The sequence below is a fragment of the Dromiciops gliroides genome, chromosome 2 (assembly GCF_019393635.1).
Source record: "Dromiciops gliroides isolate mDroGli1 chromosome 2, mDroGli1.pri, whole genome shotgun sequence".
Lineage (NCBI taxonomy): Eukaryota > Metazoa > Chordata > Mammalia > Microbiotheria > Microbiotheriidae > Dromiciops > Dromiciops gliroides.
Genome location: NC_057862.1, coordinates 327336649 through 327550367, shown reverse-complemented (window position 1 = coordinate 327550367; position 213719 = coordinate 327336649). Strand labels below are relative to the sequence as shown.

The 213719-nt window shown below is 39.8% G+C and overlaps 3 protein-coding genes and 1 non-coding gene across 11 annotated transcripts; 2 read left to right on the top strand and 2 right to left on the bottom strand.

Moving 5' to 3' along the window:
- Positions 1 to 5706: 5706 nt before the first annotated feature.
- Positions 5707 to 93567, bottom strand: ITK (IL2 inducible T cell kinase). Of its 2 annotated transcripts, none has more exons than XM_043988774.1 (17): positions 93430 to 93567; positions 67371 to 67475; positions 59418 to 59499; positions 56643 to 56771; positions 50771 to 50820; positions 43604 to 43755; positions 34625 to 34690; positions 32163 to 32217; positions 23945 to 24027; positions 21299 to 21432; positions 20853 to 20927; positions 17769 to 17940; positions 14425 to 14641; positions 12412 to 12476; positions 12194 to 12312; positions 7551 to 7708; positions 5707 to 5796 (listed from the first exon to the last, which is right to left on the bottom strand). In XM_043988774.1, exons 1-17 carry the CDS (start codon positions 93565 to 93567, stop codon positions 5725 to 5727), a joined length of 1872 nt encoding a protein of 623 aa, XP_043844709.1. In that variant the 3' UTR covers positions 5707 to 5724. The 2 variants fall into 2 exon arrangements, with proteins under 2 accessions (XP_043844709.1, XP_043844708.1); XM_043988773.1 differs by having other exon boundaries at positions 50780 to 50820.
- MED7 (mediator complex subunit 7) lies at positions 23676 to 125390 on the top strand. 7 transcript variants are annotated; one of them, XM_043988778.1, is made up of 6 exons: positions 68272 to 68312; positions 87210 to 87382; positions 107183 to 107275; positions 110042 to 110282; positions 119710 to 119880; positions 124476 to 125390. In XM_043988778.1, exons 4-6 carry the CDS (start codon positions 110280 to 110282, stop codon positions 125190 to 125192), a joined length of 891 nt encoding a protein of 296 aa, XP_043844713.1. In that variant the 5' UTR covers positions 68272 to 68312; positions 87210 to 87382; positions 107183 to 107275; positions 110042 to 110279; the 3' UTR covers positions 125193 to 125390. The 7 variants fall into 7 exon arrangements, with proteins under 7 accessions (XP_043844715.1, XP_043844712.1, XP_043844716.1 ...); XM_043988777.1 differs by lacking the exons at positions 68272 to 68312; positions 107183 to 107275 and adding an exon at positions 23733 to 23782; XM_043988779.1 differs by lacking the exons at positions 68272 to 68312; positions 107183 to 107275 and adding an exon at positions 24560 to 24574.
- A 13094-nt stretch (positions 125391 to 138484) lies between these two features.
- TRNAS-UGA lies at positions 138485 to 138566 on the bottom strand. The gene has a single exon. It is a non-coding gene; the product is annotated as a tRNA-Ser (tRNA).
- Positions 138567 to 165014: 26448 nt separating this feature from the next.
- Positions 165015 to 196533, top strand: HAVCR2 (hepatitis A virus cellular receptor 2). Its single transcript, XM_043988507.1, is given in 8 exon segments — positions 165015 to 165033; positions 165036 to 165107; positions 165846 to 166184; positions 176923 to 176990; positions 178765 to 178815; positions 184715 to 184841; positions 189244 to 189280; positions 195569 to 196533. Coding segments are annotated over 8 exon segments (852 nt in total). The 3' UTR covers positions 195708 to 196533.
- Positions 196534 to 213719: the final 17186 nt, after the last annotated feature.

Sequence of the window (213719 nt, the reverse complement as noted above, 5' to 3'; positions counted from 1 at the left end):
ACAAATCACTTAATGTCTCCAAGACTCAGTTTCCTCATCTGTAAGATGAGGATGATGATACCTGCAGTTCCTACTTCACGAGGTTGTTGTGAAGATCAAATGATATAAAGTATCTACATGCCAGCTATTATTATTATAACATGTGTGGAAAGCAGATGCTTTCTCACCCACAGCTAATGGTCCTCTGGTTAATTAAGTGTCTCCTATGGAGTAGTAACTTATTAGTGGCTCAGGTTGTTTCCTTCAACATGCTGAGTCTCTGAAGTCCTCATCTTCTATGCAGCTGAATTCCAAACCTTTACTGGAAAAAATAATAATTCACTTACCCTTCCTTCTATAGCATGGGTCTGCAAACTATGGCCCAAAGGGCAAATTCAGCCCAATAATTCAGCCCAATGGTTCTGGACCATTAAGAAACCAGTTAGTGGGGGCAACTAGGTGGCACAGTGGATAGAGCACTGGCCCTGGATTCAGGAGGATCTGAGTTCTAATCCAGCCTCAGACACTTGACACTAGTTGTGTGACCCTGGGCAAGTCACTTAATCCCTATTGCCTTGCAAAAAAAAAAAAAAAGAAACCAGTTAGTTTCTGACAAACCAATATAACTATGTACAAGCCCAGTTGTTCTTTTTCCTCAGGAGATCCTAGTTCTGACTAGTGGAAACTTGGCTGAGACACTCATAATAACTTCATTGATTCATGGCACAGCAGGTAAAAATAAAATGATGAACCTAGACCAGGAATAAGGGGCAATGGAAAGAGTGATGGAATTGGATTTCCGGAGAACCTAGGTTCAGATCTCAGCTGTGTCACTTACAATTTGTGAAACCTTGGATCTTATCCTCTCTGGGTCTCATTTTCCTTATCTGTAAAATGAGAGCATTGGACTAGATGACTTAAAAAGTACCATCTATCTCTAAGTTTATGATCCTAAAGGGATCCCATTTATAATACCAATCAATAGGCGTTTGCTAAGCACCTAATAGGTGTCAGATTCTGGGGATACAAAAACACCAGTAAAAAGAGTCCCTGGTTTTAAGGAATTTACAGTCTAGGTGGAACAAACAACATGTACATATATAGGCACATTAAAAATCTAGGGCCAGCTAGGTGGTGCAGTCGATAAAGCACCAGCTCTGGATTCAGGAGGACCTGAGTTCAAATCTGGTCTCAGACACTTGACACTTACTAGCTGTGTGACCCTGGGCAAGTCACTTAACCCTCATTGCCCTGCAAAAAAAAAATCTATACAAAATTGTTGTTGTTGTTGATGATGATGATCCTTCCTTTTTGAAGAGGACCAGTGACGTCACAGGGTGATGACTTGCTCATGAATTGGATTTAAGTGAGGCAGAGTTGCATGGCATTGCAGCCTCACTCTTTTTCTCAGAGTCATCAAAGTCCAGTGGCAGGACAAAAGTCAAGGTGACTGGCCATGACCCTGGGATGCAGTGAGTGACCTTGGTGTCTTTGATGTCTGAACAAGCTCTAGGACTCTACAGCACCTTCTTAAGCTGCTTTCAGGGCTGATGAAACAAATTGTCCTCATCTTCCCATTCTGCCAGACGAAGTGCTCACCTGCTTGGGATAGACATCCCTCTGACTCGCTGAGGGGTTTGAGGTGGTTTTCTCAGGGTGTGACTGCTGCAAAATAGATTCAGGTGGTTTGGGAGGGGCACTAGCAGCTGGGGAAGGAGGGTAGTGCGAGTGCTTGAGTTTAGCCTTGAATAAAATTAGGGGATTCTGAGAGAAGGTGAATCCCAGAGTTGGAAGGTACTTCAGAGGGAAACGCATCCAACCTCTATCCAAAGCAAGAAGACTGTAATTTCCCCATAAGTGAACACCCAGTGTCTACTCACAACCTTCCAGAGATGGAGAACTCACTGCTCCCTGAAGCAATCCTTCAAACTTCAAATTGTTACAAATTTTTTTTCATTATATTGGAAATACTATGTAGTTTATAATGTATTTTGGAAATTAATGTAGTTTAGCTGGTACACATTGACCTTAGTTTTGCCCCATGAAATTGAGCATACTAGTTTAATATAACTAACATCTTTCTTTCTCTTCCTTCCTTCCTTCCTCCCTTCCTTCCTGTCTTGGCAATGAGGGTTAAGTGACTTGTCCGGGGTCATATAGCTAGTATGTGTCAAGTGTCTGAGGCTGGATTTGAACTCAGGTCCTCTTGAATCCAGGGCTGGGGCTTTATCCACTGTGCCACTCAGCTGCTCCCTAACACCTTCTTTCCAAAATGTTTAAGGCAATAGTCACATCCCCTTAAGACTTCTCTTCTTCAGGCTAAATATCCCCAATTACTAAATGGCTTCAGTTTCCCTCAGCATCCATAAGCATCCTCCTCTGCATAAGCCCTAGGTTGTCATTTCTACCTTCTAAAATGTAGAGTCCAGAATAGGGCACTATACTCCAGTTGAGATCTAACTAAGAAAGAGGATATTAGGCTATCACTGTCCCTCCTTCTGGATACTAGTCTTCTACTAATGTGGACTAAAATCCTTCTAGTTTGTTGGGTTTTGGTGGGCTGCTATATCACACTTGTTTGTTATTGGTTTTGCATGCCTACAAAAGCCATCAAACCTTCTTCATACTTTTTCTAGACACATCTCTCCTATTCCATGATTTTAGAATTGATTTTTAATCCAAGTATAGGACTTTACACTTGGCCTTATTAAATTGTATTTCATTAGCTTCAGTCCCTTGTTTCAGTCTGTCAATACCCCACTTTATCTCAATTCTGACATCCAACATGCTATCCATCCCCCCAAGCTTTATATCCTCCTAATTTTATTGGATAGAGCTTCTATGCCTTCACCTTCATCTCTGTTAAAAATATTGAGCAGAGCACCAGCCCTGGATTCAGGAGGACCTGAGTTCAAATCCTACCTCAGACACTTGACACTTACTAGCTGTGTGACCCTGGGCAAGTCACTTAACCCCACCCCAATTGCCTCACCAAAAAAAAAAAATATTGAGCAGTATGGGACTAAGGACAAAGGTCTTAGACAATCCACTAGAGATCTCCCTCTTCATTGTTTTCAATTCATTTACTGACCCTTTGGGTCCAGCTAATTAGTCAGTTTGGGGCCCAAGTAAAGTTTGGGTTTTTATTCATCTCTTTAAGCTAATTCCAGGTGAGAGTTTTTTATAGGCATGAAATTTTTGGCTAGCAATGTTTGATATTTGGACTAAAATCTTACCATAAGTTCTATACACCAAGAATTGTATTTACTGAATATGACTGACTTTATACTTTGTTCAATAAGAAAAAGTATAATATTTATTGTACATTACTTCACCCCCATCACTAGATACAACTGTCTACTCATAAATACTATAAGTCATACAAATATAAATACACATTCTCAAAGAAATATTGCAGATAAATGTAAAATACGACTGGAATTGAAAACTGATCCAAAGGGGAGTCTCTTTTACTAAGACTCTAGACACCATTTTCAGAGAAAACAGCCAACCAGAAAAAAATGGATTTGAAACCTTGGAGAGCTGAAGAATGAAATGCATCCACACATCCTGTCAAACTCCCAATAAATCTGCTTAAAAAAGCAAACAAGTAAACAACACAACATAGAAGATAACAATGAAACTACTGGAATCAGTCAGTCCAGATCCTTCTATTTGGGGCTGAAAGTTTCAGAGGTCTTGGAGACTTCAAAAAAGGAGTCTGACTTTTAGCCCCACCAAGAAACCAAACCAGACCACCATTTATAGAAATTACTTTGGATGGGTGAGTGAAATAATCTGTTATTAGTTATTAAGGCATCTGAATCTCAAGTTAGCAAATTATTCCTTAGTTTACAAATAGCACATTACGACATAACTCAGTAATTTCTTAAATAACCTTATCTGAATAAGATAGAAAGTTGTATGGTATCAGGCTACAAGGTGTCCCGAAAAGACTACAGAGGCTTCTCTTCAAAGTCTATCTAAAAATAAACCAACCGCTACCAATAAAAAGCCAACAATGGGAAAACCTGGAATTTTATGTTTATCTCCTTCACTACAGAATTAGACAGAGCAATGTCATAGCTTATACAGTAAATGGATTCTTATAATAATGCTGCTTGGCATGCAATTTTAGGGGGTCGGGCCATTAACTTATCAAACACAATTATTTTCCAAATGATCAGAGTCTAATCATTTCTAAAAAGCTGAGCAACATGAGGATTGTTGGCAGATATTGTCTTTGTAGTCCCCTGTATGGACTAGTATCCATTTGGTGCTTAACAAACGCATGTTTAGACAGCTAGAGGGCTGGGCCTGGCTTCAGGAAGACTTGAGTTCATATATGACCTCAAGCACTTAATAGCTGTGGGATTTTGGACAAGTCATCTAACTTCTCTTTACCTCAATTTCCTCAATTGTAAAATGGGGAAAATATAGTATCAACCTCACAAGGTTGCCGTGGGGATCAAAGAGATAATATTTGTAAAGCACCTAGTACAGTGCCTGGCACATAGTAGGCGCTTAATAAATGCTTGTTTCCTTCCTTCCTTGTTTGCATGTTGAACTAAACTGAAGGTAGTAACCAAGACCACAGTAAGAGGTAAATGATACAGAGTAGGGGAATGGAAATTTCATTCGAGTTCACAGAGACAGGATCTCTACCCATTGTAATCCACCTGGGAATGATTGCAGGATTTCAAAAACTTCACTGCTTTGGTTTCCCCTCTCTGACTCCTAGCCTTACCTTTACTTTTGCCTCCTACCTACATAATAGATTGAGGAATTTCTCACCCATCTAACACTTTCCACCCACCTGTGTCTGAGGGACAATCCACTGACTCCTGGTTCCTTTTGGAGACTTTTGTGAACCTTGGAACTTAACCCTAACTTTAAACCTTTCGTTTTACCTTCCCCTATAACCCTCCAGAAACACAAGATTCACACAATGACTTGGCTGCCCCCGATGTTAAGAATAGAGCAATGCAGAAAGCTCCATTAAAGGTGCTGATGACCCATTTTTAAATGCACAGTTCCTTCCCCTGCTCAGTAAGAGAGGCAGCGGCCCTGCGCCACCTCCTTTGAGCAGACACGTGCCAGTGTTGCTGGCTGCAACAGCAGCCAGCTGCTGCTGAGCCCATCAACACCATGGAGTTGTTTCAAACTCCTCTGCATGTGGGCAGGAAGCTGTGGTTCACAGTAGTTGGGTCAATGTACCTGGCACAGCTGATGCAGCTCCCTGTTTGCCTGTGGGGGCGGGTATGGGAGTACATGCTTGGTCTTCTGCAAAGCATGGGGGCCTGGAAGCCCTTGAAAATTCCGGGATGTGGAGCTACTGAGTCGAATGAAAGTTTTGTTCAATCAATAGGGTTAGAGCATAGCTGTTACCCCCTCTCCAGTTTCATATCCTGTCCCCAAAGTGATCGAGAAATATCCCTCAGAAAGCTTCCAGATTGAATCTTGTCCTCTGTGTGCGAAGTGAGTTGGATAGTGGGCTTCAGAATAGGAGTGCCCTTTGCCACCTTTTCTGGATTCCAATCTGGCTCTCCCTCTTCTCCAGGCAGCTCTCAGATCACTGCTTCCCTAGCAGCTCTGGGGCCTGGCTCACCCAGGTCTCATGGCCTTTAGAAAGGATTGGGATGGAGGCTGTCCTTAATGCTCTGTGGAGGAAGGAATTCCCTGTCCCCACTTAGACGATTGCTCCTAGGTTGGAGCTTGGATTCAGCAGTTCCCAGAGACCCTGGCTTAAAGTGCAGATTCAGCGATTTCAGCCAGCTGACACAGCAGGCTAGCAAAAGATGGTCTGTCTTCTGGTTTCTAGAGAGAGAGAGGGAGAGAGATAGAGGAAAGTACAGTAGTGTGAATCTTCCCAGGAGACAAATCTGACAGCCCCAAGGCAGTATTTCCCATCCCGTATCAGTTCAAGTCATATATTTGCCAGCATGCTTTCAACCATTACAAATAAACAAGGGATGAGTGTGTGTGTGTGTGTGTGCATATCCATATGTTGAATAAAACTCCCTCAAACATAATTTAACTTTTTTGACCCTCTAATTAACTAGAGTCTCTTCCTCACTGTTCCCTCTGCTTTTTCCATATTCCAGCATCATCTGCTGCTCTGCTTGGTTTCAACTCCACAGAACAAAATGATCTTCACAGAACAATAAGCTCATCACTCCCAATCTTAACTATGCTGCTACCACAGGCCTTGGATACCACCTCCCTCAGTCTCCTCTACCTTTTCTGGGAGGGCTGGAGGGTGGAGTACCAAACTCCTCCCAATGCCTTTCTTTATTGAGGGCAGAAATTGGATTCCCAGATCACTCCACTTTACATCTGCTGCTCTTCCTGGTTTCAAGAATGGAATAAGATACTCCTGGTGACCCTGTCCACCTCCCTTCCCCTTCCTGCCTCCTTATGTGTAACATCTTCCTCTGTTAGATTGTAAACTCCTTGAGGGCAAGGACTGTCTTTTTCCTATGTGTATCATTAGTGCAATGTCTGGCGGGTGCTTAACAAGTGTTTGTTGAATTGAACTGAATTGAATTTTAAAAAAGAAACTAGCACTAGAGTTTTACTTTTAAAACAACAACAAATTCTTGGGATCAGTCAGTAGCTATTTAGCCGAATAAGTTAGAAATTCTGTGTCTGCATCTTTGGCACACTGCTGTAATCCTCAGCATTTAAAGTGATAATGAACAAGTTCTGAAAAATTTTCAATAAGAAAAAAGATTCAAATATGTTGGATCTCTTCTACATTACTATGGAAGGAAAGTTAACTCAAACCTTTTAGAAAAATTTACAAAAGCAAGAGCTAAAGCAAAAAAGGAAATTCGAGTTAATCAGAAAATTCAATTAACCACATTCTATGCATTCAGAGTAATGGTGGGGAGAGAGGGGCAGACAGGTAGATAGAGATAGATATATAGATAGATAGGAGGTGAGAAAAGAGAGAGAGAGAGAGAGAGAGAGAGAGAGAGAGAGAGAGAGAGAGAGAGATCACAAGTCCCTCCCTTTCAAGCTATCTTGTATTTCACAACTTTGTATTTAATTTACTTATATATGCCCTTGTTGTCTCCTCTATTCGAATACAAATTCCTTGACAATAGGGATTGTTTCACTCTTTGTATGTATTAGTATCATTAGTACCTAGCACAGAACCTAGCACATATAGGCACTTAACAAATGTTTGATTGATATATACATACATGTGTAGTAGATATTTCACGTTTTCAAGGATTTGTAAATTTATCATGATGGGTCCTCCTCCACTATGGCAGATCACAGTTACTCAATGTCTAAGGTCTCTACAAATTTCTGTGGTCAATAAAATGATCCTACAGTCCTTCAGAATTTATCTCAACTGGTGTGCCAATGATGGATGCCCAGCCAATTGATTGATCTGTTCCTTTCCTGTGCTTTGAACCACCACCCCACTCCCAGTGAAGTCAGTTTCCTGCTCAAATCTGGTATCGCCTAATCATCTCTGTTATCTCATTTCTTCAACTATTTTCTAGGATAGAACCACAAAATGATAAGGACTTGAAAACAGATAACTCTCTTATACTGACCTCTTTCCAGCAATCATTCATGATCTGGTAGATGAGAGTGGGGCATAGCCTAGGTTTATACAACCGGTATCCAGTGCTGATATCTTCCACCACTTTGGTGTTGCTACTGTTTTCATAAGGGATTTTGCCCTCACTGAAGACTTCCCACATTAGGACTCCTACAGAAAGAGACAAAAATATTGCGATTAACCATAACAACCAAGTATATTCAGAAATAAATGTGATATAAAAGCAAAAAGCATCAATAAAGTCTCTTTTTTTAAGTTTAGCATGTTTGATGATATTTCATTGATTTGAAGAAAAGCATTTGGAGTTAGTCTGAGTTTCAGCCCCCTCCCCTTCCTGCCCCCAGTTCTCTTAACCTTTGTTCCCTTAGGGTAATGCTTTGAGTGCCCATTTGTATAGTATAGTTTGGGTCATACTAGCTTTGTTAGGGAGATATTATAAAAATCATATTTTGTATTTCACTTATTTTACAGATGTGGAAACTGAGGTTCAGAGAGGGGAAGGGGCTTGACCATGACTATATGGCAAATAAGAGTCAGAGCTGAGATTCAAACTAGGTTTTGATTTTTTTTTTTTTAGTGCTTTCCACCCCTCCCCACCCTCACACTGTTTCATACTTTCTCTTGGGCCTAGCCAGCTTGCCATAATAGAAAGGATGCTTAATTTGAAGTCATAGGGACCGAGGTCAAATCCCAGCTCTGCCACTTAATTCTTCTGTAACATTGGAGAAGTCACTAAACCTCTCTGGGACCTCTGTTTCCTCACCTACAAAATGGGGGGAATTGGACTCGATCATATTATAAGATCTCTTCCAGCTTCAAACTGATAAGCTTATTGCCTCTGATCATTTTCTTGTTCCGTCTATTACCTGATCTTCTCTTCAAACCCTCTGCAAATTTCAGACCTTTGGGCTTAGACTTGGCCGTGCAAGGGGCCAAAATTCTAGCTACTCTGTCTAAAATATCTAATGAGTGGTTGCCAATAAATTGTATGCTTTAGCAAGAGTTAGACTTTTAAGCATTTATTAAGGAGAATAAGAATTTGGTGAAGAGAGAAAGGCCTAGATTCATCTATCTATCTTGGGGAGCTATAGTTCTCCTGCTCTGCTCTCCACCAGAGTCCTGGTGAAAAGAGGGTGAGAGCGCCAACCTCGTCCCCTCTTCCTCGCACAAGAAAATGTCACTTCCTGATGCCAAAGAAAAGCCACATGTCTTGCCCTCAGGCGCCTTCTCCTCATGGTGGAGCTTTCCTATAGTAAGTCTCCAGCAGGTGGCGTCATTCCAATTGTTACAGCCCTGACTCTCTAAAATAATCTAAATTGGGTGAAACTATCCTAATGCTGTCTTTCTGACATAATAGAAGAACAAATATCCTTCAAATAGGTGGCATCATTACTGACATATTTTTGATTACCTACTATTAGAGAGAAAAAGAAACATAAGATCTTATCCCTGCACTCCAGACTATTACATAGAATAGGGAATACAGGAAATACACACATGTATATGTTTATGCAGTAGACATCATATATATGTACATATAATTCTGTATGCATATGTGTATGTACAAATATATACATACATGTATGTATGTGTGTGTGTGTGTGTGTGTGTGTGTGTATGAAACAAGGTAACTAACTAGAGCCAGCTAATAAGGAAAGAATGCTAGATTTGTAACAAAGGATGTGGAAGTCAGAGAATCCTGACTTAAAATCCTGATTCTGTCACTTACTACTTGCATGACAGCGTAACTTCTCTGATCCTCAGCTTGCTCATCTGTAAATTGGTTGAATTAGTGGAGCTTTAAAGGCCACTTCCAGCCCTAAATCTGTGACTCTAGCACATGAATGGTAAAGACCAGGGGTTGGCAAACAACAGCCCAAGGGTCAATTCTGGCCCCTTGGTCTATTTAGAGTATAGACAATAAGTGTTACAGAGGTCAGAGGGCAAAGTGAACATCCATTACCAAATGTGATTAAGGAGGTTCCATGACTTGAGCTGGGCACAAGGCTATAATTTAGACACAAAGAGAAGGGGTGGTGAAAGGAGGTACTTCAAGCAAAGGGAGTATTATAGCCAAAGACATGGAAACAGGAAGGATTCAGGGACCAATCAATAGACAGGTATGACGACAGTGCAGGTGTTGTATAAAGCACAAAGAGAGAACGATGGAGGGGAAAATTGGACCCACATTCACGGACCTTGACTTCAAGACAAAAGGGGTTGTTCTATAGTTAGCTACTAAAAGTTTTTGACCTGAGTGGTGACATTTGAACAGTGGTGCTTTAAAAGATTAATCTGGGGGCAGCAAGGTGGCACAGTAGATAGAGCACCAGCCCTGGATTCAGGTAGACCTGAGTTCAAATCCAGCCTCAGACACTTAACACTTACTATCTGTGTGACCCTGGGCAAGTCACTTAACCTCAATTGCCTCACCAATAAAAAAAAAAAAAAGATTAATCTGGTAGTGGAATATAGAATGGATTTGAGAGGGAAGAGTCCGGAGGCAGAGACCATTCATTTGGGAGGCAATAAGAGCCCTTGTGACCACCTTCTGTTCACCTGGTCAAATTGTACTGGGGCAAAGGAAATGAATAGACAAGCAGGCAGCAGAACCCAGAGACCCCCTCTGTCCCAATTCCATGTAACCTGGGCTGGCTGTGAGACCAAATGATGACTAGAACAGATGGGTAGCCCAAGCACTCAGATACTCCTCTGAAAAGCAGTGGTAATGGGACAGAGACTCCCAATTGTCCCTGTCATCATCATCTGAAGGTACAGATGGCCATATTGGCACTCCAATATGAGAAGAGAAGGGTTTCCCCTCTTATGTGAGTGCTGGTGACACTGCTTATACCATATAAATGAACACTTAATATTTTATTATTCCCTGTGCTTTATGTCATCTCCTGAAACAAAATTATCCTCTTGTTCCTTTAGCAGGAGTCCCTCCACTGAATTCTAATCTGATGTCTCCTTTGGGCCTGAGCATGATGATGGGTTCTCAAAGGCAGTGCTGGAGGGGCACGATCCTTCCAAACTACAAAGACTTTGATTAGGCACCTGGTGACAGACTCTATGTTCGTCATCCGAGGATCTAAATTTGGGGAAGTTCATAACAACAAGAATAACATTCTAAAGTGCTCTAAAGTTTGCTTTACTTATATTAATTCATTTGATCCTCACACCAACCCTATAAATTAGGTGCTGTTATTATCTCCCACTTTGTTGTTCATCCTTCATTTTGAAAGGATGCCTTGACTTATCTGTGAATTGGATTTAAGTGAGGCAGAGTTTCACAGAGTCGTCAGCCTCACTTTCTCTCCCAGAGTCATCCAAGTCCAGTGGCCGGACAAAAGTCAAGATGAATGGTGATGGCCCAGAACACAGTGGATGACCCTAGAATCTTTGATGTTTAACTAAGTTCTAACCTCTCCACAATGCCTGCTTCGGCTGCTTCCGTGGTGGTTCGAACAAATTCCACCAGGGGGAGTCTTCATACGCTTCAGGTAGACTTCTCCCTAACTCACCAATGACCTGAGGCCTGGCAGTTACCCTCAACCTGACGTAGCCATCTGCTGAGCATGTTTTGCCTGAGTGAGGCTGATGTGCATGCTACAGCTTCTTGAAGCTACAGGTGAGAGTTAGGTGGTAGGTGAACACCAAAGGTGGATGAGCCCACTTGCACAAATGAAAAAATTGAGGTTAGTATGGGAAATATGAGGCAAATAGGAGACACAGTCCCTCTCTTGACTTCAAGGAAGTATGATTTCATCTTCATGGGTGTTTCGGCCCATAGGGCTCAGAGATGCTAGAGATCACAGAGACGCTGTGTAAACGTCTGGAGCCATATCTGAACCCAGGTCGTCCTGACTCCAAATTCAGCCCTCTATCCATTGAACCACCTAGCACCAGGTCAGCTCCCAAAGTACAACTGGCTGTCTTAGGGGGTGCTGGTTTCCCTTTCCCTGCAGATCTTCAAGGAAAGGCTGGTTGACTGCTCACAATAGGATTATAAGTTTAGAGGTAGAAGATATCTCAGAGTCCATTTTTTCAGGTGAGGAAGCTGGGGCCTAGAGACATAAAGAAACTTGCTTATGGTCAAACAGTTAGTAAGTATCTGGGGTGGGATTTGAACCCAGACCTTCTGGAATCTATGAATTATACCATGCTGCTATCAGAAATACAGTAGAGGAGATTCTTGTTCAGGCAGATATTGGGCTAAATCTGGATCACTGTGGTTCCTTCCAACTCTGAGGGTCTATTATATTGGTAATGAATATGTTCATGTAGAGTAATTCACGAAGGAAATTATTGAGAGATTGTCTTCTATTTTCCTCATATACCCCACAGTAGGTACCCAGTGCTTGGCATATGGTTAGTGTTCAGTCAATAAACAGTAATGTATTAGTGTGTTAAATTGTCAAGAAAACTTCCCTGAAGAGGGGTCATCTAAAGATAGTTCCTAATCTATTATTCACAAGCATTTAAAGGAACATAAGAAACACAGACTATGAGAGTTGCAGGAGACCTTAGAGGTAACCTAGTTTAACCCGCTTGAGTGATTTTTTTTTACAGACGAGTAAACTGAGGCCCACAGAGACACACCTTGCCCAAGGTCATATAGCAGCAACTTACCAAATGACCACACATCAGATTTGCTACTATAACGGCTGAAAGAGAAAACCTCGGGGGAGGCCCACTTCACAGGGAACTTGGTGCCGGTGGAGCTTGTATACTGGTCGTCAAGAACAAACCTGGAAAAGAAGAGTGGGGAATGAAGCTCACAGAGCCATCTTCAGAGGAGACAGACCCCACTGAAGCAAGGCCATCACTACATCCAGCTGGTTGGTTACCTTGTCATGCCAAAGTCTGACACTTTGATGACCTGATTTTCTCCCACCAAACAGTTCCGGGCAGCCTGGAGTCGAGAAAGAAGAAAAGAGAAATGGTTGGCAAGTAATCAGTAATTAAAGAGTCTCTTATAATCATAGTATTTTGCCTGTGTTATTTGTTGTGCAAGGACATCAAGGGAGCTTTACAAACATTAATTAAGTCTCACAACACCCCCGCTGGAAGTTAGTTAGAAGGTATCCAGCTATCAGGCTGCATGGGTTTGCTCTAGTAGCTTGTGCTTGGGATCCCAATTATGAGAAATCTGCAGCAATCTCATTATCAGTGATGAGCTCTGACTGATGCAGTCTGGTGTGAGAGGAAATTATAGCATTAGGGACCAGATAAATCATTTCTCCCTCCTTAGATCTCTTGGAGCAATTAGTACTGGTCCTTTTATATACTGACTACCTTCACATTTGTATTGTAATTAATAATAATAACAATAATAACAGCTAACATTTATATAGGACTTACTAGGCGCTAGGCACTAAGACCTCTACAAATATTATTTCATTTCATCTTCACAACACTGGGAGAAGGTGCTATTGTTATTCCAAATTTACAGTCGAGGAAACTGAGGCCAACAAAGGTTAAATAACTTGCCCAGGGTTACACAGCTGGTAAGTTTCTGAGGCTGGATGTGAGCTCAGGTCTTTCTGATTCTAGGTCAGGTGCTCTATCCACTATGCCACCTACCTGTCCAGTCTTTTGTGTACTTCTCATCTTCCCAACTAGATTCTAAGTGTCCAGAGACCAGGGTTTGTAACTTATTTGTCTTTACATTTCCTCCTCCTGCCACGGTCACCAGAAACAAGGAGAGTGCTCTGTCCATAGCAGTTACTCAGTAAATGTTTTGTTTGTTTGTTTGGTATAGGGGAAAAACAGTGTAGAAACTCCCTTTGACAATGAAGATCAGCAGCTCCTTTGCAATTTATAGTCTTTGAGAGTAGTTTGCGGAGGGGGAGATATTGAGAAATCAAATGACATACTCAAAGTCTGTGTCAGAAGCAGGACTTGAACCCAGGAATTTGTGATATCAAAGTTGGCCTTCTCTCTTCTATTTCATGAGAGTTGCCTCTCATTTTTTGACTGATTAAACTGAAAATGTGTCTCAATCAAAGGAGATAATGGGATGCAAAGGTGGACTTGGAATCAGAAAGCCCTGGGTTTGAGTCCTGGCTACTCTGCCCCTAATCAAGTGAGTGATCTTATTCTGTACCCTTATCAGTGGGTACAGAATCTTAGAGCTGGAGGCGATCATTAAGATCATGTTTAGGGGTAGCTAGGTGGTGCAGTGGATAGAGCACTGGCCCTGGAGTCAGGAGGACCTGAGTTCTAAGCTGTCCTCAGACACTTATTAGCTGTGTGACGCAGGGCAAGTCACTTAACCCCGATTGCCTAAAAAAAAAAAGTTTATACATATATACATACATGTGTATGTACATACGTATATACATGCATACATGATCATATCTAACCCTCTTATTTTCAGAAAAGAAGGAGAAGGGGAACAGACTTTCCCCATTATCCAGAAGAAGAAAACTTGCACTCCAGCCTCGGCTATCCTATTATCTCTTATCTATGATAAGTAGCTGGGCAGTAGGTACAATCATTAGAAAGTCAAACCTCGAGCCAGGAAGACCTGAATTCAAATCCTGCCTCAAACATTTCCTAGCTATGTGACCCTGGCAAGTCACTTCATCTCTGTGTCTCAATTTCCCTTCTTTAAAATAGGGATAATAATATCACCTACCTCCTAAGGCTGTTGTGAGGATCAAATGAAAGAATGCTTGTAAAGCATTTTTGCAAGCCTTCAAATGCTATATAAATGCCTTCTACTTAAACAGATGCCTACCTATGAGACCACTTGGCTCCTCATTTCAGAAACACACAGGCCACTTTGACCAAGGCTAAATACCAGAGACGCTGATTTCCATCCTTGGCTTGGCAGATTGGCTTTAGCAATAACTTACCAGGTCTCTGTGAATGACACAAGCTTCCTCCAAGTAAGCCATCCCCTCACAAACATCCTGGCACATGCCAAGTAGACTGTCTGCAGAAAAGAGCCCCCGTTGATTCCGGAGGTAATCAGACAGGCAGCCGTGCTCCATGAACTCAAACACCAGGCAAATAGGGGCCTGCTCCAAACAGACCCCATAGAGCTGGACCAGTTTAGGATGCGAGAGTTTCCTGGGGGAAAAAAAAGGAATCAATTAATCAAGTAAACACATCCCCATTGTCCTAGGAATGAGTTTGAGACAATGCACAGCAACATGTTCTCTTGTTTGTTCTACCCCATACTTTCAATTTTATTGATTGATCTGTTCTTTCTCTTTTTTATTGGTTTAAGTGTTTATTTATTTTATAGTTAGATTTATCTAGTTCTGAGAGGGAAAAGTTGAGGTCTCCCACTAATATAGTTTTACTGTCTAGTTCCTCTAGTTCCTCCATTTAACTTTTCCTTTAAGAATTGGATGCTATGCCATTTGGTGCATGTGTGTTTAGTGTTGATATCACTTCATTATCTACAGTACCTTTTATCAGGTTGTAGCTTCCCTGATTATCTCTTTTAATTAAGACTATTTTGCTTTTGTTTTGTCTGAGATTATGATTGTTAGCCCTTCCTTTTTTAATTTCAGCTGAAAGCATATTAGATTCTGCTCTAACCTCTATTTTAATTTTCTCTGTGTGCCATTCTATTTCAAGTGTGTTTCCTATAAATAACATACTGTTGGATTCTGTTTTCTAATCCATTCTGCTATCTGCTTCTGGTTTATGGGTAATTTCATCCCATTTACATTCACAGTTATGATTATTAACTATGTATTTCCCTCCCTCCATACTATTCTCTTCCACTTATCCTTTTAGCACTCTCTCTCTCTCTCTCTCCCCCCCCTCCCGTTCCCTCCCCTCCCCCAAGTCTGTTTTGGTTTTGACCACTGCCTCCCTTAATTCACCCACTCCCTATCAATGCCCTTCTTTCCCTTCCCCTCCTAGTTCCCTTTTGGGTAACATAGATTTCTATACCCAACTGAATATGTATTCTTACATGTATTCTTCCTTCTTTGAACCAGTTCAGATGAGAGTGAGATTTAAGCATTGCTCCCCACCCTATTTTCCTCTCCAGGGTAAAAACTCTTCATTTTGTACCTTTTTTACGTGAGATAATTTTCCTTATTGTTCCTCTCCCTTCCACCTTCTCCCAGGGCAACCATCTTTCTCACTTCTCCATTTCGTTTGTATGTGTCCTATCCCATACTAAGAAAAAACAGTAGACCATTGACAAATCCCAAGGTTTATCACTGTATAAATTTTATTTTGGGAGTGTTTGGGGGAGAGGGAGAGAATGTCCTGATCTGTGATTCATTAGTGTAGGGATCTCTTCATGTGGAAACCCCCTCCCCTATGAAGATCAGTAACTCATCTCTAACTGAATGTCTTGGAAAGTTGCTTGAAGCACTGAGAGTTTAAGTGAACTTACCCAGGACCACAGAGCTCATATGTGTAAGAGGCAAGACTTAAACCCAGGTCTTCCTGAGTTCAAACCTGGCCTCAGATGCTTATTGTGTGACCCTGGACTAGTCACTTAACCCTGTTTGGCTCAGTTTCCTTACTCTAAAATGAGCTAGAGAAGGAAACAGCAAACCACTCTAGAATTTTGCCAAGAAAAACCCAAATGGCATCAGGAAGAATCAGACATGATTGAAAAATGACTGAACAACTTCCTGACTTGAAGGCTTCTATCTACTATGCCATGTGGTACATTAAGCTGAATGAATAAAAGTCTAGGATCCAGAACAAGGCAGGGAGTGGGTGGGAGGTGGCCGATAATTTCCACCGAGTTCTCCTAGCTAGAGAACACCAGAAGTATTGTGTTCAATATTAGATACCACATTTTAGGAAGGACGCTGAAAATCTGCAGTGTACAGAGTAGGGTACTGGAGATCATGCCATATGAAGACTTGCCTAGTAAGGTTAGAGTAGGAGATGTAACAGTGATAAATGTCTCCAAATATTTGAAGGGTTGTCACATACAGAAGGGATCAGATGTTTTTTGGCTTGACCCTCTCTTCTGCTTAAACCTCCCCCAATGGTGGGACTCTGATGCTGCCTGCTTACATGGCTGATCAAGTTCCTTTCCCTCATCCCTTTCCTTCTTCCCCCAGGAAACTCCCTCATCCCAAACTTGTCTGACTGGGTTATGTGTTTGGAATGGGTCCCCATCTGCCTGACGTTTCAGTTACTAGGAAATAGGGGGCAATGGAAAATGATACAAGGAATCGGATTTTGACTCAATACAAGGAAAAACTTTTTAACAATAATTGTTTCCAAAAAATTCAATAGGAGGTAGTGAGTTCCCCATCACTGGGGGATGTTCAAGCAGAAGATAGCCAGTGTGGTTCTGAGTTTTGCAACTTAACACTTGAGTGGCTTTGGGTAAGTGATTTTTCTGGGTCTTAGTTTCCTCTTCTGTAAAATTAGGGGGTAGGATAAGGGGATCTCTATGGGCCCTCCTGGTTCTATACACTATGATCATGATTTGAAATATAACTTCCACAAAGCTTTCTGAAATTGTCCACTTGCCACGTGGTCTTGGAAAGGGGATTTATGCATTGGGTATGACTTACACTAAATGACCTCTGAGATCCCACTTAACTTTGAGGTCTCATGAATCCTTTCAGAAGGTGACATATAATTCCCCGACAAAGAAGCTGGAAAGCTCCTCTGTTACTTCTGTATGTAAGTGCTGAATGTCCTGTGTACCCTTCCAAGGTCAATCTCATGCTCTGAAAAACTTGAGGCTTTGTTTATACTGCATCTAACTGGCTGTTTTGGAAAGACACTATGGCAGGACCTGTTAGACTGATTTCCTCCCCAGCCCCACTGGAATTAGCTATCAAGGATAGCTTCTGACACACACTAGGTGTGTGACCATGGGCAAGTCCCTCCATCAGGGCCCCCAATCAACTCTCCAAGGCTCTAAGTTGCAGAGATCTGCATTGGTAGAGTGAATTTCCTTATTAGGAGGGTTCTCTTACCAACAAAATCACAGGGCTAGATTAAACAAGCAAAATGAATTAACAATCAGACTGAATGGATATCTTGAGTACTGTGTCTAAAAGAATATATTTTTTTTAACCTCGGCTCAAATCTTCTAACCTGGTGCCATTGGTCAGACTATGTGTGCTTTCTGTGCCCCACTTGGAGCCCTGGTCACTAAGCAGGCATCTGAAGAAGCTCTCCTCCACTGAAGGATGGGACCTCCCCGCAGAGAAGGTCACTCCATGTGTTGTCCACCTCAACACTGCTCACTTACATCATGACTTCAGCCTCTTCTATGAAATCCTCTTCCGACATGGCTCCTTCCTGAATAGTCTTGATGGCGACTTTGCTCTTCCTCAGCCAGTAGCCGAGATGCACTATGCCGAACTGCCCGCTGCCAATCTCCTGCACAAAAGTAAGCTCTGAGGGCTTGATCACCCATTTGCCTGTGGGAGGTGGAGGAAGAAGGCAAAGGGAAGGTTTCAATGCTCAGTTCACTTCTCTGTTTTACTTCTCATCTGTCAAGAGACAGTCGAAATATATCTGTTTTTGTAATTGTTATTACTAACCCAAGAGATGGGAAAGAGCTTAAGCTCTTCCCCCTTTCCCCCATACTATGAAACCTTAGACAAAGTGTGGAGTAGGGGCACAGAGAAACACTGTTCTAGGCCTTTTGAAAAAAAAAAGGCAATTGAAAGTGTTCTAATAAACACTATGGTATATTGTCTATTTGGGTACTGAAATAACATTTTTCTCAATAGATAATGCTCAGTACAATCATTTTTGCCTCATTCATTGACAACATCCATTTAATAAACCTTTGATGAGTATCTGATATGTTTTCAGTACTTGTCTGGATGCATTGAGGATACCAGGAAGTATAAGGCACAATTCTCATCCTTGAGGATCTCATAGAACAATTGGAGAGATAGGAGGTCATGGGTATAGTGGAGTGGACACTGAGTCTGGAGTCAGAGGACCTCAAATGGAGGCCTGGTTTTAAGGAGCAGACAGGATTAGCAAAAGTGGATTTGTATACAGCTAGGATCTGTATACACAAGATAGAAGAGAGAAGACATTGTACACAGATACGTATGGAGTGTTTAGGGAATGGGAGATTAGAAAGTCGATGTTGGGAAGCAGTGAGATCTAAGGGGATTTTCAAAGTATGTATTAATTTTTTTAAATTCCAGTATATATTTCTATTGTTTATATGGTTATAAATAAATTATGTTACATGTTATCATATCTTTAATTATATTGTTGATGTAACATTATGAAATATTCTATTATAAATATATTTTTATGAACTAAAAATAGTTTGGCATTTTGGACCCAGATTATTTTGATTAAAATCAGGGTCTGTGTAGAATTTTATCATAGAGATTACCACTTGTATCATACTTGCAAAACCACAAGATTGAGATCTGGAATAAACCCTTAGTTACAAATCCAACTCTCGGTTTTCAGATTGGGCATCTGAGGCCTAGAGAAATTAACTGACTTGTCCTAAGTCACTCAGGTAGCAATAATAATGGCCAGCATTTGTATAACTCTTTAAGGTTTGCAAAACATTTTACAAATGTTATCTCTTTTTACCCTCACAACAACTCTAGGAGGCAGGTGCTACTATTACCACCATTTTAAAGTTGAAGAAACTGAGGCAGACAAGGTGACATGACTTGTCCAGGGTCACATAGCTAATAAGTGTCTGAGACTGGATTCAAACTCAGGTTATCTTCTCCAGATCCAGTGCTCTATTCACTGTATGACCTAGCTGCTCTAAATTCACAATTAGTGACTTCCCACGCCTGAGTAGGTGGCTTTTAATCTACAAATGAAAGTCATCAGCCTGTGGAGGCTAAGGTCAGGTGGCAGGTATATCACTAGGGCTACACTTAAAACCTTTCCATTGTGGTAGGACCTGGGCCTTCTGCTAGGATGGTCTTTGAGAGAACCCAGAGTCCCCTGCAGACCATGATGAAGCAAACCTTGGAGAAGGACTGGGGTGGAGGGGCCCTTAATACAATGCCTAGAGATAACTAGACTGGGCTCCTTGAGAAGGACTATGTCTTCCATTGCTATCATCTCTGCTCCACTGTGCATTCCTCATTCTTCTCCAGGCTATACTTGAAACTTAGTCTACCTCCAATTCCTGCAGCCTCATCCCAGCCTTAGAACACACACATTAGAATTACCCTTTGCCCCTGTAGCCTCATTCTCTGGGTCGAACCTCCTAGAACCTCTACTTAAGAAAAGCTGGTGGCCAGGGGAACACGGTCTCATTGCTCTCCAGGCTGCACTCCAGACTTTCTCGACCATGCCTCCAATCTGGGTACCTCTGCTATCTCCACACACACACTTCCCAGTTTCCTCTTTCTTATGTGCTGTCTTCCCTCATTAGAAGGCAAGCTCCAGGGATAGCTAGGTGACGCAGTGGATAGAGCACCGGCCCTGGATTCAGGAGGACCTGAGTTCAAATCCGGCCTCAGACACTTAACACTTACTAGCTGTGTGACCCTGGGTAAGTCACTTGATCCCAATTGCCTCACTTTAAAAAAAAAAAGAAGGCAAGCTTCTTGAGGGGTAAGACTGTCTTTCTTTCTACATGTATTTATATTTCCAGCACTTATCACATAGCATGTGCTTAATAAATACTTGTTGAATGGCTAATATGGAAATAGGTTTTATATGATCGCATATGTGTAGACTATATCAAACTACTTGTCTTCTCAGGGAGGGGGGAAGGGAAAAAGGAAGAGAGAGACTTTAAAACTCAAAATTAAAAATAAAAAAGAATGTTTAATATTTTATTTCCCCCAATTACAAGTAAAAACCATTTTTAACAGTTGTTTCTTTTTAAATTTTGAATTCTAAATTCTCTCCCTCTCTTCCCTCCCCACTCATTGAGAAGGCAAGCAATTTGATGTGGGTTGTACATGTGCAGATGTGAAAAACATTTTTTAAATGTTTAAAATGGTTTTTACAGGTAATTGGGAAAAATAAAATATTTAAAAATACAAAAAAATACTTGTTGACTGACTGCATTAGATAAATATTGAACAGATGCATTATTAGTTCAAACCAATGGAGAACACTGGCCTGTGTTACTTTCATATATATGTTCATTTCCACATATATCTATGACCCACCCAGATGCCTTAGACATGCCTACATACACATGCAAATTCTGTGCACACTCTAAGTGCATTCCAATCTTGTTCTGAACCTTTAAGTTGAAAGCTAATTTTAGTTAAAGGGAGTTCTGGAATTAGCATTATCTACATCCAGAATTTAAGGATGGTGTTTCAATTACTGACCCAGCAATGGGAATGGCATCTCAACACTAACTACTTACCGTATCTCAACCCAGCTGTGATTGGGGCCTTTTTTCTCCAGGAACAAACAGGGTACCGTAAACGTGTAACAAGACCTGTGTACATCAAGAAAAGAGAGAACCTGGGGTGATCATTCTGTCCCAAGGATGGTTCAGATTAAAACCACCTTAGGAGTCTTCTTTGCCATGGAAACTCCTTTTCATTTTGAATGTCCATATGAGCACTGTTTGAGAGATGCTGATATTTGGTAACAAGTCATCTCTACATCAAGGTCAAGGTTTTTAAAATCAGAAGAGGCCCTAGTGATGCCACATAGTAGGCTCAAAGATATGATAGCTTTCTTTGGTTCTGGTCAGCTGGCTTGTTATAAAGTAACTGATCCCAGAAGGGCCCTTATTCTTCCCCACATTTTGCTGAGACTCCCCAGCTAAACCACCCCTCTCTGAGCCTGCCCTCCAAGACTCACCTCCTCCATTGTGTTGGTGATACTTGATCAGGCTGGGAATGGAATCAAACACAAATTTTTCTGCCACGTAGTATCGTTTGGGATGGTCGTTGGTCTCTTTGATGTGATAGTGCTTGATACATGGATTGTTCTCACTAAAAAAAAAAAAAGCATATGGTGTTTCTAAGAACAATGAACACATCTGTTAAATCAGGTGATTCCAACGTCCTCATGTTTTTTCTCACTAAACTGCTGTAAAGTGCAAATTAGCTTCACGTAGAAGAAAACAAGGTGGTGATCCCAACTCCCTCTATGTGTACATTCTTATCTACCATTGCTACAAAACATAGAGGCAGCATGGTATGGAGTAATGGTAGAGGGCCAACCTCAGAGTCAGAAATGAAATAAGGTTCTGTATGAAGTACTTTACAAATATCAACCCTGAGAGGTAGGTGTTATTATTATCTCCATTTGGCATTTGAGGAAACCGAAGGAGACAGAGATTAGGTGACTTGTCCAGGGTCACACAGCTAAGAAGGGGTAGGATTTCAACTCAGGTCTTCCTAACTCCAGACCCAAAACTATCCACCGTGCCACCTGAATATCTCTAAAAAGAAAGATTTGGTGGGGGCAGCTAGGTGGGGCCTTGGATAAAGCACCAGCCCTGGATTCAGGAGGACCTGAGTTCAAATCTGACCTCAGACACTTGACACTTAATAGCTGTGTGAGCCTGGGCAAGTCACTTAACCCTCATTGCTCCATTAAAAAAAAGACTTGGGTTCATGCCTTGCCTCTAACATGCACTATGTGACACCGGACACACAGTTTAACTTCTCAATGCCACAAACAACTCTCTAAGACTAGCTTCAGAGTGGTTGTTGATGTGCGTTGGTTCAGGTGATTCCTTCATCAAGAGTTTCCTAGGGGCAGCTAGGTGGCACAATGGATAGAGCACCGGCCCTGGAGTCAGGAGTACCTGGGTTCAAATCCAGCCTCAGACACTTAACATTTACTAGCTGTGTGACCCTGGGCAAGTCACTTAACCCCAATTGCCTCACTAAAAAAAAAAAAAAAAAGAGTTTCTTATATCAATAAAATTGTGGGTCTGCACCCAAACCCATAACTCCATGGCACAGGCTGGCCCCCTGCCTCAACCAGCCCAGTCTCCCCATTCTTCCCTGCACTCACCATGTCCATTCCCTCCTTTGTGCTGGTACTGTTTCTCTTTCCTGGAAAACCCTCCTTCCACTCTATTTGTGCCCCAGTCCTACCCTCATGGCACCAGTGCCGCCTCCTCAAGAAGTCTTTCCTGACTGATTTAGCTCATGTGAAGCTCCCTCTCGTTAAGCCTCAGCCTCCTTGGCTATATAATAAGGGACTGGATGAGGGGGTAGCTAAAGTCTCTTCTAAGCTCAACTTCCATGATCTTGTGGTCCTTTTCTGAACTGTTCTTATCCTGCTGGTCAGCACCAGATAGTCTCACATGTAGTCTTTAATTCTGTGTGCTGTTGGTCTTTCTAATTAGACTGAAAGGTCCTCAACACCAGGGAGTAGATTTTTGTCATTCAAATCTGGCATCCGACATTTCCTAGTTGTGTGACCCTGGGCAAGTCACTTAAGCCTCTGTTTGCCTCAGTTTCCTCATCTGTAAAATGGGGATAATGATAGCACCTTCTATCCAGGGTTGTTGTGAGGACCAAATGAGATGATACTTGTAAACTGCTTAGAGCACCGTGCCAACACTTTATAGATATAGAGTGTATGGAGCAAATGCTTATTCCCTTCCCTTCCTCTGTATCTCCCACAATGCCTAGCACAGGCCTGTTCACACCATTTGAGTTCCCTTGGTTTCTATTTCCAGAAGGCGATCAATCTGCTTAGAATCATCTTGGAGGAGAAATATCAGCAGAGTCTAACACGTTTTTTGAACTAGGCTGATGAAGAGTTTTACGGAGAATGAGAAAATAGAGTGGGAGAGACTTTCAATTCTTGTATCCCTCATTTCAAGATTCCACCTAAGTTTGATTTTAGTTTCACCCCTAGTCAGAATCTATGCTTCAAGCAGGAGAGGCCCAGGTAATAATATTCCTGTCACTTACTGCAAGGGAAGGCTAGGGACCACACTGGAGGCGACACAGGAGATTATAAACCCCAGGCAAGAGAGTATACTTTCTATTAACTTTGTTTTCTTTTCTCCCTCCCTTTCACCCCTTCTACAATCATCACACATTTCAGACTTGCCTCTGGCTGAGGTGTTGATCTGAGGTAGGCTGGTGTGCTGTCTGCATGGAACTATTCTGAGACTACAGCTTTTCCCCCAGGCTGCTGACACAGGCGAGGAAGGGTGGCAGGAGCTGCATGGGGAGGTGGGGGTTAAGAGAGGAGTCTCTTCTTCCCTACATTGCTCTTGCAGTATGCTTCGACCTTTTGGAGGACTCGGCCCATCAGCACGGTTTGCCATTTCCTCCTTCCCTCTGCCTGCCAGCTTCTCCCCAGGGATTGAAGGTGAGCAATATCAGCTTTGCTTCAGGGGCCTGGGCTGTATTCTCTGGGAATGGGCCAGCCCCATTCCCAGCATTTCTGTACCAGAGGCACACTGTGCTCCCCACTAAAAACTGAATTGACCACCAAGGCAAGAATCCCTGATTGCAGCTCTGCATACTGTACCTTAAGATCGCCTTGGTGAAAACTGAAAGAGTGTATGTTCCTGGCGTCCTAGAGTCCCTCACCATGAATGCTCCTTCTTTCCCCTGTAAGAATTGCAGAAGAAATGGAGATTAGCCATCAATCACTGGAAACCAATCAGCTTTTCCGCTTTCCAAATCTCATTTCAGCCTCACAACAACCCTGACAAATAGGTACTGCTGGTATTTTTATTCCCGTTGTACAGATAAATAAATTGAGGCTTTAGAGGGGTTAAGTAATTTGCCTGTCTTCCTATAGTCCAACTGTAATTCACACAATGTCTTGGTGAGCAAGCCCTGACTAAGACAAAGAGCTGGAATTTAAATTCTAGCTTTCTGGCTCTGAATGCTTCTTTATATTGTTTCACACTGCCTGGGCGACATGTCAGGAAATGTATTGTCTTTCAACTTTGTATTCCTGCAATCTGATACAGAGCCCTGCAGATTGGAAGGGGTTTGTTGGATTGGTTGGAACATTTTTGCCCTTATGGGTGCCAGAAAGGTAACTCCCTCAATATTGCCTCCACAAGTTCACCTGCTTCTGAAATTCTACAGTTAGATTAATTTCTTAAGGCACCTGGTCCCAAGAAGATGCACATATACATGGAAAGAGGTATCATATCTTAATGTTTATCATCTGTTTATACTTCTGAATATATGGGTGTATCACATCCTTTCTTTGAAGCAGATTTTGATGGTGGATAAAGTAGGAGGGGAGTAAGGATGACGGGGGGGGGGGGGGGGGGGGGAAGGGACTGAGAACAGGGTCTCTCAGCAAAAGACAGTTTACCTGCTTTAAAATGTTGCCTAAACTCTATCCTTTATAGTGGAAAGAAAGATAATTATAATATTATCATAGCATATTATTATATAAACATTAAAATATAGTATAAACTATTATAATGTATTACATAATCTGTTATATATTATTATGTATTCTATTATATATTATAGATATAATAGTATAACATAAAATATGTTATTGTAAGCATTATTATAGCACTTTAAGGGTTGCAAAGCACTTTACAAATATTAATTCACTTTATTTTCATTCTATGAGGTAGATGCTATTATTATTTGAACTCTAGATGACCTGGAATGAGTCCAGGCTAGGCTACTTACTAATTGCATGACCTCAGAAAAATTACTTCTTCTCTCTGTGACTCAGTTTATTTTTCTTATCTGTTATAAATGGGTATAGCATTTGTACTATCTCACAGGAGCTTGTGAAGAAAGTACTATAGAAAAATGAGGGACCACTGTCTTCCTGAGATGTTCAACATTTTATCAGATGCAGATACAGATGGTGAGCTTATTGAATCTGGAGATGTCACAAATTTGGGAGAGGTAGACTAGCTCTAATGGAATGGATCTTACCGTAAGAGACCAAAAAGACCACCACCTATGGGGCAAATTTAAGGAGATGAGATTTAATGGTAGAAATGTAGAGTTCTCCATTTGGGTTCCAGAGATCCACTTAAATATAAGATAGAGAAGGTATGGCCAGATAATAATTTGCGTGAGGAAAGATGTAGGGGTTTTAGTGAATTGTAAATTCAAAATGTAGGTGTGATTTGGCAGTCAAAAAAGTGAGTCCTATCTCAAGCTGCATTGAGAGAGGCAGTGTCCACGAGGGAGATGAGAGGGAGATGGACTCTGCCTCTCTGGGTGCTACAGTTTTGGAAAAACATCCACAAACTGAAGCCTGTCCAAAGGAAGGGGCCTGCCACAGTAAGACACTGTAGACCATGCCATGTAAGAACTAATGGAAGGAAACAAGAATTTGGGGAATGGAGAAAAGAAAAGGGAAAGGTATATTTATTGAGGTTTTTAGCCTTTTTTTGTGTCCTGGCCCCCTTTGGCAGTATAGGGAAACCTCTGGACCCCTTCTTGAAGTGTTTATAAATGCATAAAATAAAATACATAGGGCTACAAAGGAAAATAATTTTACTGAAATGCAGTTATTAAAATAGGAAAATAGAACCAAGTCCTTGGATCCTACGTTAAGAACCCACACTCTGGAGGGAAAGACTAGGGACAAGGAGAAGTAGTAGGAGAAATGTAGATTTCAGCTCCGAGTAAGGAAAAATAACCTCCCAGCAATTTGAGCTCCCCACCCCTGATAGAATGGGCTACCTTGGGGAGAATGGGCTCCCCATTATTTAGAGTTTTCAAGTGAAGCCTGGATGTCTTTTTCTTGAGTAAGTGGTAGAGGCAATTCTTGTCCAGTTCTGTATTCAGCTACATTGCCACTAAGGAGCCACAGAACTCTGGCATTTTGAGTGGTTCTATGCAAATCATTTGGATGTGTTCAAAAATTTTAAATTTTTCTTCTACTAGTGCTACATTTTGGTTTGTTCTTGAGGAAATTTCATAATTCTCTGGAGGAGGGTATCATACCTCAAAACCTGTCACTTGTATAAACCTCAGTGTAAATAGGCAGCCAGATGGCACAATAGATAAAGCAGCTGAGCCTCCAGCCAGGAAGAACCAAGTTCAAATTCAAACTCAGACATTTACTAGCTATGTGACTCTGGTCAAGTCATTTAACCTCAGTTTCATCAACTGTAAAGTAGGAATAAAAATCACACCTACCTCACAAGGTGAATGTGAGGAAAGAATGAGATAATATTTGTAAAAGTGCTTGGCACATAGTAGGCACTTAACAAATGGTTATTCCCTCTTCCCCAGATGGCTTCATCAGACCCTGTTTTTGGAGGAGGCTTTGAAAGTAGAGAAGTAGAGAGGAGTTAAGGACTATGGATTCTAGGCTGGGGAGAAAGAGAAAGAAAGAAGACCCACCAGCAGACAAAATTGACTTTCTTTAAAATTTTGCCTAGGGGTAGTCCTTCTGTGTTAGCAAAGGACAACTAGATGGACAACTGGATCCTATTCAAGAGTGTGTTGGGGTGGGAGGGGGGTTGTTCCCATCCCCCTTACTCAGTTCCTAAGTGGAATGTTCTAATTTCTAAGGGGCATCATGTGCTCTCCAGCAGGGAAAACAGTAACAGATGCATTTATACTTGGGTTTTAACTTGTCATCTAGCTGTCTGTGAAGTTTGTTATGATGAAAGATTATGTACCTAATACACACTCAAAAGAAGGCAGATATTACTTTTACTATGCCATGAAGATAGTTTTTAAAAGAAGCTGTTGGGGGGCAGTTGGGTGGTATAGTGGATAAAGCACTGGCTCTGGATTCAGGAGGACCTGAGTTCAAATCTGACCTCAGACACTTGATGCTTACTAGCTGTGTGACCCTGGGCAAGTCACTTAACCCTCATTGCCCCGGAAAGAAGAAGAAGAAGAAGAAGAAGAAGAAGAAGAAGAAGAAGAAGAAGAAGAAGAAGAAGAAGAAGAAGAAGAAGAAGAAGAAGAAGAAGCTGTTGCTTCTCTGAAGACATGTTGGCCTTGGTCAGTGGATGAATTGTTTGGTTCCACCAGTATAGAAAAGGCTGGTCTTCCTTGGTCAGCAGCTGAAGGCTTAAATCACCTCAGTTTGGACTGCCTTGAGACTGGGGCTTTGCACCTGACAGAACCTGCTGCTATATCTCCTCCTGGTCGCTGCTCTGAGCAACCTTCAGTCTTAAAGACAGGAAATGTTGGTGAGAGGGTAAAAGCAGCAGCCAGAGCCACAGTTCTGTGGAATGTGAGTGAGCCAACCTATGACAAACCCGCATACTTCCTTCAAGGAGTTCAGAAGAAGTCTAAACCACTCAGATTTCATGACCTCAAAAAGAGTCCTCATTTGAGACTAACTCTCAGAGAGGGCTTTGGTTACCAAAGGGTATATACAGGCAGGGGGCAGCTAGGTGGGGCAATGGATAGAGTGCTGGGCCCAGAGTCAGGAAGACTCATCTTCATGAGATCAAGCTAGCCTCAGACATTTATTAGCAAGTCACTTAACCCTGTTTGCTTCTGTTTCCTCATCTGTAAAATAGGCTGGAGAAGGAAATTGCAAATCATTCCAATATTTTTTGCCAAGAAAACCCCAAATGGCTTTATGAAGAGTCGGACACAACTGAAACAACTGAACAAGAGTCAGATTAATTAGCCCTGACTCAATAAAGGATCCCCTGCTACAATGTCCCCCGCTAGTGGTCATCCAGCCTCTGTTTGAATTGTTCTAAAGATGAAGAACCCAGTTTCACTAGTAAGTGTCAGGGGGTAGCTCCAATTGATAGGAAGTTCTTTTATTTGTTAAGCCAAAATTTCTCCAACTGTCTCTACCCCCTTCCCTAGCTTCCAGTTATTGGTTCTTATTCTTTCTGCAATGAGTTTCCACCAATTTTCCTCTATTGTTACTTCAAGTAACACCTATTTTTCTGTTAGTTTGGAATGACAGTTTGAATCCCATTTCTGCCATTTACTACCAGTGTAACCTTGTTTAAGACACTTAACCTCTGGGGCAGCTAAGTGGCTCAGTGGACAGAGCACCAGCCCTGGAGTCAGGAGGACCTGAGTTCAAATCCAGCCTCAGTCATTTGACACTTACTAGCTGTGTGACCCTGGGCAAGTCACGTAACCCCAATTGCCTCACCAAAAAAAAAAATAAAAAGACAAATACATCCCTTTCATGGGGAAGCTAGATGGCACAGTGGATAGAGCACCGGCCCTGGAGTCAGGAGTACCTGAGTTCAAATCTAGCCTCAGACACTTAACACTTACTAGCTGTATGACCCTGGGCAAGTCACTTAACCCCAGTTGCCCCACCAAAAAAAAAAAAGACACTTAACCTCTCCAGGTCTCAGTTTCCTGTTTGTAAAGTGATAGGTCATCTTAGATTAGATGCCCTCTAAGTTTGTTTCCACCTCTGTCGTTCTATGATTCATGTCAAACTATGTGGAACCCTACCTTTCAAAGTTAATCTTTTTTTTCTTCCAGTTTTTCCTCAGTTTAGGAAAACCCAGGTGTGTTTGGGATGTGTGTGTGTGTGTGTGTATTTATTGACTTTTCACTGTTCTTTGGATTTGAAGGTAACTTTATTATCATTAAGGGTCTAGGAAGATAATCTGGTGCAGAAGAAATAGCATTATCTTTGAATCAGAGGATCTTCATCCAAATATTATCCCTACTCCTTGCTACCTATGTGACCTTGGGCAATGAGGACTATTGTTACATTAAAATGAAACCAGCCTCGGTAACTTCTCATTACTCTGCTCTCTGGGACTGTCTAAGAAGAACAACCATAACCCCCCATTACACATTAAGAGCCCTTTAAATACTAGAGTAGATATGATAAAGCAATCTTCTTTTCTCTAGGCTAAACACTCAATCCCTTCAACTAATCCTCAGAGTTCAGATTTGTTACTAATTTTGTCTTCCTCCTAATTAGTTCTAATTAGTGAGGTTCCACTACAGTGTAAATTATGTGTACAAGTTCTAAGCACATGTAACCCAAAGGAGGGATTAGATCTCCTTCGGTATAATCAAAATCCCAGTGTAGGTTCTAGCCTTCTTAGCCAAACTTGATTCTTTTCTTCTCTGAATTTTTATAACTAAAAGTATAAATAGCTAAAAGGGTCTTATAGTCTATACTTGGGGTTCTCAGACTTTTTAGTTTTAGGACCTCTTTACGCTCTTAAAAATTATTAAGGGGGTAGCTAGATGGCGCAGCACATAAAACACTGGCTCTGGATTCATGAGGACCTGAGTTCAAATCTGGCCTCAGACACTTGACACTTACTAACTGTATGACCCTGGACAAGTCAGTTCATCCTCATTGCCCCGCAAAAATAAAAAAAATTTAAAAAAATAAGGCCACGTAAGAACTTTTGTTTATGTGAGTGATAGCTATTGTTACTTACCATATCAGAAATGAAAACATCTTAGTATTGTTATGAAAATAGTTTTGACCTCACAGATCAAATTAAAAGAGCTTAGGGATACCCAGGGGTTAGTGAGCCACATTTTGAGAATCACTGTCCTATACCATATTGTCATATAGCTTTAGAATATTAAAAGGACCTTAAGAATCTTCCTTCCTGGGGGCAGCTAGGTGGCGCAGTGGATGAAGCACCGGCCCTGAGTTCAGGAGGACCTGAGTTCAAATCTGACCTCAGACCCTTGACATTTACTAGCTGTGTGACCTTGGGCAAGTCACTTAACCCTCATTGCCCCGCAAAAAGAAAAAAAAGAAAAAAAAAGAATCTTCCTTCCCCTCCCTTCTTTTCCCCTCCTCTCCCTCCCCTTCCCCTTCCCCTCTCTCCTTCTTTCATTTCCCCTCCTTTCCCCTCTTTTCCCTTCCCCTTCCCTTCCCCCCCACCTCCTCTTGCCTTCCTTTCCCTCTTGGACTCAGAGTCCTAACCTATTTCTGCTGTAATCTAAGGCCAGTGGTGGTTTTGGTGCTGGTGGAACATTGCAACATTACCCCCTCTTTCCTTATCTATAGCCAAAACATACTTCTACAATTCTAGTCCAGGATCCTGCTCATCATCCTTGAAAGTACATTGATTCTAGTGAAGAATCATGGAAGGCTGGAGCTGGAAATAGCCTTAGAGGAAATAGCCTCACTTTGTCCTCATAGCAACCCTGGGGTGTAGATATTATTATTATCTACATTTTATAACTGAGAAAACTGAATAAACAGAATTTAAGTGACATGCCCAGGATTACACAGTCAGGATTTGAGCTCAGGCCTTTCTGATTCCTGGTCCTGCTTAATTCACTGTGTCACCTAGCTATCTCTAATCCAATCTCTTTCATTTACATATGAAGAAACTAAGTCTCAGAGAGATTTAGTATGTACAGTGCCACATAGTAACCAGCAGGGTCAGGATTCCAACCCAGTTCCTCTGATTCCAAATCTATTATTCTTTCCACTCCACCACTGCCTGGGAATAGAGTTAATGTTTCCTGACACCTGGTATCTCCTAACTCTCACTCCAGTGACTATACTGAATTCTCTCCAACTAGCCTGAAGCCAGTCAACATATCTTCACTGGGCTCTCAGCCAGGATTTGAGAAATAGCCACTTAGGTGTGGCTATAGCTATGCCGGTAGTCAGAAAAAAAGTCTGACTCAGCAAAATCATTTGCCGCTCACCCTGGCACCTCTGCAGTTAGCAAGGACCATCAAAGCCATAATGATTGGCCACTAATCCATATCAGTGCAACACAGAAGACCAGTCCAATTGATTTTCATAGGATCATAAAGTTAGAGTTGACAGGAACACCAGACTATTGTGAGAAATAATTACTAATAATCGATGTCTTGAGAGACCCAGAGAGACCCAGTGATCTCTCGTTCTTTCTTTTTCTTTTTTTTTTGTGAGGCAATTGGGGTTAAGTGACTTGCCCAGGGTCACACAGCTAGTGTTAAGTGTCTGAGGCTGGATTTGAACTCGGGTACTCCTGACTCCAGGGTGGGTGCTCTATCTACTGTGCCACCTAGCTGCCCCTCACTTGTTCTTTCTTAATCCTCCCCTCCTCATTCAAAGGTAAACTCTCCTCGAGAGATTCCATCAAATCTTCTCTTCTAGGTCAAGCCCAAACCAATCTTACAAAACAGTCTTGGGTGGGGATAGATTCTTTTGTCTAGATAAACTGAAGGATTTTGGCCTGCACAGCCACACCTAGATGGAAAGTGTTTTGGAAAGTGTTTCTCTGATGTCATCTTAGCAAGAGTTGAGTGATCTGAGTCGTGTATCCCTGAACTTCATTTTAATATAACCCATTTCCAATCATGTCAACCAATTAGATTAGAATGATGTTAACCAATTAGAGTTGATTGCTATGTGATGGACTTCCTATAGTCAGAAGGGTATATGAACTGAGACCCCATTGCCATTAAGTGTCTTTGGTCTGAGAGAGATGGCCAATAGATGTCCTTTTATTAATAATGGCTAGCCTATTAATAAAATGATTAAATTACCCAGAAACTATGTCTCTCATATTTTTAATTGTCATACTATCTAGGCAACCCCACCTCTTTTTGAAGATGAGGAAACTGAGAATCTAGGAAGTTAAGTAACTTTCCCAAAGTCACAAAACTAGTAAGCAACAATAGTGAAATTTGAACCCAGATCCTAGAGTTACATGGACAGTGTTCTCTTTCTACTGTAGCATTTAAGCACAGATTATACACAGAAACAAATGCATTAATCCAGAGAATCAATTTGTCTCTTTCAAATCAATCACAAAGCAGAAAGAAACCAATCTCCCTTTTTTGCACAAGTCCAATGCCAAGGTCACTGTACTTACCTCATCTAAAAGGAGTTTTTCTGCTTTGTCTCGACTGATACTCTTGTTGTACCACCTGAAAATAGTTTAAAAAGTCCTTGTCATCTGAGTTATTGAAAATTTAACTATATAATTATTTTTAAAAAGGATCAGGAAAAAAAAGGATCAGGGCAGAAAAAATTATATGTTCTTATTCTTCTTTCATCAATTTCCTCCAAACATAACAGATAAAATAAGTAATACCTTCACATGTAATATGATATTTAATTTTTCTTATGTTACTTTTTATTTCAAAACACAGTGGGTGGTTATATGTGGGATGATTCCTGGGGCTTCTCACAACATTAATGCAAATTAAATGGCTATAAAATAGCCTTTTAAAATAGCAATAACCATATTTTTTACTTAGAGACTCAGGCTGGCTCTACCATAGACTCAAATACTGATAAAAATATTTGTTTGTGTCTCAGCATATCCTTTTAAAGAACAACAACCAAAAGGAGAAAACAGATGAATTGGGTGTAGAAATAGCCTGGAGTTTCTAGCTATGAAAACACAGGTGGGAGAGGCAACAGAAGAAGTAGATAGAGAGCCCAGCTTGGAGACAGAAAGCCCTGGGTTCAAGTTCCATCTTTGACACATACTGGCTCTGAGACTCTGGTCAAGTCATTTAACCTCTCAATATTCCCAGGGCACTCTTTACAATGATAAACTCAAGAACAAGAGTTGATTTGCTTTGGTAACAGGAGCTTATATTCACTGGAAGTTCCCTACCCTGATAAAATTACAAATCTGGACCAAAAATAAAAACAAAACAAAACACATCTGATTCAATAGCCCTGAAGTTTGTTTTCCTGAGTAAGCTGTGGTGGCAGAGAAGGAAGGAATTGGGGAATATTTCACAGTCAATGGAAGCATTAATATAGGCAAAAATTCTATTTACTAAGAACTTATACATTAGAGTCTGCATGGGATTTGCATGACTACAATTGTTATTCAGGTAACAAGCCTGCATGCTTAGGCTAAAAAACAATAAAGCCCAAAGTCAAGTCAATTTGACTTGTGCCTTTCAACAAAGTATAGTGGAACTGGTGGATTCAGTGAAGATTGAAGCTAATATTTGGGACATCTTACTGGCCACCAAGTCACCAAGACCATCATGACATCTCCTTCTATGCTTATTGTGTAGAAACAGACCCTGCCAATACAACGTCAAGCAGGAGGATGAAAAGACATATAGATGTTTTTAAGTCTTGGAGTGTTTGTCCTTGTACAGACATAATACTCCAGTGATTGATGGAATTTCTCACTTTTTATTAAGATGTTTTGATCATGGCCAAAGAGGGAAATAAAAGGCTGACAGGATTTAGAGTTGGAAAAACTCCCTCGGCCTCATCAGATCTCTTGGAGATATTTGGCGGCAAATAGAATATTGTTGACTCCAATATGCCAAACGTTTGCTGCCCTTTATACTTCAGCTGATGACCCTACCAATCATGTAAGGAGATGTTCACACGCACAGAGACCCCACTGCCAATCATTATAATAGGTCCAAGGGTAAGAAACTCTTTAGGAAATTATACCCATATTTCTCATTACTGCACTGCTCTGCTCATGCTATCAGAATTTCAGCAACAAATAACACCCATATCTGGGTTGTCAAGAGTCATAATGATTTATTTAATAACAGTTCTCATTACTCTGAATTCTACTGATGTCACCAGTCTCTTTCAGAAGACAAGTACTTAGTACCCTGCAATTGTATATTATGAAACATTCAACTGGAAATGGAGGGTGGGGGAGGTGGTCATTGTTTCCCCTGAATTACTATCCATGTATAGTCTTCTAAATGGTAGTTAGGAAAGAATACTCTTGCTGTCTTTTGCACAATATAGGCACACTAGACAGAAATGATTTTTCACTTTGAAAACACTGCATGGGAACTGCCTGGAATCTGAGTTGTGTCAAGGGCTTGTTTTTATGGAATTTTTTTCTATAATTTTTCTTCTTGCCTTCTCAAGGCAAGCAATAATTCTGGCCCATCCAATATGTCCTTTGCCCTTCCCACAGAAACATAGCACGATTCATTCATATAAGCAGGGCCATCCCTTGAATATGAGAGTAGTGAGACTTAGAGGGACTCACATTTCTAGAGGCTGAATTGAAACATGAGATTGGGAGCAGAAATAATTCATAGTTAGTACATGACCTTCCTTTTACACCTTGCTCTGCCCTGTTCCTCTCCCTCCAATTACCAGGGCTAAGGGTTAGCCCTGCCTTCCTCACAAACCCCTCAGACTTCTCTTTTTGTGACTTCTTTCCCCCTTCAATGTTTTTTTTTTAATTAATTTCTTTTAAATATAAATGAGGGTTAAGTAGAAGAACTTTCTAGGTATAGCCCTACCCCACCCCCAGGCACTTAGGAAGGTAACCTTGCACATATCAGATTACAAAGTCACAAGAATCAAGTAATATCATCTTACTCATATGTTTCCAGGTTATTTGGCGATTTCTCTACCAGGTAACTGCTTGGCACGTATCCTTCATGCCTGTTAAAACATGAGTCATGATTAGACAATTACAGAAATGCCTGTTCCTAACTAATTTTACAATCATAGAGCTGGAAAATACCCTACAGATGATCCAGTGACTCCTATATTTTACATATGAGGAAGCTGAGATATAGAGAACAGGACTGATTTGCCTAATGTCATATTGCCAGTCTGGGGTAGTGTTACCTTAGGGGCTCAAACCCAAGCCTTGATATTTGATTGAGTACGACACCATGCTAGTTCTTAAGGTACTGTACGTGGCATCTTCCTTCCTTTCCTTGTATACTTACCTAGTCAAGAGAGGAAGGGGGAAAATATTGGAATTGGGGTATAACATATGAAGATTAACCTCTCCCAAAAGGTAGAAGGGATTCTGATGGGAGGGACCCATTTATGAGCCCTTGTCCTTGAAACTATCCATATCTCTGAACTTGGACAACCCTAGCTTATGACAGATCAGACATGGGGTGATGGTCTCCTCCATTAGTAGGGCTGTGATTTCAGGAGCTCCAGAAAGACCCTTTTGTCCCTAAATATCCTCTCATTTTATGACTGATACTTGAAATTCCACTCTTAGAACAGCAGCATCACAGATTCATGTCACAGATTGGAAAAGACCTCAGAAGTCATTAAATCTGGCCCCTGCTTGAACAGTATTGCATCAAAAGAAATTTTAAAATTTACAGACTCTATAAAGGAAAGGTGGGTTTCAGATAGATAGATATAGATATGTATGTATATGTATATATATATATATATATATATATAGTTTTATTACATCAACATTGGCCATGTACACATCTTCCTGAATATGAGAGATCTTTGCATCATGATCAGAAATAGCAAAAATAAGATCAAACTGCTAACATTTAAACAAGAATGAATAAGAATTTACTATTTTATTCAAATAGCCCTTCTTCCTGCTCACTGTGAAATTTCCTCTATTGGAAAAAAATTTAATTAGTTTTCTTTTTCCTTATGGAAATTTTTTGGTGATAATTGTTTTTTCCACATCAATGCCAAAAGTTTGCATTCAGGAAATAGAATTAAAATGTTAAAAAAAAATAGTGACTTTCCAACCACAGTTCACAGAAGATATCAGTCAATAATTGTGAGGCCTGATACAAAGCTCTCCCTAATCTTGACAGTGAGAAATGAATAAAGCTTATCCTAAATCAGAAAAACTCTCCTGGGTGGAGGTAGAATCAGCTGACTGTGTATATTAGATGGGGAACAATCACTTGGAGAATCTAACAAAAATAGCCTGGCTCTCCAAAGCCTTCTATGGAAAAGGAAATCAGCTAGGGGGAAGGGTACGAGCATTTATTAAACATCTATGTCAGGTATTATGTTAAGCACTTTACAAATATTATTTCATTTTGTTCTTCACAATAACCCTGGGAGGTAGGTGCTGTTAGGTAGGTGGAGGAAACTGAGGCAGACAGAGGTTAAGTAATTTTACCAGGGTCACACAACTAGTAAATTTCTGAGAATTCAGGTCTTCTTGACTCCAGGCCCAGCTCTCTATTCACTATACAACATAGCTGTCTTTAGTATACTTTTTGATTGAATGACAGATCCAGAAAGAGTTATCTAATCTAACAAATAAGGATGTTGAGGTACAATGAGGGGAAGACATTTGTTTCATAGCTAGTGGCAGAACACAGCTTGCCTGACCCCTTGGCCAGTGTTTGCTGTTATAATATACTATTTCTCTTATATTAAGCATCCAATTGCTTGGCAACATGGATGATTACAAGGCTTTGCCTTTTCATCATGATGCCTGATATTATTAATCAATCAGTAAAAAAAAAAAAGCATTTATTAAGTTCTTTGTACCCCAGACACACTGAACAATCTCTGACCTCAAGAAATTCACATTCCAATGAGGGAAACACGTAAGCGTGCGCACGCGCACGCGTGTGTATGTGTGTGTATACACAAGATTTAATACAGAGAAGATGGAATATGATCTCAGAGGGGAAGGCCCTATAGGCTGAGGGAACAGGTATTCTTTGAATGTTCTGCCCCATTTATTCAAATCATCTAAAGAAAGGATGCTTTTTCATGTTTATTTTTTGCCTAAATGACCTGAATAACATCCTCTATTCCTCTGTGTGGGAAGGTTCAACCAGTTTCTCACTCATTTCCCTTTAGTTATGGGCCATTCATTTATCCTTCTAGACTCAGGTTGTCAGAGTTTAGACAAGAAGAACAGGTTAGTAACCCTGCCTTCCTCTGCAAGTTAACTACAGAGCAAAGTTGTAATTTTGGGTCTCTGTGGTCTGTTGCTTAGTCACCAAGTCACATAGCCTCTCAGACCATGGGTTTTGATCAAAGTACTATCTCTATCTCCTGTAAGATTGGGTTGAAAACGATGTAAGGAGCAGGCTCATGACTCATTGCTCCCTGGAAATACTGTTTTAAATATATAGTAAAACTACAGGAAACTGTGTCATAGAGAAGTGGAGAGATGTGCCTAAGATCACATAGCTTACTACCTGAGATTAGAACCCAGGGCCTCTGACTCCAGATTTGACCCTCTTTCCACTGGAAGTCTTACTTCCCTACCTCAGTTACCCTCCCCAAAGAGAAAGCACTTGAATTCCTTTTTTTTTTTTTAAAGATATTGTTTAGATGTATGTAGCAGAAAATATCAGATCTCTCTATAGAAGATTTTTGGGAGATAAGGTGGTTTCATCTTCCTGTTAAGGCTTAACTCTTCAGAGGACTAGCTTTGTTTTCTTTTAATTTTGTTCAAAAACTAAGAGTAGGGGGCAGCTAGGTGGTGCAGTGGATAAAGCACCGGCCCTGGATTCAGGAGTACCTGAGTTCAAATGCGGCCTCAGACACTTGACACTTACTAGCTGTGTGACCCTGGGCAAGTCACTTAACCCCCACTGCCCCATAAAAACAAACAAACAAACAAACAAATCAATTAATTAATTAAAATAAATTTTAAAAAAAAGAAACTAAGACTAACCTTATAGGAAGGAAACAAGCATTTATTAATTCCCTATTATGTGCCAGACATTGTGCTTAGTGTATTACAAATATTATTTCACTCGATCCTTATCACAACCCTGCAAGGTAGCTGCTGTTATTGCCCCCACTTTACAGTTGAGGAAACTGAGGTAGATAGAGGTTGAGTAACTTGTGTAGTAGGGTTGCATAGCTATTAGAGAAGGCTGGGTTTGAACTATAAAAGTACAAAACCAATTTCTTGGTTTTAAAGAGCTTTCAGTCTAGTTAGAAAACAAACAACAACACACAAAATTAAATTCTAGAAGCTTACACTCTACCAAAGATGATCATACATATAGGAATATGCCTTTATTAAGTGCCCACTACGTTCTAGGCATGATGCCAAGTACATTACAAATAATATTTCATTTAATCCTCACAACAACACTGAGAGAATGGTTCTATTATCCCCATTTTATAGCTGAGGCAGACAGAGGCTAAGTGACTTGTACAAGGTCACATAGCTAATAAGTGTTTGAGGTCACATTTGAACTCCGGACCCAGCACTCTATGCCTCAGGCCACATAGCTTTCTCTAGTAGAAGGGTCAGAGCGAGACCCAAGGCTTGCTTGGGCCATAGGAAGGCTGGATTCCCAAAGGTTGTGTGTTTTGGCACGGCAATTCCTATACATAAAGCATTTTACAAGAAAGAAGGAATTAAACCGAAGCATTTCAATAAATATAGAGATGGGGGCTGTGAATGCAGAATGTTACATAACCTGTCAAACTGGGAGCTGTGTTGGTTTTGCTTACCCATTTTTCTTTCTTACAGGATTTTACAAGCTTGGCAGGGGGTGGCAATGATTTATGTAATGACAAAAGGCATTAATTTTTTAGAAAAGAATAGGTCATGCAGAGGGGGGTGAGGGGAGGAGAGAAAGGAAAAGAAAGGGAGAAGAAGAGGAAGAGAAAGGGAAAGCAAAAGGGGAGGGAAAGGGGGGAAGGAGAGAGGAAAAAGGAAAGGGATGAATGGGAGAGGGGGAAAAGAGAAAGAAGGAGAAGAAGAGAGAGAAAGGAGTGAGGAGTATAAAAGAAAGCTCTGGACTTAAATCAGAAGACTTGGGTTTGAATTCCGTCTGTGACACTTAAAGTTGTATAACCATGGATGAGCTGATACACCTCATTTGGTGTATTTACTTTCCTCATCCATCTGTCAAGCTTGTTGTAAGGAGGATAACTTGCTAAGCTTACCACTCATGCTCTTTTTTTTTTTTTTTTTTTAGTGAGGCAATTGGGGTTAAGTGACTTGCCCAGGGTCACACAGCTAGTAAGTGTTAAGTGTCTGAGGCCAGATTTGAACTCAGGTACTCCTGACTCCAGGGCCAGTGCTCTATCCACTGCGCCATCTAGCTGCCCCCATGCTCTTTCAATATTGAGTCAGTCAATAAGCACTTATTATGTGCCTACAATGTGTCAGGCACTGCGCTAAGCTTGAGATATATAAAGAAAGGCAAAAGACAGTCCTTGCTCTCAAGGAGCAGACATCCTAATGGGAGAAACAACGAGCAAACAAATATGCATAAACAAGCTATATACAGCATACACAGGAAATAGTTAACAGAGGGGCTGGGAATGGCTTGCTGTAGAAGATGAGATTTCAGTTAGAATTTAAAGGAATCAGGGAAGCCGGGGGTCAGAGATGAGGGGCAGAACATTCCAGGCATAGATGGACACCAGAAAGGAGAGGAGCCGAGAGATTGAGCATCTTGTGGGTGGAACAGCCAGGAGGCCAATGTCATCAGATGAAAGAGTAAGGAAGAGGAAAAGGAAGGGAATAAGTGTTTTATATTGCAGCTTGTGCCTGCCAGACACTTTTCTGAGTGCTTTATAAATATTATTTCATTTGATCCTCACTGGCTAAGGGAATCTTAACTACAAATATTATTTCCTTTGATCCTTACAATAGCCCTGAGAGGTAAGTGTTATTATTAGCCCCATTTTACAGATGAGGAAACTGAGGAAGACTGGGGTTTAAGTGATTTGCCCAGGGTCATACAAGTAGTATGTCTGGTGTTGGATTTGAACTCAGGTTTGTCTGACTCCAAGCCCAGTGCTCTATATACTATAACATCTAGCTGCCATGAGGAAAGTATATCTCTGGATGTAAGGTATAAGAAGATTAGAAAGGTAAAGATGGGTTACCTTATGAAAGGCTTTGAATGTCCAACAGAGGATTTATATATTTGATCTGGGATGTGATAGGGAGCCAGTGGAGTTTATTGAATGGAGAAGGTGATATGGTCATATCTGTTCTTTAGGAAAATTACTTTAGGGGTAGCTAGGTGGCACAATGGTTAGAACACTGGTCTTGGATTCAGGAGGACCTGAGTTCAAATCTGGCCTCAGACACTTGACACTTACTAGCTGTGTGATGCCGGGCAAGTCACTTAACCCTCATTGCCCTGAAAGAAAGAAAGAAAGAAAGAAAGAAAGAAAGAAAGAAAGAAAGAAAGAAAGAAAGAAAGAAAGAAAGAAAGAAAGAAAGAAAGAAAGAAAGAAAGAAAGAAAGAAAGAAAGAAAGAAAATTACTTTGGCACCTGAATGGAGGATGGATTGGAGTGGGGAGAAACTTGAGGCAGGCAGACCCACCAGTGGGCTATTACATTAGTTTGAAGGTGAGATGATAAGAACCTACACAAGAATGGTGGTAGTGTTGGAGGGCAGAAGGGAGTAGATTTGAGAGATGTTACAAAGGTGAAATCGACAGACCTTGGCAACAGCTTGGATATATGGGCTCACAAGCTTGTACTGGTATATTTTGTCTTCCATCCTTATCGTGTCAAAGAAATATGCTACATTAGAGTTGGAAGGGAACTTAGAAGATCATACAATCTCCCCTCCTCTGTCCCCTGCCCCAATGAATGGGTCCCAGCAGGAAGCTGGAGGTACAGTGAATAGAGCACCAGTCCTGGATTCAGGAGGACCTGAGTTCAAATCCAGCCTCAGATACTTGACACTTATTAGCTGTGTAACCCTGGGCAAGTCACTTAACCCCAATTGCCTCACCAAAAAAACAAACAAGACCAAAAAACCTGATTTCAAATCTGGTCTCAGACACTTACTACCTTTATGACCCCAGAAAGCTCCCTGAACCTCTGTTTACTTTAGTTTCCTCAATTGTAAAATAGGCACGATTATAGCACCTACCTGACAGAGCTGTTGTAAAGATACAATGAGATAATATTTGTAAAAGTTCTTAGCACAGAGTCTGGCAGGAACACAGTTGGTGCTATATAAATGCTTATGCCCTTTCTTTCTCTCCTAAAACATTCCCAACCAATAGTAGGTTACACTCTATTGGCATTTGCTTGATGCTGACTTCACTGAAAAAAGTAGAGCTTAAATGATCCGCGGCATCAATCAAAATGCCTTGTGACTTGTGACACTCGGTTTTGGTTACATATACATATATAGTACAATATCATGAATTTAAAAAAAAAAATTTGCATCAGGGCAGCTAGGTGGTTCAGTGGATAAAGCACTGGCCCTGGATTCAGGAGGACCTGAGTTCAAATCCATCCTCAGACACTTGACACTTACTAGCTGTGTGACCCTGGGCAAGTCACGTCACCCCAATTGCCTTACCCAAAACAAAACAAAACAAAATGTTTGCATCAGAGTCAGCAACAATAATAGAGTCAATAAAGTAAAAAGGCAAGTTGATTATAATTCTTAAAACTTAAAACAAAAATAAGTAAGAATTTTCCATTTTGTACAAATAGCCATTCTTTGATATCAAATTTCCTCTACTTTGGGTGAAAACCCCGACAGAACCAAATAATATTCGTAATGTATTAAGTATTTCAGCCAAATATCCAAATTATAGCCAAATCAGCTGGTATCAGGCTGGCCTCATTAATAATTTAAGGACACAGCAGTTGTTCATAAAAGTGAACAACTGGTGGGGTCTTAAATAGTTAATTAAGCCAGTCTGGAAACAATTATCCCTATTAGACAGATGAAGATGTTGAGGCCCCAAGACTTTAAGTGGTTTGCTTGTGGTGACACAGCTGTTAAGAGTGGGGCCTTGACTTCAGGCTTTTTGGCACCAATCCCTTTGTTCTTTGTACTATCTTGAATTGCTTCTCATAGATCATACACAGAATATCTCACCTAGAAGAGCCTAAAGAGAAGTTTATGAGGCAAGGAACACTTAGTGAAGAGTCAGAAAATCTGGTTTTGAGCTCTTCTATACTAATAATGTGACTGTATACATCTCTGACTTCAGTTACCTAATCTATAAAATAAGGGACTTTTGATGACCTTCGATGCCCCCTTTAGCTCTACAGAAGGCTAGAATAGTGACAACCAGAGCTTAGATAAATATTCAAATACATATTATTCAGCATTTGTGATAAATCAACTAGGAGCTAAAATCTGAGTTAGACCCCAAATTTATACCATTTTCAAATTTTAGTCATATTTATATTTGAGAAAAGGATTTATGGGAGATTTTCCAATATTTTATGTAAAAATTCTAAGGGAACAGATAGGTGGCTGCAGTGTATGCAGTACTGGCCCTGGAGTCAGGAGGACCTGAGTTCAAATCCGGCCTCAGACACTTAACACTTACTAGCTGTGTGACCCTGGGCAAGTCACTTAACCCCAATTGCCTAAAAAAACCCAAAACAAACAAACAAACAAAAAATTCTAGTAACTGCTGGACAACCAGTGTACTGTCTTCTTAAACTTGCAATGTCAAAAGAAATTGAGGGACCCCCTCTCCCATCCCTCATCCCCTACCTCTCTGGCATCCTCTGTGGCACAGGTTGCACAGGATAGGCGGGCATATGAATGGGTCATGATTGGAATCACTGGAGGTGATTAGAGTGAGAGAGCTACCTTTAGGCATTCTGCTCTCTCCTCTCAGAAGCAACACACTGATATGCTTATAGCAACCTCCCAGGGCCTCCATACTCCAACCAATAACATAAGAGCACTGAGTATTGAGGTTGACATGGGAGGAAACTGGTAGTTATGGATTTCTCTGCATTTATACAGGATGATCCTCAGATAGCTGTCATTCATCCGGCCTATTTTCTAAGCCTTCCTAGGTCGGTGGAACTTCTCAGAACTTGTGCTCCATAGGTATAATTTTCAGAACTGTCATCTCCATGCCAGGAAACCTCAGAAGAAGACATTAAGAGAAGTATACTTTCAATGACGCCATTAAGAAGAGCACACTAATCTACACAGTACACTATTCCTTTTTATTTCCACCAGAACAAATGTCCCTCCATGTGGTGTACCTTCAACCATGCCCCAGTACTTACATAACTACTGTCAGATTCAATAAGGCCGTGATGAGTTTCAAAGCCCCCAAAACTGCGGGTTCTAATGGAAAAACCACAGGGGACTTTCAGCCTAGTTGGGGGCCAACTCAGTGCTTAAGGTGGGCTTTCCTACTTCTGAGAAAGAAACAAACCTCTTCCCTTCTTGCAGAGCCATAATTAGCAACTTTTGCACTTTAGTCAACTAAAGGGAGAGGAAGCCTTTTTCTGATGGGGTTTAGGGGAAGAAGCAGAATGGAACATTGAAAGTTTTTTAGGCTGCTGAAGGAGTGATGACTGCTGGGAAGGCAAGTCTGGCCTGGGATGAGGAAACATACCCTAGGATACCTGGGCTACTGCATGAGGTTTCAAGGCTACTGATGTGGAGGATGAAATTCTGTCAGTGCCCTTTAAATTTTCTGGATAAAGTCTCAGTGGGCCTCACTCTAGTTACTACTCTGCTTTCTTCTTCCTTTCCCCCTTTCTTCTCTACTTTCCACTCCTCTTCTTCCCTAAACCTGAAGTAATGATCAAAATTAGTGAGATTAGAGGAAGCATTTCAATTACCCCTCCCACCACTTCAAGCCCTGAGAATCACACTGAAAAGATACACTACCCGTTCTTATCTTGGACTCTCCACCAATGAATCTCGGAATTGTCGAGTAAGTAATATTCTTCATTGCTTTGTAGTGTGAGCTCCTGGGGATCGTTGGTGTTGTAGTCATACAAAGCAATGACCAGGGCTTCTTCAGGTTCTCTCAATGACCTCTGTCAGGTGGGCAGAACAAAATAAAGAGAAGGTTAAGAGGCAGATTTTGAATGTGGTCACCCAGTACCTGAAATGGAACTTAGGTCCCTCTTCCGACAACATGAGAGTAACAAACTTTGTACAGTGCATTTGGACATTGGTTGAGACCATCTACAAATGCTTTGGCTGGTTTAACATCATACTCAGGACCAAGGAACACTTTGAGGGTAAAAGACTTCTTACTTTCTTCTAGAAGTAGGACACTCAGGCTGCTATAGCAGTATGGAGTTTCCTCTGAGATCATAGAACCTCAGTATTGGAAATCATCCTGTCCAACACCTAAGATGGAAACAAATCATACTTAGGTCTTGTGGGCTCCCATTTAATACTCATAGTTCTATGTTAAAGACTGTAGTGGGACCAAATGGGGATTTCCAGAATTCTCTATCTTGATCAAAGAAAAGAGGTGAGGGACATGTTTGTAACAAGGTTTGTTTTTCTTGCTTTCTCAATGAGGGAGGAGGAGGAAGTGGGAGGGAAAGAATTTAGAGATGAAAATACCATAAAATTAAAATTTTTAAAATGTGAGGGGATTAGAGACAGCTAGGTGGCGCAGTGGATAGAGCACTGGCCCTGGATTCTGTAGGACCTGAGTTCAAATCCAGCCTCAGACACTTAACAGGTACTAGCTGTGTGATCCTGGGCAAGTCACTTAACCCCAATTGCCTCACAAAAAAAAAAAAGAGAAAGAAAGAAAGAAAGCAGACAAAAAAATGTGAGGGGATTGGACTCTACAGAAAACCTGAGGACTTAAAAAAAAAAAAGATGAAGGATTTGGGCAGGGCTCATTCCAGGTACAAGAATGAAAAGGATGAAGAGAGGAGCTAAGACAAAAACCCTTTCTATCTCTGTGCCTTTCCTCAAGCCTTTCATCTCCCAGTTTGGAATGGACTCCAACCTTTTCTTCAGCAGTTGAAATCTCTCCAATCTTTGTGGTTAAATTCAGTAGCCCCCCTCTTCAGTGAAGCCTTCCCTGGATGCACACAGGCTAACAGTATGTCTGTTTCAAATTCCTCTCAGCACTTTCCCTGGGATTCTTTTCATTAATCTTGTTCTATCCCTTTATCTTAGGGTTTTTGTTTTTGTTTTTGTTTGTTTGTTTGTTTATTTGTTTTTGTAAACATGTCTTTCCCCTGCATCAGATTGAAATCTTCTTGCGAGTAAAAGCTATATCCCTTTCTGCTGGTCTATAGCTCATACAGAGCCTGGCACTGAATAGGTAATTAAGTATTTGTGAATCAAAGTGTAAATAATTAAAAAACCTTTCCCTGTTTTTTATTTAAAACTCCTGGCTCAATACCTTTAGTTACTAGTTGTGAAAACATGAAGCTGGAAATTACTAACAATGAAAACCTAAAGGAGATGGTGTGATGGTAGGGAGAAACTTGGAAATCCACAGTGTGTCTGAATGCAAAGAACCTGGGTGAAAGGGTGGGTAGTGGCAAATGACAGCAAAGGAACAGCATGGGATTTGAGCAAGAAGCGAAAGTGGAGAATTAGAAGCTAGTTCAGGAACAGGAGAGATCTCCTGAAGGATTTGGAGAGGGCTGGCAGTAGCAGGAGGTTCAGGATCATACCATACACCAAGAGTCAAATAACTGGAGCTTGCCACCCTTCTCACCATGATTTGTGCTAAGTGAATTCTAAGCTGTTATATGCTGGTAGTAAATCTATGCTGGGTTATGCACCAAGGCATGTTTATTCTCTCCAAAACATCATGAACTCTAGAAAGGCTTATATTCAGTTCAAGATTGTTGATCCCCTTTGTCACTTATCCATACTCCTTGTTGACTTTTGTTTTTTTAGTGAGGCTTATTTTTTTAAAAGGCACCAGATTGGGAGTGAGAAGACCTGGGTTTCAGTACTGGCAGTGCCCCTAACTAACCATGCGACCTTGGGCAAATCACTTTTCTCTCAGTCTTCAATTATTTAAAGGTAAAATGAGGGCATTAGTTTTCATGGTCTCAAAAGTCTCTTGAGGAGCTAACATTCTAAGATGCCTACCCTTTCTGTCGATCTATCTTAAGGTCTCTCCTAGTTTATGCTCCATGGTCCTTTCCAGCCATCCTTCCTGCCCTAACGTTGGATTTTTCTCAGGTTACTTCCAGCTCTCACAGCCTATGTTCTAAGGTTCCTTCTGGCTCTGATATTCTTTGTATGTTCTAAAGCTTCATTTTACAAAAACAAACAAAACAAAACAAAACAATTAAAGGCGTGGTGTCAAACTCAAATAGAAACCCATCCTTGTGGGCTGTTGTATTAACTTAGAAAACCACAAATTAACATCATCCATATAGTCTTTTATTCATTTTGTTAAACATTTCCCAATCACATTTTAGTATGTTTGGGCCACACTGGGGAGTTTTCAGACTTGCACAAAACCCTCAGATTTGACAACTCTCACCTAAGACAACTTCTAGCTTTAACAGTCTATGTTCTTAGGGGCAGCTAAATGGTGTACTGGATAGAGCACTGGCCCTGGATTCAGGAGGACCTGAGTTCAAATCCGACCTTAGATGCTTAACGCTTACTAGCTGTGTGACCCTGGGCAAGTCACTTAACCCCAATTGCCTCACCAAAAAAACAAAAACAAAAAACAACCAAAAAACAGTCTATGTTCTTATGGCCAAAAAGATATGAAACTTTGCATACCTTTTGGCCCAGCAATATTACTACTCAGTCTATATCCCAAAGAAATCAGGGAAAGGGGTAAAGGACCCATACGGACACAAACATTCATAGCAGCTTTTGTGGTGCCCAAGAATTAGAAATTGAGGGGATACCCTTCAATTGGGGAAGGGCTGAACTAATTGTGGTGCACGAATGTGATGGAATATTAATATGCTGCAAGAAATGGTGAAGGAGATGGTTTTGGAGAGACCTGGGAAGACCTGTAAAAATCTTCTCAGACCCTCTTCCAGACTTGACATTCTCTGCTCTATGTTCCAAGGCATCATGATCTGGTGGAAAGGATGCATGGGTGTTGAAGTCTGAGGGTCTAGTTTTAAATCTCAACTCTGGCAATTACTACCTGTGCAACCTTGGGTAAGTCATTTAACCTCTCTAGACCTCAGTCTCTTCACCTGTAAAATGAGGGGGACTAGATGACCTTCAAGGTCCTTTCTAGCTCCAAATCTGTGATTCTATGATCCTGAGGCTACTTCTAGAACTAACACTTCATGGTCTTTGTTCTTAGGTCCCTTTCCCTCTGAAGGTTTTTTTTAAACTAAATTTTACCTCTTTTAATTTCCTTTCTCCCTTCTACCTATCACCCAATGAGAAAGAAAAAAGGAAAACAAAACAAAATACTGGCAACAAATAAACACAGTCAAGTAAAATAAATTCCCACATTGGCCATGACAAGAAGCTTCCCAGCTCCAACACCATATACTAAGATCCTCCTATCCCTAATATTCTAAGTTCAAAGGTCTTTTCCAGCTCTACCCTTCTCTCTGATTGCTTCTCCTTCTTAGAGACCCACTTCTTATTCAACCCACTGCCCTGGAATAACTTTGTTAGAAAGAGATAGGTCAAGGTCAAAGAAAGGGAGGCAAAACTCAACAAGTTTATATTGAAGGGTAAGTCAAACTAGCCATGTTTGCTATTGGCTGGCAAAATTAGAGAAGTTTAGGGGTTAAAATAACCTGCAAAAATGAGATAAGGGGATCTTCCATCATTCCTTCCTATTATTGTTCTCTATAAGTAGAGAGTATTGGGATTTGGATGGGTGTGCTGAAACATTTATTTGCATGAAGCTAAATTGCCGACAAATTGAAAGGCAAAGTCATATTCATTTTTACGTTGTGTCCTGACACCATGTTCCCTAATCACATTCTGTAGACCTTACTCTTCAATACTGTAATTTCTCCCAGAGAAAAGGTGACAATGTTTATTTAACTCAAAAGATTATTGTTTATGCATGTTTTAAAAAACACATAAAAAATGCTAGCCCCAGCTGCTAACAGGTAGGACAGAGAAGAAAAAGGTGTGGAGGGATTCACTGATTCCAGGGCTCAAAGCAGAAGAGATGATTAATATGATTAAGGAAAGGGAAGGAGAGGGGAGGAGAGGGAAGGAATGGGAAAAGGAGGGAGGGGAGGGGAAGGTAGAGGAGAGTGAAGTAGAGAAGGGAAAGGAGGAAGGAAAGGAGAGGAAGTGAAGGGGAGGGGAAAGAAGGGGAGGAGGAGAGAGAAAGAGAATGAAGGGGGAGGGAGAGCTATCAGAGGTAGATGACACTTTATAGATCATCTATTCTAAGCCTCTCATTTAACTGTGATTCCAAGTCCTTGGTCAGATTATCCGAAGCTGCATCTATTCTGTTCTTGAAAGTTTTTTGTTTGTTTGTTTTGCGGAGCAATGAGGGTTAAGGTGACTTGCCCAAGGTCACACAGCTAGTAAGTGTCAAGTGTTTGAGGTCAGATTTGAACTCAGGTCCTCCTGAATCCAGAGCCAGTGCTTTATCCACTGCACCACCTAGCTACCCCATCTTGAAAGAATTTTTTAAAAAAATGCCTGAAGGTATAACAAGCAGGGACAAGTTAGCAAGATTTAAACACACACACACACACACACACACACACACACACACACACACGGAAACTTCATCTCAGAGAGTGAAGTGTCTTGCCAAAACACTAAGTAGAAGAGCAAGCATTTAAACTCAGGCATTCTTGTGGTGGGATGTGAGACCCCAAGACTCTAAATCCATTCCATTTTCCACTGTGCCCGACTAAGGGGGAGATGAGTCTCTCCAATGTATTGCCAAGAAGGTTGTGAAACTTTGTATGTGGCATTTAGAGAAAAGAGTAGATAGCTATTTTCCATAATAACTTAAGTACAGTTCTTGCCAAGAAGATGGGCTCATCCTCCTAGTGCAGTGATTCAGGGTTTGTTCACCTGGGGACATGCCAGTTTTATAATGTCATTCTTCTGCTTGGAGAGAAATGGGCAGGGAGATCCTCTTGCCTCAAGAAGCATAAGGAAACAAAATCAGCTTGAGCTGAAACAATGGGGGAAGAATTCTTGAGGTGGTGTTAGAGAAGACTTCTAGGATTACAAACATCTTCACAGTCCTCAGTGAGGGAAACAAGGCTATATCAAGAAATTTAGCTTTGGTATATGCTTCTCTCATCATCCTACGTATCAAAATGTCAAAAAATACACATCAAAATCATTTGAAAGAGTTTATTATATGCCAGGTATTGTGCTAAATTCTGAGGATATGAAGAAAGGCAAAAATCCGTTCTCAAAGAGCTCATCATCTAATGGGGCACACAATATGTAAATAACTAGGCACACACAAGATGTATGCAGAGTAGGTGGAAGGTAATCTCAGAGGGTAAAGCAGGAACAGCTGGGGGGGGGGGAGGACTGGGGGAAAAGCCTCCTCCAGAACATGGGATTTGAGTTGATTCTTGGAGAAAGATAGGGAAAATAAGCAGCAGAAGGGAGGAAGGAAAGCAGTATAGGGATAGGCGTGGGAGATAGCCAGTCCAAAGGCACACACAGGAGAGGAAGTGGGTTTTGAGAAATAGCAAGTGAACCAGTTAGCTGGAGTTCAGGAAGGGGAGTAAAGTATTACAAAGATTGGAAAGGTTGTAAAGAACTTTCAAATACCATAGAGAAGACTTTATATTTGATCCTGGAGGTAATAGGGTGCCACTTGAGTTTATTAAATAGTGCATGGTGTAGTGAGAACTGCACTTTAAGAAAATAACTTAAAAAAAAAAAGAATATAACTTTGGCAGCTAAGTGGGGAATGGATTGGAAGGGGGAAACTAATTAAAAGGCTATTTCAATAGTCCAAGCAAGAGCTAGAGAGAGTCTGAGCTAGCATGGTTGCTGTTTGAGTGGAGAAAAGGGGGACATATATTGGTGAAGGTACAGATGATAAGATCTGATAATGGGTTGGGTGTTGTGAGTAAGAGTGAGGAGTTGAGGATGTCTCTGAGGTTGTAATCTTTGGTGGCTGAGAGGATGGTGGTACCCTCAACTGTACTAAATGTAGTTGGGAAGAGGGGAGAGCTTGGGAGAAAGATAATAAGTTCTTTTGGGGACATGTTGACAAAGACATCACCTTTGAGTGTTGTTATGAGGGACTGGATAATTTTCATTTGTTTGCCTTTTCATTGTTGGCCATTTGTTTCTGTGTGGGTTTTCTCTTCCCATATCATCTGTAATCTCCTCAAGAACCCAGACCATGTCTTTTACCTGTGGGACTGGATTCTCTCCAATCAAGAGACTGGAAAGTATGGGGGAGGAGACCTGAGGCTAAGGGATGAGCTTGAGAACAGAGTGGGAGAAGGTCTGTGTCAGAATGTGTCAAATGAAAGCTTTGACTAGAGCTGTGTGAATGTAAATGAATATTATTAGCTGCTCAGAGTGTGTCCTGGGATCAATAAATGCTTACTGAGCAAATACTGGACAATGAGGGACAAATACTGTACTTTAATTTGAAAAAAAAATAATGAACATTTTTATTTATTTAAAGTTTTGAGTTCCAAATTCTATCCCTCCTTCTCTCCTCTCCCTGAGGTGGCACTACTTTAGTTTGATGATCATAACAACTCATTCTTATAAAGCCATATGTAATGACAGAATCCCTTATCAATTATTTTTATTTGAGCTTTACTGTGAAGTAAGTATTATCACCATTTTATAGATGAGGACATTGAGGCATGGAGGGGTTTAGGGGCTTGCCTGGAGTCATGGGGCAAATTAAGTGGTGGAGGTGGGCCTTGAGATCAAGTCTTTTGATTCTAAGTCTAGTCCAATGTCCTTTTCACTGTACCATGTTAGATCAACAAATGAGGTAACATGAACCCAAGAAATCCACTTAGGTGACCTGAGTTGAGTTGAGGCTTTATTGCTACTTTTAGCCAATTTCTAAGAAAAGGGAGTAGAGAAAAAAAAGTAGAGGTAAGAAGTGCATCCAGAGTCTTGGCCTGTGTCAAACCATGGCAAGAACCCTAAAGCTCTACTTACCCGGTTGTCTTCGGGAGTGGGAGGCAGAGGCTTCTTTGAAGCTGAAATGAGCAACCAGAAAAACAAAATAAACATAAAAGCAAACTGGGCAAACCCCAGAGACAAACACCCAAGGGATGTGGGGGCTTTTCACCGAAAAATGGCAGCATAGAGAACAAAAGTATAATAGTTTAAACAAATCAAATGCCTGAAGTCTCATGCCAACCTACTCTCAACTTGAGGGCCACCAATGTTTTCAGCAGTCTGCAAGCTCTCCTCTGCTCACATGTGTGCTTACCATGCCTAGCCCTCTCTCTTCCTGATGAGCCTCCCTTTACTTGGCTAAGAGATGCTAGCCACTGCCTGAAACCAACACTCTAACGTCCCCACCCCTAGATTTCTCAGGATACCTAAGGCAAAAGAAACAGGGGAGGTGAATGACTTACTCCAATTCATTTGACTGAAGTATGTGGACATGTTCAGAATAAGTAATTTGCTCTTTATAATGATGAAGAATTATGGTCTAAAAGTGGGTATTAGTGACTCAGGGGAACTAATGAATCACTGATTTTCTGACACTGCTGTTGGATCTTTGTCACCTCCTGCACATCATTTTTAAACAGACTTGAGCTGGGGGTGGATAAGGTAGGTTGTTATTGGGTTGTTGGGTTTTGTTTTGTACTTTTGCTTTTTTTTAAGGTCCAGATCCACATGCTGTGACTTCCAAGCATCCACATATTAGCTTTTCATCTTTTTCTTTCCTTTTCTTCATCACTATCACTTATTCTTACTTCTCCTCTTTGTTGGAGCTTTTGGTATCTGGTGATGTTCAGGTTCATTCTAGGGGAAAGGGACTGGGTGGGGGAGGTGACCTGAAATCATGGCATGCCATTGGTTCATGGAATTGGGGGTGTTTAATGTGGGAAAGAGAAGACTGAGGGAGAACAGTGCCTTAGTACAGATACTTATAGGTGCTGCTGAATAATATTGAATTGCTTTGCATCATTTGGGGTCAAGAAGCTCTGAGGTGAAATCCTGACTTGGACACTTATTACAGAACCCTAGGCAAGCCATTTATGCATCTAAGCCTCAATTTCCTCATGTGTAAAATGGAGAGTTGAGGGACCTAGAGAGGGAAGAGACCTCAAGGCCTAAATAAATTCCAACTCCTTCATTTTACAAAAGAAAACTGAGGCCCAAGAAAGTTAAATGTCTTACCCAAGGTCCTATAGATGGTAAATCTCAGAGGGGGAATTTGACTCCAGAGCCAGAACCCTTTCCACTGTGCTATTCTGTCACTAGTGATAGTGACCTCATAAGGTTATTAGGAGAATAGAATGAGATAATCCAACTTTGTAGAACTTGTTGTTAAATTGTTTTCAGTGATGTCTACCTCTTTTGTGATTCCATTTAGAGTTTTCTTGGCAGAGATTCTGGAGTGGTTTGCCATTTCCTTCTCCAGTTCATTTTACAGATGAGGAAACTGAGGCAAACAAGGTTAAGTGACTTGCCTAGGGTCACATCAGGGCCTCTGTCTGAGGCCATACTTGAACTCAGGTCTTCCTCTGGCTGAGACCATCCTGGCTTCTTTGTTCTCCTGCCTTCAGTTATCAACACTGAGCTTCTCTAACCATGAAACAGAGATGGTATCATGCTCAACCACATGGTGCTGGGGATTTCATGAGTTTTCACGCAAAAAAGAACCGCATACAACTTTGCACCAACGTTGGTGTGGAAATCATTGGGAGGGAGGTCATTCTGTTCCCATACCAGGATCATATGGAATATTTACTTTCTCAGTTGGGAAACACCCATTAGTGAACAAGTTATCAGAGGGGCACTAAGGTAGGGATAGTCAAACAGTCAATCAGTAAGTATTTATTAAGTTCTCATACTCAAAAGAATCTGTGATCTCAATTTGGAAGTTCCTTTCAATGATACATCTTTGTGTTTACTGTCTCCTCTTCCTCATCTACTTAGAGCACTTCTCAAAAAATTGCAACTTGGTGTCTGTCTCCACCTTTTCACGTAAAGAACTCTCTCCAAGGTCACTAATCATCTTTTAATTACTAATCTGATGACCTTTTCTCTATCCTCTTTCTACTTGACCTCTACAGGTTTTGACACTGTTGTCCACCCCCTCCTTAGCAACTTCCATAACAAGGCTCTTTGCGGGTGTGATTACCACTCCATCCTCCTTACTCATCATTCTTTTTCCTGTCCCCTTAGTGTGGGTGTCCTCTTCTTCTATTCTCTTTCTATACTATCTCTCTCTTGGAGATCTTATTCTCTCTCTTGGCTTCAATTGTTATCTCTATACACATGAATTATCAATCTATACATGCAGTCCTCTACCGCATCTCTGACTACTGGATAGCTCCACCTGAATGTCCTGCTGGCACCTCAAATTCATCATCTCCAAAAGAGAATTTATTATTTTTCCCCTAAACCCACCCCTCCTTTAAACTCCTCTATTTCTGCTGAGGGAGTTGACATCTTCCCATTTACCCAAGTTCAGAAACTCTGAGTCATTTAAAATTTTTTTCTTATCATCCCTCCCCCAACCCCTGCAACACTATGTCCAGTCCCAATTAACTACCAAGTCTTGTTGATTCAAGCTCTACAACAACTCTAATATTTGCCCCCTTCTTTCTATTGATATGGCCACTACCTTGGTGTAAACACTTATTGCCAATCACCTAGACTATCATTATAGCCTCATAATTAGTCTCCATGATTCCAGTTTCTCCCTGTCTCCCTCTCCTATCCATTCTCCACACAGTTGCCAAAATCATCAACATAAGACTTGATGTAATTTCCCTCCTCAAAAATCTTCAGTGGCTCCATATTGCCTCCAGGATAAAATACAAACTCTCTCAGCCTAGCAATTTAAGTTTTCCATATTCTGTCTTCAGCCTTCCATTTTAGACATTTGATGTTTACCCCCCCCACACACACACACACACTCACACACACTCATACTGTATATTTCCACTAAACCAGCCGCCTTCTCTCCATCATCTTCCAACATTCCTCGCCCCCATGCTTGGAGTGTATTTCCCTTGTATCTCCTCTAAGAATCCTTAGCTCACTTGCCACCTTCTCCCAGAAGCCTTCTCCATTTTCCTAGGTTTTCTGAGTTCTCTCCCTTTTTAAAATTATCTTAGAGTATGCTTATCTGTGTACATGTTGAACCCCTCCCCCTTGCCCCAAGATAATGTTCGCTCCTTGAGAACAAGAGATATCTCTTTTTGTCTTTATACCCCCAGAACCAAGCCTCCTGCCTTGTACAGAACCCAAAAAGATGGCAAAATCTGAGAGTTGCAAGGGACTCCAGCAGTCATCTAGTCCAACTCATATATGAAAGGAATCCTCACTGTAATATACCTAGCAAGTGTTTCTGAGCCTCTGCATGAAGATCTCCAAGAAGAGGAAACCCAGCACCTTCCAAGGCAGCCCACTCCACTTTTGGACAATTAGGAAGTTTTTCCTGACATGGTATCTACACTAGCAACTTTGCAACCATTGCTCCTGTCTAGGCCCTTTGAGGCTAAACAGAACACATCTAATCCTTCTGTACATGGAAACCCTTCAAATACTAAAACACAGCTATCGTTCTCTCCCCCAAGAGATTTCTCCAGGATAAAAATCCCCAGTTCCTTCAACTGATCCTTATATGGCAGGAATTCAAGGCTTTTCACCATCCTACTTGCCCTTCTCTGCATGTTCTGCAACTTACCAACATTCTCTTTAAGTCACAATGCCCAGAACTGAGCACTGGCTGAGGAGGGCAGAATACATCCAGTGCAGCTCTCTTCCTGGAAGCTTGAGTCCCTTTCATGGAAACTGCCCCACTTAAAAGACTGGTTGAATTGATGATCATTGACTCATAAATTAGGACCATAGATTTGGGGTTGGCAGGGACCTAATTCGATGTCCTTATTTTATAGTTGAGGAAACTGAAGCCCAGAGAGGTTGAGTGAATCATCCAGGGTTATGTAGATGGTAAGTGACTGAGCTAGGATTTGAACCCAGGACAGTCCTCCAAGTCCAAATCTCTAATGCCCTTGAATTTAATTATGTTAGAGCTAAAAGGAAACTTAGAGATTGTCAAAGTTAGGAATTCTTAATCTTCTTTGTGTGATGGAGAACTAACATTAGCAGTCTGTGGAGAACTATGGGCTCCGTTTTTTTTAAATGGTGAGTTTTTAAAAAAAATCATAATCAAAGAACATGCTAAGGTTAGAAAATAAACTTGGAATTTTTTTCTTATCAAAGTTCACAGACCACCCCCCCCACCCCAAATTCATGAACCTGCTTGGAGCTCCCTGAACTCCAGATTACAAGCCTCTGATCTAAGGCAACTTCCTCATTTTACAGATGAGTCAACTAAAGTTTAGAGTTGAAGTAAGTTGCTTGAGGTCATGCATATAGCTAATTAGCAGAAGAGTCTCCCATGGGTGGAGGTGACATTTTTTACCCCCTGCCTAAGAAAGGATACAGTCTTCTTGTATTTAACTTCCTTCCTTTGCATTGCTAAAGGGCCCTGTTACCCAGATGAGGCCAACAGAAATAAATTAGCCTCTTTTGTTTGTTTGTTTGTTTGTTTTTGCAGGGCAATGAGGGTTAAGTGGCTTGCCCAGGGTCACACAGCTAGCAAGTGTCAAGTGTCTGAGGCTGGATTTGAACTCAGGTCCTCCCAAATTCAGGGCCAGTGTTTTATCCACTATGCCACCTAGCTGCCCTTAGCCTCTTCTTAGTCAAATGGATGAGCACCAGGTGGTTTGTCCTTTGTTTTCAAAGAGTACCAATTCCATCATGGGGAGACTTGCTCCTGAATTGGATTTAAGTGAGGCGAGGTTGCACAAAGTCATTGTGGGCTTCCCTCTCTCTTCCAGAGTCATTGAAGTCCAGTCGCAAGACAAAAATCAAGATGACTGGCCATGGCCTGGAGTGCAGTGAATGACCTTGCTGTCATTGTTGTCTAACCAAGCTCTAAGGCCTCTACAGCATCTGCTTCAGCTGCCTTCATGGCAATGGAACAAATTGTCCTTATCCACCCCCTCAGGGAAGTCTTCACATGCTTGTGATAGACATCCCCCTAACTCATTGACAGGTCTACAGCCCTGAGTACCCTGTACTAACACTGGTCAGCACCATTTTGAAATCTGTTTACTATATCACCATATTCTGTTCTTCTGATGTTCCAGGAGAAGAGAAGGTGTGATTGAGTCCAGTGTTCACTCTTGCAAGTGCAGGAAAGGGGGGAATACTGTGAAAGTGTAAATTCTCACAATTGTGTGGGGTTGTGGTAACTCTCATGAATGGAAAGAAAGGGGCATGTGATGGCAGCAGTCATCCCATACTTTGCCAACACACACGCTGATATTTTAAGAGAACCACCATGAAGAAAGCTCATCGAGTAAAAGAGAAAGTGGTGGGAGGAAGGAATCAATTAATAAGCACTTATTAAGTGCCAATAAGCCCTTAGTAATGCGCCAGACACTGTGCTAATTGCTGTGGATATGAAAAAGTAAAAGTAGGCACTGCCTTCAAAGAACTTCCATTCTAATGGGGGAGGCAACAAATACATAAAGACACCTGAAAAGAAAGCATAATCAATGTGGGATTACACATTTCTTACTAAAATATCACATTACATTTACTCAGTTTGGTGATCTTCTTTCCTTTCTAGTCCTTGAGGCTTTAACAAAATTTGCCACACATGAGAAAATTTAGGTTGCCAATGGGGATGCCCAAAGATTGGGGGAGGGGTGTGTGAACATGTGAAATTACTCGGTACTATTAGAAAGACAGAGATGAGATCTTACCATCTCCAGGTACATGATAGTACAAGAGCTCCAAAGAGGGAATGTATTCTTACCATTCTTGGTTGGATCATACTCAGCACAGCCAGATGCAAGCTTTTCAGTCTGGGCACAGCATCTCCATCTCCCATCCATCCAGAAATTGGGGTGGTACTTAGACACTAAACTGTTGTTATTCTTGGTTTCTGAAAGAGTTTGATAAATATTTAGATAAAGAGAGGCAGCTGAGCTGTTTTGAAGACAAGTGGAATGGCCTGAGTCCCTGATGTTAGCAATAACAATCTCTTTGGTTTAATGTAAAGTCAAAAGGCCTAGGTTACAGTCCCAGCTCAGATACTTCCTGAGTTTCACCAAATCTATCTCATCATCATTTTCTTTATCTGTAAAATGTAAATAATAATACTTATACTGCCTGCCTCACTGGGTCATTAGAAGACAAGACTATTGAACTTGAAATCAGAAGACCTGGATCCAAATAAATCCTGGTTCTGCTATTTACAATGTTTGTCACCTTGGAAAGTGTTTTAAGCTCTATGGGCCCTAGTTTCCTTACTTGTAAAATGAAAGGAATTGAGAGAGGTATCAAACTGAAAAAGAAACAGATTCCTTTAGGATGATGACAAATTTTTGTTGTTGTTCAGTTGTTTTTTCAGTTGAGTCCAACTCTTCAGTTGGACTGCCCCAACACTGAATTAGAAAACAACAAATTAACATTATCTATGTTGTATTTTGTTCAATATTCTCAATTACATTCACATTTGGTAGTTTTTCGGGGAGGCGTGTGGCCTACTTGCCTCAGGTTTTACAACTATGGACTAGTTGATCTCTAAAGTTCCTTTCAATTATAAATCCCATGAGCTATGGCAATGAATATCACTCAGAGCAACCAAGAATAATTCTGATGAGTAACAAGTGGTGCAACAGAAAGGATTCTGGATTTGACATCAGAGGACCTGAGTTTAAAACCACTTACTAACTGTGTGACCTCATATAAGTGATTTAACATTTCCAGGCCTCCATTTCCTACAATAAAATAAGGCAGAGGGACAAGACGGCCTCAGAGTTACCTTCCTGTTCTCAATCAGTGATCCTATGATGCCTCTATTGAGGGAAATATCAGGACAATCAGTGATATCGGTTTGTGTCATTGCTGTCTTAAGACAACAATGTCATGGTTGAAAGAACACAGGATTAGGAGACTGAGCACTAGTCTTGGTTCTGGGACTAACTTTGGGCAAAATTGGGAAGATCAATTCAGCTCTCGAGGCGTTTGTCTCCTCATCTATGACATGAGGGGGCAGATGACCTCTAAGATCCCTTACACTTGTAACATTTTGTGAATCTAATATAGATTGGCAGCTTCTAATAGGCAGGATGGCTTTGATTCTGTCTGGTTTTGATTCTGTCCAGCACACATCCAGAATAGAGCTTACTTAATAAATGCATCTATAGGTGGTCTGAGGTCCCAGAACTATGGGAAAATGTGACTCCTTATGAGCCTCAAAAGCTTTTCCCGGGGCAGCTAGATGGCGCAGTGGATAAAGCACCGACCCTGGATTCGGGAGTACCTGAGTTCAAATCCAGTCTCAGACACTTGACACTTACTAGCTGTGTGACCCTGGGCAAGTCACTTAACCCCAATAGCCTCACCAAAAAAAAAAAAAAATTAAAAAAAAAAAAAAAAGCTTTTCCCAATTCACCAAAAGTAGGAACTGGTTGAAGAACTTTAACCTGTCCAACAGTTGGCCAAATAAAGAATCTCTCCTTCTAAAGCACACTCTATGAATCTAGTGGAAACATCTCTGCACAAACTAGACTATTGAAATCAGTGTGCAGAAGTGCGTCTGCCACATTTTTAGGGTCTCTCTATTTGTTTTGGTTCTGAATAAGAAATTCCATTTTTTCCCCTTAAAAGTGGCAAGCTTAGCAATAGCTGCACAGTCCCAAAATAAAATTCTCATATTTGCTGTTTTGTTATAAAGCAGAAATTTACATCATGCATGTAGCTCATTAAAGTATCCATGAGGAATTTTTGCAAAAAAAAAATCTAAATGAATGACTGAAGAAGATCTTTTACAGTAAACAGAAGTCATAGAGAAGTAGAAATAAAAGAGATTTTTTCTTAAAAACCAAAAACCAAAACAAAGAACACTGATCAGATGCCACTTCTAAATTATAAACTCTTCTCTAGCAAAACTTGTGAGCACAATAAGCTGTGGTTGAACAGGGTAATTCTAGGCAAGAAAGCACTTTATTAATAGTTTGGCCTTACTTAAATTAAAACAAACTATTCATTGGTTTATTGGCAGTCAGGTAGCACTGTGGATAGAGTGCTGGGTCTGAAGCCAGGAAGAATCATCTTCCTGAGTTCAAATCTCGCCTCATACACTTCCTAGTTGTGTGATTTTGGGGCAAGTCACTTAAACCCTGTTTACCTCAGTTACCTCATATGTAAAATGAGCTAGAGAAGGAAATGGCAAACCATTCTACTATCTTTGCCAAGAAAATCCCAAGTCAGCTCACAAGGAGTCAGACACAAGTGAAACAACTAAATAACAACAAAAGTGTTTCATTAGAGAGGCAGTGAGATCTAGTACTTAGAGGGCTAGTAGTTGGTGTCAAGAAGACCTGGGTTCAAGTTTTACATCTGACACTAGCTCTAGCTATGTGACTACAGGCCAATATCTGTTTATTTTATGAAGTTATAGGTTTGCTTTAACCTGTATTGGTAAAGGAAGTTTCCCTCACTGAAAAAAAAAAAAGCACAGAATTTTCATGCATTTCTTGTCACTGTTATTCATTGTTTTTATCATAAGCAAATGTCTGGTTACCTTCTTTAAGAGCCAACACCCATCTCTGTCGGCTCTCTCGATCAGGAGCGAATACGTATAGGAGATAATTATCGTGTACCACCTGGAGTGGGAGACATGCAACAAAATGAATAAATGCAACACAAACCTGTTGTCTGACAAGTTGCTTTTTTGCTTTATGGAATTTTGGCTGGTTCTTTAGATGAGTGGCTTAAACTTTTTGGTCTCAAGATTCCTTTATACTCTTTAAAAATATTATGGAAGACCCCAAAGAGCTTTTGTTTATGTGGGTTATATCCATCAATATTTACTGTACTAGAAATTAAAACTTCTTAATATTATGAAAACAGTTTTGACCTTGTGGGCTCCCTGAAAAGGTCTCAGGGACCCCAGGGATTCTCAGAGAAGCTGAGAACTGCTGGTGAATCTGTTTGGCACTGTATCAATAAAATATTTGGATTCTGAGGTATCATAGTGTAGGGATTAGTTTGGAGTCAGGGAGGCCCGGCTTCAAATCCTGCCTTTGATACTGTAACTGTATGACTGTGGGAGAGCCGTTTACCCTTTCTAACCTTGATTTTCTCATCTGTAAAACTGAAATAATCACAGCATTAGTACATCTCTCAAGAGCTATCGTGAGGTTCAAATGAGATGATGTATATAAAAGTGCTCACCAAACTCTAAAATACAATAGAAATACCAAGTAGTCTTTTTTTGTGTGTGTGGGGCAATGAGGGTTAAGTGACTTGCCCAGGGTCACGCAGCTAGTAAGTATCAAGTGTCTGAGGTTGGATATGAACTCAGATCCTCCTGGAATCCAAGGCTGGTGTTTTATCCACTTCTCCACCTAGCTGCCCCAATACCAAATACTCTTAAAATGACAACTGGTGAAATTATTAAAATAATGCAGGTCTTCTGGTGGTTGGTTAATTTAGTCTAAGAGTAAACATTAGGTGGACAGCTAGGTGTTGCAGTGAATAGAGCACTGGGCTTGGAATCAGGAAGACTCATCTTTGTGAGTTCAAATCTGGCTTCAGACACTTCCAAGCTGTGTGACCCTTGGCACAGGGACTGTTAAGCGTGCAAGTCACTTAACCCTGTTTGCCTTAATTTCCTCATCTCTAAAATGAGCTGGAGAAGGAAATGGCAAACCCCTCTAGTATCTTCGTCAAGATAACCCCAAATGGAGTCACGAAGAGTCAGATGCAACTAAACAACAATAAATGTTAGGCAGATTAGGTTATTGTCCTTAGATTCTATAACCTCTTGCCTTCAGTAAAACAACTGACTTACAGAAAATAGCATTTTGACCATCAGGAGACAAATTTCTTCTTACTAAGAAAGAACATTTATTTCTCAGGCTGCAATTCTATAACAATTTTTGCTTGCTCTTTCTGGCATATGTGATAAAGATATTAGATGGAAAATATGCAATCAGATTTTCAATCACTAAGCACTAAAGTAATTTCTTTCCTTTCAAGTTTTTAATTTCTTTTCACAAAAGTCATAACACAAGGGCTTTTTTCCATAGGAGAGAAATTTTCTCCCCATGCCATGCTTATAATAAATGTTCACAGTTTTGGTTTGGGAGACCCTCCAATAAGGGAATAATTATCTACCTTTCCAATTATATGACTCTCATCAGAGTCATACCAAAGCAAGCAGACAGCAAAGATTTATTAAGCAGTAATATGTGCTAGTTATTTTTCTAGATAATGAAGATACTCAAATGATTTGTGATCTCATCAATTTGGGAGTTCACTTCAATGTTGCAGATTGCAACCACTCTTGTCCATGCCTGCTCATAAGTGATCTATCCAGCATGATAGAGGTCTTCCTGATTTCATCTTACATTATGAAGGTACCAGTGAATCTCTCTGGCTAACTGTCAACTGTCCCTCACCCATGACACCTGACCAGCCCATCCTTTCTTCCTATCATATGTTTCCATGATGGCATCTTGGAATAACTCCTGTTATTCTTCCCAGTGCCTCACTGGTTATATGTAGCTGCCTGCTCAAACCCATTGTGTCTCTTAATCACTATGTGATATTCCCTATAATTCTTCAGACACAGTTCTATTACAGGTCTTGCTACCATAAAGAAATAACCGTAGAATGCTAGTATTAAAAAAGGTAAGCTTTTTTGCTTCATGGGAAGCTTAGGGTCATTAAAGGAGTGTTGTAACTTTTCAACTTCATCTCTTCCTTTTGTTCAACTTTTAAACTATCTTGTTGTCTATCATATACAAAGTGATAAACAAGTTCCAAGAGTTTTCCTCCCAATTTTATGCCATGATTTGGGCAATATTCTTCATCTTCCAGCTCTTTCCTATAGGGATGGTGAAGCCAAACTCTTTTGAGTGGTAACACATCTCTTCCAGGAAGTTTTGCACTGAGCCTGATTTGATGTAATAAGTACAATGTCATCTGGTGGCCCTCCTCCACAGAGAAACTCCGTGACTTGGATTCTAAACTAGATCTCCTTTAACAGAGTGGCAAAGTGTACACGTTGGGCAAGCATACATCTTCCTGTTTATAGGCCTTGCCTGATGTTTATAATCAGAGAGTTGTTGAACAAAGTCATTGCTGTTGTGATTTCTGTCTCTCAGCGAATGATTTTTATATATAAATGGAAACTACAACATTGGAAAAGAGCCTTTGAGGTAACATTTTGCTTTTCCAATTCAAATATTTTTCATAATCAACAAATGATAAACCAAAAAAGGATCTTATCTTTACATCTCTCAGTCAATTGCCAAATGATAAGGATGTTGGATATTCCTTGTGAAAGTCCTATTGCTACCCTTAACTTGGATGTTGTTGATTCATGTACAGATGACTTTCATAAGGACTTATATAGGTTGGAGGGTAGGAACATAGGTCAGTAGCTGTTCATGTTTTCTCAGCTGTCTTTTTTTTTTTTAGTGTTAATAAGATTTGAGGGGTTGTTTCCTGCTTTGTCTTTTGTATCTTCCTCCCCTCTATATTCTTTTCATTATCAATCTCTCAAAACTCTCACAATTTTGTCCTCTATATGTATGCATATTATATATGTATATATACATACATATGTCATATAACATATGCATGCATACATATACATACATATGTCATGTCCAAATGCAGTGGTTCCACTATCCTTGCTAGGGGGAAAAATGTTTGTTATAGCAATCATTACAAATGTCTTCTATTTTCTTCTACTTCTTATTCTTTCATTTTTGTTTTTAATTGCCCTTGGCATGACTTTGCTTGGTTGAATTTTTTGCCATGCTTTCTTTAAACTGGTCTTATTTTCTAATTTCAGTAATGATGCCACTTTATGAAATAACACTGCTTATAATCAACCACCGTCCTTCTTTATGAGATTTTACAAATGAATTTATATTGTAAACCATTATTACTTTTAGCTACCATCTCTCTGCTGACTATTTTGTCTCTTTATTGTGGCAATAGATTTAAAGCAATTAAACTTCTGTATAAAAACTGTATCAATGTCACATCTGATATCCATTTCCCGTAGCTGATTGAGATAAGACCCAGGATTTCATGGATCCAGGAAACTCTCATTGAGGAAATTATCTCAACCAATATAGATTAGAATTATCTCTGCAAAGGATACTGTTAGAGAGTTGCCTGGGATGCTGAAAGGTTGTCATTTGCTCAGGGCAGCTATGTGGCAGGCACAGTGGATAAAGCACTGGCCCTGAAGTTGAGGACCTGAGTTCAAATCTCACTTCAGACACCTACTAGCTGTGTGATCCTAGGCAGGTCACTTAACCCTGATCGCCTTAAAACATCTGGGGCCTTTTCTAGTTGTCCTGATATATATCTTGTCATTGGACCCAGATGGTTCTGGAGGAGAGAGTGAGGTTGGTGACCTGGCATGGCCCTCCTTTATTTAATACAGCCCTCCCTCACTTAAATCCAATTCAGTGCAAGTCATGACAGACATCATGGTCCTCTTCGAGAATGAAGGACAAGGTGGGGGGGGGGCAGCTAGGTGGCACAGTGAATAAAACACCAGCCTTGGATTCAGGAGGACCTGAGTTCAAATCCGGCTTCAGATACTTGACACTTATTTAGCTGTGTGACCTTGGGTGAGTCACTTAACCCTCATTGCCCCCCCCCCCCGAAAAAAAGAATGAAGGACAAACAACAATAATAACAACACTTGCTCAGGGTCGTACAGCCAATATGTGTCAGAGTTGGGAGTTGAACCTAAGGTCTTCCTGAAACTGAGGTCAGTCAGCTCTCTCTCCCCTGTGTCACACTGCCTCTTTTTATTGCTAATTTCTTGTTTAAGTAGTTTAGGACTGAGTTGTTTCAGTCCTCCGTATCTTTTTCTCATTATGACTTTTTTTCTTCTTACTTTGGAAAAATATGGGTTTTGCCCTGACACATCAGTGGTCTGCCTGTGTGCAGGCTTACTCTTGTATAATTGATTTTTTTAAAAAGCCTTTCCCTCTGTGTTAAAATATATTCTATTTCATTTAGCTTATCAATTCTGTTCTGGAAGAAAGTATTCATCATATAAAAGGTGTATAATCTACAATTTTTGGCCTCATTGCTTTTTTCCTGAATCATGATTTTTTGCAGAATTTTCATATTTATTGTTCACCTATTTGCCCGTGATAGGCATAAAATCATACCAATCTCAACATTTTTGCTGAAAACAAAAAATGGAAGTTGAAACTAAACGGAAAGATGGCTCCCACATCTTGGAGAAGCAAAGAAAGGATTTGGCAGGATGTTTTTGTCATGTTTAACAACCGGCTTTCCACACAACACACTTTGAAGGTTAATCCGCATTATTAACATTTTTTCCCACCAATTTCGTAAGTCTAGGCAATCAACAAAATAATAAATCAAGCCTTGATTTATAGCATTGGCCTATTTCTAAGGTGTAAATATTCACATTGAACTCTCATAAGCATGTTTGACCTGACTCCAGCATACCCCTGGTTCAAAGGCATCATCAAGAAACTTTATTTCATGGGATATCTGGTCATCTTATATTATAATATCATTAGAATTTGCAAAATGACTACTGTCAAGCAAATTCATGCTTATGCAGGATGAAAAGGTAGAAAAATTCTATCAAAAACTTGATGAAATCTAAAATAGATCAATATATACTTTATATTTGATGACTTCAATGCAAAGGTAAGGATGGTGAAAAATATAAAACTTGGGGATACAAAGATCAATATTAAACAATCCCTGTCCTCAAGGACATTCTATTCATGGAGGTGTTCAGTCGTTTCTGACTCTTTGTGACACCATTTGGGGTTTTCTTGGCATTTGCTAGTGGTTTGCCATTTCCTTTTCCAGGTCATTTTCTAGATGAGGAAACTGAGGCAAATAGGATGAAGCGACTGGCCTCAGGGTCTGAAGCCAGATTTGAACTCAGGAAGATGAGTCTTCTGACTCTAAGCATACCACCTAGCTGCTCTTCTGAGAGACAACACTTAGACTTATAAGTACACAGAAGTATGAATAAAATATACACAAGAAAGTACAAAGGGATGGGGGTGGAGATCAGTAAGAGGTAAAGGGATCAGGAGAGACCTCATGTAAAGACCTGATATTTGAGCTGAGCTCTGAAAAAAACCCAGGAATTAATCACAACTTCAAAAAAATTCATGAGGAAATATACCTCCCACCTCTATGCATAGAGGTGCCAGACTAGAAGTGGAAAATAAGACATTCATCTCAGACAAGGCTAGAAGGGAAGCTTGCTAATAGGGATAAGAAGGGAAGGGTTGGTGTGTGGGGAGAGATGTTGTTGTTTGTCCTTCATTCTTGAAGAGGACCGTGACATCGAGAAGGAAAAAGGAGCATCGATAAAACATTTTTTTTAAAAAAAGAACAGAATAAAAAAGAGGAGCAGATGGAGACTCAGATAGAATGATTGTGTTAGTCTTATTAAACTTAATATGCATATTTCTTTTTAAAAAAAAGACTACATAATAGAAGCTCACAGTTTCTTATACAATCTTTCTAGTTTCTTAAACAATCTTCTTCCTACTGGTAGAACACTGGCTTCCTAAAGTCAGGGTCTGTTTTTGATTTTTCTTCATAACCCCCAGCTTCAGCTGGGGCCAGGCACATAGTGCTTAATAAAGGATTGTTGATTGACTGACTGCCCTTTGTATCTTGTTTTTTTGTGTGTGTTTGCAAATGATCACTAAGTTTACAACAGAAAAATAAACAAACAAACAAACAAACAAATAAATAAAGACCAACTAGGATTCTAAGCCAAGGAGGTGAAAGAGTGCATTATAAGTAGGGGGAGTTCAGTGGGAGTGGGGGATGGCCTATGCAAAGGCCATAGGCAGGAGATAGAGGGCTATGTGTGAGGAACTCAAAGGAGAGCAGTTTGCCTGGATTGAAAAGTATAAAAAGGAAAGTAATAGTTTTTAAGTCTGGAAAGTAGGTGGTCACCCAGCTGTGAAGGACTTTAAATGCCAAACAGAAAGTTTTATATTTAATTTTAGAAGTAATAGGGGCAGCTAGGTGGCACAGTGGATAGAGCACCGGCCTGGAGTCAGGAGTATCTGAGTTCAAATCTGGCCTTAGACACTTAACACTTACTAGCTGTGTGATCCTGGGAAAGTCACTTAACCCCAATTGCCTCACTAAAAAAACAAAACAAAACAAAACAAAACAGAAGTAATAGGGAGCCAATGGTGTTTAGTTAACAGGAGAGTGTCATGGTCTGATCTGGGCCATATCACTTTGAAGCTACGTGAAGCAAGGATTAGAGAAGGAAGAACACTGAGGCAGGGAGATGTGATGATATGACGGGAATTCTGAATAGAATGCAGGTACATACTGCTTATGAAATCTAGTCTTTTGCACTCAGTAATAGCAAAGTCATTATTCACCTAGGGCTCTGCTGCAGGCTTAGCTGTGTGGTCTTGGGCAAGTCACTTTTCCTATGGGGGCATCCAAGATTCTATGACTTCTCTGATAACATACCTTTCATGCACATCTATCTCCAAATCATTGGTTAGGGACTGCCTGGTTTGCCATTGTTGAACTTGGGGCCCCACTAAAGGAGGGACTCCTTTCTTTTTTCAGTTTGCCTTAAGTTTCTTTTTTTATTTAGTATTTTTTCCTCAATTACATGTAAAAAACCAATTTTTAACATTCATTTTTTAAAACTGTTGAGTTCCAAATTATCTCCCTTTCCCTTCCCTCCCCTCATATTGAGAAGGCAAACAATTCAATATAGGTTATACATGTATAGTCATATAAAACAGAGGGACCCCTTCCAATAGAATGGTAAAGAAATTCTTTGGGGTGATGGACTAAAGGTTGTGGAGATAGCACCTTTAACCACATTTTGCTCATAGCCTCTGAAATTGAAACTGACACTTCTGCTTGTAATCCATTAGTGAAAAAGAGAACACAGATATCTTGGGGACCTGCTCTAAATTACTCACAAGTAGACCAAAAACTAGGTGGTGCAGTGGATAGAGTGCTGGGCCTAGAGTCAGGAAGACTTATTCTTGAGTTCAAATATGACCTCAGACATTTATTAGCTGTGTGTCCCTGGGCAAGTCACTTCACCTTACTTGCCTCAGTTTCTTCATCTGTGAGATAGGCTGAAGAAGCAAATGACAAACCACTCCTGTATCTTTGCCAAGAAAATCCCAAATGGGGTCATGAAGAATCAGATATAACTGAAAGATGACTGAATAACAACAATAAAAAAGACTCAGGTCAGTATTCTTTTTTTTTTTTTTTAGTGAGGCAATTGGGGTTAAGTGACTTGTCCAGGATCACACAGCTAGTTAAGTATTAAGTGTCTGAGGCTGGATTTGAACTCAGGTACTCTTGACTCCAGGACCGGTGCTCTATCCACTGCACCATCTAGCTGCCCCCAAGTCAGTATTCTAATGACTAAGCCCAGTCATTGTGATACTAGGAATGAGAGGCTGGCCACCTTATAGTATAGTTGACTTACTTGGAAGGGGTATTTATAGTGGCAAGGGATGCTGATGTCGCTCTTCACAATCTCCACACATTTGATTCTGGAAAGTTCAATAGAACCCTTCAAAGTTCGCTTTTTCTGTAGAGAGAAAATCATAACTCTAATTAAGGAAGTGAAATTCAAGAGTTCTTCTGAATGATGGAGACAATGATACAGAGGAAAAATCGGAATTTGAAGTCAGGGACCTGAGTTCAAATCCCACTTTTTTTTTAAGTGAGGGAATTGGGGTTAAATGACTTGCCATGGGTCACACAGCTAGTAAGTGCCAAGTGTCTGAGGCTGGATTTGAACTCAGTCCTCCTGACTCCAGGGCTGGTGCTCTATCCACTGCGCCACCTAGCTGCCCCTCAAATCCCACTCTTTTTTACTGCTATGTTGTCCACCAGAAGCAGCTAGGTAGTGCAGTGGATAAAGCACCATACCGGAAATCAGGAAGACCTGAGTTTGAATCTGGTCTGAGATACTTATTAGCTAAGTGACTCTAGGCAAATCTTTCTCAGTTTCCTCATTTATAAAATAAAAAGGTTGGTCTTGATGACTCCTGAAGTCCCTTTTGGTTCTAAATTTATAATCCTATGATTAAAAATGCTCCATCATCTGCTTCTCTTTCCTTTTCCAATCCTTAGTTCTCCCTTATAAAGCATCCCCCTGCCAAAATTACTGTGAGCTGGTCTATCTCCATCCTTATACTTTTGTAAGAATGATTGTGTGCTCTCCATAACAGATGTGCATGCTGCTACTTACTCACCATCGGTACAATGTACTCTGAATTATTTCCCATTAGTGATGATAGGTTTTTATGCATCACATAATAATAGATATCAAGCTGGAAGTGACCTTAAAAGTCATTTAATCCAACCCTCTTGTTTTACAGATGAAAATACTACCCCAGAGAGGAGAAATATCTTCCTGAAGGTAATACATGGAGTAAGTGGGAGAGCCAGAATTTTAGCTCAGCTTCTGTGACTCCAAGTTCAGCACTCTTTCCCCTGCTAAATACATAGTATTTTGCAAAATTTCCCCATGTGACTAATGACATACATTTGAGAGGCAAGCAGCTGAGGTTTAGGGTAGGTAAAGCCTCTGGTCATAAGCACAGAAGAGCTAACTGGTTAACCTATGGTTCCAACCTACAACCTCATTAGTTCAATAATTTAAACCATATGTAGCCCTACATAATACTATGAGTTGAACAAAATTGACATTCAGGAGCCCCTTCTCATTGCTTTCTATAACTACCAGGTACCATTTCTAGTCATAGTACCTAGTGGTGAAGCAATTGGACCTGTTTTTATGCTATACATCACATCCTAGACCTTTCCCTTTGTAATATCCCCACCAAAACTTATCCATCCTCTGTGTCCCATTTCCCAGGGGTCTTCCTAAGATAGCCTGACAAAGTAATCCATGTTAAGATATTTATGACTTCCTTAGGATCACCAGTGAGAGTCTTGTAAAACAGTTCTTACCCCCATGGATTTGGCTATATCACCCATAGGGCAGGAAACTCAAATCACCCAAGGGCAAACCACACTACATTTACAGTATCATTGTTGCCCCTATATTAAAAAAAAATTAAATTGCATGAGTGTTTGTAGAAGCAACCAGCCTTCCTATATTCTTTCCCCTCAAGAAATAACCAATGGAGATACATATATAAAAAAGTTTATTGGTATCACCTAACGTAAGATAGGCTACTTTGGAAAGTAGTGAATTCCCTCTCATTAGAAGTCTTCAGAGGGGCAGCTAGGTGGCACAGTGGATAGAGCACCGGCCCTAGATTCAGGAGGACCTGAGTTCAAATCCAGCCTCAGACACTTGGCACTTACTAGCTGTGTGACCCTGGGCAAGTCACTTAACCCCAACTGCTTCACTGAAAAAAAAAGTCTTCAGAAATAGACTCAAGTATACTATTTTCTCCTTTCTTTCTTCCTTTATTTTTGGAGGGATTTGAGCTTTCATCCACAAAATGACTAATATGGAAATAGTCTACATGACTGCGGATGTATATCCTATATCAGATTGCTTACCATCTCAGGGAGGAGGGAAAGGAAGGAGGGAAAGAATTTGGAACGCAAAACTTTAAAAAAGTTACAAATTGTTTTTACATATAATTGGGAGGAAAATAAAATATGATTTAAAAAAGACACTAGATAGCTATTTGTTGAGGATACTGTAATGTAATTTCTAGTTTACATAGAAGTTGAATCAGATGACATCTGTGATGGTGTCCAAACCGAACATTCTATGATTCTAGGACTGCATCTTCATAAAATGAAAGTAAATCGGGATAGAAAAAGTAGTACTAGTGTCATCGACTTATTTTATGACTTTGGATAAGTCACTTTATGCCTCTGGGACTGTTTCTCCATTTGTAAAGTCATCGATGCTAGATGGTCACTAAAGCCCCTTCTCATCCTCAAAGCCTATGGACCCTACATGGAGAATTAGTAACAGTTGCCTCTAGGAGCCTCTAGGAGCATACCGTCTCCTCAAACACAAGCTAGCTTCTCTTTTGAGTCTGCCACAGCTGGGATTCAACAATGTAACTCTCCCCATAATCATAGTTCTTTAGCATAGTTCATCTGAGTAGCTTCCAAAACAGGCTGAGTACAAAAGATTGCTTTCCTGCATCCATCAGCAATCACCCAGAAACATGGAGCACATATTTGGGGGTTACGGCACTTCCAAGGCTTCTGGTTCTATACCTCTGTTGTCCAATTGACAATATATCTGATACAATGAAAGGAAAGAAAGTGGCAGCAGCCTTGATATCTCTTTGCTGATGTTGCTATATTTGGAAACAAGTTAAAAGATTTTTTAAACCTTTGCCAGATTGAAGAGCTAATGTGGATGCTTCCATACTCCTTCTGATTAGTGACATTGCTTTCTCATTTTTTAATTTCCATTTTTATTTAATGTGGGGAGGGAAAAAGAGGGGAGAATAAGGTGGGTGATTTCATTAGAGCCCCCCTCCCCCGCAGTTAGGAAGCTGCCTTTACTAATATGAATGATAGCACCTGCTTTGAGAATTATTCTTAGAGATTTACTGAGGAAACTGAGAAGTTAGTGGACTTGTCCAGAATCACATTGATTGTATGTGACAGGAGCTAGTCTAGAATCTAGGTCGCCCTAATTCTACTCTAGCCATGATACCACACTGTCTTTGTCCTTCCTATTTGTTAATGTCCTTCATCATTAACTTCTCAGTGCCATAACCTTCCCAATTTCTAACATATGAGAAGCATATGATTCTTTGAGTCAGTGATATATAAGGATCAGGGGATTTTTCCTTGGAGAAGAGATGACTTGGGATGGGGGGTGGGCACGATTGTTGTCTCAAGAAGGACTACCAGGGGAAGCTAGGTGGCACAGTAGATAAAGCACCGGCCCTGGATTCAGGAGGACCTGAGGTCAAATCAGGCCTCAGGCACTTGACACTAGCTGTGTGACCCTGGACAAGTCACATAACCCTCATTGTCCCACCAAAAAACAAAGAAACAAAAAACAAGAGTAATAAGTGGGAACTTGCTGTAAATGAAAGCTCTCTAAAAACAATGCTCTGCTTCAGGAGGTAAGGGGTTCTCCATTCTTTAAGATTTTCCAACTTTGGCTAGATGACCAGCTGTTGGGTATATTATAGTGGGGACGGACACTGAAGTCCCCTCTAGCTCTCAACTTCTGTGATTTTATGATTCTGTGAGCATTGGTGTAGTTGTTGTTGTTCATCCTTTATTCTCAAAGAGGACCAATAACATCATGAGGGTGATGACTGGCTCTTGGATTGGACATGAGTGGGGCAGAACTGTACAAAATCATCAGCCTTACTCTTTCCTTCAGTCATTGAAGTTCAGTGGCAAGACAAAGGTCAAGATGACTGGTGATGGCCCAGGATACACTGGATGACCTTGGCCTTTCTAAATTAAGGTCTTTCCCAGGTCCCAGTAGAAAGAGTTAGGTAAGGGAAAGTTATCAGTAGGGCTTGGTTCTAATCCAAGCTCTGTCACAAGTCTGTGTGACCCTGAACAAGTAATTTCCCCCTTCGTGGCCTCATTTTCCACATCTGTAAAATGGGAAAGATGGGTGGGACTAGATACTTCAAATCTATTATGATAGGATCCCTCCCATGTCTAAAAGACAATGTTTATAACAACCTGGATACTTCTAGGAGCTATGTAAATAAGACTTGAAATATGGAGGATGAAGCTAAATGATGGTTTGAGCATCTGGTTTAGAAAGAAAAGTCTATGTGAGAAGCCCTAAAATGTGAGGCCAAGCCTCCTCAGTTCAAATACAAAACATCTATCTTTGGGGGCAAAAACTTGCTCCAAAGGGTTTTTAATATTCTTTTATTTTTAAGTGGGAAGCTACACCAAGACTGCTGTTCCTAAGACTCAAATAGCCTGTTTCATAAAGTTTGCTTTCCTGATGAACCCATTGCTATGTTTGAATGGGCTTAATACAGGAGCCTTGAAATCCTTTTTCACTATCATCTGACTGTCCAATTTTGCCTTCAGAAGCCATTCTACTCTCTTTGTACTCAGTCACAATTTCCCCCATAGCCTCTTCTGATGCCATATGTGTCCTGATGCCTTGGAAACAACCAGCCAGCTGTGCCTGAGTGAACCACCGGTCAGAAGGTTAAACACAATCCTGTGTCTGGGAAGTGTCTATTGCCCTGTAATCTCCCCCAAACAACTGTGCTATTTCTAAAAATGCCAGGATAAAACAGTCCAAGAAAAACAGTAAAAGGTCACTCCCATAAGCCAAAGGGAGCCCAAGCAAAACCTGACCTTGGTTTTTTGTTTGTTATTCTGTCTGCCTAGCTCAGAATCATATTATCTTTTGGTCTCATCTCTTTCATCAGTGGGGTGCATAGCTAGATAATATTTGGCAACCTCAGGGCTTCATGTAGGATACTTGGCATATATACATCACATTTCAAAGGGTAAAACTATTTATGTCCAATTGCATGTAAAAAAATGCACTCTCCATGAAAACATGTCTTTTTAATCATCCTTTAAAAAGAATGCATTTTATGGTTGCGTGGCTCAGTGGATAGAGGTCTAGCCTTGCGAGCAGAAAGTCCTAGGTTTAAATTGTGCCTCTAACATATACTAGCTGTGATACTTAGACTTAACTTCTTCATGCCCCAAGACGTTCTCTAAGACTATTAAGGTACACAATAATGGATAGAGCATGGTACAGACATAAATGTGATGGAATCAATGTGCAGAACAAGACATATATTTTTGGGTGATGGCCAATGTGGGAATTTATTTTGCTTGACTGTGCATGCTTCTTACAAGGGTTTTCTTTTCCTTTTTCCAAGGGCAGGGGGAGAAAATAGATTTTAAAAATTTTTTAAAAATTAATTTAGGGGGGGCGGCTAGGTGGCGCAGTGGATAAAGCACCGGCCCTGGATTCAGGAGGACCTGAGTTCAAATCCGGCCTCAGACACTTGACACTTACTAGCTGTGTGACCCTGGGCAAGTCACTTAACCCCCATTGCCCTGCAAAAAAAAATTAATTTAGGGGGCAGCTAGGTGGTGCAGTGGATAAACCACTGGCCCTGGATTCAGGAGGACCTGAGTTCAGATCCAGCCTCAGACACTTGACACTTACTCTCTGTGTGACCCTGGGCAAGTCACTTAACCCCCATTGCCCTACCAAAAAAAATTTAATTTAAAAACAGATTTAAAGACTATGAGGTAGGGGCAGCTAGGTGGCGCAGTGGATAAAACACTGGCCCTGGATTCAGGAGGACCTGAGTTCAAATCCGGCCTCAGACGCTTGACACATACTAGCTGTGTGACCCTGGGCAAGTCACTTAACCCTCATTTCCCCACAAAAAACTAAATAAATAAAGACTATGAGGTACAGATGAGTTGCCAATATGCATTAGCAGAGGGAGTTTCCATACCAAGAGTTCCCCTCATCAATGAAATCAGACTTTCCCTTATAACCCATGGGCTGGATTCAATTCCACAGCCCTGATTTGTTATTCTGGACTCACTCCCATAGTCTTGTCATTGGGCTGTCATTTCAGTTACTTCAAAAAATGTTTTGCCATTTTCCCAGGGGTAATAATGCCAGCTCACATTTACACACACACACACACACACACGCATACATTTGGTATATTTGGTATCTGTGTGTGGGTGGCTTTATGTATATATGTTTTATGAAGCACTTTATATACACCATCTCATTTGATCTTCATAACAATTCCAGAGGAGGGGAGGAAGGCAAATATTATTATCCCTACTTAACAGATCAAGGAACTGATATCAGAGAGGTTAAGCAACTTGCCCAAGGTCATACAGCTAGTAAGTTGTAGAATCAGAACTAAACCCCAGATCTTCTGATCCTGTTTCTTGCTCTTTCCATTATAACCACACTTTCTCACGATTCCCCCAACACTGGAACTTTCTTATGCACCTGGGATGACACCATGAAGGCAGTTGTCTATTTCACCCATCCTATAGCCCAGCACCATACACATTTTAAGGGAATTTGTCTTTGTTGGTGGTAGTTTGTTTAAAGGAAGATCACTTGTTATGATGGATAAAGTGTTGGATTAACAGTCAGGAAATGTGGGTCCTACTTCTGTATCTGTTGCTAACTAACCAAGAGACTTTGGGAAATTCTCTGCTTTCTCTGGTACTTAGTTTTCTCCTATGTAAAATCAGGTGGTTGGACTAGAAAATGTCAGAGACTCCATCTGGATCTCAGGTTCTATAATTTTATGAGTTACTAAAAAACAAACAAAAAACTCAGGGATCTCCTTGAAGATTCTAACATTGCCCATGTGAAAAGTACCCAGGATGAATCACAAGTTCACTCACTGCCTGAGGTCTTTATACACTTTACGTAGAACACCCTATTTACCCCCCTGAGCTTCCTCTTCTCTCCTAGGATACAATGTCAGTGCTGACTCAAAGTAGAAATGCTATTAATAGAAACTCAAAAACAGCTCCCATCCAGCCATGGTTGGGTTTTTCCTGAAGGTTCTCACCTAAACCCTACATGCTAAACTAATGAGATTTGTATTTGGTAGTGCTGAAGGTTTTAGTGGACAATTAGAACACAGCAAACTCTAACCAACCCATGACTATCCTTTCTTTTTTTCCATAAGACCTTCCCCACATAGACATCACAGTCACAAAATTTTCCCCCTTCTCTGGTAGTATGAGGCTCCACAAGGATGATTGTGGGATAGAGAAAATCATCCAGATCATCTTACAATGGGTCATTTTATCAAAGATTGTATCCTGCTTACCACTAAAAGAAGGGACAATATTTGACTACATTGTGAATTTGCCAGCAGAAGATGGCAGCAAAACTGTCAAACATCTAAAGGATCTGTCTGGCTACTGTGGCAACCATAAGACATATTAGTAGTAAAAAAATATTTAGTGAACCTGGCTCTAATACTTCTGCATGTACAGATGGAGCTATAAGTTCAGAGACTGTGCTGTCCTACTTGGAATCTTTAAACTAGTCATATTCCCTCGGAATATTAACCAGTTAGGCCTGCATCTTATATGGGTACAGTTCCCTATGTGTTAAGAGATTCTCCAAAAGGAACTTGTTAGGTGTACAAAATACTAATCAGGAGTCTAACGTGACTGATAGTTCATCAGAATGAAGTAGGGTTGAGATTTTTACCCAGATACTTGGAGTAAAAGTGGAGGTTTCCACCTAAATTATCTGGCACGGCTATCTCTTTGCTTCCGCTTCAGTCTGCAAATGCTGTTTCAAACCAGTAATTATTTCAGTGCTAAGTAATGTGAAAGGTAAGTTTAAAGTGCTTTTGTGTGGCTATCTTTCAACACATTGTGGTTTCTGTCATTGGTCTGGGGTGAAGTTTCAGCATTAGCCTCAAATTCAGTTCTAAGCAAGAACCCATTTCTCTGATAATTGTTGATTAATTGGCCTGAATATTAGCAAGGAGTATTAGTGTGTGGGGGGGGGAGTAAGTTTCATGAAAGACTTTTTTCTCTTTTTGCTTGCACACTTATTTACTCATTGTGTGGGCTTAATAAATATTTCTGAATCTAAATGCATTGAACTAAGTGGGGGAAAAGAGACAATTAAGATGTACCTCAGAGAAAGAAGCCTCTCTTCATTCCTTCATTTTTAAAAAATGTACTAAGTGCCTACTATATTCTAGGCATTTGAGATACAAAGACAAAAAATCAAATCCCTGCTGTCAGGGAGTTTACAAGTTATTGAAGTAAGAAACAAATATACATATAAGCAAATACAAACTATATATGCAATGTAAATACAAAGTAATTGGGACAGGGACACCAATAGATGGAGAAATTAGGGAAAGGCTATGTAAGAGTAGAGTATCTGAACTTGGCTCTGAAGGAAACTAGAGATTCTTAGCATCAGAGGTGAGGAGGGAGTGCATTCTAGGCACCGAGGACATTCACTCAGGGAATTTTATTTATATTTTTAAGGCAAACATTTATTGACTATAAAATCACAATGGATATTATTTATCAAGCTAAATAATCGAAAGCTTAAGCTTTAAAAAATTCAAAATTAACCTTTACTTTAAAATAAACTCTGCAAATGACTCCTTTTAGTCAACCTCTTCTCCTTCAACACAGACCAGTTTTTTCACCCTTATCTTCTCGGATTTAAAAACAGAGGAGGAGGAGGAGGAGGAGGAGGAGAAGCATCTTTGTTATGATACTCTTCCCCTACGTCCACATTTTGCCATGAAGCACATGGTGGTGTTTAAGGTTTGGTGACCAAAGGTACATCCTTTTAAAATTTTAACTTTTTTTCCTCCCTTAATGTTATTAACTACAGCCTTTTTAAAACAAAATAGCCAGAGGAGTCAAGGAGGAAAATAACATCTAGCTGATTTTTCCTTGACCCAACTACAGCTGATTGGAATGACAAGAGAAGGAGCTCAACCTTCTGGGGTGGGCAGCCATCCACCTACCTTCCTCCCCCATAGGAACTAGGCTCTGCCAAGAGCAAACACTACCAGAGCAGTCAAAGAAATATTAGAGCCTGGAAGGCCATAGAAGGGCCTTTGATTGTGGTGCAGCCAGGTAAATAGACATTCCTACTTCTTCCTCCTTCACCAAAGCCTGTTGGAATCAGTGAAGGGATGTTAGTGGGAAATGGAAGAGAGCAGCAAGAGTAGCAGAGGTGGCAGTTGCGGCAACAGGGGGACTGGGAAGCCCTCCCTCAACTCTTGTGGGGTCTGGATCCCAGCTGTGATGATAAGATGGCAGTTCACACATTGTAATGTGTCTAGGCATACCCAGCATACATTAGATACATGCCCATAGATCCAGATCATGCTCTCAAGGAACTTACATTCTATTCATTCTGAGAAATACTACTAACAAAATGAGCAATAGTGAACTGTCCATCATTGAAGGTCTTCTGGTGAAGGCTGGGCATTCATTTCTTGAGGTTAATGTAGAGAGCTTTCCTATTTAGGGTGTGGTTTGGACCAAAGGGAGAGGCAGCTAGCTGGCACAGTGGATAGAGAGCTGGGCCTGAAACCAGGAAGACTCATCTTCCTGAGTTCAAATTTGGTCTTTTGACACTAGCTGTGTGACTCTAGACAAGTCATTTAATCCTATTGCCCTCAGTTTCCTCCTCTGTAAAATCAGTTGAGAAGGAAATAGTAAACCACTCCAGTATCTTTGCCAAGAAAACCCTAAATGGGGTCACAAAGGGTTGGACATGACTAAAATGATTGAACAGCAACAAAATTGGACTAGAAGCCTCAGAAGTCTTTTTCAAGTCTGGAATTCTGCAACTTGAGGGTGGTGGTTGGCCACAAGCCTCCTAATTTCTATATGATGATGTAAAATTTGTCTATATGTTGTAGAGTTTTTACACAGATACCCCAAAGACAAAAGGAAATCCATTGTCATCAAGGACAGTTAGGCACAGTTCTTCAGTGGCCAATTTTCTGTTTTCCTAGTGATCACTAAGATTTGTCAGGCAAACCCTCCTTTATGGTGTGGATTTTATTATTTTAGAGAAGAGTTGACAAGCACAATGAAGTGGAAGTCATTTCATTCACATGTACTATTCTTCAATCAACCAAGCAACAGGCAAACATTTGTTAAGCACCTACTACAATATGTGCCTGGTACAGTGCTAGATGTGCCAAGCACTGAGGATATCAAGACAAAACCAGTCTCACTCTTCAAGGTTACAGTCTTCTTGAGCAAAGCAACATGTTCACACAAAAGTAAATACAAACAATACACAGGGTAAATATAAAGTAATTACATGGAACACTAGTAGCTAAGGGGATTGGGGAAAGTCCTTAGCTGAGATGTAGGATTTGAACTGAACTTTGGAGAAAACTAGTGATCTTAAGAGGTAGGGGTAAGGAGAGGGGTGGACTCTAGGCATGGTGGACAGTCTCGGTGAAGCCATGGAGACAGGAGACATTGTGTCACCTATAAGGAAGAGCAAGAAAGCCAGTTGGGCTGAAATAGAGAATGAATGGAGGGGAGTAATGTATAATGAGCCTTGATGGAGAGGTTAGAACCAAGTTGTGAAGGGCTTTAAATACTGAACAGAGGATGCTGACACTACTTCCAAGCTGGGAGTCATTTCCAATTTAGAAAATGTTCATTTACTGCAGCTAACCAACTGTTGCGATCCAAGGGAAGGAACAACTGTAGAACTGAGACATGACTAGTCTTTTGCTTAAGCTCACGATTAGTGCCTAAGTTTATATCCTAGGTTCTCTTTCTAACTTTATGATGGAAAGGACCCTTGAAATCATTAGTTCTGACCCATCCATTCTGTATACAAAGAAACTCAGTTCCAGAAAAGGTAAAACGAAGCAGCCTCAGATGTGAGAATGAAGACCTGTTTTCAGATACCAACTCTGCCATTTAGGACCTGGAAGACCTTGAGAAAATTTCACTTCTCTTTGCCTCAGGCTCTTCAGTTGTAAAATGGGCTTTTAGGGGCAGCTAGGTGGTGTGGTGCAGTGGATAAAGCATTAGCTCTGGATTCAGGAGTACCTGAGTTCAAATCTGGCCTCAGATACTTGACACTTAATAGCTGTGTGACCCCAGGCAAGTCACTTAACCCTCATTGCCCCACCAAAAAAAAAAATGCAAAAAAACCCAAACAAACAAATAAAATGGGCATATTAATATCTACCTACATATACTGGATTTGTGATCCTGAGTGAGGAGTCCCTTAACCTAACGGTGTCACAAACAACTAACTTTCTAAGACTGTAAATTGCAGGTTAGGTGCTAATATGTATTGGTGGAGTAAATTTCCTCCCTGGGAGTTCCCTGTATAAATGAACTCAGAAGTCCAGACCAAAAGAAACAAACAAGCTCCCTCCCCCCACCTTATAGGGTAGTTGTAAAAACTGAACGAGGTAATGTATATTTGTGTAGAGAGACAGACTATTTTTCTGACCAAAATATAAGCAATCAGGTATTGCTGCTATATTTTGGCCAACATAAAACTTCATTCTCCCTACTACACATGAAGAGTACTTGGTAAGACAGAAAGACCTATGTGGGTATATTATATTATTAGTTAGTGGAATAAACAGGACTGAAGCCAGGCTTCTCAGCTCTCAGCTTTTCCTCTTATATCAAGCTGTAAAATGGAGGCAACAATAGGTCACTCTCTGAACTGTTATGGAAACAAAACAGCACTTATGAGCCTTGGCTGAGCTGTTTTGAGAGCATGCAATACAAAATGCTATAGTTAAAACTTCATTATAAAGCTGTCTAGGGATTGAGTTATCCAGCACAGGGCTGGTTTGAGGCAGCTTTGTGAGAAAAGCCTAATGTGTTTTTGTTGATTCTTCATCTTCCTGCTGGGCCCATTTTTCCCATTGGCACAAAATCTCCCCCTCCCTCAAAGTGCCCAGTTCCCTCCCTTTTTCCTTGTCAGCCGGCACTCTTAGCTTACTAATTTTTGGACCCACTCTCTGTTTTGTGTTTCATTCCCTTAGGATCCTGCTAGGTCTAATAGCTAGCTAATAATGGCTTATGTGTTCTTGCTACTAGGTAATATGTACCTTTTCAAGCACGGCACCCTAACACCATCAATGGGGTAGGTATTTTGGAGCAGGGTTTTTGTTTTTACAATCCATTCTTTAAATCATACCACATAAGCATCTATTTCCCCTAAGGATGAATATTCTCTGTGTGTGTTTGTGTGTGCATGTATGCAAGTTTGTGTGTATGTGTGTAAATGTCCATGCATGGGTTAATACAATACAAAGTTGGAATGATAATAGTAAAAGAAAAATCAAAGTGATTTAGGAAAATTTGAGGATAAAAAGACCACTAATAAATTAGGACTCAGGGAAGGCTTCATGAGTTAACACCAGTTGAACGTTGAAGGAAGTTAAGAATGTTAAGATGAAGAAAGAGTGCATATTAGGTATGGATTAGGTTGGATAGGCTAGTGTCTGGGAGAAAAAAATGGCATATCATTTTAGTGACCAGCTCATAGTCTATTTTGACTGGTATATAGACTTCAGGAAGGAGAGTAGCCATAAATAAGGGTAGAAAGTTAAAACCAGATTATATGTAATTGGGGAAAACAACTATTAAAACAAACAAACAAACCAACCAACCAGATGGCCCTAAATGCCAGACTAAGGAATTTGTATTTTATCCTTGGACGATAGGGAACCACTAATGGTTTTTGAGCAGGGGAGTAACTTAGTAAGAATATTACCTTATTAGGAGAAACTCAAATGTCTTTTCAAGGATGATGAGCCCTTCTCAATGCCAGCACTATAATAGTGTTATTCAATACTTAGAGCTTTCCATTAGAAACATAATCTTCCCCAAAAATGTATTTGAAGATCAAAATGGGATATTTTGTGGTCCATTATTCTTTAGAGTGAACATATAATTTAACTTAATTCGGCCAACCATCTTCACTGCCTAATTAATGCTCAAGCTTGATGTGTTTCAAGAATGTCACTTTAAATGCTTTCATATTGAAATGGAATAGGGACCTAGTTAAAGTTCACTTAGAAAGAGGATGACAGAGAGAAAATTAGAATGTTAAGCAATTAAACACATCAGGGAGCCTCTATGTAAATTATTCTGGCTCCATGGAAATTATATGGTAACAAAAAGCCGTTGGGCCAGATTATTAACCTATAGAGTACAGCCTTCTTTTACTGGATTTCAAGGAACTAGAGGGAAATATGATCTAAGGGGGAATTTTATATGCATGGGAAACTACTTAAGAGTTTCTGCTCTCACCTTTTCAGTGGCCCTAGAGTGTCATGAAGTCAAACATGCACATTGGGCTTTAATGAAAATAACTGTGCAGCAGGTCCAATAACTAATGGATGAATGGTGTAATTGATTATGAGCAGGGTCCAGAAGGTGTAGAGAGGGAATTTTAGCATTTGGTCTTTGGAAGTGCTTAAAAAGTTTATTTCTGTAGGTTCATTTTGGTGGGCTTGACATGAACATATTTCATTTTATATTGATCTCATAGCACAAGAAAATGGGCCTTTGTGCCTTCTGGTTTTCAAAAGTTCCTGAGTCTTGTGCTTTTATGTATGTCATTCTCTCCCCTCAGACCTCTTTTGAGTGGAGAAATTGAAGTTATGTAGGCACTATTCCCTGAGCAAAAGTGTTACTCGATGATCAGAAGGGTGGAATTTTCACCAGAACCTATTGTTAATGTATGTTTATTGGCCTTCAGAATGAGATTAATTAGGGCCATTAAGACTCTTTCTTTAGCAGGCATAGTCAAGTGAAGTAAATCATTAGCTAAATGTCTATATTTATTTATTTTATGAATAATGCAAATATCCAAAGTGAAAATTTGGGCCAAATAAATCTCTTTTCCAATCACTATGGAGGTATGAGTAGAGAAAAATCTAGGTGGAATTATCCATAGATGTCTTTGTCTCCATTTTCTTTTGCCTCTACTCTTTCCTCAATCTGGTCTCTCTTCTTCACCATTGACCAAGCAATATACTGCTATGATCATGTTACTTCTCTACTCAAAAGGCTTTAAGTGGCTCCCCATTGCCTACTGAATAAAGTATGAATTCCTGAACCTTCCCTGTTCACCTCAGTTTCTCATCTGTGAAATGAACTGGAGAAGGAATGGCAAGCTATTCTAGTATCTTTGCCAAAAACAAAACAAAACAAAAAACCCAAATGGGGTCATGAAGAGTTGGACATGACTGAAACAACTGAACAACAACGACAACAACTCTACATTTCAGTCAAACTGGAATACTCTCCATCCCTAATTCTTGCCCTGCCTTCTTTAGACTCCATGCCTTTACTCACAATGTTCCCCACAGGTGGAATTAACTTCCCACTTATCTCTATTCATTGATGTCAAAGTCTTCCTTCAAAACCGAAGTCAGATGCAACTTTTCTTATAAAACATTTTATTCCTTAGTCTCCTCAAAAGTAAAACAAGGTGGTTGCACTACAGGTGGTTTCTAAAGTTCTTTTTAAGTCTAAATCATCCCCAACCCTATTTATTAATTTAACACTGTTTTATCTACAAAGGTGACAATATTCATTGTTGACTATCCAAGCTCTATGTGTGGTATAATGGGAAAAAAGCATTAGAGCTGGAACTCACAAATTTAGGATTCAGATCTTTGATCTGCTGTTTACTAATCGTGTGATCTCAAACATGTCACCTCCTACTTCTGGAGCTCAGTTTTGGTAAAATAAAGGGATTGACCAAGATGTCTTCTGAGATCCTTTGCAGATGACCTGCTCTCTGTTACTTATACTCACCACTTCATCATCTCCCATCTCCATGTTTTTGTGATGACTGCCATGCTGAATGTACGCTGTCCTTACTTCAACCTCACAGAATATTTCTTTCCTTTGAGGATGCAGCTCAAGCATTACCTCCCACATGAAGCCTTTCCTGATTCCCCCAACGACTGGTTCCCTCCCTAATTATCTTGTGTTCAACTACTTTGTATTTAGTTGAATTTATTATCTTTATAGTTATTCTGTAAGCATTTATCTAGGTACTTCTAGTCTCCCCATTAGGATGCAAGTTTTTTTGTGGGCAGGGATTATTCTAATTCTTCATACTTGTAGCCCCAGATCTTAGCACAGTGCTTGGCACATAATAGGTGCTGAATAAATACTTGGTGACTGATTCATTGATTAATCCTGTGCTATTGGAAGCTGCTCTAAATGCTTTCCCTTCCAAATGGAGTGAGAAGCTGGCAAAAATGCAAGTCTTAAAAGCGTGGGATGGAGAATGTGGGCCTAACTAGGGGCTCAAACTTCCCTCCTTGGCTTCATCTCTTCCCCTGAGTCTTTGTAAGTTTGATTTTAGTAGTGAAATCCTCTCTTTGCTTATCTGAATCCCATCCTTCAAAGACCCAGTTCAGGTTCGACCTTTGGCTTCTCTGACCATTTCAGCCCCTAGTGGGTTCTCCCTCTGGTCTCTATCTATACCATACTGCACTTATCATATGCTTTCCATCTATTATTATTTAACTTTTTATATGGATACATGTTTTTGGTATAATGTAAAAAGCCTGGTGTTTGGACTTAGGAAACTTGGATTTCAATTCTGGCTCCTTCATTTCCTAGTTGTATGAGCACAGTCAATGAATTCATTTTGCCATTCTAGACCTCATCTGTAAAGTGGGAAGAAAAATACGCATACCACATAATTTATATGGTTTATATTGAGGGAAATGCTTTGTAAGCCTTTAAAAATTTATGATTTCAAGTCATTATTCTTTCTCCCCAAGTCTTGTTTGGATTCTCCCCAGATAGTCTAGCACAATGCCTTACACATAGCAAATACTTAATAGATATCTGTTCATTGATTAACTGATCCTTCTCTTCCTTATCACTGTTATCTCCTCTTAAAAGTAGTGATTACCAGCCCTGATTTTACAGCTCCTTAAGATGTCTCCACTTATCTTAAAGGGTGGTATAAAATTCTCAATACATTTCAAAACAGAATTAATTACGATTCCTTTCTTATTCTTTAAAAAAAAAAATTCCATGTAACACTTCTTGAAGGGAGAATCGCATAAGTACAAAAAACCCTCAACAACCAACCAAACTGTGTGGCAACTTGGGAAGCTTGGCCACCATGCTTTAGAGGTATGGAAGAAAGGGGAACCATGGGTCAAATGTTTTCTCCCATGGACTTTTCTTTGTCATCGTTAGAGTCATACAGTGGAACTGCAAATGGAATAGCTAGAAGCTGGCCCCTCCTAGCAATAAAAGAGCTAATGAAAATAACATGATCTGTAAATACTTTTCCAGAAAATTGGCCAAGATCTGAAAAATATCATTCACATGAATTGAATGAGGGGGAATCTCCCTTGTAACACAACTAGGTGATCTAATTTAAATTCAGGGATTTGACAAAGAATCGAGCAATCCTGAATGTTTCCATTGCTTATTATTATAGATCAGCTGAGAGAAATCAAGGTGAAGTAGAAAGTGTCCAACTTAGAATGAGCCACAGGTTCAAATCCCAGCTCTTCCATTAAACTTTTATGTGACCTTGGATAAATTACTTTGCTGTTCCGAGCCTCAGTTTCCTACTCAGAAGAATGGGAATGATAATAATTGTATTATATACTTCACAAAGCTGTTGTTTAAAAAAGACTTGTAAATTATATAAGATCATAGAAATATTAACTATTAGCTTTAAGAAGGAATTATGGGGGCAGCTAGGTGGCACAGTGGATAGAGCACCAGTCCTGGAGTCAGGAGTACCTGAATTCAAATCCGGCTTCAGACACTTAACACTTACTAGGTGTGTGACCCTGGGCAAGTCACTTAACCCCAATTGTCTCACCAAAAAAAAAAAAAAAAGAAGAAGAAGGAATTATGAACCTAAGAAAGACTGACAATATATTAACAAAAATTATTACCTATGTAGCCTTGGGCAAATTACTTCTCCTTGACTCTCAGTTTCTTCATTTCTAAAAGGAGAGGGTTAGACTTGGCATCTGAAGTCCCTTCTAATTCTAGATCTATGGTCCTACTTATTCTTAGTTGGGAAAAAAAAAAGCCATAGCCAGAAATATTATCCTTCCAATAGAGGAAGAATGATGAAAGCACACTGAGCTTAGCCTGCAATGAATTTTAGTTTCAGTGTCAGTCACTTGACAAATCACCTTGGCTGAGGCACTCACTCTTTCTGGGTCTCAGTTTCTTCATCTGAAAAAAAGGGAGCTGGACTAAATGATCTCTAATGTCATTTCTGGCACCACAATTTAAATTCACAATTCCTTTTGATGTACAACTGTTCTGGCTTTCTCCAGTTTCATAGTTAGTCCATGAGACAGACTAGCAGTAAACCTGTGTGGTCGGTGAGATCGTATTTCGAGTGAACACCTGGCAGGCCTTATTTGAGATCATTCTTATCCTGTTACATATCATTTAATGCCAAGTTTTTGAATGGAACAAAAAAGAAAAAAATTTTTCTTATGAGGAAGAAAAGTGAAGATTAATGGTTACTTAAATGAGATCAGTTACTACAAAGAGAATTAGAGCTATTAAGAGTATCCTATTCTTAAAAACAAGCAGAAACAAAATGTTGGATTCCTGGAATTTCATTTATATGCAGTGTCTATTAATCTTTCATTTTTTCTTTTTAAATGTTTTTAATCAATCAAGAAACATTTATTAAATGCTTACTATGTGCCAGGCACTGAGCTGGGTGCTGGGAATACAAAGGGGAAAAATGAAATACCTGCTCACAAGGAACTTATTGATGCTCTTTTTATACATCCCTATCACTTCCCCCAAGCTCTCCCAACAACAGAAACTTCTCTCAAGACAAGTAATTACATTCAAGCAAAACAAAACAAAACAGGATATTGGCTCTAGTTAAAAATGTATATCTCATTCCATTCTGATCAATAGATCAATCAATCAACCATTCAACAAGCATTTATTAAGGACTTACCATCAGGCATTGTGTTAAGCTGTGGGGATGATGATGGTGATGAAGAAGAAGGAGGAGGAGGAGGAGGAAGAAGAGGAGGAGGAGAAAGAAGAGGAGGAAAAAGAAGAAGAAGAACAACAACAACAACAACAGAGCAGCAAAAATAATACCTACCCTTAAGGAGGTTATATTCTAATAGAAAAAACAGCGTGTGCAAATCAGAATATATAAGATAAAACCAGAATAGATAAAAGGTAATCTTAGTAGTTAGATCACTAGCTCTCAGATCAACTATTACTTTTCTTCCCTAAATGCAAACCAGGAGCAGAGAATAGCTCCTGATGGAGAATGGGCACTTGTTCAAATGAGAGAGCTTGTTGTAAACTACATTAGGAAGGGTGCTCTTTTGCTCCTTTCACACAGGATCAGAGCTATTCAATAAGATATTATCAGAACAAGAGAGCCCACCATATACATTGCACAAAATGCCAGTTCAAAATCCTTCAGAGAACATTAGAGAAAGTCCTAATTCTTCAGACCTTTGATTTCCAATTAAAGATATCATCCATAAGAAAGTGCTAGTGCAGTGAGTAATAACAATTACAATAATGAAAATTATGATAATAATGTGAGAAAAACACTGGATGGTGCATCAAGAGACTGGGGTTCTAGCTCTGGCCATGTGACTTGCTCACTAGCTATATGATCCCCTGGGGTGTGCCATTGGCCTTCTATGCACCTCAGTTTCTTCATCTATAAAAGAGACTGTTGGACTAAATGCTCTCTGAGTTTCCTTCCAACATCAAAAACATGAAGCTTTTAGGAAAATAAAAATTTTAGCTATAATCTTCATTTTATACTCACACATATTTTTCCTTTCTTTTAAGTAGAATATAAAGTCATTGACAGCAGGGATTGTTTTATTCTTTGTATTTGTATCCCCAACACCTAGCACAATACCTGGCACATAGTAGGCTTAACAGATGTTTGCTTGCTTGGTTAACTGACTATGAACTAGCATTTTACATGCATTTTCCATTTTTTGGAATACTTTTCATTAAATCCTTTGTCTTCATGAGCCTGGAAGACCCTATGTGGTTAGCTTTTTGAGGTATGGCTAGGTGTTTCCTTGCCACTTCTTTACTCAAAAACTAAAGCTATTTTCTGTTTGTTGTTCAGGAGACAAAATATAAACTCCTTAGCCTGGTCATTCAAGGTTTTCTACAACCTGGCACCAACTTACTTAATTTGACCTTATTTTTCATTACTCCCCTTCATGTAGTCATATACATTCCTGCCAAACTATACTACCATCTCCCACCATACTATCTCCTACTTCTGAATTCATGCATTCTTAGAATGGATTTCTGCCTCCTTATCTTAACCTTTAAGAATCCTCATTTTTATTCAATGCTCAGTGCAGGCATCAACTTCTTTGTCAACATATTCTCTCTCTCTCTCTCTCTCTCTCTCTCTCTCTCTCTCTCTCTCTCTCTCTCTCTCTCTCTCTCCCTCCCTCCCTCCCTCCCTCCCTCCCTCCCTCTCCCTTCCCCCACTTAAAATTTTCAAGTTCTTTCTCTTCATTTCTTCTTTGTTCCTATCATTCCCTACCTTATACTTACCTGTGTGCATATATCCCTGCCCTGAGCCCTTCCCAAGGGATGTAAACTACTTAAGGGCAGGGACTCTAGTGTTTATCTTTCCATTCCCCAGGGACTTAGTATACTGCTTCATACATAGTGGGCACCAAATAAATATTTGTTGAATTGAATGGTGCAGGGAGGTAGGTAATTAGGCCAGGTATTATCATCCCATTTTATGGAACCAGAAATATGATAGGATCATAGGATAGGACCTAAGAGATCATCTTCCAACTTTTTCATTTTACAGATGAGGAACCCGAGTGTACAGATGATGTGACTTGTCCAAGGTCACACAGTAAGAGCCCCTCTGGGCCCTCCAGGGACATTTCATCGAGACAAAATATCCAGCAGGTCCTACCAAACTAGAAAGAGGTCAAATACTGGCCTGGTGATGCATCCATTGAATGAGCAAGACCTTAGGTAAGTCTGAAGATGCCCATTACTGAAAAGTGATGATGGGGGCAGCTAGATGGCGCAGTGGATAGAGCACTGGCCTTGGATTCAGGAGTATCTGAGTTCAAATCCGGCCTCAGACACTTAACACTTACTAGCTGTGTGACCCTGGGCAAGTCACTTAACCCCAATTGCCTCACTAAAAAAAAAAAAAAAAAAGTGATGATGGTTTTCAGCCATGGAGGGTCATGAAGATGGTCCACTAAAGCACACAGGAGCTGTGAGTTGTATAGTGGAGGATGTGCTCACACCAGCAGAATTAAAACTCTCTGAAGTACCAATTGATTACACAGCACAATCCAGAAAACACTTGAACTTCTGCTTCCGAAGGCTCTCTTCTACTGCCATTTGTGAGGTCAGGAGTATTACACAGGCTAGATCCCTTTCCTAATACCCAACACAGCAGGTATTTAATAACTATATGTTGAATTGAATGTGCTACCAGTGGTCCTTTTAACATTATTTGAAAATTTGGCAAAGTTTTTCTGCCTGGTGGCTCAATGGACAGAGGACTGGGCTTAGAGTCAGGAACACCTGAGTTAAAAGCTGGCCTCAGATACTTACAAGCCATGTGACCTTGGGCACCAGGTCTTAACCATTGTCTGACCATTTCTTCATCCATGAAGTGGGGATAACAAAAGCACCTAGCTCTCAGGGCTATTGTGAGGATCAAATGAGATACTATTTATAAAGCACTCAGCACAGTGCCTGGTACAGAGTAAGTAAGCACTATATAATTGTTAGTTATTATTATTCCTATTATTATTCCTATTATTATGTACAAGTTCTTCATTGTTCTCAGAGTGGGACAGTGAAGAAATCTCTACATAGTCAATAATAGTAATAGCATTAGTTCACATTTTTTACCATTAATTTTAAAAAAATCCTCCATTAAGCAAATTCCAAATGAAATACCTGTTTCCATATAAATAGTAAGACAGAAAAAAAGGATAATACATGAAAGTGCAGATCTTCATGATATACTAGCTCAAGTTTCTTGAGGCTTTAGTTACAGCTTTCCTGTGAAACATGGTTGGAAAGAGCACTGGATTTGGAGGTAGAGACCAGAGTTGGGGTCCCGGCTCTGCCAGTTACTAACTAGGTAACTTTGGGTGGCTCAGTTTGTCATTCATCATTCATAAAATGAAGATGTTGGATTAGATGGTAAATCCACCTTCCCGTGAGGTGATAGAGTCGATCAATGAACATTTATGAAGTGCCTACTATGTGCTAGGAGCCAGAGATAGAAAGACAACAGAGTATTAATTCTTAAGGAGCATGGATCTAAAGCTGGAAAGGAACTTGGAAGCCATCTAGCCCAATTCCCTCATTTTAAAGATGAGGAAACTGAGGCCCAGTTTAAGTGACACCTAAAGTCATACAAATAGGAAGTATCAGAGATCGGATTGTAACCCAGGAAGGGGCTGGTGCTTTTTCTAAGCAGGCTATAGTAGTAGAAATTAATAAACTACAGAGTATCTGAACTTGAGAGGACTTTAGAGATCATCTAATAAATTGAAATTAGAACCTAAATCTTTTTTATTCATTATCTAATCTTAGATAACACTTATTTTAACAGAAGTCCCTACATGCAGCTTTCTATATGTTGAACTAAGAGTCAAGGATTCAGATTCTAGGCCAGGCTCTGCCACTAATTATCTATGTTGCTTGAGGTAATTCACGTTAGGTTTATCGGCCTCAGTTTTCTCACCTGCTAAATAAGTGAATTGGACTGGGTAATTTATAAGGACCCTTCTAGTTCTAAAATTCTATGAGTCTTAGAGTGATGTTGCTATCTCTAAGTTGACAGTAATCAAAATTATAGCCCTTTCATATCTCTACTTAAATGCTGATGCTGCTTGGTGTTGGTGTTTAAACTCCTCTTTGTGCAAAGGGACACAATTTACCACCTAATTAATAACTCCAGAGCAAAAGAGAAAGTTCGCATTTTTAAGGCTAGTTTTGGTCTTCCGGAAGATCTTGGCAGTCCTGAAGAAAATTTGGGATTGTATACTTGTGAATTCCAGAAATGTGGTTTTGGGGGGCGGCTAGATAGCACAGTGGATAAAGCACCGGCCCTGGATTCAGGAGGACCTGAGTTCAAATCCGGCCTCAGACACTTGGCACTTACTAGCCGTGTGACCCTGGGCAAGTCACTTAACCCCCATTGCCCCACAAAAAAAAAAAAAACCAAACAAACAAACAAAAAAAAAGAAATGTGGTTTTGGTGGACCAAGTTGCCTTTGGTGTACCCCTTTTCTTCCTCTCTGGAGCCCTTTCTTTTTCCTCAGGCACCCAGGACCCTCATGTGATTTTCCTGTTCCCTTCACCAAAACTACCTCTGAGGAAAGGCAGTCATTTACCCCTTAGAATGATTTTGTTCTAAGATTCTAGATAGAACCAAATAATATTAGAGATGTCAAGGAATGATAGATATCATCTAGACCATTTCCTCTATTTTATAGAGAAGGAAAATGGGGGTCACAAAGGGGAAGTGATTTACCTAAGATCACTTGGATTTTAATAGTAGTTTCAGGACTATAACCCAGGTCTCCTGAGTCTCATTCTAGTGCAACCCATGATATATCCAACATTTAAATTCCATATTTGATATAAATATCTCTATAAATTATAATGGGGCAGCTAGATGGTTCAGTGGATAGAGTGCCTGGAGTCAGGAAGATCTGAGTTCAAATTTGGCCTCAGATATTAGCTGTGTAACCCTGTAAAAATCACTTAACCTTGTTTGCTTCCATTTCCTCATCTTGGGGGAAAAGTTGGAGAGAAAATGGCAAACCTCTCCAATATCTTTAGCAAGAAAACCCCAAGAAGGGGTCACAAAGAGTCAGACATAACTAGAAAAACAACTGAACAACAACAACATCAATTATAATGGATATTTAATTGTGTTTTTTTTAACTATTATAGAGTTATGAGGTGTTGGTTTTCCATAGGGAATGCTCTTCTAAAAGGACAAGGAGCATAAGTGAAGATTCCTCCTACGTCTGACACTGCATGTTCAAAGGGCTCTTTCAGAACCAACACTATGTTCAAAGAACCCTTCCAGTTTTAACATGCAATGATTTGTTTTTGCCAGGTCTGATATTCAATGACCTAAGGTCCCTTATAGGCGAGAAATATTATGGTTCTATGAAAATGTCTAACTCTGGAAATTACATACATACATACAGAGAGAGAGAGAGAGAGAGAGAGAGAGAGAGAGAGAGAGAGAGACTATATTTAAGCCATATTAATAGAAAGAACTAAGATCCACTTTCCCAGTGACTCTTGGTATGGCTGTGACCATAAGGAGTCATTTAATTTCTTGGCTTTCATTTTCTTTCACTTGAAAATTAACATGTTCAGGAGCAGTTAGATGGTGCAGTGGATAGAGCACCAGCCCTGGATTCAGGAGTACCTGAGTTCAAATCCGACCTCAGACACCTAACACTTACTAGCTGTGTGACCCTGGGCAAGTCACTTAACCCCAATTGCCTCAACAAAAAAAAAAAAAGAAAGAAAAAAGAAAAAGAAAAATAATGTGTTCAGATCTTTTCCCACTGCGATGTCGTGGTAAGTGTGTTAAATTTAGAAGCAGAGAATATTGTTACACATTCTACCTCTTCTACTTAATACCTGTGGGACTCTGAGCATCAATTTCCTCAGCTGTAAAATGAAGGGATTGGACAAGATGACCTCTCAGCTTCATTCTAGCTCTAAATCTATTATTCTGTGACTTCAAAGATAATTTGGGTGATCATGTTTAATGAAATCTTTAGAAGAAAGGTGCTATGCCCCTAATGACAATGTTGTTATTATTGTCAAGTCAATGAATAGGTTGTGTGGGAGAAAGTGGCTTAAGCATTTAGAACTGAGAAGGAAAGAAGAAACCATAGTTCTCTTTCTCTAACAATCCCACTGTGATCTCAGACAAGTTTCTCTGTATTTTACTGTATATTTTAAAGAAAAAACACATTACCTTTGTTTACACACATGTATTATAAATATGAAAAAACAATAAACTCTTGGAGTCATGACAACATGTTCTTGGTACTCAGCAAGGAGTTTTTAGCCGGGACATTTAATTCCCAGGATTGACAAAATTGTCCTTGTGTATTAAAGAACCTTCTATATAATTAAATTTTGCCTTTAAAAAAGGAATAAAACCTAAGGAGTAAAACCTGATTGAAAACCATTAGGATGGGCTATTACTTGGAAAGTATAACCTCAAGGTACTTTTTATGCCTGATTAATACAATAATGTCTAACCATTGCTCAATAAAGCAATGTTACATGAAGCAAACAAAAAGTAATGAGTGAAAAATATAGACCATATTTAAGCAAGGAAATGTTTAAGAGCCAAGAACAATTGTTATAATGTGAAATAAGGACTTCTAGAAAATATGCCATTTATAATTTAAAAAAATAGAGCCACATCATGTTATTTCTTAGTTCAGTGGAGTACATTATTTGTACCTGGCTTCTTAATTTTTTCTTTGGTCAGGGACTCCATTAGCAGTCTGTGAAGCCTACAGACCCCTTCTCCAGATAATGTTTTTACATGAATAAAATAAAATACATAGGGTTTCACAGGAAATTAATTACATTTTTAAGAGTTATCAAAATACTATACAAACAAAACAAAAAAGGTTAAGATTTCATCATCTACACTGAGAAACAGATTATAGTCTTCTACATTACCTATTACAATGCTTTAATCCCAGTATTTGTCTTCAGATATTGTAGATTTCTCTCTCTCTCTGCACATAACCAGTATATCAATATATATACACACATACATACATGTGCATACATACATGCATACACATACCTACATACATACATACATACAAACCTCCTGGAAAAATAAGTCACATCACTTTAACATAAAATGTATATGGGTGACTAACAAATAGTAAATCACAGATGCTTTGTTATGTTGGGTTTCACTGAAAACTCTTGTCTACTTTACATTAGAAATTTTGTCTCTGTACTGAGGTGAATTGAGGAGTGGGCCAGTGCTTTAAAGGACCTGATCTCATGCTAACAACCTACAGTTCAGATCCTAAATAAAATCAATTTATTATTTTTGACAGTTATCTATCAAGCACATGGAGGGACACCATTTTATAGCAAAAAGAGGACTGGATTGGGAGGGAGGAGATACATTCCAGAGTGGCCACTAATTAGCTGCGTGATCTTTCACAAGCCATATAACCTGCCTGGACCTTTATTTTCTCATCTGTATAATAAAGGGCTTAAACAAGATGATGTCTAAAGGTAATTTTCAACTCTAACATTATATGATAATGTATGTCTCCTTTTGTAAAAATGAAGCTAAAACTTGTTTCTATCCACATTAGCGAGACAACTTGGATATAGAATTATAGATGTCAAACACTTTGAAAAAATAAAAAAATGCTATACAAGAGACAATTCATAAAATCATTGCATCTTTCAGCTGGAAAGCACTCTAAAAACAAATGCCCTGTTAGAGAATTGATGACTGGGATGGCAAAGTTTGAATTAGATAGACCACAGGCATCCTGATATTCCAGCGCTTTCCCTTACAGTAAATCATCATCATTGTCGTCGTCGTTGTCATCATCATTGTCATGTCATTGTTTTCTGCCCTCTTGATAAACAGAAACAACCTGATGGCTGAAACTTTTCACTGAACTAGAAAGATGGAAATCACATTGACAACAAATCCCTAGGTAACTGTGATGTGCTAGAATAGATAATAGCTGCCTTATGCTCTTTACTTTCCTCTGTGCAGACCCATTATCAATATCTCCCACTGTTTTTTGTTTTGCCAACTTTTAGAGGCAAAGTTTGAGGCACCTGAATTTGATGAAAATTGAATGATACATTTCTAAGGCCTCTGGCAAAAACGGAACAGATATTTTATAAAAACTTAAATGTACTTTACATCTTCAGAATATTAGTTCATCCCCTCTAGCATACATTCCATTCAAAGCATTAGTGGGGGAAAAAAATTAGCAATCACATACCCCATGGCGGTCTTCAAAATATGCCAAGTTGGCTTTGGTTAAAACAAAGAATCGCACTTTGAAGTTGGAGGGGGAAGTCCTTCTCTTTTGTTGGGATTTTTTGATCAGTTGTTCTTCCAGAAGGATACAGTTATTCATGGTCCAGCCCTGAAAAAGTCGAAAACCTTGGACATAACCCTTCTACACACCCGGAGGAAGCAAGTTTAGCAAAAAGACTGCGAAGGGGAGACGGTTAATTCTCAAAGCAATATTGAAAGGCAACCTAGGTGCCTCCAGTTTTATCTTTCTATCTACATTCAGTCAGCATCGCTTGGCTTCCTTTCTGATGTCAAAAGCCATAACCACATCCTTTCAAAATTCACCAAATGAGGCACCATGGGCTGAAAAAAAATACTCTTTACTGTATGTTTTGGAAATTTATTTTTGAAGGGGACAGTGACCAAAGTGAATTTAAGTGTTAGTTATTTAATTTTTTGAAAGAGTATATGGCTGTCTTTTTTTTTTAGCTTGGCTAACCGATGAGCCATTTAATTAATAAAGTTAATGTATTCCAAAAGTAGATGGCTGCTGACCTATATGCAGGTGACTTAAAACAATTGATCCAGCAAGGGGCAGCTAGGTGGCGCAGTGGATAGAGCACCGGCCCTGGATTCAGGAAGACCTGAGTTCAAATACAGGCTCAGATACTTGACACTTACTAGCTGTGTGACACTGGGCAAGTCACTTAACTCCAATTGCCTCACTAAACAAACAAACAAACAAACAATTGATCCAGCAAAAGTGGGACATACATCTTGCTGTCCACATATCACATATTGTACCTCATGGGGCCTTTCAATTTGGCTTCAGCAGACCAGACTGTGCTGGAGAACCTTTAGGATAGGTATGAATAAAAGAAGGAAAAAATCATTCTCTCATATAGTGAAAGAATTCTTTAAAAGTTTATTATGTTGTCTTGAATCATGAAGTCACAGTTTAATTTCATACTTTCTATTGGATATTTCATTTACTATACTGGATAAATATTTCTGCTTGGCAAAAGTCTGAGGCGATGGATGGTCTTATCACTTCAAACTCAATGTGTCTAAAACCGAATTCATTCTTCTGTATCTGAAATAAGCCCCTACTCTTAATTTCCTGATTTGTGTTCACAGTACCATGATTAAGCCAATTGTTTCAGCTAAAGTCTCCTTTGAATATGAGGGATGAGGAAGAGGGAGGCTCCAGACAATGGCTAAGTTAAAAAAGAGTTACAAACAAACAAACAAAAAAAACAAACAAAAAAAGAGTTATAGAATTACAGTAGTCACTCTCATTCAGGTTCTTGTCACCCTTCACCTGGATTTTGCAATAGCCTTCTTACTGGTCTCTCTGCCTCAAGTCTCTCCGGACTCCAGACCAACCTCCACTCACCAGCTAAGGTGATTAGTTTAAAGAACAGGTCTGGTCATGGCTCTGTTTTTATTGTTGTTCATCCTTAGTTCTTGAAAAGGGCCAATGACATCAGGAGAGTGATGTATTGACTTAATAATGAATTGGATTTAAAAGAGGCAGAGCTGTGCAAAAGACACAGGTCAGGATGGCTGGTGATGGTTCCTGATGCAGTGGGAGATCTGGGCTTTTTTAAGCTAAGGTCTTTCCCAGGTCTCAGTTTGTCTGAGACAATACCCATTCAATAGTTAAAGGCTAGGTAAGAATTGAGGCAAAACACGGCCTAGTTTGCCTTCACAAAAGAATCAATCTATGAGGGAAAGACCCCCAGAGTTTCTGGCCAGGACAGAAACTATTGCTATTTACTCTCACTCCGAACCTTCAGAATCCAAACAACGAGTAAGTGAGGTTTGAGTGGAGGCCTATTTTTGGCCAGTTGTTGAGAGCCAGAGAGCCATTTATGTTTAAAGGCATAATCAAGTAGCTCCATTTGAATCGCAATGGCCTACATCACAGCCTGGTTTTTCAGAGCTATATTTCAAGAAATCATAAAATAAAAACTATATGAGACAAAATAGTTATTTGTCCCAGTTTTAAAACAAAAATGATAGAATAAATAAGTAGGGAAGGAAAAAAAAAATCTAGCCCCCAAACCTCAAACAGTCAAAACTTATAGTTCTTTGAACAGAGCATCCACTCCGAGGGGATGGGAAGAAGTGGAGGAGGGGGAGGGAGGAGGAGAAGGAGGAAAAAGAGGAGGAGGTGGGGGAGGAGACAGTAGCTTAAAGACTCAGCTCAAATCCCACCTTCTGCAAAAGGCCTTTTCTAGTCCCCACAATTGCAAGTGCCTTCCCTTTTGAGATGAACTTTGTTCTCTCCCTCCCTCCTTCCTCCCTTTCTCTCTCTCTCTCTCTCTCTCTCTCTCTCTCTCTCTCTCTCTCTCTCTCTCTCTCTATATATATATATATATATATATGTATGTATGTGTGTATGTATATATATATATATATAATCTATATATCCAGTTATTTGATGCTATTTTTCTTCCCCATTAGAATGTAAACAGGGACTGTTTTTGCATTTCTTTCCATCACCAGTGCTTAGCATTAATGTCTAGAACATAATAAATGCTCAATAAATACTTCTTGACTGACTGAATAAGGTCCCTATTCACTCTAAAATTCTGTAGTTTGGAGCATATGGCTTAGTTTGGTCTGGTCTTTGTCCTTCCAGTCTCTCCCCTTTCCAATTCATCCTATATAGATTAATATTTTTTAAGCACAGATCCTATTATGTGATCCCTTAACCTACTCCCCAAATGCTTTCATTGGCTCCCCACTGCCTCCTGAATAAAGCCCCAACTCCCTAACCTTGGGATCAAAAACTTCCATGATTTGGCCTCACCTACTTAGGTAGATTCACCTGTCACAACTTTGCTTCATGCACCTTATGCTTTAGCTACACTCAAGTATTCCCTCCCTTCCCCACCCTACTGTCTTATATCCCCAGGTTAACAACTTTCCCCTTCCTTGTCTTTGTTCACCTTGTACCCTGTAAATATTCTTTCCCTTAATGGTTGGTTCAGGTGACCAGTACATTCTTCAAAGCTCAGCTTCAATGCCAGCTCCCCCATTAAGCTGCCCTAACCCCTAGCCAAAGTTTTCCCTCTGAACACTCATGGCACATGATTTATACCTCTTTTCTGTACTTTCATATCGTACATTGCATTACAGTTTTCATGTTTCTTTCATATGTCTTATCTCCCTCACTAGACTATATGCTCTTTGCAGGCAAGAATCATTTCTTATTCATTCTTGTATCCCTACAATTACTCGAAGTACTGTGCTTTGTGTTATTGTTGTTCAGTTATTTCAGTTTTGTCCAACTCTTTATGATTCCATTTGGGGTTTTCTTGGTAAAGAAACTGAAGTGATTTACCATCTCATTCTCCAACTTGTTTTACAGATGAGGAAACTGAGGCAGACAGAGTTAAGTGACTTGCCCAGGGTCACATAGGTAGTAAGCATCTGAGGCCAGATTTGAACTCAGGTCTTCCTGACTCCAGGCCTGGGACTCTATCCAATATGCCACCTACTTGCCTTGTAGGTACTTAATAAATGTAGCTTTCGAATGAATGAGTGAGTGAATGAATAAATCGTTAGATATAGTGACTAGGTACAGAGAGCACTAGAATTGGGGTCAGAAAGACCTGAGTTCAAATCCTACTCTAGCCATTTGCTAGTTCTGTGACCCTGGCAAGACACTGACTCTTCACAGCTTCAGTTTCTTCATCTGTAAAATGGAGATAATAATAACACTTACCTGTCAAGGTTGTGAGGACAAATGGAATAACACATGTGTAAAGTGCTTTGCAGACCTTAAAATGTCATATAAAGGAAGCTATTCGTATTTTTAGCCCATGGATACCAGACATCAAAATCCTGTTCTGGGTGTCATCTGGTTGTCTCATTCAAGTCTCCCCAAAGCTAGATCTAGGTGTAGGTGCACTAACATTATGGTAAATACAAAAGACGTTTTAACAAATTAAAGGTATTTTATCTTTCCTTGGCTTCCTCCATAGAGAGAATATGAGAGAGAAATAAGTAAAAAAAAAATTGAGAACTAAGATAGGAAAACCAATGGATCACATTCACAATATAGCTCAGAATACTGGGTGGAACAAAGGTCATTTGGTTGGGGAAAAGGTAAAAAGAACAGAAATAATCGGAGGCCAGAGGGTCAGGGTAAAGAAGAAAGGAAAGAATGAAGGAGAATTGAATATGAGGGGAAGAGAAAGAGTTTATCACAGTCCTTGTCATTCTCCTTTGTATCAATCACCTGATTTCTTTGAGGCCCTAGGCAGGTAGGCCCAAGCTGATTTTTCTAAAAGGGAAGCACCTAGGTGACTGTGGTCATTCTTACCTGGTAGAGAGCTCAAGATTTAAATCAGGATCACTTCCTGAAATCCTTGCCAGCTTTCTTTACAGACCGATGCCTAACCACAGCTTGGCCCCTGCCACCTCCGCTGTATAATACCGATACAAGAGTCCTGTCTCTCCTGATTATAAACTGGGGATTTACCCAGCAGGTTCTTACTGTGTAGAGGATGGAAATCTCCCCACCCTCACATCCTGCTCAGCTCACAAAGCTGTCCTGATGTGCAGTCATTGAAAAAGTTATAAATAGCTACATGTTCTCTGTTACTCTCCTTTTTCTTTCTTTTATACAAAAGACAGGAAGGTAGCAAAAGCTATTAGAGATAGCCAGAGAAAATGTTCTCCCCACAAAATGTTCCTCCAGCAAAATCTGTTGATTTATAATCTGTACCCACAAAATCTAGACTTTGGCCATCTCTAATCACATATGTTGATATACACTTGAGGTTTATCTGGGATAGCTTGTATTTCATTCTCTGGAACTGATTTCTCCAGCCCCAGACCATTTGAGAGTATCTTTAGGTCTGTGGTTTTATGAGCTTTTCTAACAAAGATAGTTTTGGGTTTTTTCCCCCAGAGATGTCATAGAATTCTAGAGCGAGGAAGTCTCTTCTGTCCAGTATTTTCATTTTCATTTAATGTGGGTTTTCTGTATTCTGACCCGTGCATTTTCAAGTAGTTTTTAAAATACAGTGACAAAGTTTGAAGGGCATCATTTATTTAACATTCATAGCCCACACAATTGAAGACAACTATATACTTCCTTAGTCTTAGTCTGGAAGACCAGGGGTTGTAATGTTTCTCCCTTCTTTTGGTTGAGGAGTCAAGCCTATACGTTCTAAATGCCCCATCAGATGTGAACATTATCAATTGGTTTCGTTTAACTGTTTTTCTTTGTTACAAGGAAGGATTGATTGGTGATGAGGGGTTATTTCTGGAAATGACTACAATAGGAAAAGGGTATCAATAAAAGTAGGTTTTAAATACACACGCACACGTGCACACACGCACACACAGAGTTCAGCTTGCTGATTATTTAGAATGACTTTGTTTTATCTTCCTAACTATATTATAAATTCTCTGAGGGAAGAGACCATGTTTTATTCACAATGGATAGAACATTGAGCCTGGAGTTAGGAAGACCTGAGTTCAAATCTAGTCTCACATACTTACTTTCTGTGTGACCTTGGGCAAGTTACTTAACCTCTATTTGGCTCAGTTTCTTCAACTGTAAAATGGGGGTAGCATTTACCTCGCAGAATCATTGTGAGGATCAAATGAGATAATATTTATAAAGCACTTAGCACAGTGCTAGAACACAGGGGGCACTTAATAAATGCTAGTTATTATCATTATTGTTGTTGTTATACTTGGGTATCCTCTGCAGTGCTGGGTATATAATAGATAGTCAATAAATATATTGATCAAATCAGAGGAATGAATTCTGAAATAGGATAAATGTGCTGAATATCTATTACTTCTGATAGTTTGGGGGTAAGAGAAGAGATGCATTTTCAGAGGATCACTAAAGGAAGAAGAAAAAGTATAGGATTTGTCATGAATGACTTGCATTTACTTTATTTTCATATCAGGCTATTTTAAAGATCTTGAAGGAGAAAAGGAGAGTTGAGAAAATGAAGTAAGAAATCATCAATGTGGATGACACTCTCCATTTTTTCTTTTATTTTTGTTCATTGGTTGGATTTTAGAGAGCCTTTTTGCAGTCACTCTTGAATTTATTTCATCAATGAAATGCATGATTAGCACATTATTCTTCTGGTTGTCCAATTCAACAGGCATTTATTAAGTGTCTACTTTGGGTAAGGAAATATGCAAGGGCCCTGCTTTCAAGTAATTTACCAATTAATTAATGGAGAAACAACAAACAAATGAATTTAATTGAATTGAACAAGGCTTTAAATTCATACCATGTCCCAGGCATTGTGTTAGATACTGATGATACAAATATAAAAATGGAAACATTCCTTGATCTTAAGATGTTTACATTCTACTAAGGAGAAACAACTCTACATAAATATATAAAATAAAAATATACATGTACAAAGTAAATACAAAATTATCTGGAGAGGGAAAAAAGCATTAACAACTATGGGGATCAGGAAAGACCTTTGTGGAAGATTGCATTGGAGCTGAGCCTTGAAGGGATTCTAAGGGTTATGAAGGATAGCATTCCAGACACTAACTCAGCCTGTCCATGCAAAAGCATGGAGATAAGAGATGGAACATCATATTTAGGAACAGCAAATAGCCCAGTTTGGCTTAAGCAAAGAGTGTATGAAGGGAAATGATATAAAAATCAATCTAGAAAGATAAACTTGGGACAGATTATGAAGGGTCTTAAATGCCAAACAGAGGTGTTTGTATTTTATCCTCAAGGCCATGAGGAGCCATGGAAACTTTTTGAACATAGGAGTGACAAGGAAAATTTGCACTCTAGGAGTATAAATTTAGTAATTATGTGGAGGATGGACTGAAGGGTGGGGAGAGAATAATGTGAGGGGGACTATTTGGGAGATTATTACAATAGTCCAGATGATAGATTATGAGGAGATATTTGTGGTGGTTATGTGAGTAGAGAGAAATAGATGTGAGAAAAATTTTGGAGGTAGAAAGGCCAAGATTTGACAACTAACTGTTTATGTGAGACAAGAGAGAATTAAAAGCAAAAGGTAACTGAGGTTGTGAACATGGATGACTAGAAGGATGTTTTTGTCCTTTACAAGAATGGAAAAGTTAAGAAGAAAGATGGGTGGGTTTCAGAGGGTAGATAATGAATTCCATTTTAGATGCATTGAGCCTATGGGATAGCCAGGGATCTCATTGCCAGTGGGCAACTGGTGATGCTGGACTAGAGCTCAGGAGAAAGATGAGGGTTGGCTATTCAGATTTGGTAGTCATCATCTTAGATAAGGAAACCCATGGGAACTTAGAAGATAACAAATCAAGATTAGCAAAGAGGGAGAAGAGGACCCAGGATAGAACCCTAAGGCACACCCACACAAGTGGAGAGGGACTTGGATGATGAGCCAGCAAAAGGTACCGAAGAGTGACCAGACCAATATGAGAACTAGGAGGGAGCAATGTCATGAAAACCCAGAGATAAGAGAGAATTCAGGGAAAGGGAATAGTTAATAGCATCAGACAGGGCACAGAGAGGTCAGGAAGGATGAGTCCTGTAAAAAGCCACTGAATTTAGTATTGAATTTGAGAAGTGAGTGGGATGTGAAGAAATGGAGAAAATGAGTAAAGACAGTTTTTTTCTAGGGGTTTGGCAGTGAAAGGGAGGAGAGAGCATGATCACCTGAGAAAATCAAATGAAAGTGTTTTTTTTTTTTAATTTTAAAGGATGAAGGAAACCTGGGTATGTCCATAGGAAGAAGAGGAGGAACTATTAGATAAAGAGAGGTATAAGATTAGAAAAGGGGATGATCAGAGGGTTAAGCCCTGGAAAGATATGGGTGGGGACGGGACCAAGTGGGACAAATAGAAGAGTTAGCCTTAGGATGGATAGGATCACCTCTTCCTTTTCGACTGGAGCAAAAACTGGGGGATTGATATTAAGGTCATTTGGGGTTTATAAAAATAGGAAGAAGAGGGAGCTTATAATGGAGGGTCTCAATTCTCTCAGCAAAGTATTTCCTATAATTCAGTGGTAGAAGGTGGCTCGAGGAAGGAAGGGAAGGTTGTGGACAGATCCTTGGTGGGGAGGGAGATTGTGACAGGCATCAATCAGCAATGAAGTGCCAGTGAAGATCAGATAACAAATTCAGAGTGGACACAGTCAGCAACTGTCATGTGACTTCTTGTAATGCTCCACAGCTTGTAAATAAGAATAGAGAAGGCAGATGATCCAGAGTTGGGGTTTGGAAAGAGAAGAACCATGATAGGACTAAAAAGCAAGGAATTTAAGGAGAGGGGTGGAATGAGTAAAGGTTGCAATGATAGTAGTAGGCCTCCACCCGTCGAGGATGACCATGGATCAGCACCTTGAAGAGCCAACAGGCCACAGTGTGGCTGGCAGTCTGATCCGGGAGCTGGGAGCTGCAGCTCCTGAGTGACTTATAATTGGTAACTGCGCGTCCCATGTTGTATCTACCCCATGAGGAGTAGCTGGAGTGTCCTCTCCAGGGTGCTGGCCTGGGAGGATCAATATGGAAAACAAGCTGTTGCCCATGCAGCAGGTTTTCCCTCTCCGGGACATTGGTGGATCCAAAGGAGAGGCAGAGCCAGTACAGTTTGGCACTAGCGCCCGCTGCAGGAGTTGCCAGAGGGATGTGAAGTCCAACATCCAACTGCCTAAGGGACTCGTACTCCTGATTTTTCCTCGTGATTAACTCCCGAAGCCTTTCCCATATATGGATATAGCCGCAAGGCAGCAGAGGTTTAAAATCTGGGTTTCCTTCCCTTAGGTGGGTTGCCTGCCAAGGCTAATGAGCCCCACCTGCAATGATAAGCCAGAGAATATAAGTCAAAAGGAAAAGCCCAAGCTTATGAAATAAGAAATGAGAAATCCGAGAAAGGAGAGGTCGATTAGATCTGGGGTGGGAGTGGGTGGGTGGGGCAAGGGAAGAATGGGAGATTGGTAGGAATCATGGCAGTTTTATGAAGGAGATAACATTTGAGATGAAAAGTGGACCTTCAAGGAGATTGAAATGAAGGAGAATTACATTCCAAGCACAAGGAATGGTAATGAGCAAAAGCACTGAGACAGGAGAGAGCAGGATTCAACTGGGGCAGGGAGACTAGCTCAGTTTTACTGGAATATTAGATGTATGAAAAGGAATGACAAGTAGGTTGGAGTCTGATTATAGAAGGCCTTGAATGGCGGAATCAAAAGATACATCGACAATAGAGAGCCACTAAAGCTTTTGAATAATGGAGCTTTGTGATCAGACTAATGTCTTGGGAAGATTGCTCTGATGTGGTGCAAAGCAGGGATTGCAGAGGAGAAATTATTATAATTGACATTTCTACAGCATGATTCCAAAGCATTTTCCATACCTTATCTCATTTGATCCTTATAACAACCATGTGAAGTAGGTTCTGAAGACACAATTATCTCCATTTTACAAATATAGAAAATGATACTCAGAAGTTAAGTGACTTTTTCATGATCATATAGCTAGAAAATATCAGTCAGGATTTGAACACATATCTCTCTCCTGACCTCAGGGTGCTTTCCAGTATACCATGCTGCCTTCAGAAACCAGGAAGACAAAATTGTTATTGTTCAGTCGTTTCAGTTGTGTATGACTCTTTGTGACCCCATTTGGGGTTTTCTTGGCAAAGATGCTGGAGTGGTTTGCTATGTCTTTCTCTAGCTCATTTTACAGATGAGGAAACTGAGGCAAATAGAGTGAAGCGACTTGCCCAAGGTCAGATAGCTAATAAGTGTCCCAGACCAGATTTGAGCTCAGGATTATGAGTCTTTCTGACTCCAAGCCCCACAATCTATCTACTATACTACCTATCTGCCAGGAAGACAAAATCTAGGCCTTTAAATTATGCCTAGCTTGTATATAGTGCTTTAAGGTTTGCAAAGTACTTTACACATAATTCATTTGAAACTTATAACAACCCTTTGATGTAGGTGCTAATACCAATTCCATTTTACAAAAGAGGAAACTGAAGCACAGAGATTAAGTGACTTGTCCTAACATAGTCATTTCCTTCTCTAGCAAACACAGTTAAGTGACTTGTCCAGAGTCACACAGCTAGTAAGTATCTGAGGAAGGATTTGAATTTGGGTCTTCTTGACTCTAAGTCCTACACTCTATCTACTGTGACACCTAACTATATAGAATAGTATAGCAGAAAATTGCTTTGCAACTATACAATTGAACATTGTTTAATGTTTACTGTTGACCACTAATATTTGATTATCCCTTTAAAATGGAAACTAACAAATTTATAAAAAATATAAGTTATTCCCCAATTGATAAACGGTTAAAGGATATGAATGAACAGGCAGTTTTCAGACATCAAAGCTATCTATAGTCATATGAAAAAATGCTCTAAATCACTATTGACCAGAGAAATACAAATTAAAATAACTCTTACACCTAGCAGAGTGGCAAATATAACAAAAAGTAAAATACTGGATGTTGGAGGGGATGTGGGAAAACTGGGATGCTAATCCATTGTTGGTGGTTGTGAAAAGATTCAACCATTCTGGATAGCAATTTGGAACTATGCCCAAAGGGCTATAAAACTGTGCATACCCTTTGATCCAGCAATACCACTGCTAGGTATGTATCACAAAGACATCTTACCAAAAGAGAAAAATACCTATTTGTACAAACATATTTATAGCAGCTCTTTTGGTAGTGGCTATGAATTGGAAATCAAAGGAATGCCCATCTATTGAGGAATGGCTAAACAAACTGTGGTATATTATGGTGATGAAATATTATTGTGCTATAAGAAATGACAAAGGGAACAATTTCAGAAAGGCCTGGAAAGACTTGTATGAACTGATGTATACTAAAGTGAGCAGAACCAGGAGAATATTGTGCATAGTGACAGCAACATTGTGTGATCTAGAACTGTGAATGATTTAACTATTCTCAGCAATACAAGGATCCAAGACAATCCCAAAGGACTAATGATGAAGCATACTATCCACCTCCAAAGAAAGAACTGATATTGAACACAGACTGAAGTATGATATTTTTCACTTTCTTTCATTTTTTTCTTTTATTCAAGTTTTCTTATTCAAAATGGCTAATATGGTAATGTTTTATATAATTGCACACATATAACCTATATCTAATTGTTTACTGCTTCAGGGAGGCGGGAAGGAGGGAGGGATAGAATTTGGAACTCAAAACTTTAAATAAAAATGTTTATTATTATTTTAAAAAAATAAAACGAAAAACTGAGCCCCTAAGTCCTGTCTGGTAAGAGATATTCATATGTGGTAAAGAAACAGGATATGTTTGGGGAACAGTTGAAAATGGTGGTGGTGAATTAAGTCTTTTTTTTTGTGGCACAAACAGTTTTATCAATGAAGCAAAAGACAGGATCATCATGTTATGCCAAGGAACAGAACTCCATCTTGTACACTTGCTCTAATTTCTATGAAAAGTATTTCAAAGAAATAGAACATGAAAGCTTTATCATATGGATTACAGGAGTGAAGTCACAAGTGTTATCACTGTGGGACGCCGAGGGTGATTCAAAATCTCTGGGAAGCCCCTGAAAGTCCAATCAGACTTGCAGATTTACTACTGACTTCTGAAGGGGCCATATTTGGATAGATCGATCATGTGGCCATACACACCTTATGATTCTGATTTTGTTCTAGAGCACTGCCAACACTGCCTTTAAATTGTTCCCAAAGAACTAGATAAAAGTCAGTATTCTTATTTAATAATTTAGCATCAGCAATAAATCTGATCAATGGAAATGTGATAGCTGACTTAGATCCACTATGTGGTTTCCATTGCCCTTTGGCTCAGCTGCATTTTGATTCTATTAAAACCACAGAGTTCTCTCATTTGATGACTTACATTTAAGAAAAGGAATCATTGAGGGTATGTATGAGTGGAAAAGGAGATAGATCAGTCATATAGTAAAACAGGGATAATAATAATAATAACAATAGCATTCATCTAGCATTTTGTTTACAAAGCAGTTTTAAATAATGATGATGATAGCTAACACACACATATATATATATTGCTTGCTATGTAGCAGGCAATATACTAACCACTTTATAATTATTACCTCATTTGGTCCATACTGCAACCATAGGAGGTAGGTGTCATTATTATCTCCATTTTACAGATGAGGAAACTGAGGCATGCAGTGGTTCAGTGACTTGCACAGGATCACACAGCTAGAAAGTGTCTGAGGCTAGATTTGAACTCCGGTTTTCTTGACTCCAGGTGTAGTGCTCTATCTACTATGCCACATAGCTGCTTCTCAGACATCAAAGATAGCAGGATAATAGATTCTGTACTGGAATCCACTAAAAACTAAAGAAACCAGAGAAAGGGCCTCTTTCCTTTTGTTGGGCAAATTCTCTATAAAGTATTTATGAAAAGACATGGACAAGAATAACACAGGATGAAAAGGTGTGCATAGGGCCCAGTCTGTACCAATAGTGTGCTTGTGTCCACATTGAGAAAATCACAGTATAGATGGCAGAGGAAAGGCAGTAAGCTCTTGGAACTCATGAGATTATCGCTCAAAAAAAAAAAAAACCCTCCAAATAATTCCATAGGAGAAAATCACAGTATCATTTAAGGCATGGCTCAGGAGCTTTGGAAGTAGGAGCATCATCTTAAGCAAAGTCAGGAATATTACTTCAGCTCCAATTGAAATCCTCCATTGTGACCTCTCTCTTCTCCCCCCCAAAACTAAACAAAGTAGGGGAAAATGTGTTTAAAAAAAAACAGGACTTGGTATAAGGAATTCCCTCAACCAACACTAATCAGCACCTGCTCTGCAAATTTTAGTCTCAAAGGCCTGCCTGGAGTACTGAGCCAGTCTGTCAAGAAGCACTAATTAAGTACTGTGCTAAGCTTGGAGATACAAAATAGAAGCAAAAACAGAGTTCCTGCTGTCAAGGGGCTTACATTCTAATGGGGAGGGGAACAAAGCGGGGAGGGAAGGGGGGGAGGAGGAAGGAGGGCTTAAAAATACTGCCTAACTACTTTGATGGCAAAACAAGCTGTTGTAGAGAAGGGTGGAGGCATCTGGAAGGGAGGGGAAGGAGAAGATGAGGATGTTGGGGAGGAGGGAGGGTGGGGACAATCTGAAGTGACTCTGGTGGGTAGCTGCAGAACCCTATCTTGTGGTTTCTATAGGCAAGGGCCCCTATTGGGGGATGACAGGGTGGGGGAGGAGTGAATTGGGCTTGAGGTAGTGGGCAAGGCTGGGTGGGGAGACACTTGGGTAGAGAGTTGGGGTGGTAGAGGAAACAAGTGAGAGAGGAATTGAGATGGCTTTATGGGGCTATGAGCCAAGAGACTATCTGGGAATTTGAGCCATTAGCTAGTGAGCCGGTGAGGGAAGGGACAAAGTGGTAGGGTTGCCCAACGTTGCCCTGGAGACTCCAGATTTCATTGTTATTCATTCACTTATTTCTCATTCCAAAATGGGAAAATTTCAAAATCTTGGAAAGTACCCCTTCTTCCCCCATTTTTCTCTCCTCCAAGCCTCAGTGAAGCATATTTTGTTTTTTTTTAACCATAAGTTCTAGTTATTTAATAAGGGGTGCTTGCTAAGCAGCTTGGCATCCTGTATAAAGGCCAGTATGTCACCAAGGGAGGTGGCAGGTGGGAAATGTCAAGTGCACAGGACTAACTCCATCATGTACTTTCTCTGCATTTTCTTTTCTATCTTTACTCTTCATCAAGAGATTAAGGCACAAATACTAACATTTCTCCATCAAGTGGCCGCCTCTTCCTCTGGGGTATCAACTGAGACATCTGATGAGAAGGCTCTATCAGGTAGCAGTCAATATTTGTGACAACAGATTTCATCACCCTGGCAGCAGCTCTGCTGGCACAAACACAGTGGTCTGATGGATTGGTTATATACTTGGCTTATGGCCTATATTTGTCTATGAGGGTACAAGGCACACCACAGACACAACATGGCTGACATCCATTTGGATGCCAGTGGTGCTTTGGAAAGTAATTCATTTCATTCAATTCAACAACCAATCAATAAACATTTATTAAGGGCCTACTCTGTGCCAAGAACTGTGATAAGTACTGGGAATACAAAAAGAGGCAAAAGACAGTCCCTTGCCCTCAAGGATTTTACAATCTAATGAGCATTTGTTGTATGTCTATGATGTATGGGTCACTTTGCTAGGGATTAGTGATTCAGAAATGAAACAAGATCATGGTCTGGTGGGAACTAGGGGAGGAGAATAAATATTAAGAAAAATGCTCAATTAACTATAATCCTCAGTATTCTAAAATGAAAGGCATGGGCGTAATCTCTAAGGTATCTTCCAATATGGGAAAAGGAGAGATTACTTATACCAGAGGATTAAGGGTAGTGGGAGATATTGCCTCCGGAGGGTATCTTGCCTAGAGTTTACTGGAGTGGTAAGATGTGCCTGTCTGTAGAATGAGTATCTTCCCTGGGAGGAGATTAGATGTGTCAAGTAGTCCTTAGTGGATCAGGGAGTCACTCAAACCAGGTATTTTAGGGTGGAATTGAACATGGTATCCTTAGGGACCAGTACTTGGGCCACAATTATTCATCTCTGCCTTGATTCCAGCACAAGTCAATGAGCCTTCCCTAAATCTGGCTCACAAGGACAAAGTTTCAGATCCTCTCAGATAATAACAAGGGGCTAACATTTTTAGAACATTAATATATATATGTGAGAGAGGCTATATATATTCTCATATATACATGCATATGCACATACAGACATACACATATACACATACATATATATGTTGTCTCATTTAATTCTCACAACAGCCCTGTGGAGTAGGAATTTCAGGAATTATTATACCAATATTACAGATAAGGAAACTGAGGCTGAGAGAGGTTGTTTATTCAGTCATGAGGTTGGAGAGGTGGAATTTCATCTTTCCTTAAATCAAGTCCAACACTTTTATAACCACTTCACAACAATCTCTTTAATAGTTAGAACTATGGAAAAAACTTAACTGCCCAGCAAGGACAATCCAGATGACAGCAGGCAGTAGGGTACAATGGAAAGAACAATGGATTTGGAATCAGAGGAGCTGGATTTGGTGCCCAGCTTTGCCATTTACTATATGCATGACTTTGGGCAAGTCAATGAACCTCTTTAACTTTAGTTTCCTCATGTATAAAATGATATTCAACTGTATGATCTTTAAGGTCTTTTGTAACTTTAAACTCCATCTTCTTTATAAGGGAAGGAAAGAGGCCCTGGACTGACAGAGTTTTTATAAGTTCATGTTCTTGCTTTAGGCAAACAAGACACAATCTGACCCTCCCAGCTGAGCCTTTAAAATAAGAAAGGGAGAGAGGAGATAAATTGAGTAACCATTAGTGCTAATCAGCCCTTCCAGAAAAAGGCAGTAGAATAGAAAGCTGTATATATGCTGAGATATGTGGTCCTTAGTCAAAGGAAATAGTCACCTCTGGGAAAGGTGGCCAACCAACAACCAACCAGTGGCTATAAAAACCTTGGCAGCTATGTAGTGTGCTAAAGGGTAGAGGAAGGATGTCTATACCCTTAGTTGATAAAATCAATTCTCACCCAGATATATGGAAGGAGACCAAATCACACAAATCTTCCTAGGGAAGGAAAAGAAGAAGACTGAGTTTTAAGGGACATAGTTACCAATAGCTTTTGCCAATAAACCTGGAGAGAATGCCAACATCTTAGCCCCCATTGAGGCTGAATTAAACCAGCGTATAAATGCAGAGCTAAGACAGACTTCTGGGCTTTTTGTGTTTCTAAACTTGTCCCCCTAACTGCAAAGCCGATTGCCAAAAGGAAGAGCTAGGTGAAACCTCAGTGTGGCCTGACTCAGAGGCTCTGAGAAGCCTAGTTACCTGGGATCTTTCCCTATTGGTATCTATGTGCCTCTGTGTAATATGTATGTCCCTAGGCTATAGTCTAGCTCAAAAGAAATGTTATATTTGCAAATTGAGTGACATCTGCAGTCCCAATGTTCATATAGACTATGTGTACCTGATCTGTAGTAGAGCCTTCTGATCTTGTATTGGTCTGATCAGCCAGAGTCAGACATACTGTACACCTTGACCCCCAGACAAAGGGATGTCTTTTGGAGAATGCAGGACAATAGCCAACAACCATGTCTCCGGTGACTGTCTGTCCAATGCAGTGGATTTGGCTACAAGTTGCTCAAGGTCTTCAGGTACAGCATATATCAAAGGGTTTAGGCAGCCCTGATGCTTTGTTCTAAGGCCAGAGATGTCTTCATTGTGGAGAATACCTTATGAGGTGATCAATTAAAAGCATTTCTTAAGCACCTGATATGTGCAAAACACATTACTAGATCCTGGGGATACAAAGGTAAAAATGGAACAGTTTTATCTTTTGGGCATGCCCCAAAATAGATTAAGGGATCTCCTTTTTCAGAGGTCAGAGAACCCTGACGATACCCTAAGCTCCCAAATATATTGTAAAGTAGCCCATGCTGTACTCAGAGAATCTGCCTTAGATTATGTTACTTTCAATGCTGTACCACCACCGGGGAGAGTTAATCAAGATATATCTTCCTGAATTTCAGCCTTCCAGGAAGAAGCCCCAAAATATGCACATTGTGGCAAAGGAAATGATGTCAGAGGAAGGATGGGAAGAAAAAGGCCGTCATGAATGATAAGAAAGCCATGGAGGATAAAATAGTGCCACGGCCAGAAGGGGATTTCCACACCTGCACAGAGGCACACACTTTTAATAAAGGATATTTTTCTTCCTTTAACTTTCATTTTTAAGCAATCATTTTTTTTTGGACTTGAACTAAGGGCATGGTGAGTTTTGCTTTCCAGTGGACATTTAGCTATGAATATAAATGCAAGATGAATCAATTGAAAATCAATAAACATTTCTAACCTATCTACTAGGTATAATGTGCTCAGTGCTAAATCTCTAGCCAGATCCCTAAAGATGGAAAATGACATGTTCCTTCTCCTCAAGAAAATTATTATTTAGTTGGGAATATACAAGATGAATAAAAATAAATATTATACAAGGTAGAATATGCACTAACAAACTAACTCATTTCTCTGCTCGTTCAAATATAAACCTGGACAATATATATTCTTCACCTAGAATTCAGTGGTTAGAATGCTGGGCTGGGGCCTGAAATCAGGAAGTCCTGATTTAAAATCCAGCCTTAGAAGCTTACTAGTTGTGTGACCTTGAGCAAGTCACTTAAATGCTATGTGCCTTTGTTTCTCCAAGTGTAAAATGGGACTAATAACAGCACCTACGTGAAAGGGTTGTTGTGAGGATAAAATTTGGTAGTTGTAAATGCTAAGCATAGTGCCTAGAATACAGTAGGTGTTCTATAAATGTTATCTGTTATTATTAATATTATCTATTTTGCTTTTTTCGAGAGTGGACTAGTAAGATGATCTCCTTTGAGTGTCCACTTATCTAATTGAGGAGGTCCTGCCTTGTCCCAGGCACACAATCAATCAGCACGATGTTAACCACAGATAGTATGGAGAAGATCACAATCTGTATAGAATCCTTAATACATTTTGACTCTGTACTGCATGATTTGGTGGAATCCAGACCTATGATTTCATTGGTGTAGGAAACTCAGTGAGGAAACTGTCTAATGCATGCAGATCAACAACTGTTCTGTGACTTATAGCCTTAGACCACTGCTTGGGGTTCTGAAAGGTAAATGATTTTCCCAGTCTCACAGACAGTATGTGTCAGTTAGGATTTAGGCCCTCTTTCTGTTATACCATGCTGCCTCTTTATGCTATACAAGATATTTCCATGATAATGGAAACATTTCCTGATAAGCACACACAGAGCTACTTTGTCCTAGCCTGACAAATGATACTTAGAAAACTCTTGAATGGAATTATCTCGACAGCGGAATCTGTGGCACCATTTCTGGGACCATCCCCCCAAATGGGAACTCACACTCATAGCTTGGATCTCCAGAGAACAACTGCTGACTTCTCCTTTTAGGGCTAGAGGATAATGCTGAGAGGTTTCTAGCACTATTGTTAAAAAGCCCCCACTAGTATGCTTTCCACTGATAGTCAGCCAGTAGTCTCAGTGTACTTTTGTTTTGGTTTTTGTTTTGGTTTTTGTTTTGTTTTGGTGAGGCAGTTGGAGTTAAGTGACTTGCCCAGGGTCACACAGCCAGTAAGTGTTAAGTGTCTGAGGTCAAATTTGAACTCAGGTCCTCCTGATTCTAGGGCTGGTGCTCTATCCACTGCGCCACCTAGCTGCCCCCTCAGTGTACCTTTAACAAAGATGTTATAATAAGAACTTTTCATAAGAAAACGATCCCCTCTCCTGAAAACCACAGGATCACTTTTCCCTGAATACACAAGTTCCCAGAGAGACTGAGTTGAGATGTAAAGCACAAAAGTTGCAAGGCACACATGCAAGGGACATGTGTGACAAGGAGGAACTGGGCACTCAGGAGGGTACCTTTCTAGAGTCTTTAGCTAGCATTTTCTCCATCACGAGGGGTCTCACTCCCTGAAGGTACTTCCTCTCTTGTGTCTCTGTATTTCTGTATCCACAGTCTATGTTTGTCTACAACATTCCTTCCTTTGCTTCCAGCTATATGATGGCCATTTTACTAGTCCAATCATACCAATAATATAGTCAGTACAGGTGGGAGGGTTTATACTTATTTTGATTTCATCCTTTCCAATCCTTCCCCCAATCCTGCAGCCCTTTGGCATGGAAACAAGGGTCTGCTTCCCTATGGAACAGAGGAGCCTGAAATCCTCGTCTCCCCAACTGAAATCTTCTCCCATAGGGCTGGATTTCTCTGACTTTCACCATTAGATTGTCCCTGATGCGGTATATTGCCTTTTGCAGAAATTCTTCTCACTCTTTAAATCTTTCAGGAGTGTAGTTTGGATTTTTGGTTGGACACTTCCAGTCAGATTGGCTGAATCGAGTAAAGTTATCCAGCTTCCTCAGACCTACTCCGGCAAAAAAAAAAAAATCTGAAATTTGATCAAATAGAAAAGCCTGTGTGCACCTACAGTACATGACTTCTTCCTCCTAAGAAATGCACAAAAAGCAGTCAACTGGCAACTGGAAATGGGGTTACCAGAAAAGCCAGTCTAAAGCAGACAACAATTGTAATCAACAAACGATAAGCACAGTTCAAGATTCATATTCTTTACAACTCTCAGTTGAATGGTTGAAGACATAATCTGCTATATGAAATTGTCTGGGAAAGACTTCCTTTTCCCTTCTAACATACGAGCAATGAACTGTCCTGAGAATAAAATTGGAGAAGAGAGTGGGCTAGATAACATCTGGGAAATGATGCAGGACTTTAATTGATCCCAAGTTGCTCCCTAACATAAATGTTTTTGCTTTTTTTTTTTTAACATCAAGATTCTCCTGGTCCTAATAAATAACTGGGAATTCCACGAAATGTCATAATCATACTATCATAGATTCAGAACTGGAAGGAGGGTATGTAATCCAACCCCTTCTTTTTACAGGTTTGAAAATATTAGGTGAAGTTAGGTGACTTGGCCAAGGAACTATTAGAAATGAGATTTAGGGGCAGCTAGATGGCACAGTGGATAGAGCACCGGCCCTGGAGTCAGGAGTACCTGAGTTCAAATCCAGCCTCAGACACTTAACACTTACTAGCTGTGTGACCCTGGGCAAGTCACTTAACCCCAATTGCCTCACTAAAAAAAGAAAGAAAGAAAGAAAGAAAGAAAGAAAGAAAGAAAGAAAGAAAGAAAGAAAGAAAGAAAGAAAGAAAGAAAGGAAGGAAGAAAGAAAGAAAGAAAGAAATGAGATTTAAACAGAGGCCTTTGATTCCAGAGCTTTCTATCATACCCTCTGACATCATAATGACATATTCTGCATTTTTTAAAAAAAGTTCTGCGTCACTACTAGCCACAAATGAAAATACATATTAAATTACTTTAAATGTTTTGTATTTAAAGCAATGCTGAGGGACAGCTAGGTGGCACAGTGGATAAAGCACCGGCCCTGAATTCAGGAGGACCTAAGTTCAAATTTGGCCTCAGACACTTCACACTTACTAGCTGTGTGACCCTGGGCAGGTCACTTAACCCTCATTACCTCGCAAAAAATAAAATAAAATAAAAATAAAGCAATATTGGCATGATATGTAGAGGGCTGACCTTGGAAGACCTGGTTTCAAGTCTTTTTTCTAACACCTGCTGGCTGCATGAACCCAGTCATGTTCTATACATTATCACTCATTGCTCCAATTAACTTTATTTTTTTTTAATTTTTTAATTTTTTTTGGTGAGGCAATCAGGGTTAAGTGACTTGCTGCCCAGGGTCACACAGCTAGTAAGTGTTAAGTGTCTGAGGCTGGATTTGAACTCAGGTCCAGCTGAATCCAAGGCCGGTGCTCTATCTACTGCGCCACCTAGCTGCCCCTCCAGTTAACTTTAAACATATAATTACTGAAAATCTGCATTGGTGGAAAGAGGCTCACCATTGAAACATATGTATATTGATGAAATCACAAGACTAGCTGCAATTAAAAAAAAAAATCTTAGGTAAGTACATATTATTTCTTTCCAGAATGATGCAAGTTCCAGAAGGGCCAGGGCTTTTTTATTGCTGACTTTGTATTTTTAGGGGCCTGGCATAATGACTGGCACAGATTAGGAATGTAGTAGATCCTTATTGAATTGAATCGAAATGAACCAGGGCTAGAGAGAATTCATTTCATAAAAATGAAAAAAAAAAAGGATCACTGCTGCCCTCTACTGTTAAGGAGCAGTTTAGGAAATAAAACCAAATCCACTGATGATTTCCCAGTCTTTCACTCCCACCTAAGTTGTTGTTCTTAGTAATATCGTTATTATTGATTAAGCATTAAAAGAGTAGTGACTGAAAATGGAAAACAAATTCCATGCCATGGAGAACACTGCATTAGCTGTGTCCCTGGCCTTGTAATGAAAGCATGCTGTCTAAGCTATTAATGAGCCAATTCAAGTGTGAGATGAAAAACAGAAAACAAGAAACAAAAAATCTAATATGTCTGCTTAAAATATATCCACACTGATCAAGGAGGAATAACAGACATAGTCTGAGCTTGGATTTGGAATCAGGAAGACCTGAGTTAAAATCCCACCTCGGACATTACTACCTGAATGAGCTGGTCAAGTCGATTAATCTCTCTGATACCTTCTCAGTTTCCTCATCTGTAATATGGGGATAATACTACCTGTAGAACCTATCCTAGAGGATTGTTGTCAATCCTCAATGAGTCAATGAGATCCTGTAAGTTATGTGTTTTGCAAATTCTGCAGTGCTCCATAAACAGTAGCAGCTGTTCTTACTTGCTTGCCCCTAAAATGTCATTGTTTTTGTCAACAAGATTACTGCTCCCAGCTACTGTAACACTTGTTTCTTTTCTCCAGGATTCTTAGGGACTGAGTAACTTGATGAAAATGTGACATACAGGGGGCAGCTAGGTGGTGCAGTGGATAGAGCACTGGCCCCTGATTCAGACACTTACTAGCTGTGTGACCCTGGGCAAGCCATGTAACCCTCATTGCCCTGCCCCCCCAAAAAGAAAAAGAAAATGTGACATACAGTTCTGTTCCTGTAAGTTTTCCAATTTTCTTTATTTTATATGGAGAGTCACAGAACATCAAAGTTGGGGAGGACCTTTGTTATAAAGGATAACTCAGAAACAGAAATTTGGGTAATGTAAAAACAAAAGATACCAATATTTTTTAAAAGGAAACTGGTTGGTCACTCTACTCATTTACAGATGAGAAAAAAAACCCTAGGGAAGCAAAAGTAACCAGCCCAAAGTCCCACAGCTAGCAGTATGGTGAGTGAAAGACCCAGGAAACAAAGGTTTGAGCTTCCGAGAATATAGATTTATTAAGCAATGCATGCCAATTGCATAACAAATTGGGACCAGGTCCCTTGGCTTTGGCACTGGACCCTAAATACAGGGGTAGACAGATTTTTATTCACTGAAAACAATTAGTCAAATAAGACCAATTAATTAAAAGAAAACAATTAATCAGGATACAAAATTGGGTCATCCGACTTCTAATTGGAGGAAAGATTAGGAACTTTCCAAGTTCAGAAAGAAACAAAGTTACAATTCAGCTACAATTCCCTGAAATCAGCAAAAGGTGTCCCAAGTGTCTTCAAACAAACTTGAGGTATAATTGTGAGAAAACTCTTTCTATCAGTCTCTTCATTTGACTGAGTTTCTGGTCAATGTAACCTAGTTATTAGTAAAGGGTCTCTAAATAGCAGGTAGAGGTGGTCCAGTTTCCCGGCCACACAGGGCTAGTTTCAAACAATGCATTAAGATTTTAGATCAATTCCCACAATTAAATAAGTGTTTTCACAGATCAGAAATTGGACTAGACCCATACTTTGAAGAGAAAGGGAACTGAGCTAGCTCCAGAATTGAGTTACAAGATGAAGTCAGTGTGTTCACTCAATTCCCACTACCACATGTTGTTCTAATTCCCTCAGTAGGTAGAAGAGTCAAACCTTGAATTCTGTTTTCTAATTCTTAGGCTAGTGATCTTTGTATTACATCATTCAGCATCCAGGACTCAACCTAGAGCATCATCTAGAGGACCAATTAGGCACAAGCACTCTCTAGGACTCAAGAGACACAGAATTACTTAGAAGTGTCTCTGAAGTACACATTGTATTTTATATTCGTAATACTAATACAATTCCTGGCCATAGTAGGGGATAGAATGTATTTTAATGTATTAAACACACAGACTTCTGCTTACCCTGGGACTCAGAGTCAATATGTGCCTACTCTTTGAAAGATCTGCCCAAAGATGACAAAAAATGGAAGTAGTCTGTGGAAATACAGGCACACTCATTCCCTCTTCTTTTGAATGTCTCAAGGCTTTTAGTTCTTTTTTTAAAATTAAATTAAAAATTTTAAATTTTGAACATAAACACTCCCCAAAAAGAGCATTTCCACATATGCAACAGGACACAGAGAGGATTGCATATGAATTGGTGAATCTCCATTTCATATAGCATGCATTTCATATTGCAAAAAGTATGTAACAAATTCTACACTAGTTTCCAAACTGTTCTACTTTTCTGTGATTCTTTTTTTTTCTGTTCTCTTCTGTGTACTTTAACCCATATTGCAATAGCCTTTTTTAAAAAAAAAAAATCACCTTTGGGGCAGAGCACCGGCCCTGGATTCAGGAGGACCTGAGTTCAAATCCGGCCTCAGACCCTTGACACTTGCTAGCTGTGTGACCCTGGGCAAGTCACTTAACCCCAATTGCCTCACCAAAAAAAAAAAAAATCACCTTTGCTAATCTCCACTTCCTAATCCCTGCTCTTAATTAAAAATAGTAACAACAACAACAAACACTTGTGAAACTCTTGCCTGCCTTATGAGACTCAACAGTCTCAGGATGCACAGCAATATATATTTTTGAAAAAATGTATGTATTCATGAGGCTCTATGTGTATTTGTGTGTGTTCATGACTATAAATAGTTCACAGAGAATTCTACAAAGATGATGAAAAGTGCAGAGTTCAAGAGATGATAAATTATCCATCTTGAAGTTACCGCCCATAGCCAGAGAGACTATGAGTATTGATAATTACAAAGGAATGGCTGGCAGTACAGATGTGGTATTGTGAACTATATCCAGCTGAGTGAGACAGCTCCTCATTGTCAGTCAGTCAGTCATAAACATTTATTAAGCAACTCCTATGTGCCAGCCACTGTGCTGAGTGTGTGCATGGGGGAGGATACAAAGAAAGGAAAAAGACAGTCCCTGCCCTCAAGGTGCTTACAATCTAACAGGGCAAGACAATATCCAAAAAGCTAAGAGGGAACAGGGTATCTGGATTCAAGGAATGAAGATTTTCAGAAGTTGCCTGAGCTCTTTCTGTTATGGTACCAAAGCTCAGCTTTTTAACAATTTTTTTTTCTCACTTAAAAGTCCTTTCCCCATTTCCCTTAGCCTTATAATAATTAGTTTGTGTTCAGTCATTTTCACCTCCCATACACCTCTGGGAATCTTAAGTAGATGAGTAGTTAGGGATAAAAGTGAAAGTAGTCTAAAGCCCACTCATTGTTTTGCAGAGGCTCCTTCAGATTAAATTTCACACCTCCTACAATTTCTAGGGTAGGGAATGACTTGGTCTTTTAGACTTTGCATACCTTCAGCTATTTCTAAAGTCTTCCCTGGGACTACCTCTCCCTGATCAGCTTCATTTATTGACTTCCCTATCTTCCTTTAAGTCCCACCTAGTCCTTTATTTTATTGGAGGCCTTTCCTAAAGCCTTTTAATTCTAGTACCTTCCCTCTGTTAATTATTTCCTATTTATCCTGTGTATATATAGCTTTCTTTGTATATATTTGTATGCCTATTGTCTCCCTTTTTATATTGTAAGTTCCCTGAAGGCAGAAACTGTCTTTTGTCTTTTTTTGTGTCCCCAGAACTTCTCACAGTGACTGGCACTTAGTAAGTGCTTAATAAATGGTAAATGATTGATTGATTTTTAGGCAAATATCCATTATCTGATTCATAACCTAGCTCTTTGAGAAAAACATTTTTGAAAGTATATTTATGGGGACAGTTAGGTGGCGCAATGGATAAAGCACCAGCCCTGGATTGAAATCCAGCCTCAGACACTGGGCAAGTCACTTACCCCTCATTGCCCTGCAAAAAAAAAGTATATTGGTGTAGTAGGATGGGCAACTCCATTTGGTTTTTAGCCTCCATTTTGTGACTAAGTAGTCCATATGTAAACTTTTTTTTTCTCCCTGTAATAAGAGAAGTACTTGACTATATAGTTTGGCTCACAAATCTGTTAAACAACTGCTAATGACTGTGTTTCCCTAAAATCTGGTAAACAACAGTTAAGTCCCTGCAAATGGCATTAAGTATATTGTCCCAAAACTCCCCAAAGTCCCAAGTTAACACTTGCTAATGACATTAGGAAACTAAAACTTTGATTGACCAGTTCTATAATTGATAATTTAATCATCGGCTTAGGTAACTAACCACCAATCAGAACATAGATGTACTTGGGAACTCCCTTCACCAGAAGCATAAACCAACCCTAGTCTTCACTCTGCTCTTGAGTTTCAACCAAGACAGGCTTCTTTGGACTCTCTCAAGAGCAGTGCAAATTGTTGATTGATGGAGACTCACCAGAAGGCCACCTCCTCAGGAGCAAGGCAGGGAAGGGCACTTGCAATGAGCACTGGTCTGACAAACAAGACCTTCAGGAATCAGGTTGGTGGTTTGTTCCTAGAGAGGTTGATATTAATATATTGTCAACCCTAAGAAGCATAGTATTAAGGACTAAGGGCTGTGGCAGTAAAGATTTGGGCAAAATATGCTAACCCTTGACATTAGCTTCATGGGCTCTTTGTTCTTGGCATCTGGGGCTGAGAATCTCCTTCTCAGGACAAAGCAATCCTCAGAGCATTGGGGGTGGGGGTGCAGGTGGCCGGAGTGTCTTTCTTTTATTTGTTTGGTTTTTTGTTTGTTTTTTGGTAAGGCAATTAGGGTTAAGTGACTTGCCCAGGGTCACACAGCTAGTAAGTGTTAAGTGTCTGAGGCTGGATTTGAACTCAGGTGCTCCTGACTGCAGGGCCGGTGCTTTATCCACTGTGCCACCTAGCTGCCCCGGGAGTGTCTTTCTACTGGTCCTCTGACAGAAGGTTCCTACTTTTTCTCTAAGAGCATAGTACTTCTTTACCCAAGAATTTCATTTGAGCCCAGAATAAAAAAAAATAACACTTACCTAACGAAGTAATTTGTCTAACATTGTGCTGGATCTAGATGCCAGGTTTTCTGATTCAATTTCTTCTTTTCTATTGAAAATTTTATTTATGTTTTACTTTTACTGTAAAATATTTATAGATTACTTCCATTTCCTAAGAGGACTTTTATAGCAATGTAAAAAATTAAGTAAAATGAATAATAGAGTGACTTTATCTGAAAGTGTATGGAATATTCCATATCTGTAGCGCTCCTATCTTTCTATTTAAAAATGAACAGAGGGGCAGCTAGGTGGCGCAGTGGATAGAGCACCAGCCCTGGAGTCAGGAGGACCTGAGTTCAAATTCGGCCTCAGACACTTGACAATTACTAGCTGTGTGACCTTGGGCAAGTCACTTAACCTTCATTGCCCAACTAAAAAAATTAAAAAAAAAAAAGATTTGCAAAGTATTGCCTTACATGTAGACTTATTTGATTCAGGTGCTGGAGAAACTGCAAGCTTCAGTTAAGCAGTGTCCACCAGTGAACATCGGAACAAAGCCCAAACAAGCAGCATCCAGCAAAGTCCAACAGCATCCAGTAAAGACTTCTTCAAGCCCAAGATCAGTGGAAGGAGCACAAAAACGAACAGATCAGCATGCTTTTGGAGAGGTGAATTCCCCATCTTGGAATGTACTTTGACTTTACTTTCCTAAGAGTGCCTTGGTCCCATATGTTTCCTATGAGCTTTTCTACTTTCCATTGATGGTGGCTATTTGTGGCAGAATTTGAACTGTTTATTTATGGAGCTGTTTAGTTGCTCCTTTTCGTATTACAGTTCAGCAAGTGTCCTTGGCTTCCAGCTTATTGTGTATTCTGGGTGACTATTGAAAACAAATAACATTGGTGAGAGTTTGTGAACGACAGTCTTAGGAATCCTGGCCTTCACTGTACCTTGAACTTGTCTGTGTTAGCCATCCTCTCCTAAGGGCAGGGATTGTGTCTTTGCCCTTTTTATGCCCAGTGCTTAGCATAGTTCCTAGCATTTAGTAAACATTTAATAAATGCTCGTGGACATGAAGAAGGTTGAAAGACAATTTCTGGGTAATTTAATCCTTTTATTAATAATTGTTTACTAATAAAAGGATTGATCATTTGGCTATTAGACCAAAGACAATCATGGCTCATGTGCCCATTGGAAGAGGGGTGTTCTGGAGGGTGGCAATCAACTTTGACTGGCTAACAATGAGGAAATGAATATTACAATGAAGGGCTGGAGCTGACCTTTGATTGTCATTTACTTTTTAAATTAGCCCCAGTTTTGGGTAATCTATTCAAATAATTTATCCCTCACCCAAACCTGGGCAGAAATCAAATGTATCAAATGTATTTCAAACTTGAGAGCTAGATGGACAATTTATTTTTTGGAGGCAATGAGGGTTAAGTGATTTGCTCAAGGTCACACAGCAAGTAAGTAGGTGTATCAAGGCCGTATTTGAATTCGGGTCCTCTAGACTCCAGGGCCGGTTCTCTGTGCACTTCAACACTATAGGAAAAAAAAAAGTATTTTTCATGCAAATACTTTTCCCCAACTATTTTTCTTCCTGCTTTTAAGTATCAGCAGCGATTTCAGCTGTGATTTGACAAAAGGCTCCCTTTTTTTTTTTTTTTTGCCTCTCACTGGAAAAATGCCCCCGAAAAACCGCAACATCCCGCAAAAGGCACAGGGAGCATGCGCAAGCGCAGGAGCGCAGCGAGACGGGAGCCAAGCCCGCTCCAAAACAGAAAGTGTGTGGGGAGGTTTAGTGCTTTTAACGGACGGCTCCAGCAGCCAATCAGAAGGTGCTCCATCGGGTTGGGGGGGACGCTTCTTCCTGGCTAAGGCGGCCGGAAGTCGGAGGCCATAGACGCGGTTTATCCGCGACGCTCTAGAAACTGCTTATCGTAGTGGGAGGTGAGTGCGAATTTCATTTTGGGATGTGGGATCTCGGCACGGTTTTTTTGTTCTCTTCGGGGGATTCCTCGGCCGAGACACAGACCGGGGAAAGGACCAGTGCAGCCGCGGGCTCCTGGCCGTTTTGAGGACCCTCGGGGTGCTCGCTCCTCTCTGTTCTGTAAACAAATCTCCGGCTGCCCCCCTCCCCCCGTTTCCCCACTCCCTCGCCTCCCCCTGCTAGGGCGGGGGTCCCAGCGTCTCCCCCTAGGGAGAAGCTCCCCACTGGAAGAAGGGGCGTGCGAGGTGTGTCCCCCCTGCTCCAGTCGGCTGGATGACACGGGGTGGCCCCCAGGACCCCTTTCCGAGCGGCTGTCTCCCCTCGCCAGCGGAGGAAACTGAGGCTCCAAAGGATCGCATTCTCACTCCCGGTGCCTGAGACGGGCACCCCCCTCCTCATCCCCACGTCCTGGTCCCCCTCGAGTCTCTGCTAAAACCCACCTTCCACGAGAAGCCGTCCCCGCGCTGTGAATGCGAACGCTTTCCCTGTTAACACCGACCCCCCGCCCCGGTGCATCTCTTGTTCATATGTGGGTGTGGCCCCCCCCCCCCCAGATCGTGTGCTCCTCGATGAAAGGGACTCTCAGAGTTTTATTTTTTAACTTTCCTTATATTCCCTTCTCTGCCTCCCTGGCAGAGGAGGAGCTTAGTAGATAGATGCCTGTTGACTTTTACTGCCGTTTTGTTAAAACGGAATGAAACTCGTTTTAGAGGGGTAGGAGACTTTAGATATGGTAACAATAGCCAAAGTGCATTGATATTGGTTCTTTAATGTTTCCAGATATTTTACCTCGGTGGTGTATCGTTTGATTAAAAACAACCCTGCGAAGTAGACGCTTTTATATTCCTTATTTTGGAAAAAAAAAAAAAAGAACTCCAAGAGGTTAAGTGGATTGCACGGGGTTGTTTTGCTTAAATGAATCCCCAAGCATTATTACATGAGGACTCTGTGTTAGACACTGGGAATTCAGGGACAAAACAAAATGCCATGCCCACAAGCTTACATTTAACTGTATGAGATATAATAGCTGGAATTAGAGGTGGTGGTTAAACAGTTTTGAAGTAAACTAGGGCTACTACTAAGAAGTGTAGGTGAAAAGGGACTGAATACTATGCATGGTGGATAGTCTTTGAAAAAGTCATGGTTATAGGTTATGAAAAATTCTCTTGACTGAAAACCCCATATTTTACAAATGAAACTTTAGCTTGGTGATATTTAAAGCAACTTTTTCAAGATCACACAGGCAGAGCTGGGATTAGAGCATAGGTGGTAGTTGGTTGTTTTTTTTTAATAATTTGCAAGGTATGATTTTACCACCATGCTCTCTGTCCTGTAGTTTAGAGGAAGGACTATCTAGATAGGATTTATTTGGCTGTGTGGTAAGGAGACAGGGAATTCCAGGTGAGGGGAACAAGAGTTAGTCTGTTATTTTGGGGGAGGATGAGGAAATTTGTCTTACAAGTTGAGAGGATGCATTGACTTAAGACTTGTAGTCATAAGGAGCAGTGGTGAGTGAAAGCCTTGGCCAAGTTCACACAAATGGTAAGTGGCAGTCCAAAATCTGGAACCCATGTATTTTAATGGTCAATCCATTGCCTCTCTACCCTTCAAGTTATATAGGCTGAATCAGCACTACCTAGCACTATATTATCCTCTCTATCCTTGTTCAAAGCCACCTTCACCCATCTTAAACAATAAAAAAGGATGGTGGACTGTTCCTTTTTTTTCCATAGCTCCCATTATTTCCTTTTCAACCACTAGGATTTTGATTCAAGAAAATTTCGGCTTTGGAGGGAACTTAAGTTGCCATCTAGTTCAGTTCATTCCCCAGAAGGAAGTCCCATTATAATGTAACTGACTAGTGGTCATTAAGAGTCTTTTATGTACAAAGCACTGAACTAGTCACTAAGTGGTAGTGTGATACAGAGAGAGAGAGAGAGAGAAGGAGAGAAGGAGAAGAAAGCTGCTTGTTATCAGGGAGCTTAAGTTCTCTAGTCTAGAATTACTAGCTGGTTATTGAACATTTCTGATTTGGATATTCCACAGGTATCTAAAACTAAACATATCCAAAACAGTTTCTTTCCCCAAACTTAACTTTCCCATTTTTGATAAAGATACCGCCAATCCTTTGGTCACCCAAGTTCACAACTTTTAGAGATCCTCAATGATTCATTGCTTCTTTATACTCTTGGATAAATCACTTCACTTTCTTAGGTTTATTCTATCTATAAAATGAGGGGATTAGCCTAGAAGGCGTCTGAAATCTCCTACAACTCCAGATGCATGATTCTATGATCCTGAATTGCCTTTTCCCATCTAGTCATTTTGGTTTTTTCCTCTTTCCACACCTCTCAGATCCATCCCTTTTCTCACCTGACTTATCACATAGTTCAGCTGTTCATTTCTTCTTAAATGAATGATTACAATAACTTCCTAATTCGTATTCCTGCCTCAAATATCTTCCTCTTCAATTCTTTCTCCACACAGCTGCCAAAGGGATATTTCCAAAGCAGGGATCATATCACTCCCCTGCTCAAGCTTCAGTTGGCCCCCTATTGCCCCTAGGATCAAATATGAGCTCTTCTCCGGAATTTAAAGATCTGCAATCTGGCTTCAGCCTACCTTTCCAAAATTACCTCTCTCTTCACACATTTTATCATCCAACCAGTCTGCCTCACTTTCTGTTCCATCTCCCTTCTCTGCTATTGTATGTCTCCATACACTTCCATATTTTCCTGCTAGACTGTAAATAAACTATTTGAGAGCAGAGATTATATCTCTGCATCCCTGGCACCAGTGTGCCTGAAGAGACTTAATGTTGTTTAATGAATGAATTCTAACTGGGACTCTTGCCCAATTCTTTCACTCATATAATACCTTATGTGGTCTTGGAGCATTCTGATTAAGGAATTCTTTGGGGAAATTAAGGAGAATATCGTGTCAACATTGATAAAGTTTGCTTGACAGTCGGTTTCAAATTGAATCCATCCTTAAATTTCAGTTGTTTAGTGTACTGTTTAGACAGGGTAGTGGAGTTAAAAAAAAAAAAAATTGGCCAAGGAACCCAGGAAGAAAGCCCCTACTTTTTTGATCTTCCCTTTTGTTTACGAGGGAAATCTGGTAACCAAAGAGACTCTCTTTCCTTTGGTCCCCATACTGCTAAAAAAGGCCAGAAGAAGTTATTTGAACTGATAGTTCTAAATGTCACATTTTATTCTTGTTGAGACAGTAAGTTTGTGTGGCTCTGATCTGATCTTTGTTATATATCTGTAGGTACTTGGATCTTTCAAAATGGGTGAACCTCAGCAAGTAAGTGCACTCCCTCCACCACCAATGCAGTACATCAAGGAATATACAGATGAAAACATCCGGAAAGGTCTAGCTCCTAAGCCTCCACCTCCAATAAAAGACAGTTATATGATGTTTGGCAATCAGTTCCAGTGTGATGACCTCATCATCCGCCCTTTGGAAAGTCAGGGCATTGAACGACTTCATCCTATGCAGTTTGATCATAAGAAAGAATTAAGAAAACTCAATATGTCTATCCTTATTAACTTTTTAGATCTTTTAGATATCTTGATTAGGAGTCCTGGAAGCATAAAACGTGAGGAAAAGTTGGAAGACCTAAAGCTGCTTTTTGTCCATGTGCATCATCTCATAAATGAATATCGACCCCACCAAGCAAGGGAGACACTCAGAGTTATGATGGAGGTGCAGAAAAGGCAACGCCTTGAAACAGCTGAAAGGTTTCAGAAGCACCTGGAACGAGTTATTGAAATGATCCAGAACTGTCTGGCTTCTTTGCCTGATGATTTGCCCCATACAGAAGGAGGAATGAGGTTAAAAACAGAGCCTATGGATACTGATGACAGCAAAAATTGTGTTGGACAAAATGAACATCGAGAGAATTCTAGTCACAGAAGAGACCAGATTATAGAGAAAGATGCTGCTTTGTGTATCTTAATTGATGAAATGAATGAAAGGCCATGAAGTCTTTTAAAAATTTGTTGTACAAACTTTGGGGGGGGGATGGGGTGGGGATGGGCAGGGTTATGTAGCCAAAAATTGTATGACATTGTCTTGCTTGACACTCTCGAAACTTGTATAGAAATATAAACTTGCCTGATCATGAAATTATGCATTTAAAAGGTAGAAATTTATTTTTCAAACATAAGTTCTTAATTGAACAGAACAAGGTGACATGTTGCTTATTGACTTGAGCAGAATCCACAGATTTACTTCTTTTAAAAAATAGAGTATAGTTGACACTTTTCTGAAGAGAACTTAAATACACATTTAAGTTAGCTTGCAAACAGTTCTCTTAACTTTGTTTCATCTTTATTTTGTTGGTCATACACAAATGAGGTTATAGTTTGAGCTGCAGAAAATGCCCCATGGCATGTTAACTTTTATAATTAACATTTAAATATTTTTAAAGTGAGTTTAATCATAATTTGAGTAAAGTTTTTTCAGGTTACTTGTAGTTTGTATTCATAAAAATCTGATCAACAAAGCATCATGAAACAAATATTTATTTTAAAACTACATGATTTGGAGTAGCTTTCCCAAGAATAAAAAATTTTAGTGGACTGAATTCATATCCCCTTTTTTCCCCAATTTGGTCTTTTGTGTGTCAAATTCATGATTTGAGGGAATTTAGAGTTCTGTTATCTCTGAACCTGGAATTCGATATTATGATACTACTTTGTATAGAGAAGTCACTGTTAATATAAACCCATTGGTAAATTCATTAATAATGAATACTAAAGTTCAGATGTGTTCATGGATGACTGGGATGGCAGAAGTAATCAAGAAACATGATTTTAACTAAACTTTAATTTCTACCTCTTTTTGTCAGTGAAATTGAATTTTATCTCTTCTTGCTTTCTTAAAGTAAAATAAAGTAGTGGGCATCTAGGAAGAAAAGTAGGAATTTGTTCATTGCAGTATTAGCTCCTGGATACTGGATGCATTTCAATTACTCTGATTAAGGTTTTTTGTTTGTTTGTTTTTTGTTTTTTGTGTGAGGCAACTGGGGTTAAGTGATTTGCCCAGGGTCACACAGCTAGTAAGTGTCAAGTGTCTGAGGCTGGATTTCAACTCAGGTCCTCCCGAGTCCAGGGCTGGTGCTCTATCCACTGTGCCACCTAGCTGCCCCTGATTAAGTTTTTTTAAAAAATAAGCTAGAAATTTCCTACAACATACTAGCTTTCATATTTTTTCCAGTAATGTTGCACTTCCCTATTGGAGCTAAAAGGCATCCATGTATTATCCCCAAAGTTCTTCAAATTCAATAAAAATTCATGTATATTACAATACAAAACAGCAAGAATACAGACCTCTCCTCCATTCTGTTATTCCAACTCCTATAGTCCTAAATGCGGAAGAGAGAGTCCCCAATACCCAGGGTCAAATGTAGGGCTCAGTTGGCCTGAAAAGGGAGAATTGGACCAGGGCCGGGGTTCAGAGAATGTTATTGTAGAAGGAGCAGGTAGGATGAAAGGTGGCTCAGGATGCTTTAAAGTAGCTGAAATGATTTTGTTCACCCACCACCTGTCAGGGTCAGCCAAAATAGGTTTCTACAACAACTCTTGGGCAAGGTGGAATAGAATGAGGATTGAAGTCTGAGATAAGGCACCCTGACCCCAGAAATGATGTCCCCTGTAGGAGACTAGCCATCACCTTACTCCAGTGGTTGTTTTTAGTAGTCTGCTCAAGTGTTGTCCATGTAGAGGGTGAAAACCAACAGGAATAACTAACTGGACCATGGGTCTCAGGAACCATGCCCATCTCTAGCATATCTTTCCATACCACAGCAAAAGTACAGAGCACACAGTCTAGTTATAGGATGGAGACAAGATTGAGGGCACTGAGTCTTAGGGTCTGGAATGGTGCCAAGGGATGGAGGCAGCTCAGCAGGAGCCTCACTTCCATATAAAAAGATGGAAAGCCTAAACAATAAACCTACCGAGTATGTAGAAATTGGGCAGGCTGGGAAGTGATACCTGAAAGGACCTTAATCCTTACACACATATGAACACACCTCTATTCCTGTTCCTCATGTGCAAAATGGAGGTAATATGGCTACTTGCCCTCTAAAGTTGTTAGAATTGTTCTATTTGGCCTCGGAGAAACAGAAGCAACAGGTATAATTTGTAGAGACAAATTTAGGCTTGATGTCAGAAAAAAGTTCTTAACAATTAGAGTTGTCTCAAAGTGAGGTGGTTTGCCTTAGGAGGCAGTAGGGTAGCTTTTTAAGCTTCTTTTCTCTTTCATATCCAGTCAGTCACCCCAGTTTCCTCTTTCACCACTCAAGCACAAGCCTACATTAAAATTAATCTGCTCTTCCTTTGCCTGCGGTCAGGCTTTTCCACCTCTACTCTTTCCCCCTCCAAACTGTTTTCCAGAATGCTAGAATAATTTTCATAATAATCTTGTCATGTACTACCCATCTCAAAAATTGTCAGTGGCTCCCTACTTCCTACCTAGTGAAGTTTAAATTCTCCAGTATTCAAAACCCTCCACATTATGTTACTATTTCCCTCTTTTCAGCCTTTCCTTGTATTACTTCCCTCCATGCATTCCCTCCTGCCAAGCTAGATTACCTCCTTGTCTCCCTAACTCAAAACATCTCTATGACTTTCCTCAACCTTGGTGCCTGGAATGTCAGCAATTTCTCTCTCAGATATCATATAGCACTTTGTTTCAAAAATCTTAATGTACTTTTCATGTGATAGTGGGTTATTCTCAGCTCAATAAACTTATTTTCTCCCGAATCAAGTAGAAACTCAAATTCCTCTGTTTGGCATTTAAAGATTTTTCACAGCCTGGCCCCTTCCTCCTTTTCCAGACTTCTTACACATTTTCCCCCTCCATACACTGTGTTCCAGACACTGGTCTGTTTCCTATTCCTCACCTATGATGCTATACCTTAGAACTTTTGTTTTCCACTGATGGGTCCTATGCCTGGAGACCTCTCCCTCATCATTTCCACCTCCATCTTCCCTTGTTTTCTTCAAAACAGCTCAGAAATCACCTGTAGGAGGCCTTTCCTGGATGCCCCAGCTGTTAGTGTCTTCTTTGGTTACTTTGTATATACTTTGCACATTGATGAGTTCAGGTGGGGCTGTGGATAAATAGAATGTGGAACTTGAGTTCAAATTCTGTCTCAGCCATTAGCTTTATGACCCCAGGCAATTCACTTGACCTCTCTTGTCAATTCCTTCATCTGCAAAATGGGGATAATAATCATACTTAGATGGTAGTATTGTGGCGATTAAATAGGAGATCATGCTTAAAGTGCTATATAAATGTTAACTATGTCAATACTATTTGTGCATCTTCTATATACCTATTTATATATATGTCTTCCTCATTAGAATGCAAATGCCTTGAGGACAAAGAGGTTGGATTTTTTTGCTGTCCCCAGTGCTTAGCCTAGTGCCTTGCACATAGTAAGCACTTAATAAATGCATGTTGAAAGCATGACCCCAAAGAAAGAATATGAGAAAACATCTTCCTGTGTTCTTCTGTGGAGGTAAGAGGTACACAGGTTTGGAACACTGAATACATTTTAAGAGGGTTTTTTTTTTCATATGTTGATCCATTTTACTAATTCTTTTTTCTTTTAAAAATATTGTGTTATTGGGGCAGCTAGGTGGCACAGTGGATAAAGCACCGGTCCTGGATTCAGGAGGACCTGAGTTCAAATGCGGCCTCAGACACTTGACACTTACTAACTCTGTGACCCTGGGCAAGTCACTTAACCCTTATTGTGTGTGGGTGTGGGTGTGAATATATTGTGTTATTTAGGATGGCTTTCTGGGGGCGAGGGGATAAGGATATAGGAGGAATTTAAGCAATGTAAAAAAGATATTTAAAAACCCCTATTTTAAAAAATGTTGATTTATTGAAATTAGTGCATTATAGCTATCTCTGTTGATTGATCACCAATAGTAGACTACATGTAAGCTCTTTAAAGGCAGGGTAGATGTTTTATGTATTGCTTTCAGAACTTAATTATTACAATGGACAGACATTTTCAGTGGTTGTGCTGATATTTGTATGAAGCAACTTTTGTTGCTTTATTAAATTCTATATTAAGCCAATATTAAAAATTTATCAGGGTGTTTCTGCCATTGGGACAGTAACAGCAAAAATTTAGTCAACTATCACTACTTGGATTGCTTTATAAATATTAAGTCCATTGTTGGTTGGGCTGTGGGAAAACTGGTACTCCAAACACATTTTTTGATAGAATTACAACTTTTGCAAACATTTTGAAAAGCAATATGGCCATATGCAATTAGAATTACAGAATTGTACCTTTCGACAAAATAATTACATTTCTAGAACTCTGTCCCCCAAGATATAATAAAAAAGAGGAAGTACATCCCAGTCAAGAGAGACAGTCTATGCAAAGGCATGGGATTGGAGATGGATTGTCATGTGTGAGAAACATTGAGAAGTTCATTTGGCAGTTCCATAGAATGTGGAAATAGAATTAATGTATATTATAATTGGAAAGGTAGATAAGAGGCAGACTGTGAAGGGGCTATAAATTCTAGACAGGAGATTATATTTGATCTTAGAGGAAATAATGGAGTTTCCTGAGCAGGGGAATGCCATGGTTGGACCTTTGTTTTAGGAATGCCCTTTTGGAAGCCCTCTCAATGTGTATTGGAGATGGGGAGGTGGGGGGGCGGGGCGTGGAGAGAGACTTGGAGCAAGAAGACTAATTAAGAGACAATTGAAATATTCCAGGAAAGACTTGATGAGTGCTTGGACTAGGGTTGTGGCTGCCTAAGTAGAGACAAGGCAACTCATGTGAAAAATATAGAAGCAGAATTGATAAGACTTGGCATTTGACTGTGAGAGTGAGGAATCAAAGATAATAATAGTATTAATAACAATAACTAACATAATTCTTTAAGGTTTGTAAAGTGCTTCACAATGTTACATCATTTCATTCAACCATTGGGAAATTCCAAGGCAACAAATCTAAAAGAATAGTAGTACCCTCAACAAAAATAAGAAAGTTCAGAAAAGGGATGGATTTCTGGCAAAAGACAATGAATTCTGGGGGCAACTAGGTGGCACAGTGGATAAAGCCCCCATCCTGGATTCAGGAGGACCTGAGTTCGAATCCAGATTCAGACACAACACTTACTAGCTGTGTGACCCTGGGCAAGTCACTTAACCCTCATTGCCCTGCAAAAAAAAAAAAAAAAAGAATGAATTCTGCTTTGGACTTGTTGAGTTTGAAATGCCTGTGGAACATCTAGTTCAAAATGTCTAATAGGAAATTGGTAATCTGGAATTGGAGTTCAGGAGGGAGACGGGGGCTGAATATATAGATCTGGGAGTCATCTTCATAGATATCCAACAAAATCCCTCATGGGATTTGATGAGGTAACCAAGAGAGGAAGTGTAAAGAAGGAACAAGACCCAGGTTAGAGCCTTGGACTACACACAAAGTAGTTAGAGATGATGATTCGGGAAAGGAAGCTGTGAAGGATCAGTCAGCTACAAAAGGGGAGAACCAAAAGTAAGCACTGTTAACAAATCCTAGAAAGGATATACTATCTGAAAGGAAAGAATGGTCAATGGTGTTTAATGCTGCAAAAATGTCAATAAGGATGAGGACTGATAAAAGACCATTAACTTTTTTTTTTTTTTCGGGGCAATGGGGGTTAAGTGACTTGCCCAGGATCACACAGTTAAGTGTCAAGTGTCTGAGGCCGGATTTGAATTTAGGTCCTCCTGAATCCAGTGTCAGTGCTTTATCCACTGTGCCACCTAGCTGCCCCCAAGGTTATTAACTTTCACAATCAAGAGATCCCTGGTAAGTTTGGGGAAAGAAGGTTTAATGTGAGTTGTTATTGTTGGTGGTCCTTTTTACTCTTAGAGGATGGTGGTGTCTTGATTTGCACGTGAATTGGATTTGAGCAAGGCAGAGCTGCTAAGTCTTCAGCCTCCATCTCTCTTCTAGAATCATTGGAGTCCAGTGGCTAGATAAAGGTCAAGATGACTGGCCTTGATTTGAATAATGAGGTTGGAAGCCACATTTTCAGCAAAAGACTGAAAAGTGAGCGAGAGGAGAGGAAGTGGAAACAATGAGAAGACAGCTTTTTTTGAGGGGGGTTGTTTGAGAAAGGGAGATTTGTCGAGTGACAGCTTGAAAGGATTGTAAGGTCAAGAACAATTGGAAAGATTTAGGGAAGGAACTGGAAGATTCAACATTAGATAGAAAGGTTGTGGAGATCAGAGGAGATAGGATTAAGGGTATGTGGGAAAATGTTATTGCATCTTTTGAACCTAGCCCTGAATTGCTTGTGAGATCAGACTTATTGCTTAGAGAACAGGCTGGTTTAATGCTTAACTCCAGGTTTTGCTGAGTCCCACCCTGCCACCCCCAACAAAACAAAACAAAACAAAACAAACAAACAAAAAACCTTCTAGAGGAGCCAGAGCTGAAGATAGATGCAAGGAAAGCAAGGAGTTTCCTCCCATTATACATCTCAAGTAACCTACAAATAGAAATTGCCTCTGTGCTGGCCAATCAGCCACCATTTCCTTGTTCCTTTGAACTCTTACAAAGACTTGTAGGGAACAGGCTAGCCCCTTTTCAGCTCCTCCTCCCCCTGGGTGACTTAATAAATTTCTTGCTAATTTTTTATCAGTTCTGGGTTTGTTTTCCACCAATGGGTATGTATAGAGTAGTTGGTTTGGTGAGAAGGCTAATCTTCCTTTATCAGAAGGTAGAGTAAATCAGATGAGAATGGGAGATGTCAGTGGGGTTTTGAGATATAGTGAAGAGGAGAAGAGGGAGTCCATTGTGAATGAATAGTTCCTATTTTCTTAGGAAAAAAAGATATGGGGGCGTCCTTTCATGAAAGGGTTTGAGGACGGTGGTATGAGAGGTTTGAGAAAAGAATAAAAGGTTTGGCCCAGCCTCTGTGGCAAATGAAATCAATTAGCAAGAAGCTAAAGAAATGCCTTGATGCAGCTGAGATTTTATGACATAAATTTGTCTTTGCTGCAACCTTCCCCAGTGAGCAAGAGCAGAGAAGTAGTTTGTGGGCTTAATTCAGGGTTGGAGTATGGTAAGACATGAATAGCTATAGGAGAAGGGAGTAGGATATTTAATCAACAGTCAACAAGCATCTGGCTAGAGTAAAAAGCCAAAACTATTCCTTTCTATAAGATGACATTCTATCACGACAAGACTATATGCATGCATATAATAAGGATGTTTGTGTGTGTGTGTGTGTGTATATATATATATATATATATATATATATATATATATATATATATATATATATAGTGTGTGTGTATATATGTATATATATAGTGTGTATATATATATATAGTGTGTGTATATATGTATATATATAGTGTGTATATATATATATTACACATATAAGTATGTAAATATATCACTAGCAGTTGGGGGGAATCAGGAAAGGTTTTGTGTTGAAAGCAATGTTTGATTTTCATCATGAAGAAAGTAAGGGATTTCTAAGGGGCAGAGGTGAGGACAGAATATATTCTAGGCATGAGAGATGGCCATTGCAAAAGTAGGAAATGGTGTAACGTTGAACTGGTTAACTATGGGCTAGGGCTTGGAAAGTGAGGGAAGTCTAGTGTGCCTAGAGTATTTTTTGTGTGTGTGTGAGGCAATTGGGGTTAAATGACTTGCCCAGGGTCACACAGCTAATAAGTGTCAAGTGTTTGAGGTCAGATTTGAACTCAGGTCCTCCTGAATCCAAGACCAGTTCTCTATCCACTGCGCCACCTAGCTTCCCCGAGTATATCTTTAAGAAATAGAAGTGATGTCAAATGACATGAAGTGGGGTGGTCCTTTTTATGAATCGAAATGGAATTACTAGATCAAAACATACAATCAATTTTTTGATTCTTGTAACTGCCATATTGCTCTCCAAAATGTTTGCACAATTTGGAAATACCACCAAAAATTTATTAGAGTGCTTATTTTCTCGTAACCCAACCAACACTAGACTATCTTTTAAAATATTTTTGTCATTGTAGTGGTTATAAAATAGTAAATTATCTACATTTATCCCTCCTTATTCTCCCTTATCAACATTTCTATCCTCTAAGAACTCTAATTTCTGTTGCAACAGAAGTTGTTCTTTTTATAGGAGTACTTTATAGGAGTACATTGTCACTAGAGTTAGAAAGGTGGATAAGAAAAGGCAGTCAGAGTCCATGTGCCTCCTAAAGGCAGGGGCTGGAATAGAGCTCCTCAGAGTGCAATCTCTTCACCAACCACCAGGTGGTGATCCAAGCTCATAGCTGCCAGACTAAAGTTTGGTGGGTTTGGGGTTTTTTTCTGTGCGTGCGTGCGCGCGCGCATGTTTACTTGAATGTGATTTTCCAGAGTTTTCTTGGCTGTTTAGGTTTCTTGGGCACGTTATGAAATTTCCCCAAAAACAAAATAATAAAAACAAACCTCTTTTTTTGGAGATCTTTATCTCAGCTTCTCTTGACTCTAAAGGATTTGATAAATGGATAAAATATTGATTGTGTTTACTAGGTGTAAAACAGTGTGTTAAGCCTGGGAGTACAAATGCTCTCAAAAAGAAAAACAGTCTCTGCTTTCGAAAAGTTTACATTTTAATGAAGGAATCCAACACATACAACGGAACTGAGAAGGGGGAGTTAATGGGCTGAGCCTGGTTTGGAATGAACATGACTGGCAATAATACTTCCTCAAATGGATGTTACAGGGATAAACTCACCAATCAGAAGTTACACATACATTAAAATTCCTGAGTGGCAGAGGCAGCCATTCTCAAAAAGCATCTGAAATATCAACTTCCTGGTTCCTGTGGCTGCCACATACATCTTTAGATCTATGTTATCAACTTCGCTTTCACCAAGGGAACAGATACATCTAGAAATGGGCTATCCACTATCTCTTGAGGTCTAAGTCACAAACTGGGTAGAGAATTATTTCATGTGACAGTTGTGATTGATTTTGAATTTTGGATGATCAGTGGAATTGACACTGAAGGTTCCAGGGTCAGAAGCCACCTTGGTCTTCTCCCAAGGGACCCTGGCGTGTCTCTTTAAAGTCCAAATAGCAAGGAAGGGGCTTCCAGTATCTATGAGTTGGTGAAAGTTACCTTTCCAAGAAGCAGAGTAACTACTGTTTTGCTCTGGTCTGCTGCTGCTGCTAACTCAGTATCCATGATGCAACTTAAAGGTATCTGATGTTTTTCCCTGTTCTGTCTTCTAGTATGTTTTCCCTTGAGCTGGCAACTCTGCATTTTAAATATGCTGCTATGGAACATTAAAAGATCTTATGGGGCAGCTAGGTGGCACAGTGGATAAAGCACCAGTTCTGGATTTAGGAGGACCTGAGTTCAAATCTGGTATCAGACAATTGACAGTTACTAGCTGTGTGAATCTGGGCAAGTCACTTAACCTTCATTGCCCTGCAAAAAAAAAAAAAAACCTCATGTAACTTTTTTTTTGGTTGAAAAATTTCAAGTAATTCAATCCCCAGTGTTCTGCATTTCTTCTTGGGAACTGAAGTTAGGAAGACCTGACTTCAAATCCAGCCTCAGACACTAGTTGTGTGACCCTGGGCAAGTTATATAACTCTGTTTGCCTCAGTTTCCTCATCTATAAAATGACCTGGAGAAGGAAATGGCAAACCATTACTGTGTCTTTGCCAAGAAAACCTCCAAAAGGGGTTACAAAGAGTTAGACATGACTGAAAAATGACTAAACAACAGGTGCCTAGCTGGAAAAATAAAGGGAAAAATGTTGAGGGCCTGAAGCTTGCAAAGGATTACAGCTACCAGGTGTTCTGTTCCAAGTCAACAAATATTTGTTAAGTCTTTACTATACACAAATCACTTTGCTAGACTCTGAAGATAGAAAATGAAATTAATGTATACTAAAATATTACTGAGGCTAGAGAGCTCAGACAAGAGAGAGCATTGGAGTGGGAGTAAAGAGACTTGATTTCTTAGTCATACTAAGCTCAAAGGCAATATGAAACTGGGCAAGACCAGAGGTCTTGCTTACAGAGAGGTAAATGCAGAATTAGATAAACATTTTTGGAAATAGCCTATAGAGGAATTTGTTTTGCTTTCATATACACACACACTTGTTTGTTTGTTTGTTGCAGGGCAATGAGGCTTAAGTGATTTGCCCAGGGCCACACAGCTAGTAAGTGTCAAGTGTCTGAGGCCAGATTTGAACTCAGGTCCTCTTGAATCCAGGGCCAGTGCTTTATCCACTGTGCCACCTAGCTGCCCCCACACATATATATGTTACAAGGATTTTCTTTTTCTTTGGGGGGGAGCTGGGAAAGGAGAAAAAATAAATGCTAAAGAAATGTTTAATGTGATTGTACATATGTAACCTATATCAAATTGCTTTCTGTCTTGGGGAGGAGAAAGGGAAGGTAGGGAGGGAGAAGAATCTGGAACTAAACATCTTATGAAAATAAATGGTGAAAACTATTTTTACATGTAACTGGAAATAACATACTTTTATGATTAAAAAAGAAAATAAATGCTAATTAATTGAAAAAATCAGTTACAAAAAGGATTTTTAAAAGTTGATGTACTTCTTTAAAAATTGAGATACTTCTTTTTTCATTTCTTACAGACCCTAGCCTAGCTTGTTATAAAGCAGGAACTCAGGAACTACTTGCTATAGGAAGTTTAATCTTTTATGCTTCCCTAGAGAATGTACTTTTTTTTTTTTTTGCGGGGCAATGGGGGTTAAGTGACTTGCCCAGGGTCACACAGCTAGTAAGTGTCAAGTATCTGAGGCTGGATTTAAATTCAGGTCCTCCTGAATCCAAGGCTGGTGCTTTATCCACACTGTACTACCTAGCTACCCCAGCCCATATTACCTTTCTTTTTTTTTTTTTAATGTATGAGGTATTTTATTTTTTCCGTTACATGTAAAGATAGTTCTCAACTTTTGTTTAGACATGCTTTACAATTTCAGATTTTTCTCCCTCCCTCCCCTCCCTCCCCCCTCCCCTAGACAGCAGGTAATCTGATATAGGTTATATCTATATCTGATATAGGTTATATCTATACATATACACCCATATTACCTTTCAGCTGTATTATGGCAATAGCCTTCTAATTGGTCTCCTTGCTTCCAGTGTCTCCCATCTCCAATCCACCCTCTACACAGCTGCCAAAATAATTTTCCTGCAGCACAGATAAGGCCTTGTTTTCTTCTTTGCTCAGGGAGATTCCTGGTTTTCTATTGCTTCTAGGATAAAATTTAAATTTCTTATCCTGGCATTTAGGGCGCTTACTTATACCTACCTCACCAGATTTCTTTCTCATTTCTTCTCTTCACATACCCTATGTTCAGGCCAAACAGACCTACTAACTTTTCCCTGAAGTTTAATCTACCATCTTCTGTCTCCCAGAATTTGAATGGGGCAGCTGGGTGGCGCAGTGGATAGAGCACTGGCCCTGGAGTCGAGGACCCGAGTAAAAATCTTAGTTCAGACACTTAGTATCTGTGTGATCCTGGGCAAGTCACTTAATCCCAATTGCCTAAAACATCCTGGCCATCTCCAGTCGTTCTGATATATATCTTGCCACTGGACCCAGATGGCTCTGGAGGGGAGAGTGAGGCTGATGACCTTGCACAGTTCTCCCTCACTTAAAAGACACCCCGATGTCATGGTCTTCTTTGAGAAGGAAGGACAAATAATAACGAATGGGTTGTCCTCCAGGGCTAGAATACACTTCTTCACCACTCCTTCTCAGAGCCCCTGGATACCTTCAAAGCACAGTTCAGGTGCCTCTTTCCTGAGCCTCCCCACCCCCAGAAATATATTTGTATTCACACTGTGTATAGGTTTCACATACTTATCGAGGCACCTGCCTTTTTTTCTACTAGTAGAAGTTCCTGAAAGGGGGTTAGAAGTTGAGGGGTGTTTAATTTTTATCTATATCCCCCAGTGCCTAACACAGTGTCTGACACAAAGTATGTGCTCAATAAATCCTTGAAATGAAATGAATCTCTTTGAATTCGCTTCCCTATTTGTAAACTGGAGATAATGAACTCCGCACCACCTACTTCAGTCTCTGTGAGGAAATGAATTTGTAAACCTTAGAGCCCTCAATTATAAAAATGTGAGCCATTACCAACGGGCATGTATAGTATCAACAACAGAGAAGACAATTATCAGGGACTGGTTTAATTGTGCCTCTCTTCCCTACGATTTTATTACCACTAGCTTTAAACATTGGTATAGCATGTAGTAGCATCTTAGTGTCGAGGAATAGAGTGCTGGGCTTTGAATTTGGAAGACTTCAGTTCGAAGCCTGCTCTTGACACTTGCTAAATGACCCAGGGAAAGTCACTTAACTTGTATGTTACTCAAGCAAACTCTCTGAGATTTATCTACTAAGTCTGAGTCACAGACTGTCACGATCCTGGAGAAAATCCCGGGGACTTTGTGTATTACCGCATAAATCCTCTTGAGGAAGCCAAACTTCGATTCTCAACTTCTTCCAAATTTGTCACACTTTTGGAATACGAAACTCAGAAAGAGAAAACAGGCAGTGGTGGAAGCGCGGGGGAGGGGCCTTTGCGAATCCTTCTCTAATGTAGAAATCCCAGATGAATATATTTAAAGGGGATAGGGAAGCCTTTCTCCTTTCTTAACCTACCTGGACCTTATTTGCAAAATAAATGACCCGGCCGAGACCAATTAGGTTATTCTTTGCAAGCCCAGAGCCTTCCACTATATCACCTGCTAGTAAAAGCATAACAACAGCCCATGGAACTTTTACTTTGCTGTCTCCAGCCTCAGGGATACTGCTCCCCCTCTTTTGGTTTCTCCTCCTCCCACCTGCTTACCCTAACGCGAGGTGTCCACGCCTCCACCTCCACTTCCTTCTTTCCTCTGGCCCTAGTGCAGGTCCCCTTGCTGCTTGGCAAACCTTTTTTTTTAAACAGCCACCACCAATGTAAAAGTGGAGGCACAAAGAAACCTGGGATAAGAAGGTAGCCCTTGAGTCTGCCCGACACGTCTTCTGGGTGTCTCACCGCCGACAGTTCGAGGGAATGGTACACGCTCAAAGTTGCCACCCAATCCTCCACCCGTGGAAGCGAAGGAGGTGCTAGATCAAGTCTCTGTAAAGTCACCCTTGCACCTAAGAGGCCGCGCAGGGAGCAGGTCTGTCTGCCAAGTGACAAACTATGCTTTCGTGCTGACCTATATTTTAGGGGGAAATGTAAAATATTGTTTCCCACTACGCTGCGAGCAGGGTTCGAACCTGCGCGGGGAGACCCCATTGGATTTCAAGTCCAACGCCTTAACCACTCGGCCATCGCAGCGCCCTTGAAAGCTGATTCCTTCCACTCTTATTCATATTCGGGAGGCAATTACAGTTTCCCGTGTTAATTATTTGTTTCAATTTGTCTTTTCGTTCATTTTTTTTGTTATTTCTTTTATTGCATATACAGTTTAGTTATGTATCCTGCACCGTACGAGCTATAGATATTGGGGATTAGCGCGGTGGTGGTGGTAGTGATGAGTGTGTGTGTGGTGGGGGGGGGGCGTAGTTACATACTGGATGCTTGTGACATTTTTTTGCTCTACAAGAATTGATTCAATCCGTGGCTTCACCAGGTGAAGGACTCGAGGCTCGGCCGCTCTCAGCTCAGCTGCAATTTTTAATTGCACCTGGACCAGGTGGAGAATCTGGAACTCACTCCCTCCTCACCCTTCCTTCCCCGGCGCGACTGGCCCGTGGTCTGGTTCCCTGCGGAAGGTTGTAGTGGAGCTGAGCTGTGGACTCCTCAGGAGAGCCCTCAGCGATCGGTGAAACTCTCGCCTCTCCATCCTCTCTAGCTCGTAAAGCAAAGCGTTACAGAGAGGGAAACTAACTCAGAGGTGAAAGCACTTGTCGGAGATCACAGAGTGAGTACATAATAATAGCTAACACAAAGATAGCTTTAAGCTTTGTTAAGCGCCCTAGAGACATAATAGCGGGGAGTGCATTTGAAACTGATGCTCTAGCTTCACGTTAAAAGAACTCCAAGTACTTTCAGCCAGTATGACTTACCCAATTTCCAGCATTAGTTACAATGTATTCAGTAGCTTTATGACTTCTAGTATCTCCTCTGTTCCCTCCGCCCACAAATACTCCAAAACGTTGGGGAAAGGGGGAGAAATCACAGAAGCTAAATGCTTTTTAACAACTATAATTGGTCATTTTGCTTCAAGATGACTGACTGACTCTGTGTGTGTGTGTGTGTGTGTGTGTACACACAAACCTGAACCTTCCTATCGTCCTATAGCCTTTATTTAGATTATTATTATGGTCGACACCATCTTTAGGAGACTTTTCATGGTTAATAGCGACGGCCTCAAACTGTTTCCTTTGTATAAACTTAGGAGATTCTGGGATTCCATATTTCTGTCTTCTTCAGTTTGATCTCAGCATTCTATCTCTCTTTCTCCCTTGGTATCAAAACTTCTAATTCTTGTTCAGACAGTCTAGATTGTCTGTTGATAGCAATGCTTTGCTTATATAAATCTGAAAGGTGTTGATGTCTAATTAAAGCATCTTTGTTGAGAAATTGCCTTCTGCAGAATAAGTCCTTTTTTCCCAAGTCTGTCTTTCTTCTTCCCTTTCAATTCTTTTCTATTCTCCATCATTATCACCACTAAAAACAGCAACTAAAGGACAACAAAGTGGGTTTTCCTCTTCTCCATTTTTCACCAGCTCTGGGATAAGTTGCTGTCTTTCAGCCAAAGCTCCCTTCTTCTCAAAGTGAGCAAAACCAGCATCTGCTACTGCGAATAATCTCCTCTCTTCTTCCCTCAAGGAAGTGACAGGCTGGAAGCTATTTTTGAAGTTTGCTTTTTGTTTGTTTAAGCTCTCAGCTCAGCCATCCATATCTTTGCCAATCTGTCATACTGTTTGGCTCTTTTGTTTCTCTCTCTTTTCCTTCCCGTCTTTGGTGAAAGTTTGTGACTGCACTACATATTCTGCTGCAGACACATACGTCTCCTCTCTGACCCAGTGAAGATACTAAAACAAAAGTTATCTTTAAAAATAAAATTGACTGGGGCAGCTAGGTGGCGCAGTGGATAGAGCACTGGCCCTGGAGTCAGGAGAACCTGGGTTCAAATCCGGCCTCAGACACTTAACACTTACTAGCTGTGTGACCCTGGGCAAGTCACTTAACCCCCCAATTGCCTCACTAAAAAAAAAAATTGACTTGCTGGGAATTTCAGGTTATGATAGAATTTATATGAGCACTTTAAAGGTACGGAAAGTATTTAACAAACATCTCAATTTGATCTTGCAACAGACTTGTCGGGTAACATAGACATGTTCTATTATACCCATTTTGCAGATGAGGAAATTAAGAAAGAGAGGTTTTGTGATTTGCACATGCTAATATCACTTATAAGGTAAAATCTGAACCCTACTTTTAAGTCCTCTTTGCTTTTTTACTGCACCACAACTGCATTTCCAGAGACTGTAGCAGGTAGTCCAGGTGGCAGGCTTTTTGATAAAAAGTGTATTTTTACCTGGCTTGAACTAAAAGTGGCCCATTTAACAAACCTCCTACTCCTTGGTCCACGGTAGCCAGGTTGGATAGCAGAGGCTTAATTAGTTACCATCTACCTTAGACATGAATGATATTTTTTGCTTGAATAGACAGCACAGGGTATTGAACTACCTTTGAGTCAAAACTTCATCTTTCTCTTTCATTGCTCTCCCTCCTGCATTCCATTTTATACCGATTTCCATTCTTTTTCAGCATGGTACAATCAATAGTATTCTGGAACCAGCTCATACTGATTATTAAATTTTCAGTGTGAGCATTTATACCTTGGAAATCGATAAACATTATAAATCAAGGCTTGATTTATTATTTTCTTGATTTTCTAGATTTAAGAAAGTGATAGGAAAATGTTAATAATGAAGATTAAACTTAAAAACTTATTGTGAGTGTATTCCTTCCTCCAGAGAGCTGGTTAAACATTTACTGACAAGGATCAAGACAATGGAAAGAGGATTTTGAATCAGAAGATGTAAATTTGAATCTCTGAATTTCAGTTTTCTCTTCCCCTTAAAGAGAGTAATAAGTATCATTTGACAACCTTCCTCACAGGATCACTGTGAGGGAAATGTTTTATTATTATTATTTTAAAATTTTTTACTCTGGATCTGTGATTTCTTCAGTTCTGAGAATTGCCAATGTGGAAATTCCCTCCCCTGATGTAGATCTGCACTTCCTCTGTAATTCACTGTCTTAAAGACTTGACTAGGGTCACAAAAAGTGACTTGTCTGTTGTCACACATCTAGTATGTGTCAGGGGTGGGACTCAAACTCAGTTCTTTGATTAACTTTTCCAAAAGAACATGTACCAAGAAAATATAGCACCCTACATCCTCTTAAATCACTGGCACACTCTTCACTATACTACTAGGACCCTAGGAAGAAGGGGTTCAGACTTAAAAGTAGTTGTTCTAACAGTCATGAAAGAGGCTGAAACAGGCGCTGTGGAGTGATTAGAGCTTGGTTAGATATTGAAGATGCCAAGGTCACCCCTTGCATTCCAGGCCATTGACAGTCTTGATTTTTGTCTTGCCACTGGACTTCAATGACTCTGGAAGAGAGAGAAAGGCTAACTACTCTGTGAAACTTGCCTCACTTAAATCCAACTCAGGCACAAGCTAACACATCACCACGAGATGTCATTGGTCCTCTTTGAGAAACAAACAAGTTAGTTATAAAACAATTGCCCCCACCAAGTTAATTTCTAAATATGGCAGCATAGCTGATGGGTGAGTGACTTCCTCTTTTAGGACCCAGTATCTTGGCTGTGGGGTCAATCCATTTCCAGTCTGTTGCTTGCTCTTCATTGCTATGTTGGTAAATTGCAAACTCTGGCATGGATCCTAGCTGCTGGACCTGTGGCATCTCTCTACTCACTAATTCTATTTCTTAAACTTAAAGTTTACATATTAATAATATTAGCTTTATTAAACTAAATAGGGTTGTTGTGAAGGTTAAGTGAGATAATGTATGTAAAGCATTTTGTAAACCTTAAAAGGCTGTGTACACCTGTTTTGTGACAGTCCTCTGGCATAAGGGAGTTCGTCCTGGGAGAATGTAGATTTCCCCTACTGACCCCTGATTTCTACAGCTGGGCTGACATTTTTATAGTATAGCATAGATGTGGCTATCAAAAAGTTCTTGTTCAGGTGCCCAGTTTATGTCTAAGATAAGTTCCCTGAGCCAGCCAGAAACAAAGGAGAAAAAAAACCCCTCCTTAATGAGTTCATGACATGTAAAACAATGGGATAAGCTTGTTAGGGGGGAAATTAATGGGGGTTTGGGGTAGGGGTCCTTAGGAATTCCTCTTTAAAGAATTATACCTGGTATATATATATATATATATATATATATACATATATATATATACACATACATACATACATACATATATATATACATACATACATACATACATATATATATATATATTTTTTTTTTTTGAGCACCGGCCCTGGAGTCAAGAGGAGTACCTAAGTTCAAATCCAGTCTCAGACACTTGATACTTACTAGCTGTGTGACACTGGGCAAGTCACTTAACTCTCATTGCCCTGCCCAAGAAAAAAAAAAAAAGAAGGGAGATCACTGGGTCTCCCAAGATAGAGTAATGATGGTGATCCAATGAGGCAATCATCCGACTGTGGAAAGTTCCCTTATTTGGTGGTGGGTTGGAAGCAATCAGGTGAGGGGCAATTGTTCTGTCCTCTCAAGCCACTTTGGCAACAGTCATGCCTAATAGGGTTGTCTCCTCAAGGGGTGGGGGAGACTGAAATGAAGGGTGGTGGTCCTGGAGCAATTTCAGTCCAGATTGTGTGTCCCTTATCCCCGTAGGTGTGTTTGTCCTTTGGTTTAGTCTCTCAAGGAGAAGGTACCCCGGGCCCATAATGAGCTCAATGCAAAGCTTTATTTCAAGCAGTGGGGAAGAGGGCCAAAGAGTCCATTCAGAGGTAAGTGCCCTTCTGAGAGTAGGGTTCTTTTACTTTGATTTTTGATAGTTTCCCTGTAGTTGACTGAGTTGTATATATCAGGGGTCAGGGCAAAATATTATTTGCTCGGGGTTATTATCAGAGAGAAAAATGAGCTGGTGGTAGCAAAATATGATTTTGGAGGTTCGCATATCAAGGAGAAACAGGACAGCAGTAGACAAAATATTATTTGGGCAACACAGCTGCATTATCTTTCAAAAAAAAATAGTATTGTCAGTATTTTTTTCCCCCATGAGTATGTTCTATGAGCTCACAGCCTCCTTTAAGAGATTATGGGGGGGGCAGCTAGGTGGCACAGTGGATAAAGCACTGGCCCTGGATTCAGGAGGACCTGAGTTCAAATCCGACCTCAGACACTTGACACTTATTAGCTGTGTGACCCTAGGCAAGTCACTTAACCCTCATTGCCCTGCAAAAAAATAAAATAAAATTAAAAAAAAAAGAGATTATCGGGGCAGCTAGATGGCACAGTGGATAGAGCACTGGCCCTGGAGTCAGGAGGTCCTGAGTTCAAATCTGACCTCAGACACTTAACATTTACTAGCTGTGTGACCCTAGGCAAGTCACTTAACCCCAATTGCCTCACCAAAAAAAAAAAAAAAGAAGAGATTATCAGGCTTAATCTTATAACAGTGGTTTCCAAGCATAGATTCTATAAGACATAGCCTGCCTGAAGGAGAGACTGTCATGGTCCAAATTTATAACAAAATATTAGCAATTATTATTATTATTATAATTCATCATCCATAACTATTCCATAGTCCTAAACTCTTAAATTCTCGGTGAGTTCCCAAACTAATGACACGATCGCTCCAAAAAACATCAAGTAACGCCATAGGAAAATGCCCGAAGCAGCAAAACTCACAGAAGAATGTGCTGAAATCATCTTCTAACCAAGAATGGCTTGGAAGGCTGGAAGGAGGGAGCTGCTGTGCTGATACAGGACTCGAGCCCAACCCCCAGTCACCCTGACACAAATCCAGTCCCAGGAAGTCCTCACCAGAAAAGCAGACCCCTCGAACCTTTGAATAAGCTGAAGCGCCAGTGTTGTCTGGAACTAAGCTCACAGTCTGGTGAGTGGGCTGAGCCCTGGGCAGGGGGGAGACTACAGAGGTCTATGCTGGTGCTAAGGTAGAACTTGGATTTTACACCCCTGCTGAGAACCAGGAGGTAGGTTTGAGTAGCTGTGGCCCAGGTTGGGGAGGGGCACAGGATTGTCGGAGGTAACAACCACAACACACAAAGCTGGTTGATTAGCAAGTTGGTCTGGGGTCATCTAAGGACCAGGGAACAGGCCAGGTGAGTGAAGAACCTGATTCTCCTTAAATCATACCACCTGGGACTTCTTAAGCTTGGGATACTGCAGCCTAGAAACAGTGCCCCACTTTAAGGAGCTAAAAGTCAAGTAAAAGAAAGGCAAGATGAACTGACAGAGAAAGGTGGGGACCATAGAAATGTGGTAAAAAGTGAAAGTTTTTAACAGTTAGTTAGGATAACTGAAAGACACCAGTTTTTGAAGGACCACCCTTTCGGGGAGGAGACTGTGATGAACCGCCTGTGCGTCTGCTAAGCACTCCACTTCCCGGTGCTAGCTTAAAGGCAAGGAGAGAATGGAAGAGAGGGTGCTCTCTTTCACTCACTTGCTCCTGGCTCACTCAGCACACAGACGCTGACTCAGGTCCTTGGTGATCGGCCTGGTCCTCCATAACAGCATGTGCTTGACTCGGTTCTCAGCCTCAGAGGTGGCCTTGGGTTTTTTGGTGAGTTCTATACGGAATATAGACTAAGCTTAGATCTAAGACTACTTATTTGTATTTCTACTTTCCTATCTCTCTAATCAATATCACCTTGTTTTGTTGGCTAAGTAATTCCCAAACAATAAAAGCTCTAACTAAAGCTCAGAGGCTTCCTTCACTTACTGGTCTGTGAGATATATATAAGGGAAAGGTTAAAGGAGAGTTTAATGCTCTTGTATCCAATTTTAAATCTCACAGAAAGTTTCTTCAGTAACAAGGAAGACCAAGGGGCACCCTTAGAGGAAGATGTCAACATCAATGCCCCTATATCTAAAGCTTCCAAGAAAAATGCAAATTGGTCTCAGGCCATAGAGGTGCTCAAAAAGGACTTTGAAGATAAAGTTAGAGAGGTAGAGGAAAAAAATGGAAAGAGAAATGAGGGTGATACAGGAAAGACATGAGAAAAAAGTCAACAGCTTGAAAAGTAAAATTGGCCAAATGGAAAAGGAGGTACAAAAGCTCTCTGACAAAAATAATTGCCTAAGAATTAGGATTGAACAAATGGAAGCCAGTGACTTTATGAGAAACCAAGACACAATAAAGCAAATTCAAATGAAAAAAAAAAATAGAGGGCAATGTGAAATATCTTCTGGGAAAAACTGCTGACCTGGAAAATAGGTCCAGGAGAGATCATTTGAAACTTATTGGTCTACCTGAAAACCATGATCAAAGAAAGAGCTTAAACACCATCTTCCAAGATAGTCTCAGGGAAAATTGCCCTGAAATTCTAGAAGAAGAAGCTAAGATAGAAATTGAAAGAATCCACTGATCACCTCCAGAAAGAGATCCCAAAAGGAAAACTCCAAGGAATATTATAGCCAAATTCCAGGCCTCTCAGGTCAAGGAGAAAATATTGCAAGCTGCCAAAGAGAAAGAATTCAAGTACTGTGGAGCCCCAGTCAGGGTAGCACAAGATCTAGCAGCTTCTACATTAAAGAACCGGAGGGCATGAAATATGATATTCCAAAGGGCAAAGGAAATGGGATTACAACCAAGAATCACCTACCCAGCAAAACTCAGCATTATCTTTCATCGGAAAAAAATGAGACTTTAATGAAAAAAGAAGACTTTCAGATATTTGTGATGAAAAGACCTGAACTGAATGGCAAATTTGACTTTCAAATACAAGACCCTAGAGAACCATAAAAAATTGGAGCTGGGGGACATACCTGGGGTTGTACAGTGGGCGACTGTCTTGTGTTTTAGGTCGGGTTTGGGCTGGGATCTCCCTGGGTCCAGGGGTGATGATTTGTCCACTATGTCACTTAGCTAGGTGATGACATCTTTAGGGTTAAATTGAGGAGTGAAGGGAATTCACTGGGGGAGGGGGAAGGGAAGAAGTGAAATCCTACATGAAAATAACAGGAAAAGGCTTATGAAGATGGGGAAGAGATGGGAGAGGAACAGGGCAGTAAATGAATTTTACTCTCATCAGAAAATGCTCAAAGACATTAAATTTATCAGAGCTGCCACAAGGAGGGACTAACAGACACACCCAACTGGGTGGAGTAATCTGTTTAATCTGGGCAGTAAATGAGTCTAACACTCCTCAGAATTGGCTCAAAGACCTCAATCTCATTAGAATTGGCTCAAGGAGGGAATAATGTACACACTCAATTGGGTGGAGTAATCTCTCTAACCCTGCAGGAAGGGGATAAAGAGAGAGGGGCAAAAGAAGGAAGGGCAGATTGGGGGAGGGGACAGACAGAAGCAAATCTCTTTTGAAGAGTGGTGATAGGATGAAAGAAGATAGATAATAGAATAAATATCATGGGGAAGGGAATAGGATGGAAGGGAAACAGTTAACAATAGTAATCATAAAAAAGAGAAAAGGGGGTGTGAAGTTTATAATCTAAATTGTGGTCGCCTTAAATTAGAAACTTTAGCACCAGTCCTTGGACATTAAACATTTATTAAAGCATACAGATATTTACAAGGAGTTCAGAAAGTTAAGAAAAAGAAGTCCTACCTAGTCTAGAGTTCCAGCCTGGTTGGGTTCTTCCTCAAGTCCTCCTCCACTAGCCTACTTTAATCAGGAACTCTCTCCAGCAAACTGATTGTGGAAGCTTTTTATAGGTCTGGAACAGAGGTGGTCCTTACACACTGCTTCAAGCTGATTGGTTGGCACCATCCAAATCCATTGGTTCTGAAGGTGTTCTCAAGGTGTGATTACAATCCAGTTAACTTGAAGTAGGCTAATTAGCAGTTAATCACTCTCACTTGATTCAATCAGTCTAGATTAATCTCCAGGTGGGTGAGTATCTGCTAAATCTCATTATTTCATCACAGGGGAAAAAATTGTACAAAAAAATATTTATAGCAACTCTTGGTGGAGGCTAAGAATTGAGAATCAAGGGAATGTCCATCAATTGAGGAATGATGGAGAAAGCTGTGTTATATGATTGTAGTGGAAATGACAAACAGGATGATCCCTGAAAAACCTGGAAAGACTAATGAACATTGATATATAGTAAAGTGAGCAGAGCTGGCAGGACATTGTGCATAGTGATAGCAGTATTGTTCAATGAGCAAGTGTGAATGACTTAACTGCTCTCAGCAGTGCAATGATCCAAGACAATCCCAAGGAACTAATGAGGAAGCTTACTATTCACCCCTATAGAAAGAACTGATAAAAAGAACACTTGAGGGTTGTACATATATAACCTGATTGCGATCTTGTGGAGGGGGGAAGAAAGGGAGGGAGGGAGAAAAATTTGGAACTCTAAATCTTATGAAAATGAATGTTAAAAAAAAACCTCTTAAATTCTCTTCTCAAATTAAAATCTGTAGGCAGCTAGGTAGCACAGTGGATAGAGTACTGGGCCAAGACTCATTTTCCTGAATTCCAATATGGCTTCAGACATTTACTAGCTGTGTGACCTTGGATAAGTCACTGCTTCCAACCCACCAGCTGTTTGCTTCGGGGTTCCTTATCTGTAAAATGAGCTGGGGAAGGAAATGGCAAGAAAACCCCAAATGGGGTCATGAAGACTCAGAAATGACTGAATAGCAACAACAAAATTATAATCTATTTTCTTCTACCTAGACATCGACTAAGAATACTAAAGGATATTAATTTAAGGTTTGCAAAATATTTTGCATATATTAGCACATTTAATCCTGACAAAGATTATAAAGTAAGTACTGGAGGTCTTATTATTCCCATTTTACAATGAGGAAACTGAGGCTCAGAGAGACAGATTAAGTGATTTACCCATGGAATCTAGCTAGTAAATACCAGGGACTGATTTGAATTCAGATCTCTCCTTCCTCCAAGTTCAGCATGCTTTCCAACAAACACCATTTGCCTATAAACCCTGAATGAGAGAGCATTATTTATTAAGCAATGATTATTCACCAGGTACTGTTCTGGGTTCTGGTATTTAAAGACAAAAATTGAATAATCCCTGTTCCATAGGAGTTTCAGTGATATCTGGTAGGATGATATGCACAAATATAAGTATATGCAAAATATGAAAATAAATACAAGGTAGTTTTGCAGTGACTAGAGATTGGGAGAGGGGCAGGAAAAGCATTATGTAGGAGGGAACATTTGAACTGAGCTTTGAAAGAAACTAGGGGTTCTAAGATGAGGAAGCCCCTGCATTTCCAGCTGTGGAAGTACAGCCTGGGCAAGGGCAGAGAAGCAAGGGAGGGAATGTCATGTATAAGGAATAGCAAGAAGCCTGTTTGGCTGAGTCATAGGGTGTGTGAATGGGAATACTGTCTATAAGATTGGAAAGGCAGGTTGGGAACAGGTTGGGAAGGGCCTTAAATGCTAAACAAAGGAGTTTGAATTTGATCCTCAGGGTTGCTACTAGAGTTTATTAAGCAGAGGAATGACATTGTTAGACCCATACTTTGAGAAAAACTTAAAAAAAATCATAGAAGTATTTTATTATTTTCCAGTTACATGTAAAGATAGTTATCAACATTTGTTTTTATAAAATTTCTATTTCCAAATTTTTCTCCCTCCCTCTCTTACCTCCTCCCTCCCCAAGACAGAAAGCAATCTGATATAGGTTATATGTGTACAATCACATTAAACATTTTTCTGCATTAGTCATGTTGTGAAAAAAGAATCAGAACAAAAGGGGAAAACAAACAAAACCCCCCAAAGTAGAAACAGTATGGTTCAATCTGCATCCAGATTCCAGAGTTCTTTTTTCTGGATGTGGAGAACATTTTCCATCATGAGTCCTTTGGAATTATCTGGCATCATTGAATTCCTGAGAAGAGCTATCACAGTTGATCATCACACAATGTTGTTGATACTGTATACAATGTTCTCTTGGTTCTGCTCATTTCATTTAGCATCAATTCATGTAACTCTTTCCAGGTTTTTCTGAAATCTGCCTGCTTATTGTTTCTTAAAGCACAATAATGGGGATGGCTCTTTTTTAAAGAATAGTTTATCCCCCCCCCCCAATTCCATGTAAAAACAATTTTTAACATTAAAAAAAAGTTTTGAGTTAAAAATTCTATCCCTTCCTCCCTTCCCTCCCTCTCCCGGGAATAACTCTGGTATCTGTGTGAAAGATGGATTTGAGTGGGAAGAGTGGGCAGGTGACCCATTAGGAGGTAATTGAAATAGAGTATGTTTTTTTTTTTTAAAGCCAACCTAGGGCGGAGCAGCTAGGTGGCATAGTGGATAAAGTACTGGCCCTGGATTCAGGAGGACCCAAATTCAAATCCAGTCTCAGACACTTGACACTTACTAGCTGTGTGTGACCCTGGGCAAGTCACTTAATCCTCACTGCCCCGAGAAAAAAAAAAGCCAACCTATACATTACCAAAGTCAATTCTTGGCTTAAGGTTACACATCTTTCCATCTGCCTGACTCCTTCTAAACCAATTTTTCATCTTTGTTGGGATGTCCAAGAACTCCCTGTTATTTTAATCTAACACTCCTTATCTAGCCTCATTTCTCTTTCCTGACCCTATAATTGACCATTTCCTCTTTATACTGTGCTCTGCCCTTGGTTCCCCTTTCCCCTTGTCCTATCACTGCATCTCAGCCTTGGAATACCCTTCTTGTGTATTCAGCTCCTGCTTTTGTGCTGCTGAACTCTGCTGAAGTCAATCGCAGACTGTGTGCTCTACATCCATTAGAAATTCATCAGTATAGTAACTCCAACTGGGTGCTCACAGATACCCAGAAATGATTTTTTACTTCCCCAAGTAACTCCTTATGCCATTCCCCATGACAATTGTCTTTTCTCCCATTTCTCCTACATCATTTTCCCTCTGGATCAGAGGTTTTTTTTAAAAAATTATCCCAACTTCTTCGTTTCTACTGACAACACCACCATTCTTACAGTCATTCACATTAATAACCTTAAAGTTATCTTGCAGGAACTGATGCAGAGGGAAATGAGTAAAGCCTGGAGAATAATTTACACACAATAATGTAGAGAAAAATAACTTTGAAAAACTTTAGAACTATGATCAATACAGTGCCAAATAATGACTTCAGAAAACTAATGATGAAGCATACCTCTTACCTCTTGGAAGACAGATCATGATGGACTAGAAATACAGAATGAAACATACATTTTTAGCATGGCCAAAATATTTCTATTTCTTCTTCTTTCTTCTTCTTCTTCTTCTTCTTCCTTGGCAATACTTATTTGTTATAAGAGAGGACTTCCATAGGGGATGGTGTTGGGATGGTGAACCCAGAACTATATATTCTGTATCCAATTTAATATACATTTTAAAAAACTTAAATTACAGAAATTCACAGGTTCATTTTAATATACAAAAAGAAGTGCAGAAGAGAAAACCAAAACAAGGTAATTTTGTTACTCTGTTAATGAATTGTTGGAGCTTCCTAACAAAGACCCAGTCTTTTTTTTGTTATAATAATAGTATTCCCCCCCCCAATTACATGTAAAGATACTTTCTAACATTTATATTTTGAAAGGTTTTATGTATCAAATAAGACTCAGTCTTTAAAGCAGTGATTTTAAAGTCGGAGTTCTGTGAAATTGTTAAAATATATACGTGTATATTTTTATAACTATATTTATACATTTTTATTTTATTCATTTAAAAACATTGTTCTGAGGAGGGGTCCATATATTTCACTAGATTGTCAATGGGATACATGACAAACATAAAGTTAAGAATCCCTGCTCTAAGGGGCAGCTAGGTGGCTCAGTGGATAAAGCACCGGCCTTGGATTCAGGAGTACCTGAGTTCAAATTCGGCCTCAGACACTTGACTTACTAGCTGTGTGACCCTGGGCAAGTTACTTAACCCCCATTGCCCAGCAAAAACAAAAACAAAAGCAAAAGCAAAACCAAAACCAAAACCAAAAAAAGAATCCCTGCTCTAGTGCATGAGCATTATGCCCTGACTGGTTTCAAACCACATGGAAGCTTGATGTGCCTGCTTCTGGAAATTCATGGAAATTCATGTTAATGCACAATGGATGGGTCATGCCCCTCATTCAAAGCATGCAGAGGTATTCTTTGACTCTTTCCTTTAGCTTACTGAATGGTGACAGAAAGCCTTTTGATTGGTTGCTTAGTTAAAACTGAGTGTACACACAAAAGGTAGAAATAGACAAAAGCACTTTCTATTGCTGGTGACTTTGGACTGGGGAGGAAGAAATGTTGTAAGCCTCTGGGTAGGAAGAGATATAGCAGGCACTGCTGCCTTATCTCTCTACCCAAACAGCCATGTAGCTATGATTGCATCACTGCCTCAATTTTTTCTGTACCTGTTATGTCTATTTTTTTTTTTTACCCCTGGTCTTAGGTATCAGAAATGAAATGGACCAGATTATGACTTTTTGGGCTTTGAAAGGTCATAGCATTGGTCCACCAGTCTAATAGCAGAGTTTGCTGGTAGTCCCATCAGCCTAGCCTATTGAGGAACCAGCCCCAAAGAATGACTATTTTAACTCAGTCCAGCAGTGAAGTGACTTGGTCATTCAAGCAAGTGAGCTAATCCTCCATTGGCTATGCCACACTTACAAGTGAATTTGGTGGTGGTGGTGTGAGGGGTATGCTTTATGGCAACTACTTTAAGTTTGAACCCACTCTCCAAAGGACGGAATAGATGTTTAGAGGAAAGGATGTGCCCTGGTTCAGGGTGATGCTTTTGTACTCCAGGTCTTACTATATCTTATTAAATATCCCTCAATAAGAGCTAATTGATGTTAAATGATAGTGGAGAAGTAGTCACTGGTTAGAAGATATTATGGAAATTAGCATCTGGCTGATCTGTGTTAGGGGGAAATACACATGGGAAGGATAAGATTCTACCTCCTCCTACCACCTCAGTCCTGGGGAAGTGGGTGGAAATTATTAGGTTCATAGCTAACCTCAGTTCCTATAGACCGTAGTTCTAGTTCCAAGTCCAAAATTCCTTTCAGGATCGAGTTCCAGGGACCCTGAATTTTAAGCCTGGAATACTGACTTCAAGGTCACCATGGCTTGAACTCCTAGTTTTGGGGTTCTGGTGGAGATCATGACACTGGTACTTGAAACTGAGAAGGATAAATGACATAGAATAGAAACAAACATCTCCAGCCTTATTTCTCAGAGCTGGAGAGAGAGAGAGAGAGAGAGAGAGAGACAGAGACAGAGACAGAGACAGAGACAGAGACAGAGACAGAGACAGAGACAGAGACAGAGACAGAGACAGAGAGAGAATGAATAGGGGAAAGCGGTCCTTCCTCTCTATTCCTTGTTTTGTGTGCTCATATATGTGCATGTGTGAACTATTATATTTATCTTCTCTCCAGGAAAGAACATGAGTCAAAAGAGATCAACTGTCTCAGTCTTGCCTATTTTAAAGATGAGGCAGCTAATTGAAAGAGGTAGCAATCAAAGGAGGCTACCCCCATTCTCATGGCAGAGTACCTCCATGTTAGGCAATATGGGAACCCTCCAAAGACCCCTGAGGCTAACTGCCATGACAATCTAGGCATGTTCCAAAGACCCTGTTACACATTTCCCTCTGTTTTAATAGGTAGGGGTGCCTTTTTTTTTTTTTTAAACAACAGTCCTCATCCCAGATTTAGAACAGTTTTGTGGTCCCTGGGCAGGCATAAGCGATTTCCATTAATTTTCTTCTCCATAAAGTCTCAATACAGCCAATACTAAATTGTTCTTAGCTATTCTAGCTTCATACCATTTCTTACATGGCAAATACCCCAATTTAGCCCTTATCACCTTTATCTGAACTGTCACAAGAGCTATCTGTTTAGTCTGTCTTATTTTTTTTTTCTTTCTTTTTGTGGGGTAATGAGGGTTAAGTGACTTGCCCAGGGTCACACAGCTAGTAAGTGTCAAGTGTCTGAGGCCAGATTTGAACTCAGGTCCTCCTGAATCCAGGACCAGTGCTTTATCCACTGTGCCACCTAGCTGTCCCCTTAGTCTTATTTCTTTTTAAGTCTTTCTAGTCCTTTCACACAGCTGCCAAAATAAGATTCTCCAAACTCAGGAATGACCATGTAACACCCTTGCTCACAAGATTGAATTACTGGGTGGGGAAGGGGGCAAGACATATCAAGAAATAAAGGAGCATTAAAGCAAAAGATATCAATATGAATGTAAAGAAAGATAAAAGCATATTTATTACTGCAATTGCATTTATAACTCTTGCTGTAACTCCAATTTAATTGTCACTCAGGACCACTGATTAATTCTCCACATGTTCAACATGCTTAACACTTGTTTCCCAAATGAGCCATTGCAAACTGCAATATAGAAGAACCACCAGTGAGTGGCACTCTCATCTCTTTGCTGACCAAATTTGGGCTGTGCATTCAAAAAGTCAGAGCAAAACCTAGAGGTAGGAGTAGGTGATAAAACCAAAAGGTGTTGATTCTATATAATTTGAGTGTTACACGTCTATGGTTCCCCTGGGAAATGTCTGTTGTCCACACTTCTTCACTTTTGAGAACAGGATATAACTACTTCGCAGGAGATCTAGTAGTATGATGACTCATTTCCCCAACATGTGTGGATGAGATTATGGTTAACAAGGCAATTTTCTTGGTCTCAGATATTAATACCTTTAGAGCCAGCCTGGCAGGTGATTTTCCCCTTTTACAAATGGAAAAGACATATTTGAAAATACTTTGCATTTATATTACATCTATCTATCTATCTATCTATCTATCTATCTATCTATCTATCTATCTATCTATCTATCTATCATCTATTTGTATTTACTTATCTGTATTGTGAGTGAGGTTTCCCCACCCCTTAGATATAAGCGATTTAACTATGATAATAATCAGTTTATAAACTGAAAAACTGTGATTTAACATGTTTAGGTATTCTTTAGTAACTTAAGCAAATAAAAATGGAGAAAGTAAGACAAATACTAGTAGAGCAAATTTCAATGTTATATTGCCATCAGGTCTAGAAACTATCTAACTGACGTTCATCTATTTGTCTTGCAATCATCTGCACAGTGGATTTTAATTCCACCTTAGTGGCCAGCCTCCAAGGAGGCATTGTCTTAAGTGGAAAAATGAAATCTAGCGGGTTAGCAACTTGGACAATGAAAGACTGAAGGTTTCTTTCTCTCTATTTCATACTTATTATACATGTGATGTGGGATGGATTTAATTGATCAGATTGACTGTGAGTCATCCCAAAAGAATTACAAGACAGTGACTCAGTTTCCCAAGTTTTATTGCAATACTGTGAGTGACCACAGGGAAAACATCATGGAGGTGTCTCTCAAATAGGGAAAGGAAAGACAGTTATATTTATAGTATGGATAAATTGATTATCAATCTCATAATAATCTTCACTTTAGGGAGGTACAGGGGAGGTCTTATCCTAATTTGGAGTTCCTGGGAGCTTGAGCCAACCCCCGAGGTGGGTACCTTTTTCCATGGAGGTATGTTTTTGGGGTTTACATGCCATAAGGTGAATCTGAGGACAAATTTGGCCTGTTCTGTGTGTGTTACCTTTTCATTCCCATGTTTAGTTTCAAAATATTTTCATTTATCAATTAGAATTTCTATACCCTGTGTATCATTGTTATAGTTAAGGTCTTCATGACCTGCCTCTTTATGTTCTTGTTATGAGTGCTGATTAATGTGGGTAACAAGAACGTAGGCCCTGACTTGTATTAATGAAGACTCAAGTCTTAAGTTATCCATTAATTGGGGTCTGAATCCCTCTTAGAGCTCATATCTAAATTAGAGCTTGGGTCTTAGGTTTTTCTGTTACCCCCCCCCCCTTTTTTTTTGCCTCCTACATCACATGTAGCACTTGGTTGTGTTTAATTTGTGGGAGGAATTATTATATATAAATATCCATGGATCCTGAGGCTCAGGGTCTTTGGGTAATAGACCTGAGACCAGCTATTTTCTTTGACTTGGAGGCTTTGGTTTTTCTTCAGAAATTTTTGAAACAGGATCCATGTTGTTTCTTTGTGTAAAATATAAGCTTCTTAAGGGCAGAGACTACTTTGTTGTTTTTGCATCACAAGCAACTAGCACAGCTCCTGGTATATACTAACAGCTTAATAAATGCTTGTTAAATTGCACTGAAATGAATTTCTTTGGCTTTCCAACCTAAAGTGGTTTCACTGAGCCCAGAGCTCTGAAATCAGTAGACTGAATCAGCCTTCAGTTCTCATCTATGGCTCCTTGATCAGAGAGTCAAGCATTTATTTAACAGTTTTGTTTATTAATTTATTCTTTCTGTCCTCCATTGCCTCACTGGGTGGGGAGATCCCTACAAGAAAAGCAAGAGTTATTCCAGGGAAATATTTGAAGATTTTGATCTTGACATTGAAAGGGACCCCTTCAGGGTGGGGTCATAGAGCTGTGGCAGTAGGGAATAGGAGAAAGAGCATTGGACTTTGTGAAAAAATGGGGACCAGACCTATGTGTTCAGATCCTAACCAGCAATGAATCACTAGACAAATCTAATTCTCTCTTTAGGCTTCAGTTTTCTTCTCTGTAAAATGCAGCTAATTATATTTGCCTTATTTATCTTATCTCCTTCATAGCATAATAACACTTTGAGCTGGAAGAGAATGTAGAAATAATCTGGTCCAAACTCCTTATTCTCCAGATCAGGGAAATGAAATTTAGGAGAGGCAGAGTCATTTGTCCAAAGTTACACAGGTAGTATGCAGCCGATGGAATTGGAACTCAAATCTTCTGATTCCAAATCCAATGTTCTTTAGAAAGTATCTTGGAAATTACAGGGTTCTATAGAGACGTGAATTGTTATTGTTAACTGCTGATTTGTGTCAGATGTTGGTAGATGTCCTATTATGGGACAGATGTCTTGTCTCCCAATGTAGTAGTGCTTAGTCATGGTAAGAAGCTGAGTATTAGGTCACTGGGGTAGAAGCTTTTGAGGACTATGGGCTTGGTGACTCTTTCATCAAAATTTCTACTCTTAAGTCCTGAGCATCTCTAATCTCTCATTAGTCTCTAGGCTAAAACACTATATGATGGCCATGATCCAAAATAATCTGCATAGGCTAGAATATTGGGATGAATCTAACACAGTGACATTGAATAGGAATGAATGTAAAGTCTTAGATGTGGGTTCTGGAATAGACTTCTCAAGCAGAAGATGAAGGCCATGTGGTTAGATTTGTTGGAAAAAAAAAAGATCTGGGGGTTTTAGTGGACTACAAATCCAGTATGAATCCACAGTAAGAAGTTGACCCCTTGTAACGATTGGAATAACGCCACCTGCTGGAGACTTACTGTAGAAGAGTTCCACCCATGAAGCGAAGGTCTTTGAGGGCAAGACCAGGAGTCTTTTCTTTGGCGTCAGGAAGTGACGCGGGCTAGTGGGAGGAAGAAGGAAGAGACTGGCGGCTCAGTCTCACGGGCTCTTTCCTGGGGACTCCGGTGGAGAAGGGAGCTAGAAATGTGCTCTCCCCTTAAAGATAGGAATCTAAGCCTTTCTCTCTCTCTCTTTACCAAATTCTTATTCTCCTTAATAAATGCTTAAAAGTCTAACTCTTGCTAAAGCTTATAATTTATTGGCGACCACTCATTAGATATTTTAGACAGTTTAGCTAGAATTTTAGTCCTTAACACCCTAAAAGTTAATTTAACCACGGATTGCATTGAGAAAGGTATAGCTTACAGGAGTGAGTAGGTGATGGATAGTCCATCTGCACTTGGCTATAGTCGGGCCACATTAAACAATTAACAAGTATTTACCCTCTGGTAAGACTCACATGACCTGAATTGTAAACAACAACAACAACAGCAACTTTGAAAGACTTGAGAGTGTTGATTATCCCAATGACCAAACAAAATTCCAGATGACCAAAGAAAGATGAGACATGCTGTTGGTCACTTTTTTTTTGGTGAGGCAATTGGGGTTAAGTGACTTGCCCAGGGTTACACAGCTAGTGTTGGTCACTTCTTGACAGAGAGGTGATAGTTTCAAGATGCAAGACACAGGTATTTTTGGACATGGCCAATGTAGGGATTCATTTTGTTTGACTGCATATTTGTTACAAGGATTTTGATTTCTTTTCTTCCCCCAGTGAGAGAGAAAGAAAAATTGATTTTTGTTGGTTGAAAAAAAATTAAATAAAAGAAAGTAAATGTTTGTTAAAATCAAGAATAAAAAGAAAGTAAAGTTTTATTAAATTCATACTACGGGTCAGGCCCTGCTAAGGGTTGGGAATATAAAGACAAAGGCAAAATATTACCAAGCCCTCAAGGACCTTGTATATACTGTATACATCTAGTCACTCAGCGGTTGTTTGTTACTAAGCTGGTAATCATGCAGGCAGAGCTTATCACTTTATTCTACCTCCTGCCCTTCCTTCCCCCTCCCTTTCCCACCCTTCAGCCACCCAGGGCCCCCGGTCCTCCTCTTGCTTCTTTCTTTACCCAAGTCAGGCTCCTCCTTTTCAGGATGGGGATGTCTATCACCTTCCCTAAAGCCACCAAATGACTACAGACCAAAATGCCCACATCTGTACTTCCTCCAGTTTTTGCCAGGGTCTGGAAAGGGGATTAAGTACCAATAGGTACTGACAAGACAGATACAAATTAGACACAAGATGACCTCGAATGGGAAAGCATTATCAATTGGGAAACTAGGAAAAGTGTCCTGCAGAAGGTGGTACTTGAACTAATTCTTGAAGGAAACCAGGACATCCCTGTATTTTGGTCAGTTCTAGGTATCACTTTTTCAAAATACTGATATTGATAAAGTAGGTGGAGAACATAGAGAAGAGGATAAACAAAATAGTGAAGTCACTCTGGTTTCTGCTATATGGAGATTGGTTGAAAGAAATGGGATTTTGTAGCCTAGAGAAGACTAGGGGATAGGGAAAGGAGGAAGGATAATCTCTTTTATCAGTTGATAGACTGATCTGTGGAAGAGGAAGTAGACTTGTACTGTTTGGCCCAGAACATAGAATTAGGAATGCGTAGAAGTTGTAAAGAGGTTATTTTAGTCACGGTGTCAGAAAAACAAAACAAACAAAAAACTCACTTAACAGTTAGAACTTGGGAAATGTGGGTAAGGTAAAAAAAAATTATACACATACACACATACTCACACACACATACATGGATGTATATATCTACACACACGTGTGTGTATTTTAAAACATTATCCCAACTCAGATGTTTAATAGTTATGAGACTTTGTGACCCTGGGCAAATCACCTAACCTTAGTTTCCTCATTGGTAAAATGTGCCTGTTGGACCAGATGTCCTCTGAGGTCTCTTCCAGGTCTAAATCTAAGTACTTATGTTCCTTTACACAAATGAAATGGGTTCTCTCAGGAGACAGTGCCTCCCCCTCACCCTCCTCCACCCAGTGGAGGGAGCTCTTCAAGCAGAACCTGGATGACCAGGTTGTAGGCAGTGTTAAATCGAGAATTCCTATACTGGTATTGATCAGTCAGTCAATCAGGTGACAAACATTTACTAAGTATTTACTATGAACCAGATGCTATAGGAAAAGCTGGAGCTTCAAAGGAAGGAAAAAAACCCAAGAATCCTACTTTTAGGAGCTCATTTTTCAACCACATAGAGGAGCCATCAGGAAAACAACCATCTCCATGTAACATCTATGTGGTGTAAACAGGATGTTGTTTTTGTTTGTCCTTTGTTCTGGAAAAGGACAATGACATTGGAGTGGTGTCAGCTCACAGGAAAGGTACCAGGAGCAAGAGGCTGAGATGGGGAGGGAGAACCTTCCCAGAATGCAGTGGGCAGTTAGTGAAAAGGCACAAAGTAGGGAGATGGAATCTGATGTGCAAGGAACAAGCAGAAAGCTAGTATTGCTGGATCTTAGAATACATGGAGAGAAGCAAAGTGCAAGAAGATGATGAGGAAGAGGTTTTAAAAGCGAGGACTAGTAAGATAACTCTAAAATGCTCTGATTCCGTGATATGGTCTGCAGGTTTGTTAGGGGAGGAGGGAGGTTTGTCAGAGTAACAGCTGATTGTCTATTAAGAAATGGAGTTGGAGACCACAAGCAAAAGCTGAGGCTTAGTAGGGGGATGCACAATGGTGATTCAGATTACAACTGCATTTCCTTGGTTTTTAAACTAAAGTGGGGTTTGCAATGGGCAGGGAGCTAAACAGAATCTCACGTGGTAAAGTACCCTCAGGCGACGTGGGTTTAAGGGAGATGGGGTTTGAATGTGGGGATGTGGTTAATTTTCAGCTGAATTAGTAATGTCATTCTTCAAGGCAGGCCCGCGGTATCATTTCCTTTCTAGGTTGCTCCCAGCTGCTAAGTGCAAATCTACGTTGAACTGTCTCTGTCTCTCCGTGTCTCTCTATCTCTGTCTCTATCTCTCTCTGTCTCTGTCTCTCTCTTTTTCTCTCCCCCTCTCCCTCCCTCTGTTGCTCTATCCATATATATGAGTATATATAATATGTACTCATAAATACATAAAATATTATATCCACTAAGATTATGCATACATTTTAAACATATATATATATATACACACATATATATACATACACATGTATTTATATACATATGTACTAAGAGTATATTTCTATCACATGGTTATATGAGTATATATATATATCAGGACATACAATATATTATGTAAATAATATTTATATACAGTAAAATATACTATATATACTAAGAATATATATGGGTACATATCTATATGTATATATACATATGTGTATATGTATATATCTATAGAGGTATATATCAGCGAGATGGTACAGTAGATAGAGCATTAGGCCTGGAGTCAGGAAAACTCAACTTCCTGAGTTCAAATCCAACCTCAGACACTTACTAACTTTGTAATGCTGGGTAAGTCACTTAACCCGATTTGTCTCAGTTTCTTCATTTGTAAAATGAGCTGGAGAAGGAAATGGAAAAGCACTCCAATACCTTTGCCAAGAAAACCCCAAATGGGATCATGAAGCCAAACACTACTGAAACAACTCAACAGTGACAACATATACCCACATATACATATCATAAATATATACATATACATATCATATTGCATATAATTACATACATAGTTTACATTTGTATGTAATATAATTTTTACTGACATGAGTACATGCTTTCTTTCCTGCTTGAGTGTGAACTCCTTGTGCAGGCATTTGTTTCACCTTTGTCTTTGAATCCCCTCCAGCTAGTAGATTGTGTCTAGCACATGGTTCAGGCTTAATAAATGCTTGTGTATTAGTTGATTGATATTCCAATGAGTTTGTAGGAAAAGAGCTCTGGAATGGGGTAAGGGTTCCAGGATTGTACTTTCAGCTTCGCTAGTAACTTTCTATAGACATCTCCAAACCCCTCTACATCTTCCCCTATGCTCCCCTCATTTGTTCCAGTCTTTGAGGATGAGCAAGATGAATTCTAATGCCAAGAAATATATCCAGGCTTCCTACACTTTTCAAAGAAAAACAAAACAAAACTTTACTTGACCCTGCCATCCTCTTAAAATGTCACATTGCATTTCTCCTCTATTTCATTGCCCAAATTCCAGGAATAGTCATCTATACTTGGTGCTTCTATTTCCTCACCACCCACTTACTTCTCACCTTTGCAACCTGACTTTTAAGTTTTACCACTCTACCAAATGCCCTCTCTTAAAAATTACCAGTGATCTAGCTGCTAAACCTTAGGTATTTTCTCAGTCCTCATCCTCCTTAAATTGTAACTTTTGATACTTTTGACCACTTCTTTCTCCTGGACACCCTCTCTGTCTCCACTCTCCTTGGAATCTGTGACACCCTTTTTCTTGGTTCTTCTCCAACCTGCCTTATCACCTCTCCTTAGTCTTTTTTTTTTTTTTTTTGCTGGATCCATATTTCATCCTTATAACATCCATGGGTGCTCCCCCAAGGTTCTGTCCAGGGCACTTTCCTCTTCATTCTTTATACTAGTCTCTCTTGCTGATGTCATTGCTTTCCATGGATTTATCATCTTTATGTATATGACTTGAAAATTCTTATGTTCAGCCCTAATAGTTCTCTTGAACTGTAGTGCCAAATTGCCAACTGTCTGCTAGACAATACTATTTAAATTTCCCATCAGCATTTCAAACTCAACATGTCCAAAAGAGAACTCAAGCAGCATGTCACCTCTTCCCCATCTACATTTGCCTATTCAACAAACTCCATATGATTGTGATGGAATTACTACTCTGCTGTAAGAAATGATGAGCTTGGGGCAGCTGGGTGGCACAGTGGATAAAGCACCCACACTGGATTTAGGAGGACCTGAGTTCAAATCTGGCCTCAGACACTTGACACTTATTAGCTGTGTGACCCTGGGCAAGTCCTTTAACCCTCATTGCCCCACCAAAAAAAAAAAGAAAGAAAGAAAGAAAAGAAAAAGAAAAAAAAAGAAATGAGCTTGATGATCTTAGAAAAATATGGATCGACTTGCACAAAATAATGAAAAGTGAAATGAGCAGAACCAAGAGAACATTGTATATAGTAACAGCATATGTTTTAAGAACAATTTTGAGCAAAAAAGTAATTTTGACCATTATAAATACTCAAATTAGCTACAATGGACCTATGAAAGAAGACGCTATCTGCATCCAGAGAAAAAGCTGGAGATGACTACCATAAAGCACAAATATGTATGTATATGTGTATGTATGTAAAATAATTTTATATATACTTCTTTTTATCAGCTTTTTCTCTGGATGCAGATAGCCTCTTCTTTCATTGACTCCAATTCTATCTCAAAAAGAATTTCCACTATACCTGAGAAGTCGTCATCTGTCCTTTGCTTGAAGACCTCCAAGGAAGGAAAGCCCATATTCTCCCAAGGTGACCCATTACACTTTTGGAGAATTCAGATTCTTAGGAAGGTTTTTTTCTGATGTAAAGTATAAATTTTCCCTTTTATAACTCCTGCTCATTTTTCCTATTTCTAGCCTCTGGGTCTAGCAGCTATCATGTCTCATCTGAGTCTACTTTAGGGGGAACATCCCCAATTCCTTCAACTGATACTTACATGACATGGACTCATGACCCATTGCCAAGCTTGGCTGACTATCTTCCTCTGGATGCTCTCTATCTTGGCCCCTCATAAACAAACAGAACAATCTGACTAGAAGCATTTAGTTCAGTTGTTTTTCGGTTGTATCCAACTCTTTGTGACCCAATTTGGGGGTGTTTTGCCATTTTCTTCTCCAGCTCATTTTATGGGTGAAGAAACCGAGGCAAACACAGTTAAGTGACTTGCTTAGGGTCACACACCTAGGAAGGGTCTGAGGCCGGATTTGAACCCAGGAAGATGAATCTTCCTTATTCTGAGCCCAGTGGTCTTTCCACTGTTCCACTGAGCTACCCTGACTAAAGTATAGGAGGACAGTTACCTCCCTATTCCTTGAAACTATACTCTGAATACAGCCCAAGATTACATTCCCTTTTTGGGTTACTATGTCCCACTACTGACTGACTCTGAGCTTACCCTAAAGCTCCCAGAATTGTTATTTCAAACTGTTAACTGATATTGTATCTCCTGTTCTGTATTTGTAAAAGTGATTACTTTTTGGTACCAACTTGTACAAATCCTTAAAAAATGTAATTTAGTTGGTGTCCCCTGTGCATCTACACCTGCCTCTTCAGATAACTTCAGTTTTTCCTCTTTGTTGGAACAATGGCCCTTTTGTACCTTTGGAACTTCATTCTTGAGAGTTTCCCCTCCTTCCTGAGCTGTCTTACCCAACAGAACTTTAATGTATGGGAGCCTATTCAACCTATTTCTGAACCCTTGAAAATCTACTTTCCCAAAGTCTGTCAGAAACACTTTATTGTTATTTTATCCTTTTAACCTGGAGTAAGGAGAGGCATTCCTTGACTCCCTTTATGTTCTCACCTGGGAGGTAACCAGCCTTCACTTAGAAATAGATAGCAGTCACTTGGTAGAACTATAAACATTATATTGTCTATGCAAATCACTGAAACATATCTGGCTTTTCCTAGTGATTAAGATTCAGGGCCTTGCTTTTTGAACTATTTGGTTAAGACTTTATAATCTTTTAACACTGATTAGTGACCTGATGGTCGTTCCCAACTTCCTTTCCCTTGTCTCAGTTGTTTGTCTTACGTTTTTGAAGAGGACCACAACAGATGTCATGACTTGCAGTGAATTGGGTTTAAGTGAGGAAGGGCTGTGCAAGGTCATCAACCTTACTCTCTCCTCCACAGCTATCTGGGTCCAGTGGCAACATAGACATCAGGAAGACTAGAGATAGTTCCAGATGTTTTAATGCAATTTTGATTAAGTGACTTGCCCAGGGTCACACAGCTAGTAAGTGTCTAAGATGAGATTTTAACTCAGGTCCTCCTGACTCCAGGGCCAGTGCTCTATCCACTGCACCATTTAGCTGCCTCCTTGGCTTAATAGCAAGTTCCTTAAATTCCTGCCTTCAAGGAGCCTATGATAGAATAGAAGAAGTGAAATTTTGTATACTAGATGTGAGATATAAGTACAGCAACAGTAAAATTAAGAATGGGTCTGTATAATGTGCTGTGAGTTTGCTATTGACTGGGCACATAATAATTGCTAACAAATGCTTATGGAATGAATATGGAATGAATACAGGAGAGGAAGATGGCACAGATTAAGGGGGAACCAGGAAAGGCTTCATCAAAGAAAGGATATTTGAGCTGCTTCCTATGGATGCATAGGATTTCAGCAGGTAGAGATAAAGAGGGAAAGCTTTCGAAACCTAAGAAACAGAGGGAGCAAAGGCAAAGGTGTAGTGGCAGGGAAGGCACAGGACATTGGAGGGGATTTTGTCTACCTTGTCTGGAAGGAAGAGAAATGTTATGTGGAAAGGCTAAAGCCAGGTTGTGGAAGGCCTTGAATGTCAAACTAAGAAATTTGGACTTTTCTCTGTTTCTTTCCTTCCTTCCTTAATTCCCTTCCTCCTCTTCCTTCCTTCCTTCCATCCTTTTAAAGACCATGGAGTTATATGATTGGGCTTGTATGTTAAGCATATTAATGGTGTTCAGGCAGGACTGAAGTAGAGGAAAATGGAGATTAGGAGACCTGGAGGCTGACTATTGGAATAATATAAGTGAAGATAATGAGGACCTGAACTTGTGAGAATGGAAAAGACAGAGCCGAGGCAGAATCAGCAGGACTAAGGAGACTGGAGTGGTGGGTAAAAAGTGGAAGGGAAGCAAGGAAAAGGAGAAGTGAGTAATGACCAAAGGTTTCAAACAGCAGAAGTTCCTTTTTCTCTTTGCTGTTGCTGTATGAAACTGTTGCCTTTATAGGTGTGTGTAGCTTGAGACGTGACTAAGGAGATGAATAACAATTTCTGAGGTTTCATTTTCATCACTGGCTTTCATTTCAGGCTCCCAGCTCTGAAGTGATGATGCTATGTAAAGCTAGGACACAGGCATGAGGAGTTTTAAGTGTCTCATGATTCTCTGGACATAGAAGACTAGGAAGGGGAAGTGAAGCTAGGAAGTTTAAACTATGGCTACACTAAGCCTACTTGTCCATTAGTGATTTCAACTGGTGCCATGTTGTTCCATCTCTTCATTTTTGTCCTTCTGTTGTGGCCAACAGGTAAGGTTAACCTTTTAAATGGTTCTTCATGAGGAGGGCACTATGGCTAAGGGCATGGCAGAGACTGATGGGATAATCGGTAGGTGTAAGTGCTATTTTAAAAAAAGCATTGTAAGTTAGTTTGCAGAGGGAGATTTTGTTCTACCTACTCTCTTTGTATCCTGCGTGTAGACCTCCTACAAGCATGAGATGCCTTAAGAGAGATGGCTTGGCCATTTTCTTAGGTGTTGATTATTCCCTTTTCCAGTTTTCATTTTCATAGCCTCTTCCCTTTGGAGATAGCACAAGGTTTTACCATGGCAGATTGTTGTTGTTTTTCAGTGATATCTGACTTAATGTTACCTCATGTCCATGGATTTTTCTTAGCAAAGATACTGGAGTGATTTGCCATTTCATTCTCCAGAGTGTGCCCTTTTTTCATATGAGGAACAGAGGCAAATAGAACTTAAGTGACTTGCCCAGGGCCACACAGCTAGTAAGTGTCTGAGGGCAAATTTGAACTCGGGAAGAGAAATCTTCCTGACTCCAGGCCTGGTGCTCTATCCACTTAACCACCTACCTGCCCCTATCATAGCATACAGCCAACCTCAAAACAGGATGAATGTTATAATTACTTCAGCAAACCACTAGAAGAATCATTTTTCTGTCATATATTTTCCTTTAATAAAACTTGTCTACCCCTGCTCCTTCCTTTGTCTTAGATTCCTTTTTTTTTTCTTTTTCAATCTCTACCTGCAGAGTCCTCAGGAGGTACCTACACAGCAGTGGTGGGTCAAAATGTCCTTTTGCCATGTTCCTATGTGGTTAAGTCAGAAACCGAACTTGTGCCCATATGCTGGGGTAGAGGGTCCTGCCCTACTTTTGGTTGTTATGAAGAATTTCTCACGATTGATGAACAGCAAGTGATACAGCAAAAGAAAAAGAGATACCATTTAAAGGCCAATCATCTTGAAGGGGATGTGTCCCTAACAATTGAGAATGTAGAAGAAGCAGACAGTGGGATTTATTGCTGTAGGATACAGTTTAAAGGTCTGTTTAATGACCGAAGAACATCCCTGAAGTTAGTGGTCAAACCAGGTAAGTGTAGTTTTTTTTCTCCTTTATGAAATTCTTATGGGAAAATCCAAGGGTATATAAGAGACTTTCAGAGACTCACAGCCTCATGAAGCATCAGAGATGGAAGGAATTTTAGAGGACATCTAATCCAATTAATATCTTTACAAGAGCCCATGCGAATCATATCTGACAAGTAGTTACCCAACTGTTCCTTGAAGTCTTCCAGTAGTGGTTGTTGTTTGTCTTTCATTATCGAAGAGGACCTTGGCACTGGGAGGTGATGTCATGATTTGCAGTGAATTGGATTTAAGTGAAGGAGGGCTGTGCAAGGTCACCAGCCTCACTCTTTCCTCCAGAGCCATCTGGGTCCAGTGGCAAGATATACATCAGGATGACTGGAGATGGTTCTGGATGTTTGAGGCAATAGGGATTAAGTGATTTGCCCAGGGTCACAAAGCTAATAAGTGTCAAGTGTCTGAAGCTGAATTTGAACTCAGGTCCTCCTGACTCCAGGACCAATTCTCTGTCTACTGCACCACCCAGCTGCTCCTAGTAGTGGTGGTGGTGGGGTACCACCCCCTGAAGTAGCTCATTCTACTTACCAGTAGCTTTAACAGTTAATTTTTTTCTTTTTGTTGACCTTAAATTTACTTCTTTGAAACCAAACATTATTGTCATTATCAACAAATATGCATTAAGCTCCTACTGCCTGCACTGTGCTAAGCACTAGGGAGACAAAGAAAGGGAAAACATGTTCCTTGCCCTCAAGGAACTTACATTTCATGGGGGAAATAGCACGCAAACAACTATGTACATCTGTATAGAATGTACATATATATTATAAATGGTAGAAATGGCACTAGCAGTGTGTGTATGTGGAGTGATGAGGTGGGGAAGGATAGGAAAGGGACCAGGAAACACAAGGGTGTGCCAGCTTGAATATGCCCAGGAGAGCCAATTGTTAAATTTTCAGTGTGAGCATTTATATCTCAGAAATCAGTAATTTCTACAAATCAGGGATTGATTTATTGTTTTGTTGATTATTTAGACTTATATGATATAGAAAATGCTAAAAATGCAGATTAAACTTAAAAGTATATTGGTCATACATTTTTCTCCCACTGCTGAGGCTATTGTTAGAAACTTTCTAGCACAACCGTAAAGAAAGCCCTCTTATATGCAGAAGGTGGTATTTGTGCTGAATACCAGCCAAAAACTTCCCTCCAAACTATGTGCTTTTCCCTGAACTATGAGCTTTCATGGTCTTGAAGGAGCTAAGGTAGAATGTTCTTGGTTGGTATAAGAGCAGGTTACAACCTGACTAGCATTTGAGACAAACATGAGCATGAGACTTATCCTCATGAAAGAAGGTCATATTTCAGTTACATTAAAGAGCAGTAGGCTGAACACGTTGTGGTATATGATTGTGCTCAATATGATGAGCTCAATGATCTTAGAAAAACAGGGAAAGACTTGCATGAAATAATAAAGAGGGAAATGAGTAGAATCAAGATAACATTGTATACAGTAATAGCAATATTGTTTTGTTCTTTTTAAAGTGAGGCAATTGGGGTTAAGTGACTTGCCCAGGGTCACATAGCTAGTATGTGTCAAGTGTCTGAGGTCGGATTTGAGCTCAGGTCCTCCTGAATCCAGGGCTGGTGCTCTATCCACTGTACCACCTAGCTGCCCCAGCAATATTGTTTTAAAAATGACTTTTAATATTCTTTTGGGTGGGGCAATGAGGGTCCACACAGCTAGTTAAGTGTCAAGTGTCTGGAGCTGGGTTTGAACTCAGGTCTTCCTGAATCAAGGGCTGGTGCTTTATCCACTGCACCACCTAGCTGCCCCTAAAAATGACTTTTAGTGAATATGTCGTTTTGACTTTTATAAATACCCAAATTAACTATGAAGGACATATGAAGAAAGACAATATCTGCATCCAGAGAAAGAACTGATAAATAGAAGTATGTATACAATATTCTTACATACATATTTGTGTCTAAAGGTAGCCACCTCTAGGGCAGAGTGGGGCAGGGATAGAGGAAAGAAAAAAAGAGGAAAAAAAGAAATTTACATGGTAATTATTATATATTTAAAAGGAACAGCAAGTTGTTTTGCAGTTTCATGTGCAATCTTTTTTAATTGTACTATTTTATGGAAATGCTTTTGTATTCCATAAATTAATTTTTTAAAAAAGCTGTAGGATAATAAAGGAACCAACCAGTAAGTAGTTGATGAGGATTAGCAACTACATTTCATTAACCAAAAGCTTTAATTGAGTTAATTGTGAAGTTTATCCCACAAGTAAGATTCCAGAAATTTTTTTTATAGAATTAGAAGCACCTCTTTTTACCTAATCCTCCCCAACCAAGACCTTCCTCTTCATTTCTTGTGCCTACATCTCTGCATCCTTTCATGATTTCAATCACCCTCTTCTCCTTGATGTTCTCTTCTCTCTAGGTTTTCCTGACACTGCTCTCTCCTTGTTCTTCTGTCTGGCTGCTCTTTCTTTGTCCCTTTTGCTCCATCTTCATTCAGATCATACCTGCTAATCATAGGGATCCCCCAAGGCTCTGTCCTGGGCACTTTTACTTCTATACTATTTTGTTTGATGATCTCATCAGCTCCCATGGATTCAATTATCATCTCCATACTGATGATTTAAAAAATCTAGCTTCTAATTCCTTGCTTCAATAAAAAGAGCTACTGTAAATATTTTTGCACATGGGTCATTTTCTTCCTTCGATATCTTTTGGTACAAGTCTAGTACTGTTATCTCTGGGTCTAATATAGCCATGGTCTGCTTTCCAGAATTACTGTACAAGTTCACAGTTCTACCAACAGTGCATTAATATGTCTATTTTTCTTTAGCCCTTCCAATTTTTGTCATTTCCCTTTTTTGGGGGGGGGGTGTCATTTTTGCCAATCTGATGGTTAAGAGTTTGAACCTCAGGGTTGCTTTAATCTGTATTTCCCATAAAAGTTCAAATGAGCTCATGAAAAGTTGGACACTACTGAAGTGACTCAACAACAAGAAGATGTAGTAGGGGATGACTTGACTGCCATCTCCCTCAAGATAAATGTTTCCTTTTTGGGGACTCTTGATTCATTTATTTTTTCCTATAGTTGGTTTCCACTATTCCTTAAGGCAATCACACACACACACACACACACACACATACACACACACGTTTGCGTGCATATATACACACGCAGACATACATACATACATACATACATACACACATACTTGTGCCACTTTAGAGTTTACAAAATGCTTTCATAGCCGTTGTATAATTTGATCCTATCTGCAAACCACTGAAGTAGACAGGAATTATATTCTTTTTTTTTTCTTCAGTTTTATGGATAAGCAAAGAAAACTGGAGTAGAACATAGTCGACTAGTTGAGGTCACCGAGCTAATAAGTGGCAAAGCAAAGCCTATAATCATGGAATGTTAGATGTGATCAGGAAATCATAGATTTAGAGATGGAACATTTTTGGCAGCATCTAGTCCAAGCTCTTCATTTCATTGTTGAGGAAAATCAGGCCAAGAGAAGTGACTTGCCCATGGTCACATAAGTGTATGGTAGAACTAGCTTGAACTAGAGCCAATTGTAAATATCTAAGTGTGAGCAATTATGCCTCAGAAATTGACAAAGATGTTGATAATGGAAATTAAAGTGTGTCAGGCATTTTTTTTTAAACTAGAGAGACAGTTGTTAAACACTTACAAATATAACACTGGTAGTAAGTGGCAGGGACAGCTAGGTGGCACAGTGGATAGAGTGCTGGAGTCAGGAAAAACTGACTTAAAATCTGGCTTCAGACCCTTATTACCTGTGTGACCCTGGCCAAGTCACTTAACCCTCTTTGTCTTAGTCTCCTTATCTGTGAAATGATCCAGAGAAGGAAATGGCAAACCACTTCAGTATCTTTGCAAGGAAAACCCCAAGGACAATGTTGGTGTATTATGGTCCACGGGAACATGAAGAATCTGACACAACTCAATAAAATTAAATGGCAGAGCCAGTATTTGAATCCATCTGACTTCAGATCCTGTACCCCACTGCACCATGCTACCACCCTTAGAGACCAAATAGGGGAACCCTATCTTATAGATAAGAAAACTGAGGTCTAGGCAACAAACTGGGTTACACATACAGGATGTTTGACATTTACACAGTATTACTCAGCAGTCACATCAAGCATCTGGTACATACCCTTCCCTTGTTCTCCAGAGAATGTCAGAGTTAGAGGAGACCTTACATGTCATCTAATCTACCCACTTCCTTATATAGATGAAGAATTTAAAGCCCAGGAACTATTTATGTGACTTGTTCTAGTTAATGGCTGAGTTAGGACTAAGATTTTAGCATCACAAGATTTTAGAGGTAGAATGTACCTTAGAGGCCATTTAGTCTAACCCACTAATTTTATAGTTGGGGAAAATAAGTTCAGTCCTAAGGAAGTTAAGCTATTTGTCTCAAGTCACACAGACCATTGTTCTTTCCATTATGTCATACTGGGTTTCATGTAACTCTTGAATTTTGAGGTACTCTAAATCTATGGGAAGAGGACTATATCCAGTTATCTCTTCCACATCATGGGGGTTAGGAGAATGGCACCCTTGCAATCTGCATAAACATTTTTGACCTCTTGGTACCATAGAAGTCTGAATTTTCTTTTTTTCTTTTATAGGGTGTTTACAGTATCCCATTATAAAAGTTGATATTATATAATACTGTATTGTTAACCTGGAAATCAAGGAAACAATCAATATAGGAGAAATAAGGTCTTTAGTCAGGGCAGAGGAACTATAGCTCATGGTATCACAAAGCAGAAGCTAGGAACACCCAAGTATGGGAACTGAGGACAGGGTTTTTATGGGGTAACAGAACAGAAGGGAGTCAAAAGATTGCTCCAGAGTCATGTACAACTACTTAATGTAAATGAACCTTTAACAAAAGAAACAATAGAACTCCTCCTGAGTTAAGTATAGACACTACTAACTCTAAATAGAAACTACTTAATGTAGGCGGACTCTTTATACCTAATAACATAAAGTCCGGGGAGTAAGGCAGGGATGGTTTTGCTTGAGGGAAGGTCCATAAGTCAATCAAGAGTCTGGAATTGACAAAAGATTGGTTAGCCCCAGGCAATTCACCTGCCTGGGTAGGGGGGATTGGGTGGGAAATCAGTTCTCAGTAAATTTTGTAGTTATCTGTATATATATTTTATGCATTTCTGAGTTTCTAATTTTTTTCTGTGTTGTCTGCTGGCTTTTGCATAACATTTGCAGCTTCCACAAAACTCCTCTACAATTTCCATTTAGTTTCTCGTGTCAACCTGTGATATATTGAAACCATGATGGGGTAAGTCAAGATGTGGAAGGGATAATTGTACATCATGCATGATATTAGGTGAACTCTAATGTTCCTTAGAGCAGCTATGTGGCACAGGGGATAGAACATTGCTCTTGGAACCAGGAAGAATCATTTTCCTGAGTTCAAATCTGGCTTCAGACACTTCCTTAGCTTTATGACCCTGGGCAAGTCACATGGCAAACCACTTCAGTATCTTGCAAAGAAAACCCCAAATGAGGTTATGAAGAGTTGGACACGACGGAAAACAACTGGATGACAATAAAACATGCTCCTTTGAGCTCTGCATTCTATTTCCTATGATCCTGTGTAAATCACTCATGTCATTTCAGGTCTCTACTATGCATAATTGTTTTATGCATCATGGTAAGATGAGGAAAGTGCTGCATTTGGAGTCACAGGTCTGAGCTTGAATCTTGGCTCTTCCATTTACTATCTCTATAATGGTGGGAAAGCCATATGATATTCAGGCCTCAGTTTCCTCATCTATAAATTGAAGGGTTTAGCCAGGACAACTTCCAAGGTCCCTTTCAACTCCGAGTTAATGAACCTATTGGGGGAGAGGACATGATTTGATCAGTGGCACGAGTGACTATGTAATAGCAGGCAAATTCCGACAGTTATGTTATACTGTTCTCTTTCATGGCAAAATGATTTGGTGCAAGAAAAACAATCACAGAGAAGTAAAAACGAGTTATAAAGGAGAAGTCAATTTTTAGTATTGGCTTCCTTCCCTCCAGCGTGAAAAATTCTCTGTTTAAGATTGCTGTTGATTTAACAGTACTATCAAGTACTGCTCCCTTTACAATAAGAAGATAACAGAAGTTTGTTTAAATTTGGGATGAGCCTGAGATAACCCCCTCCGGGCCCTGGGGAAATACTGTCTCATTCTCTGGAGTTTAGGCTGTTTCAGGATTAAAGGCAAACTTTGCTAAATCTGCATTTAAAGGGGGAACTCAAAGCACTTTATAAACATGGGAGACCTTTGAGCCAAGCCGGAGGAGAACTAAGGTGTGTCTGAGCCTAGGATTCTAGGCCAGAAAAATCTGAATAAGCCTTCATTTCCTCGGTGTTAGTTGCTTATTTCTTAAATTCCACATGGTTTGTTCTGTTGTCTTGAGGATCTAGTCGTGCATGAAGGAGAATTTCCTGAAGAACTGGGTTATGAATTCAGTTTTTAAATGAAGTAACATTTAGTTGGCAGATAGGCTACATCAATTCAATTGAACAAGTATTTATCAAATGCCAACTATTTGCCTGGTACTGTGGTAGGTGCTGGGAATACAAGAGGAAATTAAATAGCTCTGTCCTCAAGGAACCAACATTCTACTGGGGGGTGAGGGTGGTAAGTAGCAAATAGGTGATTTCGAATGAGGGTACAAGTCTAATGTGAAATACACCTTGTTAGCATTAAAAAGATGTCCCAGAGGGCGAAATGGAAGGGTAAGAGAGAATCATAGGGGTATAGGGAGAAAAGGTCTGACATAAGTGGCTATTAGGCAGCTAGGTGGCTCAGTGGCTAGAGTACTGGATCTGGCCTCAGACTCATCTTCCTAAGTTTAAATCTGTCTGTAGTCACTTACTAGCTGTATGACCCTGGGCAAGTCACTTAACCCTGTTGCCTCAGTTTTCTCATTTGTAAAGTGAGCTGGAGAAGGAAATGATAAACTACTGCAAAATCTTTGCCAAGAAAACCCCAAATGAGGTCACAAAGAATCAGATCGGATTGATATGGCTATGGATCAGGATGATTTTTGTTTTAGGCAATCTACAACTCAGAATAGAACAATAAGGCAGTAGATTGTTATGCCCGTCACAGTAGCAAAAGTAATATTGGTTTGATGATCAATCCTAGAGAAAGAGGTCGAAAGAAGGTAGATAGAGGATATGTTTAAGGAGTTAGGTGAGATGTCCATTCTTTGATCTTGCCTTTTTCAAATTTAGGGGTAGAGGCGACCTTTGAAGCCAGTCTACTCCCCAACACCTTCTTTTTTGCAGATGAGGAAACAGAAATCTAGAAAGGTTGCAAGACTTGCTCAATGACACCGGCAGTGACTGACAAAGTTAGCATTCAAATCCAGGTCCTCTGCATCTAGCCCTCTTTCCACCCCTTTGCACTGTATCCTTGTCTTTTTTTTTTTTTTTTTTGATGAGGCAATTGGGGTTAAGTGACTTGCCCAGGGTCACACAGCTAGTAAGTGTTAAGTGTCTGAGGCCAGATTTGAACTCAGGTCCTCCTGAATCCAGGGCAGGTGCTCTATCCACTATGCCACCTAGCTGCCCCCTGCACTGTATCCTTAATTCCAGGGGTAAGGACAGTTGTAGAGAGGCTCTCAAGGCTTTCATTCTGAGCCAGGTCAACTCTGCTCCAGGACGGGCCATTTTTGTACAAAGATTTGTGACTTGTCCTGCTTTCTTCACATTAAGAAAATGGCTGCTGTTAAATGCTCAAAGGAAATTAATTTTGGTGTCTTCCCAAGTTTAATGGCTGTATAAGAAAAGGCAACTTGGAACTATACTTTTCCTTCCTGGGCTTAGGTTTCTTCCTCTATAAAATTGGGCAAGGACTAGATTATCTCTAAGATCTCTCCCAGCTTTGACATTCTATGGATATTGGATTGTATTTGGGATGTTTGTACTTTTATCAGAGATTTACAATGCTGCCATATTCGTTCTAGATAGAAAGCGACCACATCAATTTTTACTCTGAGGGTGTTGCTCATGCTCCACATTTTCAGTGGTTTCAGTTTTGTCTGACTTTTCATGAGCCCATTTGTGGTTTTCTTGGCCAAGATACTGGAGTTTTTTGCCATTTATTTTATAGATAAGGAACTGAGGCAAATACGGTTAAATGACTTGTTCAGGGTCACACAGCTAGTAAGTGTTTGAGGCCAGACTTGAACTCAGGAGGATGAGTCTTCCTGACTTTAGGCCTGTTATTCTATCCATTGTGCCACCTAGCTGCCCCTATGTTTCTCTCTCTTTTTTTTTTTTAGTGAGGCAATTGGGGTTAAGTGACTTGCCCAGGGTCACACAGCTAGTAAGTGTCAAGTGTCTGAGGCCGGATTTGAAGTCAGGTACTCCTGACTCCAGGGCCAGTGCTCTATCTACTGCGCCACCTAACTGCCCTGCTCCTATGTCTCTCATGGACTACATGGTAAATTTTCTTTCAGGTGAGAAACAGTGGTCACCCAAAGGTCAAATTTGTAAGGATGAAACAAATCGCATTTGCCTTCAGGAAGTCAGTCCTAACATACAAGATCAAAGAGAATGTTCCTATCTGACTGGCTTAATTTAATTGAGTCCGGGTCAGTCAGTCCATAAACACTGATTAAGCACCTACTATATACCAGGTATTGTGGGCTAAATAAAGCACTGGCCCTGGAGTCAGGAGGACCTGAGTTCAAATCTCACCTCAGATACTTACTAGTTGTGTGACCTTGGGCAAGTCACTTAACCCCACTTGCCTTAAACATCTGGGGTCATCTCTATTTGTCCTGATATATATCTTGCCACTGGACCCAGATGGCTCTGGAGGAGAGAGTGAGGTTGGTGACCTTGCATAGCCCTCTTTCATTTCAATCCAATTCCGTGTAAGTCACAACATCTGTCATGGTCCTCTTCAATAACTAAAGACAAACAACAACAAAAACAACAACTGTGGGCTAAGCACTGGAGATACAAAGAAAGGCTAAAGAAGGTGCCTGCTCTCAAGGAGTTTATAGTCTACTGGGGGAGACCATTAACAACAGGATATATCACCGAATTTCAGAAATAAACACTAGAGTTAAGGAGGATGAGAAAAAGATTTTCTATAAAATGTAGAATTTTAGCTGGGATTTGAAGGAATCCAAAGAAACCAGGGGGTGGAGATAAGGAAGGAAAGCATTCCATGCCTGGCAGACAGCCAATGAAAATGCTGGGAGTCAAGAGAAATCGAGTGTTTTGTCTGAGGAACCCCAATGAGGCCAGTGACCCTTGATCTAAAAGCTCATTTCAGGTGTGAGAGATAAGAAGATTGAAAAGGGTGTGTGTGTGTGTGGGGGGGAGCAGGTTGTGAGGGGCTCTGAATACCAAACTAAGGATTTTCTATTTGATCCTGAAGGTGATAGGGGACCACTAGAGTCTTTGGGGTCCCAACTAAAATCCTACCTTCTACTGGAAGCCTTTCCCAACTCCTCTTAATTCTAGTGCTTTCCCTCTGTTAATTATTGCCTATTTATCCTGTTTATAGCTTGCCTTGTATACATTTATTTGCATGTTGTCTCCCCCAGTAGATTGTAAACTACTTGAGGGCAGGGACTGTCTTTTGCCTTTTTTTTTTTTTAAGTCCACTGTGGTAGGCACTTAATAAATGTTGATTGACGTGGTCAGACCTACACTTTAGCTGAGTGGAGGATGGATTGGAGTAGGGAGAAATGAAGCAGGGAGACCAACCAGTTGGCTACTGTAATAATCCAGGCATGAGGTGCTGAGGGCCTGCGCTAGGGTGGTGGCAATGTCAGAACAGAGAAGGGGGTGTATTTGAGTGATGTATAGAGATAAAATTGACAGACCTTGGCAACATATTGGATACTGGGAGGTGAGAGTGAAGAGTCAAGGATGATACCAAGGCATGTATTATTGTAATTAGCATCAGGTGGGAATCTTCTTTTTGCATATGCTAAATGCATTATGGTAAAAAAACAAACAAAAAACAGTTAATAGAAGAAAAGTAGGGCAGCTAGGTGACTCAGTGGAGAGTGCACTGGACCTGAGGTCAGGAAGCCCTAAGTTCAAATTTGGGTTCTGACACTTACTGGGTGACCCTGTCAAGTCACTTAACCCCTGTGGGCCTTAATCTACTGGAGAAGTAGATTAAGCAAACTACTCCAGTATCTTTGCCAAGAAAACCCCCATGGATAGTATTGGTATGCTGTTATCTACAGGGTCACAAAGTGTTGGACATGACTGAACAACAATAGAAAAATCATGGCAAAAGAATTTTGGTTTCAAGACCAGAGGTTCTCAGTTCAGATCTCAGATCTGTTGCCTAACTATAGATGACTTTGATCAAGATACTTTACCTGTTTAGGCTTCACCTTCTTTTCTAAAATGAGGATAAGATTGATGGGAGATGTAGGATAGCCCAGTAGATAGAGAATCCGGAAGCTAGGCTTTAGGAAGGCCTAGGCTCAGATACTATCTTTTACACATTCTAATTGTATAAATCCAAGTAAATCACTTAACCTTTGTATGCCTCAGGTATCTCCCTAGGATTTATCTTGTAAATCACAGGTAGGAAGGTAGAAGAATTTCCTATATTTGATAAAGTCACAGATTATTCTTGTATTTTTAGCTACTTTCACTTATTTTTCTCTTCTTTCTTTTCAGCTGAGACAACCACCCTCAGACTTCAACCACAACAGACTTCAAGAAATACCCAGTCTAATAATTCAACGGTAAGAGCTTGTTTTCATTTATGAGCTAATGTCGATTAGATTAATTGACTGACTGACTGAACTCATTTAGGTTTCAAAAGTAGAATGAGCTGGCTCAGGAGGTAATGAGTTCCCTTTCCCTTGAAGTCTTCAAGCAAAGGCTGGGTGGCCACTTATTTTATTAGAAGAGAATCCTGTTCAGGTAGCGAGGTTGGTCTCTGAGGTCTCTTCTAACAGAGTGTCTGTGATTCCCTAGGACTGAGTGAAAGTTTAGACCCTCTTAGGCCACCCCTTCCCATTCCAGAGTGTGGTGATGATGGTACTTGAATTTCCTAGTCCTAGACTACTTTGGCAAGACTAAGGACTATGTGAAATGTTGTTTTGTTTTTTTTAAGATAGAGGAGATGAGTTTGTTTGTAGGTAGAGGGGAAAGAGCTGTAGAGAAAAAGAAAATAAAGTTAAGAAAGAGAGGGATGATGAATAGAGCAAAGTCCTTGAGGATATGGAATGGGATTGTGTCATAGGTGTAGATAGATCATTTAGCTTTAGCAAGGAAGAAAGACATTGCATTCTCTAAGACAAGTGGAAAAGAGGAAAAGATGAAGGGGAAAAGGAATAAGTATGTATAGCACCTCCTATGTGTCAGGTACTGGAATATAATATTTTAACAAATATTATTTCATTTGATCCTCACAACAACCTTGAGAGATAGGAAATAGGACTTTTCTTTTATAATGGAGGAAATGGAAGCAAATAAGGGTTATGTGATTTGCTCAGGATCACACAGTAAGTTATAGATAGATGCTTTTAAAGTTATTAACAAAGGCTCCTCTATGCCTATATTTGTAGTGTTTTTTTCTTTTTTTTTTTTAGCATAAATGAATGTTGTACTTTGTCAAAGTTTTTTTTTTTTCAACTATTGAAATAATATGAATTTAAGATGTTTTGGTGTTTAACATGATTAATTATACTGATTGTCTTCCTAATGTTGAACCATTCTTGAATCCCTGTTATAAACACTACTTCATCATAATGGAAGTTTTCTTGTATAAATTGCAGTGGTTTGTTTTACTGAATTTTGTTGGAAATTTTTGAGTCAATATTTATTAATGATATTGGTCTTTAGATTTCCTTCTGTGTTTTGTCATTCTCTGGTTTAAATATGGGAGCTATATTTGTCTCATAAAAAGATTCTGGAAAGATGCTTTCTTTATTTTTGAGAATAATTTGTGAAGTATGGGTACTAATTGTTTTTTAAATGTTTGACAGAATTCTCCTGTGAATCTATCAGGATGAGGAGTTTTTTCTTTGCTAACTCCTTTATAGGTAGTTCAATTTCCTTTTCTGACACTGGGTTATTTAAGACATCTATCTAGTCTTCTGATAGTTTCAGTGTTTTATAGTTTTGAAAACATTCTTCTATTTCTTTTGTATTTTCAGTTTTGTTGACATATAAAGGAGCATAATGTGTTCTAATTATTCTTTTTTATTCTGTTTTTGTTGTGATTTCACTTTGCTCTTTGAGACTTTATTGATTTGATTTTCTGGATACTTTTTAATCAGATTAGCTAAATGTTTATAAATTTTATTAGTTTTTTCAAAGAAACAGTTTTTAGTTTTATTTATCATTTTATGTGGTTTTTGCTTCCAATTTATTTATTCTCTAATAATTTTTAATACTTCATCTTTTGTGCTTATTTTAGGTTTTTTGGTTGATTTTCTAATTTTTTAAAAAATGACTGTTCAATTCATTAATCCTCTTTTTTTCCCAATTTTTGTTAATGTATTTTTTTAGGGATACAATTTTACCACTGAGTATGGCTTTAGTTGCAGTACGGAAAATTTGGTATGTTGTTTCATCATTACAATTTTCTTTCACATAATTAAAAATTATTTCTCTGATTTGTTCTTTGACCCATTAATTATTTAGGATTTCATAAATCTTGATTTGAATCTGTGTCTTTTCATTTGCGGTACCTGAACTATTGAATATTTTTGTTGTGATGTTGTCTATAAAGGACTTATTTACTATTTCTGGCTTTTTACATTTTTTGGAAGTATCTCTGTGTCCTAACACATGGCCAATTTAAAAAAAAAAAGTTCTGTGTAGTGCTAAGAAACACATATATTCTATTTGTAGTTCCATTTAGAAGATGCCACAAATCTTTTAGCTCTAGCAATTTGTAGTTTCATATTTTCTCCTTTGTTTATCTTTCTATTAGAATACCCCAAAGTGAGAGAACGATAATGAAGTTTCATGTCACTATTGTGTTCCTATGTATTTTTGTAGCCCAGTTAGTTTTTCCTTTATGAATTTCTATCCTGTGGCATTTGGAGCACATATATTTATCACTGATATTTGTTGTCTATAGTTCCTTTCAGCATAATGTAGGTTCTTTGTTTATTCTTTATTTTTTGAATGTTTTTTTTTCTTCATCAGATAGTATGATTGCAAGTCCTGCTTTTTTGGATTCACTTGATGAATAATAATTTTTGCCCCATCGCCTCAGGTTTATTTTGAGTATGTATTTGATTTTTGATTTTTAAATGTGTTTCTTGTAAGTAATAGATTATGGGGCTTTGTTTTCTTACCTAATCTATCAATTTTTTCATTTTATTATATTTTAAAAATCCATTCACTTTTTTTTTCTTTTGCTGGGCAACGAGGGTTAAATGACTTGCCCAGGGTCACACAGCTAGTAAGTATCAAGTGTCTGAGGCTGGATTTGAACTCAGGTACTCCTGAATCCAGGGCCAGTGCTTTATCCACTGTGCCACCTAGCTGCCCCCTCCATTCACTAAAAGTTCTGAATTAGGTTTATATTTTTCTCTGTATGTCTCTAATGTTGGATTTTTTAAAAGTTATATACATATACACATATATATGACTTTATATACACACATACATGCATACATGCATACACACACACACATACATACACATACAATCTTCCTCTGCAAAGTATGGTGTCTCTTTGGTTACTTTACCTAATCTTTTTAAAGGTGGTTCTGTTTGCACTGGCTTTCTTCTCCTTACCTTTGATCTGCCCTCCCATTTTTATCCTTTTTCCTTTTGGGTTGTGTTTACTATTTCTTTTTTGCCTTACTGCTTTTATCTAGTCATTTAATTCTTATTGTCTTTTTCTGTCCCTCTCAGCCAAGTAAATTTTATCTTCCTTGCTTCCCTTTTTGTTCCCTCCTTTGAATGTTTGTTTTTTAATTTACAGAGAGGATTTCTCTCCACCCTCTTTTATCCATACTCTCTTTCTGTTTTTTCTAGATTTTTTTTTTTTTTGCAGGGCAATGAGGGCTAAGTGACTTGCCCAGGGCCACACAGCTAGTAAGTGTCAAGTGTCTGAGGTGGATTTTAACTCAGGTCCTCCTGGATCCAGGGCTGGTATTTTCTCCACTGCATCATCTAGCTGCCCCTGCCTGGCTCTAGATCTTATCTAGCCTCTCTCTATTCTTTATTTTTCTTATAGAATAAAAACTTCTGAGGTAACTGCTCTGAGCTCTCCTCTCTAAACAGTTTCTGCCACTGCCTTGTAAAGTCTGCCTCCTATTTCTCCTTTTTCCAGTGTGTCCCACTCCCAGAAAAATTCCAATTGTTACAGGTGACAGAGAGGACACTGCTCCATGGCAGGACCCCAACCCCTACATCCTCTGATTACGATGCCTACCACTGATCTATACCCCTCTACTGGTTACCTTCTTTCCTCATATGCCTCAAAATCTTCAACTTGGGTCCATGCCCTGTCACACCCTCAGGGGACATTTACCCCTAGGAGTTCTAACTCTTCACCTCCAAAGGCAGGATAGGGCCTTTTCTAGCACCAAATCCTTGCAGATAACATCCAGGGCAAGGTCCCCATTTCCCCTCTTTGAACATCTCTCATCACTTGTAGGAACATTCATTAGTGGAACCTCATCTCAGTGCCAACATAAGGCCTTTCCTCTCCCTCTCATTTTTCAATTCCTGTCCTTTCCTCCAACCTCCTTTCCTGCAGATTCTTCTTCTTGAGAGACTACAGAAGTCACCTTCCCATCGTTGCTAGCCTTCAACTTGACCAGGGTGCATCACATACTTCCTTCTACCCTCTTCCTCTCCTTCCCTCTTCCATACTTTCTCATTTTGTAATTTAGTCCCCCCCCCCTTCCCCAAAACTTTGTTTTGCCTCTAGGGAGGGGTGCTTTCCGCAATACCCCAGGCCCTCTTATCTACCATTACTTTTTTCTGACTTTTATCTTTACCTGTCTCCATGCTTATATTTAGAAAAAAAGTCTTTACTGGTCTCTCTGCTGTTTTTTGTTGCTGCTGCATGTGATTGCTGCATTCATTCTTCCCTCTTGCATTTCTGTTGTCTGGGGGTGTTCAAGAAACAATCTCTTCAGGTTTGTTTTTATTTCTAAGAATGTTTCAAATGGCTCTTTATTATTGAATGTCCTTTCTTTTTCATTTATAGTGAAGCTCAAATTTGCAAGGTAGGTGATCCTTGGCTGTATCATGAGCTTCATTACTCTTCGGGACACTTTATTCCATTCCTTCTTGAGTTATCTGGTGGGCACAACATGTTATTATGTTATTTGAATTTCCTTTTCTTTGTACTTGAAGATCTTTCTCCCGATTGCTTGCAGAATTTGATGTTTCTGAATTAAATTGTTAGATTTATCCACTATGTGTCTTGGAGTTTGAAGCCTTGGATTTTTTCTGGCTACATAATTGGCTTAGTTTTTAAATGTAATATTTGTTGTTGTTATTGAGTCATGTCCAACTTTTTGTGACCCCATGTCCTCTCTATCCTCCATTATCCTCCATTATCTCTCTCTCTCTCTCTCTCTCTTTTTGGGGCGGGGGTGAGGCAATTGGGGTTAAGTTACTTGCCCAGGATTACACAATTAGTAAGTATCAAGTATTTGAGGCCAGATTTGAACTCAGGTCCTCCTGCCTGCAGGGCCAGTAATTTATCCACTGTGCCACCTAGCTGCCCCCTTCATTATCTTTCTCTCTCTCTTTTTTTTTTTTTGAGGGGGGGATAGAGGCAATGAGGGTTAAATGACTTATCCGGGGTCACACAGCTAGTAAGTGTCAAGTGTTTGAGGCCCGATTTGAACTCAGGTCCTCCTGAATCCAGGGCTGGTGCTTTATCTACTCCATTATCTCTTGAAATCTGCCCAAGTTCATGTTTATTGTTTCCTAGATACTATCTATCTATCTCATCCTCTGCCACCCCCCCCTTTCCTTTAATGTCATCTATATTTTATTGTATTTTAAATTATTTGGCTAAATATTTTGCAATTGCATTTTAATCTGGTTCCAACACTCAGGAGTGTTGTGGGCTGCATGTGTCTTAGGCCAAGTGCTTGATACCTCTGGACCTAGATCATGGAAATAGCTGAAGTTGCTTCATCTTTGGCATATAATTTCTGTTTTGAAGAGGTTTGAGAGGTCATGAGGTTCAGGGAAAATGTCTAATTCTTCATCTTTTTGGTCACATGACCTGGAAATCCCCACTAAGTTTGGAGACAAAATGTATTTTCTGTGCAGCTGGCAATTAACCAGAAGATTAGATGAAAGTTCCCCCTTTTCTCTGAGTTAATGTAGATTCAATATTCAATTTAATAATCACAGAATCTCAGAATTGTAAAGTTCTTCAGAGGTTATCAAGTCTAACTCATTTCTCAAGAGAAGGTCTCCTTCTTGTCACCCCTGAAATGTAATCATCCAATCTCCATTTTGTTTTTGTTTGTTTGTTTGTTTTGTTTTGTTTTTTGGTTGGGCAATGAGGGTTAAGTGACTTGCCCAAGGTCATACAACTAGTGTCAAGTGTCTGAGGTCGGATTTGAACTCAGGTCCTCCTGACTCCAGGGCTGGTGCTCTATCCACTATGCCACCTAGCTGCACCCCCAATCTCTGTTTGAAGATCTCTCAGAATGGGTAAGAATCCTCTCTAGGACCTTTAGGACCAAAAGACATAACTCTAGAGGCCTGAGAGGTATAACTAATTAGTGTAGCTGTTCTTTTTCTAAGGCTCCTGGAGGTACATTCTATCACCTTCCTATGGCTAGAAACTCCAATCTATCAATCAATTAATCAGGAAACATTTATTAAGCACCTACTAGTGCCAGGTACTGGGCTAAATGCTGGAGAAAAAAAAATAAAAGAAGCAAAAGGCAATTCTTGCTCTCAAGAATTTCCCAATTTAATGACAGTCTGTTATCTAAAGACATCTGTATCTAAAAAGAGGATTGCTCTCTTTTTTGGTTTGTTTGGAGATTGCCTAGAGCCAGAAGGGACAAACTAAGTGACTCTTCTCACAGTCCTCTGACCCTATAAGAGGCAACAACAATGACAATCCATAATTGGATAAATCTTCAAGGTTTGTGAAAACCTTTTACATATGGTGTCCCATTTGATCCTCACAACAACTTTGTGGGGCAAATGCTATTATTCTTCTTCCTATTTTACTGACCAACTGAGGCTAAGTATGAGTTATGAGCTTGTGGAAGAAGTAGACAAAATTATTCCCCACTGTCCCTCCCCAAGCTCTGCAGATAAACCTCAAAGACTTACTCCAGCAAGTTTCCCCATTGGGGTTGGCCAGTGTCCAGTGAGCTTCCTCACCACCCTTGTACCATGAACTTCCCTGACATGTTTGTGTAGCACATAGATACTGGCTTCCTTTAGAAACAGCACTACTTCAAGGCACACTGACTCCATCTTATTTGGTATCAGCCATTTTGCTGTACATCATCCCTAGGCCAGCTTCAGCAGTTAGTGTCCTTCAGTGTCTCATTCTCTTCTCTTTTAAGTACCAAAAAAATGTAGCTGCTAAAGGTGGAGGATGTCAGAATCCTGAGAACGTTCTCTTCCCTGTCTGGTCCAATGGGCAGATTTCTTTGATTTAGTAAGACTAGCCGTACTGAGAGGATAATTCCCTTATCTGTCTCCTGGAACTAAGAAATACATTTCTCTCCAAGTATACTATTCTTATTGTGTAACCTCCAACATTTTATGAATAGCCATTTTTTCTTTTCTTTGTTTCAAACAATGTTACTTTGAATGTTTACCTTATGAACATTGCCTAAACATCTGTATATAAGGAAACATGTTAGGCTTGGGTTAGATGTTATTCATCTTACAATCTAACCCAGTTGGGTCAGAATAAACAGCTCCTTGCTTCGCCCCTAACTGACTCCTTACAACTATTATCTGACCCTGATCTCAAGAACCCGGATTGGTGAGTGATAACTCTCTTGGGTACCCTCCAAATTCCACTACAAGTTATAAGTTATTAAGTTGTCAGGAGCTGAGTGTAACGATTGGAATAACGCCACCTGCTGGATACTTACTGTAGAAGAGTTCTGCCCATGAAGGGAAGGTCTTTGAGGGCAAGACCAGGAGTCAGGAAGTGACGCGGGCTAGTGGGAGGAGGAAGGAAGAGACTGGCGCTCAGTCTCGGGGTCTTTTTCCTGAGGACGCTGGCGGAGAAGGGAGCTAGAAATGTGCTCTCCCTTTAATAGATAGGAATCTAGGCCTTTCTCTCTCTCTTTACCAAATTCTTATTCTCCTTAATAAACGCTTAAAAGTCTAACTCTTGCTAAAGCTTATAATTTATTGGCGACCACTCATTAGATATTTTAGACAGTTTAGCTAGAATTTTAGCCCTTAACATGAGCTAAGTACAGAAATACTTTGTTACTGTTATTGCTTTTCCCAACTTAAAATTCTCTTTTTGTTTCTATAGGAAAAAACTTCACCAGCTAACAAATTACAAAACCTTGATGACTTCACAAATACTGGGATATTCATTGGTGTTAGCGTCTTTATAATGCTCGTTTTAGCTCTTGCCCTTGTTACCTTGATTCTCAAAAGTAAGTCATTTCAAGAAATTCTTCTCATTTTTTGGTAAAGGTCTTTTAAAAATTTTAAATTCAATTTTATTCATTTTCTTTCTTGAATTCAATTTTATTTTATTTCCAGATTCTTACTTTTCCATTCTAATATGTATAAAACAATTATTATTGAGGCATATATGTGTGTATATTATGAATGTACATATACACACAAATAAATCTACATGAACAGCTAGCTGGCACAGTGGATAGAGTGCCTGGCCTGGAATCAGGAGGACTAATTTTTCTGATTTCAAATCTGGCCTCAGACACTTGCTAGCTGTGTGACCCTGGGCAAGTCATTTATAATTATAATACTTATCATTATTTTTTTTAATGTCACTCCCTTGCTAAATAACCTAAATTGGTCTGTATTTCCTGCTTCACGTGTCAGGTGTAAACTCCTGTGTATAGTTTGTAAATTTCTCTGTAATCCAGCTGACCTTTCCCAACTTGTTTCCCATGACTTGCCCAAGAATATGCTCTTTGCTCTATTCATATTGGTCTTCTTAATGTTCTTAACACAAGCCAGGTACTGCTTTACTTGCCTTACTACTTTTGCTCAGACTGCTCCCCTTTACTCTCCACATCCAAATCCTACTCAACCTTGAATGACCATGACGGAAGGCAGGGTTGACTGTGTATATATATTTTTAAATTGTGCTCCATCATTTCTAGAGGCAGTATGGTATAGTGGAAAGATGATTGACTTTGGAATCAGGAAGACTTGGGTTCAGGTCCTGCCTCTAATACATCCTGGGTGTATGGCCATGGTCTAATCACTTAAACTCTCTAGGCCTCAGTTTCCTTATTTGTCAAATGAAGGGGTTGGGCAATATGGTTTCTAAGGTCTTTTTCAGCTCTGAATCAATGATCCCAAGAATAAATGTTTCTTTTCAATCTCTACCCCTTATTGCTTCTATTATTGCCTTCTGGGGCCAAGATAAAAAAAAAATCAGATCTCTCTTACACATGGCAGCCCTTTAAATACTTGAAGATTATGGGGTTAAAAATTTTCCACCCTGCAATAAAAGACTGATGTAGAACTCTGAGGCAGTAATATTTAATGAATGGGATCTCAGACCTTCCTCATGATCTGAGATGTGCTCCTCCCCTTCTTCCTGGACCTTAGTTTTGTAGTGCTTAATACGCAGATAATACAGATGAAGCAAAGTAACTTACAGAATTTCATTCCTTGATAGATTTTGAAATTGACTGTCTTTTTTTTTATTTAGTATTTTTTTCTCTACTTGCATGTAAAAACAATTTTTAACACTCATTTAAAAACTTTTGAGTTCCAGATTATCGCCCTCCCTCTCCCTCCCCCAACATTGAGAAGGCAAGTATTTTGTTATAGGTGTGGGTAGCCATGCAAAACATTTCCATATTAGTCATATTGTAAAAGAAAACAGATTAAAAAAAATCATGAAAAATAGAGTTAAAAAAATATGCTTCAATCTGTATTCAGACACCATCAGTTCTTTCTCTGGGGATAGATAGCATTTTTAATAAGTCCTTCAGAGTTGTCTTGGATCATTGTATTGTTGGGAATAGCCAAGTTATTCATAGCTAATCATCTTACAATATTGCTGTTACTTTGTACACAGCATATTTCACTTTGTATCAGCTCATGTAAATCTTTCCAGGTTTTTCTGAGAGCATCCTGCTCATCATTGAAATTGATTCTTTAAGAGGGTCCATATAAAATGCAGAATCTCATTGGCTGACAAACCTATGTATTAACCTTCCTGGAGGGCTTATTGAACTGACAGGCCAACCCATGGCCTGGGCGACGGTCACAATGTCAAAACATCCACATGGGTAGATGGGCTGGAAGTCAGGCAAGCAAGCCATGGGAAGGCCAAAGCCTGGCAGTGAGAGTCACTTGTTGGCCAGATGCTCATGGCCATCTTCCTATGTTGGGCAATAGAGGGGTGATGAAGGGCAGAGGGGCAACATAAATAGTTGGGGAACTTTTCATATCATTGAGTCATCACCATGCTGGGCTTGGTCTCCTATTCAGCAGAAGAAAAGGGTGGAGATCCTGTACTTAGCTTCCTATGATTAAACAAGTGAACTTCATAGTAAGCCAGTGATTTATAGCTTGTAGTTTTGGGACTTTTTACGAGAAAGAATCTTTCTAACCTCATCTAATATGTAAACTATGTACTAATATTTATATTAATTGATTATAGTGACAGAATTGGATATTAATAGATAAGTATAACAGAAATAATCACTACTCCTATGGAATCACACTAAATTGAATAATACTGATTGGACTAAAATTATAATAAATCATTTCTCACAAGAAAGTCAGTCTATCAGACCCTACTTAAGACTCCTTTTCTCCAGGCTAAATAACTCCGGTTCCTTTGATCAGTTATCATAGTGCATGATCTCAATGTCCTTCACCTCCTAGCTTCCCTCAGTTTGGTTCTTTTTTTGTTTGGCTTTATTACTTGGTTTGGGTTTGAACTAGTTCACTTGATAGGCCTTAGGATTCTTTGTATTTGGTGGTATTTTTTACCTTTTGGGTAAAACTTTGTTTTAGTTTATGGTTTAGGTAGTTTGAAGATAAATTGATACCCCACTATTTTTCCACATTAATATTCTGTGCACTGTTGCAGAAGTGCATAAAACAATTACTTTTTATCAATGAAGAAAGAGTATCAGAATGTACATTCATCTTCTGTAGATTCACTGAAGGTGTCTCACAGACACCTTGGTTGTCTTGTGGTTCTTGTCCTGTTTCCAGTTAGTTTCAATTTCTTCTGCCAATGTACTATATTCTGAACAGTTTCATTTCCAGGTATTATGGAGATTATGAATATTGAGCATTATTGTCGTTTAGTCATTTCAATCTTGTCCAACTCTTTGTGACCCCATTTTGGGTTTTTCTTGGCAAAGCTATTGGAGTTGTTTGCCATTTCCTTCTCCAGCTCATTTTATTTTATTTTATTTTATTATTTTTTTTATGGGGCAATGGGGTTAAGTGACTTGCTCAGGGTCACACAGTTAGTAAGTGTCAAGTGTCTAAGGACGGATTTGAACTTAGGAACTCCTGAATCCAGGGCTGGTGCTTTATCCACTGTGCCACCTAGCTGCCCCCTCCAGCTCATTTTAAAAGTGAGGAAACCCTGGGCAAGTCACTTAACCCCAATTGCCTCACTAAAAAAACAACAACAACAACAACAACAACAACAACAACAAAAAGTGAGGAAACTAAGGCAAACAGGGTTAAGTGACTTGTCTGGGGTCACACAGCCAATAAATGTCTGAAGGCCAGAGCTCTATCCACTGCATCTCCTAGCTATTCATAATGAGCATGGATACGTCTATTAGGAGTATTGGGGGTTTTTTTGTTTTTTGTTTTTGTCTTTTTTGGCAGGGCAATGAGGGTTAAGTGACTCGCCCAAGGTCACATAGCTAGTAAGTTTCAAGTGTCTGAGGCTAGATATAAACTCGGTCCTCCTGAATCCACTGTGCCACCTAGCTGTGTCTATTAGGAGTATTGTTTCAAAATTGTTGTGGATCGATGTTATGTCTGAAAGGTTGCGAGCAACAATTCTTACTGCAATGATTCTGCAATCCAGTCCAGTTTATTTATTAGAATTCTTAAAGAAGATGGTGGTGATGATGTTGTTGATTATGATGATACATTAGTTGGAAAATAATAATAGGGTATAGAATGCAAGGTGGTGTAGTAGATAGAGTGCCAACCTTGAGTCAGGAAGACCTGAGTTCAAATCTGGCTTCAGACACTTAGTAGCTCTGTGACCCCTAGGGCAAGTCAGTTAATCCTTTTTTGGGGGGGGGGACAATGAGGATTAAGTGACTTGCTCAGGGTCACACAGCTAGTAAGTGTCAAGTGTCTGAGGCTGGATCTGAACTCAGGTCCTCCTGAATCCAGGGCCACTGTTCTATCCACTGTTCCACCTAGCTGCCCCAGTTAATCCTTTTTGCCTTATTTTTCCCATCTGTAAAATGAGCTGGAGAAGGAAATAGCAAATCACTCTAGTATCTTTGCCAAGAAAACCCCAAATGGGGACGCTAAGAGTTGGACACAACCAATTTACAGAACAACAAAAAGAATGGGGCAAGTATATGTAGGATAATTTCGATTTGAGGGCAGATCCTGCTCATGGCAGAAAGTTTAAAGCTTATATTTTAGGGGCAGCTAGGTGGCACAGTGGATAGATTATTGGACCTGAGTTCAAACTAGCCTCACACACTTACTAGCTGTGTGACTCTGGACAAGTTACTTAACCCTGATTGCCTCCCCCACAAGCCTAGATTTTATATCTCATTCTATGTTGTTGGTTTTTTTTTTAAACAAATATGTTCACGCCTTTTTTTTCTCCCAAAAAAATCTTTTTAGGGCATTCTTATAGCAAAAAGAAGTTGCAGAATTCCAGGTAAATATCATTTTATTGGACTCTTTGTCTTTTGTATATTTCTAATGCTTCCCTGTTTTCATGCCTTTGCTAACACTATTCCCTTTGCTTGGACTATCCTTCCTATCCTCCTATCCCCAATTCTATCTTTCAAAATCTTATCCTTCCTTCAAGACCCAGCTCAGGTTCTATTTCCTATACTATTATCTTTTTTTTTTTTTCCACTGCATTAACTGGTTAGGTGCCTCAGAAAAATCTTCATTTGTTTGTACCTTTACCTTAAACTCAATATGTCCAAAACAGATATCCTTTTCCATTCCATGCTCTCAAACTTCAAATCATGCCTGCTTCCCAGCTGCTCCAGTAGAATCACCATTTTCCCAGTCTCCAAAGCAGGAAAACTTTGGAGTCATTTTTAATTATTCCATATTTTAATTATTCATCCCTTATATCAATGCCAAGAAATCATAGATTTTCCCCCTTTAAAATGTCTCAATTATCTCTTTCTTTATTTCCATTTTTGCCACTCAGCTCTCACATCTCATATCACACCTGTATTATCAAATTGCATTGAAATGTAAATCTTAAAACTATTTATATGTCACTCCTTTGCCTGATAACCTAAATTGGTTCTCTATTGCCTGCTGCATGCATCAAGTCTCAGTTCCTGTGTCTGGCTTTCAAATCTCTCTGAATTCCAACAGACCTCTACCAATTTGTGTCCTGTTACTTGCCTAAATGTGGAATCTTTGCTCTAGGGTCATATCTGTCTTCTTAATGTTCCTCACAAAAGCAATGTTTGTGCTTATCTCTCTACTTTTACTCATACTGCTCCCCCTTTCTCTCAACATCCAAATCCTATTCAACCTTCAATAGCCATGAAGAAAGGCAGAGCCTACTGTGTATACTTTTTAATTATGCTCCATCATATCTAGAGGCAGTGTGACCTAGTGGATGGGTGGGTTAACTTTGAAGTCAGAAAGACTTGGGTTCAGGTCCTGCCTTTGATACATTCTATTTGTGTGATCATGGTCCAATCACTTAAACTCTCTGGGCCTCAGTTTCCTTATTTGTAAAGTGAGAGAATTGGATAAGATGGTCTTTGAAGTTCCTTCCAGCTCTAAGTTTGTGATGCTAAAATCTTCCCCTTGCCACAATTCTCTAATGTTCCTTCAGAATTCTTCACACTGGCTCTTCAGTTCCCAGCCAGAAGTACTATCCACCCTGAAGAGTTTGATTTCAACTTCCTTTTGAAGAGACTACTCTTCTTTTCCCACCATTTTTCTTGTTGAGTTAGTGGTGGAATCACTATTATGTACATCAGAAGTGTCAGACAATCTGTCCCAACTGCATGTGGCCCACAACACTCCCATTTGGCCTAATCAGATTAAAATGTAATTAGAAAGTATTAATAAAATAAGGAAAAGGATAATAAAACATAGATAATATCACATTTTAAAACCAAGTTTGTATGTGGCCCGTAAGGATCCTTATGTATGGATTAGTGGCTCCAATTTCTATTTGAGTTTGATACCACCATAGCCTATGGATGTGGCAAAGACTTTTTTTCTGCTGATCTAGCTGACTGGTTCCTCAAGACCTGTGATACTATAGCCAAGGAAGGTAGCAAAATAATCACCTAAAAATAGCTGTTGAATGAAGTATGAATGAATGAATGAATGAATGAATGATTCAAGGACTCACACAGGTATTGAATCTTGAAGTAAATTCAAATCCTAGAATGACCAGACTGAGAGAGGAGGCAGCTGAGGGAAGTCATTTCCATTCCACTAGAATTATCTATATGATGAGATTTCACAAGAGCCTACTACACCCCTACAAAAATTCTTTTCCACTCACTTGGTTAAAGTCTTCATTCCTATAGCTTAATGCTTTTCTTCTAGTTAAAGTCAAGCCAACAAGCATTTATAAGGTGCTTACTATGTACCAGGCACTGAACTAAGTTCTGGGGGTTCTGTACCCTTAAAGAACTTACAATCTACTGTAGAAAGACACTACATAAAAGGGAGATGAAACAAAGGGGATGGGGGAATGTACCTGTAACAGGACAGGGACTAAATGGCAAAGTCCAGAGGATCAAGAAGTGGAGATAGGAAAGGAATAAAATGTAACTGGCCTGGACCCCTCCTCCAAATGGAGGCTCTAGGAGTATCTCACCAATGGGAGAAGGAACATGAACATGAAGGGTGGGATGGAATTTGGTTGGCGGTGGGTTAGGGAATTAAGGTAGTAATGTCACAGTTTTTCATGGAGTGTTAATTAAACTATGAGGTTTTTTGTTTTTTGTTTTTTTGCTTGTTTTGCTTCTTCTCTTGGTCAGGTCACAGACTTTCAGAGGTAAAAGTGATCTCAGGAATAATCTAATCCAATTTTTGAAATACTATCTACATTGTTCTAGCCTTTACCTGAAGACCTTTAGTGATGGGGGAGCCCACCACCACCCCCAAGCGGCCCATTTTACTTTGAGGCAGCATGACATGTCAAGGAATTTTTCTTAAAGAGAATGAAAACTGTCTCTGCAGGGCTCCTAGTTCTGCTCTCCAAGGTCAAACAAAACCAGCCAAATCTATCTTCCGCATGACACCCCTTTAAATATTTAAAGATAGCTATCAGAGCCCTTCTGTAGATCATTGATCCAAGTCTAACAGTGGTATGATAGGCGACTGTGCTGGTGTGAGCAAGGTTGCCCCGCCTTCTCACTTGCCCCTTCTCTTTCATTGGCAGAAAACTACTCTTCCTAATCCAGTTCCTCCTCTCTGGGAAAGGATTTTTCTATCAAACTCTACTGAGGAAAACAATGGGAAGGGGAAAAAAAAGTGATGGCATCTTCTCTTACTGACAGCTGGTTGATCACAGGTTCCTCCACCCAACCTGTTGATTAATTCACTGTCCAGAGCCTAGCTTCTTAGAAAACTGTGGGTAACCCGACATGGGTTCAAATAACTGAATTTGGGGGGTCACAAAAAATTGGCAACAGTAAAAGGTTATGTATACCAATTTATTTATACCTGTAGGCTTCTGAAACTTTTCCCACTGGCAACCCTTTTTCACTGGAGAAATTTTTATGTGGCCCCAGCTATATAGGTATACAAAATAGGTATACAAATCAAACATTTACTGCCAATTTTTTTTTGCAACCCCCTCCCCACAATTAGTTACCATAGTTTAAGAAGCTGGGGTCTAGAGTAATGGTTCTCAAACTTTTTGATCTCAGGGTTCTTTTTTATGATTAAAAATTATTGAGTTCCCCCCTCCCAAGAATTTTTACTTATTTAGTTTAGATCTTTAGGTCCTTAAGAGAACTAAAAATGTCTCAGTAATATTTTGAAAATAGTTTTGACCTTGGGGACCTCCTGAAGAGTCTCAGGGACCCCCAGGGGTCATTGGATCACATTTTTAAGAACCATTGTAAGGCAGCTAGGTGGCACAGTGGATAAAGCACTGGCCCTGGATTCAGGAGGACCTGAGTTCAAATCTGGTCTCAGACACTTGACACTAGCTGTGTGACCCTGGGCAAGTCACTTGACCCCAATTGCCTCACCAAAAAAAAAAAAAAAAGAACCATAGCCCTAGAAGAATCTGGATAACTGTTCCCCTGCTTCCTACTTTGAGATGGTATAAAAATTATTTAGGGCAGCCAGGTGGCACAGTGGATAGAGTGCCAGACCTGGAGTCAAGCAGACTCATCTTCCTGAGTTCAAATCTGGCCTTAGATACTTACTAGCTGTGTGACCCTGGCAAGTCACTTAACCCTGTTTGCCTCAGTTTCTTCATCCATAAAATGAACTTGAGAAGAAAATGGCAAAACCCTCTAGGATCTTTGCCAAGAAAATCCCAAATAAAGGTCATGAAGCTGATCAGACATGATTGAAATGACTGAACAAGAAAAACAAAAATGAATAAATAATACTATTGTCTTGTTGTTGCTCTGAGCCCCTACCCAGGAATTAGCACTCTGGCAAAATATACTACAGTTGTAAAATCTATTTCTCTTTCCATATCTAGAAGTTCCCTTCTTATTTCTCTCTACTACATTCTTGTGGTCATATGTGTGGGATAACAATGCAGTGGTTAATTATGTTTGTCATAATAGTCCAATTAAAAGACAAGTAAACAGAAAGATCAATCTGCTTTTCAGAAGCAAAGCTAAATTTTGAGGAAAGGGTACATAACCTCTAAGGAGAGAAGGATGAAAAAGCAGACAGGTGAAAAGTCAGAGAGAAGAGTACTAGGATCAAGAGTACTGAAGGGTTTCAGCAATACAGTGCCTGCTCTGTATCACTTGTTCTTTGTTTAATCATACACCCATCATCCTGGAATCTTGGCATCTGCTCTGCGTGGTGGCAGCCCTTTTCTTTTGTCTTCTCCAGCTCTGTTTTTCCTATTAGTCATTTCTACACCACCTCTTTCTTGTGGTGCATGCTCTCCTGTGTGACTTTTGCATTCCCAATCCCTCAATACGGCAAAGGCAAGTTTGTCAGCCAAAGTCTCGTCCTGCTGGGGACAGCACAATTCCCTGGAAATTCTGCAAGAGCACCGGCCTTGAGGTCCCTCACCTGGTCACCACCTCAAGATGTACTCCTTGTTAAAATCCTCCCAGAACTGAACACTATACTTCAGGTTTTGTGAGAGCAGGTCAGAGTATGATAGGATTACTTGATTATCAGATTAGGACCCTAAATGACTTTAGTTAGCAATCAATTCAATTAAAATAAAATCTCTTAACCTTCTACCATAGTGCTAGGAATACAAAAACAAAATGAAAAACTAAATTCCTCATCCTCCAGCAGCCTACATTTTCTTGGGGATGATACAATATTTATATTTATGCAGCTAAGTCTATAGAATGAAATTTTAGGAGGAAGAGATCTCTAATAACTAAGATCCTTCGATAGTGGATTTAGATCTTAAGGGGACCTTTGAAGTCACCAGGTACAACCTATTCATTTTATAGATGACAAAATTGAATTGCCAGCAAGGGGAAGGGATTTATCCCTTTTTTTTTCTTTATGGTTTACAAAGCAATTTGAACTTATAGCTGAAAGACATGTTGGAAGTTATCTGGTCCTCCTCATTCATTTTTACAGGCAAGGAGACTCACAGAGGTGTAGTTGCTTGCTCAGGGTCACATAGGTAGCAACTGGCAGAACCAGGAATCCAAGCTGGGTCCAAAGATTCCCAATCCTGTGTCTTTCCATTGGACTGTGTTGCTTCCCAGGTAGATCAGGAGGAATGTCTTTCCATAATAGTGGCATCTGAGTTGAATCATGAAGGAAGCCAAGGATTCTAAAAAGTCAAAATAAGAGAGAATGCATTCTGGGCATAAAGGACAGTCAGTATCAAAGCACTAACATAAGAGGTGGAATGTCTTCAAGGAGATTAAAGGGAGACAACGCAAACTTTTTAAAGCACATGCAAAACAAACCCATGACATTTTTGGAAAGAAAGTTGTTCAAAAGGGTTGTGACAAAAAAAAAAAAAGGTAATGAGGGGCCAACTGAGATGGCTCATTCCAGGGGTATTCAGCAGCACATGGAAGTAATAATCTAGAAGGTGGATGATAATGCTAACTCTGGTTTCGGTTTGTCAAAGAATAAGTGAATGGTAATAGGACAATAGATCATTTGAATTCTAGCCTATGCTTATGTTTGTGTAACATAAGATTGGGCACCTACATGGTACAGTGGGTTGAATGCTGGACCTGGATCTAGAGTCAGGAAAATCTTCCTGAGTTCAAATCCAGACTCAAATATTTCCTTGTTGTTTAACCCTGGGCAAGTCACTTAACCTTATTTATCTTTGTTTCCTCATATGTAAAATGAGCTTGAGAAGGAAATGCAAACTACTCCTGTGTTTTTGTTTAGAAAACCCCAAGTGAGGTCATGAAGAGTCAGACACAACTGAAAAACAACTCAAAAGTCTAATCCCATGTTCTCTTAATTTCATCTTTTGCATGAAGATCTTCCTGGGCCACTCTTTTTTCATCTGTAAAATGGGTGGATCAGATTATCTCTAATTTCACTTCTAGGTCTAAAAGGTTATGATTCTAGACTTCAGGAAATCATGACAACCCAAGTACGACAGCAAAATCTGAATGAATACTCTGGGGGTCAGATCCAAACTTCTAGTATTGAACTGTTTAACTTCTTTGTCTTTTAACTGATAGACCAAGGTTGATAGCTTATGTATCCCATTCTTCAAATGTGCTTCCTTAATTCTATATTAAATGTATTGCTCTATCTTCATGTGCCCCATTGGAAACATTTGTTTAACTTTATATTTTGACAGTGTAATCTTCAACTCAAATCCACTCCCCAAAAGTATAAGAGAGATAGCAGGAGAGAGGAATCAAGCTGAAGAAAATCTCTACACCATAGAAGAGAACATTTATGAAATTCAGGATGAATGTGAATATTCAAGAACATGATGACTTTAGAAACCAGAAATAACTCTAATGATCTTGCTTTTCTTATTTCAAGCCCACTGGTCAACCTTAGATGACCATGCCATCCCATTCCTCAAATAGCTTTGGTCTCTATTTCATATAGGATAAAATATAAATTCTTTTATCTGGAATTTAAATCCTTTACAATCAGGCTCCAAACTACCTTTCCAAAATGATTTCACGTTATTCCCCTTCATGCACTCTCCAGTTCAGCTACACTGGTCTACTAGCTGTTCCCTGAACATGGCATTCAGTCTCCCACATGTGCATCTACACATCAGCTGTCCATCTTCAATGTCTGGAATATACAAAGGGCTTCATTTCCTCCAAGGCTGGACTCAGGTGTCACTTCTTTTCTCCAGCCTTCTCTGATCCCCTTCCAACTGCCCCTTATTCTTATTCTTTAGTCCTTAGTGTTTTCTGCCTTCTCAGATGATCTTGTTTTCACTTATCTGTGCATGCATCACATTTCTTAACAGAATGTAAACTCCTTAAGGACAGGGATGTTTGTGGTTTTTTGTTTTCTAATCTTTGTGTTTCTAGAGATAGCACTGTGCGTTGTATATGGTAAGTGTTTAATAAATTTTATAAAGCTTGAGTTGAATTGAATTGGCAGGAAAGTAGGTAACATCATAGCATCATGCAAACAGATCATCCACCCAAGGAGAAACCTGCATATAGTAAATGCATTGTCAACTGTGGGATTATAGGAAAAAAAATTTCTTTATTTTGCATGAAATTAGCTTTATATGAATGTTTTATCATTTTCACTACTTAATACAATGGGAAGCTAGGTGGTATAGCGAATAGAGTGCCAAGCCTGGAGTCAGGAAGACTCGAGTTCAAATCTGGCTTTAGATACTTCCTAGCTGTATGACCCTGAAGAAGTCATTGAAACCCATTTGTCTCAGTTTCCTCATATGTAAAATGAACTGGAGAAGAAAATGGCAAACTACTTCAATATCTTTGCCAAGAAACCCCCAAGAGGGGTCATGAAGAGTCTGACACAACTGAAGAAAAAACTCTCAACAACAAAACTTAATGTAATGGGATACACAATAAAAATGTCCCTACTAGATCTAAAAAACTCATATATTTGCATTCCCCTCTCTTCTGCAACACATTTTCCACCGAGACTATAGTTCTTGCTTTGTAGATGGAAGTCAATTCTTGTATTTATTACAATGACATACCTATGGTACCACTGTTTGTGGAATTAGAATGGCCTAACCAAAAAAAAAAAAAAGATTACATCCTAGGTCATTGTCCTATGTTGGACTGGATCACTAGGTAGACTGGAATGTGGAATTCATGAAGCATAGAGGCAGCTAGGTAGCACGGTGGACAGAGTACTGGGCCTGAAGTGATAATTATCAAAACAATCTGGTACTGCCTAAGAAATAGAGTGGTGGATTAGTGGGATATGATAGGTATGAATTAGGCTATAGCAAATGACCATAGTAATCTAATATTTGATAAACCCAAAGATCCAAGCTTTTGGAACAAAAACTCATAATTTGACAAAAACTGCTGGGAAAACTGGAAAACAGTATGGCAGGAACTAGGTATAGACCAACATTTCATGCCATATACTAAAATAAGATCAAAATGAGTACATGATTTACACATAAAGGGCGATACCAAAAGCAAATTAAGAAAGCATGGAATAGTTTATGTCAGATTTATGGACAGGGGGAGAATTTAGGACCAAAGATATAGAGAGCATTACAAAATATAAAATAGATTATTTTGATTATATAAAATTAAAAAACTTTTGTACAAACAATACCAATGCAACCAACATTATAAGGAAAGCAGAAAATTGGGAAATTTTTGCAACAAGTATCTCTGATAAAGGCCTCATTTCTCAAATATATAAAAAACAGAGTCAAATTTATAAAAATACAAGTCATTCCCCAATTGAAAAAAGGTCAAATTATATGAACAGGCAGTTTTCAGACAAAGAAATCAAAGCTGTCTAGAGTCATGAAAAAATGCTCTAAATCACTATTGATCAGAGATATGCAAATTAAAACAACTCTGAGGTACCACCTCACACCTCTCAGAATGGCTAATATGACAAAAAAGGAAAATGATGGATGTTGGATAGAATGTGGGAAAATCAGAAAACTAATGAATTTTTGATGGAGTTGTGAACCGATCCAACTATTCTGGAAGGCAATTTGGAACCATGCCCAAAGGGCTATAAAACTGTTCATACCCTTTGATCCAGCAATATTACTGCTAGCTTTATATCCCAAAGACATCCCCCAAAAGAGAAAAAAATCCTACTTGTCCAAAAATTTTTATGGCAGCTCTTTTTGTGGTGGCTAAGAATTGGAATCAAAAGGAATGCCCATCATTTGGAGAATGTTTAAACATGCTGTGGTATATAAAAGTAATGGAATATTATTGTACTATAAGAAACGACAAGTAGGTTGCTTTCAGAAAAACCTGGAAAGACTTACATGAACTTATATATAGTGAATTGAACAGAACCAGGAGAACATTGTACACAGTAACATCAATATTGTTCAATGAAGAACTGTGAATGACTTAGCTATTCTCAGCAATACAATGACCCAAGACAATCCGAAAAGACTAATGATGAAACATAATATCTGCCTCCAGAGAAAGAACTGATATTGATTGAACACAGACTGAAGCATGCTGTTTTTCACTTTCTTTCATTTTTTTCCCTTTTATCCAAGTCTTGTACAAAATGACTAACATGGAAATGTTTTACATAATTGTACATGTATAACCTATAACTTATTGCTTACTGCCTCAGTGAGGGGAGAGGGGAGGGAAGAAAGGAGAAATAGAATTTGGAACTCAAAACTTCAAATAAACATGTTTTTAAAAAAGACAATAAGAGCCCTTAAAGTGGGGTCCATGAACTCATTAAAACCTTTTTTTAAAATAACTTTCTCAGTACAATTGGTTGTTTCTGTCATCTTGTGTATTTTATTTTATGCATTTAAATACATTATTCTAAGAAGAAATCCATAGACTTCACCAGAACACCAAAGGGATCCATTATACATCTCCAAACTCCCCCACCCCCATGATCATGCAGCTGAAGCACCAAGACCTCAAGTGCTGATGAACTCAAGGCTAATACATCACAGAGCAATGCTTGCTTCTTGTCTATCATTCACCAGAGTAGTGATCTCTGATCATAATTTAGGGTTTTTTTTTTCCATGATTTAGTTTTAAGATACTGAGTAATGGACTTTAAGAACATCAGGACTCAAAAGGATCTCAAATGTCACAGAATCTAGAACTCAGACTTGAACCCAGGTCATAGTTCACTGCTCACAGAATACCAGAGCTTTGAGATCTTCCAGCTAAACTCCCTTATTTTACAGATGAAGAAAACCCAACATGAGCTCTGGGTCAGAGTGATGTAAGAGATGAAAAAAGGGTTAATAGAAAAACCCAAGACCCAAGCTTTAATTCAGATATTAGCTCCAAAAGGGAGTTAGACCCCAGTTAATGGATAACTTACAAGTCAAAATGCTGGGTTCTTGTACCCACAGAAATCAGTGCCCATAAGAGGAACAGAGGGAGAGAGTCCATGATGACCTTAGACTAAATGACAAGGGTATAGAAATTCTAATGAAAAATGGAGATATTTTGAAACTAGCCAGGGGAATCAGAAAGAGACGTGCAGAAAAGGCCAAATTTGTCCCCAGATTCACCTTATGACATGAAAACCCCCAAAACACACCTCCACTGAAAAGAGTACCTGTCTGGGGTTGGCTTAGGACCCCAGGAACTCCAAATTAGGATAAGCCCTCCCCTGTAACACTCCTAGGTGGAGATTATTATAATGAGACTGATAATCAATTTATCCATACTATAAATATATCTGTCTTTCCTTTCACTATTCGAGAGAGATACCTTTCCACTATTCTGGTTCTCTCCCTGTGGTCACTCACATTATTGCACTAAAACTTGGAAAACTGAATCACTGAGTCTTGTAATTCTTTTGGGACAATCAATTTGATCCCAAATTCCCTCCCACATCAAGAGGAGCTGGGTTCAGTCCCATCTCTGACATCTATGAGATACCAGGCAAGTCACTGAGAATTTCTAGGTTTTAATTTTCTCATCTGTAAAATGGCGGGGCTTGGACTAGATAGATGTCTTAGGAGACTCCTTCCTCCCCTAAATCTGTGATCCTATGAAATATAGACCCAGACTTGACTCCTTACATCTCTTCCTAAAAGTTAAATTCACTCTCAAAGGCCTTGTTCTGGTCAAGGATATTAAAAAAATCTCTGAAGACAATTCCCAAAAGACAAGTTCCAGAAAGCATCATTAGCTAGCATAAAATGTACAACCTCCAAAAAGAGTTCTCCAGAGCCACGACCTTGACTGGTTCTTCTACTGTAGAACCTTGAGTGGCAAAAAACTTCTAACCCTGGGGCAGCTAGATGGCCCAGTGGATAGAGCACCGGCCCTGGAGTCAGGAGTACCTGAGTTCAAATGTGGCCTCAGACACTTAACACTTACTATCTGTGTGACCCTAGGCAAGTCACTTAACCCCAATTGCCTCACTAAAACAAAACAAAACAAAACCAAAAAACCTCCTAACCTCAACTCTAGTTCTAGTCTGATTCTTTACTTCTCACGCGGTATAGTGCAAGAAGCCCTGGCTAGGGGAGGACCTGGACCTGGATTCAAGTCTAGCCTATTATGTTTAGTATGATCTCAAGCAAGTCATCTTGAAGTGGGGATGGATTTAATTGATCAAATTGATCATGAAGCACCCCAAAGAATTACAAGACTCAGTGACTCAGTTTCCCAAATTTTATTAAAAAAACTATGAGGCCACAGGGAGACCACCAAGGAGAAAAAAAAAGGTGTCTCAAATTAGGAGAGGAAAATGGTTATATTTATAGTGAGAAAAGTAGGTTATCTCCTCATTATCTTAATCTCCTCCTTAGGGAGGTCCACATCCTAATTTGGAATTCCTGGGGTCCTAAGATGTCCCCCAAAGGGTTAACAGATAAACTAAGACTTGAATTATCAATAGTAGCTAAAAGAGTTAACAGAGAAACTAAGGTTTGAGTCTTTATCAACAGAAGCCTAAGGAGACAGTAACCAGGGACCATTAACCATTAATAGCCATTAATATTCCTGGATGACAGGAAACAGAAACTGCACCTAGAAACCAGATCTTAAAGTAAAGAGATATCATAAACAGAGAGACCCTTGGGGTCTGCCAAGTTTAAACATGTCTTTAGGAACATGTGCAGAAAGACCAAATATGTCCTTAGGATCACATTTAAACCCAGGCAAAACACACCCCTAGAGAAAAAGGTTTTGTCCTTCCTCATATTTTTTAATGATATCCTTACTTTTGTACAAGATGTATCCTGCACACTAACCTTCTCAAACTCCAGGATAATATAAGCTCCCTCATGTGAGGGATAGTTTTCTTTTTACCCTAGAATTTAGCTATGTGTCTTGAATATAGTAGACATTTAAATGCTGATTTAAAATGACTTAATTTCATCCCAATGGAATTACTTTGGGGGCTTTTAGATAAGGAGTGATTAGAGCTCTGGGCTTGGAATCAGGAGGATTCATCTTCCTGAGTTGAAATCTTGCTTCAGAAACTTCCTAGCTGTGTGACCCTAGGTAAGTCACTTAACCCTGTTTGCCTCAGTTTCCTCATCTGTAAAAATGATCTGGAGAAGGAAATAGCAAACTACTTCAGTATCTTTGCCAAGAAAACCCCAGATGGGATCAGGAAGAGTTAGACATAACTGAAAATGATTGAATATCATGGAACTGGGCTGCATTCATTTGGACATACAAGTTCTACTCTCTGGGTTAAAAAAAAGACAACTATATAGCTTTATTCATATGTTGTTGTTCAGTTCTATTCGACTCTTCATGACTTCATTTGGGATTTTCTTTGGCAAAGATACTGGACTAATTTGCCATTTCCTTCTCCAGCTCATTTTACAGATGAGGAAACTGAGGCAAACAGAATTGTGACTTGCCCAGGGTCCCACAGCTAGAAAGTATCTGAGACCAGCTTAGAACTTGGGTCATTCTGACTCCAGGCCTGGTACTCTATTCACTATACCACCTAGCTGGCCCTTTATTAACGCCCTGCTTTTGCTTATTTTTCATTTTGTCTTCTTTAAATGAAGACTTCAAGGGAGAACCAATTTGTCTTGATTGCTGTGTGTAATACCTCCAATAATAAAATAAATAAATAAATGAATTGTGAATGTAGGCAATGCATCCAAGCTTGAATCGTTCTGAGGCATATAAGGCAATTTATACTTATGAGTGATTCTACCTTTTGGGCTTATAGCAGGCTCAATCCTACCATCTTCTGTGCTGTTTCCTAGTTAGAAGTCAGAAACAGGCTGGTTTCTGGGTCATTGTTGAAGGCAGTAAAGTAGTCCCTCCCAGAAGAGAGCTGATTGTTTATCCTAGAACCAGTTTGCTTTCTAATCCTTTTACCACCAAATACCAGACTATTGTTTGTGTTAATGATTGGTTTAAATCAACTTGGCAAAAATGACTGAGGGGAGATGGGTGGGATGGAGAAGTTTGACTTTCAAAGACACTTCGGTGTGTGGTTATGCAAAGTCCTGTCCAAGAGATAGGGAATGGGATTCTGGGAGAAAGTTTCATTTAGCCTGAGAGAGAAGTAGATAAGAGAAGTGCAGAGGAAACAAGAGGCTGGTGGCATCACAAAGCATTTCTTCTGAGAGGCTTCGCTTCCTGAAAGGTGAGTGGGATTCATAAGAAATCTTAAATGCCAAGAGTAGATCCCATCAATGTAGGCATATTTGGGCAAAATTTTTTCTTAGTACTTTGGCTTTAAGAACTAAATAGGGGGCAATTGGTGACTGATGAGAGGGAAACCTCATAATTAAGAGTTGTGAGATGCCCTGGCTTATCTTCCCTCATTTCTTGTTCATTAACAAGTTTTCTTTCATTTCAAACAGAAACCTGTTATAACATTGCTTGCCTAAGCTCTTCAGGGGCCGGGGAGGGTATTTTCTATTTCTTCTACACTGAACTTCTTGGGTGGGTAGGTACCAGACTGTTGATTAATTCAAAGATGTATGAAAAATGAAAGGATTTAGGTAGGGAGGGAGTGTGGTTGGTTCACTTGGATAATGTGTGAAGTATGGCCTGGTGTAATTTTAGGGGGGAAGTACTATGGGTGAGTGGGTAGGGAAAGCAACTGTATTAAAATTGGCAAGTCCAAAACATACCATTTATGGCCACAGGATCTGTTGGCTGAAGCCAACAACTATCTGTCTTGTAGATAGAGGCTTAGTTCATTCTAATTTCATTCCCATCTAATCCCATGACAATTAAAATCATGTAACTAATAGATTTCTAAGCCAGTGTTGCATAGTGGCAAGAGGACTGAATATGTAATTGGAATAATATTTCCATAGCTTTAATGTTCATAGACTTTCTCTATCCTATTCCCTTCCAACTCTGAAGTAGAATGTAAAATTGAGAAAAGGGACTGTTATTTTTTTGTATCCTCAATACCTAACATTGCACCTAGAAGGCACTTACTAAATGTATTTGAATTGAGAGTATTGCAAATATTATTAAGTCTAATTTTATGGAGGTGGAAACCGAGGCTCAGAGAGATAAAATTGATTTATAGAATTACCTGGATAGTCAATTGGAGACCTCTGCATTGAACCCAGGTCTAATAATTTCAGATTTAGTTCTCACTACAAGAACTGATGAGCTATAGTCCACACACTGTACCTTGACCCCAACATGATGATGTCATTGGTCCTCTTTGAGTAGGAAGGGCAAACAACACGATTATTGCTTGGATCTATAACTTAACCCACTGACCTGCTTAACCTTTCTGAGTTTGCTTCCTGATTTGTTAAATGCATATAATCCACTAGCCATCTCTTAGAGTTGTTTGTTGGGTATCAAATGAGATGCACTTTGTGGCTATTAAAAGCCAGCTGTAAGTGTAAGTAGTATCATCATTAGGTGAAATGATGTTTGTTGCTACAAAAGTCTAATACAATTAAAAGAGTTTTAAATTGTCTCTTAGAGTTGGCTTTGACCTTGTATTAACTTGTACTTGTTTAATACAGATAAAGAGAATTTTAATTTTGCCCTATCTGAGAGAAATATTCTCTTCTCCTTTGGAAATTGCTGATGCTTAGCATTTTATCTGCTCCGCATCTCTTTGTGTTGCTCTAGGAAAACAAAACATCACCAAGGGGAAAATTTTCCATTTGATAGCCTTAGGCTGAATCCTTTGCCCTATCCATATACAAATAGATGGGTTAGTAAGGGATTGCCTCTTTGTTTCTGCCCATGGTGACTTGAGACTTAAGAAGTTTGGGGTCAAATAATGATGATGTAGCCCACTTAGGCAGCTCAGATACTTAATAGATCTTTAACACTTCTTATACTAGAATGTACTATCATTAAAATTTTCTAAATTTCTTTGTGGGATGGGAAAAAAAAAACTCTTCAAAGGTGCTCTGACATTTGTATCTTTCCCAATTTTGGTTAAGTGCATCTTCTTTTCTTTTCTTCCTTTTCTTTTTCTTTCTTCCTGCCTTCCTGCCTTCCTGCCTTCCTTCCTTCCTTCTGTGACTTGCCCAACATCACACAGCTAGTGTCAAGTGTCTGAGGCCAGATTTGAACTGGTTGTCAAGAATCCAGAGCCAGTGCTTTATCCACTGCGCCACCTAGCTGCTCCCAAGTGCATCTTATTTTAGAAGAGCATTCCATACCCTCCGAGCTTCACTCTGAAATGGGCCCACTAATGTGGTCGCTTGAGTTTCTTTCCTTGAGTAAAATGGGGATAATAATGTATTATCCAGAATTTAGCCTTCGAAGTTACCTTAGAAATTATTGAATCAGATCCCCTATCATTTACAGATGAGGAAACATAGGTCCAGAGAATTTAAGTAACTTGGGCATGTGGTCCCACGGGCTGTAAGTGTCAAAGAAAAATCTGGATTCAAACCCAGGTCAGCTGTCTCCCACGGTCCTCCTGGCATTGTCCCAAGATAAAGTCATAGGGTTGTTTTGGAGACAGAACTTTACAAAACTCCTGGGAAATGTGAATTACCCTCATTGTTGAGGAAACTGATGAACAGAACAGAATACAGGAATATGTGATAATAAGTGAGACGGGGAGGGGGAGGTAGAGGGAGGAAGGGGGGAAAGAAAGAGGGGGAGAGAAAGAGGGAGGGAGGAAGGCGGGGGGATAGAGACAGAGAGAGAGACAAGAGACAAAGAGACAGAGACAGAGACAGAGACAGAGACAGAGAGAGACGAAGAGACAGAGGCAGACAGAGATTTGGGCAGAAGCCACAAAGTCATAGAGCAGCTAGGTGGTACTGCTCAGTCACTTGCTAGATGTCTGACCCTGGGTAAGTAACTTAAGCTGTCTCTGCCCGTTTCCTCAACTGCAAAATGGGGATAATAGCACTTATCTTTCAGGGTTATTGGGAGAACCAAGTGAGATAATATTTGTTCAAATTTAGCAGAATGCCTGGCACATAGTAGGTGCTTAAAAATGCTTGTTCCTGGTGTATAGTGAAGTGAGTAGAACCAAAAGAATGTGTTCAGAGATACCAATATTTGATGAGTTAACTACTCTCAGCAATACAATGATCCAAGACAATCCCAAAGGAGTAATGATGAAGAACACTATCCACCTCCAAAGAAAGAACTGATATTGATTGAAAACAGACTGAAGCATGCTACTTTTCACTTCCTTTCCTTTTTTCCTTTAAATTTTCTTGTACAAAATGACTGATATGGTAATGTTTTACATAATTGCACATGCATAACCCATATCTGATTGCTTACCACCTCAGGGAGGGGGGAGGGAAGGGAGAGAAGGAGGGATACAATTTGGAATTCCAAAGTATAAATAAAAATGTTTATTGTAAAAAAAAATTCTTGTTCCCTCTCTTTGGAAGGGAGATCATCCGGACCAATTCTCTTAATATATAGATAAGGAAACTAAGACCCAGAAAGGGAAAGTAATTTACTTAATTTGCTTAATTAGACAACTAGTGAATGGCAGAGTTGAACTAGAACCCAGTTCTCTTGTTCCAGTACAATGCTCTTTCTGTTCTGGTAACATAGCTAGTTATTTAGTGTTGTAGAAAGGGATAGAGGCTAGGTCTCTTGTCTGTTATTCCAATGTTCTTCTTATCTTTTCACCTTTTCCTCTTGAGTTTCTGTCTCCTTGCTGAATAATTTCAAAGGAGGGAAGAAAATGGGCTTAAGTCCTTAAATTTATATCTCAACGTTCTAAATTACCCTTGCAGGGTCAATAACTACCTGCTTTGGCTATCTCTTGCTAGTGCACGTACAATTTCTTACTCACAGAACTTAAATCATCCCCAATAGGTCTATTTTATGATTTCATTCAAAGTGTCAATTTCTGTATCCATTTGGAAAGATGGGAAAGGGAGGAAAGGGATGTTTCTCACCTCTGGTTGATGAATGGAGTCTAGAGGAAGGGTCACTGTATTTTTCTGGTGCTTGCTTGGATTTAGGGAATAATTTTTCATTTCAAATATACTCCTTTTATCTCTAGAATATGTTCTTTTGTGGATTCTTTGTTGTTAGAATGTTACTGAGACAGGAAGACAGTTGTCAGGAATTGCCTATCATTTCCCCTCTGCCCCCACTATAAGGATTCCACTATGAAATTCCAAATGAACACCCAATTTCACTCCCCACCTTCTCAATCCAGTTGCTCAGGCTCTTCCTCTTCCCTTTTTTGTTTTATTATTATTTTTTTTCAGCTTGGAAAATAAGCTTGAACTAAAACCCCTTTAGAATGGGTCGACAGAATTACCATCAAATCTGATGAAACAGTGTTAGACATAAAAGATGTTCAATAACTGTATGAGTGATTTTATATCTTAGGACCTCACATCTACTAACTTTTGTCTGGGAAAGGGAGAAGGAAAGAAGAAATTATCAATGGGCACATAGATAAGAAGTTAATGGGAATACAGAATCTAGGCACCCCACTTTTTAACACCTAACTGCCTTTTTTTTTAATCAACAAGCATTTATTTTCTCTCTGCCATTCTGGCTTTTGAAGAAGAAAGCCACCAACCATTGTATCAATATACATAGTATTTTTTTTTTTGGTGGGGTTGCAGGGGCAATGAGGGTTAAGTGACTTGCCTAGGGTCACATAACTAGTAAGTGTCAAGTGTCTGAGGCCAGGTTTGAACACAGGTCCTCCTGAATCCCGGGCCTACGCTTTATCCACTGAGATACCTAGCTGCCCCTCAACATACATATTCAAGAAAAACAAATTCCCTCAATAGCTATGCCCCCAAATGTGTGTCTCATAATAATCTGTCACATCTGTCAGGAGGTGGGTAGCATGTTTACATCATCTCTGCTCTGGAACCATGGTTGATCACTGCATTGATCTTAAGTTTATTTTGTTGTTATTTTTGCTGTGGGGCAATGGGGGTTAAGTGACTTGCCAAGGGTCACACAGCTAGTAAGTGTCAAGTGGATCTTAAGTTTTTAAAAGCTTGTCTTTTTTTGTTTTTGTTTTATTGCTGGGCAATGAGGGTTAAGTGACTTGCCCAGGGTCACACAGCTAGTAAGGGTCAAGTGTCCGAGGTCGAATTTGAACTCAGGTACTCCTGAATCCAGGGCCGATGCTCTATCCAGTGTGCCACCTAGCTGCCGCCTTAAAAGCTTGTCTTTACAATGTTATTGTTACTGTATAAACTATTATCCTCTGGTCTATTCACTTCACTCTGTCTCAGTTCATGTATATTTTTTCAAGTTCTCTGAAACCATCTCTTTCATCATTTCTTGTGACACAAGTGGTCCATTATATTCATAATAATTTTTTTTTTTTTGGTGAGGCAATTGGGGTTAAGTGACTTGCCCAGGGTCACACAGCTAGTAAGTGTCAAGTGTCTGAGTCCAGATTTGAACTCAGGTTCTCCTGATTACAGGGCCAGTGATTTATCCACTGCACCACCTGGCTGCCCCTATTCATAATCATTTGCTAATTAGTGGCCACCCCCTTGGTTTCCAGTTATTTGCTATTAAAAAAAGAGCAGCTAGAAATATTTTTGTACATATGGTCAGGAGCCCCCTTCTAAGAAGACTTGGTCCTTGGCTTTGTTACCAGCTCAGAGGCTGATAATTAGTTGTGTGACCATCCTGAGATATCTGACCTAGTTTCCTAATCGCCAAAATGGAATAATTGCATTAGAGATGACCTCTCCCTGCTCTAAAATTGATTAAGATCACCTACCTTTCTATAGAACCTAAAGTCATGTGACAAATTTGTTGCCCATGGTGAATCATTTAGGCATACAATTTCCTAAGTCTGAAGATCTGGCTGAGCCAAGCAATAATAATGAAACTATATTCTGAATGTTGGTTAATTTATGAAGGTTGTTTCAACAAAACTCCAAATCTCCTCTGGAATAATCTGGGGCTTTGGGCCACTCTCAGGTGATTCCAGTGATGATTTTTTTTCTTTGAAGGGGGAGAAAGACTGAATTGTACCCACAGCAAAATAGCTAAGGATCACAGGATTTTAGAACAGGAAGAGACCTTAGAAGCCATTCTGCCCAACTCACTCGTTTTACAGATTAGGAAAGTCTCTAAAGTTTTAGGTACAGAGGAAGCTGGGGGTAAGGCAGATATAACCCCTAACACAGACAAGAAGACCTGAATTCAAATCCTGCCTCTAGCACTTACTAGCCCTATGACCCTGTGCAAGTTACTTAATCTTTGCCTCAGTTTCCTCATCAAAGATAGTACTGCTTATCCTCACATGATGGTTGTGAGAATAAGATATTATTTGCAAACATTGCAAACCTTAAAACATTATGCAAATGCTTTGTTGTTTTTTTTTCAGTCATGATTGACTTTTCAGGATCCCTTTTGGGGTTTTCTTGGCAAAGATTACAGGATTGATTTGCCATTTCTTTCTCCAACTCATTTTACAGATGAGGAAGATGAGGCAAATAGGGTGAAGTGACTTGCCCAGAGTCACACAGCTAGTAAGCATCCAAAGCTGGATTTTGAACTCAGGTCTTCCTAACTCCAGGCCTGGAGCTGTGACACCTAGCTGCTATAATTTTAGTATCTCATTTTATTACTCCTCCCTACTCAAACAGTACTTTGATTTAGTTAAGAGAGATGTGCATGTATGGAGAAGTCACTTATAGATAATCACAAGGTAGGAGATGGGAACTAAACTTGTTGCCTTAGCTTTGGAGCAGACTGATTAGTAATTGTTTATCTTAGTCCAAAACATTAAAGGATCATGGCCATGTAACTTTAAAATCCATCACCCCATCCCTGGGAAGAGGGTCAGCGGAATTATGTCTAATTGGCAAAGATGATATAAGTAGAGACATTAATTTATTTGAGAAACATGACTATGCTACTGAGTGCAGGGTACTGAGGGGAGGGACAATATTAAGGTACAATATACTTCCTACTACTACTCTCATGAAATGTCTAAACTAACAGGGGGATTAGACAAAAATTAATGATCATAAGCTGTTAGGTGGTCCTGGAGTCAACAAGAGTTGACCTCAAATCCTACCTGACACTTAGAACCTCAGTTGTACCAACTGCAAAATGGCTAATGATCATAGTATTTTAGAACAGGAAGTGACCTTAGAAGTCATGTAGTCTAAGTAATTCATTTTACAGATCAGAAAAATAGGTTCAGAGGCATTTAGGGGGTAAAGTGAATAGAACCCCTGATGAGGAGTCAAGGAGACTTGAGTTCAAAGTTCAAAATCCTGCCTCACTGGTGGTGTGATCCCAGGCCAATCTCTTAACCTCTACTTCTTTTGTGAAATGAAGATAATAATAGCACTTTCCTCCCAGGATTGTTGTAGGGATAAAATGAGAATAGAACAACCTAAATGACTTTTTATTATTAATAATATTACAAGGTAAGTGATTTTAAGAGTTAAAAAACAAAGTTCCTTCAGAGATACTAGAGTAAAGGGTAATATACCAAATGTGTGTGTGTGTGTGTGTGTGTGTGTGTGTGTGATGGAAGCTTCCATTAAGTCATTTGAGTGAGATTTCAACAGGAAAAAGGGAGAGCTAAGGGAACAACAGAAGACAAAGGCATGGAGTTGGTCAAGTGCATTGACAGAGATGTGTCCTTGACTGGAGCACAAAAGGAGTGGAGAAAAAAAATTATACTAGATAAACTTGGAAAAAGAAAGGTAGCACTAGATGTTGGGGGGTTTGGGGTGCCAGGTAAAGGAGGAGCTTGAATGTCACAAGGTAATAATTAATAATAGTAATTGATATTTATATAGGGCTTACTATATAAGCCAGGCACTGTGCTAAGCACTTTACAATTATTATTTAATTGATCCTTGAAACAGCCTCTGGGAAGTAGGTGCAATTATTATCCCCATTTTACAAATGAGGAAACTGAGGCAGATTGAGGTTGTGACTTGCCCAGAATGACACAATTTATAAGTATATGAGGCAGGATTTTAACTTAGGTCTTCCTGACTCCAGTCAGGTACAGTCACTGTACCACTTGACTGCCCCAGGTAGATAATATGAAGCTGCTGAAAATTTTTGAGTGAGAGGACTATGACCAGAATTATGTTGTTGTTCTTGTTCAGTTGTTTTGGTTTGACGTGTCATGACCCCATTCAGGGTTTTCTTGGCAAAGATACTGAAGTAGTTTTCCATTTTCTTCTCCAGCTTATTTTACAGATGAGGAAACTGAGGCAAACAGGATGAAGTGATTTGCCTAGGGTCACACAGCTAATAAGTATCCAAAGTTGGATTTGAACTCAGGTCTTTTTGACTCCAGGCTTGGCAGTCATTATACCACCTATCTGCCAAACAGGAGTTACGGGTTATGATTAATCTGACAGAATTATTGTGGGGTAGGGGAGAAATTATGGGGGTGGTGATAGTAGTGAGAATAGAGAGGAGAACCAAAGTGGTATTTAATGTGTTTGGTAAAATGATAAGGATAAGAGGAGGGAGGGAGGGGGAAAAGAAGAAGGTAACCTTACATTCTCCAGAATTAGCATACTGGTAAAGTAGAACTCCCTGCCTTGCAGCTGACACCACACCACCATTTGCCATTCATAGGGATTCACTTGGATAGAGCTTTTGGTGCCATAGGTCAAGAAAGTCTTTGAAAGAGAAAAGGACAATTCCAAAAGACTCATGATGGAAAATGCTCTCCCCATCCAGAGAAAGAAATTCTTGAGTCTGTATTTATTTTATTTTCCATTTATATGTAAGGGTAGTTTTCAACATTCATTTTTATAAGATTTAGAGTTCCAAATTTTTCTTCCTCCCTCCCTCCCTTTCCTCCCCCTTCCACAAGATCACAACCAGGTTATATATGTACAATCCACAAGTGTTCTTTTTATCAGTTCTTTCTATGGGGGTGAATAGTAAGCTTCCTCATTAGTTCCTTGGGATTGTCTTGGATCATTGCACTGCTGAGGAGTTAAGTCATTCACAATTGCTCCTTGAACAATACTGCTGTCACAAAGTGTCCTCTCAGCTCTGCTCGCTTCACTATACATCAGTGTTCATTAGTCTTTCAAGTTTTTTCGGGGATCGTTCTGTTTGTCATTTGAAATTCTTGAGTCTGAATGCAGATCAAAGCGTAGAATTTTCACCTTTTTAAAAATTTTGGTTTTCTTCAGTGGTTTTCCCATTTTGTTCTGATTCTGCTCTCACAACATGACTAATGTGGAAACATGTTTAACATGATTGCCCATGTATAACACACATCAGATTGTTTGCCTTTTTGGGGAGAGGAGAGGGGAAGGAGGGAGGGAAGGAGAAAAATTGTGAACTCAAAATCTTATAAAAAATTAATGTTGAAAATTACTTTTACATGTAATTGAAAAAAATAAAATACTATTAACCAAAAAAAAAAAAAAAGACAAGACTTTGAGATAGACAGCTTCCATAAAACGTTGTGCTAAGACAAGGGGCAGTGTTGTATGCTGGGTAAAAATAGAAGAGGTCACAGAAAAATCCTGTGGACAGCTCAGTTTTCCAGGCAGGGAAGGCAATTCAACCCTCTCTGTTAGTCTATCTCCATTATACTGTAGCTATTTTTTTTGTGGGGCGGGGCAATGAGTGACTTGCCCAGGGTCACACAGCTATTAATTGTCAAGTGTCTGAGACTGGATTTAAACTCAGGTCCTCTTGAATCCAGGGCTGGTGCTTTATCCACTGAACCACCTAGCTGCCCCACACTGTAGCTATTTTAATAACTGTTTTTTGAAAGACTAGAAAAACTTCAGTAAGGTATGAGTTTTGAAATTTTTTTGGGGGGGCGGAATGGGTTGTGGCAAATCATATACATTTCCTTATTCCTCTTTTCTCAATGATACATCTAGAAAAATCTATTTGAATTGACTTTGTTTCTAGGTTGCTTTAATTTTTACATATAACTACCCTCCCTACCCCTGTCTACCCAGTAAGACATCTAATAATAATAGCATTTAAGGATTGGGAAGTACTCCACATTTGTTATCTCATTTGATTATGACATTATTTTTGTGGGGTAGGTGCTATAATTATCCCCATTTAATTTTAATTGCTTAACATTTTTATTTAAAGTTTTGAGTTCCAAATTCTATCCCTTCCTCCCTCCCCCCTCCCTTAGATGGTAAGCAATCAGATTTTTTTTTTTTTAGGCGCAATGAGGGTTAAGTGATTTGCTCAGTGTCACACAGCTAGTTAGTGTCAAGTCTCTGAGTTTCGATTTGAACTCAGGTCCTCCTGAATCTGGAGCTGGTGTTTTATCCACTGTGACACCAGTTGCCCCCCAAGCAATCAGATTATTTCCCCCATTTTAACAGATGAGGAAATTGAGGGTAAGAGAGGGTAAGTGACTGAACTTGTTATATTTCTCCTCCAATCCTCCTTCTTGCCAAATTTCCCTCTTACTTTTGGAGGTACTACCATACTTACCGTTACCCGGGCTTTTAGTTTAGTTATCATCCTCAATTTTCACTCTCACTCCTCATATCCAACTTGTTGCCAAGGCTTGTAAAGTTTACCTTTGTGATGTCTCTCACATAGGCCCTCTTCTCTCCTCCTGCTGCCACCACCTTATGTTTGAACTATTGCGATAGCCTGCTGCTGGGTCTGCCTCCTGCAAACCTCCCCACCCCAGTCCATTCTCCATTAGCCTCTTAAAATGATCTTCTACAGCCCAAGTCTGACCATGTCACCCCCAACCCCATAAATTGCACTAGTCTTCTATTACTTTCAGAATCAAATATAAAATCATCTACTGTTCAATCCCTTGATAACCTGCCACCCTCATTCCCTTTCTAGTCATATAACCCACTACCCTTGTTTTCTTCAATCCAGTGACACTGGCCTCCTTGGCATCTCCAGCTTCTGTCTGACTCTAGGCATTTTCTCTGGCAAGATAGTCCCACTTGGAAAGTTTTCCCTCATCATCTCCATCTCTTGCCCTTCCTGGCTTCCTTCAAATCATAGTTAAAAATCCCACCTTCTACAGGAAGCCTTTCCTGATCCTGCCTAATTCTAGTGCCTTCCCTTTATTGATTATTTCCAGTTGATCCTGTATATAGCTTGTCTCTCTGTACATAGTTATTTACAAGTTGTCTCCCCCACTAGACTGTGAGATCCTTGAGAGCAAGGGCTGTCTTTTGCTATCTTTATGACCCCAGAAATTATTGAAGTGCCTGGAACATAATAGATGCTTACTAAATGTTTATTGACTAGGGGCAGCTAGGTGGCACAGTGGATAGAGCACCGGCCCTGGAGTCAGGAGTACCTGAGTTCAAATCCAGCCTCAGACACTTAACACTTACTAGCTGTGTGACCCTGGGCAAGTCACTTAACCCCAATTGCCTCACTAAAAAAAAAACAAAACAAAAAAAAACAAAAAAACAACCAAACAAACAAAAAAAATGTTTATTGATGGGCTTACTTGCC

Excerpts from the sequence above, each read along its gene's own strand:
- ITK (XM_043988774.1), bottom strand. The coding sequence starts at position 93,567 with ATGAATAACTGTATCCTTCTGGAAGAACAACTGATCAAAAAATCCCAA. Across the intron at positions 67,476-93,429 it reads ATTTTGAAGACCGCCATGGG|AAAAAGCGAACTTTGAAGGG; the intron begins GTATGTGATTGC and ends TTCTCTCTACAG. Across the intron at positions 50,821-56,642 it reads GTATGATCCAACCAAGAATG|CTTCAAAGAAGCCTCTGCCT; the intron begins GTAAGAATACAT and ends TGCTCATTTCAG.
- MED7 (XM_043988780.1), top strand. Across the intron at positions 119,881-124,475 it reads ATCAGCATGCTTTTGGAGAG|GTACTTGGATCTTTCAAAAT; the intron begins GTGAATTCCCCA and ends ATATATCTGTAG.